Source organism: Schistocerca americana, chromosome X (genome assembly GCF_021461395.2).
Source record: "Schistocerca americana isolate TAMUIC-IGC-003095 chromosome X, iqSchAmer2.1, whole genome shotgun sequence".
NCBI lineage: Eukaryota > Metazoa > Arthropoda > Insecta > Orthoptera > Acrididae > Schistocerca > Schistocerca americana.
In genome coordinates this window covers 221,024,809-221,313,166 of record NC_060130.1, presented here as the reverse complement: position 1 = coordinate 221,313,166, position 288,358 = coordinate 221,024,809, and the positions used below count along the sequence as shown (strand labels likewise).

At 41.7% G+C, this 288,358-nt stretch overlaps 2 protein-coding genes across 2 annotated transcripts; one reads left to right on the top strand and one right to left on the bottom strand.

The window, feature by feature from the left end:
* Positions 1-81,946: 81,946 nt before the first annotated feature.
* On the bottom strand, positions 81,947-233,049 carry LOC124556322 (protein C12orf4 homolog). Its single transcript, XM_047130294.1, has 11 exons — positions 232,701-233,049; positions 224,044-224,189; positions 223,767-223,948; positions 211,414-211,638; positions 201,190-201,360; positions 197,350-197,468; positions 158,557-158,714; positions 136,123-136,240; positions 105,239-105,357; positions 87,803-87,928; positions 81,947-85,114 (listed from the first exon to the last, which is right to left on the bottom strand). The coding sequence occupies exons 1-11, from the start codon at positions 232,909-232,911 to the stop codon at positions 84,998-85,000; spliced, it is 1,692 nt and encodes a 563-aa protein (XP_046986250.1). The 5' UTR covers positions 232,912-233,049; the 3' UTR covers positions 81,947-84,997.
* Positions 233,050-267,273: 34,224 nt separating this feature from the next.
* Positions 267,274-268,379, top strand: LOC124555931 (wiskott-Aldrich syndrome protein homolog 1-like). The gene is made up of 2 exons (XM_047129984.1): positions 267,274-267,522; positions 267,627-268,379. Exons 1-2 carry the CDS (start codon positions 267,274-267,276, stop codon positions 268,377-268,379), a joined length of 1,002 nt encoding a protein of 333 aa, XP_046985940.1.
* Positions 268,380-288,358: the final 19,979 nt, after the last annotated feature.

The window sequence follows — 288,358 nt, the reverse complement described above, 5'->3', positions numbered from 1 at the left end:
TAGTAAGTCACTTCCTCATTCCAGTAGTTGTGTCTATGCTGGCCAACATCTCCGTCCCAAATCACCTGCACTAATGAATGGTTTAGCAGAATAAAATTGTAGATACTACGTGTAACTTTTCGACGTTCACGCCACTAACTGTGTATTCCGCTACACTATCAGAGGTTCACTGCAAGGTGATGAGGTGTTAGAGAAAGACTGGTGAAATGTTTGCTTGCAGCCTAGTTTTCAACAGACACTTCGTAATACACTGTCCAGTCACATTAATGTCACCACCCATCAAAAGCCTGACTAACTACTTCTGAAGTGGGGATCACTGCGAGACATGCAGGAATAGAGTCATCGAGATTCTGGGAGGTACAGAGAGGTATGTAAGACCATGTCAACTGCAGTGCCGTGGCTAGCTGTGCAAGGTTTCTCAGTTGAGGATCCATGGAATGAAGAGCTCGATCGAGGTGGCCCCATAGTGTTTAAATCTGGAGAGTTTGGGGGCCAGGGGAGTACGGCAAACACATCCTGGTGCTCTTCGAACCACGCATGTGTGCTACGAACTGTGTGACACATTGCATGTTGCTGCTGCTAGATGTCATTGTGCCGTAGAAAAACAAAATGAATGTAGGGGTGGACGTCGTCCCCTACGATAGATACATGCTTGTGTTGATCCATTGTGCCTTCCAGTATGACGAGATCACCCAGGGAATGCCACAAAACATTCCCCAAACCATAACGCTGCCTTCTGTGGCCTAGGCCCCTTTACTTCCAAACATTTTACGCCATACATGCCAACGACCATCTATCTGATGGAGCATAAAGCGAGATTCATCTTAAAATGGCGAACTGTCGCCACGTCCAATTACGATACTGATGTGCAAATTCCAGCCTTCCTCGCCGATGTAGTGAAGTCGTCATGTCTGCATGAACCTAGCATCTGCTGTGGAGGTCCATGCAAAGCAATGGTCGCCGAGCAGTCATTGAGGAGACACTGTTGGTAGCCCCTTGGTTCATCTGGGTGGTCAGTATCTCAGCAGTTGCACGTTTGTTCGCCTGTACACATCTCCACAGTCATTGTTCACCTGTCTCATTTATGGCCTATGGTGCACCACAGTAATAGGGCAAAGTGAGTTCTGGCACACTTTCAATATCAAATTGATATCAAATTAATTATGCAAATTAATTAATTGGTCAATTAATTACCCCCATCCCCTGATTACATCATGGGTTTTGCCCAGCTGACATGTGGGTCCCTTCCCCCTATCCCCTCCATCCACCACCACCCACCCCTGGAAATGGCGCCTGTGTTGAGCTGCTAGACTGGGAGTCTCAATATACAAGGGCCGTGTTTTTTTCAACCTCCGATAGGGTATAAATAAAAGACAAGTTGTAACGTTGTTGCTTTAATTTTCTATGCAAGCGGTGCTGATAGACAATAAAAGCGGGTTAAAGCTGTGAGCTGTCTGGGGAAGTTAACCTTGCGTTACTGAGCAACTGTTTCACCAGGTATCCAGTCTAGCTTACCAAATTCCCAACCAGACTAACATTAATTATAATATTTTAATTGTCATATGACAACCGGTGATATATATATATATATATATATATATATATATATAAAATAAAAGGAAATAAATCAGTTTATATTTGGAAATTTATTTTAACATTGATCATTGAAATTTCAGCATATTAAACTTGAGTCATAACTAAGCTGGTGCCTTATTTAGGACTGTGAAAAAATGAGTTTGTAACCTTACGGAACACATCAAATATGGAGTCAAGATTGAGAGACTGCATACAACACTGCATTCAAAAAATAACACACAAAGAACGTTGAAACATATGCAAGAGGAAATTAACCACAACCAACCGATTCAATTTTCACCCAAAGAAGTTACGTTCGTAGCGCAATCCTGTCCGTCATGAAATTACCACACACTGGTATACTAAGTTCATACTAACTCTCTGTGAAATATTTCCGAAAAGAATAGCTGAGGGCTACTTTGATGCTTTCACCACATGCTTCACGTGGTCAACTTGGTTTACACAAAGAGTGTAACTCCACAATAATTTTGATATTTAAAATAAATTACATCGAAACCCAATTTACTAAAGAAGAACCTCGAACTGGTTACTATCGTCTTACTATTAACCTGATGGGTCAAACAGTTGTATAAGCACGTGGTACTGGTCTCACAAGGTTCATATGAGCAGTTGCCAGCGGGCTCGTGCGCATGCGCAGAGCTGAATTCGCGTATGAGCAGTGCCTTCCTCCCGCTTCTGGCTACTTGGAGCGTGGCTGTTTGGTGTACGAGCAGTAGCAGCAAGTAGCCAGAAGCTACCCGGAAACATTTTCCTGGCGCGCCCAAGCTGCCAGATTCGCGCATGCGCAGAGCAAGCTGAGTTAAAGTGGGGGGGGGGGGGGGGGTCCTTCCTCACGTGACCCGTGGCCGTGTCTTCGTTTGCAGCTCCCACGTCAAATGAAAACAAAACAGATTTCTGTGGCCGGGAGCCATCAAGTGAATTAATATTCATTCTCATAACCATGAAAGACCAAAATAAGTTGGTAGTTTCAATTTTCTGATTTTATATTATTTTCAGGTTATTAGTAATCAACCATTAATGTCTTAATGAAGCTATTTCTGGCTGTTTTATAGAGAAATTTGCTTCAGTTAATTTTTTTCCCGGTGAGGCAGTTAGTTTATTTGAAACGAAGTGTTTCATTCCGCGCTATTGGCTACTTTCAACCTTGTTCAATTTAAAGTGCAAATTTTCATTTTCTGGGACGAATTACGTTACACCATAATAAAGAACCAAACATGAGAATACAGTACTGGACCTCCAAGAAAATTGGTATCACGAAAACCACATGAAAAGCTGAATATCAGGTACTTCAGAGTCCATCTGGACATACAAACGTGCAAATAGAGCGGAATGAAGCATTTTAGTATGGTTTATGAAATTCCGATGCTGCTGGAGTAGTCTCTGATGTCCTGTTCCTTGTATGACACTGTAAACCTCTTAATGCTATATACGTACGAACATACGTAAACATGGACTTGAAGCAAAGTAGGCCAATTTGGTCAGTAGTTTTGAACTAAATATTTTGTTTCAAATATAATGACAGCTGTAGCAGAACTTTATAGATCTGCCTTCTGTGAAAGTGTTTTTCGATCATAAGGCACTTGTCTAGTACTTCCTCTGGGCCTGAAGTTATTTCTTAATTTGTGTTTACGTCTTAAATTTGTAGAATGCCATTCTACGCTAAATTTTAGACTGGCAGCGTACCATGTTTTATCGTTTTAACTCCCCAAATGGCTTCATATTTATTCCTAGAGTTGAATATAAACTGTCAGTTGTACAGTTTCTTTGCCTCACGGACAACCATGTTAATTTTTTCATATTTTGAAATAGTCATGAAATTTATTGTCCTTTATTCCGGTGTAAGCTACACAAGAAACTGTCTCTTTTTTTGTTGCAAGTAATTTGTATTCCATCCCAGTAGCTTTTTGCAGTGCTGTTTGGATGTAAACGTGTTGGAAATGCTACATAACAATATTGCATAATAAGAATTAAAAAACAAAAAAAATCTGTCAAAGTCACCCCTTAGCAAAATTTTGTGGTACTTCGAGCAGTGGAGTCTAATTTTGAAATGACTCAAAAGCCAAGAACTGCTTCCTTATTCGCATCCTTTATCTGTGTGGGCTATGATAAAACAATTGCTCTAAGTACAACTCAGTATGTCCTCTCAACAACATGCCGCACGAGCGGCACGGCTACACATAGTCACGTGATGCCCCACCAGAAATACGACGAAAAGCGTATGAGCAGAGCAAGCACCAAGCACGGGCTGCCTACGTCATCGTAGCTGCGCATGCGCAGTACAGCCTGTTGTCTGGCGCTTTCTGGTAACTGCTCAAACGAACCTACAAAGTACACCCCACGTGGGTTGAACATAAAGAAAAGTTGCTATATTGAACTATATTGTCAAGACGAGACGTTATAATCACACGAGCATTCACATTTAAGATTGATGAACTTAGAGTTACTGATCAACATGTGGTTCCACTTTACTCACAAAGTAGTGACAAAGCAACTACCGGAATATATTCTGAACTTCACACTCGAATTACACTGCGTTGCAATTTAAGATAACATTAGATATTTTACAGCTAAACCTGAAATAAAGGTGATTACATTTTCAGTTAGGCTGAACTTAAGAAATCCATTGTCCTACGGACTTAGCAGACACGCACTTAGCCGGAGATCTTACCACTTCAGACGCTCCCGCGGACAGACTGCCCTGGCCTCCTACCAAGTGTGCTTCCGTATACAAAACGGAAGTGACCAGAGAGACAGCTTCCTATACCAACATGACAAGGGACGGACAGGACCATACTAAGGGTAGAAACCTCTTTACTTTTAGAAAGCGTAGCTACCTGTTCCGACGTTGGTCGTACTGTTCTCTAGCAGACAGGCTTGTCTGCTATCCGCAAGCATGCAACTAGAAATACATTTGCTCATTCATCCTCTCACACAGAAGGGAAGGGGGATGACAGTATCTTATCGTATACAGTATATAAAAGAAAGCGGATGTAGTTTCCGTATGAGACTGTGTGACATGAATGACATATAAACTGTGTTGTAAAGTGTAGTAGTGTGACAGATCGTTCTTGTTTATGTGTAAAAGTAACACGTTTCACTGCTCAGTCTCCTCCCAGATAGTCAGAAACACCACAGTAAATTTAGAAGAGGAATTTATGCCGTAAATGACAACAGATTTAAGAAATTAACATGAAAGGAATCCAACAGAGACCTTTCAAAGTTTATAGAAAATAATTATTTTATTAACAAAAGTTTAGTACACTTATGGTTACTTTTCAACATAATCACCGAAAAGACTGAGACATTTATCGTATCTGTGGACAAGCTTTGCAATATCCTCTTCAAAAAATGTTGCCGCCAATGATTTCAAATGAGCATTGACGTCGTTTTGAAGATCTTCGTTGGTTTGAAAGTACTGTCCTCCTAGCCAGGTCTTCAGTTCAGGGGAAAGGTGAAAGTCGCTGGGTGCAGGTCAGGGCTGTATGGCGGATGATCGAAAATGTCCCATTGAAATTGTTCAAGGAGCCTTTGAGTTGTGCCAGGAGTGGGTGGACAAGTGTTGTTATGAATCAGCACAGTTCCTGAAGTAAGCATTCCTCTTCGTTTGTTTTGAAAGCTCTCTGCAAATTTTGTAAAGTTCCACAATAAGCAGCTGCATTGATAGTGGTTCCAGGCTGCATAAACTCTACAAGCAACACACCTTTTTGGTCCCAAAACACGGTAGCCATAACCTTTCTGTTTTGAACGTTCGTTTGAATTTTTTTGGTTTGTTTGGTGAATTTTGATGCATCCATTGTTGTGATTGTAGTTTTGTTTCTTGTGAGTCGTGTTGGATCCAAGTTTCATCTTTAGTAACAACTGATTTCAATAAGTTCTCTCCTTCATCGTGATAACGGCCAAGGAAATTCAAAGCTGACGCCATTCGGTGACTTTTGTGTGCGTCCTTCAACATTTTTGAAACCCAACGAGCACAAAGTCTTTTGTAGCCTAAATGTTCAGTAACGATATAGTGTGTGACAGATCTTGAAACTTCCGGAATTTCCACAGACAAAGCTGTGAACCTACGATTTTCTCTAACCATTCTGTCAACTTGTTCAACGAGGTCAGCTGTAATGACAGACTTGCGTCCTTGGCCCCTTTCATCATGCACGTCATTTTGGCCATCTTTAAACTTTCGGCACCATTCACGCACAACACCATCAGTCATGAAGTTATCACCGTACACTCGGCTCATTCTCCGATGAATTTCTGCTGCACTATTCTCTTCTGCTTGCAGAAACCGAATAACACTTCGTAATTCACACTTGGCGTGAGCAACAACGACAGCAGCCATGTTTACGTGGATGCAGTGCAACGCAGACTAATGCCTTGAGGTCAGCAATGGCGGAGTGTGTAGTGCGAGAGTTGTGCAGTAGCCTGCAGCGCAGATCCACTTTCTGCCGCTCGCATAGCTTCTATACTAAGTGATCGCAGGTTTAATTTAAACAATTCCACCCTGTTTATTTATTTATATTTTTATTTAAAAAATTAGGAATGCCACCACCAAAGGATGTCCCACCCCTCCCAGGAAAAAATGATGGGAAAAATAGCTCAGTCTGAGCCTGACTGGGGAAGATCTTGCAACAGCAGGATAATATGTCATCAGACACATTGCCCATTAGTCTCGGATAGGCTACCCAAAGGATGCTGCATTCTCGGAATGCCATACAACAGTTCAAACAAATCACATTAATAGTTTTATTCCAATAAAGCAGATTTGACAATACTTAACTTGAATGTACTACATGTCGCAAGCGATGGGAGACAGACAATATAATTCAGTCCTTGGCTATATGCACTGCTCCTGCAAGTTTGACACACAGTTTGTCGATCACTAATAACTGTTCTCATAGCGCTCTCTGCTAGGCCGTGCTAATACTGTGCAAATACTGTCCACTAATGTCCTGTCGAGGCTGTCAGGAGCGGCGCTTATATTCACTTCTTGCAGAGGCCGCTCCTGTCGCGCGGCGCGGTCCTTGTCAGCGGGCCATTGGCTGACGTTGCCTCGCCGCCTTCACTGGTCTTGCTATCTTCCTCTTCGTTCTGACGCTTGAAGTTACGCCAGAACATTTCTCCCCCCCCCCCCCTCACCCCCCAAAGCGACGGACCGTCGTCGTGTAGGGAGTGCGACCACGGCGGGGGATGCAGCAATGTGGGCGCAACGTCGGGCCGGAAGCTGTGGCTGCAGGGGATGTCAAGCTTCCGGTCGTACCCCACCATCCGGCCTGTGATTTGGCGGAAACGTCCCCCAGAAAACGACCAGAAGGGTACGTGTCCACCTCCTACTGCCATGAACCAGATAAAGAAGGCGGCGACTGCTGCGGCGTGGGTGGGTCCAGTTCCATTGGTAGGACGAGAGGAGGTGGAGGAGGCGAAGGCTCCATCTCCATAGGGTCGTCCTGCAGTGTCATGTTGACACCCTCTGACAGCTGCTGTGGCCGTGCTGTCCTCTGGACCCATGAATCTCTGGGAAGCGAGACTGAAAGATCATCGTGTACATGACAGAGGCGAAGTTGATTTTGATGGTGGCGCTGCTTTCGGTACCTGAAAGAAGATAAATGCAAGCGCCAAGTCGACGGACGATCTCGCCTCGTGCCCACCCTGTAAAAGACAATATCATGCAACCGAAGCGATAATTGGTGCCTTCCTTCGGAGCAGGATGCTGGGGAGGGTGGAGCAGGTGGAGGGGTCCTATGGCGGCAGCTGTGAAGCAATTCCGCCAGTGATGGTCCATCTCGTGGGTGCGAACGATATGAGGCGAGAAAGAGTTGCAAATGCTTGATCCCTGGTGTGTGTGGAGCGAAGTTTGGCCATCTGCTGCTTGAAGGTTCTGCCAAAATGTTCCTCTTCGCCGTTAGATTGTGGATGGAACAGTGCACTATTTAGATGTTGTATGCCAATGTGCTCACAGAATGTTTGAAATTAATTTAACGTGAATTGAGGTACGTTGTGCACTATGGGACTTAACATCTGAGGTCATCAGTCCCCTAGAACTTGGAACTACTTAAACCTAACTAACCTAAGGACATCACACACATCCATGCCCAAGGCAGGATTCGAACCTGCGACCGTAGCAGTCACGCGGTTCCGGCCAAACACTGGTGAGCAGGCAGTAGTTGATCACATGGCCATGTAGAACTAGAGCATACGCTGCGGGGTGTTCCACGAAATTTGCCAAAGATTCAAATTCAATTCACATATCTATAGGTCCAAGATGAATTATCTCGCTCTGCTGTGAGTAGTCTGCTACGATGATTGGCGCCAGCTCCTTAAATTTCGGTGGACTGAGTAGACATCCTTTTTCTTCATAGCATGAAGCATAGAACTGCGCATAGGAGTCATACGCTTAGCTGCATTTTCATCCCACTGCAGGTGTAAATTATCATAAAGGTAGGACTGGGAGTTTAGGCAGACTCTGGCATTAGTTAACTTGCAATTATTAAATTTGGTGAAATCATTTGCTATATTCCCTCTTCTGTTAATCTGGAAGCAAGGTGAGTGGAGGTTTTAATAGATCACGTTTGTATGCTTGCAGCAGGTAGCACTGGGTATTCGAAAACCTCACAAGAACGGAAAGATAATGGTAGAAATACACTGACATTAAGAACTTTTAAAATTTTCAAACGCTGCCCATGCAATAATGTGATGTGTGGCATTTTCCGTATTATTTTGTTGATGATGATCTCGTTGTCTTGTTGAGCTCCTCGAATTTTTGAGACTCTACACCAGAATAAGTTCATGTTTAGCATTTAGAACAATTCGCTGCATGTCCATAAAGTATCCAATAAGCAATTTTAAAGATACATATACAGTAATAATAATGAGCGTATGGCATTGGTGGCCGGGGAACCCTTCGCGGGGCGGCTAGGCCGCCGCTCCACAAGTTCTTTAACCCCACTACGACGACTTGCGAGTGGATAAGGATGTAATGATGATGAAAGACGCACAACAGCGAGTCATCTCGAGGCAGAGAAAATCCTTGACCCCGCCGGGAATCGAACCCGGGACCCCGCGCGCGGGAAGCGAGAACGCTACCGCAAGACCACGAGCCGCGGACGCATATAGAGTAAATCTTTTGTACTATTCCACTGTTCTATCCACTCGCTCGTCAATGAACCATCCAGCATTTTCTGAATCTTTTAAATCCGAGGGAGAAACACAGACGTATTTTTAAGAGCTGATGTTTTGCCTTTACTGTGTGTACGGTCATTCACGACCCTGTTAAGTTCATATCGCATCTCAAAAAAATGGTTCAAATGGCTCTGAGCACTATGGGACTCAACATCTGTGGTCATCAGCCCCTAGAACTTAGAACTAATTAAACGTAACTAACCTAAGGACATCACACACATCCATGCCCGAGGCAGGATTCGAACCTGCGACCGTAGCAGTCGCGCGGTTCCGGACTGAGCGCCTAGAACCGCTAGACCACCGCGGCCGGCATATCGCATCTCATGAAACAGGAACGCTAAAGCATTATGTGTAGGGTTCGATGCCACTATAGCAGTACCATCCCATTTCGTAAATGATCCATTAAGATTATGAAATTCATGTGTGGGATGGTTAAAGCATATTTGTATTGGATGACAATCCTAATTTCACCGTTCTTGTTAAATGTGGTTAATGCATAAGGTTTATGCAAGAAATATCGCTGGCATTACTCCCGTCATATTCTACCAGGCTAGTTATATCAAATGACGTCATTGTGGGGCTTCAGGCTTACTGCTTTAAGAAACTCGTAGACTGCACGTGTTATCGCCATACTGTTCTGTTGTGAAGTGCCATGCTGCACATTGTGCAATTTGGTTTTATACCTTACACCCATCATGTCTTCGTTGACAATACAGGGACGCTGCGGAACCTGACTGGTTGAAGCTTGCCGCCAATGGTTTTGGTCCAACAAGTCATAGGTCGTCGCTTCTGTCTCCAACAAGTCCCGACTGGTTGAAGACCACGGCCGCTTCTGGGTCTCCGAACGTTCGAGGTCACTGCTGGTTCCGCTTTAGGTGCAGCCGTACAATGATTTCCTCGCCACGAAAGTCGCCAAGTTGATTATCCTCGTCCAAAATATACAGCTCGAGATAATCCAATGCCTGAACTGTTACTGGAAGCTAAATAGCGTTGGTAGGATTCTCAATGATCTTATACCCTGTTCCCTCTGATAGGAAGAATTCATAAATTGCATGAATCAATCTGTTGTTGATATAAGAGAGTGTTCCAAAGTTACACTCGACATGTATTGTACTGACTGGAAGTATAGCACCTGAAAGGTCGGATCTGTGGAATCTATTAGAATCCTTTTTTAAAACCTGTCCTCTGTGAAACCCAGTAGCCGTCCTATTGATCCTTTTTGCTTAAAGTCAATTGTTGCATTGTTGTTCTTATTTCAGACTTAAATGTATTGATATTTGCACATAGCACGATCACTTTTCCACACCGTTTTAAAACTTCGTTTAAATCGTCAATATCGTATGCACCAGGTACTATTTCCACAATTTCTTCTCCACCATTAATTTCCAGATGAAGTTTATTGTTAGCGTCTGCGATATTCAGAATGCTGTTGTAAGTGTCCAGTCCAATCAGTGCAATATTCCACTCCCCATTGCTTAAATCAGTTAGTAAGAAGTAATACTGACGATCGATCTTTTAAAGTCCGAGTAGACGACATCGCATCTGGTGGAAGCTTAAACCATCTCCTTATATATATATATATATATATATATATATATATATATATATATATATATATATATATTATTATTAGCGAATGTCCCCATGGGAGAACGATAAGCAGGTGATTAACATTTCTTAATGTTCTTCTTATTTCCCCAGTATTTCTTCATTGCCTCCCCAAAGGCCTTCTTCCTTTCTTCGGTCCACTTTGGTCGGACAGGTTTAGATTCCGTCTCTGGAGTAAACTTCCACTTGTCGATTTTTCTTCTGAATGTATCCCGGTCTGATGTGTTTGTTATGTCAATTTTTGCCTTTTTCAAATCCTTCTTAACTTCAGTTACCCAGGGTATTGTTGCCTTAAGTGATGTCATATAGTCCAATAGACGTTTAGTTAACCTGTTTCCAGGTAATCTGTCTATATGTCCATAAAACTTCATCCGCCTCTTCCTGATATCTGCTTCGATGTTTGATATTTTTTCGGTTGTCTCGGTAGTCTGCAGCCTGTATCCATCTTGTGTGTATCGTGGTCCTAGGATTTTTCTAATAATTTTTCTCTCTACTTTCTTAATTTCGTGTAAATCTAATTTTCTATTCAGGGAGAGTGTTTCACTTGCATATGTGACTGTTGGTTTGATGACTGTGTTGTAGTGTCTGATTTTAGTGCCTTTTGATAGACATTTCTTGTTATATATATTTTGAATAAGTCCGAATGCTTTCTTGATTTTCTGTAATCGGTTTTTTTGTGCTATTTTCTCAAGTCCTGTTGGTTCAATAACTTCACCGAGATACTTAAAGTGCTTGACTCTAGTTATTTCACCATACTTTGTTTTTAGTTTCGAAATATCTAATTTTGAGCAGATGAATTCTGTCTTCTCAAAGGAGATTTGCAGGCCAACCTTCTCAGCACATTCTTTAAGTGTCTCAATTTGTTTTACTGCTGTTTCTTCACTGTCAGTTATAATTGCCAAGTCATCTGCAAACGCTAAATAAGGGATGTTCAATTTTCCTTTACCTCTTCCTAGTTCAATTGGCTTCCAAAAGCTTTGTTTCCTTAGTGTTACTTCCCACTCTTTCATAACTTTGTCCAAAACTATATTGAATAATAGTGGTGAGATCCCATCTCCTTGTCTTACTCCTGTTTTAATTGAGAATGGTTCCGAAATTTCCCCTCTGAATTTAATTTTTGATTTGGTTTCTGTTAGTGTTTGTTCAATTAGTTTTCGGGTTTTAGTGTCTAGGCCTCGTTCTTCGAGAATGTGACATAGAGACTGTCTGTCTATGGAATCGTATGCCTTTTTGAAATCAACGAATGTGCAGATTATTGGTTTTGACCTGATTGCTTTAATCTTTAAAATAGTTTTAAGGTTGAATATCTGTTCCGGGCATGATCTATTAGGACGAAAGCCTGCTTGGTAGTCTGAAATTGTATGTTCTAGTTGTTCTTGTGCCCTCTTTAGGAGACATGCAGATAGAATTTTGTAGGTAACTGGTAAAAGTGAAATGCCTCTGTAGTTGTTTACGTCTGATCTTTCTCCCTTTTTGTGCAATGGGTGAATTAGTGCACACTTCCACTCCTCTGGGATATTTTCTGTCTGCCAAATTTCTTTGATGATGCTAGTGATCTCTTTTAACGAATTTGGACCAAGGTTTTTCAGTAGTTCAGCTACAATTCCATCTTCTCCCGATGATTTATTATTTTTGAGTTTTCTAATGTGACTATAAATTTCCTCTTGAGATGGTGGTAGTGAAGTCTCATTCGTGTGTTCTGGTTGTAATCTGGGGAATCTTGTACTTGGTTGTGGGCAATTTAGGAGTTGTGAGAAATATTTAGCTAGTTCTTGGCAATTTTCTTTGTTAGTTAGTGCCAATTTTCCATTCTGTTTCCGGAAGCAGAGATTTTGTGGAGTGTATCCTTTGATTTGATTTGCGAATATTTTATAAAAATCTTGAGTGTTGTGGTTCTTAAAGTTTTCTTCAATTGTGTTTAGCTGTTCATTAAGGTATTTTCTTTTAGTTTGTCTAAGTATTTTAGCTGTTTGTTTTCTCACTTTGAAAAATGTTTGTTGTGTGGTTTCTGATTTGTCACAATTGTAATTTAAAAAGGCTTGTTGTCTCTCTTCTAATGCGTTATCACAATTCGAATTCCACCATGGATGCTTGGGTATTTTCTTTAACGGAATCAAATCTCTTGCTTTCTGTATAATTTTCATTCGGAAATCTTTCCAGTTGTTTGTTGGTTGTTTATCCCATGCTTCTGTAATTTCTGATTCCTTGATATTTTTCAAGTCAAATTTGGGAATTAGTGGTGATTTCCTTTGGCGTTTCCTTTTTGGAGTGAATTTAATTTTAACTCTGGTAAGGTAGTGGTCAGAATCTATATTTGCCCCTCTGCGGACTTGAACGTCGTGTATTTCTTTCTGGAAGTCATAGGAGATCGCAACATGGTCTATTTGAAATTCACCAAGCTGAAGGTTTGGTGCTCTCCATGTTTTTTGTTTCTTGGGGTCTTTTCGAAGTGATGTTGTCACGATTTTTAGGTTGTTTTGCTGACATAACTCGATGAGTCTCATGCCGTTCTTGTTTGTGAATTTGTGTGCAGGGTAATTACCGACTGTTTTTTTATATTTCCTCTCTTTGCCAATTTGCGCGTTGAAATCCCCTAGAAGAATTTTTACATCCTCCTTTGGAATTTTGGACATTTCAGTTTCGAGTTTTTCCCAAAATTTTTCTGTCTTCTCCGGTTCTTTTTTGTTGGCAATGTTGGTAGGTGCATGAACATTAATCAATGTATATATTTTGTTGGTGTGCTTGATTCGCATGGTCATTAGTCTGTTACTGATTTGATTCATGTCTATAACAGAGTCAAGGGTGTCCTTATTTACAATAAAAGCCATGCCAAATATTGCAGCTCCTTTGCCAATTTTCTTGTCTGTTTTACTTTTAAAGATACGGTAATTGTTGTAGTCTATTGTTTCTGAATCAGTGAATCTGGTCTCTTGGAGAGCAAGGATTTGAATTTTCTGTTTGTTGAGTTCTGTTGTAAGATTATGAAGTTTGCCTGTCTGAATTAGTGTCTGAATGTTAAAAGTGCCAATAAATGTATGGGACTTTCGTGGACGTTTACTAGAGAACTCCGACTTTCTCTGTCGTACGAGCCCAAGCTCCCCAGAATCCGATAGCTTGGTTGTCGCCACAGGGCGAGTGGATTGGCCACCTGGGGTAATATTAATTTTACTTGTACGAATCATACTGCTTGTAATTAAGTTCCAGCTAATGCTGGGTAGTTAGAACCAGGGATTGTTAGTTCCTGGAGCTTGGTGTTCAGCCGCACCTCACATGGTGAACAGACGCTGGCCAGAGTACCGGTGGTTGCCACACAGACGTGTCTGGGCTTTTCAATATGCTTTATCTTGTTGATAATGCTTGCCTCTTCCGCCAGTTCCGCCGTACCGATGATCTTCATCTCCGTCTTCACTACCGTTGAGGTCTTCGCCGTATCCCTGGCAAGGGACCCTCACAAGGTACTATCACCCGGGCCAGGTGAACCAAGGTTTTTTTACGAGGTGTTACTCCTCCCCCTCCTCCTTTTACAACCGGGCTTGGGACCGGCTTAGGCGGAGTTATATATATATATATATATATATATATATATATATATATATATATATATATATATATATATATATATATATACTTCTTAGTAAACGTTAGGAGGAATAATTATGATGCACAGAAGCCTGCATAAGTAGGTGTCGAAGTACTGTTAGCGATGAAAATTGTAGGACACACATCTTCTGTCGGTAAAGTATCGTTGTAACTCTTCTAGCGGCTGCAAGTCTACAAATGAGTCGAAATAGTAGATGTTATTTATATTTTTCTTAACATACACCACACAGTGACATCTGAATTTACAGTTTCATGTTCTCCAGATTTCCACATATTCTTCGGTTACGTATTCCACATAACTGCTGAATTTTTTCCTGACAAACTTGAGCAGATCTGTATTTCTAAGTGATCAGTCTGGTAAGACAGCTAATGGTCACCTTCCTTATTTATGAAGAGACCTAGTCCTTTCTTGTATAGTTTCAGGTATAGTACTTTCCCGGTGGCTGCTGCTTCCATCATGCAGTTATGTCTTCTTGCTTCCTCTAGCTGCTCCTGGGAGTTCTGTCCGTTCTTCATTGTCCTGGCAATAGCCGCAGCACCACCAGCTAGTGAACCCACCGCTGAGAGACCTGCGAGGGCAGGAATGAGGAATGGAATATTTCCATCTGACGTCTTAGATATCGGCAGAAGCCTGGCTGCTTTAACCAGTCCTTTATGCTTCAGGAGACTTTTCAGCTGCGTACATCGTGTCAGGGTACAGTTTTTTTTAAACACTCCTTCTTCCTCTTCACCGTTGTCTTTTTCTTCAGTGCACGACGTGCTGAATTCATAGCTTGCTAAAAATTCACACCAAAACCAATCTAATTTTATCACGCATGGTTTTATCAACTACAAATGCTGCAATGCGCTGTCCTACACCAATATCCTTAATCGCATATATTGCCTTGGCTTTATCAGCTAAATTCCGATTTGCAGCGTGACGTGCTGGGAGATATTTATGTTTTTCGTATGTAATGTGTGTTCCAAACACGCCGCGTCATGCAGGTTGATCCCCATATCATCAAGAGCCAAACATTTTTGAAGCTTTGTACCAGGTCCACAGTAATTATACCCCATAATGTGTAATTTGAATGGAAGTTCGTCGAAATTACCACCACTTCCTCTAATGCGCCTCCCATCACGTATGTTATGCTACTGTGCTGTTTGTGCTCTGTGCATCCCATTAAATAGCAAACCGTCAGCGTCAATCCAGCTGTTTTGTGTTGCAGGATAACCAAGCTATTTAACTAATGCTCTATTCCCTTGTTGTCTAACAACAAGCTCTATGAGGAACGTGTGTGGTTCTGAGCTTTTCTGAATTTACTCAGCTTAAAAGCATCCTGAAATATCAGGTCATGATGTGGAACGGACTTTTATAGAAAAATCAACGCTTGTAATAATAGCCGGCCGGTGTGGCCGAGCGGTTCTAGGCGCTACAGTCTGGAACCGCGTGACCGCTACGGTCGCAGGTTCGAATCCTGTCTCGGACATGGATGTGTGTGATGTCCTTAGGTTAGTTAGGTTTAAGTAGTTCTAAGTTCTAGGGGGCTGATGACCTCAGAAGTTAAGTCCCATAGTGCTCAGAGCCATTTGAACCATTATTTGTAATAATAACAACAATAATATGTGTAGCCACTATAGCGCATTCATCTTACTGACTGAGCTCCATGGCCACGCTATAATTAGAAGGTTATGAAGCAAGAAATAACACAGGATTTGCGGTATTATGTATGTAACTAAAAAATTGTACACTGGATGCAATAAATCTGAAAAATAAATTGGTTTTTTCTTCACCTTCACTCCTGTACAGAATTACCAAATAATGGTTTCGTGTATGTGTGGAGTTCAGCTTGAATTTCTCTCAAACTTATTGGTTGTCCCTTAGTTTCTTTTGGCACTGTATTGATACACAGGTGTAGATCGTCAGCATACATACTGTTCACTCAGCGATAGTCTACACTTTTAACACAATACAACCATCTGTTCAGTCTTTCTAACACACACGATAATGCCATCCCTAGACCAAATATGTCTGTAACAGTGGAGTGTCACGGATAAATGATTGTGTTCCCTGATTTCACATGGAGTGCTGTGTCATCATACACTGTTGTAACTGAGATATTTGGAGCACCACAGTTAATGTCTGGTGGGGTACAAGGTGGATAATACTCGGTGGTCATCTGCTGATTGATATAGGCTTCATTACTCTTCAGTTCATACCATTCATGCTCAGTAAACTACACTTTAACATTTTTAGTTACATTTTCTATGTCTAACAACACACACCAGTCATTGGCTTCTACAGCTGCTAGTATACCGATATTTTCATTTTTGAGCCTGTAGATGTAAAATTGTATGTTGGAACGAAAAGCATCAGACCATTAGTTGGAACTGCTAGCTTCTCATCTCCAACACCTACACCCTGTTCTTCTTGCAGTGACATCGGAAGCTCCTGGGATGGCTTGTATGTTGGCAACCAGCACTGACCTGTACCGTGTAGGTTAGGACAACCTGCACACTCATGTGAGTCAGGGGCAGGCTGAATATATTCTTCACTGAGTGGTATAGCAACAGCACATCATTATCGTCTTCCAGCATGCTGACCAGGTGTGACAGGATCCCACAGTGCCAATGCTGATGCTTCTCCAGAAACGTTGGGGGTCACTGCAGTCCCCGACAAGCTAGTGGTCTGCTGCTGGTCTGGACACATTGTAGGTCACTACTGAACAAAGAAGAAGAAGAAGCAATAAGCATCCACACAGCCAAAGAAAATGGAGCTGAACAAAGAAAAAAATGTATTTTTAGTAAAGCTTTTACAGTAAGCTTGTGTATATATATACTGATATACTGAAGAGCCAAAGAAACTGGCACACCTGCCAAAGAAACTGGCACATATGCCTACTACGTGTCACGAGTCAGAGTCGTATCTAGAGATATCAGCAGTCCAATATCACTCCAACTGCACAAGCCCCACATCACCACAGAGCCTGAAGCAGCTTGAACAGTCCCCTGCTGACATGCAGGGTCCATGGATTCATGAGATTGTCTCCATGCCCATACACGTCCATCCACTCGATACAATTTGAAACGAGACTCGTCTTACCAGGAAACATGCTTCCAGTCATCAACAGTCCAATGTCAGTGTTTATAGGACCAGGTGAGGCATAAAGCTTTGTGTCGTGCAATCATCAAGGGTATACGAGTGGGACTTTGATTCCAAAAGCTCATATCGATGATGTTTCGTTGAATGGTTCGCACACTAAACTTGTTGATGGCCCAGCATTGAAAACTGCAGAAATTTTCGGAGATTCCTTCGGAATCCTGATATTGGCTGTACACTCGTGAAATGGTTGTATGGGAAAATCCCCACTTCATTGCTACCTCGGAGATGCTGTGACCCATTTCTCGAGCACTGACTATAACTTCACATTCAAACTCAAATCTTGATAACCTGCCATTGTCGCAGCAGTAGCCGATCTAACAACTGTGCCAGACACTTGTTGTCTTATATACACGTTTCTGACCTCAGTGCTGTATTCTGCCTGTTTACACATCTCTGTGTTTTAATACGCATGCCTATACCAGTTTCTTTTGCACTTATGTATACATACACACACTTACTTATACGGTAAGTGTATATATATATATATATATATATATATATATATATATATATATATGCTTACTTTTACAGTTCTTCCTATTCTGCAGCTGCAGTGTCCTGCATGATCTCGACTGCTGCTGGTGATGCTTCATGGTTCTGCTGACTGAGACTGGCGACATGCCACGTCTGCCTTATATATGCAACATAGTGATCACATGACCAGATGTAGTGTTTCTGCACTCCTATTGGCCCCCACCAATTTTCAGCTACTGGTTGAGGGAGTAAGACCTGTTTCAAGAGATATCTGGTGTTCATTTGTGTGTAGTTCCCCACTCAGTCTGGGTTGTTGCAGACATTCGTCGCTCAGACATATTGATGGGGCACTTCAGAAAAGGTAGACAGCTCCAGCACAAGCAGTATTCTCTATGAGCTGTGAAATGCATCTTCACATTATCCCGCTGCATCACCATAATTTACTGAAAAGTATTCTTCTTCTTATGCTCATCCCTTATCTTTCCTTTCCAGTCTTTGTGAAGAGATATGGATGCAGTCCTCAGCTGCGTGCTTACATGTAGTACACTTATTAAGATCATTACTGCTCATCACCAGCATCTCCTCGATTGTACACATGAACGCCTCTCGCACTTTGGAAGACTGTCTGGAATTTTCTTGAACAGTCTACAGTTCCAGCACAAACATTTATCAGGGTGAGTTGTGAAGTGTAACTTACACTCATACTGCTGCATCTTCATTATTTCATGAAATATATTGGACTTCTTCAAATATTTATCCAGTATCATCGCTTTCCAAGCACAGTGCAGGTAGCTATGCACACACTCCTCAGCTGCATGATTACGGCTGACATAGCTGATAAACTCTTCCTTGTCGGGCAGAGACATCGCATCCATTGTACACATTGTACAAAATAATGAATTACGTCCATCCCATCTGGCAGCTCAGATCAGACTGAGGCTCCCTCACAAGTGGAGGAACAGAGGGTGAGTGGGGGGAGAGGGGAGTGGTGAGTGGGGAGGGCCAACAGAGCCTTCCGGTGGTGGTGTTGTCAACTGGGTCAGTTGGTCTCCAAACCTCAAGGTGAACACACAAAATTTGATATTCCTGCTGATAAATTTGAGATCCCTACCATTTTTTTCTGGGAGGGGTGGGATCTCATCTAGTGCTGGCATTCCAAATTCTTTAAATAAATAAACAGAGTGAAATTGTTTAAGTAAGTGCTATATTGATCCTCCCAGTTCTGCAGCTAAACACAGACTGAATGAGTTTCCTCCCATTTCTAGGGTTGTGGGTTGGTGGGTGTGGAGGGAGAGATAGTAAGGGGGAGGGGAGAGGGGGGAAGGGTTGAGCAGGGGGTGGTGGGAGAAGTGTCCCACATGCAGGCTGGGGAAAGCCCGTAACATCATCTGGGGTTGGGGCAATTAATTGATCAATTAATTAATTTTCATAATTAATTTGATATCACTTTAATATCAAAAGTGTGCCAGAACCCACTTCTCTTCACAACTCACCACAGTTGCCTTGGCGTCAGTTTATGATAGTGCCATGCACAGTATACTTAACCATGGCAGCACACAAACAGTTTACGGAGTTAGCCATTTTGGAAGTGTTTCCACCTTTGGCCTGAAAGCCAATGATTAAGGCCTCTCTGACCTTGGATAAACCATTCCATTTCAGCATTATGGCAATGACTCCCTCTGATATGCTTTGTATACCCTCCACTGCTAGTGTTGCCACCTGCTGTCGGTGAGTGGTTATTGCATGCTGACGTCGAACATAGGTGCTGGTCACGTTAATGTGCCAGGACCGTGTGATTCTAGCTGATACTTAGGATACACCATTGGTCATTCACATTGTGGTCGCTGTGTGATCAGCAATGCTTGCTCGTCTTGTGAAATGGCTGATGTGCAATCAAGCGGTGGCACAGAATGATTCTGAAGACAGGCGTGCAGAGTTGCCGTGGAGATGGCGTGTCGGACGCTTAGAGCCACTGTCATTGTGTAAAGTACCCCTAGGAAATTACCGTGGGTGTCAGGAGGGCAGCTTAAAGATCTTAGGGTTATTGCGTGCTATTTTCCCGACAAGTCGCTTTTCGAATTCTGGATCGTGGAGTGAGATCCGTCAAGGCGGGAATCAGAGCTAGCCGCTGCTTATTTCACTGCTACGTCAGTAACGAAAAACGAGCGAATAGAGCTACAAAATAGGGACTAGCACCATATGAAGGAGCAAATTAAGGCTAGTAAGCAAGTGTAAAGACGCTCTCTGTAAGAGAAATTGTTTATTAACAGCGAAGAAAGGTGTAGAGTTCTCTTGGTACTTCCAAAATTAATAACTACCGAACGACTTATATGACTCAAACAAGTAGAGAGTCGTCTGGGAGCTGCGTTACTTTACCTCCGCCAGATGTTCCCAGGAAGATGGTCAGGAAAAAAAATTGTTCAAATGGCTCTGAGCACTATGGGACTTAACTTCCGAGATCATCAGTCCCCTAGAACTTAGAACTACTTAAACCTAACTAACCTAAGGACATCACATGCATCCATGCCCGAGGCAGGATTCGAACCTGCGACCGTAGCGGTCGCGCGGTTCCAGACTGTAGCGCCTAGAACCGCTCGGCCACACCGGCCGGCGGTCAGGAAGAGAAGACCATGTTTCGAAACTAGTTCATTCATTGGTCTGACTCACTTGAATTCCTTTTGTAGGGTCTTTTGGAGAGTCTCGTGCGCGAGACATTTGTCGAGACTGAAGAGGATCTCCGAGTAAAAACTATTGAGGCTTGTGACATTATTATAAGAAGACCGGAGTTGTACGGAAGGATATGACAGGACTTTATATAGCGATGACGCGCTGGTGTAGAAGCAGAAGTAAGCTACTTTGAACAACTGTTGTGAATGCATCGTCTTTTGTAAATTACACAAGCAAGTAAGGTATTACAGAAATGTATGTACTTCGATTTTGTTATCGTCAGAAGACCAAATTTCCTTATTTTCGGTTATAACTCAAACTTAATCGATTCCGGACCACAGTTGCTTATTTCAAGTTTATACATTTGACCTTCTTGAGCATTTCTTGAGGATTGAATTACCATCACGGAAACACCCAGTACACTTTGTAATTATGAGTAAAGTACGTATTAGAAAACACTTATTATTGTAATGGGTACTCTAGAGTCTTCTCGGTCTCTATATCAGTCGAACGTGAAAAAGCGAATAATTACCATCACGAGCAACTGAACTAGACAAAAAGCTGCCTCGTTAAGAGGAGCACTTCAGTATGTCAAGGAGCTGGGATGTTGTCAGACTTTGTACTGGCCATTGGTGTAACAGTCGGACGCAGGATATGTAACATTATCGCAACATATCGCGGCCGCGCCGAGGGTGTCCGACACGCGCGATACTACGGATCTAAGATCGAGCAAGCACTGGGCTCAACACATAACACGTATCGTTGTGCCAACTGTGTACCGAGATGATCTCCATTAGTCCTAAATTGCCACCATAAGTGCCAATAACAGTGGGAAAACAAACATTGATGACTGGGATCGCCATCGACTATCGCGGGTGTTAAAGGCAGATAGAAGAACTACGGTGCGGCAAGTAAACCGCTGACGGAATGCTGAACGAGAGGAACGGGTGAGCAGCCACACCACCCCAAAGCATCTCCTCGCTTTGAGATACAGATGCTGCTGTGGTCACAGCGTGTTAAAAGTCATAAAGATTGGCATGGACTCACAAGCACTACCATTGGATGCCAGGAGTATAGAGAAACGTAACCTGGACTGATGAGTCGTGGTACATGTTAGTACACATCGATGGGAGGTCGCGATTACATCGAAAGCACGTTGGGCAAAAAATCTCAACTTCTAAGAGGGTGTTCAAAATGGTTCAAATGGCTCTGAGCAAAAATGGTTCAAATGGCTCTGAGCTCTATGCGACTTAACTTCTGAGGTCATCAGTCGCCTAGAACTTAGAACTAATTAAACCTAACTAACCGAAGGACATTACACACATCCATGCCCGAGGCAGGATTCGAACCTGCGACCGCAGCAGTCGCGCGGTTCCGGTAAGAGGGTGTCTTCCATGCAGTTGAAAGAGGTATTCTCCTATGTGACTGCAAGGTTTCTCTGCGTATTCCAATGATATAATCTTCTCGGATGGTCAGCCAAGTAGCCATAATCTTCGCCTGAAGATGATGAGCACGTAACTCATTGAAACGGTGTGACAAGACGACGCCACCAGTCAGCTGGTCACCCTAGAACATTTTATCAGAGGTATTCTTATGAGTCGGACATTCAGACAGCATAAAATGGGGCCTCTGACACGTCTGTCATTGACGAACCATACAGGAACCTACTGTCCTATCATGTGCACACGATTGTTCTCCTACAGCTCCCCGCAAGCGACCTGAACTTCCAGGAACCAATCCATATCCTCAACGCTCATGAATCATGTAGTAATGGTTTGAAGAACATTCTACTTACGTGAGACCGGTGTCCGAGACTGTAGAGCTGATAGCTAGCTGAAGCAGGTATTGGTCGAAGAAAGGGATATGGCGAGGTTAGCTAAAATGAAAATTGACTGTATCGGTTTTGCAGAAAATCTGAATTGACTTCAGATGACACTTTATAGCACAGAATATAAGTACACCGGAAACCGACACCCACCCACAAGTATTCGCACATCGAATCTCATCACCGCACAGCGCAGAAGGAACCAATCATCGCTGCTCGGGGTAGCCGCGCGGTCTGAGGCGCCTGCTCCCGTCGGAGGTTCGAGCCCTCCCTCGGACATGGGTGGGTAATTAAGGTAGTTTAAGTTAGGTTAAGTAGTGTGTAAGCCTAGGGACCGATGACCTTAGCAGTTTGCTCCCATAGGAACTTACCACCAATTTCCAAAAAAATCCAGACCAGTCATCCGCTATAAGACCACAGGTGTGCAACATGCAACTGATGCACACAGTATTGGGTGTTTGACTAGCATGGGTGCAAGATGCCACGCTTGTGAGCTCGCCTCGCAGCCGGGTGCCTGGTAACGGTTGGACTGCCAGCAGCCAGGGCACTCCCTTTCATACAAGAATCTAATGAAAATTAAATTTGAGCAACGGATATTTCTTTGTCAGCCCTCGTGCAAGAATAACTGTTTGTGCCTTTGCGAAATCAATCAACAAAAAACAGGGAAAAGTTTACTAATTAGGAAAATCAATAACAAAAAGAGTCCAACTGATTCTCCGTTTATTGACAAAGTTTTACACTAAAATTTCATTAAAGTAAAGACTATAAGGGTTATATTATTCAGCTTACACACAACATAGATTTCAAACGACCACATGTGGGCCACAGTAACTAGATCGAAGCGAAAACTTAGCAAGCTTGGTCTGGACCCTCTCAAGCGAAAATCAAGAGTGACGATTTCTCTCTGTGCCAGAGCCGAGCTCCCACACTAGCGCGCGAAAATTCTAACCGACTCATGACTTTGACCAGTGCAGTGTGAACTTCTGCACATCATAGAAGATACCTCCTGTAATTCCTCTGCTCAGAGAAAAACTTCACTGACTGAACCAAAGATGAATTACCATTCCCCCACTCACTAACTGGCTGGATTTCGATGGTGCTCATACATTGCCATAGTAAGAGGTGCACCAAACTACACAGAAAGGCAAGGGATAAGGGTGCTAACTATTTTTCGGATCACAATTATTTCTGTCATTTCTGTTACCCACATAAAATCAAGTGGCGAAATTAATCTTAGAAGATGGCAGAATTAATATTAAAGGAAACGAATCAACCAGAGGACAGGCGGGCGCTTTTCATAGGTACAAGTGAAAAAGGCGAGCATAAAACAATGAAACAAGCAAATAATCCTAATAAACATAGGTCCAGAAACCAACAGTGTCCCCGATATGAACTATGCACAAGTGCTGTAACTTCAGTGTTACAACACTTTTGATGTCTAAGGATACGTTTGGTGATGTTCCTTGTGGTGAAAGGATGCATATGTGGTACATGCACGATGGTGTAATGGCACACTTTTATATGGCTCCTCGGGAATATTTAGCGCGAATGTTCGATAACAAGTGTATCGGTCGTGATTCAGCAATCCCATGGTTTCCCAGGTCCCTCGATTTTTTTGAACTTTTTTGCATGGGGATATGGAAAAGCTTTAGTGTATTTCAGCCTTGTTGATAGTGTTGGTGAACACGCAATATGGGTCGTTGTCAGTGCATTCGAGACACTTCCTGGATTTCTGAACGTGTACCAACATGGATAATGAGACGTGCTGAAAATGGTTCAAATGGCTCTGAGCACTATGGGACTTAACATCTGAGGTCATCGGTCCCCTAGACTTAGAACTACTTAAACCTAACTAACCTAAGGACATCACACACATCCATGCCCGAGGCAGAATTCGAACCTGCGACCGTAGCGGTCACGCGGTTCCAGACTGAAGCGCATAGAACCGCTCGGCCACACCGGCCGGCGAGACGTGCTGAAAGCTTGTCTTCACATGAGCGGTGACCATGCAGGAAAACGCTGTACTGTGTTTACCCTCAACTGCATATATGCTGTTTAGATCTTTGGTTCAAATGGTTCAAATGGCTCTGAGCACTATGGGACTCAACTGCTGAGGTCATTAGTCCCCTAGAACTTAGAACTAGTTAAACCTAAATAACCTAAGGACATCACACACATCCATGCCCGAGGCAGGATTCGAACCTGCGACCATAGCGGTCTCACGGTTCCAGACTGCAGCGCCAGAACCGCGCGGACACTTCGGCCTAGATCTTTGGGAATTCTGTTATACGGTGTTTATGTACCCCATTATAATACGTCGTATCGGAGATACCATTGGTTTCTGGACTTCTGTTTGTCAAGATTGTTTACTTGTTTCAATGTCCTCTACTCGCCCCTTTTATTTTTACCAAAACAGTGAAACACTCTATTCTACACGCGAGCTCAAAAGGCTCCAGTCATTGGAAATGGCCCCACCTACCAATCAGTAAAGGATCGAATGACAGACAGGACGCAGACAAACAGCATTAAGCCGTGCGCTTCCTTTTGTGAATGATGTCAGATACCGAACATGAAAACATCTTCGTCTGGTTGCTGTGTAGCCCGTGCGACAAAACGGGTGGCTTGGCTGGTCTGGCGATCCCTGTACAGATGATGATGATGTTTGGCTTGTGGAGCGCTCAACTGCGCGGTTATCAGCGACCGTACAAATTCCCAACCCTTTCTCAGTCCAATCTCTCCACTTTCATGAATGACGATGAAATGATGAGGACAACACAAACAGCCAGTCATCTCGAGGTGGGTGACCCTGTGCAGAGGCGAGAGGTGAAGAGCGGGCATGTTGGTGTCAGGTAGGTTAGACGACGCCACGGCGTCATCGAGGCGGCCGAAGGCCGGCAAATATGCGAACAGAGCGCGGCACTGGGGAGATACCAAGCTAACACGCCTGGCGAGGAGAGCTTGAAAGCCAAGAAGACAGAGAGTGATATATTGAAAGCTAAAATAGTCAAAACTGCCTACAGTTGGACTACAGAAAATGTAAGGACAACTTTGAAACAGGCAGAAGCCTAAGTACAAAACAAAATTATTGCCATGTTTGGACGACATTTTTTAAAGGTTATTAAAATTTCTATTTTATTTATTTACAACGAAGTAATAACCATTTACAGATAAGTCATTAATACGGGCAACTCACCAACAAATACGTCATAACTTCAGTAACATGATGAGCAAGTTTGGCTGTGTGATATACATGAAACTAAATTTGTAAACAAATTACTTATAATATTTAATTTAGCTGTGATGAAAAGGAATGCTGCGCATACACACTATTATTTAGCTTCAGAATGTTGTCATTTCATTATGAACTACGACGTGATAATTTATCTCAATAGATTTGTTGAGTTGCAAGGATTAAGAAACGTGCTTTGGGCAAGACTGTGCTACAACAGCAAGTGGAATACTGACATGCACTTGACTAGCTCCCGTGACTTCGTCCCAGAACAAACAGAAAATAATAAATCAAAAGGATAAAACCTAGATATTTAGGTATGGAGCAAGACGGAAATATACATAGGTTGATGGATATCTTTCAAAAGGATAAAATATAGATATTTAGGTATGGAGCAAGACGCAAATCTACATAGGTTCATGGATATGTTTATTAGATATGTGTTATGGATATATATATATATATCAATGTAAAGTGTATTTTGTAGATCAATCTTCACTTGAGTAGCTGGGCATGTGACCAAGCTCCAGAATAAGCAATCAGAGGGGTCTCTTGTGTTTGTTTGTGTGATCCCATTCAGTAGTATGCTTGGTAAGACTGGGCAGTCATGGGTCCACGTGTATTAGAGTTGCTCAGGATAGTTCAAAATGCTACTGTTGTGTTATGGTTTAGGATCTCTCTTTTCTTTTGTACGTGTCACTGCCATGCAATGTCATGTGAGATCGTTAGTGAATATAGTTCATTAGATTATATTAGAATGCCAAAGGGAATTTGGAAATTATTACTTCACATAATAGGAGCATGGGGTGGATAGCATCAAACTGCTCTACGCAAACGGGCATTGTTATTTCGAGTGATCTTAAAGTGGAAGTGGAAGTGGAAGTGGAAGTGGGAGACGAGGTACTGGCGGAAGTAAAGCTGTGAGGACGGGGCGTGAGTCGTGTTTGGGTAGCTCAGATGGTAGAGCACTTGCCCGCGAAAGGCAAAGTCCCCAAGTTCGAGTCGTGGCCGGCACACAGTTTTAATCTGCCAGGAAGATTCAGTGGAAGTGGAAGCTGGCAGAATACCCATGGGGTCTATGAGATTTAACATGTATTATTTTTCAAGCTCTCTCTTTTCAACTCAGTCAGCAAGCATATGAATAAGATAAAATTAATGTTATTTTCATAAAATGCGGCATGTGACTTTCAACTAATATCAACATTGGTAAACGGTGGTAACATGGATGCACTTGGGTACGTAATAAGCTCCTAATATTTGCAATATCCTCTCATTTACACCAATGAAACAAGTAAAACTACAAGAGAAAAGAGTACAACTAATGCATAATGGAATCACAGGTGAAGAAAACAAGGCCAAGAAACTAAGTTCACCACTGTGGCAGAGATTCTAAGCCGGCCGGGGTGGCCGAGCGGTTCTAGGCGCTACAGTTTGGAACCGCGCGACCACTACGGTCGCAGTTTCGAATCCTGCCTCGGGCATGGATGTTTGTGATGTCTTTAGGTTAGTTAGGTTTAAGTAATTCTAAGTTCTAGGGGACTGATGACCTTAGAAGTTAAGTCCCATAGTGCTCAGAGCCATTTTTAGAGATTCTAATGGTAACCACTAATTCTCAGACTACTGCTGTCGCCGGCCGCGGTGGCCGTGCGGTTCTGGCGCTACAGTCCGGAACCGCGGGACTGCTACGGTCGCAGGTTCGAATCCTGCCTCGGTCATGGGTGTGTGTGATGTCCTTAGGTTAGTTAGGTTTAAGTAGTTCTAAGTTTTAGGGGACTTATGACCTCAGATGTTGAGTCCCATAGTGCTCAGAGCCATTTGAACCATTTGAACTACTGCTGTCTTCCCTGGCTTGTCTGCATTCACTATGTTCAAAAACTGGTGTAGAAAACTGGCCAAATTATTATCGAGCCGACACTTCAAAGTCATTCTGCGAGAAGCAAAGAAAATCCATGAAAGTCTCACACACAAATTTAGATATCAGTCCTAGTATTCATTCTGATCGGTTCCAAAAGTTCTGAGCAACTGTTAGAGGGATGATTTGAGCTATGAGAATACACTCCTGCCTTTCAAACGGAAAGGCAGCGTATCTTAGACAAATTATACCATGCTATGCTACCACTCATAATATTCTTGTAGGTTGAATTAATGTAACTCAATAAACGTCTACATCATATTATGCAATACCTCAACCAATCCCACCCAATTTCAACTTACTCTAGGCGTGTGTAGTAACTGGAATTTTGACACGAAAAAACAACGAAAGTCAACAACAGCGATGGACGAACAACAAGACAAAGCGACAGAATGACAACTCCGGAGTGTAAGCCAGGTCGGGGGCCCTAGATGCAGCAATTTCAAGAATCAAGCAACGCTGAGTGTGAGAGCGTAGTCGGAACACGAATGAGGTCCAGGCCCCCGCGCTGAGAGCTTTATAGCGCGATCGTGGGTGCCGACGTGGTGACACGTGGGTCGTAGCCCGCGCCTGGCGCTGAATCGGCGACAGGAGCGCTCGTATATTAGGAGCGCCGCCTAGCGGCTGTCCTCAAGTTCAATACGTTCTGGCCGGCTTTCAACTCGTAGGGCCAGGATGCCAAAGAGTGCTGATAACAGCATGTTTTACTAACCGGCCCATCTTTGCAGGGCGAGAACGTTATTCCGACAATAACAAAAACGTTCTGGCTCTTCAGAAGCTCACCATTCTGGTAGGTACCAGGAAACCGGCCAAAACTTTTTGCGTTGTTTCCACCGAAGCCGACAGGGGAAAGTCGAAGAGAAAACCCAGTGGAACTTTCCACAGCTTCTCACTTGGCCAATCAATGGTGTATGGCCAGGTCAGGCCGCAAGCTAGGTATGAAAAATAAGAGTCAACAGAAAATAAAACAGCACGTATAAAGAAAAAATGAGACAAGTTGCCCTTTCTCTCTAGTTGCAGATAAATGCCTAATTACTCATTCATCCACGTATTGCAAAGCTTATTCTTGAGGCGATATATGGTAAAACGATGGCACAGGATGCGAATGCGAAATATAGTGAAATGAAATTGATGCACAGTGATTAACTAAGCAATCTTTTTCCCAGCTCTCATTTTATGTAAAGCAAGCAGCAGCAGATTAACCTGCTAGATTATGCTGGATATAACTCAAATACTCCTGAGGATCGTTATACGAAAGGAAACTAGAAATGGAAAAAAACCGACTGGTTGAAACCGATAGCGGCATTTTAGTTCAGAACAACCGGTATTTTTCTGTATTTTTTTGGTCTGGGTTGTATCAGGTAGTTTTATTTCCTATCAATACCCAGGTATAAAACAGATATATCAATATGTCATAACAGTGATGCTAAAAGTTTTGGTTTTTAGATAACACTTTTTTCAAAAACGTGTTTGTCAGGAAGTTCTGTGGCGTCTGAAAAATTGGCGTCACATTTGAATATTATTGTTTCTGATGAAATGAGTCAAGCTACAGATTAACATATTATAGAACGAGTATTTATGAACAGACTGGACAGTAAATATTGGCCAATAATGTTTGACAACATGTCTTTCTGGAGTACAGCGGTATTTTTACTCTTTTAAATAGAATATGAACAGTCTACGAAACACGAACTCAATCCCATCAACTCAAATCACTCTGTACGATTAGACACCAATGAACTCTGTACCCAACCACTGTCAACCCTATTTAATAACCATCGTATCGGTCACAGTGTCTTCCTAACTACATACAAGTGCATACGCCGCATGATGTGAATAATTAAAGTGAAAGAAAGGTGAGCCCAAAGGATTTCCCGTCTTCAAAGTTAAGGAAGTTTGCGTGTATGTGTAAGTTAATGTGTTCCACCAAACAGGCGTAATTACGCAGCGCAGCGATCTCTGCTGTGCCACGCCTTGACTTGAGAATGTGGACCGTCGTAACGGACAGTGCTTTCGAGACATGAAGACAAGAGATGGTGGAGGCACTGCAATAATAAATCGAACTAATCAGCACTATCACATTCAATGGTCATGCACTGACTTTCTCGAATGGAGAAAGTGACATAAACATGAAGAGCCCTCAGTACCTTGGTAGTTGACATATGCTTCTAATCTGTAGTCGGAAAGCACTGTACAGCATCAAATTTGGTGGACTGATTGAGATCTGATACTAAGTTAACACGAATATCCATTAAAATTGCAACAGCATGACGATGCCATGCAACAAACGTCTAATTCGCATGAAATGTATGACATGCTTGGATATGCAAACGATTAGCATTTCGGCGCAAACGCGCAATATAAGCTCATGGGACAAAATATCAGTGAACTCAGTTCACACCCACCAATGAATCGTTCAGCCTTCACAGATGGTGTAACGATAGAGTCACGGGCTCAACCGCGTACGCACTGCCTCTACGTGCGCATAAGCCAGTAGCGATCAGCGAGACGTTTACATTTCAGGCGAACATTGTACGTACGCATGGGTAAATGTAAGATAGTGACAGAGTGGCAGAAAGTGGCTATTGTCTTTGGCTGTTCCCATGACAACATGGTCTGTGAAGTTGCTGGATTTGTTAGTGTTTCACGGAAGACTGTTCAACGTGTCCACAATATTTTGTTGATCTACATAGGCAGAAACGATCACCACGATAAGATAAGGGAAATCAGAGCTCGTACGGAAACATAGAGGTGTTCGTTCTTTCCGCGCGCTATACGAGATTGGAATAATAGAGAATTGCGAAGGTGGTTCGATGAATCCTCTGCCAGGCACTTAAAAGTGATTTGCAGGTTATCCATGTAGATGTAGAGAAGTAGTGGTGTAACACACGCTGCCACGGAACACGTCAGAATTGTGGCCGCAAAAAGATCCTGACAGAGGGACCAGAGACGAGTTTTACTGCTTGTGAATCAAAATTCGTTCCAGATCCGATAGGAATTAATGCAGGCAGCGAATGAAGATCTATCCCAACTTGAAAGCGGAAGAACATTGCGTCGGGAGCTACGTACAATGAACACTTGGTGTCGGTCGCCTAACAAGAGGCCATTGCTCACACAGGCACATAAAGACTACAAAAGCAGCGTTCATCGTGCTGCAACAGTATGTAGCTGGTTTTCTGAACACTCTCCCAACCTATTACGTCTTGATTGGCCTGAAAAATCGTCTGACTTGACCCCACAGAAAATCTGTGGAACATATCGGTATAGAGGGTAAAATGCCGACATCAGTATCCCCGAGATTTGGTGGAAATGCGCGATCAAATCCTCGGCAGGTGGCTGAACCTTGTGGGACACATCTGCACAACCTTGTGAACTCACTTCCTAACAGATCCTAGGTGGTTATCATGTCCAAGGAATGAATTACACGGTATTAAATTATGCTTCTAATGGTTTCTCTAGGGGTGACCAATTTTTCGTCCGTTGAGCTTAGATAGAAGAAACGTCTTATTCACTCAAGAACCAAAGAAACTGGCACACCTGCCTAATTTCGTGTAGGGCACCCAAGAGCACGCAGAAGTGGAGCAACACGACGTGACATGGACTCGACTAATGTCTGAAGTACTGCAGGAAGGAAATGACACCGTCAATTCTGCAGGGATCTCCATAAATCAGTAAGAGTATGAGGACGTGGGGATCTCTTCTGAAAAGGCATCCCTGATATGCTCAATAATGTTCATGTCTGGGGAGTTTGGTTGCCAGCAGAAGTGTTTAAACGCGGAAGAGTGTTCCTGGAGCCACTCTGTAGCAATTCTGGACGTGTGGGATGTCGCATTGTCCTACTGAAATTGCCCAAGTCCGTCGGAATGCACAATGGACGTGAATGGATGCAGGTGATCAGACAGGATGCTTACATACGTGTCACCTGTCATAGCCGTATCTAGATGTTTCAGGGGTCCGATATCACTCCAACTGCACACGCCCCACACCATTACAGAGCCCCCACCAGCTTGAATAGTCCCCTGCTCACACGCAGGAGGAGGAGGAGGAGATTAGTGTTTAACGTCCCGTCGACAACGAGGTCATTAGAGACGGTCACACGCAGGATTCATGAGGTTGCCTCCATACCCGTACATGTCCATCCATCTCGATACAATGTGAAACGAGACTCGTATAACCAGGCAACATGTTTCCAGTCATCAATAGTCCAATGTCGGTGTTGACCGACCCAGGCGAGGAGTAAAGCTTTCTGTCGTGTAGTCATCAAGGGCACACGAGTGGGCCTTCGGCTCCGAAAGCCCATATCGATGATGTTTCTTTGAATGGTTCGCACGCTGAAACTTGTTGATGGCCCAGCATTGAAATCTAGAGTAGTTTGCGGAAGGGTTGCACTTCTGCCACGATGAACGATTCTCTTCAGTCGTCAATGGTCCCGTTCTTGCTCACACGCAGGAGGAGGAGGAGGAGATTAGTGTTTAACGTCCCGTCGACAACGAGGTCATTAGAGACGGTCACACGCAGGATTCATGAGGTTGCCTCCATACCCGTACATGTCCATCCATCTCGATACAATGTGAAACGAGACTCGTGTAACCAGGCAACATGTTTCCAGTCATCAATAGTCCAATGTCGGTGTTGACCGACCCAGGCGAGTAGTAAAGCTTTCTGTCGTGCAGTCATCAAGGGCACACGAGTGGGCCTTCGGCTCCGAGAGCCCATATCGATGATGTTTCTTTGAATGGTTCGCACGCTGAAACTTGTTGATGGCCCAGCATTGAAATCTAGAGTAGTTTGCGGAAGGGTTGCACTTCTGCCACGTTGAACGATTCTCTTCAGTCGTCAATGGTCCCGTTCTTGCAGGATCTTTTTCCGGCCGCAGTGATGTTGGAGATTTGATGTTTCGCCGGATTTCTGATATTCACGGTACGCTCGTGAAATGGTCGTACGGAAGAATCTCCACTTCACCGCTTCCTCGGAGATGCAGTGTCCCATCGCTCGTGCGCCGACTGTAACACCACGTTCAAACTCACTTAAATGTTGATAACCTGCTATTGTAGCAGCAGTATTTGATCTAACAACTGCGCCAGACACTTGTCTTACATAGGCAGCTCCGTAATCTGCCTGTTTACATATCTCTGTATTTGAATATGCATGCCTATACCTGTTTCTTTGGCGCTTCAGTGTACATTCTGTATACAAGGAAACAGTATGCATTAGGTTTCTCATTCGGAAACCGTATCTGCATTTTGGTTGTGTGTGAGGGGATAGTGTTATGCCTCGTGTAAGAAGGAGAACGCCTGCCAGCCTGTGTCAGAACTGGATGGTGACAGGATCATGGCCAATCGAGACTGCAGTTTATGGCTTGGGTTTATGGGATCCCCCAACTGTCATGCATAATTAGAATAGGTGTGTTCAGGAAGCCAGTGTCCGACGCCATGCAGGGTCTCAGTGGCCCCGCAGCAACAGCACCCGAGAGGACAGACATATGTTCGCTCGGACAGTCACGTCACGTAACTTGTGTCAGAAAATGAGCTCCACACAGACAGTGCGACGACATCAGAAGCAGCATGGTGGCCATTGTTGCAGCTTTCCTTGATCCGGCAGTGAAGAGAGCCGAGCCGACAGTGTTGCGTCCAACGACACTGGCAGCAGGGGCGGCACTAGGTGAACCGTGTGTGGAGGCCGCGAGGGAACGAACATTGCCACTCTGCACTGATCGTCGTCATACGGCCAAGCACTTGACGTGATGGTATGGACTGCCATTCGGTACACAACAGGTTCAACTCTCGTCCGCATAGCAGGTAATTTGGACAGCAGCCGCTAAATTTCTGACGTGTTAAGGGCGGTAGCTGAACCCCATCTTCGATGTCTCCGTGAATTTATCTTTCAACTAGATAACACAAGACCGTATGTTGCCCGTGCTTCAAAACCTACCTCTATACAGACAGTGTTCAACTCTTACCCTGGCCAGCACGTTCTCCAGATCTCTCACCCACTGAAAATTCCTGGCCACGAGTTGCAGAGATATTGGCACTCTGGCGTAGAGTTGCAGCAGCCTCATCAAGCTCAGTTCGACTCAGTGCTCAGTCGGGTTAGAGCCACTCTTCGTCCCAGAGATAGCATCTCGAAGTGGTGAATGTCGCTGCAAAATAAATAAAGAAACGTTTCCGCTGTTTCATTTATAATCACCACTAGTATAATAATCTGAAATAAAGGACTCATTCCAGATGATTATCAAAGGGCTGGAATCATCTTCATACTGTAAACTACATGTTTCTACTCAAACAGAAATTTCAGAGTCACTCTTCCATCTGTTCCATGGGCATTCAACGTCTCTCTGGCAAGAAGGTTTGTAGAACAAAGCCTATATAGAATCTTTTTGTTCTTCATTCTTACTACGTGGTCGAAGCAATTGCTTGTAAAATCTTGGGTATGTAGCGTTCGTCGAACAGTGCAGCTGTTTCCTTCCGGCTACGATAACAGTAAAACAAATTAGAACCGGATTCCCTTCAGGATAATGGTTAGATCAGAAGATTCGATGGACCGGAAAGTTCATCCAAGTGCTCCTCAAACCACCCTTGACCAGAACTAGCAGCATAAATTTGGGAATTGTTGTTTTGTTATAATGGCGGGCACGTTCGTTCAAAGGGTTAACATCTTTACTGTAGGAAGCACATGGCAACCAAAACTGCCCACATAATCCCTGGTCATAGTTACACGTTGCAGAGCAATAATACGACCAACGGTATGGCATGAAACTGCATCTCACTCTATCACACAGTCACCTTTACGATTAATTGTAGGAAACGTAGAGCTCTTCACATTTCTCCCATACAGAGATTCTATATGTTGTTTCACAAACGATGAAGGACGACTTCCATCACTGGGAGAACAGACAACGGACGCAGCCCACGAATGGTCACTGTTACAACTTCATAAAGATGCCGTGTTCCGGGAAATACATTTTTAGGTAGAAGAAGGCTTTTCAAACTCTTCCGCACTATTCTACCGCCATAAAAATGACAAAGTTTTGAAAAATTTATCGACGTCATTCAAGATGTGTTAAATAACGAGCAGTTAATGGAACTTTTGGGGTTCATTACGCAACTGCTTGCATTCATTCGATATTAGACTGTGTCACATTCGAGTATTTGCGTAACTGGTTTCGAATGGTAAAGTTTCCACCAGGAAATACAAATCAGGAAAATGACAGATTGTGAGGAATGACTGTCGTTTACCGCTTAAGATTCCACTTCGTGTTGGATGCGTGCGGCCGCGGGTGACATATCGGTGGGGAGACGCAGGCTGATGGCGATTTGATAGCAGCTGATCCATCAAACACTGACGTCCGGCCGGCCGTGATTCACAGCCTGCGAGCTGCCGCCTTCCTAGTTATTACTCTGCCATCAGTCCTACCACAAGGTGGAAATTCTTTTCTATGTACTGGACTAAACGTAACACTCAAATCGCAGGTAAACGGGAAAGTAACGTAAAAAATTAATGTTACATGTGCCTCAGGGCTAACATATGAAACCCGCACAGAAACTTAGTCACCAGAGAAGACATCACATTAATGCCGTGTAACACCGCTTGTAACTTTAATAATGGCCTCAATTTAGCGACAAAGAGTCCACAAGTTTGTGCAGCAAATTTGTCCATATTCAGCTGAAGCCACTCATCAATGAATACACTGCTGGCCATTAAAATTGTTACACTACGAAGATGGGCTACAGACGCGAAATTTAACCGACAGGAAGAAGAGGCTGTGATATGCAAATGATTAGCTTTTCAGAGCATTCACACAAGGTTGGCACCGGTGGCGACACCTACAACGTGCTGACATGAGGAAAGATTCCAACCGATTTCTCATACACAAACAGCAGTTGACGGGCGTTGCCTGGTGAAACGTTGTTGTGATGCCTCGTGTAAGGAGGAGAAATGCGTACCATCACGTTTCCGACTTTGATAAAGGTCGGTTTGTAGCCTATCGCGATTGCGGTTTATCGCATCGCGACATTGCTGCTCGCGTTGGTCGAGATCCAGTGACTGTTAGCAGAATATGGAATCGGTGGGTTCATGAGGGGTAATACGGAACGCCGTGCTGGACCGCAACGGCCTCGTATCACTAGCAGTCGAGATGACAGGTATCTTATCCGCATGGCTGTAACGGATCGTGCAGCCACGTCTCGATCCCTGAGTCAACAGACGGGGACGTTTGCAAGACAACTACCACTGCACGAACAGTTCGACGACGTTTGCAGCAGCATGGACTATCAGCTCGGAGACCATGGCTGCGGTTACCCTTGACGCTGCATCACAGACAGGAGCGCCTGCGATGGTGTACTCAACGACGAACCTGGGTACACATTGGTAGCGTGTATTCCTCATCGCCATACTGGCGTATCGCCCGGCGTGATGGTATGGGGTGCCATTGGTTACACGTCTCGGTCACCTCTTGTTCGCATTGACGGCACTTTGAACAGTGGACGTTACATTTCAGAAGTGTTACGACCCGTGGCTCTACCCTTCATTCGATCCCTGCGAAACCCTACATTTCAGCGGGATAATGCACGACCGCATGTTGCAGGTCCTGTACGGGCCTTTCTGGATACAGAAAATGTTCGACTGCTGCCCTGGCCAGCACATTCTCCACATCTCTCACCAATTGAAAACGTCTGGTCAATGGCGGTCGAGCAACTGGCTCGTCACAATACGCCAGTCACTACTCTTGATGAACTGTGGTATCTTGTTGAAGCTGCATGGGCAGCTGTACCTGTACACGCCATCGGAGCTCTGTTTGACTCAATGCCCAGGCATATCAAGGACGTTATTACCGCCAGAGGTGGTTGTTCTGGGTACTGATTTCTCAGGATCTATGAACCCAAATTGCGTGAAAATGTAATCACATGCCAGTTCTAGTATAATATATTTGTCCAATGAATACCCGTTTATCATCTGCATTTCTTCTTGGTGTAGCAATTTTAATGGCCAGTAGTGTAGATCCCATAGAAGTATCACATTGAGTGGACGTTTCTTGCTCTGTTTCATTTCCTATTCCACAGAGCCCCAGATATTTTCTATTTGATTAAGGTCGAGTGATTTAGCTGGCCATTCGAGATGCGATATGTTTTGTGAGTGTTCCTGAAACTAGCTGTTGTCCTGTTGGAAGAAGGTAGTATCTACACCACACTCTTTATGAGCATGTATAAATAAGAGCAGCAAATGCTCACCGAAAATGTTCAAATAAGTATCCTCGTTCGGTTTCACGGTAACCTGAATGAGTGGGTCCAAGTCAAGGTACAAAAAACATCTCCAAAATCACCGAACAACCCCATCCTGATCTCCAAAATCACCGAACAACCCCATCCTGATCTAAAACCTTCACACCCTGCGTTTAAACACCTCATTCTATCATATTTGCACTCGACACCTTGCGCCATTTGGAATGCGGAAGAATTTCGACTCGCTGGGCCAAACTATACGCCTTTAGTCACCTACTGTCCAGTTTCTGTGCTATTTGGGCCACTGAAGGCGTGCAGCTTTATCTGCTGCTGTGAGAAATGGCCTTTTCCGAGTTACTCGACACTAAATGTCCATCGCATGCTGTTCCTTTTGCAGTTTCGCTCGTAAACTGGTTGAGATGGACCTGTGGAGCTGCATTCACTGACGAAACATTTCCTGTCGGAGTTGAAGCCGATTTTGACTGACAAGGCGTGACCCTCTTATCTGGTCTCCGTCGGTTAGAAAAGTGTGGACCACTGTTCTTGTGCCATGTTTCATGGCAGCGAGTGGTTATCATGTTGGACAGTCCATGGAGGTACAACAAATCGAACAATTTCATTCACATTGTGGTCATTGGCACGTCCAAACACGATAGCTTCTGTCAGATCATAGAGTCGATCCAAAATACTCCGTTGATTCCGTCCAGCCCGAAGACACAGACCACCAGAGGTAAAGGGTCAAGTGACTGCCTGATACCATGTGTAACGCTCCAAAATGACCAACGCGCTCGTTTAAGGGAATGGCAAATATTTTGTCCATTCTGATTACATCTTAAATTTAAGTATCTACAATGCAGAAAGTACAATAGTCATTTTTATACATCTGTACCAAGCGATCTTCTCCACTATAACTCTCACGATTAGTAAAATACCGATCGTGGGAAACCCACCAAGCTGCTTTACACATGATGGTCTGAAAGTCACAGCTCACCAATAACATAAGCGAGACTAGCTACCACACAGAGATATGTAGGTAGTCAGTCTTTCCATTGCACAATACGCAATTAGCATACGACAAAAAATCGCTAATATTTGCAGGAAATACTCTCCGCTACGCTTTGTGCTGTGGCTTGTGGAATGTAATACAATTTAATACATACTATAGGCAGGATGCGTCTGTGATGACGTTACAAACTGTCAGGGATGGTGGAGAAAGGTAAACATATCAATTTGGGGTAAGGGACCCTGGTCCGGAAACGACCGAGTCGAAAGCTATAACCGAAAATCGTTCTGATTCCTTTGACAGTAGAATGTACGTACCGGTAGTGTTGTTGCTAAGATTGTACGGTAGGTAACATTCAGAGTTGGTAGTATGGATCAGCGAAGACGAACAAGTGCTCATACCTACCAAGGTATGCGTTTTGGAGCCCATATTTACTGGGCATTATGTTCTTGTTTTGTTGTACGCTACCACCTCTTAAAGGTACCTGCCCTAAAATCTTAGCAACATCAGTTTTGGCACATGCATTCCACTGTCAGAGGTATAAGAACAATTATCGCTTATAACTTTCGAGTCGGTCGTTTCTGGACCAGGGTGAACGAGAGTCCCTTACCTCAGAGTAATGCGTTTACCCTTCTTCGTCATCCCTGAAAGTAAGTAAGATCTAAACGTTTCAGCACAAATATCTCTGGATCAACAGTTGCTATTGAAATATGACTTTCACAGGTGTGAATGTAAGGCAGGGGCTTATGAAAATAAATACTATGAGATATTTTAAGAAGTAAGCAAATATTATTTTCAACACACAATTATGTTCTTTTTTGTTTTTTTCTGTTTAATGAACACCCTGTATTATTTTTACGCATTCAGTAACATGAAAATAGAAAAAGAATGGCGTTGACTGCACTGCATCCCAAAGAATTTAAAACGAAGTTGATGCTTGAAATAAACGAAACGCGCAGCAGAAGTAGCTGTTATGGGGGCGGCTGCAGTAAATCCTCATGCCAGTTCTCGCGGAATGAAGAGACTGGTTGGAATCCCTCAAACAAGCTTTCTGCACATTCTTCACAGGCATAAATACTACCCCGTACCACGTGCAACTACATCAAGGGCTTCATGGCAGTGACTTTCAAATTCTCCCGGAATAGTTTCAGTGGGTTCTGCGGCATGGCTATGACTTCATGCGTAGGGTACTGTTTGTCGATGACGCCACAAATACAAACCATGAGAACGTCAATTTACACAATATTACTGGTCACAGGTAGACACACATTGGCTTCGTCATGTAGAACATCAACGTCAGAGGTGTGTCAGTATATGGTGTGGTATTGTAGGACAAACATCGTTGGACCATATTTCATTGATGTTACTCTTAACGGATAACAGTACGTGCGGTTCTTGAGATGTACCTTAGCTGGACTGAAGGAAGACCTATGTCTTCATTTGCGTCAGATAAGACGGTGTGTCATGGTGACGAGAAATGCACTACACCAACAATTCCCAAATCGATGGCGAGGGCGGGGCATCTCTGTTCAGAGATTTCTAGCGCGGTCGAGGGACCTCAGTCCCATTCTAGAACGTAGTAAAGATCGATAAAGGATACATGAGTAAACCCTTTTCTTGTTTTTCATTGTGTGTGACTGTACATATCTATTGGTTCCACTCCACTAAATAATAGTTTAAATAGCAATAAGTACAGCGTTTGTCTCTTCGTAGTACGTCAATCACATCGCGATTATGTGCAAAGTGAGGTTCACATTGCTATCTCGGGATATGCAATAGTGGCGCACTTATTTGAAAGGTCAATTGCGCTTTCCTGCCGCGCGGGGTAGCCGCGCGGTCTTAGGCGCCTTGTTACGGTTCGCGTGGCTCCCCCCGTCGGAGGGTCGAGTCCTCCCTCGGGCATGGGTGTGTGTGTTGTCCTTGGCGTAAGTTGGATTAAGTTAGATTAAGTAGTGTGTAAGCTTAGGGACCTATGACCTCAGCAGTTTAGTCCCATAGAACTTACCACAAATTTACAAAAAAATTCGGTTTGCTGTTTCTATGGGTGTAATTGACTTATTGCGATGCAACCAACGCTATTTTTTGTGATTTTTTTAATGTCATTGATTGCTTAAGAAATAATACGGCGTATTCATTTCAAAAGACATAAATTTGTGCTGAAAGTAATATTTGCTTACGTTTTAGAATGTCTCATAGTATTTACTTTCACGAGCCCTTGCTTACGTTCTTACCTGTGAAAGCTGTTTTATAATATCTTCTGTTTTTCCAGGGATATTTATGCTAAAACGCTTAAGTGGACCCCCTGTAGTATACCTATACATATATAGGGGAATATAAAATGGGAAAATATTATAGGATAATTGTTAACATGGCAGGCAATTCTGCATGCTGTTTTCATCAAAATTAGAGTATGATTTTTAATTCAGAGACAGATAGTGGGCAAAATCGTAATGAGAACGTTTATTGATGATATGGAATCATGGTGACTGGCAATATGGTGCTCTATGTAATCTTCATTTATTTTCCTTATTAACATGATGACCAGCCCACTCGTTTGTGAATGTTCTTGGTACACATGCGAATATACTGCGCACTATACTCTGTTCATCACAAGAATAAACCTGATGAAAACAAACACAAACGCAATGATTGGTCAGAAGCCGTAGCAGACATACACTGGTGTTGTTATGTTCTTGGAAGTAGGTCCTACTTACGTATCAGATATCTTATTATTAAGATATTCTAGTATATTGACAAAAAAATGGTTCAAATGGCTCTGAGCACTATGGGACTCAACTTCTGAGGTCATTAGTCCCCTAGAACTTAGAACTAGTTAAACCTAACTAACCTAAGGACATCACACACATCCATGCCCGAGGTAAGATTCGAACCTGCGACCGTAACAGTCGCGCGGTTCCAGACTGAAGCGCCTAGAACCGCTCGGCCACACCGGCCGGCTATGGATGATAGAATGATCGTTAAGAGCAGAACGAAAAGGGACTCCCAAAACCGGATTACGAAACCGATTTCCCAGTACCGCTTCTGGATGGTCATGTAGACACTTCAAAATCGATTGTGGAAATCCACTTCTAGTTGCCTGTTTTCCAATTCAGCAATCGATTTTCGCTCCCATGCAAACGCAACTGATTTTGAAACACGCTTGGGTTGTCAAAGTTACGTCTTGTTTTCAGAATATTTGGTTAATATGAACTTAGTGTGCGGTGAAGGAGAAGCAGAAATATTAAACTGTGTATGGGGCTGTCTACCTGCAATATTTAAGTGAAGAGAAACAACGATTGTGTTGACTGAATCAGAAACTGGATCAGCTGTTTTCCAGATGCCATATTTAACTGGGCTAGCAAATCCGATTCAGACATTACCTAAGACTGACTGTATTTAACACCTTCAGTGGCTGAAGTACTCAACAGTACGGTGAAATCCCTGCAGTATGCTTTTGCATCACACATAGCTCGCTCAGAAAAATTATCTGTGTTTAAGCTAGAAATTTTCATCACCCTACTTTGTAATTAGAAAACTATGTTTGGTGAGAACGAGAGCATTTTATTCTTTCCATCTGGTCACCTAAGAAGCGTGCGGTGGTGCTGCAGTTTTGCCGAATATTATTTCATTCTCTTTAAAAATTAAAAGAAATTCGAAGCCATATTGTTTCTCTGCTCGTCTCCTTTTACGTCTGAACTGCCACAGCTCACATCATTGCAAGTTAGTTGGACCAGCTGGTTGGCCAGTGCTGCCCAAGTTAAATGGGTCAGTAAAGCTGTTCTCACACGCATTATCGCTCAGTCAACGCGCATGTAACACAGTATAAAACGTATCCTTCTGATTGTACTGTACTGATCGCAGCTTGGCTTCCCCTCCACGTGAAACGAAATCCAGTGAGATTGAAGCAAACGAGGAAGAATACATGGTGTACTGTTTACACCAGGTTTATTCTTATAATGAACAAAGTATAGATTTGATACGGGCAAGCACGAAATGCTACTGCCAAATGGGACCCTCCGGGAGCAAAGACCGGTGACCTACGTGGTGGATTCTTGGCCCGACCGCTCCAAGTAGCAGCGAGTTTTTGTCCACGTATACGACAGCACAGCCTGATGTCCGGCTGGGAACAGTGCATGAGTCGGGAGCGCCTTCCTGTGTTTTGCAGACCATCTTCGCTTGTAGAAAGCGCGAGCTACAGGAAACAAAGTCTAGCCCCTGTAATGGTACTTGAATTACGTAACCATTACGGCACCTCACCTGAACCTCTCGATACCAGCAATATTCTACTGTGTTTCTGTAGAATACTTAACATTTCTGAGACAACATTCAGATCTGATTTCATTAATGTAGAGGTACTTTCATACATCGATATGTTTATGTTGCAATGATATTATTCTTATGTGTATTCTTTCTTCTGTCACTATGATCTTTGACGTACTTGTAACTCTTGATTTTTGGGCGCGTAAGCGATTATTAGAGTTAGAGAATCGGACCTTGAGAAGGTCAAGTCTTGGACGTCATGTTGGAAAGACGCATATTGTAGCCAGTTTATAAAATGTGAACTTTAACCGTGAGGAAGATGTTTTCAAGTATGTTTTGTATTGTGAAGTGATGCTTTGTGTATTACGTGATATTGCAGCAAAAGTAATAAAAAAGAAGTGTAACTTAAATTCGGAGTGCTGATTACTTTTTTACATCACCACTGTCCTGCAAAAATGTAATCTTCAAGAATGGTTTGTGAAACACATCTATAAAACTTTTGAATATCGCATAATAAAATCTAGGCCTCTTTGCATCCGAGCTTGGAATCATCACCACCTAGATTTTCGACGATTGAGCCATGATTTTACAACGAGACCAGCGTGGGAAATACGAAAAGATGAGTGCCTAGTTTATTTATTATTACATGAAATGACTTTATTAACTGTGCCCTAATGACACCTGCCACATAACAACTTCGGTGTTGCCCAAAAATGCAGTATTTAGGAGCGTGAGCAACACCACAATCATTATTAAAATTTGACCTTTGTTGTGGTAGGGTTGTTAGACCCTGTAGCGGCTCTTTCTTTATTTCTCAAACCCTCAGTTGCAAGGCTAACGGTAGTCAGGAAAGGCGTGGCTGACGTACTAGTGTGTGACGTCCAAAGCACAGCGCTGAAGTCTTAGTTTTTTTTGTTAGAAGGAGAGGTTTTCGTGTGGTGATTGGCGTCTGAAGCAGACGAGCTGTTTTGGCCGGATTCTCTAGTTGGAGAAAAACCTTGCGATTAGACCGTAGTGTTTCTTAATTTTATAGTCGGTAACTGGCACTGTTTGGGAGGAAGGATTAGCAGGGCATAAGTCAGGTACTTGAGGTTAGAAAGCGGAGGTGACCATATCGACTTCGGTTTAGGATGTAGAAGTGTCAACATTGATTTCGGCTTAGAGTGCGGAGATGTCAGCACCAAATCCGGGCACGGTAGCGGTAAAGGATGGCGACTTGGCGTTCTACATCACGGTTGAGTCCACATCTTCCAGTTGCGACAGGCTGCTGAGGACATCGTCTCCAGGAAGGGGGCAGCACATCTGCAATGTACAGCTCCGCAGCGCAGTCATATTTATGGTGAACATAATTCGTAGCACCTGCAAAATAGCTCAGTTCGATTTCACACTTGAGGAATCCAAGACGGTCGCCTGTCTCAGGTTCACTCCATTCGTACTGTCTGCGTGGACTTCTGGGGATAGTCACCAACTGCCAGTCACTGCTTCGCTCAGCAGTTTGCAGGATTATATAGATTTCAATTATCGTTGTACTTTATAAGTGTGTAAATTCTCAAATGTGCAAGCAATAAACTCGTAGACGCGGGAGAATACTGCTGTCCACTTAATCTTTCACCTGAATTTCGATAAACAGAATTGTCACAGTTTTTGTAGTTGAATTTTATGTTGTTTTAATAGATGTGTTTGAGAATAAATTTGAGTATTTAACTGATCAGTGTTTCTATTTGATACCTTCACTTACAATAATTTATATGCAGTCAACCAGTGTTCACGAAGATACACTCCTGGAAATTGAAATAAGAACACCGTGAATTCATTGTCCCAGGAAGGGGAAACTTTATTGACACATTCCTGGGGTCAGATACATCACATGATCACACTGACAGAACCACAGGCACATAGACACAGGCAACAGAGCATGCACAATGTCGGCACTAGTACAGTGTATATCCACCTTTCGCAGCAATGCAGGCTGCTATTCTCCCATGGAGACGATCGTAGAGATGCTGGATGTAGTCCTGTGGAACGGCTTGCCATGCCATTTCCACCTGGCGCCTCAGTTGGACCAGCGTTCGTGCTGGACGTGCAGACCGCGTGAGACGACGCTTCATCCAGTCCCAAACATGCTCAATGGGGGACAGATCCGGAGATCTTTCTGGCCAGGGTAGTTGACGTACACCTTCTAGAGCACGTTGGGTGGCACGGGATACATGCGGACGTGCATTGTCCTGTTGGAACAGCAAGTTCCCTTGCCGGTCTAGGAATGGTAGAACGCATACGACCATCATTGGCACCAAGGCAGAAGCGACTCTCATCGCTGAAGACGACACGTCTCCATTCGTCCCTCCATTCACGCCTGTCGCGACACCACTGGAGGCGGGCTGCACGATGTTGGGGCGTGAGCGGAAGACGGCCTAACGGTGTGCGGGACCGTAGCCCAGCTTCATGGAGACGGTTGCGAATGGTCCTCGCCGATACCCCAGGAGCAACAGTGTCCCTAATTTGCTGGGAAGTGGCGGTGCGGTCCCCTACGGCACTGCGTAGGATCCTACGGCCTTGGCGTGCATCCGTGCGTCGCAGCGGTCCGGTCCCAGGTCGACGGGCACGTGCACCTTCCGCCGACCACTGGCGACAACATCGATGTACTGTGGAGACCTCACGCCCCACGTGCTGAGCAATTCGGCGGTACGTCCACCCGGCCTCCCGCATGCCCACTATACGCCCTCGCTCAAAGTCCGTCAACTGCACATACGGTTCACGTCCACGCTGTCGCGGCGTGCTACCAGTGTTAAAGACTGCGATGGAGCTCCATATGCCACGGCAAACTGGCTGACACTGACGGCGGCGGTGCACAAATGCTGCGCAGCTAGCGCCATTCGACGGCCAACACCGCGGTTCCTGGTGTGTCCGCTGTGCCGTGCGTGTGATCATTGCTTGTACAGCCCTCTCGCAGTGTCCGGAGCAAGTATGGTGGGTCTGACACACCGGTGTCAATGTGTTCTTTTTTCCATTTCCAGGAGTGTACTTTCAATCACATAGAAGCATATGCAAATAATTATTGTTCCACTCAGATTTAGTTTTTATGCAAATCCCCCCCCCAAACCCCTTTTTAGCGCCGGCCGCTATGGCTGAGCGGTTCTAGGCGCTTCAGTCTGGAAACGCGCGACAGCTGCGGTCGCAGGTTCGAATCCTGCCTCGGGCTTGGAACTGTGTGATGTCCTTAGGTTAGTTAGGTTCAAGTAGTTCTAAGTTCTAGGAGGCTGATGACCTCAGATGTTAAGTCCCATACTGCTCAGAGTCATTTGAACCCTTTTTAGCATCTATGCCTGGGGGCGTAATTTCGTGTTATCCATATAACTTTGCGCTCAGTTAAAATATTTGGGGTTGATCTTAAAGACATGCAACGCCCACAATGAGTTTTCAGAGATAGGGAATTTAACCATAAAGGCATTTTGCATAATTTGGAGGACCTGTGCCAAAATCGAGCTTTGGCTCTCTGGGAAGTAGTCAGTGACACTGGTCGTAGAGAGACCGTAATTTGTGGGTATCAATAATTTCAGTCACTGTACCTGATTTACACGTATTGGTGTCTAAAATGGAGACATCTGACCGTGTCGTGGTGCGGGGTGGCATAGTTTACTAGTATTTGTATATTCTTCCAAATGTTCAAATGTGTGTGAAATCTTATGGGACTTGACTGCTAAGGTCATCAGTCCCTAAGCTTACACACAACTTAACCTAAATTATCCTAAGGACAAACACACATACCCATGCCCGAGGGAGGACTCGAACCTCCCCCGGGACCAGCCGCACAGTCTGTATATGCTTTCCTACAGGTTTTAATTTACAGTTTTGTGGGTTCTGTCTCACGTCTGACGATACACCTGTGCCGCAAACAGCTATGCCGATATTTTAGATGGGTTCTATATGGATAACAAAATCCAGGACCGTTACGGAAACGTTCGGTTTGTTGTTCGGATGTTTATGGAGCTTGTTTCATTTCTGGAGTGCAGAATTTAGTGAAGATATTTGAGAAGCATAAAGAATCCTAAAATATCAGTAGCATGTCACAATATCCAATATTTCGGATCTGGATGATCGTGAAAGTACGAAACCTGATTTATATTAATTCAGGGCAAACTCGCGGGAAAGTGAACGCTTGCGCCCCATGAAATGCAGCCAGTGCAATCGTAGAGGACACAGTGCACCATGTAGCCAAATGAAACAAGTGATCTATGGAACGTGCAGACAGTACAGGCACACTGAAAATGATTATGAGGGCTGACCATGGTTGTGTCTGAGGAAAGGGAATTAGGGAAGTAGTAAGGGTAGTGTAGTGGTAGTTACTAGAACCGACTTTTACTGTTGTTATAGCTTGGGAGAGAATTATCGTTAGCGGAAAGACATGAGGATGATTTAGTATGTTATGAAGTGAGAATGTTGGAGGGTTTTGGATCAAAGATTCGTGCTCAGTGAGAGGTTACCGGGAAATCTAAAATTTTGTTGTTGGCATCTTAATTTAAAGGAGGTGAATCTTTAGTGAAGTATATTTCGTACTTTGTTGCATTAAATAAAGTGGTAAACATCACGACAGCAGAATTCTCGGTTATGTTATTTGCGAATTTTTTGCGTATTCGGTGTGGTGCGATTTCCTAACCAGCGTGAAACCATAGGAGGTACTACTCTGAAGAAGAAGAAAAATTAAAGGAGATGTATGTGAGACGAAAGAAATGTACATCAGTCGTGCAGGTCAAATCAGGTTCGAATGGATCGTCCGTGAAGACTAGGAGCAGCGAGAGGGACTCAGTGAGGCAAGAAGTTTTGGAAACAGGGTGAACTATGAAGACGATAAGGAAGACAGAAAGAATCGTAGAGCAGAAGAAGAGGAAGGGAGTCTGTACAAAATGTGTGTTACAGAGCACAGCGCGGGGGGGGGGGGGGGGGGGGGTTTATGGGATGTCAGCATGTAGTAGAGAAGACGAGGAGCAAAGAGCGATAGAGCTAGGAAATAGTTATACCAAGGAGAAGGACAAGAACAGCAAATAAAATGAGGATGCAGGAGAGGTCGATCCAGTACATTCCAGAGCAGCTTCGCCAGATTAGAGTACTGAGTCAGGAGATAATGAAATCAGTATAATAGACTTCTTAAAAGCAATTACGGAAGAAAATAAAAAAATGAGGGAGGAGATTAAGCAGGAAAGTAAAGACACAAGGAAAGAATGTAAAAACATGAGGAAAGAAAATAAAGACGTGAAAACGGATAAGACAAGAAGTAGAAACAAGGAGGAAAGTTTATGGAACGAGATTCGGGAGATAAAAGAAGAATCGACGAAATTGGAGCAAATGAAGAGGAAGTGCGGAGTAATGCCCTAGAAGCTAAAATGAAGGCGATGGAGGGAAGGGAAGAAAATTAAAGAAGAAGCAAGGTTGTATCACAATTAGAGTAGAAACCCAAAAATTGGGAAAAACATCAGGAAGAACGGAAAACTTGGGAGTCAAGATTGTGGCGCTTAGAGATCAGTTAGAGAGGGGTACGGACGCAAGATTAGACGAAGCCATAGACCAAACACGGGACCAGGGGGTCGAGATAACAACAGATACCATGAGCGAAAAGCACAACGGAGCCTGGCAAAATTCCACAGGACTGCAGCATCTCCCACAATTTGAATGAACATGGGGTAATGTCTTTGGCACCGTGAATGTAGCGGTAGAAGGGATGTAGAAGATGGGACTACGTGGGATAAAGAAGATGTGCGATAAGAGATACAGTACGAACAACAGGAATGTAACGGATTGCAGAAACTTTGCAAAGGTGAATGAATGCCAGATTGGAGGTGCACCATTCCTGAGGGACCCAGGGGTCATTAGTCGCATGCATGTAGAAATGGTAAATACGGAAGGGAACAGTAAGGCACATGCCACTGTTACACCAAAAGAACAAGCGAGGATCGATTACGAGAGGTATCTGTTAGTCCGTCGGTTCACAGAATATAAAGACAATGGATCTTCAATTAACATGGCGGCTTGGGTACGCTAATTTGATCATTGCTTCCCACCAAAACCGGAGGGCCGACAACGCATCGATTATGCAGAGACACATCTCGACCTGGAGGCATTGAACAAGACGATACCTGTAACTAACCAATGTTCATCATTTTTGGAGCTTCGAGAGAAGTTCCTAAACGTTTACTGGCCACGCTCGAAACAGGATGAGATCAAAGAGGAAATGATAGGATTACCAGCGCCAAAAAAGTCGAGATTCGAAAATCGAGCTAGAATATTTCGCGAACTTGAGTGTAAAAATTTATCCCTAAACGAACCCATCCGCGATACCGAAATCCTTTGGCTGTGCGTAAATAAGCTACCGAAGAAATTTTATTGTGTACTGACAGGGAAAAACAAGGAGAATATTAATAAGTCCAGGATGTGTGTTGAAGATATGTGGCGAATCGAAAGTGAGGATAGAGAGGAAGGAATATACCAGAATTTAAATGGAAAGCGGTTTGGATTACGCAGATGGATACATCACCGGAGCTGGTATGCAAATTGTGAGAGCAGTGACATCAGTTTCATAGGCATGGGGCGCAATCAGCACACATCGAGTGTATGCATTTGGCAATGCTCCAATGTGGACGAGAAGGGCATCCTAAGCAAGAAGCGACCAAGAGAAATATTGGTACAGTTGACAGACGAGATGGAAGAGTATACAAGGTAGATGTACATACAATTAACGATGTTAAGGTATTTCTGAACTGTTGTAAAATATAAATTAGAATAAGTATTTATGCATGGCCATGAAGAAAATGGGATCATATCATTGTTCACTGTTACACTTTGTAATGTAATATGTATGTGTGTCTTTCTCTATTCCCGTGAATGTTTTCTCCTGTCTTCTCACGTGTTTATAACGTGTCAAAATGTAAGATGTAAGAACTGGAAAGATGGAGTGATTGACAGACGAGACAAGAATGCTTTCGATCGAGGTTTTATGGTCGATTAATGATACAGTGATGTAACAATATCAGTGTGTGCTTCTACGTTATTTAGCCTACAGCAGAAGGAAAATTATGGATGATAAAAATGGTTCAAATGGCTATGGGACTTAACCTCTGAGGTCATCAGTCCCCTAGAACTTAGAACTACTTAAACCTAACTAACCTAAGGACATCACACACATCCATGCCCGAGGTAGGATTCGAACCTGCGACCGTAGCAGTCGCGCGGTTCCAGACTGAAGCGCCTAGAACCGCTCGGTCACACCGGCCGGCTATGGATGATAGAATGATCGTTAAGAGCAGAACGAAAAGGGAATTGAAAGGAGTGATGCACTGAATAATGATCGAGAAAGACAGTCCAACAGTAAAGCAAGAGGAAAATGGATAATTGTAGAGTGGAAATCAATAATAAACTGATTCCGAGTTATTCAGTTATTTCACAAAGATATTTTACTGAAAACCCTCAAAAATATATTTTATTTTTTGTCTACGGTAAGAGTCACTCAACTACTGAGAAAGTTTTTTAAGCTCCCTTTTATCAATAAAAATGTTGTATTCCAAAAAACGCAGAATATCCTACATGCGATACAGACATCGGCAAAAACTAGGTAAGCATTTATCAGGCTTTTGTAATAACAAACATTTCGCAGATACACTATCGTGTGATTACATTAATTTTAATCCTACTTTATTTTATAGTGCACAAAACAATTTTAAATGATTAATGTTCTGTTAGCTACTTTCAAATACGGCCGCGTCTGTTGCAGATCCTTTTCCTTTTCAGCTGACAAGTTATTTTTTCATTTTTGTGTCCGTGGTAACATTTTCTCGAAAATCTTGTAGGTTCATTGAACATTGTTCTCGTCTTGACGACAACGAGGTGCACTTTTTTTCACTTGAATCCAAGTAAATTTGGAAATATTTATTTTTGTGTTAATGTGGCTACCGGCTGCTTCGTATTTTTTTTTCGTTTTTTTTTTTTTTTTTTTTAAGGAGTTTCTCAGACTGAACACGGTAACCACAAATGGACTGTCAGGTGCCACATTCTCCATACGTTTTACTTTTACAAGGTCCTTAGATACCTGACACTCTGACATTCTTCCAGCCTCCTACGTTTTTTAATCTGGGAAAAATCTCTTGTCACACTCTGCAAACAAGTGCAAAGCTTTCTGGCACTTAACTGGCCTTAGCTTCACCAGCGGGACGGCACATAACGCTCATGCTATCTTCCTGGCCTCGTATGCGCTACTAGAAATGGTCAAAGTGCTTAGCCTGCTTTTCACGTTGTTGGCAACAGCACTTAATTTGGTTTTTCGAGTCTAACTAAAAAAAAGCATTTAGCCCTTTATTGATTTCCACTCTATAATTATGTGTATGGTGGTTTGGAAGAATGATGGACAGAAACAAAAAGGGAACTGTAAGGAGTGATACACTGAATAATGATCGAGAAGGATAGTCCAACAGTGAAGGAAGACGAAAATGGGTAATTATAGGTGTGATGGTATGGAAGAATGATGGACAGAAGGTAATGATAGCATCTGCACTCAGTTTTGCGAATTACTCAATGTAAGAATCTATGTATGTACACTAAACGCGATATATAGCTGTGAGTAAGATTTTGTCCACAGGAGATATGAGAACTTCACGAAGGAGAGAGCCTCGGTCGGAATGTCGACCGAGACTTCCCGCTACCCAAGACCTCGAACAAAATTTTATGCATTCGGATTAGTGTATTTGCATGTTAAGATTTATTAGATATATTTGCATGTTAGAATTAATTCGGATTACTAGAATGCTAAGATTGGTTAGGATTACTTGCATAACCGATGTTTAATGAGAGACTGCACATGCACATCATCCTAAATAATTTAGATCTAAGGTATCAGTTGTATGGCATGGTAACTAACCACTATACCATATGCAGAATTAATATGGAACTAACGCATCCTTGCCGGCCCGTGTGGCCGAGCGGTTCTAGGCGCGTCAGTCTGGAACCGCGCGACCGCTACGGTCGCAGGTTCGAATCCTGCCTGGGCATAGATGTGTGTGATGTTCTTAGGTTAGTTAGGTTTAAGTAGTTCTAAGTTCTAGGGGACTGATGACCTCAGATGATAAGTCCCACAGTGCTCAGAGTCATTTGAACCATTTTTTTGCTGGTACACTGCTACACGTGAACCTCTTATAGTCGGAAATTCATAACAGAACGGCTCAGCTACAACCTGAAACCTTGAATATCCGCTTCTCTTCGTGAACCCAGTATCTTATATCCATATTGCGCCACCAAGTACTTCTGTGGTATTCTCGTCAAAGAACTTCCTATTTGCTATCTGCTACAACTAATGGTACAGCTCAGCTTATGAAGTTTTCTTGAAAAAAATTGTGTAGTAGGTTGTCGACCAAATATTCCATAAAATTCCTGTTTTGCTCAGGGAAGAGCAATCACCACTATCAAAGGACTGTTAGAACGATATCAGCGACACACCTTCGAGATACTGATGACTGCTGTTCCGGATCACACGACGGAGAAAATTAGACATGATCGGTTCAGTATGGTGACGTCACAGCGCAATGGTCACCCCTCTCTGAATTATCAAGGACTAGAAAGAGACCCACCTGTTGTCCTCTGCATTGCGTGTCACAGCGTAGCTACGTGCCAATGTTACTAAGCTCAACAAGACGGCTGGGTCGGACAATCCTGTGTAACCTTTGACTGCGTTAAGCGATCCCCCAATTACTCGTGTGCCAGTGAAACAGTGCACGTGTGAGGATTAACAGAAGTTTTTCTAAAAGGCAAATGAGGGTCATTTTTGTTTGAATGTTTCTCAAATGTTTATTTTGCTTATTGACCTTGTGTTATGAATTCCATGTCTCATGTATATTTTATCACTGAACTGTATCGAGTGTGTAAAATTACACATGTTAGATAATATGGACACCACCAAAAACTGCGCTTGATTATGTCTACATTTTGTTGTACCTGCCAGAAACACCGTGTTCCCACTGACCGTGTAGCTATTGCGTACACTCATCAGGTCGGACGAACTACATACAATACTCACAGAACGATTTAAGTAATCCAGGAACATAGGTAGTCACAAGAAATTTCTCTGATTATTTATTTGTGTGATGTTTAAGATTTAACAAGCCTAACTAATGTCATGTTGTTCAACGTTGGATTTCTTTGTTTGTTTCTGGTCAGTGTCACGATAAATTCAGTCACATCTACGGAACCAATGTACAGATCTTCATTATAGATGTTCTCAATGTCAACCCAGATATTACAGTTTACACAGTACACATTTTGTAGACACAAATACACTCCTGGAAATTGAAATAAGAACACCGTGAATTCATTGTCCCAGGAAGGGGAAACTTTATTGACACATTCCTGGGGTCAGATACATCACATGATCACACTGACAGAACCACAGGCACATAGACACAGGCAACAGAGCATGCACAATGTCGGCACTAGTACAGTGTATATCCACCTTTCGCAGCAATGCAGGCTGCTATTCTCCCATGGAGACGATCGTAGAGATGCTGGATGTAGTCCTGTGGAACGGCTTGCCATGCCATTTCCACCTGGCGCCTCAGTTGGACCAGCGTTCGTGCTGGACGTGCAGACCGCGTGAGACGACGCTTCATCCAGTCCCAAACATGCTCAATGGGGGACAGATCCGGAGATCTTGCTGGCCAGGGTAGTTGACTTACACCTTCTAGAGCACGTTGGGTGGCACGGGATACATGCGGACGTGCATTGTCCTGTTGGAACAGCAAGTTCCCTTGCCGGTCTAGGAATGGTAGAACGATGGGTTCGATGACGGTTTGGATGTACCGTGCACTATTCAGTGTCCCCTCGACGATCACCAGTGGTGTACGGCCAGTGTAGGAGATCGCTCCCCACACCATGATGCCGGGTGTTGGCCCTGTGTGCCTCGGTCGTATGCAGCCCTGATTGTGGTGCTCACCTGCACGGCGCCAAACACGCATACGACCATCATTGGCACCAAGGCAGAAGCGACTCTCATCGCTGAAGACGACACGTCTCCATTCGTCCCTCCATTCACGCCTGTCGCGACACCACTGGAGGCGGGCTGCACGATGTTGGGGCGTGAGCGGAAGACGGCCTAACGGTGTGCGGGACCGTAGCCCAGCTTCATGGAGACGGTTGCGAATGGTCCTCGCCGATACCCCAGGAGCAACAGTGTCCCTAATTTGCTGGGAAGTGGCGGTGCGGTCCCTTACGGCACTGCGTAGGATCTTACGGTCTTGGCGTGCATCCGTGCGTCGCTGCGGTCCGGTCCCAGGTCGACGGGTACGTGCACCTTCCGCCGACCACTGGCGACAACATCGATGTACTGTGGAGACCTCACGCCCCACGTGTTGAGCAATTCGGCGGTACGTCCACCCGGCCTCCCGCATGCCCACTATACGCCCTCGCTCAAAGTCCGTCAACTGCACATACGGTTCACGTCCACGCTGTCGCAGCATGCTACCAGTGTTAATGACTGCGATGGAGCTCCGTATGCCACGGCAAACTGGCTGACACTGACGGCGGCGGGGCACAAACGCTGCGCAGCTAGCGCCATTCGACGGCCAACACCGCGGTTCCTGGTGTGTCCGCTGTGCCGTGCGTGTGATCATTGCTTGTACAGCCCTCTCGCAGTGTCCGGAGCAAGTATGGTGGGTCTGACACACCGGTGTCAATGTGTTCTTTTTTCCATTTCCTGGAGTGTATGAATGACATTCAGTCACATGATCTTGTAACATGGATGAGCAAGGAACCGACATTAATGCCAGGCAGAGTAGGTTTTCACAATATACTGTTTAAAGTAATATTAACTATGACCAGCAGCCGGCCGGAGTGGCCGAGCCGTTCTAGGCGCTACAGTCTGGAACCGCGCGACCGCTACGGTCGCTGGTTCGAATCCTGTCTCGGGCATGGATGTGCGTGATGTCCTTAGGTTACTTAGGTTTAAGTAGTTCTAAGTTCTAGGAGACTGATGACCTCAGAAGTTAAGTCCCATAGTGCTCACAGCCATTTGAACCATTTTTGAACTATGACCAGCGAGTCAAAATTTGCTTTTCATTTGTTTGCTAACATTGCATAATATCAAAGGATGCGCCTGCTACACGATCCAGTAGTAAATATAAGGTTAGGGTGGTCTCCTTGGATTTGAATCTGATTCAGCGAATGTGGTATTAATGATCAGATGATATTGCTAAAGAAGGAGCGTCTATTGAACCATGACAATCTGGAGTGTTCTTCAGGCAGGCCAGGGATTGAGCAAACTAGTGGAGGTATGGAGGACAAAATTTTGCTTGTGGCCGCCCCACTACCTAGCTTAAGAGGATCAACCTCTGTGAAATTTTTTAAATAGAATGAGGGCTGGGGGAGGGGGGATCGTTATGGAATATGGCAGGCAATTCTGCATGGTGTTTTCATCGACATTAGAGTGTTCTTTTGTAATTCAGAGACTGACAACAGAGTAAATCGGATTAAGAACGTTTATTAATGATATGGCATCACGGTGACGTACGGTGCTGTGTGTAATTTTCATTTCTTTCCAGTATTAACAATGTGACGGGCTCACTGGTTTTTGAATGTTTTTGGTGGGCATGCACATATACAGCTCGTGAGGGCAGAGAACGCTACGGCCAAACGGGATCGACCGAGAACAAAAACCGGCGACCTGAGTGCTGGATTCTTTCTTTATTTCTCAAGCCCTCTTTTATGAGGCTAACGACATAGGCGGGAAACGCGCGATTGGCGTAATGGTGTGTGACATCAACAGCGCAGTGCTGAAGTCAATGCGTTTTAGTAGTAGAAGAGATTTTTCAGTCGTAATTGACGTCCGAAGGAGACGCTGTATTTTGGCGGGATTTCTAGTTGGAGGGAAACCTTGCGATGAGGCCATAGTGCTTCTTAATTTTGCAACTGGTAACTGGCACTGCCTGGGAGACAGAAATTACCAGGGCGTAAGTGAATGCCACGAAAGAGGCTCTAGAGGTTAGGATGCGGAGGTGTCTTGGTTTAGGATGTGGAGGTATCAGCATCGAATCCAGGTACGGTACAAATACAGGATGGATCGACTTGGCGTTGCATAACGGCTGAGCTCCCAACAGCTTCGAGTTGCAACAGGGTGCCGACGACATCGTCTTCACGAAGGGGCCAGCACATCCGCAGCGCCCAGCTTGGCGCATCACATTCGTATATACAGTGAGCATAATTCGCAGCACTGGCATAATGTGTCAGTTCGATTTCACATTTGAGGAATCCAGGATGATCGCCTATCACAGGTTCATTATACTTATACTGAATGTGTCAACTTCGGGAGGTAATCATCAACTTCCAGTCACTGCTTCGGTTAACAGTTTGCAGGATTATATGGATTTCAATTACCGTTGTACTTTATTAGAGTGTAAATTCTCAGGAGGGGAGGTAATAAATTTATAGGTGCGGGAGAAATACTTCTTGAATTTCGATAAATAGAATTGTCACAGTTTCCGTAGTTAAATTTCATGTTATTTTAATAGATGTGTTTGGGAATAAATTTGAGTGTTTAACTAATTACTGTTTCTATTTGGTATCTTCACTTAAATTAAGTTATATGCAATCAATCAGTGTTTAAATAGATACTTTCAATGACATTAAATCATATCTAAAGAGTTATTGCCAGGTAGCGTCGATCACTTTAAGTTTTTACGCAAATTGCCCACTTTAGTATTTATACCGGGGGCCGTAATTTCGCGTTATCCACAAACTTTGCGCGCAATTACAATTCAAAGAGTACATCTTAAAGACGTAATCTACCCACGATAAGTTATGAGAAATAGGGAATTTAACCGTGAGTGAATGAGTTCCACAAATCTATTTACACTTGTTTGGTATTGTAGAAGAGACTTATTACGTATAGCCGGCCGGGGTGGCCGAGCGGTTCTAGGCACTACAGTCTGGAACCGCGGGACCGCTACGGTCGCAGGTCCGAATCCTGCCTCGGGCATGGATGTGTGTGATGTCCTTGGGTTAGTTAGGTTTAAGTAGTTCTAAGTTCTAGGGGACTAATGACCTCAGAAGTTGAGTCCCATAGTGCTCAGAGCCATTTGAACCATTTGAACTTATTACGTATACGTTAACTTAGGAAGATACCGATAGTAACGACCTGCTTGAAAACCTCAAGGAAAACAGCAATCGATTCACGTTTTTAACTCTCGAGCCAATATTGACGTCGCTTACGCAGTTAAACAAAAAACCTGTTCAATTCGACAATTATCATGTTCCTAGCATAAATTGTATTTGAGCTATGGGTTCTGAGACACTCGGTCAGAAATATGTGCTGTGTGACGAATCATTTCTGCCGCTCTCATAACCTGTTCAACCACGTCTTCCTCCGACTAAACAGGAGTCTCGTAAGCAACGCATCTCAGGCTCCCCCACACAAAACAGTCTAAAGTAGTCACACCTGGAGAACTTGACGCTCAGGTTTATGGGTCATCTAGACCAATACAACTTTCCCAGAATGTTGCTTTCAAGAGTGTCTCAAACGGAAATTGGAAACGGTTCGTGTACGATCGTCTTGAAGCAAGAAGACATTTACCATCAAATGACTTTAGCTTGTAAGCACTCCATGTGGGTAGCCTGTAATACAGGAGAACTACACAAGAAATGTACTAGCGTAAAAGTTAAATACGATCGTCTCTTTTGTTTATGAGCCATGTAAATAGTCTGTCTCCGGATGTTTGTGTCCAGTCTAAAACTTTTCCTGCTAGTTTTCTCCATACCCAATACAGGTGCGTAAAAGGGATTGTAGACCATGATCTGAGTGAAGACAAACCAGAGCACAAAAAGCAAGACCGGCAGCACAGATAATAGACCTGTGGGAGAAGATATTAGAGTAAAGACTGCTCGCGAGTAACAGATGCGTATAGTTGGAAGTTGGGAAATTGTAACAGACAACTTTCAATTCCTATCAGTGGTATATTACGTAGAGCTTTGAAAATACATGGTAATTTTTCTATCTACAGGGTGGTCCATTGATCGTGACCGGGCCAAATATCTCACGAAATAAGCGTAAAACGAAAAAACTACAAAGAACGAAACTTGTCTAGCTTGAAGGGGGAAACCAGATGGCGCTGCCATAGGTCAAACGGATATCAACTGCGTTTTTTTTTAAAGTAGAAACCCCCATTTTTATTAAATATTCGTGTAGTACGTAAGCAAATATGAATGTTTTAGTTGGACCACTTTCTTCGCTTTGTGATAGATGGCGCTGTAATAGTCACAAACATATGGCTCACAATTTTAGACGAACAGTTGGTAACAGGTAGGTTTTTTAAATTAAAATACAGAACGTAGGTGCATTTGAACATTTTATTTCGGTTGTTTCAATGTGATACATGTACCTTTGTGAACTTATTTCTGAGAACGCTTGCTGTTACAGCGTGATTACCTGTAAATATCACATTAATGCAATAAATGCTCAAAATGATGTCCGTCAACCTCAGTGCATTAGGCAATACGTGTAACGACGACATTCCTCTCAACAGCGAGTAGTTCGCCTTCCGTAATGTTCGCATATGCATTGACAATGCGCTGACGCATGTTGTCAGGCATTGTCGGTGGATCACGATATCAAATATCATTCAACTTTTCTCACAGAAAGAAATCCGGGGACGTCAGATCCGGTGAAGGTGCGGGCCATGGTATGGTGCTTCGACGACCAATCCACCTGTCATGAAATATGCTATTCAATACCGCTTCAGCCGCAAGCGAGCAATGTGCCGGACATCCATCATGTTGGAAGTACATCGCCATTCTGTCATGCAGTGAAACATCTTTTAGTAACATCGGTAGAACATTAAGTAGGAAATCAGCATACATTGCACCATTTAGATTGCCATCGATAAAATGGGGGCCAATTATCCTTCCTCCCATAATGCCGCACCATACATTAACCCGCCAAGATCGCTGATGTTCCACTTGTCGCAGCCATCGTGGATTTTCCGTTGCCCAGTAGTACATATTATGCCGGTTTACGTTTCCGCTGTTGGTGAATGACGCTTCGTCGCTAAATAGAACGCGTGCAAAAAAGCTGTCATCGTCCCGTAATTTCTCTTGTGCCCAGTGGCAGAACTGTACCAGAAGTTCAAAGTCGTCGCCATGCAGTTCCTGGTGCATAGAAATATGGTACGGGTGCAATCGATGTTGATGTAGCATTCTCAACACCGACGTTTTTGAGATTCCCGATTCTCGCGCAATTTGTCTGTTACTGATGTGCCGATTAGCCGCGACAGCAGCTAAACCACCTACTTGGCCATCATCATTTGTTGTAAGTCGTGGATGACGTTTCACATGTGGCTGAACACTTCCTGTTTCCTTAAATAACGTAACTATCCGGCGAACGCTCCGGACACTTGAATGATGTCGTCCAGGATACCGAGCAGCATACATAGCACACGTCCGTTGGGCATTTTGATCACAATAGCCATACATCAACACGATATCGACCTTTTGCGCAATTGGTAAACGGTCCATTTTAACACGGGTAATATATCACGAAGCAAATACCGTCCGCACTGGCGGAATGTTACGTGATACCACGTACTTACACGTTTGTGACTATTACAGCGCCATCTATCACAAAGCCAAAAAAGTGGTCCAACTAAAAGATTCATATTTCTTTACGTACTACACGAATATGTAATAAAAATGGAGGTTCCTATTTAAAAAAAAACAAACGCAGTTGATATCCATTTGACCTATGGCAGCGCCACCTAGCGGGCCAACCATAGCGCCATGTGGTTTCCCCCTTCAAGCTAGACGAGTTTCGTTGTTTGTAGTTTTTTCGTTTGATGCTTATTTCGTGAGATATTGGTCCCGGTCACTATCAATGGACCACCCTGTATATTTAACACTGGGAACTGTTATCGAGGAAGCTCCTGGGGTGTTTGTATCCACAGTGCACCACTGGAAACTTAGAGTACGTTAGTAACTTGAAATTTGGGCCACGTTACATTATGAACAACTAGAAATGAAAAAAAAACACTCAAGGTAAATTCTTGAAGTCACTTAGTGATTAAGATGCTCTGCGATGCCAAGCCAACTTTCCTCCAAATATATGCAGTGCTTATCTCCTAAACTACTGGGTCTTCTTGCAGATCGTTAACAATTTTGAAGAGTTCTGTTTCCAGAATAGGAAGGTATGCTTTCAGGAAGCTGGTTGGATCTCTATGACCTCCTGCCAGTTTCACTATGTGAGTAAATGAGATGTGCTCTTCAAATGCATCTGCGATCACTTTGTAGTTTAACTGCAGCAAGTTGCTACTAACCTGGTGTCTGTCACTAATAGGAAGGGAGACAAAACTGCTGCCAGCTACAGGAGCACCATTATTATCGCTATTTGCTGTGGACTGTAACCATCCTGTCTCTGAAGCTGGCTGCGAGGAGGGCATGGTGCACCCCACTTGTGAGGTCGTCGTCGGTGATTTGGAGACCCCTGACCCGATGCACCGGGACGGAAGAAACATTCTGGCTGTGGAGGTGGCTACCATGAGGGGGGACGAGGTGTGTCGGCGCTTGGCGTGCGTTCGATGGCTGCGGAAGGTGCAACTGCATAATCTTTAGACTCCATTTGCGGTATATAGGGCGAGGTTGTTCGATTGCTTTGTTGGAGTACCATATTTGACAATCTTTGCCGTGTGTATTGTATATATATATATATATATATATATATATATATATATATATGATATATATATCGCCAGTACAGAAACAGAAAGAGCATAATACGTCGGTCAGGATATCTCAGTGATTTCGAACGTGGATGTTGGATGTCATCAGAATAACAAATCCATCAAGGTCATTTCATCCCTTGCATGTCGTTTGTTGGTGATGTGACTGTAGAGTGGAAACGTGAAGAAACAACCACAGCTAAACTAAGACCAAGCAGACCTCATGTACTGACGGGCAGCGACTAGTGAGCATTGCGGCGGGTGGTTGTAAAACGTCGCACGAAATCCGCTGGAGGAATCATTCGAGAGTTCCAGCAGGCCAGCTAGCTCAGCAGCGTCTATGGGTAGGCAGTTCAACAGGATGGGTTATAACGGTCGAGCAGTTCCTCGTAAGCCATACGTTTCTGCAGGCGACACTTGAGGCGGTGCAAAGAGCGATACTACTCGACAGTGCATGACTGGAAACAAGTGATTTGAAGTGATGAAGCACGCTATACTTTGTAGCAATCCGATGGACAGGTGTGTGTATGGCGAATGCCCGCAGAACGTTACCTGTCACCAAGTGTAGTGCTAACAGGACTAGACGGTGTTACGGTATGGGGATGTTTGTCACGGTTATGATGACATTCCCTTATTGCTCTTAAGTAAACTATAAATGCCTGTGAGGTAACGGGCGAGCTGCGGCGCCCTGGAAATATTCTAAGTTCACATTTGTTGGCCACCGCTAGAGCCGAGCGGCAGGGGCGAGCTCGTTAACATCCACATGGTGCCTCACAACGGCCGGAGCACGTGGTCCATCGAGCACGTGGCTGGGAATTCCTTGGTGACGTAGTGCGCCGGGAGGGCCAAAGATGGCGGACTTTGTGAAACCTTAATAGTAGCCAAATGAATCATGAGATCTCAAAATGAAACATTTTCATTACCATTATTTGCACAACGATTCTGATGGTGTAATCAGATTTTCATTATCTTTATTAATTTGAAGTTTAGTATCTGACGGTAAATTATACAAGTAACACCCAGCAACGAATTTCCAAAATATAAACGCTTCATCAGATTTAGTTAATCGACGTCTCTTTAAAAAGCTATTAGTGTAAACCTAAATTGATTTTGTTGTGTCTAGGCAAGACAGCCTAGACACAATGAGAGGAAGCCGAAAGGCACGTGCTTAAACTCACGCAGGCTGGCATGAGGTCTGAAACAGGATACGTAATGAATGCTATAAAGAAAAGTACGTAGCTTCAGGAATACTTAACTTTAATCCATAATTGTAGAACATCGCTCTTGATGATACATGCTTCATAATATTAATTAGCAATTGAATACGGCGCCTTGCTAGGTCGTAGCAAATGTAGCTGAAGGCTAGGCTAACTATCGTCTCGGCAATTGAGAGCGTAATTGTCAGTGATCCCCTTCTGGCAAAGTCGTCTGTACAACTGGGGCGAGTGCTAGTACGTCTCTCTAGACCTGCCGTGTGGTCGCGCTCGGTCTGCGATCACTGACAGTGGCGACACGCGAGTCCGACGTATACTACCGGACCGCGGCCGATTTAAAAGCTACCACCTAGCAAGTGTGGTGTCTGGCGGTGACACCACAGATTTAAATTGCAGGCATATAACTTGAATAATACATGAGTTATTGGAAGTCAAAGTAGCCGGTTACTATCGATGGCGTTAGGCCATAAGTACTCCACAGTTACTCGAAAAACGGTAGCAGCATGCTTATAAATACCGGGTGATCAAAAAGTCAGTATAAATTTGAAAACTTAATAAACCACGGAATAATGTAGATAGAGAGGTAAAAATTGACACACATGCTTGGAATGACATGGGGTTTTGTTAGAACCACCCCATATTGCTAGACGCATGAAAGATCTCTTGCACGCGTCGTTTGGTGATGATAGTGCGCTCAGCCACCACTTTCGTCATGCTTGGCCTCCCAGGTCCCCAGACCTCGGTCCGTGCGATTATTGGCTTTGGGGATACCTGAAGTCGCAAGTGTATCGTGATCGACCGACATCTCTAGGGATACTGAAAGACAACATCCGACGCCAATGCCTCACCATAACTCTGGACATGCTTTACAGTGCTGTTCACAACATTATTCCTCGACTACAGCTATTGTTGAGGAATGATGGTGGACATGTTGAGCATTTCCTGTAAATAACATCATCTTTGCTTTGTCTTACTTTGTTATTCTAATTATTGCTATTCTGACCAGATGAAGCGCCATCTATCGGACATTTTTTGAACTTTTGTATTTTTTTTTTCTAATAAAACCCCATGTCATTCTAAGCATGTGTGTCAATTTGTACCTCTCTATCTACATTATTCCGTGATTTATTCAGTTTTCAAATTTATATTGACTTTTTGATCACCTGGTATATTTATTCATCTATGTCTTTGTTTATATCCGATATATACTATTCATGAAGAAATTGGTAAAATATTTTATTTAATTGCAATCTTTCATTTATAAATTTATGTGTTACATTCATAATTCGCAATTGCCGAGTGATAGAAACTTTCGACCATTCGATTCATGTGTGTATTCTTATCGTATACTGTAGACTCAGCAGTATTTGGCCTGTAATGCGGCAACTACGTATCCCAGACCCTAGACAACGAAACCAGCCAAAATTTTCAATATTGCAACTCTGAGTTGGAGGGTGCGTAGTTATTTGAAAGCCCGCATGCCGGAAGTTACAAACACAATTTATACCATTGTGTACTGTGTACTGTAGAGGAATAGTTCGAAGATGACGACTGTCTGTATCGGCAAACATTGCACTCTGTCATAAATCAGCATCTGTTGTATGGAGTCTAGCTTATTTTCGGTAATCGACGAGAGTAATGTGAGTTCTCTAATTTATTCTATGAGCCAGACTTCATACTTGTACACTGGATATTTTTCAGACAGAAGTCTTTATTATTCGATATGTTAGGCCACAGATGTTCCGACAATAAGCAATGTGATCTTTGCTTGTCAGTAGTATTGTCGTTGCCTGTGTAGATGTAGAGAGTATTAAGCGAGAGAGTCGAGTGTTAAGTCACAATGCTCAGCGTCTGAGAATGACAAGCAGGACTCAGAGATGCGAATACGAACGACGTTGATTTTTAGAATTATGGTTTTGTTAAGATTGATTTCAGAAGTGTGAAGATATTCAGGTAATTTTGTCGTTGCCTTGCTTGCCCGCGCGAAATTTATGACGAGCTTGTGAAAGGCAAATTTTCAGTATGATTTTTCTTTATTGATTTGGGTCGGTTAGTTCGATTGTCGAGACGAAATTAAACAAAATATCTGCTGACATGGCTTGGACTTAGTGTTACAGATTCACCAGTCTCTTACCATTCCGTTATCGAATTACACGGTAGAGGGATATTTTTCTATGACAAGTGAATTTTGTAAGGATTGTTGTAATAGATACAATCAATAAGTTCAGTTTCTCCCACCGGCCCTTTACTTAAAGTATGATATGCTTAGCATAGCTGTTTTTCCTTGCATTGCACATGAGCATTAGTTGGTTTGCTGCTGCGCTGCATTTTTATATCCACCACTTTCGAGCAATAGCGAGTTTCCGTTGCCACAAGGTAAGTCACGAAAGTTTGTTAGGGACAGTTTAACTTTACTGTTACGACACACTAAGATCATTTACAGACAAGCGTTACATATATACATAATCATCTTGGCCAGTTCAGTTAATGGTTACTTCAGATCTCATTCCTTTTGTCAGAAACACGCAGCACCTTGTCCAAAGGGCCATGTCCATATACATGTTGCTCACAGATGTGTATGTGCGTGGCCTTGTGAACAGGGCGCTGTGCGTTTTTCAATATTTTAGCTACGACGAACGTTTATAATGTGCCGAGTTTAATCCACTTGGAATATTGTACATGAGGTTTAGCGTGAAATGAACATGTTTCACTACAAAAAATGTTTAAGATCTTAAGATGACAGCTAAGACTGTTGGAGCCGGTTGTCTCGCATAAAAAATATTTTGTGCGGTCTTGGCTTTTGAATGATTTTTAGCAATTAAAACAGATCTCCTTTCAGTAATCTCATAATGAGAAAATTCAGTCTTTTGTCAGACATTCTTGCTCTTGCAGTACAGTGTGTGTTAGTTAATGTTCAGAATTTTATTCATTCAGTTTTCGTACGCAAATTTGCAGGGGATTTTAAAGGAACCATTTTGGCCATTTATTCGTTGAAGTTCAGTCTGTAAAACTATGCAGGACTTTTACGCTATAATTTCGTGTATTGGAACTGCAAGACACGTACTATGACGTCACGCACTGCAGCACTGTTCACTGCAGAACACAATATCACAGGGCAGCTTCTTTAGCGAACCATTTTAGGTTTATAAATTATTGCTACTAAAACTTAACTGGAATACAGTCACACAGTTTCAGGTCGATTTGGAGACTCTTTTGCACCAGGTAGCCTTTACGTTAGCAGACTACTTGCTTTTTTCAGTTGGCAGAACGTTCACATTGCGTTACATACACACACTCCTCCTCGCAGCCCTTCAGGAAACCTCCAACCCTCCCCCCTCCCCCTTGCTGATACAGGTAAACTTTCAAGCCTGAGTTATACGAATAGCCCCCTCCCGCTCTGTCAATTTTATTGACTACGTAATCAATCAATTAACCCCTCCACCTCTGATAAACCCCCAACCATCCCCTTCCTTTTCTCCCTCCCCTTCCTGGAAACAGGCTACTCTGTATTGGAGAGGAAGGATCTCATGGCAGGAAATTCAATTACACAGCAGAAGGTTGTTGTTGTTGTTGTGGTGGTGGTGTTCAGTCCAGAGACTGGTTTGATGCAGCTCTCCATGCTACTCTATCCTGTGCAAGCTTCTTCATCTCCCAATACCTACTGCAACCTACTTCCTTCTGAATCTGTTTGGTGTATTCATCTCTTAGTCTCCCGCTACGATTTTTACCCTCCACACTGTCCTCCAATACTAAATTGGTGATCCCTTGATGCCTCAGAATATGTCCTACCAACCGATCCCTTCTTCTGGTCAAGTTGTGCCACAAATTTCTCTTCTCCCCAATTCTATTCAATACCTCCTCATTAGTTTGTGATCTACCCATCTAATCTTCAGTATTCTTCTGTAGCACTACATTTCAAAAGCTTCTATTCTCTTCATGTCTAAACTATTTATCGTCCACGTTTCACTTCCATACATGGCTACACTCCATACAAATGCTTTCAGAAACGACTTCCTGACACTTAAATCTATACTCGATGTTAACAAATTTCTCTTCTTCAGAAATGCTTTCCTTGCCATTGCCACTTTGTATCCTCCCACAGCACTCAGCTTCGACACCTTACAGTACATCACACCATTACCAGCAAACAACAGCAATTTGCTGCTTATCCCGTCCGCCGAATCATTTACGAATACAGAGAGTAATAACGGCCCTATAACACTTTCCTGGGGCACTCCTGACGATACCACTGTCTCCGATGCTGTCGAGGACAACATACTAGGTCCTATTACTTAAGAAGTCTTCAAGCCACTCACATACCTGTGAACCTATTCCATATGCTCGTACCTTCTTTAACAGCGTGCAACGGGGCACCGTGTCAATCGATGTCCGGAAATCTAGAAGTATGGAAAGTGCCTGTTGCCCTTTATCCATAGTTCGTGGTATATCGCGCGAGAAAAGGGTAAGCTGAGTTTTGCACGAGTGTTGCTTTCCAAAATCACGCTGATCCGTGAACACAAGACTTTCAGTCTCAAGAAAACTTACTACATTCGGATTGAGAATGTATTCAAGGATTCTGCAGCAAACCAGTGTTACGGATATTAGTGGGTAATTTGGCGGGTCCGTTTTTTGCCATTCTTATATACAGGAATCACATGCACTTTTTTCCAGTCGCATGGACTTTCCGCTGGGCGAGTTATTCGCGATAAATGTAGCGAGCCAATATTGTAGAGTACTCTTTTAATAACTGGATTGGGATTCCGTCCGGACCTGGTGATTTATTTGTTTTCAATCCTTTCAGTTGTTTCCCCGCGACAGGGATGCTTATTACTGAGTCGCCCATAGGACGACGGTATGTTTATACAATGCTCTTGCGTGAACGATTTGTTAAATGTGAAACTTAGAACTATGGCTTTCATTTTCCTGTCTTCAACTGCCTCACCAGACTGGTCAAGAAGTGAATGGATGGAAGCCTTAGACCTACTTAGCAATTTTACATACGACCATAATTTTCTCGGGTTCTCCGCCCCATCTTTCGCTAAGGTATGACGGAGATAGTTGTGGTATGCTTCGCACATATATCTTTTCACAGACGCACTGATCTCTACCAACCTTTGCTTGTCGTCATTTGCGCGTTCTCTATTGAACTGAGAGTGCAACAAGCCTGTGCTTCCTCAGCATATTTCGAATCTCGTTATTAAGCCATGGAGGGTATGTTCCGTCCTTAGTTCAGTTACTAGGCACATAATTCTCCAGACCACGATTTACAATCTGCTTCAGCTTTGCCCATAATTCCTCTACGTCCATCTTACTGGAACGAGGTGACGTCATATGTTCAACATTTGTCATCCAGTTTTGGGGTATTTCCCGATCTTTGCTGCTCCAAGTGTTTTATATTAAATTACTTGTCTTAGGGTGATCTACGTCAATCCCGGCTTTTTCACTGTTAATAATAATCACCCTGTATACCTAATTCGCACGCGTCAGCTGTAGCAGCCAACTGCCACTAGAGTGAGCTGCGGCCGCCTATGATTTCGTCGCGGTACACGTACCGTATGAACAAGCCTGTTCGTTTCTGAGCGTTGTACGTTGAATATCACGTGCCGTGCAAAGGTGGCTTTAAAGCTGTACGCGATTTAGTGCACGTTTTTAGGTTTCTGCGCCACTGCAAGAGATTTCCGCTAGCGGAGCACACCGGGGGCAGTTAATGAGCGAAGCGGAATGGCTGATCCGCTGCCCTGTCCGGCGCGCGACTCGAAAGAATGGACGCTGTATTAACACACACGGTTTAATTTGAAGCGGCGGACGCCATGGGAATACACAGTTGATTAAATTGGAAAGGCTAGGCCGAGAGAGAGAGCGCGCGCGCGGGACAGAAAGGGCAGCTAAATGATTTGGTCATTTTCTGCGGCACAATAGGAGCGGGCATTCTCGGGGACACAATGGCGCCCCGGCGCTATGCGTATTCATGGGGGTTTCTGCGGTCGTATGCAAAGGAGGGCCCGCGGACCCACTTCGTGATTAATTGAGGCGCTCATCCTTGTATTTATTCGGCTGTTTATCTGTTTAGGGACGACAAAAGAACAGTGGATGACGGGCCTGACCGAATGGATTCCTGGAGGCGGCGCCACCGAGACCATGCATACTGTAGCAGCAATCTGGCCTCGCTAGCGTCCAACTCGTAATTGCGTCCCCCTCGCCAGTCGCCTGTTTTTGAGCTCAGGAAAGCGACAAGGCGAGAGAGGACGCGGAGAGGACAGAATTACGTTTAACTTCATCTTAGTAATCATGGGGCAAACACCGTAATATAGATCAGCGATCTGGAAACTTTTGCGACCGTAAATAGGCAGGAGAAAGAGTTTAATTGTTAACGCCATGAATGAAATACACTGAAACAAGCCTGACACATGCTACGGGCCTTGCTCTACCAAGGACGTCCCACTGCGCTGCCTATTTTGTCGGGGAAAAAATTAGCCGTTAGTAGTTTTGAACTGAAAATATTAACACTATTAGGGTTACGTAAGCACGATCGTGGGTTACCTTGGAAACGTTGGAAAATGTAGAACACTGATATTAAATTGTGTTTATAAGATTTATAATTTAAAACAGCAACCAGTCACAAGTATAGTTTGGAAACGTTTCTTTAAATCAAAGTGTTACCAGTTTCGGATGATCCTTTCAGACTTTATTTCTTTCCTGCATCAGCTTCGTTTTCTCTCTTTTGTGTTTCGTGGAAACATACATGGAATGATTTTAATCAATAAAACAAGAAATGTGGCGAAAACTCACGTGGTGCCTATTGCTATGCCAGCAATTCGTTTTGTAATTGTATTATACACGTTAAAATTTTCACATTTTGGCACGTGCACTGTGTGGGTGCCATTAAATTTTCAGAAAACTGGTTGAAAGCACACCATCTTACCTTTTATGCAGAACACTGGCTCAACATTTACAAAACGCGTAGGTAACAAAAACATTAGTTTCAAAGATGCTAAAGTAGTAAGGATGTTAAGTAACAGACGTCATGTAGAGTACATGGACACAAAAAAATATGCCTTTAGTAAAACGATGAAATCTCTTCGAAGGTCGAAAAGAAGTAGTTAAATTACATATGGTAAATAATAATCTAACGTTCTACTGAATGGCCAAGCGTTATGTGGGAGGTAAATTTAAATTATATATATATATATATATATATATATATATATATATATATATAAACAATGAATGGTTTATAGGTTTGAACTATCTAATCAGATCGTTTGAGAATTTTATTGAGATCAGACAAAGTATGTAAACACTGACCTGAACCAACGCTGAACATAGGAATTAGATGACCGACACTGTGTACGGTACATGAGCACAATAAAATATAGCTTTTCATTACAGTGACGGCACTGAGTTTGAACAGCGAATACGAAATTGCATTCTACATTATTGAACCGAAATTGAAATCACAGTCCAATGATTGGAGAGCTTCAGATCCTCCACGTCAAAAAAAAACTGAATCAAAGCTCAGGAAAATGATGATTTTTGCTTATGATCGCCAATTAATCATCATGATAGATACAGTCCAATGTGGAACAAGTGTCACTGCTGTGTATTATCGCAACTTCATGAAAAACCTGCGCAGAAAAACGCACAAAACCGACCTTAGTTGCTCGAGGCTGGGCCACTCATTCTCCACGACAATGCTCGCCCCCATATCGGCAATGTTATATGCCAAAAACTGCCTGAATTCGGATGGGAAGTGTTGCCGCATCTTCCCTACACCCCGGACATGAGTCCACCAGACTTCGACTTGTCCCCGAAGTTGAAAAAAATCTATGAGTAGACTTCGTAGAGCGATGTGCTGACCCCACGCGCCTCCTATCCGCATCCTCCACTAAGGATGACACGGCGGTCGGATGGTCCCGGTAGGCTGCTCGTGGGCTGGAGACGGAGTGAGTGCCTCGTATATTACGATGCATAAACAGAGAACGACAGCAGCGCTCCAAGGAACTTGGCAGTGAACTTCGGATACGGGAAAATATAGTGACGAAAACAGTATTCTTGCTTGTTTTTCGAGATACACGTTTTTCATAACAGTATTTTTCCATCTATGCTACGTGGGTGAGCCTTGTAGTAAAGTGGTAAAGTGTGTGCCTGGACACCTACATGTTTTGTGACATTGAAAAGAATTTATTCGAGAAATCTCACTGAAAAATGAAGAGTATCATTTTACACTGTGAAGTAACGACTTGGTCTAACGTCTACTAAAATCGATTTCTATTAATTACTATTTACATGTATTCACTCACCTAAAATTATCATGTACAGCCATTTTCAAGCAAATTAAATTTATTGAACTTACAAAATACCACTTCTTTACATCGACTGGGGAATAAATTGTGGCAGATGAAAAACACATTGCATGAGCGTAGCCCAAAAATGTTACTAGTAACATAAATTCAAAGAAAACTTGCTATGTGATAACTGTGGTACCTCTTTTCCCAAACTAGGTAGGGGGTAATCGCCCGTGGGCCCATCTTGGCTACACTCAATGAGATGTATGTTCAAAACTAATATTTGATACATTTGTTACTTTTTACTTATTAATAAAATGCATTTGAATTTTGTATGTAACACTGAAGTGAAAACACTGTCAACAATATTACTACAACTGGCGGGGGGGGGGGGGGGGGGGGGGGGGGGAAGGCTGATATCCTTCACAATAACCACAGGATTTAACCTGTGCCTGTAATGTTTACAAAATCTGCTCAGCAAAATGATCTCCACTCTCATAACAATAATTACTGTTAGTGTCCTGAGATATATTGTAAATTAATTTTACTTACGTAACATCTCACTCTTTGATGCAGCTGAGAATTTATAGAAATGTTTGTTTTGCTATTTTGGTTTTGCACTTAGGGTTAAAGAATAAAAAGTTCTGCATCCAGAAAAGTTACATCAGCATTTAAATCTCAAACTTGGTTTTTTCCTTCCTGTTTGATCCACCTTCACTCCTGTGAGATTCTATTCAAACCAAAAATTCTGGGAAAAAAAGGCTGGATTCAAGTCACATGGACGATAAGTTAATTTCGCATTCACTTTTATTTATTAACCTTTCCAAATCCAATTCTATTTGACTACTAGTGTGTTTTTTTCCTTTTTTTTCTTTTTTTTATGGGGGAGAAAGGCTGTGAGCAATTAGTAAAATAATGACATATTTGAAAGTGATAAATGTTATTAGCAGTGAAGGGTGCTTAAGGACAGGCAATGTAAAGGTGAGTCTGTATTTATTTAATACTACTCCATCTTAATATGGAAAGTATATAAACGCTCCATTACTGCCAGAGATTCGTTACTGACATTTAAGTACCAGTACAGTTTGTAGTTTTGGTGATGTGCTACTGCCGCATAGTAGGTGGAAAAAACCAAAATGCAAGACAAAATCCAGCTACATATTATGATAAATAATTAGGTTTAATGATGTAGAGACTGTTACATTACCCTGAGCATTAAAGTTGGGGAAGACTTGTACTGCACTGAAAATTGCCACACAAATATGTGTCAATGTCATTCTAATTGAAGGGCCTGCTTTTTGTGACCTTGGATCACTGGATAAGATATTACTGACCTACTTTTATTACTTTGTGAATACACCAGTAACAAACACTTTTTAACTAGAGAGACAGTCAAATACAGGGCACCATATTTCACCTGTGAAAGAAAGAAACAGAACTCCAACACACTCATGACAGTTCAGTTACAGATCAACTCAGAGGCAACATGCAACGAAATTGGAGTCCACTTCAGCACCCTCTTTAAGGTACTGCCGTGCCATAACCTAGTCGGGAGTAATGGGCTGTCTATCGTCAATGCAGCAAAAAGACATGATAGTGAGAGTGGTGCCCTCATCTTGATGACAAGGCACTGTAATCTAAGAAGATACATTCGCAGTGTACGGCACTCGTTAAGTACACCTAAGCTGCAAAATATGCCATCCAAAGTGCCTGAAGAGTGAAGTTAGGGCATCTTACAGCATATGTGGTCATCCATAAAATCTGGCTGTACGAGAAAACTACACCATATGAAGCCCTATTGCCTAACAGTGGTAGTCAAGCATGCCAACTCGTCATAATTTCCAGGCTAAAGCACAGCTGAGAGGAAAGCACTAGTCAGCCTGGCTCACATAAATACAACTCGATTCAGACCGTCTCTCTCAGTTGTGCTCAGATGTTCGCCATCAGTATCTAGGTGTGTACGTGATGCTGAACAATGTAACTTCGAGAGGCAGAGACCACATGCAGTACAAGATGACGCAGCCAGCTATCTATTCTCGACTTTGACTCCAAAAGCTCCCGCCATTCGCCTGAATAGATGGTTGTATGCAGATCACTCGGTGACTTTGCACCACTGGATCACACGCTTCTATCTGTGAACGACCACCTCCCATGTTCGACTTTGGGCTGGTAGCTGCCCAGGTACACCATTGCTGTCCACAGGCCCCATGTGGGCCCACATTGTGCTGATCACCGTTCAGTGTGGGAACATGCTTTCAGTATCAATCATACTGCAATTTACAGTTTAGATACCATCTTTCCTGGCTTTGTATTCTGTGGCAGCCTGGGCATAAGGCCTCTGACAGCTTTTTGCAGATTTACTGACATCAGTGGCCGACTCTGCCTACTGTGCCACTTCCCTGGAACCCTGGCTAACATGAGCATGCTGTGCTTTTGTGGCCAACTGCATCATCTAGGGGCAACAGCGTTTCCTTCAGCGGCGATCTTACATCTGTACCTAACATGAATAATGGTCCATTATAAGGGGCAGCGAAATGAAAACGAGGCAGATGGAAAAAGTAATTAAACTGTTAATTATTCCTAAAGTAACCACCATAACTGTTAATACATTTATCCAACTGTGAGAGAAGATGGTCAATGCTTTCATGGAAAAATGTTTGTGGGTGCTCTTGGAACCAGGATTGTACCCAGATGTTCACCTCTTCATCTGAACCAAATTGACAGCCACGGATGTATTTCTTCACGCCTCCAAAAATATGGAAATCGCCTGGGGAGAGATCGGGATTGTATGAATGTGTAAGAGTTTCCCAGCGAAAATTGGTTGAAGCACACCTTTAAATCCAATTGATGGACGGAATTATCTGTTGCAGGATAATGCCCGCCCTATGTTGCCGTGGTTGTTTCGACTACGTTGCAGGAGTTTTGCTGGGAAGCCCTTACACATCACCCATAGCATCCCGATCGCTCACCATGCAATTTGGAGCCCTGAAGGAAGACATTTGTGGGCTTCGATTTACTTTGGATGAAGAGGTGCACACCTGGGTACAATAATGGTTCCGTAGGCAATCTCAAACATTTTCTCATGAGAACACGACTGTTTTGTCTCAGAGTGGAATACTATATTAACAGTTATCACGATTAATTTTGAAATAATAAAAAGTTTACTTACTTTTCTCCATCGTCTCATTTTCATCTGACTGCGACTTATACGTTCAGGGATGTATTATAGCAGCTGGCAAACGATTCCAGTCACCACCACCGCTCTTAACCTATGTCCCTGCAAAGGAAGTGGTGCTTCATGCTGACCTGCAAACAGCCAATTCCTCCACCTCTCCTTGGATCACCACTGGGTTCCTAAAGTGTCTGACACCAACATTCCGGCACTTGAAAGGCAGCTACTGAGATCCGTAGAGAGGGTGCTCCAACTGTGACGTCTTTGTCATCTCTGGTTTTCAGTTTTGACAGTACAAGTGTGGTAAGCGAATTTTCTATTTTTGTGGGCTCTTCCATTCTTGTGTACAGCAGTGGTACAGAGAATGTGGACAGGAATGTGCATGTGCAATTTGTAAAACCAAAATGATCAGTTTCAGGGAAGCTATAGGGAACTCTGTTTACGATCAGTGAGATGCCACCGGTCTAATTTGGCAGGCCACGAGTTGGCTTGTACTCAGCCAGTGCCAGAAACATGTATTAATTCCGGACATTGTGGGCATGAAGCATACCAGCGTACAGAATTGAAGTGGTTAACTATTTGCCATAAAGAATGAAAGCATTTCTTCTAGTTGTTATGCCCAAGTGCTTGTTTTTTTTACTTCCAGTGTAGTGTATTTTTTGATGGGTACAGTTTGCACAAGAGACAGAGTCACAGACACAAACGATGACGACTTATGAAGCAATTGAATCCTTTGTGAAGCAGGTAACTGAGCGTGTATACAGGGTGAATGAACTGGTGAGATAGAATGAAAAGCTTCATCCAGTATGCCCACACTTTTGTTAAATTTGGCTGCAGCTAGTCTAGTGACCCCTTTCTCGGGTAAAACAATTGAGGATGTGCCAGCATTTATTGTAATTTTAAAAACTGCCACCAATCTGGAAGGTTCGTCAGATGAAGTACGTTAGCACGTGGCCAAATTATGCTTAGTGTGAGTGAGATGAAGACATATATACCGTACCATGAAAGGTTGAGTAAGCCTTGTACATTTGACCAACTCAATAAGGGACTCATCAATGCTACTACAAACAAAACAATATCAGATTCTTTACAGAGCATATCAATGGAGCATCCGAAAAACGGAATGAACTGGTGGAAATGTTCTTGGATAGAATTGGAAAAATAAATGAGCAAACTTATAAGTTGATGCAGAAAGAAGTGCTGGGCAAAGTTATCCTCCAAGAGGTGGAGTGCAGTCTGCTAGATATTCCTCTGAGGGGGCTTCCACATAATTTGTCAAGGAGGAGACAGATGGAAAACATAAGGGATTTGGCTGTTGATATCAAGGTTGCTATGCACCTAGAAGATTGCAGGATAAACAAAGTTTTTTTTGTTTTTCCTCGTAGGTAAAGTGTTATAGATGTGAATGTGTGGGCTAAATTGAGAAACAGTGCCGTCAGCCACACTGATATGAGTTTAGAGTGGTAGGACACAGCTTGTGGATTATCATAATTCGAAACACCAACAGGCAACATTCCCAGTAAAATTCAGTGCTGCGAAGATGTATGCAGAGGCAGAGTGTTGCTTAGTGGGCATGGTAAACAGAACAGACCTTGAGTTTTTAGTGCATATGCCAGCTCATGTGTCATTAATGAGACTGGACATCTTGGCTAGGAAGCGACTGAAGTCCCCAGGTTATAGGTTACAGGAAGTAGGTGAAAAAACTGTGGCATCATTTAGATCAATGTTGCTCAATTTCTGCACTGATGCAAGGAATTTGAGTGTTTGTGAATGTATTACCCCATGTGGGTGAGGTGTACTGTGCAATCCTAGGATTGCATTTCTTCAATAAACATCACACAAATATTTGTCTTTGAAAGCATACTATCAAACTCAGTGGGACATTGTTCCAGCTGTAAGAGACCGTTACAAATGATTCACTGTCACAAAGTTTGCCAGTCACGAAGGTAGAACTGAGAAAACAGTATACATGATCACTACGGTTTAGTTCGCATGACAAAGTACCAAAAACCAGATGAAAACTAGGTACTGACCTACTAAATGATATTTTGTGTATGATACAGCCACTGGAATGCTAAGGATGAATTGAATACATTGCATTGTTTGATACATGGGCGAGGGTATATGTGCTGGACGTTAATGGAGACTACTTGGTTCTGGTTAGTGTGCATAATTTTGGTGTTGGTGAAGTGGATCTACTGAAAGGATTACTGACTGCCAATTTGGACATCCCAGATTAGGCCAGTTTTGATAGGTGAATGGGCACGTTTGCCACAAGCAAACCACCAGTGCATCTGCATTGCACAAAAAAGCACAGCATTTGAAAGGAGAAGGTAAGGTATCTAAGGAAAAGCTGTTGATGCAGTACACAGATTTTTTCTTTTTTAGTGAACCTTTACCAGTGATACTCATGACACAACACAGAACCTCAGTGGTCGACAAACCTCCAATTTATAAGAAACTCTGCAAAATACCTTATCATTTGCAACCGGTAATGGAGGAGTTCATCAGTCAACAATACAGTGACATCATTACTGAAGAGAGTGATAGTCCCTGTGAGCACCCAGTGTCATTGTTCCCAAAAAACTATGAGATGGGATGAAAAATACAGATTCTGTTGTGATTACTCTGACCTAAATACAAGAATCGTTACAGATGCATACCCTGTATTGAATATAATGGAAACATTGGAAAACCTGAATCAGTCCAAATACTTTTCTACAAAGTAGTGTCAGAAGACCAGCCAAAGTCTCCATTCACTGTCCCATAGGTGCATTGCCAATCTCGACAGACAAACTGTGGTGTCATTTCTAACTTCTGCTTAATGCTCCGATAATGAATTATACGAAGCCAGTGTGAGGCTATTATATGGCCTTAGATGTGTTGGGAAAGGTAGTAGTTTTGGTAGACTACTTGTGCTCTACTGGATCTTCCAAACACACCCATACAATACGAGAACTACACTGAAATTATTGGCAAATGCATAGACACTGTTGCAACAGAATCTGTGAAAACTGCAGCTGTAAAGCAATAAATGAGAATGGTAGCATAACAGACATTAGTGTAGCATTTGACCTGTCAGGGCAGGAAAGGGGTCACACTTCCAAAAATGGATTTGCTACCGCAAAAAGTGTTGATATTGGTAAGGTACTGGATGTTGCCAGGGATGCCCCTTAGTAGATGATAACAAAGACAAAAAGTGTGTCCATAGATCCCTATGTACAAAGAACTATAAGGGGTCAAGTGGCATTATGGAGGTAGCAGGTGCTATGGCTATTTATCATCACTCATAATCTGAGCGAGGAGTTTGATACATGAAATATCTGGGAGATGGAGACTGTAAATCCATCAACACTGTTTTAAATAGGAAACCCTATGATGAACCTATAATAAAACTTGAATGTATAGGTCATATAAAGGAAAGGGTAGGAGCCCACATTAGCCACCTGAACAGGAAACTGGCGACACTAAATTATCAGATGGTGAAAGTATGAAATATGCTAGAAGGCTTGCCGATAAAGTTATTGACGAGTTTCAGGAATATTGTGGCAAAGCCATTACAGGAAACACACATGATTTGGAATGTATGATAAGAGCAGTGTGGGCAACATTCCTTCAAAGGCAGTACACAGATACTAACCCTATACATAACTTGTCCCACCTACATGTTGCAAATATACAAAAGCTGGTGAACTAGATGCAGTCAAGCAAACATTCTGCACCTGAAGCACTTTTGGAGCCCATTAAGTCTATGTTCAGAGACTTATAAAATACAGGCTTGCTAATGAAATGCCTCCATGGAAAGGGACAAAATGTTAATGAGGCATTTAACAATTATGTAGATTTGAATTCCCAAAATTGTCTTTGTAGAAACAAAAACTTCCTAAGTATGTGTGATGCAGTAGTCTCCTTCAGTGATGGGAATTCTGGAAGAATAAAAGTCCTGGATCAGCTGGGAATAAATATACGACAGAATATGGCCAGAACACTGGAAACCATGGACCAATTAAGAGCGTGGAAGGGTGAAATTTCTACTCAGCAATTGACTGCAGAGGCAAGAAAGAAAAGATGATGTTAGGTGAAGTGAAAGGATCAGCCTATGAAGCAGGCAGCATTTAACCAGTTTTTCAAGAAGAAACCTATGCTTCCATAGCATTACTGCTCTAGCTTGAATTTTTTCAAAATTGTAAATTTTCTGACAAAAGCCCTATTTTCTCAGGAACCATTATACACATAAACATAGAAGCTGTAAAAATTATTTGTATAAAGGTGATTATGTGACTCTGCAATTAGCAATTTGGAAGTGATATAATTTTTTAAGCTGTCTTGTATAAAACACAATTCTTTTTTCAAAAAACAGGCATGTATACAAAAAAATGGTATCTCAATTTCCACTAGGTTTATCTTCTTCATTCTTGATCAGTGAACTATGTACATCCAGATGATAAATTGGTAAAAATTGGGTGGTGACATCTTTGATCATTTCACAAATAATGGGTTAAATATAGACAGAACTTAGCATTGTCGGTATATGTGGTCTGATTTCACCTTCACCTTTTAATAATGTGAAGATATGCTAGGAACAACATGTGCTTTGGATGCCACATTAATCTGTAGGTCCCCTTTCCCTTGTAGGATTACTGGGATAGGCTAGGGGCACACAAATCAATGGAAGGACTCCCAGCCAATAATGCCATATGACAAAATAAATGTTATGCATTATATATACTGGGTTATTTATAATTTAAAGCTGCAATTAAATTTCACATAATATTTTCGGTTATTATAGCTGTGTATTAATTTTCCTCCAATTCCTCCACCTTCCTCACTTGCTGTTCCTTCTTTGAACAGCAATCATCTTTCTCTTGTGAAAGCTGGTTAGGTTTTATAACTAAACGGTACAGTTGTTACTCTAATAAAATATCAAAGTTGCCTGTGTACCTATCAGTCTTGCCAAAATGCACCTATTTCACAAATAAAAAATGCTAGTTATCTAGTTAGATTATAAATACAAACAGCTCTGTAGACGAAGTTTCTCTGAAATGTTGCATACATCTTTCGAACTGCAATGTTTACTTTTTCCCCTACAGCTGTTGCACATATTCTCCACTTCCAACAGACTCCCTCACAATTGCTACTACTCAGTCATCCCTATATTCTAAAATGGCTCTGAGCACTATGCGACTTAACTTCTGAGGTCATCAGTCGCCTAGAACTCAGAACTAATTAAAACCTAACTAACCTAAGGACATCACACACATCCATGCCCGAGGCAGGATTCGAACCTGCAACCGTAGCGGTCACGCGGTGCCAGACTGAAGCGCCTAGAACCGCACTGCCACACCGGCCGGCCATCCCTTTATTCTCCTTGCTACTTACCTTACTTGAAAGCAAGAACTCAAGTGACCTAATACGGATTTTTACATCTGCAGCTGAGATTGAGCTACAATATAAATTATTAAGGTGCTACTTTTGCCTGTACCTAATCTTACTTCATTTGTAGATGTTACCTATGAAGTCAAAAAGGCAGGAAGGTTAGAGTTTAAAATTCCATTGACAATGATGTCATTAAAGATGCAGCACAACCTTGGACTGGATAAGGAAACCAGTTGCGACCTTTCAAAGGAACTGTCCCAAATTCACCTTAAGCTATTTAGGGAACTCACAAAAAAACTAAAACTGGATGACAAAATAGGAACCTTAACCACCTCTTAAATACGAGTCAGGTCCCTTGCTACTGCACTACCTTGTGCAATCTATACAGTTGAGGATATCGCACATTGAGGAGACAAAAGTACACAGGTACCATCCACATCTTTCACACGAAGACCTATATCATAATCATGTGGTGTTGATCAACAATTGAGGCTCTTAATACGAGGAATGTGAAGACCTAATACAATTGCAATGCCTCAATGGACGTAGCTCCATCTGAATGTCGCAGTGACCATGAGCGTGTGAGAACACTATTAAAATGTGAGGATCCACCACCAATACCATACAAAGGACCTCTGACTAGAGCCAGATCCTACCAAATTGCCATTTTGTGTGGTGGAGGAGGAGGAGGAGGAGGAGGAGGAGGAGGAGGAGGAGAAATGCCACATGCTGTGGATTGTTTGCTGGGGTCTAGCAGCTAGAGGCACTGGTTAAGGAGAAGGGGGTCATCGATGTGATTGCCACCAGCTGCAGTTTTTTTTTGATTATTTAAGATTTATAATTTCTGGAATGTTCTGGGACTGGCTTCATCAGATACTGTAATTTACTAGAATATTCTATGTAAGTATAAATAAAAGCACTCTCTTCTGAGGCACCTAATTGAGGTCTGCATGTACTTCATGTGTGCTCAATGAACATGCTTTCAGAGTACAGAGTTAGTTCTTCTGGTGAACCTGCTTTCTTAGTTAGTACACAATTCTGGTTCCTGGGTCATAATATTACCAGACATAAAAATGTGAATCCTCATGGAACAATTTTTTTTACACAATATTAACTTCTATATTATTTTTAAAGTTAGCTACAAGCTGCTTAATCATTTTGTCCTGCTTCTAATCTTTTTTTTGTTTCCTGTGGTTCATATTCTCTCCCTCAATGACTGCTCTAAAGATAGTGACAAATTATGTGTTTTGATTTTGCTACAGATATAACAAGAAAAACTATCACTAGCAGAGGGAAAATGATTCGAATAAAGTGTCGCATTGACTGTTTAATGACGCATGCACAGTACTGAAAAAAGATTACAAAGGTTTCATCATTTAAGTGTTTTAATTGAGTTTCTATAACTTATCATTATGATGTACAGTAACACATTACAAACTCTTACATGGAACACACTGACAAACCAAAACATTACGATCATCTGCTTAATAACATGACAGTCCACCTTTCAAACCCAATAAAACAGCGATTCTGCACGTTATATATGTTGTTATATGTACAGAGCATAAAATAAATCACAGAAAAGTTGTATGTTACACAGATTCACTGGAAGAATCCCCACATAGTGTCTACCCACACATGTGATCTATAAGAACTTTGTTTGATCAATACTTCAGTACTGTCCTCACTCTGGGACCCTCACTAGGTAGGACTGATAGAGAAGAGAGAAGATCCAAAGAGGAACAGTGTGTTTCACCACAGGCTTGTCCAGCAACTGTGAAGGCATAATCAGACATTTTCATCCAACCCCAGTGGCAGACACTACAGGAGAGTGAATGTTCCAAATAGCATTGTGGTGGTGGGAGGTGGCATGTACAAAGTAACCTCCACCACACACCATATGGGAGCTTGTAGAGTGTAGATGAAGATGTTTAATGGAACAGACACTTCACCACGAAGGTAATACTAAAGACTTATTGACATGAATAAGTTTCCACCCACTCAGATAGCCACTGTGTTAAAGCACTGCTTCTAGGACTGAGGGGGGCTCCAGCCCCAGATCAAATCCATGTGGAAGATTACGACAATGGTTGGTGGTATTTTGTAGCAGCTTCCCATATCCCCCAAGGTAAGTACCAAGCTGGTATCCAATTCCCACCTCAGTTTGATGATTCACAAACATTTAGAAAACTTTTGGTCACTCTCACACGAATGATAATACACGCAGACATCTGGGGCACACACATTCCATCCTTGGGGTAATGGGGTGGCAACCAGAGGGGCATGTGGACACCCCTTAAATGAACTGTGCTAAATCCATTAATAACTGTGCTCACCCTGCACCAATGTGGGACAAAGGTACAAGAAAGATAATAAGTATTTAATACAAGTTTTCTAATGCTCAATAATAAATACATTTTGCAGTCATCTGCCTGGGTAAAGATGGTAAGATTGGATTAAATAAACCAAGGCATCCTTCTCCGTTGCCTTAGACATGAAACTCCATTATACGAATGGGTGGTGTCTGTTATTTAGGACATGTCCAAAAGAACAGACACCAAGCATTCAGGTAATTTGATTGGCCTAGCCGGGCAATGGATCCACCTCCTTTAGTGCGGATGCACAAAGCATCCAACCACCGGTGGGGGTCTGAGAGAGCGAACACTGGGGAAATGGACAGGGACCGTGGATGGGTGGCAATCAATGGGAATGTGAATCGGCCATGTTGTGCTGAGATAGTCCGCGTAGTTGCAGTAATGCTGTGTCCCGGATGACGCAGAGGTTAACGCACCTGTCTAGTAAGGAGGAAATACTGGGTTTGAAGCCCAGTCCAGCACACATTTTCACTTGTCGCAACTGATTCCACATAATGTCTCGATGCAAGTGACAGCAGTAATACCCTCCCTTTCTTTTCCTTTCTTCCCCTCTCCACCTTCAATTTACATATGAAACTCCATCTCGTAAACCCCTAACTGAGACAGTAAGTTTGCTCAACACTTCAATAATTCATTTTCATACAAGAAAGTTTTACCCAGAGCCTGAACCTTGACATTTCCAGATAACACCTTATTGGAAACTGAGTGAATGTTGGTAACTATAGGAGTCTAATGTGTCTCAACACACCAATGATAACTACTTACACTTCATTCAAGGTTTGGCTCAGTTCCCCAACTGAAATATTTGAACATACATAATACAGAAGTGTTATGTAAAATAAAATAAAAAACCTACATATACGAAACTGTAGAGCGTTCAGAGGAGATAAAAAGAAAACCTTTTCATGACAAAAAAAGCACAGGTACACCGCATTTCCCCACTAGGGGTCCACGAAGGTTTTGACACTAGTGATATTCAGAAACAGTGTTCAAACTGCAGTGTGTTGAATATGGTTATAGAGAGGTTCCTGAAAATGTAATCCATTTGCATACATTAATGTAAAACTGGCACCTGCAGGCTAATGATTGTTTTAATGCACTGATATAATGGTTTGTTGCCCATTGGGCTGAAGAGAGAGCCATTCATTGTGAAACACTTGATCGTTTTGAGTGTCAGACAGTCAACTGCACACAGATGCAAGATGGACAATATTTTCAGCAACATGTTTAAAACAATATTCATCACATTGTGGTTTAAACCTAAAAGCACGTCGTGAAGGGTATCCTGTACACCTTAAGTCATTTCTTTTCCTGTTCGACTCACAAGTAGAACGAGGAAAAAAATTACTGTCTGTACGCCTCCATATGAGCCCTAATTTCTCATATCTTATCTTCGTGGTCCTTTTGTGCAATGTATATTGGAGGCAACAGAATTATTCTGCAGTCAGCTTCAAATGCCGGTCCTCTAAATTTTCTCAATAGTGTGCCACGGAAAGAATGTCACCTTCACTCCAGGGATTCCCATTCGAGTTCCTGAAGTACCTCTGTAACAATTGCATGTTGATCAAACCTGCCAGTAACAAATCTAGCAGCCCATCTCTGAATTCCTTTAATCTGACCCAGTAGGGATCCTAAACACTCAAATGGTATTTAACAATAGGTCACACTAGCGTCCTATGTGGTCTCCTTTATAGATGAACCACAGTTAGTTAGAATTTTCCCACTATACCGAAGTCTTCCATTTGGCTTTCCTATCACAATCCTCTCATGCTCTTTTCATTTCACATCACTTTGCAACATTATGCCCAGATATTTAAATAATGTGACTGTATCAACCAGGAAACTACTAATGTTATATCCAAATATTACAGGATTGCCTTACCTACTCATTCACATTAACTTACATTTTTCTACATTTAAAACTAGCTGCCATTCATCACACCAGCTAGAAATTTTATCAAGATGCAAGATTGTATCCTCCTACAGTCACTCAACTTTGACACCTTACCATACACCACAGCATCAGCAGTAGATTGCTGCCCACCCTGTCTGTCAAATCATTTATGTATATACAGAATAACAGCTGTCCTATCACAATTCCCCGGGGCACTCCTGATGATACCCTTGGATCTGATGAACACTTGCTATTGAGAACAACATACTGGGTTCTATTACTTAAGACGTTTCCGAGCCACTCACATGTCTATGAACCTATTCCAGCTCGTAGCTTCTTTAACAGCCTGCAATGGGGCACCGTGTCAAACAATGTCCGGAAATCTAGAAGTATGGAAACCGCCTGTTGAACTTCATCCATTGTTTGCAGTATATCATGTTAGAAAAGGGCAATCCGAGTTTAGCACAAGCGATGCTTTCTAAAACCACACTGATTCGTGGACATAAGCTTCTTGGCCACAAAAAAATTTATTATATGTGAATTGAGGATTCTGCAGCAAACCGATGTTTGGGATATTGGTCTGTAATTTTAGAGGTCCATTCTTTTGCCCTTCTTATACACAGGAGTAACCTGCACTTTTTTCCACTCGCATGGAACTCTGCACTAGGCGAGAGAGATTCATGATAAATGCAAGCTTAGTAAGGGACCAGTGCCATAGAGTACTCTTTGAAAAACTGAATTAGGATTTCATCCAGATCTGGTTACATTTGTTTTCAACTCCTTCAGTTGTTTTTCTAAGCCAGGGATGCTTATTACCATGTCATCCATACAGGATTCTGTTTGCTGGTCAAATGATGTTATGTTTGTACTATTCTCCTACTTGAACGATTCTTGAATGTGAAATTTGAAACTTTGGCTTTCATTTTGCTATTTTTAACATCCACAGCAGACTGGTTAACAAATGACTGGATGGAAGCCTTAGACCCACTCAGTGACTTGACATAGGACAGAATTTTCTCAGGTTCTCTGACAGATCTTTCGCTATGGTATGACAGTGATAGTGGTGGTGGTGGTGGTGGTGGTGGTGGTGGTGGTGGTAGTAGTAGTAGTAGTAGTAGTAGTATGCTTCATGCATAGATCTTTTCTCATAGGCATGAATGTTTATCACAAGAAAGCATTTTTTTAATGTCCCATAAACACTAAAATTTTGTATATATGGTTATTTTTACACCCTGCATAATCTTCATAATAAATGTTGGGCCAAAGCAGTAAAAGCAACAGATTTAATATTTAAAACAAGCAGTGTTACGTCATAGCATCATATTGCTCCATATCTAAAAGGTCTAGTGAGAAAGAGTTTTGTGTTGCAGTTACCATGTGTGAAATGAATGATAGCAACTTAAAATATAATTAAAGAAGACATTAGTATAAAATATTCAACAAGTGCAGAACAATTTTTCTAGTAAACAAGTAACACACCTGGATTACAGATTGCACATTTTATTCAGGTTTGTAAGATACATCATCGACTGAATAATCTCTTATGCAATACTATCTTCTGAGATATGAATCCAAAGACTTGACGCACTAACACAGCTGATTTGTACTTTTTATTAAGTAGAATCAGCCTGGAATGTAATTCCCATGTTATAAAATACATGAATAATAAAAAATATATATATATCACAATATATAATAAAAACAATTGCCATAAATTATGTAAAGAATAACTGCTTCCTCAACAATGAGGCTAACAAATTACAAAAGAATACATAAATTGCTCTTTTCATAAAGGAATGAAAAACACATGATTGAGTATAAATATCTATATGAGGACATATTGCTACTCATCACATCCTGAACAAAACATTCCTGTGGACATGTGATAGCATTTTCTTCGCCTGTCAGAAACTGTACTATTCACTGGATCCTAGTTACCGCTAATGGTCTTGGGGACAATAGTCCTACCACTGTAACATACACATGAGAAACATGTGCAATATTGGACCAGGTCTCAAACTTAGACTTCTGTCTTATTCTCATGCAATGTTTTTTGTGACTGAGTTATGACTCAGGGCCGAGCTGAGAGCTCTCATCTGCCAGTACTCCTTTCCTACTTCCTAAATTCTCAAAGTAGGTGTCTGGCATACCTTTCTGAATGACCCCATCTGGAGTACAGGCTGAAAAGGAGAATGACAGTCATAGCCAAGTGGTCAACTCAAAAAGAGTTTTTCCAAGCTACAGTGGAGCATACATTGTTTAAAGCTTCCTTACGGGAAAGCAATGCTCACTAAAGCCAAGTCTCATGAGTGAGTCCCAGTCTAGCATATAGCTTTAAACTGTTAGGAAATTTCATAACAGTGACATATTATTTAAGATAATATTGCAGCAACTTCTTCCTCTTGGAAGCTAAGCAGTTTTTATTTTCATATATGGAATCTTTAACTTCAGTTTTTGAAACGCTGCTGTAAAGCCTCCAGTAAGCAAATAGCTGCTAATTGCTACTGTAAGATACAAAATTCCTCGTCAACCACTACAGAAAAACAAACATATATAAATTTCCAATTATTTCATTATATTATTAACATAATTAAATGCTGTAACATTGCAGATGATTAATTACACATGAAAACAATGAACTCTTAAAACTGTGATTATTAAAAACAGGAACAACCTGAAAATGGTGCACATATACCTATAGTTATGAAGTGTATGACTGTTACTCGAAAATCATTAAGAGAAGATAGTGAATACTATCAGTGGAGAGGGGGGGGGGGGGAAGAGAGAGAGAGAGAGAGAGAGAGAGAGAGAGAGAGAGAGAGAGAGAGAGAGAGAGAGAGAGATTAATACAAAAGAATCTCTAAGTAAGGCTTTTTAAGTGTAAAGCAGATCTCAGATTCCTATTATTTTTTGTTTTTAATTAAGTGTAATATCCACTTTTAAGAGCACAACATATTTAACGATCACTATTCAAATATTTGGTGTTCGCCTTTAGTATCTTTCAATGATGCTGTATGTACAAGTACAAGGCACAAAATCTGAAATACCATTACATAAATATTTTTCCTTTGAATTTAGTAAATACATGATTTCCACATTATCAACATTTCTCCACATACCACCACATTCAAAATGAACAGTAATGCTATGTGCGCAGACAGTGAAGCAGTGACTTTATGGCACCACCTGAAACAAGTTTTGCTTTGTATAAATATTCTGTCATTGGTGTAGTTCTCTCCATTTGCTACTTGTCATGAGCTCTTCGGTGTGTGGGGTGTTGAAGATACTTTGAAGACCAGAGGATTCGAAACCCTAAATATGCTTGGTAACATAGTTGCCAGAGTTCCGAATACTTCTTCTGAAATACCCTGTTTAAAAACAGAATTACAAATTAGAACATTCTGTGGGTATCATATCCAGCTAAACAATGAAATAATGTTAGATTTATACAGTACAGATGAAAGATGACTCCTAACTACAGTTTTTCAAAGCCAGACAGTAGTAAAGTAATGCCATTTTCGAACTATGACAAATTACAGAGCAAAATAAAAGCCATAATGGATTACTTGTTTAGCATCGAATATGTGTGTGTCACTAGTTTTTCCACAAAGTATGTTACCTTATGTACCCAATAGGTCTAAGCAAACAAAAAAAAAATTAATTTAAGAAAAGTCTAAAGTGATGTACGATATTGTGTCAGTAAAAGCTCTGAATAGTTTTACCAATTTTCTCTAGTGAGCCATATGATACTCACAACATGTTTGAAATTTGACAAATGAAACAAAAAAATAAACTATTCCCACATCGATTACCACAAATTTCAAGAAATTTTACTTTTTCCAACAGAAATAGCAGAATATGGAATCGGTGGGTTCAGGAGGGTAATACGGAATGCCATGCTGGATCCCAATGGCCTCGTATCACTAGCTGTCGAGATGACAGGCATCTTATCCACATGGCTGTAACGAATTGTGCAGCCACGTCTCGATCCCCGAGTCAACAGATGGGGACGTTTGCAAGACAACAACCATCTGCACGAACAGTTTGACGTTTGCAGCAGCATGGACTATCAGCTCGTAGACCATGGCTGCGGTTACCCTTGACGCTGCATCACAGACAGGACTGCCTGCGATGGTGTACTCAACGACGAACCTGAGTGCGCGAATGGCATTTTTTCGGATGAATCCGGGTTCTGTTTACAGCATCATGATGGTCACATCCATGTTTGGCGACATCGTGGTGAACGCACATTGGAAGCATGTATTCGTCATCGCCATACTGGCGTTATCACCCAGCGTGATGGTATGGGGTGCCATTGGTTACACATCTCGGTCACCTCTTGTTCGCAGTGACGGCACTTTGAACAGTGGACGTTACATTTCAGATGTGTTGCGACCCGTGGCTCTACCCTTCATTCAATCCCTGCGAAACCCTACATTTCGGCAGGATAATGCAGGACCGCATGTTGCAGGTCCTGTACGAGCCTTTCTGGATACAGAAAATGTTCGACTGCTGCCCTGGCCAGCACGTTCTCCAGATCTCTCACCAACTGAAAAGGTCTGGTCAATTGTGGCCGAGCAACTGGCTTGTCACAATATGCCATTAACTACTCCTGATGAACTGTGGTATCGTGTTGAAGCTGCATGGGCAGATGTACCTGTACACGCCATCCAAGCTCTGTTTGACTCAATGCCCAGGCATATCAAGGCATTTATTACCGCAGAGGTGGTTGTTCTGGCCACTGATTTCTCAGGATCTATGCACCCAAATTGCGTGAAAATGTAATCATATGTCAGTTCTAGTGTAATATATTTTTCCAATGAATACCCATTTATCATCTGCATTTCTTCTTGGTGTAGCAATTAGTGTATTTTATCAGTTTAACAAGTATAAGAAACAAATAATGGAAATCCCCCCCCCCCCCCCTCCTCCTCCTGCATATCTCAACGAATTTATCAGTTTCTTTGTAAGGAATATGTTTTGGTTGGTGAGAATTCATACTGTTTTGACCAATAACTGTGAAATATGTACCAATGAAAATTATTTCATTAATGTGATGCTGCCAGTTAAAGTATAAAAAATTTTATTACGATTTCCTGAACAAAGCAAAGTTCAGGCAGCCTACAGCAGAATTGGCTGTATATTGTGCAAACACAGAGTAGAAACAATTTTCAAACAGACAAGTAAGATCAAAGAGTGTCTTAGATCGGCAAAGGAGAAAAGGGACACACTTGCAATGTCGGGAATATACCGCATACCATACACATGCGGAAACGTTTATGTCAGAATGACTGGACAATCAAATAACATAAGCAACATTGCAGGTTGGGGCAGGTGGAGAAATCGGCCGTGACAGAGCACGCACTGAGTGAGGCCGACCACGTAATAAAATTTGCCAACATGGAAGTTCTGGCTGTAGAGAAGCACTATCACACTCGATTGTTCAGAGAAGCTGTAGAAATACAAAAACATGTGAATAGCTTCAACAAGAAAGAGAAAAGCCTTAAGGTAAATGGATCCTGGCTTCCTGTACTGCAGCAAACGAGTGTTGCAGGTAGCAAGAGGAGAACTGCACTGGAAATGACCGTGGAGAAGCCCTCGGACATTGGCGTGCCAGGTACATATAGTTTGTGGCCGTGAGCTCGGCTCCAGTTCACCACCGGCAATGGAGGGTGAAGCTTTGACAATGCCAGCCACTCATGCTGGCGAAACGTCAGTAAAATCATCAGATGAACGTCGGCCGAAAAACCGGAGACAGAAGCCAATAGGTAGTTTGTAAAAAAAAAGTCTTGATACTGTTTTGTTTAGAAAACCATTAAGATTAATATGTAAATAAAACTTAACATAACATCCTCAAACCATATCATTATAACAAAATTTGCAAAGGTTGAAAAGAGTATGTGACAAGTATGACCACCTTTAAGGGATATATCTAACAACCAGAGTGGTTACTGGCCCACCTCCTTACTAACTTGATCCAATATTCTCCCCAACATAAATTGCACTGTAAATAATGACTTTTTTCATTTAGAAAATTCGAAATAAGCAGTGTTTACCTTTGGTACTAGAAACTGTAAATTTTTCAGTTCCGAGCCTCCCCAGGATGCCATTTCTATCATAAACCCCTTCACACATTTGAAAACTAGCTCTGCTCTTTTTGTACACCATGCGACTGTCATTTCCTGTAACAGAAATTATTTTTAACTTAGTTTGGGCCATTAAAATGTTATGTTCAATAGAAACTTATTAAGTATCTAATTTATGTATAGTAAATTTTTGATCTATTTATGAGATATAATTAACTTCTTAAATCAATGGAACAAAACAGCTTTTCTGCAGCTCATGACTGAATTCTCTTGAATTAACATGAGTAACAGCCAGTAAGATTTTAGTCCAGTTTAAGGCTTTGTACACCAATTTTAGAAAAATATGTTTAAATGATCTAAAAAGAATTCAGGCTCTATAAGTATTACATAATTTTACATTCATATGCACATATTGCTTTTGTTTCCATATACCACTTTTGGCAAATGCTGGAACTGCTTCTTTCAAAAGGCCAGAGAATATTTACAGCCTCATATTTTCCCAATCCATGCTTGGGCTATGTCTCTGATAACTACATTGTCAAGAATGTGTTAAACCCCCAGCCTTCTGAAATGAAACTGCCCAAATGATTAAACAAATTCAATTCATTTAATGTTTTCATCAGATGAGAACCAACTGCCATTAAGTGCTTTAGAAAATGCAGTTTAGCCATTAGCTGTTTTACTTAACTTATATATCATCTACTGGTGTCAGTCACAGATCATCACCACTGGACGTCTGTTAACACCTTAAGTGCACGGGTCATTTGGGTAGAACAGCTCGTACACATCATATTAAGTTTAGGTGCTCCAAGGTGGAGGGAGAAACTGTGACAGTGCAAGCAAATTAATGACACACACACAATTATACACATTACTGTGCTGTGATACTTAACTAAAGTTGTACAGCAACTCATTGGATGCGCTAGTGGATAGATACAACTAAGCAGCCGTCTGTCAAGGTGTGCATTACTGAATACAATGTCAATGGACTGTGTCCATCCTGGGTGCCACACTGTCAATCACTGTTCTTATGCGAAGGCTATAGGCAACTCCACTTGTAGACTAAGTCTCACAGGCTGATCTCCACTATGAACTACAGCTACGTACAGCAACCCTGGAGCTCTGCTCTAGAGCTGTCTTACGCCAACGCCAAACATGACCCCATACGCCTTTGAGTGCTGTTTATCACAATGTGGATGTCCATTACACTGGCGGTGGTGCCAGGATTGCTAATTAGGCCACAGTTAGGGTTGGCAGCGAACTTCAAAGTGCTGCCCATGGCACCAGTTGCAAACTGACCCAGTGTGCCAGCTCCAGCTGCATCCATTAGTGAGGACACAACATCAAAATTGAAAAAAAAAATGCAATGTACACAAAAATGACACAACTCAACAAAAAACATGGGTGCAAAATTACATTTGAATACTTACAAGATAAAACAGAGCACTTAAACAAAGGTAAATGGGGTATGTTTCTAATTGATGTGATTTATCTTGTAAGTATACATATGTCATTTTGCACCCGCATTTTTGTTGAGTTGTGTCATTTTAGTGTACACTGTATTTTTTTCGAATTTTTTTTTCAATTTTGATGTTGATAGACATCCTGTGATAATGTTCTATGACTGAAACCAGTAGATAATATACTTGTTAAATAAAACAATTGATGGTTAAAATGCATTTTCTAAAGACTCAATTCAGCTGATAACTCATTCCTACTTTCCAAACTTCACAAAAGCTATCCTGCACAGCTTGCTGGACTAACATTCTGTGGACTAACATTCTTGGAAGAAGCATCGCCACATAATAATCTCCCTTGTTTCTTCATTTCGGTAATTAGGATAACAACATAAAGCTATGCTGACTATATAAAAATTTAGTCTCTTGAACATTAGAAATATGAGGGCGGTGGTGGTGGTGGTGGTGGTGGTGGTGGTGGTGGCGGCGGCGGCAGCGGCAGCGGTGGTGGTGGTGGTGGTGGTGGTGTGAGCGCACGACAGCAAGCTCTTTGGCACCCATGTTAAAATGGAACAAAATGTGTGTAAAAGATTGCAAAATTATTAAAATTGGAAGCAAGTGAAAGGACTTGTTCACACACACACACACACACACACACACACACACACACACACACACCAATTAATCAGCTCCAACACACAGTACAAAGGGAAAAATCTGTGAAAAGGATTAAAAGAGGACAGCAAATAGCTGTAACTGGTTAATAGCTGTAACTGGTTGACCACAGAAGAGCCAGACAAACTGCAACACACTAAAATCTCCAGCCTAAAAGCATAGGCCATAGTCAGACACATCAAAAAGTTTTAAAAGCTTGACCACACTGCCCCATCATCATCAGCTAAAACAGATGGCAGATCGCCACCTAAATTTGCTTCTGCCTACTTATCATATAATAAAAATGCACTTAGTTAACATGTGGTGTACAGTGAACTGCATGCTACAGGCATCACAGACTGGGGGGGGGGGGTCCGCTAGTCAGAAGAAGCTATGCATGTGGAGACAAGGCCCAAGTTGGAGGTAGGCTTATTGGCCTTCACTGCCAGCCAGTCCTCCTGCCAAATTGCATGCATCTCCAAATCATCAGTGAAGTGACCACCTGCAGGGGAATGGTACATCATGCCATGTCATTATCACTGCAGGCGTTCATCGCAGTTTGGTCTGCTCATTCATTTCCCCAAATTCCCACACACCCTGGTACCAAGCGGAATGATACCAACTTACCCACTGTTGAAAGAAGTTCAGTTGATCATCTATTAACTAGACCATTTTCTCTGCTGGGTACATGTGCTGCACACATTAGAGGGCACTGAGAGAATCGAAACAGACAAGAAACTGTTTGCCCAGAAGATGTCTCATCTGCTCCAGTACCTTCAGGATTGCATGGCACTCTGCAGTAAATACAGCATATTCACAGGGAAGGAAACTCATGAAGACACTGTTTGGCAACACTACCAAACAGCCAAGGGAGTCCCCTTATTTGGATACATCAGTGTTCAACTGTAAAACTGTGATGCCTAGCTAAAATGTTGAAAAACCAAGATTAACACATAAAATCCAGAATCCAGTCTTTCTTGGAATGCGTGAAGTCTAAAATAATTCTAGGCTTCTGTATGAACCAGCATTGGTGTAAACCTATAAAAGCAGCCACATTTGTCAAAAAAGAAATCCTTTGCCCGCATCCCATAGGGCCCCATTGCTTCTTGTTGTTGATGGAAAAGCCTTTCCATTGATGGATGAGTGACGGTGTGGTGTGCCGGTGTGTGTGGCATGAACATGGTTTTATAGGACTGTCGCACTATGGGGACTGGTGACCTGACGTGAAGCAGCGGCTCACCAGCCTCTGCATAAAAGCTGAGTGAGGGGCTGGGTTCGAAGGCTCCAGTGGCCAGCCAAATTCCTGTATGGTGCACCATGTCCAACAACTTTAGAGGGTCATGCAGATCTATACACCATGCACCCGTAATCAAGCAGAAATCACATGGCACCCTAAGACATGGGAACCACATAACTTAAGGATCAAACATGAGGCCCAGAAACCTCATGGTATCAATAAAATGAAGAACAGTGGCCCATCCTCAACTCGTGAAAGTTTAAAACAGAACAGGAACAGTTAAAACAAATACACACAGAGTTTTCAGTGTAGGAATTAAAATCCCCCCTTCCCCATCCAGTCCACCAGCAATTGAATAGTCAGTTTCAAGGGCACTGGGAAATGGGAAGTGGCAGTTGGTAAGAAGGCAGCTAGGAGGAGGAGATAATCAGACAGTTGTACTTTGCATATAACCAATAGATTTGACCAACCGTTAGAGGTGAGAGGAGAGGAGCCTCTTGTAGGTGTAGGAAACATGCAGCAATCCTCAGCAGTTAGGGAGCCTAACTCAGTTGCAAAGTGTAACAGAAAGAAGACTGTTCTGCTGCTAGGTAGTTTGCATGGCAGAGGTGGGGGCCAGCAGTTGCAGGAAGTGTTGGGGAGTAAGTACCAGCTCACCAGCATTGTGAAGCCTAGTGCAGAGTCGGCTCAGGCAACTGTTAACATAGGGAGTTACGTAGTAATTTTACGAAAGAGGATCAGGTAGTGATTGTGAGTGGAGCAGGGAATAGTCTTGATAGGCATTGGGAATATGATGTAGCTGGTGATCTGGTAAAGATAGCTACTCAAACTGGTCGCACTAATGTGCACTTTGTGCAACTGTTTCATTGGGAATATGATGTAGCTGGTGATCTGGTAAAGATAGCTACTCAAACTGGTCGCACTAATGTGCACTTTGTGCAACTGTTTCAGCACCACGATCGGTCTCATCTTAATGCAGGTGTTAGACGTATTAACATGGGGCTGGAAAAGGCACTGATGGCGGAGGGCATGGCTCATATTGCAGTGGTGCCAGCTGAGTCTATCAATAGATCTGGTTTCACTAGGGATGGCCTGCACCTCAATAGGTATGGGAAGGGGAGGCTGGCAAAACTTATAGGTGACAGTGTTGTGCCCAGTGATGGGATCACTCATGGAAAAATTCCTGTAGTAGTTGGTGTTAGAGCGGGCACATTTTTTAGATTGAAGTCAGCTGATAGGTATCACTGCTTAAAGGAAATCCGTCTAAAAAAGGAATCACATTCAGAGGTGGTAAGGTAGCCAAGTAGATAAGGAATTCACATATTTCATCAAAATGTAAGAGGTATTAGAGATAAAGTTAGTGAACTGCTTATAGATGTTGACTCTGACATTCTTGGTATATCCAAGCACCACTTAAATAATTTGCCAATCAAAGGCTTCCTTTACTAGGATACAGATTATCTGGCTGTTTTTCAAGGAGTTCTTTGCGAAGTGGGGGAGTAGCCATGTATGTAAAAAATAGTATTCCATTTGAGTCCATAGATGTATCATGGCACTGCACTGAACAGTATTTGAATGTTGTGCAGGGGCAGTTGAATTTAGTGAAACTAAACTTCTAATTGTTTTTTGTATATAGGTCCCCCAACTCTGACATCAGAGCATTTCTGCTCAAGCTAGAGAGGGTTCTCTTTTCACTTCACAGGATGTACCAAAAATTAGTTACATGTGGTGACTTCTTGATGCAAGAAAAAGGATGTTGGAAGATTCCTAAATTCATATGATCTGATGCAGACTGTTTTTCTCCAACCAGGGTGCAGGGGAACATTAGCACAGCCATAGACAATATTTTTATTCATTCTTCATTACTAGATGGGCATTCTGTTAGTAAAAGGGTTAATGTCCTTTCAGATCATGATGCACAAATTTTAACACAAAGGTTTTTGTACTCAAACAAATGTTATATATAATTACAAACTATGTAGAAAAGCTAATCCAATGGCAATAGAGTGTTTCTTAAACCTCATTAAGGAATAAGAGTGGCAGGATGTTTATAATGCTGATAACATAGATGACAAATATAATGTTTTCCTTAACACATTTATCATGCTCTTTGAAACTTGTTTTCCATTAGAACACACTAAACAGAGTACTAGCAGTAAAAGGCAGCCTGGTTGGCTGTCTACTGGGATAAAGATATCATGTGGAACAAAGTGGGAATTATATCAGTAAGTTAGAAGTAATCACAATCAAGTTACAGTAGCCCACTGAAAATGGTATTGCAAGGTGCTTAAAAATGTTATTAGGAAGGCAAAGAGTATGTGGTACACAAATAGAATAGCTAATTCACAGGATAAAATTGAAACCAAATGGTCAGTGATGAAGGAAGTGTGTGGCTAGCAGCACAAGGTCGACGATATATAGTCAGTTCATAGTAAAAATATTTCCGATCTTGATAAGTCAGATATATGCTTAGTATTTAACAATCATTTTCTGATCATTGCTAGTGAATTAAATAAAATCTTAGTTTCTACAGGCAATAATATAACTCTCTGGAAAATAACTTTCCAAGATTGATATCTCAAATACTCCTCTGTGATACTGAAAGGGGAGATTGAGTCAATAATTAAACCACTGAAGACTAAGGACTCTCATGGATATGAGGAAGTGCCTAGCAGAATATTAAAGTACTGTGTTGCACATGTTAGCACTGTACTTAGCCATATTTGTAATTTTTCCTTTATGAATGGTCAGGTTCCTAAACGATTAAAGAACTTGGTAGTAAAGCCGCTTTATACAAAGGGAGAATGGGATAATGTAGACAATTTTAGACATGTCTCTATGCCATTGGTGTTTGCTGAAGTTCTTGAAAAGGCTGTGTATCTAAGGATAATTTATCATTTTATTTCACATAATTTGCTGTCAGATATACAGTTCAACTTTAGAAGTGGTTTAACAACTGCAAATGCTATATTCTCTTTTCTATGCGAGGTACTGGATGGATTGAAAAAAAGGTTTCAAACACTAGGCATCCTTTTTGATTTAACTAAGGTGTTTGAATGCATTGATCACTAACTACCGGTATTGCTCCAGAAGTTGGACTGTTATGGAACATGGAAAGTAGCCCACAATTGGTTTACCTCTTACTTTAACAGCAGGCAGCAAAAGGTCATTATTCACAGTACTGAGAACTGCTGTGATGTGGGGTCTCAGTGCGCCATGGTCAAATGGGGGTTGCCCCGGGAACCAGGGCTGGAGCCATTCCTGTTCCTTATTTATATAAATGATATGCATCTAATATTGCAGGTAATTCTAAATTATTTCTGTTTGCTTGGTAGTGAAGGATGCAGTGTGCAACATTGGCTCTGTTTCAAATAGTACAGTTCACGACAAAAGTTCATGGCTTGTAGAACATAAAATAACACCAAATCACAGTAAGACTCAGTTTTTGCAGTTTCTAACACACAATTCAACAAAACCTGACTTTTTAATTTCACAGAATGAGATTAGTGAAACTGAACAGTTCAAATTTCTACATGTTCAGATAGATAGCAAATTGTCGTGGAAAACTCACATTCAGGTTCTTGTTCAACGAGTTATTGTTGCCATTTTTACTAGTTGAACAGTACCGTATCTGAAGTATGTGATAGTTTGAAACAAAAAGTAGTCTACTTGGCTTATTTTCACTTGCTTATGTCATATGGTAGTATATTTTGGGGTAATTCTTCCCATTCTCGAAGGTTATTTTTGCCTCAGAAATGGGCAGTTCAGGCAATAAGTGGTGCAAGTCGCGAACCTCTTGTCAACCCCTATTCACTAGTCTGGGTATTCTGACATTGGCCTCTCAATATGTGTGTTCTTTACTCTCATTTCTTGTTAACAATATTAGATTATTCCCAAGAATTGACAGCTTTCACTCAGTCAATACTAGGCAGAAATCCACTTCACTCTTGAGCAGGAAGGTGTGCAGTATTATGCTGCATCCATTTTCAATAAGCTACCACAAGAATTCAAAAATCACATCAGTAATCCATGTGCTTTCAAATCAAAACTGAAGTGTTTCCTCATGGGTCACTCCTTCTATTCTGTCGAGGAGTTCCTTACAAAGTTAAGCTGCTTTCTATGTTATATTGCTGATTGCATTTACATAAAATTATGGCTTGTCTTTTTTGGGTGCATAAACATTTTAATCAATTTGTTATTACTTTTCTGTTGTAATTTCATGTACTGCCACATTTCATGAGATTGGAGATTTGCTCCTCAATTTGTTCCTATGGAACCAGACGTGTAAAAATAAATAAATAAACTGATGAGTTGTTTTTGTTGTTGTTACAAGGTTGGAGGAGGAACAAAAGGCAGAGAAAATGTCAATACACAAAGAAGACTGGACAGGACATTTAACAACTGATGTGATACTATTGAATGCTAGGGCAAAGACAGTTACACTTAAACACTACCTTGAGGGACACCACACTCTTGCTCAAAACAATCATACAGGACATCACTGACTCCTTATTTAAGCTCGGTGAGAGGAAGGACCATATAGAAATGAGAAGGCATCTTTGAAAACAGCATTCATGGAACTGCATGAGGATAATATGTCTCCAAGTAGTATTGCAGGCCTATTCAATGTCAAAAAATATACACAGTAGGTGGTGATGGTACATGAAAGCTTGTTGTATAGTCACTTCCATGAGATCATGTTTTCAAAGGTGGAGCAATACATCTTGAATCCACACTGAAAGCTGCTAAGAAGCTGCCTCGATCCTGAGATCTAGACGCACATGGTTTACTGTCCAGTCCAAGATCTTTCTCATGTCACTAGCGAGTTGTGTCTGTACATGTCACAGGTTGTGTAGATTGAATTATAAGAGACAGCAAAAGGAGATCATAGCAACAGTTGCTGATCACTAGAAACCATTACACACACACACACACACACACACACACACACACACACACACACAGACAGAGTCTCAGGCAACTGAAACCACAAATGATGGGAGTGACGACTGGGTGGGGGTTACAGTCCATCCTGGGGGTTACATTCCATCCTGTCGCTAGTGAGGGCAACATTCCATCCTGGATCTTGGATGTTGTCATAGAATTCAAACACAACAAGTTGGCTATAAAGTGCCCAGTCGGCCACACTGAGCACCATGTTAGCTTTGTTTGGTGGTACAACTCTGTCTGGCAAGGAAATCCTAATCGGGAAGTGATCACTTGAGTGCAGTTTACTGACCGCTTCCTCACTGAGTGGTGTGTGTGAAGGCTAGAGAGCATAAAGAGAGATTGATAGTGGTGAACAATCCTGTTGCAGCACTGAAGTGCGTGCTCTGCCCATGTTCAACAAACATTCACATGAGGATATGGGAAGGTACTCAACTGCTCTACCCCTGGGGCAGTTGGTTGCACAATCCCAGAGCACAATGCATGTGCTGAAATGACCACAGAGGGGGAAGGGGCTGGGGAGTACGAAGGTCATGGAGAGCCTTTTGGTGTAGCACTTCATGTAGGGGCAGGTAGATGGAACACAAGCCAACCTATGATACATGTACTAATACAGCAACTGCTTGTACACTAGTTCTTAGGGAGAGAGCAGTAGGCATTGCTTACTAAAATAGGCACTCCTCCTTTAGACATAACTCCACTAAGGTCATCCTTTCTGTAGAGAATGTAGCCATGAAGCACACGGGTATCACAGAATTTAAAATGTGTGTCCTGAAGACATAATACACACATTGGTCTACTTTGAACTAACAGATGCAGCTCCTCCACATATGTCCTGTATCCACTCAAGTTCCACTGAGGTGGAGGTGGAGGAGGAAGAGGAGATTAGTGTTTAATGTTCTGTTGACAACAAGGTCAACAGAGACAGAACACAAGATCGGATGTGGAAGAAAACTGGCTGTGCCCTTTCAAATGAACCATCCCGGCATTTGCCTACAGCAGTTTAGGGAAATCATGGAAAACCTAAATCAGGATGGCTAGGCGTGGGTTTGAACTGTTGTCCTCCCAAATGTGAGTCCAATGTGCTAACCACACTGCCATCTCACTCAGTTCCACAGAAGTACAGAAGCCATCTTAATGGTGAAGTTTTCCTCTGTGTTTCCCCTTGTTGTTCCTCCACAGTGGGGAGATTGCAGCAGAGGGAGGGCATTTACAGGTACAGGCTGATGTGCTCTGCTCAGCTGTCAAATCTGGGTGCCAACAGTAGTTTCTATAAACTCTGCTTCAGTGGTGAGGCCAATTACCTCACAAAGGTAGGTGGCTGTGTGGCCTTAAATGCATTCTTCGCATCAGAATAGAAGATGAGTTGGGTTACTTTAATATCCTGTATTTTCTTCTATTTTCTGGAGAAAAGATTTCCTTGCTCCAAACCAAGTGAGGTTGGGAGCAATTCACACTCATGGGTGGGGAAGTAAAATCAATATCCTGTTCATAGGCAGCAGAGCCACATCTCCCACATGTACCCTGTGACCATTACACCCTGTGGTGGTAGGATCAAAGATTGACACTTAAAACAGCACATTGGATTAGGTATATGGACCCTAACTTCAAGATGAAGAAAACCTGATGCAATATATTCATGTAACTTTGGTAAACTGAATGTCTGAATAGAAGACACTCACTTCAGGAGCTCACCATCAATACTTTTCATGAAATTCTGAACTTTAGTGGCCCTTTCACTTTCCCATTCCTGTTGGAGTTCTTTGGTATTTGTATCCATTATGTCTGGCATGTTATGACTCCTTTACAACAGTTTATCCGAGTGCACAGCTCACTGCTGACAGCATATTCTCAAAGTAGTATGGCATTTAACAACTGTTTTACTTTGGTGGCTTTAAGTGTCTTGAAAGTCGGCTGCTCAAAATCCACACTGTGGAGTGGTTAGTAGATGGCAAGACTTGAGCCACCATACCAGCCAGGCATGACTCATACATTCCATGACCTCACAAAAACAGCTGATGAGAGAAATGAGGTGGTAGCTATAAGGAAGGTGTTTGCCCTTTCAAGGCTTAGGTATGGAGGTATGGGTATGACAGTGGCCTCATGCAAGTATCTGGGAAACATGCCATCTGCCCAAATTCAATTGTACATATGAAGGAGAAAGTGCCTGCCTATAAGAGAAAGGTGCTGCAACATCTGAATGTATACATCGGCCGGCTCTTGGGTGGAAGATGAGGATGAAGTGAGAGCATGGTCTAGCCCCCTCACAGTGAATGTGCCAATGTAGCATTCATCACTCTGGGAGACAGATATCACTCAAGCTGACTTCATTCATTTACAAGGGAGGAAGGAGGGGTAATAGTTGCTAGAGCTCAAAATCTCCACAAAATAGCGGCCTAAGGTGTTGGAGATAGCAACAGGGTCCACAGTGACATCATTTGTTATGGTCAGGCCGGAAATCTGGGAATGGACTTTGGTCCCAGACCACTGATGGAGGTTGCCCCACATGATGGAAGAGGGAGTGAAACTTTAAAAGAACTATTAAATGAAATCCAGCTTCTTCTTTTTTTTTTTTTTTGGTATCCTGAAGACTGCAATGACACTGCGCACAGAAGTGTTTATAACGAATACAGTTTGCCATTGTAGGAAGATGGTTAAAAATGTGGAGAGCATGTCTCCACACACAAAGCGCGTTGCGGCATGCCTCAGTCCACCATGGGACCAGGACACAGTATGATAAAAATGAAGTGTGAGGTATGGAACGTCCTGCAGTGGTAAGGGGAAATAGGGAAAAGTTGTTTGTCTAAGGTCGTCAAGGAGGAGTAAAGGTTCCAGTCAGTCTTATAAAGCTGCCAATTTGGTTTACATTCAGGTGGGATAGGTGTCAGTAAACTGATTGACACATACTTGAGCAACCATTTCCCAAGTGCTGAGAGAATGGACCACTTGAGATGATGATGATGATGCTGGGCAGTGCAGAATATGAGGTCCAAATAGGAATACATGCACACAGAGTCTGAAAGGAACATGAGTGCTCCAGTGTTAAGACAGATGAGGCTAAGTTGAATGGAGGTCAGTCAAGAGGAAAACTCTTGAACATGTCAAAGAGCCCCAAAGGGGATGATTGGCATTAAACTCGCCCAGCAGGCAAAAATGGGCGAGGGAGCTTACCAGTAAGCTGGAGTAAGACTGCCCTGGTGACCGTGAATGACAGAGGGATGTATATGTTACAAAGAGGAAAGGTGAAGCTAGGGAGGAAAACATGGCCTGCAACAGCTTGCAACTGGCTGCTCAATGAGATGGGGCTACAGACGTCATCCTGGATGAGCAGCATGATGCCCCATGAGAAGGAATGCCCAATCCTCAGGAGGGAGGGGGGGGGGGGGTGACATGGAAAAGGTGGTGGTGGTGGTGGTGGTGGTGGTGGTGGGAGTAAAGGTTAAAATGGACCAGAAGGAAATGTGAGAGGTCAAAGCAGTCAGGACAACGACAATTTTGTTTCTTTGAGGCAGGAAAAAACTGGACACTGCAATTACAAGAGCAGCAACAATTCCTCCTTGTTGGATCTAATGGCACAAATGTTCCATTGGAGAAGAGTCAGAATGGGGAACAGGGAGGAGGGAACAAATGAAGAGTAGTCACCTTGGCGGCTGCTGAGTGCCAATCTCTGAAGACTCATTGCTACAGGGCACATTGGCTGGAGGATCCTGTTCCTGTTCCATGAAATCCACAGGAGCATTGGCATTCTACCTGGGTCGGCCTGCATATTTCAGGGCAGAAAAATGGTAGGTGGTGTGCACCGGTGAGATAGAGGTCGGCCAGGTGAAGGTATCACACAGTGACACTGTTTCAGAAAACGTCCAAATCAGGGAAGGAGATGACCGCTTGGCTTTGTTCAATTTCTTAGAACCTTTATGGTTGGCAGGCAAAGGCTCAGATGTTTATTGGCCGGAGGGATGTAAAAAGTATTTGTGGGAATATTCCTTTTGCCCTTTCTGATCTGCTGGTTGTGTAGCAGGTGATTTCACCACCAGGGTAAAGATTTGGTGACTTGTTACACAGCTGTAGTAGGAGATACTGAGGCTACCATGATACTGGGCAATTTCAAAACTACAGTACTGAATTGGAGGTCACAAGTCTGCATCCCCATGTCCTTTATGGAGCAAGGCATAGCAAGAATGGTACTGTAAGTGCCTGATAGTAAAATGCAGGGCTTTCAACTAACCAACAACTTGTGAGCGACAGATAGGGTATTGTTTCCTTCACCCAGATCTCCTGCGGGGACTCATAGGGCTGCTAACAAAGAAGCCCTCTCTTACAGTCACAAACTTTATAGGCTTGCCTTTGTTGAACCGAATGTAGATTGCGAATGACACCATCTCAGTATTTAGCTCAGTGAATGGCGGTCCACAGATGGTCCGTGTTATGACTCACAGTGTGTGGTGCAACATTCGCAAGCCGGCTGGATCACTGTCTCTGCTGTGGGTGGATGTCATCAGACAGGGTAGGGATACATCGAATTTACGGTAAGGTGGTATGGAATCAGTAAATACACATCACAAAACATACTACGGTGCCACGTGTGAGGGTGTACTACCCCAATGAAGCGATCCACAGATTCACGGAGGTCGAATCATTCAGGAAAGGTTACCGCAATGGGCCGACTTTGACCCAATGGATTGAATTCCACTGAAAATTTGTGAGCAAAAATAGACCGGCACATAAACTTATACCAGCCAACACTAGCCCCATGCACACCTGACTGGTAGTTGGACATAGTGTCAGATACATGGGAGACTCTGGCAGATGGCGAAATGTATTTCCAGAGGCTGATTGCCTCCATGCCTCGTTAGATGAGGCAACAGTTGATTACACTGGTGGTTGGATCTTATATTTGATCATCCCTGATATGAAACTTTCCTTGTTAACTGGAAACATACATGAGTTCATTGTACTCTGAATTTTATTTAATGAAATTGTGCTGCTTAACATTTACTACATGTAAATTTGAAAAAATAAATAAATAAAAAATGCACAAACAACTTCATCTGAATCAAAATAGAAATGGTGCCCTAAAATGAGACAATCAGAGAAAACACTTTATACTGGCCAATAAGCAAACAGGTAAACTCTAAAATAATAATAAATGCTAATATTCTGTTCCTTACTGCCTCTCCAGCATTTTCTGTGTTTACTGTGCAAATGAAGTGCAGTTAGGGCACACAAAAACTTTTTTTTTTCCCCAAATTAACATTTTAAGAAATATTGTCTGATAGAATTTGAATACCTTATTACGCTGAATATCTAAACTTTATTTTTCCCAGCATATTTGAATTTTACTTCAAGACCAAAATTTATGAACTTGTTGTTAAACATTTACTATCTTTCATTTGTGCTATGGAACTGAATAATTATTTGACTAGTTACTCTCTGCTACATCCGAAATACAAGCTTCGTAAATGATAAAATTTTGCTAGTAGTCTGATTGTTCTAATAGCACTTACTTCTTCAAATAGTATTCTCTCCTTCCTATACAACAAATACCCATGAAATAACTTGGATGAATTTTGTTTAAAATTTTGTGACTTTTGTGATTTGGTTTTTGTTAACTTGTACTAACTATAATAGTTCTCTTAGAGACCTTAATTAATAGGTGCCAGTATTGTACTCATCACGACAGGAGGAGCTACCACAGAAAGGCCTCTGGAACCACCACTACTGGGTGGGTGGGTTGGTTGGTTGGTTGGTTGTAGAAGGGAGCAAACTATGTGGTCATCAGTCCCTCTGACCTTAGATTAACTAAAACCGATAAAATCCCACATTAGGAGAGGCAACTACAATGCCACGACTGGGACATAAAATATATTGGCCAGATGGCACGACCAAACTCTGTCATTCCACAGCAATGCTAACACCTCTTTCGGACCACATTTAGCACAGCCAATGAAATCACTACATATTTTGCAATCACTGTTGACATCCTATACTTCCGTATATGATGTTTAATTGGTATTTATTTCCAGTGTCGTGTACAGTAGGTCTCTGAGGTGCGATAATATGTTGTCGCTATAACGCAACATGGGCGTTTATGGGACGAGAGTGTTGTCACAATTTGTGTTGTGGCTGTACATGCTGGTAATGCCCATGCCCAAAGTGGAACTTAGTTTAGTTTAGTTTAGTTCTGTTGACTGTACCTACACTATGCTTTAATTTATGATGAAAAGAATTGTGTTAAAACTTATGTTTAAATTACTTTTCCAAAAAAGCCTAGCAATTTTATAAGATAAATTTCCCATGTGTATCATATTAATATAAATGGGTTTTTACATTTATTTTTTATGCTTTATTATTATTTTATGATCATTGTTTTATTTTTTTGAATTCTATATACATAAAATTGATTTTTTCTCTTTCACATTGTTAGACACTAATCTGTTTTAAAATAAATATATCTTTATCTACAGCTCCTGACTAAAGCAAAAGTTCAGATCTAGATATCATTTGTGTAAAAAATGCTATTTTGTAATCCAGTGGATGGTTAAATTTTGTATTAATGTGCGAGCACTCATGCTATGAACATTTTGCTCACAGAAATTTTAAAACAATTGACATTTTGTCAACAATGCCTTCAACATACTTGTTCGCTTGGTAACTGGGTTTTGGATGTCCCCGACCATCGCAAACTGATGTCATTGCGTCAGTACGTAGCTGTCGCTCACAGATATCATCTGTTTGGGCCAATCATCACCGTGCGGTATTTTGCTCACCATACAAGTGTCGACGGAAGTATATATTTTGTTATTCATATTTCTTAAAATGTCATTTTATGTGAATTGCTCTCGGTTTATTGTGTTTTATTTATTATTATTATTTACGATATCTATGTAATGAATAAACTAACATTATTTTGTATTTTTATAGATAAGTAGACTAGAAGAAAGAATTCTGGCATGGCTGGAAGATGACGACCTAGAAGATGTTGCAGCAGCATCTGTTAGAGCCAATAATACCAAAAGTGACCTAGACAGTGAACACAGCGACCACCGTACCAAAACAGAACAATCATCAGATGAAGATGAGGTGGAAATGTCTTCCATCCAAGCACGAAGTCAGTTATTTTACTTAGGCAGAAACAAACAAATGTAGTAGAGTTACAATCCAGAATGTTCCAATGTGAGGACAAGATCTCATAATATTGTTATTGGTAGACAGGAGAAAAAAGCTGTGACAAAAGATGCCAATGATATTGTAGATTTTTTCCTTCTTTTTGTAAGTGAAGAAATGCTGACTGACATAGTAACATACACAAATTTTTGTATTAGAAAAATCAAGGGTTGATTTTCAAGAGAGAGAGATTGTGAAGAGACTGATACAAAGCTGAAAGCATTTATTGGCATTTTATACATGGCTGATATAAAAAAAATGCTTCATTTGCATGTGCAGGAAATGTGGGACAAAGACGGCACAGCTCCTGATATTTTCCGAGCCATTATGAGCAGCACTAGATTTCTTTTTCTGATCACAACTGTAAAGTCTTATGGTCAAACCCGCTCAGAGAGGTCTAAGTATGACAATCTTGCCCCAATTCATGGAATATTTGGTTAGTTTGGCACAAAGTGTCAATCGAATTACCGGGTAGGAGAAAATGTACCACTGGATGAAATGTTAGAAGAATTTCAAAGCCGCTGTAAATTCTGTATGTACATAGCAAATAAACTGACCAAGTATGGAATCAATGTGTATGCTTTCTGTGACTCAAAGTCTTTTTACGGAAGTAATGTAGAAGTTTAACCAGGCTAGCAACCAAATGGCCCATACAAATTCAATAACACTGCAACTGCTGTCATCAATCATTTATCATAAGATATATTATAAACTGGTAGAAATAGAACAACTGATAATTATTTCACCTCAATTCCATTGCCTGACAAATTGCTGAGCAAACAAACAACTTTAGTTGGTATTCTCAGGAAGTAAAATAAAACCAACACCTAGCAGGATCTTTGGATTTCATGAGAACAAGGTTCTGGTTTACTAAAAAGATGTGCTTATGATAAGTAGACTGCATGGCAATGATCAGATTGATCCAAAAACTGGGGAACACGCAAAACCTGAAATCATCATGTATTATAATTGGACAAAAGGAGGTGCCGATGTGGATCAACTGAAAGAAGAATATTCCGTGGCTCAAGTAGCGTGTAGGTAGCCAGCGAGATTATTTTTTGAATTTTAAATATTACTGGCATAAACAGTCAAATAACATATAAAGAAAATAAAAATGTGATTATTACTAGGAGACAGTACTTGAAAACTCTGGCTCTACAGCTAACATGAATACAAATTGTGCATAGGATCACAATGCAGAACTTATCTCATCCTCTACAGCAAGTTAAAAAACAATTTACCTATGAAACTGAAGTTTCAGATGCTGAAAAACCCTGTGGTATATGTCAAGTCTGTCCAAGATGCAAAAATTGGCAGACAAAGGGTTTGTATCCATCATCAAAAAGTTTTGTGTAATGAATATGCTGTAATATGCGATGCGATGCATGCAAAGCTCAGATATATGATGAAGATTAAGTCACAAAAGTTAAATAATAAGAAATACTTGCTTTCTTTGTTTTTTCAATTTTTTTTTTTTTTTTTTTTTTTTTTTTTTTTATAAGAGCCTCAGAAGGCTGGTGATCGTAATTGTCCTAAGATAAACGCATTATTGTGTACTGCAAATAAATGTATTAAATACTAAAATATGAGAGCTTTATTATAAAAAGAACAAAAAACGTACTAATTTACACATTTTAGGTACATTTGAGACAGCTTGTTGAGTGCGAGCAAAATGCTCAACACGCGAGCAATCGTGTAACTTTAAAGGCGCAAGTTCTCGCAGGTTAATGATTGTGTTAATAGTTGCGATTTTTGCATATTTAAATAATATATTTGCTATTACTGTTTGTTATTTTTAAGTTTACAAATGTATACTTTCATTCACTTCATGTTCAAAAGAGAACTGTAATCTTGGATGTAGGTTATTCATTATTACACTGTTCTAAGAACGGATTTAATCCTATGTCTTGAAAGAAGTAATAAAGAAAGAGTAAAAATGAGTCTTACCTCTGTCATCTCATGCATGAGAAGAACTGGAATAGTAAGTGTAGTTATATCATTAGAACATGCTGTTTTCAATATATTCCGGAGCCCCAGAATCACAGGGTGTCTTGAATTAATGTCACCTGAAAAATTTAACAAACTATGACATTTGTAAATGACGTATACAACTTACATTTTTTCTAATTACAAGAGAATATTAAGAAGAAATAGACAAAGTTACAACTCCTATTAACACACAATATTCAGAGTACTATTCTAAGATTCTGGAGTAACCCCATTCAGATATCACTCCAGACATTCTTTTAGGGTTCACAATATTTCTTTAAATCATTGTCAGTACATACATACTGATGTTATTAATTCAAAAAGTCTACATCTGATCTTCTCTCTGTTCCTGTTCAGCTCCATTACTATTCTCTCCCTCAAATGATTTCGTCTCCGAGAGGTGTATTCAAAAAATGTTAAAAAACATCAGTTAGCTCTATGTTGTAACTGAATATTTTTTAAACTGCTGATCCATAGCTTTTATGAATTGTATTTAAGACATAATAGTTCCATGAAAGCAGAAAATGATTTCTATTAATTTCACAACCAGTTCTGAGTAGTGCTAAATTTTACATTGTATCTGTAAAAAATAAAGCCATCAGAAATATGTAACTGGTACTAAAATTTTCTTGGTCCACTAGTTAAAATACCTTGCTTAAATTAGCTATGTAGTATAACATGCATACAGTTCATTGTTGTGAAGTTGGGAAGCTGTTACTCATCAGATATATGACTGGTAACCTCATTAATAATTTTATCAATGTAATCTCTTTTGCAGATTGCTCGTGCAGTTAAGGACATACTTGTTTTGAATTATATCTTTTTAATGAATTTTTATGATGTAAGAAAATTTGGATCCCATGGGAAGCTGGGTGACCCTTACAATGAACTGACCAACATGTTGGATCTGCAGTGTTAGCTGCATATCAATGCTAGTAACAATGGACTAAGAAGTTTCCCATGTTTCTTGTACTGGATCCAAATGGTAGCAGCACTTCAGCCATGCAGCCATTCTTGATCAAGTGGCTATAGCATGTTTTAGGATCAATGCTTCAGTCAGAGCATTCACAAAAGTATCAGAAACATGTTTATGGAAGCTGGGCTGTAAACAAGGATAGTGCTTGCTAGGTTTCCTCCCACATCTAATCACAGTGCCCTCTGCCTCCCCCCCCCCCCCCCCCCCCCACACCCATCAAAATAAAAAAAATTAAAATCAGGTGGTAACAGCAGGTTCTGCTTTGATGTGTGTAATGATCAATTGTAAGTGAAGTGTTGTTGATAATAGTGACAATGACCAGACTGTACCAGGCAGTGACATACAGCACCAAGTATAAGTATTATGGTATGGTGAATCACAGCGTACAATCGCTGTACTCTGCAGGAATTTGCTGAGGATGTACTTAATAATACCCTCATTGGTCTTCCATTTTTGGAGTGAACAGATGGTGACAGTGGGGTCCTGGGATGAGACTAGCAGTGCATCCATTTTGTCTGCCAACCTTTTCCTATCCACTTTTCTATTGGCCTCCTTTGCCCAGCTCTTGCTTTTTTTTTTACCCCTACATTATTATGTTTCAAAGCCTATAAGAGACTTCTTTTTAAAACTCTTTATCGTCATTCTGGCAAAGAAATAGGCGTGTCAATTAAGCTTCATTACCTTCAAGCTCAAAGTTCATGAACACAATATTAAATGTTTCAGAATAGCCTCAATCTAATCTCTTTCTGTGAATATCTTTAATGTCTACCTCTACAAGAGAAATATGTATGAATAAAGAGGCCCAGATTATATAGGTGTGCACTTGCCATTCACTATTAGACAATGACGGATTAGGAGAAATTGAGCAGGAACTGGGAAAGACCTACTGGAATATTGTTGGTCTAAAAGTGTGGCACACACAAGAAGGCAGTTTCCTTTTGAGATCTGGAAATAAGTTCCATTTCTTTTGTGAACATGATGAGAAACAAAATGGAGTTGGGTTCTTAATAAACTGTAATACTGCTGATAGGGTGTTGTTATCAGAAGGGACATCTAACAGAACAGCTTCATCGATCTTAAACATTATGTCAAATTGGGCAGGTCTATGCTTCCCCTTCAAGTTACAAAGACGAACAGATTGACTCAGTCTAGAAGATCATTATCAAAATATGTGAAAAATGAAAGAAATCCAATGACTGCTTGGTATGTCAGAGTAGGGTGGCAGGGGGAGGGGGGGGGGGGCAGGTGCAGCCATCAGCAAGGTATGGCTTAAGTCGGCACCAATGGCATCTGTCACTTAGGTTCTGACACCATCCTCAGTTTGCACAGGGACTGGTGACAAAGGTGAAGACTATTGGCCTCGCTCATGGGATGCAACAGAACTCACAATTTGGACCCAGGGTTGACTGAGGTTGTTTGGTTGAAGCCAAGTGCAGGGTCTCAACCAGAGTCTCCACTGACAGTGCTGTTTAATGGATCTGCCAATTCTGTGACGGTCTTAGCAGCAGATTTCTGGCCCTGCATTATGGGATGGAGAATTGCAGGACTTCCCTTAATATGTCAGTGATAAACTCCACAAAGGAAGGAGCTTCTCAGCAGAGTACTTGTAGAGTGCACATACTTTTTTTTTTAAGGCTAGGTAGTAGTTTCAGGTCCTGTTCTCTGGTGAATGCTTTCAGCTGATATGCAGAGAGCCAACTCCAACTGTGTACAAGGTAAAGACAGTTTGACTGTCAAACATTTAACAGCAAATTGCCAAAGTATCCATAAAAAAGTTCCTGAATTTAGTGTCCTCCAGGAAAAATAAGAACTGGCTGAAACCTGAAGTAGAAAGCGTTGAAATATTTATTGAAGCATACAACATATGTCAACAAGAGATTTGGCACCATAGAAAAGGGAATGTTCATGGCAGTCAACAAAAATATTGTCATGAACTCGAGTTAATTACTGGATGTTTTTAACGGTCACTTGATTCATCAGTGACAGTTTTGAAATTATTCACAGAAGGTCTATGCTAAGTAGTGCAGAAATAATCTGACCATGCAGTATTCCACAGACATGCCAAAAGTCACAGGTTAGCAATATGGACATATACAGATAACAATAGTATCACATACACAAGGTATAAAAGGGCAGTGCATTGGTGGGGCTGTTATTTGACCTTAGGTGATTCATGTGTAAAGATTTCCGACGTGTCTGTTGCCACACGACTTTGAATGAAGAATGGTAGTTGGAGCTAGACGCATGGGAAATTATATTTCGGAAATTGTTAGGGTATTCAATATTCTGAGAGCCACAGCATCAAGAGTGTGCCGAAAATACTAAATTTCAGAATTTCTCTCGGCCTTCACTTAATGACCGAGAGCAGCGGCATTTGCGTACAGCTGTCAATGCTAACAGACAAGCAACACTGTATGAAGTAACTGCAAAAATCAATGTGGAACATACAGTAAATGTACCTGTTAGGGAAGTGTGGAAAAATTTGGTGTTAATGGGCTATTGCAGCAGACAACCGAATCAAATGCCTATGCCAACAGTATGACGTCACCTACAGTACCTCTCCTGGGCCCGCGACCACATTGCTTGGACTCTAAACAACTGGAAAAGTGTGGCCTGGTCATATGAGTCCTGATTTTGGTAGGTAACAGCTGATGGTAGGGTTCACCAAGCTGTCAACAAGACACTGTGCAAGCTGATGGTGGCTCCATAATGATGTGGGCTGTGTTTACATGAAATGAACTGGGTCCTCTGGTCCAACTGAACTGATCATTGACTAGAAATGGTTATGTTTGGCTACACTGAGACCATTTGCAGTTACTCATGGACTTCATGTTTGCAAACAATGTTACATCACTGGCCAACAATTAATCATGACTGCTTTGAAGAACATTCTGGACTATTAGAGCAACTGATTTGGCCACCCAGATCATCCAACATGAATTTCATTGAACAATTTATGGGAGACAATCCAGGTCAATTCTTGTACAACACCCTCCACTGGCAACACTTTCACAATTATGGATGACTATAGAGGCAGCTTGGCTCAATATTTCTGCAAGGAACTTCCAACAACTTGCTGCATCCATGCCACATTGAGTTGCTGCACTGCACCAGGCAAAAGAAGGTCCAACATGATATTATGAGGTATCCCACAACTTTTGTCGCCTCAGTGTAGTTGGAGACCATTTTAACGTATCGTGTATAGACTGGGACATATATGGAGTCAGTGCAGGTGATATGGACAGTGTCTTGTGAAGCAGTTTTGAACATGTTTTTCACCTAAAACTGTCTTGAGCAGCTAGTTATACAGCCCACATGCAATGGAAATATTTTAGACCTTGCAGCTACAAACAGGGCTGACCTTATGAATAGTGTCAGTATACAGGCAAGAATTAGTGATCATGATATCATAGTGACAATAGTTACTAAAGCTAATAAACCCATCAAGAAAGATAATAGGGGAGTATTTTTTCCTAGACAGGGAAGATATGCAGTTGTCAGCATCTCACTTAGACAATGAATGCACATCATGTATTTCCAGTATGATGGATGTTGAGGAATTGTATGCAAAGTTTAAACTGACTGTAAATTGCACTCTGGAGAAGTATGCACGGAATAAGTGGATTAACTACGGAGAAGACCCACTCGTGGTTTGCAACAAAATTTGGAAAATGCTGATGAAGCAGAAACTGTTGCACTCATGATTCAAAAAAGACTGCACAAATGTCGAAAGGCAAAAGTTAGGAGAAATTCATGTGTCTGTAAAAAGATCAAAGCACAAAGCATAAAACTTCCACCACCGTACTTTAGTGAAAGATCTTACAAAGAAGCAGAGAAAATTCCGCTTCTACATAAAATTGCTAAGCCTATCAAAGCTTTCTCTCCAGTCTATCACTGACCAGTCTAGTGTGGCAATAGAAGACAGCAAATGGAATGCTGAAGTTTTAAATTTTGAGTTTAAGAAACCATTCATGCGGTAGGACTGAACAAACATACTGTTGCTTGACTGACATACAGACTCCGTTATGGAGGGCAAATTAACTGGCACCCCTGTGTAGAGAAGCAACTGAATGAGTTGAAAACACGTAAGTCACCAGGTCTAGATGGGATCCCAATTCATTTTTACACAGTGTACTCTCCAAGCAACTGCACAAAAGTGCAGGACAAAAGAACAGACAAACAAAATTACAGAGCAATATCTGTAACGTCGGTCTGCTGCAGAATTCTTGAACATATTCCAAGTGCAAATATAATACATTTCTTTGAGTTGCAAAAGCTTCCATTTACAAATCAGTACAGATTTAGAAAAAAAGTGCTCCTGCAAAACTCAGCTTGTACTTTTCCTGCACGATATCCTGTGAACCCTGGATGAAGAGCAACAGGCAGATTCCATATTCCTGCATTTTTGGAAAATGTTGGACACAGTGCTCCATTGCAGATTGTCAAGGTCTGAGCATAATGATTAGGTTCCCAAATATGCAAGTGGCTGAGAGACTTCGTAAGTAATAGAATCCAGTATAGCGGTGTCGATGGCTATTGTTCATCACAGACAAGAGTGTTGTCAGGAGTGCTCCAGGGAAGTGTTATAGGACTGCTCTCATTATCTGTATACGTCTGATGGGCAGGGTGAGCAGCAATCTGTGGTGTACACAAAGGTATCATTGTTGAGTGACTGTAGAAGGATACAAGATGACTTAGACAAAATGGCTAGTTTGTGTAATGAATGGCAGTTTGCTAAATGTAGGAAAATGTTAAGTTAATGCAGATGAGTAGGAAATACACTCCTGTAATTTTCATATACAACATTAGTAATACGCTGCTTGACACAGTCATGTCAATTAAATATCTACGTGTAACGTTGCAAAGTGATATGAAATGGAGCAAGCATGTGAGGACAGTAGTAGGGAAGGTGAATGGTCCACTTAGATTTATTGGGAGAAGTTTTGGAAACTGTGACTTATCTATAATGGGGACTGCATACAGAACACTAGTGTGACACATTCTTGAGTATTTCGAATCCCCACCAAGTTGGATTAAAGGAAGACTTTGAGGCGATTCAGAGATGTGCTGTTATATTTGTCACCAGTAGGTTTGATCATCATGCAAGTATTACAGAGATGCTTCATGAACTCAAACAGGAATCTCTGAAGGGAGACTACTACTTTTTGTGAATCACTGTTGACAAAATCTGAAGAACTGGCATTTGAAGCTGATTACAGAAAGATTCTATTGCTGCCATGACTGCAGAAATAGTCTATTGCTACCAATTTATATTTGCCATACTGATCACAAAGATAAGAGAAAAAATGGTTCTGAGCACTATGGGACTTAACATCCAAGGTGATCAGTCCCCTAGAACTTAGAACTACATAAACCTAACTAATCTAAGGACATCACACACATCCATGCCCGAGGCAGAATTCGAACCTGTGACCATAGTGGTTGCGTGGTTCCAGACTGAAGTGCCTAGAACCGCTCGGCCACACCGGCCGGCCAAGATAAGAGAAATTGGATCTTGTACAGAGGTACATATACAGTCTTTTCTATTGCTATATTTGCATATGGAACAGGAAAGGAAATGACTAGTAATGGTACAAGTTACCCTCCATCATGTACCATATGGTGGCTTGTGATGTATGTATGTATGTAGATGTAGATGTAGATGTAAAAGGGATTGTCAATTTAAATTAATTACTGCAGATTTTAACATTAAGATAGTAACACACAAACAGAGTGAAACAGTAGTTGGTAATCATGAGTTCGAAGAAAAAATGTGAAAGGAGAGAGCTAGTGAAATTTACATAATTTACTAAAATGTCAATAATGAACAGGTTTTCAAAAAGCATCCCAACTGGAAATGGAGAAGCCTCAATGACAATATTAAAAATGAGATAGATTTTATACTGTTGAATTCTCCTCCTATTATTATAAATGTCTCTGTTTTAAAGAAATTCAACACTGGCAGTGACCATCGACTACTAATAGCAAGGACTGAGATTAATGCATGGGAAGAAAGGTATGAACTCATCATACTGAAGCGAAATACTATCAATCTAATGTAGCTTGAAGAAAACAAAGAAAGCTTCTAACATGCCTTCAAACTAAAATTTCATGATTCAGTGGAAGAAGATCTGGAAAAACAATTGTTTGAATTGCAAAAGAAGTTGGTGGCTCAAGTGAAAATAAAGATCAACTTAGGAAATTTAGTGATGAATTTAAGAAATGTTATTAGACTCGTCATAGCAACCTGTGCTCTTTTCTAGTCAATACATATGATATTGTGACTGACAGATCTGCAGTAATTATAGTTAAATGGCGAGCTAGTTTGGATAGAAATTCCACATAGAAAATAAAAGGGATTCCAGGACTACATTTGAGTTGGCCTCACTGATTGCTTTTGATTTAATCTATTTCTTCACCACCACTGGTACTAATATGGATATCACTCCTCTTTGTGGCGAAACAACAATTAAAGGTGGACAATATCCCTACGTTTTACTTTAACAATATTAGGAAAAGGATAGATTGCTACTCAATGTAAATATGACCCATGGAGATGCAGACAAGTACACTGTTAGACATAATAACTTTTGGCAGTCTTTTCTTTGTGCCTGTCTGCAACTCAATGGGTCATCTTTATAGTAAGTAGCCACCTATCATTTTCCTACTATTCTTGATATTCTAACCTGGAGTTTCCTTTGTTTATCTCTACATTTTACTTTTGTAGAGCACCAATTTAATTTGGTTGGTTGGTTGGCTTGTGGAGAAAGGGACCAAACTGCACAGTCATCAGTCCCTTCATCCATTAAGTGGCAAACGAGGAGTAGTCATCAAAGGAAGAAGGTGAAAGACAAATGTTGGAAAGATTAAGTGTAACTAACACAATAAAAACTGAGATAAAGCCCAGAAAAAAGACAGAACAGACAAGCCATTAAAATATCAGCCAAGACAAGGCATTAAAACCAAGAAATGAAAAAGAATATAAAGGTGGAACGCACAGAGGCCAGGCTAGGCCACCCAACAAGGGCCAACAAGAGCCCCCAAGGGACCCGGGAAGGGGGGGGGGGGGCAGAGAGGGCTACCCCACCAATTCCTAAAGTGGTTAATGAGCAATGAGACCAAAAAGCCCTAGCCTACAAGGATGAATAGAAGCCACCTTCACAAACCAAACATGACATCAGGTCAGTCGAGCTGGCATTGTCTGGTAGCACCAGAGGTAGCATGTTAGGAAGATTATGATGCCACTTCAAAGTAGCCAAATTACAGGGCAGTCTGTGATTAAGTGGGCCACCACCAGTAGGGCTCCACATCAGCAGTGCGGAGGATCCTCATGTCTGAGGATGTGGCCACGGGTCAGCCAAGTGTGGCCAATACAGAGTCGACAGAGCACAAAGGATTCTGTGTCAGAAGCACACATGGAAGACTACCACATGATTGTGGTATCCTTAATTGTCCTCAGTTTGATTTGGGAGGTCAGGGCAGACCAACTTTAATTCCAGACTTCCAGAACTTGATGGCATATAAACAATCGATGGTCAAGTTCCGTGACCCCGATTTCCAGAATTCGCATCCTGGTGGCCAGCTTGCCCAACCAGTCAACTCATTCATTTCCTGAAATCCCAACATGACCGGGGGTGCTAATGAAAACGACTGGCTGTCCAGCTTCATGGAGGTCAGAGCCAAGATCCTGGATAGCCATAACCAATGGGTGAGGAGTGTAGCACTGGTCTATGAGCCTGAAGGCTGCTAAGGAAGTCACTACAGATTAAGATACTCTTGTCAGTGCACGAACAAACATGGCTAAGGGCTAATTTAATGGCCATCAGCTCAGCAGTGAAGACATTGCAGCCATTTGGCAGAGAATGGAGTTCACTGCACCGAACATATGCGTGTACAAAACCTGTTCGTCTGTCGACTGTTGAGCCATCTGTAAATACCACTTCCTAGTCTGGATACTCCTCAAGGACAGCCAAGAACAGGCAGTGAAAAATTGTGGGGTCAATGGAATCTTTTGGACCTAAGGAGATTTTAAGGCAAATCTGAGGTCGAGGCACAAGTCACGGGGGCAGATGCGACGTATCCCCAAAGCTGAGGGTGATGCAGAACCATACACAACACTCCCATAGTCAAGATGGGACTAAATCAGTGCTTTGTAGAGATGCAAAAGGGTGGAGTGATCTTCACCCCAGCTAGTATTACTGTGACATCACCAGCACTTTCATGTAAGTTGGTGAAGGTGGGGAAGCCACATCAGCTGGTAATCGGACTAGACCCAGAAAGTTGTGTGTCTCAACTACAAGAAATAATTGATCATCTAGATAGAGGTGTGTGTGTGTGTGTGTGTGTGTGTGTGTGTGTGTGTGTGTGTGTGTGTTGGGGGGGGGGGGGGGGCAGTATGATGTATGATGGTGACAGAAGTACACGACACGAGTCTTGATGGCTGAAAACCAAAAGCCATGTGTGAGAGCCCATGACACTTTCATATGCCACCCTGTAGGCAATGAACAGCAACAACCATACTAGATGAGCAGCAATACAATCAAAACTCATTAGCATGTAAGGAGAGCAATACCGAAGAGCCCCCAGCCACCGCTAGACCATTGATGGCCACCAGAAAGAGGGGGATGCTCAGCACAGTGCCCTACAGGACCATGTTCTTTGGATATGGGGGTTACTGAGTGAAGCACCTGCTTGAACTGAGAACGTACAGTGTGACAGAAAGTTCTTGACAAAAACTTGGGAGTGGAGCCTGAAGACCCCACTCACATAACATAGTAAGGATGAGGTGACACCATGTCGCGTCAAAAGCCTTCTGTAGGTTAAAAAAGACAGTGATGAGGTGCTGACGATGTGCAAAGGCTGTCTGGATGGCAGACTCCAGGTGAACCAAATTGTGAGCAGTGGAGCAGCCTTTGCGAAAACTGCCCTGAGATGCAGCCGAAAGACGCTGAGACTCAAGGAGCCAATACAGGCGCTTGCTCATCACGCATTCGACCAACTTACAGGGAACAATGGTAAGGCTGATTAGTGATTACTGTCAGTCTCCAAGTGGTTCTTACCCAGTTTCAGAATCAGAACTATCGCTCTTGTTCCAGATCCAATTAAAGAGGGCAAGGATGAGAATGTGATGCTGACAATCTACTGACAGAAGTTTGAGTATTTGGTTGGGAATGTAGTCTGGCTCTGAGGCCATATCAGGGCAATGGGCTAGGGCACTGAAGAGTTACCATTCACTGATTGGAGCGTTATATGGCTCCAAGTGGCATGTAGTAAAAGGATAAGTGCATTCGCTCCACCCACTGTTTTATGAACCGAAAGACGGGCTAGTAGTTCTGAGGCTGAAGCATGAGCATAATGCCCAGCAAAATGTTCAGCCATAGCATCTGGATATGTATAAATGGTACTGTCTAAGGAAATACTTGGTACACCCGTAGTGGACTGGAAGCCATAGAGTCATCTGATCTTCGCCCATACCTATGAGGGTGACGTACGTGATCCAATGGTGGAAACTTCCGTTACCAGGATTCTTGCTTTCATTGTTTTAAGAGGTAGCATATGCAAGCCACAGAGCCATTTACAGGCAGTGAGGTGCTCCAGTGAAGGGTGCGCTTATGCTGTTAGGAAAGCCCACCTACAATCTCTAATGGCCACACCAATCTTTCTGATACATCAGGATACTGTCTTACAACAGGGGGATCCTGACGAAGAGGGGAAGGCTTGGTTGGCTGCCAGTGCATGCTGAATAACCACATCAATACCGTCTTGTGATGGGAAGCTAAGGATGACAGCAGAGGTGAGCCCATCCCAGTTGGCATTATGGAGAATGGAGAATCCATGTGGGTGGGTGTCCAGGGAAGCAACGCTGATGGTGGGACAGGAAGATTGGGAAGTGGTCACTACCATGCAAGTCATCATGGACACACTGATGCATAGATGGTAGAAGACCAGGACCCCAAAAGGAGACCTCAATGGCCGAGTAAGTTCCATGTGGCACACTGAAGTGTGTGAGGGCACCACAGTTCATGAGGCAAAGACTGAGCTGTGCCAGTACATCCTGAGACACATCATCATCAAGAGGGAAATTAACATTTCTGATGGTAGAATCCTGATGTGCCTGTACCTGAACAGCCACAGGCTCCAATTGTGTATCAAGAAGCATAAGGTCACTGTATATACAGTTCAGCACATATGTACAAACTCCACCCGTTAACCCCTTGTAGTCAGTATAATTCTTAAAATAACCACGGTAGCCATGAAGGGCAGGTGTCTGAGTTACTGAAAACCATGTTTCTTGGATGGCAATACAGAACGCAGGGTATGTGCTTAAAAGCTGCCGCAGTTCAGCCAGGTGGTGGAAAAATCCACAGGGTGTATACATGGACAAAGAAAAAAAATTTCCTGGATTTCTCGGTTGAAAATACACTTTCTCCCGTGTGAAAATACATTTTCCCCATGTTATGTGAGAGTATACTTTTCCTCAGCACTGTAAAACTTATCAGTCTTTTGAACATTCACAGTTTTATACGCCGACGTAGAATTTCCCGGCACTTTAGAAAATGAAACTCGGTGGAGAGGGGGGGGGGGGGGGGGACATGTTTTGGAAAGATCTCTGATGTGCAGCAGCAACAGGTATGCTGCATATTTTACGAAGATATAAATTCGAATTCCACCAAACACCACAAGTTACTTTCCAAGGCATTGAAATCGAGATTGCGACGCACTTTTGTAAGCCAGTAATAGCTCATGTCATGTGATCTCGCCAGCTGATGGACAGCATATGACACGTGATGTAGTCAGCCAATAGCAAGATCACACTTAAGTAGTGCGAAAACACAAATAAGAAAATTTGATGGTTTCAATTAATATACATAGTGTTGCTACAAGAAAAACAGAGGTTCCACATATAATCGTAGTCTTGAAGATTAATAAGCTGCAAGAGAAGCTAAGCTTCCACACATAATGCTGATATTTTTTGCACGTGTTACACTTTAAGATGTATCACACAAATGTGACAGTAAAATTTTTAGTAACGATGTAAATGTCTGATCTTCTGGGCTCAAAATTCTTCTAGATGGTCGTCCTCAAAGAGTTGATTGTTAATTGACAGTCAAACGCTCTGCGATTTAAGAATATCATCGTACATTCTCACACCTAGTTCATCTTGTGTAAAAGGAAATTAACTTTGAAAGTAACGCTTTTCAAACCACTATCCGCAATGTTTTCCCGTGACCTGTAAGAAACTGATTCATTTCAGCAGTTGCCAGAGAGCGCCAGATAATAGGCACCACCACTCTTGCGCAGCTACGATGACACGGGAAGCCCGTATGTTCGTACGTGTAAAACATTAAAAGATCTTGCACAATGTCACAAAAGAAACAAGACATCAGAGGACACTTCAAGTTCATCGGAATTTCATGAACCATATTAAATGCATAATAGGGCTTAAAGTGCACATTCGGATGTCCAGATTCAGATGTAAATTTTCTTGATTACAAGTACTGTATTATCTCATGTTTGGTTCTTTATTATGGCATAATGCCATGCGAGCTAGAAGATGGAAAACGTGCACTTGAAATGCAGTGAACAGTTGGAACTAGCCAACAGTGTGAAATTAAACACTGTTTCAAATAAATTGACTGCCTCAGCCCAAAAGATTAATAAAAGCCAAATCTCTTTAGCAAAGGGACAAAAATAACATCATTGTTCTGCAAGGTGATTATTAATGCTTCACTGTCAGGAAGGTCAAAATAAAACATGAAAATAATAACATATTTTAGCCTTCCATAATTATGTGAATGTATTTTAATTCATTTGATAGCTCCCAACCACAGAAATCTATTTTGTTTTCATTTACTGTGAGAGCAATAAATGAAGAGGAAACAGCAAAATCACTAAACGTTAACGTGGGTCACGTGGAGACTACCCACCTCCCTTACAACTCAGACTGCTCTGTGCATCAGCCCCAGATCTACGATATTTCTGAACCGAGACAATACTAGACAGTGGCGCCCAGCCCCACATCCGTAGCCAGAAGTGGGAGAAGGTACTACACATACGCGGCTCAACTGCTCAAACGAATCTAATATCAACAGCTGTCACGTCACGCTCATCACAGGCAATTTGTCGTTATGAATCATTGCATAATCTTTCTAAAGCCTTTGACACAATTTGCTGTTGGCAGACACTTTTATGAGCACTATGTTTTGTTGTTGTATGTGGCAGATTTCGTTTGAGACTTAAGTTTTATTTTCGTTTTTTTCTTCCTCTTGTTAATGTTTTGTTGCTGCAGTATTATCCTGCAGACATGGGATACAGTAATATCCTTTGTTGGATTATTGGTTCTTACCAGTCAAAATCACAAAAATTTAACTGAAAACTAAAACAATGAAACATTCCCTGGATTCTAAAAAATTCCTTGGTTTTTCTCGATTTTCTCCTGTATGAATAAATTCCCGGGTTTTTTCCTGATCTCCCGGTTGTCCCGGGTCATGTAAACCCTGAATCCATGACAATTCCACTGGAGGATCAGACTGAATACTATGGGGGCATGAAGCAAGCAGGGGTGGCAGGTTATGACCCAAGGTCATGTGTCACAGGTTGAGACATCAGGGGATCCACTGACATAGGTTCTGCAGCACATCACCTTGGAGATCTGGTGCCTCAGGGGCCACTGGGATCTCCACCTTGGGCACAGAAGGAGTAACTGCACAGTATGGTGGCATGGGGCCACTTGAGTTTCCTTCATCTTGGAGGAATTCTTTTTATTCTTTTTGTTCTCCTCCTCCTCCGAGGACGAACACTGACAAGGTATCTCTGGATTGATTTCAAAGACAGAGGAAGAACGAGAAGTCTGACAGCCAGCAGCCTGTGGTTCCCTGTCCCTCCTCCATGTAATAATTAAAGCTTAAATGATTTCATAAAGAGAAAAGGACAGCCAATTTTATCTTTTCCGTCATCATCTGATACATAGAAGCTGGTAAGAAGTAGAGCAAGGGAAAAACAATGACAAAAAGTAATAAAATATAAGAAGGTGCAGAAGATGCAACAGGTTCCCTGGAATTTATTTTGTGAAGGGAGGCCAGCTTCTGTATCTGACTAGCCCTTTAATCACTGCAGAAGATATGCACAAAGTTCACATCACAGAATAGTAAAAAGGGTTTATCACAAGCATTTACAACAGCAGGGTGTATACATGGACAAGGAAAAAAATTCCTATGTTTCCTGGTTGAAAATACACTTTCTCCTGGGTGAAAATACGCATTTTCCGTATTAAGTGACAATATACTTTCCTCGGTACTGTAAAACTTATCAATCATTCGAATGTTTATGGTTTTATACACCAACATAGAATTTCCCGGCACTTTAGAAAACGAAACTCGGGGGGGGGGGGGGGGGGGGGAAACACATTTTCGAAAGATCTTTGATGTGCAGCAACACGTTCGCTGCATATTTGTGTGTTACCAAGGTATAAATTCAAATTCCATGAAACACCGCATGTTACTTTCCGAAGCATAGAAATTTAGATTGCGATGTGCTTTTGTAAGCCAGTCATAGGTCATGTCAAGTGATCTTGCCAGTTGATGACAGCATAGGACACGTGATGTAGTCAGCCAATAGCAAGATCACTCTTAAGTAACGCGAACACACAAATAAATTAACGGTTTAAATTAATTACATAGTGTTGCTACAAGAAAAACAAAGCTATCACATATAATATTGGTCTCTCAGATTACTAAGCTGCAAGAGAAGCTAAGCTTCCACATATAATGTTTATCTTTTTTGCGTGTGCTGCACTTCAAGATACATCACACAAATGTGACAGTAAAATTTTTAATAATGACATAAATGTCTGATCTTCTGGGCTCAAAATTCTTCTAGATGGTCATCCTCAAAGGGTTGATTTTTAATTGAGAGACAAATGCTCTGTGATTGAAGAAAGTCATCATACATTCTAGCACCTAGTTCATTTTGTGTAAAAGGAAATTAACTTTGAAAGTAACGCTTTTCAAACCACTATCCGCAATGTTTTTCCGTGACCTGTAAGAAACTGATTCGTTTCAGCAGCTGCCAGAGAGCGCCAGATAATAGGCACCACCACTCTTGCACAGCTACGATGACACGGGAAGCCCGTATGTTCGTACATGTAAAACATTAAAAGATCTTGCACGATGTCACAAAAGAAACAAGACATCAGAGGACACTTCAAGTTCATCGGAATTTCGTGAACCATATTAAAATGCATAATTGGGTTTAAAGTGCACATTCGAAAGATTCAGGTGTAAATTTTCTTGAGTACCAGTACTGTATTATCTCATGTTTGGTTCTTTATTATGGCATAATGCCATGCGAGTTACAAGATGGAAAATGTGCACTTGAAATGCAGCGAACAGTTGAAACTAGCCAACAGTGTGAAATTAAACACTTCGTTTCACATAAATTGACTGCCTCAGCGCAAAAGATTAATAAAAGCCAAATATCTTTAGCAAAGCGACAAAAATAACTTCATTGTTCTGCAAGATAGTTCTGAACTGGGGCAATATGAGATAGTGGTGCCCAGCCACACATCTATAGCCAGAAGTGAGAGATGGTACGACTCATACGCGATCAACTGTGCATGCACAATAGCATCGGAGGCAATTTGTTGTTCGGAAGCATTACATTGTCTTCCTAAAGCCCTTGACACACTTTGCTGTTGGCAGACACTTGTATGACCACTGTGTTTTGTTGTTGTATATCTCGTATTTCCTTTGCAACTTAAGTTTTATTTATTTATTTATTTTCTCTCTCTCATTCATGTTTTGTTGCTACAATATTATTCAGCAGAAGTGGGATACAATAATACCCTTTGTTAGAGTATGGTTCTTACCAGTGAAAATCACAAAAATTTAACTGAAAAGTGAAACCACGGAATATTCCCGGAATTCTAAAAGAAAAAAAAATCCCGGGTTTTCCCCAGTTTTCTCCCATATGAAAAAATTCCTGGGTTTTTCCCAAATCTCCCGGTTGTCCCGGATCGTATACACCCTGAACAGCAAGAATGAATATAAATGGATAAAAATTTCTAATAGGCCATGAGTCTGGCCAGTCCACTGTTCACGTGCTGCTAAGCAGCCAGTTCCATCTTTGGTGGATTCATCTGAGGTGTAGAACCAAATAAGAGGTAAAGTCCAGGTAAAATGACTGTAGAAATGTAATAAAATGCATTGAAGTGAGGAAGATCCTCTGGCCACAAGCAGCCAGAGGCAGCTAGTTCTGCAGTGGGAGGTCAACTTCCACACCTGACCATCAGCTCCAGTTACTGGAGAAGACTAACAGAATTCTCATGCCACATAATGATAAAAAGCAATGACAAGAAAAAGATTACAATCTTCAACCAATGTGTGGGTCCTCTTGCATGCAGAAAAGAACTTAGGTCAGACAGCACAGGAAAGGTGAAGAGAAGACTGCCAAGCCGTCATAGCATTTTTATTGCTCTTAGCTTTCCCACAGTGGCCAAGTGTTTCCCACAGTGGCCAAGTGTCCCAAGCCGCGAAATGTTTAAGTTGTAAGTCAAACCTCAGCATCCTCACTCTGAAACTTCCTTTTGATAGCTTCCTTTGTCAGCTGATCAGCAAGTGACATGATTTCACCTCACTGAACAGTTCATAATGAAGATGAGGTTCTGGACGTGGATGAATAGTTCTGCATAACAGTTCCACTTTGGAAAATCAGAAGCCATGATTGAGGGGCATGACTCCATCTTCCTAATGGCACTCTGCAGCTGGTGTTAAGCAACACTCTTCGATTAAGACCTACAGTAAACACAAAAGTTGTCAAGATCTAGGGATAATCAAATGATACGAGGGTAATCCCAAAAGTAAGGTCTCCTATTTTTTTTTTATAAATACAGAGATCTGTTTATTTCTACAATGGTTTACATCAATTTACAGCTTGAGCATTTAGCTATTTTTCAACATAGTCACCATTTCTGTCTATGCATTTTTGTAGACGCTGTGGCAGTTTTGGTATGCCCATGTCATACCAGCTTGCCGCCATGCTGTTTAGAAAGTTATGAACCTCTTCTTTCACCTTGTCATCATAGCTGAATCGCTGGGACCACAATTAATGCTGACAGTTACTGTGAGACTCTGAAAAAACTCAAATGGGCAACTTAGGACCAGAGAAGAGGAATGTTGAGCAAGGGCATACACATTCTCCATGACAACACTCGCCCACACATTGCTCAGCAAATTGTTTCTCTCCTGCAACAGTTTCAGTGGAACATAATCACCCACCCACCCTTTAGTCCTGACTTGCTGCCCAGTGACTATCACCTGTTCCCTAGGTTAAAAGAACATTTGCCCGGAAAGTGATTCAGCTCCGACGACGAGGTGAAAGAAGAGGTTCATAACTTTCTGAACAGCATGGCGGCGAGCTGATATGACATGGGCATACCAAAACTGCCACAGCGTCTACAAAAATGCATCGAAAGAAATGGTGATTATGTCAAAAATAGCTGAATGTTCAAGCTGTAGACTTATGTAAACCATTGTAGAAATAAACAGGTCTACGTACTTATAAAAAAATAGGAGACCTTACTTTTGGGATTACCCTCGTACATCCCATAATTTCTGTGAGGCCATTGAGGTCACACACATCATGGACCCCTCTGGGATACCATTCCCCTGTATGAAGGTGTGGCGTGCGTACTGTAAGACCTTCAGTACACACACCATCAGATTACTTGACTTGTTGCTCTAACGAAGTAGGTGAGTGTCAGCAATATGTCTCGTGGTCTTATCGTGGCGTGTTTATCTTCCGCCGTTAGGTCAGATGAAAGAAATGCCACTTGCATGCTTAGAGTAGCAGATTGACGGTGACCAACTTTAAACAGAACTTGATTAATTTTCACACACATTTATTAAAATAATAACAATCATAAAAATTAATTAACTTGGTTCTGGATGCTATTTACAATTGACAATCTGAAGTTCCTTTGGTATTGGTACGTTAACCTTATTCTCACATATATCTCTGATACTTGACAAAAGTGTCTATACATTTATCTTCATGGCTATGTAGAGGAATATGGTAATCTTATTGGGTGCAGACTGAAACTTGACAATAGACTGGTACAGACAAATGTAGAACTCGTACAGACTGTTGCAGACAAATGCAGACTGACTAATCGGAGGTCTGTACACTCGTTATGATACCTCGCGCGTTCATGTATCACTGCGCGAGTGTGATCCGCAAGGAGAAAAGGTTCTACGTTAGCAGCAATCTCATTGGCTGTGTTACATATTAATACGCGGATCGGCGGAAGCAGAATTTGGTCCATCTCTATGGCAGCGCCATCTCGTAGTGCGGAGATGGACGAGTGCTGCGCCTGCGCTGTTGTGCTTAGTGGGGCGCGCTCTAGTGGGAAAGTTGTGTATGCGCTGACTACGCGGAACTATGTACACAACAGAAGGGAACTGTGTATACACTGTCTCTGAAATGGTAGAATTGGGAGGAGAGGAGGAGGCAGAGGGAGGTGGAGGGATGGGGGTGGGAGGTGGAGTGGGCAGAGGGAGGTGTGGAGCATTGGGATACAGGGAGTGGGCACAGGGATAGGGGGATGGGCACAGGGATTGGGTGGGGGGGGGGGGGTGCGCAGAGGCAGCTGGATGGGGTGGGGGGGGGAGCAGAGGGAGGTGCAGGGCCAGAGGGAGGTGGGTGGAGGGGGCAGAGAGAAGTGGGTGGTGGTGGGAGGGAGGCAGAGAGAAGTGGGTGGTGGTGGGAGGGAGGCAGAGAGAAGTGGGTGGTGGTGGGAGGGGGGCAGAGAGAAGTGGGTGGGGAGGGCACAGGGAGGTGGGGTGGGGGGCAGGGGGGGGGGGCTGGCTCCAGCTGCCAGAGACTGTGGTCATGTGAGAGAGTTGCATTTGCATATGCAGAGAGAAAGAGTGTTGTCTGTTTTTTGACAAAGGCCTTGCTGGTCTTTCTGTGACTCAACATCTCTGTATGGTGAGTAGTAGCTATACTTCTCATTATATTGCTATAATACCAGTTGATGTTCATGAAACCTCCCTGCCCCTCCCCTCTCACATTGAAGTGCTCTGTAAATGACATCTTCACACCTAATAAACTAAATCTGAATCCAACAGCATCTACATACATAGTCCACAAGCTGCTATATGGTGCATGGTGGAGGGTACCTTGAACCAAAGATAGTCATTCCCTTTCCTGCTCCATTTGCAATTAAACAGTGCTTTGCAAAAGAAAAATCTTCTTCCCTACAGGGACTCCTATTTGAGTTCATGCAGCTTTTCCATTATACTCATGTGTTGACTGAACCTACCAGTAAGAAATCTAACAGCACACCTCTGAATTGCTTCGACATCTTCCCTTATTCCTATCTGATTGGGATTACCAACATTCCAGATATGTGGACTCCTTTATAGCTGCAACCAAGTAACTGAGTGGACGTACCAAGAGCAGCAGAAGTTTTATACACAGGATTTAGTTAATTTTTCATTCCTGTATGCTTATATGAAGAAGAGAATTGTATCTGTATATTTCACTTTATTGACTAGTGCACACTAACTTATTCAAAACTTTTGTGTGAACTTCGGTGCATTTGCATTGTATGAGTTTATCTTAAGTGTGGTACAAACCAGAAATAGCATAGCAAAAGTGTTTGCATTGTATCCATTGACTGTTCTGATTTACATTATATTCTTTACGGTATAGTGATTAATGATGGGTAGAAACTGCACTTGTTGTGTACATATGCAGAGTGAACTGGACACTGTCTAAACAGTTGGAAGCTGTGTCGGCCGTGGTCAACAGTTTCAGGCTGCTGTCCTGGTCTGCAGTGGTGTTGGGGCACCTTAGACGAATGCTTTGACTCCTATGGTGCAGACAATGCTGCCAGAGGTGCCTGATGTCACAGCATCTTCCAATTTGCTTCTTCTGGCCAGTCAACACTCACCCGGCAGCAAATGGGAAACAGTAGAGGAGATGAGAATCACTGGGCGGAATGTGTTAGTGGGTACTGGCCACATGCCTATTTCCTTGCAACTTAAAAACAGATTTGAGATATTGCCCGCTGCTGAAAGAACATCTGAGCCAGAAAGTGACACCTTGTCTGTTGTGAATCTTCCTAAAAGGTCCACACAAGTGCAGAGGGTGGGATTGTTCATCATTGGGAGCTTGAATGTTATGTGGGTGACGGAGCCCCTCAAGGAAATAGCAGGTAATAGGGGGAAGGAAGCCCAGTGTCCACTCTGTCTGCTTGATGGTGGTCACACTGAAGATGATGAGGATGTTCTGCCAGCAGTAACTGAGTGATTTGGGTGTACTCGGCTGCAAAGCATGGCTCGTGTCAGCACGAATGACTCTTACCACCTGGTCCAGAGGCCATCTCCAGTTCTTACAGGCAACTAGCTGCTTTTGTGAAGACAGCTAGCCTTGCACACAGAGCGGAAGCAGCATCATGACCAAGACTCTGATGATTCTGTGATTGTCTCTGATGTGGATTTCTTGACCTCCGCTATTCAGGCATATGCTACAAGCAGGAAGGGGCTACTAAGGTAGTGGAGTACGTGTGGTGTGCACATGTGGTTTTTTTTGCAATAGACAAGCCCCGCCACATGTTTGATACAATATATTCTAATTTCAGACTGGGAAGAATACTATCCCACTATAAATCCCCTGATTCAGGGGTAGAATGGGCAGAACATTTTATGGCAAAATTGGGGAAGATTTTGTGCAAGTTTCCTGGTCATGCTACAGCATTAGGTGGAATATTCAACTTATCCCCTATAGGCTAGGAGACTTAAGTGATTAGGGCAGGCACAAGGAACAGTTTATCATGTGAAACTGTTCTAAATGACTTATCTGAAAATTACCTTGATCATCTAATCAGAGAATCAACTCATGAAGGTAATGTATTAGATCTGATCACCAACAGGCCCAAACTTTTCAGCTCAGTGTCAAACATGGAATCAGTGATTGTAAGGCCATTAAATTCATCTCCTGGGCTAAAAATACCGAGTCACACTACAACTTTGTAGCAAAATGCAGGGAGACCTGAGGACGATTGGTGCTTGGTTCAGGACTTGGCAGTTAACTCTCAAAATAAACAAATATAACATATCACACACAAGTAGGCAGTAAGACCCATTATTGTATAATTAAACAATTGTAGAACAATTACTGGAAGCAGTCACCTCCATAAAATATCTATGAGTAGGCAGAGAGTGTGATTTAAAGTGGAACGACTACAGAAACTAATCACAGATGAGGAAGGTGCCAGACTGAGGTTCACTGAAAGAACCCTCAGGAAGTTTAGTCCACCCAGAAAGGAGAGCTTACAAAACCCTAATTAGAACAATACTCTAATATTCCTGATCAGTATGGGATCCACATGAGTGATAGAGAAAAGACAGGACATAAAGAAGAGCAGAGCATCTTATTACTGGTTCATTTAATAAACATGGAGGCACCATGGAGGTGCTCAGCCAACTCCAGTGGCAAACAGTGCAAGAGAGTTATTGTTCAAATTCTGAAAGCACACATTCATAGAAGAGTTAACCAATATGCAGATTCCTCTTGTGTACATCTTGAGAAAAGACCATTAACTCAAACGGAGGCTTACCAGCAATTGTTCTTCCCGCAAACCATTCATGACTGGAACAGGAAAAGGGAGAAGTGATAGTGTCATACAAAGAACCCTCTGTCACACACCATAAGATGGCTTATGGAGTGGAAATTTATGAGGGCGTGTTGAAAAATAATGCCTCCAACTTTCTTATTCAGTTCTCAATATTGGTTGAGGTATTACATGTCATGCATATAACTCGACTGACTTTCCCGCTTCACTGTTCCAAGTTGCAATCCTCTGCCACTCGTTCCAAATTTTAGCACAAGCAGAGTGCAATGCAACTATGTTGGTGCATGCTGCAATTGAGTTTCTGATCATAGAAGAGCTCATCTGCAAATTGTGCACTCTCTCCTTCAGCATGACAATGCCAGACCACACACGAATGCTGCAACATCTGCACTAATGAAACACCTTGGGTTCACTGTCATCGATCATCCTCTATACAGTCCCTGACTTGGCACCATCTGATTTTCATCTGTTTCAGATCTTAGAGAACACTTCTATTCATCACCAGGGTGACTATGATAAGAAATAAATATGCAAACATGAAGAATAAAGATGTAGAATGTGACATAAAATTTGTCTAATTTATAAAGCTTTAAAGGTTTGGTTGTAACTTGGACACACAAAACAACCAAGAATGTGAATACATCTTTATTAGACTATGGCACATATGCCAATCATTGTAACATACACTGAACACAATAAGATAAGGCAAATGTATGCTGGCAGCGACAACATGATGACTGAGCGTGAGCATAGTGCAGCAGGATTTAAATAGGCGCTCGCCTGTGGCAGGCTCTATCAGAAGTTCACAGTATTACTCGTTTGTGGTGCACTCTCGTGGATGACAACACTCCAGTAATGTGTGTGGCTTTCAAGTGTGTGTGCATTAATTCATTCCTCTTCCCTTGGGGAACAGCTCAGATTCAAGAGATGTCCATGACATTTTCCTCCACAAGGCTCTGACTTAGATGACATTCTGATACTAGGATGTATGGTTGGAAGTAGTTGGGCACAGGCAGTGTCACAGTCCTCCTCGTTGTGTCAACCCATATGGTAGGATGGGTGAAGTCGGTGTGAGCTCCATGTCAACATCAGGTTCAGGGTGTGGTGGTGGTGGTGGTGGTGGTGGTGGTGCTCCTACACTTGGCTGCTGCGGTGGAGGGGACTGCTCCAGTGTATACAGTGGCTGCTTTGGTACTGGTAGCGGTATTGGAGAAGCTGAGTTAGGTTTGGCTACCAGTGACGGGGGACCCCTTATATGTCATAGCAGAGACCCAGCCACATCAGGTGATCTGTCGTGTGACACAGATTGGCATGGCGACGTCTGTGTTCCGGACAGGATTGGCCGGCACAGGTGCAGAGTGTCACAATGGTGTGAACAGAGGCCCTTGTCCATACAGATGTTGCAAAGACAGAGGCCACAGCATTGGGAGATGATGAGGAAATCCATTTTGGGTGATGACCAAACCTGCATGGCCCCAACAGCCATCCTGGGCTGGAAAGGGACGGCTGCATGGGTTGGCGTTCCTGGCCGGGCCATAGGAGATGCAGGAGCGTCTGGGGTTGATGCCCACGGAGCAGTTCAGTGGGGCTGTTGTCGCCAAACAACATGAACCAATAGGAAGACAAAAACTGATCCAAGGCAACACTGGATGGGGAACAAGTGGCATACATTTTCATTTGCAATTTAAATTTTCTAACTAACCTTTCAGCCTCACCGTTCGACTGTGGGTGAGAGGGTGGAGCAAAAATGGGGCAAATCCTGTGGGTGTTGCAGGAGGAGACAAACTCCTGCAACACAAACTGAGGGCTGTTATCAGAGATCCACATTGCCGGAAGTCCTTCAATGGAAAAAATTTTCAACAGAACTGCCACGGTGGCAGAGGCTGAACTTGACGGGCAATGAACAACATATGGGAATTCAAAGAATGCATCAGTTACTATTAGCCAGTATGCATTAAGAAAAGTGCTGGCAAAATCAATTTGGAGACAGTCCCAGGCCTCCGAAGGATGCGGGCACAGAGACAACATTGTTCACTGGGCAACTTGCTGCGATGCACATTGAGAACATGCTGTAACCAAATGAGTGATACAGCCATCCAAACCAGACCGGAAAACATGATGGCGGGCTAATGCACTGGTGCATGAGACGTCCGGTGATCAGTGTGCAGCAATTGCAGGATCTCCGAACTGTGAGTTGAGGGAAACAGTATGCGAAGAGCTGAAAAGTCCATATCAAGGAGTACAACAGCATCAATGACAGAGAAATGATGCCAAAACACACAGTACTTATGGAGGAGTCAGATGCCGGTTATGGAAGTGCTGGTAGCACTAGCCTGCGCACCCCGAGCACTACCGATTGGAAAAGCATTGACAGTTTGTTGAGTGCATTCATCAAGATGGAAACAGAGTAACTCTTCCCAATCAAACACTGGGTCCGGACGAGCTGGAAGACAGAAGAGCGTGTCAGCACTCCCATGTTTAGCCATGGGGTGGAAGTGAATCTATTAGTTGTACTGAGAGAGGAACAGTGTCCAATGCTGAAGGCAATGTGCTGCTTTGTCTGGCAGCAACGCTGAGGGGTTAAACAGTGAAACAGCTGTTGATCCATAATCAGATGGAATTTTGCATCATAAAGGAAAGCACGAAACTTCTTTGACACATAAGCCACGGCGAGGGCTTCTTTCTCTATTTGTGAATACCTAGTCTGCGTCAAATTAAGTGTCTGCTACGCATATGAACACTGCCCCAGCCCATGCTGGGTTGCGTCTGTTGCTAACTCTAAATGTTGACCCAGTTGGTAGGTTATGAGGCAAGGTACAGATTGTAACACAGACTTCACCTTGGAAAATGATGTTTCACATGCCTGTGAGCAGTGAAAGGACATCCCCTCATGCAGTAAGGTTCATAATGGTTGTGCACTCAACACTGTACCTGGCAAAAACTGAAAATAATAAGCAATCTTACCTACAAAAACCTAGAGTTCTTTGACCGACGTAGGATGCCACAATGGCAGAGAAATTGTGACAACGGGGTCTGGGACCAGCACTAGAGACCTTGAACCAAAGAAACAACAGAAGGCTAAAGATGCAGCACTTTTCAAAACTGCATTTTAACCCAGCAGCATGTAACACCAGAAAGAATGTACAAAAGTTGTTGAAATGTTCTGAAATGGAGGAGCCTGGCACTACAATATCATCAAGATAGTTGGCCCAGCCAGGCACAGACCTCATGAGTTGTTAAAGAAACCACTGAAAAATCCCTGGTGCATTGGCCATGCCAAATGGTAACCACAAGTATTGATACAAGCCAAAAGGCATGTTAACAACCAAGAGCTGTTGAGAGTCGGCATCAATGGGAAGCTGCAAATATGTATCAAAGAGGTCAATCCTGGAAAAATGCTGACCACAAGCAAGCTTATTGAAAAGTTCGTCAGGGCGCGACAAGGGATGTGTGTGAATGATAGACTGAGCATTGTCAGAAACTCTGGAATTGCCACAAAGGCATAATCGTCCCGATGGCTTCTTGGTAATGACTAACGGGGTAGCCCATTCTTTGGATGCAATAGGTTGGATGACACTGGAGACCACGAGGCAGTCGATCTCTGCCTTGACTTTGTCATGGAGCGCCATCGGCACCACGCGAGCCTGAAATAAATGGGGTCTGGCCAAAGGTTTCATGGTGATGTGGGCTTTGAAATTATTGGCACAATCCCAGCCCACAGAAAATACGGCAGAAAATTTAGAGCATAAAGAGTAAAGTTGTGTATAATGCACTTGATCAGAAATGAGACTAGCTTCATTGGAAATAGTAAACCCGTAAGGTTAAAGAAGTCCAAAGCAAACAAATATTTAGTATGTGCATTGTTCACCACCAGAAAAGTCAGCAGATGAACCACGGACTTATACGTGACTGGGGCTGAGAAGCTACCCAACATCAGAATGCTTTGTTTATTGTAGGTGACTAATGTATGTGATGCTGACTTGGGGGAGAACCCAAGTCCATGTATGTTCGCAAGTTGAATAATAACATGGCAGCACCAGTGTCGATTTCCATGTGCAAAACTTTCTGATACACCCTAACATCAATAAAAATCTTATTGGGTGCAACGGAGAGTGCGGATACATAATTGACATCCATGTCAGCATCTGCAATATGCTGTTGGAATTTTCATTGCTGGAGCAATGTGACCCATTTTGCTGCACTGGTGGCAAACGGCCCAATGCTTAGGACAATACAGCCTATCATGAGTGACAAAATGAACGGGGGGAGTTGAAGCAGGTTAAACTTCTGAGACCTCACCATGATTCAATTTAAGTACCCACAGCCCTCTTAACCTCAAACAATTACGAAATCATCAGGACTTTGGAGAGGGAGAGGTTTTCACATTGAAGAGCCTGCTCACGAACCTCATGATCAGGACCCAATCAAATGATTGCGCCACAAGCCACTTGGTTGGCATATGACTCCTTATGTACATCAATGACAATGTGACGATGATGGCTTCAACCATGAACCTCAGCTGCCCAAGACTTGTAGGAATGTTCCAGTTTCTTTCTACACCAATAGAACTGAGCTGAACTCAAATCAAGTAGCATTGATGTGCATCTGTTTACAGTAGTATTTCAAAACAAGGTTGCACATGTTATCAAAAGACAGAGAAGACAGATCCTGCAAGGGGCGAGATGGAAAAGGAGTTGATACATGCAAGGTGATAACCAAACAGAAAGAGAGCACAGCATAAGGTAGCATCAGTCAATCCAAACACATGAAAATGCTACTTTCAACAGACTCATTGCAATCTGGAAACAGCCAGGGATAAATGACCATGGTAGTGACACGCAGAACAGGAGGTTCAAGAGGTAACTCAGCAGGCAACGTGGATTGAGATGGACCCAAACTGGCCAAAACAGAGGCAAGCATTTGAAATACCTGGGTTTGATTGTGTTGCATTGTGGCAAACACCACCTGCTGTTGACTAAGATGCTGCAATGCCGCAGTAAGAACCCCTTGCTGATCTACAAGGCAGCATAAAAACTCATCAGTAGCCCTGTCAGACGTCGCAGACACAAACGGAGGACCAACCAGAGACTGAAAACTGGGCAGAGAACAATCCCACACTCGTTGTCACTTGGGTTGTAACTTGGGCACACAACACAACCAAGAATATGAGCACAACTTTATTAGACTGTGGTATGCATGCCAATCATCATAACATAGACTGAACACAATAAGATAAGGCAAATGCATGCAAGCAGTAATAACATGATAACTGAGCACAAGCGTAGTGGGGCAGGGCTTAAATAGGCACTTGCCGGTGGCGGGCTTTATTGGAATTTCATAGTACTGCTCTTTTGCAGTACACACTCACGGATGACAACACTCTGCTAAAGTATGTGGCTTTCAAGTGTGTGCGCATTACTTCAGGTTTTCACATAAAATTTCAGAGCCATTACTTTTCAGCACTCCCTCGTAGATGTAAATGTGAAACGCTTTCCCAGAAGTCTCCTAATAAACTGAAGTCAGATAATTATTCACCTTCCCTACAACTGTCCGTATGTCCTCATTCCATTTCACGTTAAACTTAATGACATGCCCCTCCCACTACAATTTTTTGGCCTTAATTCATTAAAATAACTTGGCCACATGCCAATATACCTACTGATTATGTCAGTACAATATTAAGAAATAGTGAGCTAATATCAGAACGCGAAAGGAACCAATGCAGTTTCCAAGAAGTAAACAATGGTTAAAAAAGCTACCAGTTTTATAGCTGCAGTCTTCGTAGATATTTACTGCTGATGAAAATATCTCAGATTTCTAGCAATGCAGCAGTGTTACATACTGTCACATTTCATTCCAAGGAAGATCAGGATTATATGCCAACTGAGTTATAACCCATGTCAATCCAGCACTTTATTTTAACACACCATCTGACAGGAAACCCTGAATACTTTTCATCAGCTACCAGCTGTGTTCCCATTATTATTATTATTATTATTATTAATCTTTCCACACCATGAGTGCTCTCTGTTGCAAAGCGAAATACTGAGCCATTTCATTTTGTCACCACAAGTTGTTTTCCAAATTGAGTATCTTTTACACGGGCATCCAAGAGCTAACCTTCCAGTAGGAAGCTGCTTTGTTACTCTCTTGATGATGCTGTTTGCAAGGTTTCAATGAAATGCCCAACCAACTGCAATATTTTGGCTTTAACGTTTGCTACTATATCAGGATATCTGTGTAAATCATACACTTAATAATTATGTGGGATTTCCTTATCTTTAGTATTGCTGTCTCTTATGGATCCAAATTTTTCCTTAAGATTTTATGTTCAAACTACTAGTTTTCAGAACCGTAGGTTACAATTCGTATAGTTAATGATTTGTCTATGTCCAATAAAGATACCTTAGAAAGGTATTTTCTTTTGAAAATGTCTTAAAACCATTGAAAGAAGTGTTAATCTTTTGAATTTGCATTTCAGCTGAGCATCTACAATCTCCATCGTTTCCAGGTCCCCAGTTCCGTACAATACAATATCCCTACATGAAAACTGTCCTGCACCTGGCTTGACTTCCGAATCCTCTGCTGGCTCTACACAAAGTCTCTTCCATCAACTTACCAACCCCCCTCTCCCCCTCCCTCCCGAATCACTTCTTGCCTTTGCTCCCCACAGCCACTCCGCGACCCAGAATACGCGAGTGCTTCTCCGCTTGTGCCAGTAAGAACTAGCATTCCCCTACTAAAAATATGCACAGTTCAATTACATACTGAAAATGAACCACCATCTGAAAAATAAACAAAGCTACACATGACTTAAATAATATGTCATTTGCTTCCAGTTCTATTGAGCCCGAAAATAATATTTTACACAAATAACAATGAATATACTTTAAAAGTATGGAATAATAAACTTAGCCTGCTGATTTGACGGCTTTTCATGCACAATCTAGTGATAGCATCAAATCTTATGGATAACATACCTTTTTCCCATTGCAAGTGTTTTTAACATTGGGAAGGTAACTTTTAAATAAATGAGTTAGAAAATAACTACTAATTTAGAAAAGTGTAATATGATAATGAATGGGGAGCAGTGAGACTTGCCATACTGCGTTCATTTGCCGTGTAACTGTGAAGGATTTGATGTTCTGACATATTTGCGTAAAAAAGATATAAGAATGCAATCTTATGAGAAAACAGCAGAGCTCAAGATAACAGAACTCACTGACCTTTGCAAAAGTTGCGCTATTAATTTGCTGGGTATTATTATTTTCTGGATGGCAACTTAAGATGTAGTACATTGTTTTATCTGCATTACTCTGAAGACCTGTTCCTTTTGTAGCATTTATTAATCATGATGCAAGAGCTTTTAATTCATTTTCACTGTCAAGTAGTTACAATTACAGCCATTAACAAACAGAATGTTCGTATCACCGCAGCAGAAAGTTATACAAACTGAATCACTGTTGCCAAACAATATTTCAGGTACTTTTATGAAGTGACTGATTTTTATGATACATCTCCTCATGTAGTTACAATATTAACGATAATTTAAGCAATATAATATACGTATACACTAATGACCCAAAACATTATGACCACTGCCCACAATGAGACTGAATGCTGCCTGGTGGTGCTACAGGCTCATGAGGCAGTAAGGAAAGTATATAAGCAGAGCAGAGACAAATAAGCAATTATTCTAGGAGTGAGATTTTCACTCTGCAGTGGAGTGTGCACTGATATGAAACTTCTTGGCAGATTAAAATGTGTGCCAGACTGAGACTCAAACTCGGGACCTTTGCCTTTCACAAGCAAGTGCTCTACCAACTGAGCTACCCAAGCACGACTCACGTGCCGTCCTCACAGCCTTACTTCTGCCAGTACCTCATCTCCTCTACCTCCCAAACTTTACAGAAGCTCTCCTGCGGACCTTGCAGAACCAGCACTCCTGGAAGAAAGGATATTGCAGAGATATGGCTTAGCCCCAGGCCATGGCCGGCAAGTTGCCAGGAAGTTTCAATTATTCTAGGGATTATATGGGACATAAATGGGAAAACCACTGACGATCAACTTTGACAAAGGGCAGATTGTTATGACCTGGTACTTGGTAACAAACAAATCAAATGGTGAAACTGATTGGCTGTTCATGTGCTCCATCTTGAGCATCTATGAAAAGTGGTTGAAAGAAGACAAAATCATGATTAAGTAACAATGTGTGCCTTTGTCGATCATACACGTCTCATCACAAAACGGGGAGGTCAGAGGCTCGCCCACTCTGTAAAGCCGAATAGCCAGAAATATCTAACAGATCTCATGACAGAGCACAATGCTAGTGTACAGACAAGGGTGTCAGAGCAAACCATTCAGTGCAAATTGCCGAATGTGAGGCTCAGGTGTTCCTATGTCCTCAGGTGTTCCTATGTCCTCAGGTGTTCCTATGTCCTCAGGTGTTCCTATGTCCTCAGGTGTTCCTATGTCCTCAGGTGTTCCTATGTCCTCAGGTGTTCCTATGTCCTCTGGTGTTCCTATGTCCTCTGGTGTTCCTATGTCGGCCCGACGACACCGTCAGTTCCAACTACAGTGGGAACAGCATCATCGAGATTGGACTGTGCATCAATGGAAACATGACATCTGGTCTGATGAGTGGTGTCCCTTATATGGGTGCTGCTCTGTGCTATGGAGGATATTCATCTAGGCTTCTGTGGGACTTGAAATAGTAATCAAACACACCCTAAAAGCTGTGGACTATGAACATTACTGCAGACCACCTGTACCCCTTCATGCTCGACATCTTCCCCAAAAGTGATAGCTCTTCCAGCAGCAAAACTGTTTGTCACATGGCCAAGACTATACTACAGCAGCTTGAGGGGCATGACATTGTACTCACAATGATGTCTTGGCCACCAAAGTAGACTGATCTTAACCAAATGGATCACATCTAAGATGCTGTCATGCAACATTTCCACGCCTACAAACCAGGAACTGTGTGAGACGTCCAAAGACATCTGGAGCACATACCTCCAAAAACACACAAAGGACTTGTTGAAATCATTCCACACAGAATCACTGCTTTATTGAATGCTGTCTCTCAAAGCAGGAGGGGGGGGGGGGGGGGGTAGAGGGAGAAGGAGAGAGTTCAATTAGTTACTCCACATAAATTACATGTTATTGAGGCCATCAACAAAAGTAAGTTTTTTCAAGCATTTCCACTTATGGTTCTCTGTCTATACTCACTTGATCTCAAGGAATCGTCTACCACCATATGGAAAACAACATGGACTTCAGCTAAATTTGAATGTCTTGTCAAGTACACATCACCAGTTTGTAGATTCTTTGTCCCCAACCTTCGAGACTGGAAAAATAATAATAATAATAATTTGTAATCATGTAAGTGGATTATTTTCTAACCTTAACAAAAAGATCATTGGTAATAAGATTAATCTTGTTTCACCTAGAGTAGAATGAAACCAGTGAACCATGTTACAGGGACACTCCACATATTTTGCATATTTTGTAAATGATTCTAGGAGCCAAAGCAAAGTTTCTTGCAAATTGACAGTATGCATCATTTATACCTATCAAGATACTTAAGTTTCTTTATATGGACTGGTGTACCTTAATAGTGCTTGAATAATTTGGAAACAGAAGATTGCTACATGCAAATGATGCCGAGAGATGTTCTAGCACACATTTTTAAGAACCTCAAGCCAGATAATTATCACTATCCGATCAAAAGTATTTGGACACCTATTAGTGGACATTAGTTCTGCCCTCTGCTGAGGACATTTTCAATCAGGTTTCTGAATGTCTGTGGAAGAATGGCAGCCCATTCGATCTCAAGAGTTGAAACCAGAGAAGGTAGTGATGTTGGATGCTAGGGTCTGGAGCAAAGTCGACATTCTAACTCATTCCAAAGATGTTCCATTTGGTTCAGGTTGTTACTGTGGCAGGTCAGTCTATTTCAGGAATGTTCCTGTCCATAAACCATGGTCTCACAGATGCTGTTTTATGATAGTGTAGATTGTTATACTGATACAAACATCATCTCCATGGATTGCAACAGTGTATTTTGTGATTCATCACTCATTTCCAGTTATCCACTGTCCAGTGGCATCACTCTTTACACCAGTTCAAGCATAACTTATCACTGACTGCAGAAATGTGGGGCATATGAGGAGATGCTCAACCATTGTACCCTACTCTTTTTCACTCCCTACACAAAGACATTGTGCAAGCTGGACTACTGGGAACACTTTGTAACTCTTGAATGATTCCATTTCATTTTTTACAACCACCCTCTGCAATGCTCGACAGTCCCTCTCCTTCAGTGCAGGTCAGCCTGGTCTTGGTTTAGCTGTGGCTGTTCCTTCATGTTTCCATTTCACACTAACATCACCAACAGTCAACAAGGACAGTTTGAGAAGGGTTGAAATATGTCTAATGGATTTGCTACTCAGGTGACATCTAATGATTTGTCCACATTTGAAGTCACTGAGGCTCTCCTGACCTACCCATACTGCTGTTACTGCTTCCCTACTGACAATAAAATGCTCCCTGCCTCCTTTCATACTGGTAGGTTTGCCTTATGACATTCACATTACACAGCAGTGTCTGGATACTTTTGATCAGGTAGTGTATACATTGTGGCTGCAGCTTGAGACAGCAATCAAGTATCATTTCAGTACTGTGCCCTTAGCACACCAACCTTCAATATCAGTTTCATGAAGGTGATTTCCAGCAATGGATTGTTTTTGTAGATTTATTTTTATAACTGTAAACATACTGCTTACTGACAAAGCTACATACACAAATCATGGGTACATAAATTTACACAATATGCATTAATAGGCAGTAAAGAATCCTTGCTGTCTCAAAGAATTTGAATTTCTGGTCAACCGAGTATAAATTTGTGGTACGGAATCCTCGGCGATTTCATAATTGGACCATATTTTAGAAAAACGTAAACCAGCCACAGTTATGACAATCTCTCACCAGGAACTCTTGAAAGGTGTAATCATAATTATATGACAAAATATGGTAGGACCTTGATAATCCGGCATGCTCGGGGATCTTTCTATGCCACGTCATCAGATACGCCAGATTATCAAGGTCATTTTCAAAAGCCCGGTTTTAAAAAAGGGACATAGCCACAACTTATGGTTCTAATGTATAAAAACAAGTAACTGTCATTTATTGAACACAACAGGAGGGATTACCGTATTTACTCGAATCCAAGCCGCACTTGAATCTAAGCCGCAGCTGAAAAATGAGACTCGAAATAATGGAAAAAAAAAAAATTTCCCGAATCTAAGCCGCACCTGAAATCTGAGACTCGAAATTCAAGGGGAGAGAAAAGTTTTAGGCCGCACCTCCAAATCGAAACAAAGTTGGTCCATTCTAATATGGGACACAATTTGGGTACAATGAATGACGATACAGCTACAGTAGTTTGGTTCGAGTCGTAAGCTTAGCAGTTAAGCTTTACCAGGTAGCCATTGCTATGCGTCAGGCGCTCCGTCCGTATTTATACGGGTACCCTTCCTTTTTCACGTGCTTCGTCTGGTTTGGATTGATTGCTTATTTTGCTATGATCTGATAAGTGCCGTTTTCTTTGTTATAGGTGTTTACGTCACTCTAAGCTGAAAATGCATTACTGTGCTGTGTCATACATTGTTTGTCGCATTCTGATAGTGCGTGTTTACGGTGTGTCGCCGCTCGCGGCATGGCTTGCTTTTGTGCGCGCTACCGCCGCTTACAATTAAAAAACAAGAGAGAGGAATCATCTCATTAGCGAAACAATGGCAAGAGACTGCTATTTGTTGTTACTTACACTGCTGTTTTCTTTGAGAATGATCAACAAGAACCAAATAATAGACTGCGTATGATAGAACATGTTCTCAACGAGAGTTAGGCGAAAATTTTTCTCCGTTTGAAAATCTTTGCGGCCGCTTCTTTAGTACGTCAAATTCTGCACAGAAATTAGAGTCGTCTTAGAGTTAAAAATCTAGTCAGTTGCTGTGCTTCATTTCTGACTGTATCACTATTAGGCATAAGTATAATACGAATATAAACATGACACGATACATATATTCTTCCGCGTTTGCTGTTGTCTCTAGTTTCGTAGTTTATTAGGCAGTCGTAGTTTATTAGGCAGACAGGATTTAAATGAGATAGCAGGAAACACGAAAGAATACATGGCAAAATGTTTATATTCGTATTACTCTTATGGTGAAGAGAATACTGCATATGATTCAAATTTCATCAGGTTCCTATTAGCAACCATCTCTCCTCACAAGTAGGAAAAAGTTCAGAACGTAGAGTTGGTCATATTGACAAAGATCCCAAACAGTCTTGCCAGTCGGATTTTCGTAGTACATTGAAATTCTGCTACATTCGAAGATGAACAATACGGAATTTGTATTATTTCGTTGGATAATGTACGAAAATGCAGTGGTCGAAACTCGGGGCGGAGAAAAAAAAGCTCGTCTTCCATCTTTTTTTAAAAAAAATTATTTACTGACGCATTGGTTTTGGCGCCAGTATTTATCTTTGTGCCCATAAAGCATGCCTGTGTAGCGCTACATATATTCGACTGCAGAAGTTAGTTGTGGTGACACCTACCAACATTTTTCAGAACTTCCGCTTGCTTTGCACTCGATTCTAAGCCGCAGGCGGTTTTTTGGATTACAAAAACTGGAAAAAAGTGCGGCTTAGATTCGAGTAAATACGGTACAGTATATAAAAATAAGAAGTATGTATTATTTTTCTGTGAAAACAAAACTGAATTGAAAATCAAATACTATACTGCTCTATTAACTCAGTTTAAAGTTCAACGTTTTAGAAATGTTCAATATACATAAATAATTTTTTTGTATGCTATTTACAAAATAAAAAATGCACCACTGATTTGAAAAGATCACAAGCAAGCTAAATAATAAAAATTGCCAACAAGATTTTAGTGCAGTTCAGTTGGCATCACTGTCTTTAGGAATAGCACACATATCTGACATCAAGTGCATGGAGTGTATCAAACTGATAGTTTAGCTGAAATTTTCTTCTGAGCCCTCTGGAACACTGCAGACTTCTTTCTTGGACTGGGCTCTTCTTTTGATAAAAATATGTTGTACAACGTGCAACTTCACAACTTCAGAAGTGTTGTGTTGTTGGACAGTCTCAATGAATTACACAAAAGTGTTTAAGGCTTCTGAAGCCTCAGTCCAAGAAATGTGACTTGTAGGCATTTCTTCGTTGTCATTCTCAGTTTCTGGTGCCCTCTGTGGGTTGAAAACACTTTGCAATATCACATTGTCCGTCCGACAGCTAATTTTCAGTTAATGTCGATCAATTGGCCAACTACTTCTGCTGAAAACACAAGGAGTTCATTAGTGAATGCAGTTCCAGAGCAGTCAGATGCTGAATCATCATCATTTATATCAGTTTTCACTCCAGCTTCTTCGATCACTTTAGGCCATTGGTTTCTCCAGGCCCTGTGCAATATTTTAGTTTTGACAGAGGTCCAAGCAACTGTAGATATTAAAATAGAGTTTTTAATGTTAAAATTACATTGAAACTCTTTGATGCTGCTATCCGAGGTTATGATCTTTTGCACAAACATTCCTCTGAACCATCACTTGAAATTTTTTACACCCTCTTGCTCGAGGGATGGAATTAATGACAATACTGGCAGGTAGGTATGAGAAAAAAAAAAAAAAAAAAAAACCTGACAGAGGCTCTGATTCTGGAGGGTGAGCTTAGCAATTCAGGATAAGAACTGCCTTAGAATTTTTGGAACAACTTGACTTTAATCCATGCATTAGTCTGTGCATTGTAAATAACCGAGCTAAAAATACAGGAAAATTTCTTACGCATGCTGGACTATGGAGTCTGCCACAATATTAAGTGTTGGACTATCGTGGTATTACTGAATATAATTTCTGTATGGTGGTTGTACTGCATATTTTGCTTTAGCGTACAGGCAGATATTGAATGAAACATATCTAGAGTTGCAGATAGAACTTGGTGGCATTGTTAAATGGTATACACTCACCCCTCATCCCACAATGACTTTTTTCTTTTAGGACATCTTTGAGGAATGGTGCTATATGACATGGAAGTGGAAAATTACAACACCTGTGTCCAAATTTAGGCAAAAATACTTCAAGCTGTTTTTTGGTCTCTACATACTCTATCACTGTTGCACATTTTTGTTGATAGAAACTTCATTGAACATTCAAGATATCAGTTTTTAGTGTCTTCAAAATGTTATACATCTTTGTGTAGATAGTTGTTTACCTTGTATTTTTATTTTTCAAAGAATATTTATGTCTTATCATCTAAGAACTGAAATCACCCTGTTGCTGTTCTAGAATGAAACTTATTTTGAAGCTTTAAAGTCACAGTGAAGTTTACCCATTTGGAGAACTGGGGGCATCTATTTCTTGTTCAAACAACACATTATATTCTATTGTACTTAATCCATAACATGTTTTATTTATTAATTGAACAAATATACTGAAAGTTTCAGGTACTCCAAATGGGAGTCAATCACTTACATCAAAATGATTTTGAGCCCTCCATATGCTTGGTGATTAACTGAAACACACTAGTGTTTCCAGCATCTACAGGGTGGCCAGAAACAGTCTGAAAAGCTTGTATGGATGTTGCAGGGCACATTGTACTGAGAAATAATTTTTAAGAAAAAATTTGACACATTGTACCATTTCCAAATTAATTAGCATTGAAGTTAGCTAATTAGACCATTGCACATGCAAATTCAAGCAGCCCACCAGATACGGTATCACCAAATGTGTTCTTTGTTTGGTTTCCTGAAACCAGACAACAGAGGAATACACAAAATGGACATGGCACGGAAGTGAGGATAAAATCCAAGCCAAAGGCTGAGCAGTCTAATGCACTATTATCTAGGCTATGAGAAAAACTGACACTAATTGTATCTGACAAGCCACTTTAATTTGCACATGCAACAGCCTGATCAGCTAATTTCAATGCTAATTAACTCAGAAATGGCGCAACATATCTAATTTTTTTCTGAGCAATTATTCCTCAAGAACAAAGCCAGCAAGCACTGCATTACACAACACCACATTTACTTCTGCATGACTACTCTGCAATTTACACTTAAGTGCCTGGCAGAGGGTTTTTCAAACCACACTCAGACTGTTTCTCTATCATTCTACTCTCTAAGAGCACACAGGAAAAATGAACACTAAAATTTCTCTGTACAGGCTCCAATTTATCTTATTTTATTATGATAATTATTTCTCCCTATGTAGGTTGGCAAAAAATATTTTCATATTCAAAAGAGAAAGTTGGTGATTAAACTTTCATCAAAAGATTCTGCTACCATGAAAAATGCTTTTGCTTTAATGACTGCCACCCAACTCACTTTCACATCCATCACACTTTCTCCTGTATTTTGCAATAATGCAAAATGAGTTGCCTTTCTTCAGACTTTTTCAACATCCTCCATCAATCTTATCCTATAAGGATCCAACCACACAGCAATACTTTAGAAAAGTACTGTAGAGTGACTGTAGTGAGGCAGTATCTTTAATACACCTGTCACATCTTCAAAGTGTTCTGCCAAAAAAATGCAATCTTTGGTTTGGCTTCCCCACAACATTATCTACGTGATTGTCCCAATTTAAGTTGCTCATAATTGTAACTGCTAGGTATTTAGTTCAACTGACAGTCTTTAGATTTGTATGATTTAATGTGTAACTGAAATTTAATGGATGTCTTTTAGTACTCATGTGGATGACCTCACACTTTCCCTTATTCAGAGTCAATTGCCACTTTTCGCACCATACAGATATTTTGCCTTAATCATTTTACAATTGCTTTGATTTTCTGATGAATTTATGAGCTGTGTGTTGATAGACTGTTTCCTTTGAGGTAATTCATGAAGTTGAAACACAGCATATATTCAAAATTCCCATTGCAAATAAACATTAGTGAATGGGTCTCTAATGTGCTGGATTACTTTATTTCCTTTCTTGAATACTGATCTGACCTATACAACTTTCCCGTCTTTACATATGGACCTTTCATTGAGCAAGTGGTTGTACATGCTTGTTAAGTATGTGACAATTGTATCAGCATACTCTGAAAGGAACTCAACTGATATACTATCTACTAAGTGGTGAAAGTTTCTTTGCTTCACCAAGGATATCTACTTATAAGTTACTAATGTTGGCACCTGTTCTTGATCCAAATTCTTGAATGATTACTTCACCATCTTTGGTGAAGGAATTTCAGAAAACTATGTTTAGTAACTGCACTTTAGTGGTACTGTCATCGGTAATATTACCATTGGTATCACACATTGAAGATACTGACTGTGTCTTGCTGCTGGTGTACTTTACGTATGATCATAATCTCTTTGGATTTTGTGTCAAATTTCAACAAAGTCTCATTGTTGGATGTATTAAAAGCACCTTACACTCAAATCTACACGAAGTTTTGAGCTTCAGTAAAATAACACCATTCTTAGAAATTTTGTGTTTTTTCAAATTTGGCATGCTTTTTTAATTGCCTTTGTAACAGCATTCTGACCTGTTTTGTGTATCACGGGGGATCGGTACCTTCTTTTATTAATTTATTTGGTACAAGTTCCTAAGTTGCAACTGATACTATTACTTTGAATTTAAGCCACATCTGGTATTCACATACATAATTAGTTTGGAAGGAGTGGAGACTCTCTCTAAGGAAGGCATGAAGTGAATTTTTATTTGCTTTTTTTAAATATTAGGTGGTTGTTTAAGTTTGTAGATTTTTCTTTTGCATGTTGGTATTCTGGTTGCTACGAGTTTGTTTATCAATTATCATTTTTTATTTGTAGTTCACTGTTTCTATTTGAGTTTACATATTACCATTTGGAGATAATGACTGGAGCAAGTGGTGAAATCTGTACATTTCTGACATATCCTTCTGTATGAGTGTAATACAGGGGTGGCAGCAGTGGAAGGCAGCCAGAAACATTTGCACCATATATGCGGATAATGCCATTAAACAGAGCACAGCAAGAAAATGTTTCTCTCATTTTAAGGAGGATCATTTTGACATTAGTTACACTCTACATTCATGAAGATTTTTGGGTTTGATGAAGATTGTTTAAACACATTAATCCACAAAGATCCACGCAAGTGTACTCAAGAACTGGAAAATATGATGAACTGTGATCATTCCAACATCGTGTGACACTTCTATGCAATGGGGAAGGTTCAAAAATCGAGAGTACTGGTGCCACATGCTCTAAGCCAAAAATCACAAAAATCAGCAGGTGGTCATGTGTGCATTTCTGCTTGCACTTTATCAATTGGCTACTCAACAACACAGATCATTCCTATCCTCTGTAGTCACTGGTGATGAGAAATGGTGTCTTTACACTAACATAAGGAAAATAAAAGAACGGTTGAGCCCAAACAAAGCAGTAAGTCCCCATACAAAGACCTGCATGCTTCCACAAAAGATAATGTTATGCATCTGGTGGACACCGACGGTGTGATGTATTACAAATTGTTTCCCTGAGGTGTAACCATCACTGCTGACATTTTTTGTCAATAACTGAGACATCTTCCAGACGCAATGCAAGAACAACAACCAGGACGACTACATGAAGTGATCCTACTCCACAACAATGCCTGCCCACATTCTGCTAGACTGACAAAAAATACTATACAGGAGGTGGGTTGGGAAGTCATTCTACACCCTCCTTATTCACCTGATTTTGCATCTTCAGATTTTACCTTTTCTGCTATCCATCGAACAACCTTCAAGGAACTTCCTTTGTGGATGAAAATGTGCTTCAAACACGACTTGAAGAGTTCTTTGCCTGAAAACTGTGTCATTTCTACAGTTGTGGAATCAAAAAGTTACACCTGCATTGGAAGATTGTTGTAAATAGTGAAGGAGAATACATTATTGACAACAAAGTCTCTGTTATGTGTTTGTTTTAGGGAGCAAAAACAACTACGGTCATCCGCGCCCATGCCAAAACTGTAGAACATGAAGATAAAGAGAGGAGTTAAATTAACTAAACGTCAATCCCAATTGACAGAAGAGAAGACAGTTAAAAATCGGGATATGGAGAAAGGTCTATAAAAATTGCCATAGAGAAACAGAGGTCCAGAACTAAAAATTAAATGGTATTCACCATATTGTTACGACAGATAAAAAGCAAAACGCAGTCAACAGCCGCACTTTGTTCGCTAGAACGGCTGATAACTCAGATGGCAAACACAAACAGGAATGTAAGCACTTAAAAAACTGGCACTCCATAAGGAAATTGTGGACAGTTAAAAGTTGGGTGCAATGTTCACAAAGTGGTGGGGGAGCACCACTTGACAAATGGCAATGGCTTAAGAGACAGTGCCCAATATGCAACCTAATTAAAATTATATTCATCGCGAAGAGGGCCGAGAGGATGTTGTCCAAGCCGCTGGGGGAGGACCAGTGGTGATACCAATGTGACACCACCTGCTGACAGACGGCAACACACAGATCATCGGAGGGAATATAAGAACTAGCGGGCTGAGGTATGAGAACTGCAGCCTTGGCAGCAACGTCAGCGGCCTCATTTCCTGTCAGACCAATGTGACACCAGGAACCCACATAAACATCACAGTGGCTCCATGAAGAGTGAGCAAGTAACAACTTTCCTGGACCCGTTGCACTACGGGATGGATGGTGTGCAGTACACAAAGGCTTTGAAGGGTGCTGAAAGATTCTGAGCAGATGATGCAATTGAAAAGCCTGTGTTGTAGGATGTACTGCGTGGCCTGATACAGGGTGAAGAGCTCTACTGTAAATACTGAGCAGTGTTCTGGAAGCCGATACTGAAAAATGTCTGTGCCAATGAAGAAGGTATAGTGAAATTGGGCTGCCACACAAAGCCAAGGTGGTGAAGGGTTCACACCCACCGGGAAAGTTGCAGGTAGCGTGAAGTTAAGCTGCCTGAGCAAGAGCCAAAAGCGAGCTCCAGGAGGTAACAGAAGAGGGATGTGCCCCATACTAACAATCAAAGTATTCATTGAAGAAAGAGGCATAGGATGGATAGCCACATGTGGCAGACAAACAGCATGCATATCTGCTGAGGAGAAAGTCATCGCGGTAGGACAGCAGCAGTTTGGCAGCTTCTGTATACAGAATTTAACCAAGCTAGTGCAAGAGGTGCCAGTAGCCAAACATATGCCACAATGGTGGATAGTATTGAGACGGTGTGAGAGGGACGGACATGCAGATGCATAAACGAAACACCCATAGTCTAGTTTCGAACGGACAAGGGACCAGTACAAATGGAGGAGGGTAGTTCGATCTGCACCCCAGGAAGTACCCAGAAATTCATACAAATGGTTTTGACAGTGGAAAAATGAAAGTCATTGTCAGTGCTCCGTGAGTAAAGATGATCGAGACATCACTGAAGATGCTGCTCAATGAGACAAGTCTGTGGAGAACTGCAACAGATAGCAAAATCATCAACAACAAGGGAGCCGGAGATGCCCAGCGGGAGACAGACCACTATAGGGTTAATGGCGATAGCAAAGAGGACAGTGCTCAGGACTGAAACCTGAGGCACACTATTTTCCTGGATACATGTGTTCAACAAGGCAGAACCCACACATAGCTTGAAAACTTGGTCTCTTAAAAATTCCTGAAGGAAACTGAGCAGGCAGCCATGAAAGCCCCATGTATAGAGAGAGTACAGAGTGTGGTGTCACCGCCAGACACCACACTTGCTAGGTGGTAGTTTTAAATCGGCCGCGGTCCATTAGTACATGTCGGACCCGCGTGTCGCCACTGTGTGATCGCAGACCGAGCGCCACCCCAAGGCAGGTCTCGAGATACGGACTAGCACTCACCCCAGTTGTACGGACGACGTAGCTAGCGATGCACACTGACAAAGCCTCGCTCATTTGCAGAGCAGATAGTTAGAATAGCCTTCAGCTAAGTCAATGGCTACGACCTAGCAAGGCGCCATTAGTAACATTGCATGTATCTACAGAGTCTCACTTTTATCGTCAAGAGCGATGTACCACAAGTATGGATTAAAGTTAAGTATTCCAGAAGCTACGTACTTTTCTTTATAGCATTCATTACGTATCCTGTTTCAGACCTCACGCCCATCTGCGTGAGCTTAGCGCGTGCCTTTTGGCTACTTCCGTGGCGTGGCTGTCTTGCTACGCCACAACACAGAGGGTACGAATGCTCCAGCAGGTGTCGTGGGCTTTCTCCAAAATGAAAAATATGGACACAGTCTTGGGACTTCCGCAGAAAACCATTCATGACATGAGTGGACAAAGTGATGACAATGTCAACTGCAGAATGCTGTGCTTAAAATCCACAATGTGCAGTGGTTGGTAAATTGTGAGACTCAAGCCATCACACCAGCTGGGCATGAATCATATGTTCCATCACCTAGCAAACACAGCTGGTGAGAGAAATGGGGTGGTCGCTAGAAGGAAAGTGTTTGTCCTTACTGGGCTTAGGTATGGGGATGACGACGGCTTCATGCCAGTGTCTGTGAAACGTGCCCTCTGCCCACATGCAGTTGTACGTATCAAGCAAAAAGTGCTTGCCCACAAGAGAAGATGCTGCAACATCTGAATGTGAACAGCATCTGTCCCTGGGGCAGAGGATCGGGATGGACTGAGAGCATGATCAAACCCCCTCATAGTAAAGGCAGCATTGTAGCACTCACGATTCTGAGAAGAGAAAGACATCGTTCGAGATGACTCCACTAGTTTCCAATGGAGGAAGGCAGGTTGACAGTAGGAGCAGCTCAAAATCTCTGCAAAATTGTGGGCCTAGATGTTGGACATAGCAACAGGGGCCAGAATGACATCATCCACTACTATCAGGCCGGAAATTGGGGAATGGATCTTGGTCCCAGAGAGCCGTTGGAGGTTGACCCACATGACGGAAGAGGGTGTGGAACTGTTTAAAGAACTAGTGAATGAAATCCAGCTAGCTTTTTTGCTATCCCACGAACGCAATGACACTGTGTACGTAACTGTTTATAATGAATGCACTTTGCCAGTTTGCCATCGTAGGATGACGGTTAAAAACATGGAGAGCACGAATTGTGTCACGGCACCCCTCAGTATACGAAAGAGTAAGTGTAAGGAAATGAACATTCTGCAGTGATAAGGGGAAATAGGGAAATGTTGTTCATCAAAGGTTGCCAAGGAGGAGTAAAGCTTCCAGTTGGCCTGCAATTGGATGTGCATGTGATTGGGGTAGGAGTCAACAAACAGATAGCACACAGGAAATGGTCACTTGATTATGTGTCAGAGAGAACAGACCACTCAAGATGATGGGCAAACTAGGCAGTGCAGAATTATAGGTCCAAATGGGAATAGGTGCGCGAGGAGTCAGAAAGGAAGGCAGGTGCTCCTGTGTTAAGGCAGAAGAGGTTAAATTGATTGATAAGGTCAACCAAGAGGGCACCTCTCAGACAGGTTCTGGGAGAACCCCAAAGGGCATGGTGTGCATTAAAGTCACCAAGCAGCAGAAGGGGTGAGGCAGATGCCCAACAAGCTGGAGGAAGTCTGTCCTGGTGAAATCGAATGACAGAAGGACAAAGGCGAACTGCATCAGCTTGAAGGCAGGTAGTCAGAGAGATGGGTTGAGTTTGAACATTATCCTGTATGAGAAGCACGACGACTACATGAGATGGAATGCCGACATTGGTTGGGGGGGGGGGGGGGGGGGGGGGAGGGTCAAAACTGACCAGGAAGAAGTGCGAGAGCTCAGAGCAGTCTTGAGGATGCAATTTTGTTTCCTGATGGCAGACAACAAATGGACAATGTGATTCAAAGAGCAGCTGTAAATCCTCTTTGTTGGATCAATGTCCGTGAAAGTTCCATGGGAGGAGAGTCATGATGAGGGAAAATTGAAGGGGTGTGACCTTGGTGGCTGCCAAGTCACAGCCTTTGAAGACTCACTGCTACAGGGCACGGAGGCAGGAGGATCCTGCTCCATGTGGTCTACAGAAGCATCGGCATTCGTTTGCTGTTGGCCTGCGGAGTCCAGGGCACAAAAACAGTCGGTGGTGTGTACCAGCGACACGGAGGTCAGCCAAGCGATGGTATCACATGGCGACACTGTCGAAGGGGCTATTAGAGTCAGTGAAGGAGAAGACCATTTGCCTTTGACTTTTTCAAGCCTTTCCGGTTAACAGAGGAAGACTCAAGTGTTGATTGGCTGGAGGCACTTAGGAAGTCTTCAAGGGAGTATTCCTTCTGTCCTTTCTCGCCTGCCAGTAGTGTAGCTGGTGACTTTGCCCTGTTAGGCAAGTTTGGTGGCGTGTTGCACAGCTGGAGGAGGAGACGGCAATGCTACCATGACACTGGGTGATTCCACAACAGTGGTGATAAATTTCAGGTTGCATGTCTGCGTGGCCATGTCCATCACGGAGAGAGATATTGCCCGATAGTAGAATGCAGGATTTCCGTCTAGCCAACAACTTGCGAGCGACTGGGTAAGAAACTTTTTCCTTCAGCCGGATTTCCTGGACAGTCCGCTCATCGAGATACATGGGACAATCGCAGGAGGAGGCAGCATGGTCGCCATTGCAGTTGATGCAGTGGCGAGAAGGAGGCAGACAATCATCCTCGTGAGCATCCCTACCACAGGTTACATGTTTGGCTGGGTGTCAACAGGACTCTCAAGTGTGGTTGTAATGATGAAACTGGTAGCAGCGCATTGGGTTCAGAATGTACGGTCTGATTGTTTTAACTTCATAACCTGCTTTGATCTTTGATGGAAAAACCACTCTGTCAAAAGTGTGAAAGTGAGTGCGTGTGAGCACTAAGGAGGGATCTACTTTTTTCATCACCCAATGGATGTCAATAGCACCCTGATCTGAGAGGTACGTTTGGATTTCTGCCTCGGTCAAACTATCGAGCAGCCTAGTGTAAATAAGACCACATGAAGAACTCAGTGTTCGATGGGCCTCAACATGAACAGGATAGCCACGGATAACCGAAGCTGCAAGCAGTTGTTGCACTTGAGAATCAGAAGTAGTCTCAAAAAGCAAAGTACCAGTGCATAAATGAGAGCAGGATTTCACAAGGCCAGCAACTGCATCAACACCTCTCTGAATAATAAACAAATTTACCGTAGCAAAGGACAAAACATCTTCAGTACATGAAACCACGAGGAACTGTGGTGCAGCTGGGAGGGTCTTTGAATCGTTAGCCTCATTCTGTTGATGTTTCGTAGCCGTTGACTGTGAAGATGATTGGCCCATTATGAGAAAATCCCCCATGATTGACAGCGCCTCCAACGGAGTGCTCCTTCCAACTGGGTGCCCCCTTCAGAAGGGGCGCCCCTGCCTTAGGTGGCTGTTTACCCCTCAGGTCACACCTTCCAAACACCTGACAGGGGGACCAATCAGCAATTTAGGAAAGTAACAGCCCAGGCAATCACTCCTCCCTAGGTCCGCCCTGTACCAGGGGGTTTGTGTGAACCCTACCTGTCGACAAGGGGCAGGGAATTACACGTTACCCAGTCACCTGTCACATGTCAGAGGCATGGGCCGGCCTTCAGGAGCACACAGGGAGGAAGAAAAAGAGGGCCCTCAAATGCCGAAGCAGAGGAAGGATAGGAGAAGGTGAACAAAGGAAGAAAACAAGGAGCAGTGGAGAGTATTCTGATACTGAAACTTCCTGGCAGATTAAAACTGTGTGCCGGACCGAGACTTGAACTCGGGACCTTTGCCTTTCGTGGGCAAGTGCTCTACCAACTGAGCTACCCAAGCACGACTCACGCCCCGTCCTCACAGCTTTAATTCTGCCAGTACCTCGTCTCCACCCTCCCAAAACTTCACAGAAGTTCTCCTGCGAACCTGGCAGAACTAGCACTCCTGGAAGAAAGGATATTGCGGAGACATGGCTTAGGAGAGCTTGTGTGAAGTTTGGAAGGTAGGAGATGAGGTACTGGCGGAATTAAAACTGTGAGGACAGGGCGTGAGTTGTGCTTGGGTAGCTCAGTTGGTAGAGCACTTGCCCACGAAAGGCAAAGGTCACGAGTTCAAGTCTCGGTCCGGCACACAGTTTTAATCTGCCAGGAAGTTTCATGTTTTAATCTGCCAGGAAGTTTCGTATCAGTGCACACCCCGCTGTAGAGTGAAAATTTCATTCTATTCTGATACTGACTACCAAAACTGCAGATTACATTTCCAAAAACAGCCCAGACATGTTTCCCAAGGGAAGGGAAAAAGAACTGCAATAGGACAGACATGCAGGAAGGAAGGGAAAAGGTGCTTCAAAGACTGGGGCCCCGTGGTAGACGAGCATGAACCCACCAAAGAGCGGCAAGCCCCCTGGGGGGCCATTATGTGTATATGTTATCGTTATTAAACTTATAGGAGAACACTATTAACTTATGCACCAACCTAAGAGAGACATTTTGCATATATTTTTGGTGGATTTGGATGTTGTGGTGGTCAGTCTCACTCAAATGACCTTGTGGTTACTAATTACTGTGTCCCTCAAGATGCTCTCTATCAGCTCAGGATTATTTGTTGGTAAGTGTTGAAATATGTTTTTGAAACAATTCACACTTTTAGTGAGCTCCTTAACTAACTACTCAAAATAATATTTGGAAAAAGCACTTGGTATGTTTTCTAATGTTTTATACCTACCACCAGATTTGTATTTTTGCCAGCATACTGACAGTAGGTAGAAGTCACTATGAACTATAATTGTATGAGTGGGGTACCTATTTGATATGATAGGTAAGTTTTCTTTGAACTGGTCAGCAACTGGATCATCTGAGTTGGGCAGTCGCTAAAATTAACCAATTTATGAATTTGCAATATGGTGGATTAATTGCAGGACAGCAATTTGTGTTAACCAGTTCAATATTGGAACAGTGGAAGTTGCAAGATTCACTTTCTGTTTAACTGACAACTAGTTTTGGGCTACGTGAACCCATTTTCAAATTATCCACATAGACAAAACAGTATTTTCTGAAACACCATATAGCGTATGAAGGTTTTCACGATTATACATAAACTTCATTTTCAATTCCATACTCAACATGTTACTAATTAACTGTAACAAATGATCTGAAGATAGCCAGAAGGCCTGAAAGCAGTAATGTGGAAATAACGGAAAGTTAAATGGAGACTGAATTCTGACAGTTTCAAATTAATCAAAAAACTAGGTATCTTACCAATTCCTAATCCGATACCCAAGACATGTTCTAATTTAACACATTAAGAACCCTGTCACAGAATTCAACAACAGAGAAGATATAAGTTGCTGTTTGCCTGGGAAGGAGGATTTTGTTTCTGTTAAGGAAAATGGTTCCAGTTTGTAAACAAAAATGACTAGTGCTGGGAAATGTGGGTGAGCTGCATCAAGCATTCAAACATTAACATTCAGGACTGAAAATACGATTATCCAAATTTTGCTAGTTGAGACCCAAGAAGAGTGTGCTGGCTGGTGCAACTGGTACCCATAGTGTGTGTTTTTGTAGTATTCACCAACATGAGAAGCTCATGTTGGAAACCTCCAGATTGGAAGTGTTGACACATGATGCCAACTGTCAACTTAACATGTATAAACACTGTCTTGATCAGGTCATTTTTAATCCTGCACAGCCAAAATGTTTATCTGTTAATATGTGAGAATGGCTCCGGTAAACATTCTTTAATGACATACGCAGGAGTGTGCTATCTGCTGGCAACTGGTTATACGAACCTCTTGAGACTCATAGCCCTCCAGCATAACAGCACTACATTGCAGGTGGCCTATGCCACAAGTCATAGGAGCCACATTGGTAAGGAAACAACTCTGCAATTTAAGAGCTCAGGCAGCAGTGGGCTCGGTACAAGGGGCTGCAGTCACCACAAACCTACTCACTTCCACAGGATCACAAGCTCAAAAATATGTCCCACATTATCCTGATGCTTCAGCAACATTTAGGCTGGCACACAGCTGAAGAAAGCAAGGGAAGTTCTCTTGGCAATTGCACTGACTGCTGTTGTGATTCTTCATCCAGAAGAAGCTTTCCTGCAGTCAGGCCATGATCTGTTGTCCAATGCCAGCCTACCTACTGATGAGAATTTTCTCTCCCATTCTGTCACTGGGCATCCAGTTATCTTCGAGCTACATTGAGACTTGGCCTCTACATCATGGACTTCCTGGACTTGGGTACTTTGGCCCAACCCTAATTGATGTGTAACTAGACATTCAATTCCTTATGAACCAATACACTGACTAGAAATTGGGATTTAGTTTTCCATGTTTTACAGTCCACTGGACTTACATTTCTGTTCACTTCAAAGACAGGAACTTAATTGTTAACTACTATTTGTGTTGTGTAAATGCACTCTGACAAGAGGACTGGAAGATGATACAGCAGCCTAGTACAAAAACCTTACGAATTTTATAACCATATCTTTCATCTTTTCATTATCGGAATGGCAAAGGACCGTGTGATTGTATCAGTGGTACCATGAAGAGACTTGCTGCCCATGCCAGTCTGCAGTGCATCTAAAACTCTCACATAATGACACCCAGACAATTTTCTGACTGGTGTTGTGAGAACATTACAGGGTGTCACTTTAATCATAAAACTAAAAGTGAGTATATTGAAAAAAATCTCTCGTTCAAGAACAGTTTGTACAGATTCACCCAATTGCAGATACCCTTATGTTAAACTGTGTTATTTCCACACCATCCAAGCAACACAACAGAAATGCCTCTTTTACACAGATCCAACAAGACTCATACCTAAGTGAGATAACAGAATTTTTGCATTCAGGTACAAAGGTCACTGGTGGCTTGTACAATTTTCGAATGTTAATGATGATAAACAGCATGGTTAAAATTAGCAACCTACATCCTTAAGACCCTTCACCTTCATTTGTATACCCCGAGACACTTGATTCCTTTACTGTTGTCAAGAAGGACATACTTACAAAACATTATGTGAGAACGGCAACAGGCTACGCATATGTCCTTCCACCAAAAGATGCACAAACAGTGTTATATCTTGCTACCCAGTGTTGAGGTAAGATAAGTCTTGATGATACATTTGTCATCAACTTTGTTTGTGTAAATCTGAGCCAGTTTGCCATGTCTTCCACACGTGTTTGGCTGGGATGATTATGTGATGCTTTGCTTCGTTGAAGGTCAGAGGTCATAGTCTGTTACCTTGCATATTACAAATGATTGCTGCTGACCTGTTGACATTGCTACCTTATTGTGCATTGCTAATGCATAACCTTCTTCAACAGTTAACATTCCTTTCAGTGCTTTATGTCATTCTGATGGAGTCTGCATACAATTTGTATTACTTTATTGCATCACACAGTATTAATTTATATCTCCTAATCCAAATGCCATCTCAAGTTGATTTTTCACTATGCTTTATAATGTAATGTGAGGATGCAACTATATTGTTTTCATTAATTTTGAAAGTGACATGTTTCAAAACATTCAGAGTCAAAGGTCAAGGTCACTAACCTTAATTTTCTACACTGTCTGAATATGGACATGTCACATATCATTTGAAAATCACCAGTTTCACAATTCTCCCTCCGTCAGAAAATAAGTTACAGTCATTTCTCTATAGCCTCTGTCAAATTTTCCACACTTTTCAGAAGTTTAGTTGGTATGACAGAACTGCGACTCTGACCACAGCTACATATTTTTGAGACTACATTTTTAAAGAATACGTGGAAATACGCCTGGCAGATAATCTGTTGAACCCTGATAATGACTACCAGTTGGACAGTGCATGAAATCCCATCATCTCCATGGTTTGTTCTAATTGAAGCCAAAAGAATGTGCCAACAACCGCGGCAACTGGCAACACAGATGACATCCGAGTTCCGCAGTTCCACCAGCGAGGACACTGCTGTTGTGAAGTGTGGTTCATGTGTGAACTTTAATTTTGACACATGCCTGGGATACTCGCAGTGCACATACAGGGTGGCCCATTGATCGTGATCGGGCCAAATATCTCACAAAATGAGCATCAAACACAAAAACTACAAGGAACGAAACTTGTTTAGCTTGAAGGGGGGAACCAGATGGCACTATGGTTAGCACGCTAGATGGCGCTGCCATCGGTCAATCGGATATCAACTGTGTTTTTTTAAATAGGAACCTCCATTTTTTATTACATATTCACGTAGTACATAAAGAAATATTAATGTTTTAGCTGGACCACTTTTTTCGCTTTGTGATAGATGGTGCTGTAATAGTCACAAATGTATGGCTATTGCGATCAAAATGCCCAACGGGCGTGTGCTATGTATGCTGCTCAGTATCCTGGATGACATCATCCAAGTGTCCGGACCGTTCGCCGGATAGTTACGTTATTTAAGGAAGTAGGAAGTGTTCAGGCACATGTGAAACGTCAACCACGACCTGCAACAAATGATAATGCTGAAGTAGGTGTTTCAGCTGCTGTTGCGGCTAGTCCGCACATCTGTAACAGACAAACTGCGCGAGAATCGAGAATCTCAAAAACATCGGTGTTGAGAACGCTATATCAACATCGATTGCACCCGTACCATATTTCTATGCACCAGCAATTTGAACATCGTGTACAGTTCTGCCACTGGGCACAAGAGAAATTATGGGACAATGACAGATTTTTGGCACGCGTTCTATTTAGTGATGAAGCATCATTTACCAACAGCGGTAATGTAAACCGGCATAATATGCACTATTGGGCAACGGAAAATCCACGATGACTGCAACAAGTGGAACATCAGCGACCTTGGCGGGTTAATGTATGGTGCAGCATTATGGGAGGAAGGATAATTGGCCCCCATTTTATCGATGGCAATCTAAATTGTGCAATGTTTACTGATTTCCTACGTAATGTTCTACCGACGTTACTACAAGATGTTTCACTGCATGACAGAATGGCGATGCACTTCCAACATGATGGATGTCCAGCACATAGCTTGCGTGCGGTTGAAGCAGTATTGAATAGCATATTTCATGGCAAGTGGATTCTTCGTCAAAGCACCATACCATGGCCCACACGTTCACTGGATCTGACGTCCCCAGATTTCTTTCCGTGGGGAAAGTTTAATGATATTTGCTATCGTGATCCACCGACAACGCCTGACAACATGCGTCAGCGCATTGTCAGTGCATGTGCAAACATTATGGAAGGTGAACTACTCACTGTTGAGAGGAATGTCGTTACACGTATTGCCAAATGCATTGAGGTTGACACACATCGTTTTGAGCATTTATTGCATTTATGTGGCATTTGTATGGTATTTACAGGTAATCACGCTGTAACAGCATGCATTCTCAGAAATGACAGGTTCACGAAGGTACATGTATCACATTGGAACAACCGAAATAAAATGTTCAAATGCACCTACGTTCTGTATTTTAATTTAAAAAAACCTACCTGTTACCAACTGTTCGTCTAAAATTGTGAGCCATATGTTTGTGGCTATTACAGTGCCATCTATTACAAAGCGAAAAAAGTGGTCGGCAAACTGTGGTAGACATGCATCGGGCAAGTCGTCCTAGTGTGTTTGAAGAAGTAGTGCATGCTGTGGCTGCATCAGTGGACAGTGATCGACGCCATATGATTTGTGAGCTCACCCACGAAACCGAATTAGCGCATACAACTGTGCTTCACATCCTGAAGGGATGCCTGGGCATGCGAAAAATTGCATCACGGTGGGTTCCATATGACTTGACAGAAATGCAGAAATGGATGCGTTACGACGCTGTACAGATGCACTTGAAGCGCTATGAGTGCGAAGGAGAGGCTTTCTTACACCATATCGTAACACTGGATGAGACATGGGCCACATCGTACAAGCCAAAACTGAAACACCAATCCAACGAATGGCGTCATTGTGGGTTGCCGTGAAAGACGAAAGTATGGTGATTCTCATATACGACTGTGATGGTGTTATCCTAATGCATTGCATTACTCCACAGCAGACCATCAGGTCACAGTATTACTGTTCGTTTTCGGAGCATCACCTGCAACCAGCTTTGCGAAAGAAGCAGCTTCACTTTCTGTGCAACCCACCCATCATTTTGCACGACAATGCACGGGCGCATACAGCGCAAGCTGTGGCTGCTCTGTTCGGTCAATGGGACTGGGAAGTACTGTACCATCCACCATACTCCCCAGACTTAAGCCCTTGTGACTGATTTGACTCCGAAGATGAAGGAACCACTTCGTGGCATTTGCTTCAGAACTGTTCCAGAGGTTCGATAGGCAGTAGACCGCTCCATTCGCACCATCAACAGAACAGGCTCTGCTAATGGTATATTACGCCTTCCACATCACTGGCAACGGGTTCTATACAATGCTGGCGACTACTTTGAAGGACAGTAACAGGTGCAAACATGTAACTCTTTTGTATCAGTTGTGAATAAATAGTTGCCGCTATTTAAGTTCCAACCCTTGTATTATGGATCCCTGGTGTAGAGAAGCAACCGAAAGAGCTGAAAATGAGTAATTTCCCAGGTCTGGATGGAATCCCAGTTTGGTTTTACAGACAGTACTATGAAGTATTGAGATCTTACATAGCTTGCATTTATCGTGAATCTCTCACCCAGTGTGAAGTCCCAAGTAAGTGGAAAAAAGCACAGGTTTCTTTTGTGTATAGGGAAGGGTGAAAGAATGGACTCTCAAAATTACAGAGCATTATCCATAACATCAATTTGCTGCAGAATTCTTGAATGTATTCTGGGTAGTTCGAATACAATAAATTTCGTTCAGACAAAAGATTTAGAAATTATCTCTTTTGCAAAATTAAGCTTGCCTTTTCTCATGTGATGTCCTGCTGCTGCTGTTTGCTGATGATGCTGTGGTGTATGAGAAAGTGTCACCCTTGAGTACTGCAGGAGGATAAATGATGACCTAGACAGATTTCTTGTTGGTGTGAAGAACGGTAGCTTTCTCTTAATGTGGAAAAATTTAAGTGCATGCAGATGATTATCCAAAAACTGCCCTGTAATGTTCACATACCGCATTAGCAGTATGCTGCTAGACACAGTTACATTGATTAAATATCTAGCTGCAATTTTGCAAATCAATAAGTAGTAAGGGAGAACTTCAGTTTATTGGGAGGATTTTAAGAAAGTGTAGATCATCTATATTGGAGACCACATATAAAACATTAGTTTGACCCATATTTGAGAACTGCTCAAGTGTTTGGGATCCACCACGAGATCAGATTAAGGAAGACACTGAAGCAACTCCAACATGAGCCACTTGATTTGTTGGCAGTAAGTTCGGTCAACATGCGAGTATTAGAGATGCTTCGTGAACCCGAATAGGAATTCCTAGAGGGAAGACGACTTCTTGTTGTGAACTACTATTGAGAAAATTTGGAGACTGGCATTTGAAACTGACTATGGAAAGAGTTTACTGCTGACAATATATATTGTGTGTAAGGACCATCAAGGTAAGGGAATTAGGGTTCATGCAGAGGCATGTAGACAATTACTTTTCTTTCACTGTCTTTGCCAGTGGAACAGGAAAGGAAATGACTATACTTAAGAGAGAGCAGGACATTTGTTCATGAATGACAAGGCCAAAACATAAAAGAAAACCACAAAAGTAGTTATATGGCAATGATAGTCCATCCCAAAAAGATATCAGGTATTAACAAAATTTAAGCATATCACATACCATCTGTTCTGTAGATGTTAGTGTCCCTAAGTGATCATGACTCCAATGCGCATTACGCCACGATACAACTTCTTTAACTTCTTCCTTTATTTTCTCTAGCTGCTCATCCACTGATGGAAAATGGAAATCTGTTGACTGCTGGCAGACCCCAGTGAGCTCTGTAATGAAGTATTTATAACATATAGTTTTCAAAATATACAGGACAGTGAGGTAATTATTACTGGACAAAGCAACCAATAGACCCAGCTGCAGAGGACCTTGTGGCTAGGTACGGCTATGTTCCAGTGCAAACTGGTGTGCCTTGTTACTTTGTAGAGCAAAATATTTTCATGGACAGTGCCAATGGCTATCAGTTAATAACACTAAATTTATAGATGACAAGAAAGGCAAAGACATGGCATTTCAGAGTCATCTGGCAGCAATTTCTGCAAAATTATGAACAATTAATATCAACATTGCAAAGATATCACAGCTCTTGTTGCACATAACTGGACTTCTGTACTAGCAAGGGCACAGAGGAAACTTGTAGATTAGATTAGATTAGTTTTTCATTCCATAGATCCATGTTGAGGAGATCCTCATGGATGTGGAACATGTCACTTTCTTTTTAAGCTGAAATAACAATACTAATAGTATGAATATATACAATACATCATTTGTTTGTATTAAAAAATTCATCAATGGAGTAGAAGGAGTTGGCCACTAGTAAGTCTTTCAGGCTCCTCTTAAACTGATCTTTATTCTTTTTTTATTATTTATTTATGAAAGAACAGCAATATTTCAATCAGCTCTTATTTATTTTTCTCTTTCTGTAAATAATTTAGAGGAACTTACTGAAATACAGCTGTTGTTTGGTTTTGGTTCTGGATACTGTTTGATTAGCCAGTGTACTCAGTCCACAATGGAACCAAGGGGGGGGGGGGGGGGGGGGGGGAGGGGGGGGGGGGAGGGGGGGGGGGGAGAGGAAGGAAAAAAGAAAAATGTTGAGACTCAGCTTATTCTAGGATTATCTCCTAAAATTACAGCCTTTTCGACAATTTTCCAACTCTCAAAAATCAGGAGAATAAACCACCACCTTCTAGTAGACTAAAAAGTAAAATACATTCCTGGGTGGTAAGGAATAACACCCATTATGAGCCAGATCTAAGAAAAGCTGTTCATTAAATTCACAAAATTTAGAAAGAAAATGGATTTTTTCCATTTGACTGCTGTCATACCATCCCGTAGAACCAATTTGGAACCTAACAAACAATAAGAGATTCATTGTATTAAAACATAAAGCATCTTGCTCTCAGAGCCGGAGGGGGGGGGGGGGGGGCTGGTGCTTTATCTGCTGTGACATTAGAAAACGAGACATCATTGTGAAAATAGTCTAAAGGGATATGTCATCCTGTAGAGTATATGCAGGGTGGTCAGAAACAGTCTGAAAAGCTTATAAGGGTGCTGCAAGGTAGGTCGTGCTGAGAAATAATTGTTAAGAAAAAAGTCGGTATGTTGCACCATTTATGAGTTAATTAGCATTGAATTTAGCCAATTAGGCCAATGTGCATGCAAATTCAAGCAGCCCGTCAGATACAATTAGTGTCATTTGTTATAGTGTAGATGATAGTGCATGAGTCTGCTCAGCCTTCGGCTTGGGTGCAATCCTCACTACCGTCCCATGCCCAATTTTTGTATCGCTCTCTTGTTCAGTTTTAGGAAACCAAACAAAGAACAAGTTTGGCAACACCATCTCTGTCAGACAGCTTGAACTTGTGCACACAATGGACTTATTGGCTAACTTCAATGATAATTAACTCAAACTGTGCAATGAATGTAATTTTTTCTGAACAATCATTTCTCAGGACAGCCTGCCCTGCAACACCATTACATGCTTTTCAGACTGTTTCTGACCACCCTATATATGTTTGTGTAGCATGTGACAGTGCTCGCTTGTAAGCATACCAGAGTGTACACTATAAATGTGACAGTTTTCTCACCCTGGCCACATCTTCAGTTCTCTTTGCTGAGTAATAAACTTGTTTTCTACATAAACTGAAATGAAATAGTACTATATATGAAATCTTTAGAACATGCAATTCTTAACTGATCTTTCCAATCATGTCACGTAAATCTCATAGAACGCACACAGTCATTTACACATATCTGACACTACACACTTTTAATTAATTAGACATGTTAAACGATGCAAGGCATTATTGGTATTTTATACTCCATTTTACTTTTGGCTGTCCACTTAGTTTCCTAGTTCACAAAAACTTTATTTATGTCTTTGCAGTAAGTACTTCGTTTCATGTAAGTCACTAATATGAACAGTCTGAAATAGTTCTTCAGGTAAACAGTTTAACACACTAAGTATGATAGTGGGTACATTTGAGTCTCTTGGGTCCAGGTGGTGGGCAGGTGACACCAGTTTCTACTTTAATCCCCTAATTTTACAATGAAACAGTAATTTAGCAAACTTTGGACTGTTCTCATGAAAAGTAATCCTTAATTTTTGAGTCCTCTCCTCCCATCAATTTTTAATCAGATTTCCCACAATGATCTCTACAATACAAACTTCCAGTTGTGGCATGACTACAGGAAACTGGGTAATTTCTTCTTCTTGCAAAATGACTTGTTACTCAAAGAAAATCTTCAAAAGGCCCCACTGCTCAAGATTTCATGGTACCACTATTTTGAACTACACTCCTGGAAATTGAAATAAGAACACCGTGAATTCATTGTCCCAGGAAGGGGAAACTTTATTGACACATTCCTGGGGTCAGATACATCACATGATCACACTGACAGAACCACAGGCACATAGACACAGGCAACAGAGCATGCACAATGTCGGCACTAGTACAGTGTATATCCACCTTTCGCAGCAATGCAGGCTGCTATTCTCCCATGGAGACGATCGTAGAGATGCTGGATGTAGTCCTGTGGAACGGCTTGCCATGCCATTTCCGCCTGGCGCCTCAGTTGGACCAGCGTTCGTGCTGGACGTGCAGACCGCGTGAGACGACGCTTCATCCAGTCCCAAACATGCTCAATGGGGGACAGATCCGGAGATCTTGCTGGCCAGGGTAGTTGACTTACACCTTCTAGAGCACGTTGGGTGGCACGGGATACATGCGGATGTGCATTGTCCTGTTGGAACAGCAAGTTCCCTTGCCGGTCTAGGAATGGTAGAACGATGGGTTCGATGACGGTTTCGATGTACTGTGCACTATTCAGTGTCCCCTCGACGATCACCAGTGGTGTACGGCCAGTGTAGGAGATCGCTCCCCACACCATGATGCCGGATGTTGGCCCTGTGTGCCTCGGTCTTATGCAGTCCTGATTGTGGCACTCACCTGCACGGCGCCAAACACGCATACGACCATCATTGGCACCAAGGCAGAAGCGACTCTCATCGCTGAAGACGACACGTCTCCATTCGTCCCTCCATTCACGCCTGTCGCGACACCACTGGAGGCGGGCTGCACGATGTTGGGGCGTGAGCGGAAGACGGCCTAACGGTGTGCGGGACCGTAGCCCAGCTTCATGGAGACGGTTGCGAATGGTCCTCGCCGATACCCCAGGAGCAACAGTGTCCCTAATTTGCTGGGAAGTGGCGGTGCGGTCCCCTACGGCACTGCGTAGGATCCTACGGTCTTGGCGTGCATCCGTGCGTCGCTGCGGTCCGGTCCCAGGTCGACGGGCACGTGCACCTTCCGCCGACCACTGGCGACAACATCGATGTACTGTGGAGACCTCACGCCCCACGTGTTGAGCAATTCGGCGGTACGTCCACCCGGCCTCCCGCATGCCCACTATACGCCCTCGCTCAAAGTCCGTCAACTGCACATACGGTTCACGTGCACGTTGTCGCGGCATGCTACCAGTGTTAAAGACTGCGATGGAGCTCCGTATGCCACGGAAAACTGGCTGACACTGACGGCGGCGGTGCACAAATGCTGCGCAGCTAGCGCCATTCGACGGCCAACACCGCGGTTCCTGGTGTGTCCGCTGTGCCGTGCGTGTGATCATTGCTTGTACAGCCGTCTCGCAGTGTCCGGAGCAAATATGGTGGGTCTGACACACCGGTGTCAATGTGTTCTTCTTTCCATTTCCAGGAGTGTATTTTGGTCTCAGTGCAAAAAAAAAAAAAAAAAAAATTTTATATTCTCTTATGCGGATTAAAATCCCTGTACATGAATCTCCTTCATATAAAAATCTGGTGAGGATATCCAGTGGAACACAGTCTTCCCTTATATGGTGTGTATCAGTGACATTTGCTATAATGTTGCAGTCAAGTTACAAATACTGATACTGCAATCTGCCTATGATAAATTATGATCAGTGGCTGACCCATTGGCTACTACATATTTGGTTGAGCATTTGCAGGCAAAATAATAAGTACATGTGGTAGTTGTCAAACCAGTTACTTGTGCCTGTGTGGTCGTGGTGGTGGTATTATCACAGAATTTCTCCAGTGTTAAGAAAAAACAGAACTACCTGTAGCAAGATGACAACTACCTACTCTTTAATTCATTTTATAACTACCTCCTGAATCTTTTTCTCACTTTTAACACTGTCCCATGAATAAATGAAAAACTGAAGCAGAAGTGGCATGTGCACCACACTGGCATGATCTATGTGGTAGCCTAATATCATTGTAACAGCAGATATCCCACTGATAGATGGAAAATACATGTTTATTATGCAAATAAACAGTTCAATCAGATGACATATTTGTGCAATGAAAATACAACAATAAGAAGTAACACATTCCACATTGAAATATAACCATGTGGTGGTATACCAGGGAACACAACTAATTTCAATTCATTGTACCTTTACTACTGGCACATTAACGAATGAGTGAAAACACTGATGATAAACAATACCCACATTCCTCACGAGAAGAACAGTTATATAAAATGAATCCACTATAAATTTGCAGCATATGTAACTGGAATTGTCAACCTTCACTTCTCCATATTTGGACAATTTTTCTGCATTTACAGACACAGGAAGCCACTAAAACTTTTAATGATCACATTCAGGGAGCAAATAAACTGATGATAAATCTGCAAGACAAAGAACGAAGACAGAAAACTGATGTTGGGTGCAGTGACTTCTTTCTCACAGAAATAAACTATTTGCATTCAACATATTCAGTAATCCACAATAGGAAGCATTTGTTCACCATTTTCAACCACTGTTAGAATATTTCATCCAGTGAACATGGAGAGGGAATGAACAGCTTAAAAACTGCACACTGAGCAATAAGCCAGTTGGCAAAAACCTTACCCAACAGACTGACAACAAAACTTAATAGCTTTTTGTTCTGGAAATAGAAGTTCCACAGCTACATTTTGTTTTTATTTTATTACCTATCTTTTTAGTTGCTAAGAATAAGAAAGAAGTCACTGCACCCAATTTCAGTTTTTTTCTCTTTGCTCCCTCTCTCATATGGAGAGTTATCATCAGTTTGTATGTCCCCTGAACATAAATAAATAAAAACAAAGTGTAGCTATGGAATGACTATTTCAAAAACAAATACTTTATCAATTAAGGACTGGTCAGCAAAATTCTCCTACAAAAGCAATGGAGAAGATATTGAAAAAACAATAAAAAGTTTTACTCTTTCATAAAAATTAGTCAAGGGATCAAAGTAGTCCATCTAAATTCTCATTGAGCACAATGGCACCAAAAATACAGACAATACAATTCAGGCTGAAATAAACAATTTTGTAATTTTAAAATTGTTTTACCAAAGATGAGAGCATAGTTCCGAATTTCAACCAACACATGGTTGTAAAAATGACAAAGAAATAATTGAATGAGAAAATGAAAAGCAACTGATGTATATCAATAGAAGAAAGGCCACTGGACCATATGGAGTACCTGGCTACATTCTGAATTGAACATACAGAAGAACTTACCCTCAAAACAGTATAGGTTGTTGAAGTCTTTAAGAAGGGTTGGAGGATAAGTATATGGAACTATGTTACCCATCTGTTTCCCATGGAATTACGGAACATACTTTTTGCCTGATTAAGATGATTTTTTTTGGAGTGAAAGCACATTGCTGGAATCAGCATGGATTCAGTAAGCAACACATGTGTGGAACTCAACTTGTCTGTTCACAAAAACATATTTACTGATGGCTGAAAAGCCATTGATTCTGTGGTATCGATAGCAACGATGCCACAGCGTAGGTCCAAGTTCGTAAGTTTGCACTACGAGACACCGACGACAGCGCCCTCTAGCCGGCACTGTGGAGCTCTACGAGCATCGCCTTGGAGTCAGCCCATTTAATCAAGAGTAGACGGCCGGGACACTTTGATTCATATAGAGACTTTACACTACTTACGACGGGTCTAATGCTTGCTCATCATTGTAAAGTTATGTAACCATTTATTAACTTGTTTTTGCCTATAACAAACATCTATAATTTGAAACTTCCTGGCAGATTAAAACTGTGTGCCAGGCCGAGACTTGAACTCAGGACCTTTGCCTTTCGCGGGCAAGTGCTCTACCAACTGAGCTACCCAAGAACAACTCACGTCCCGTCCTCACAGCTTTACTTCTGCCAGTACCTCGTCTCCTACCTTTCAAACTTTACAGAAGCTCTCCTGCGAAACTTGCAGAACTAGCACTCCTGAAAGAAAGGATATTGCGGAGACCTGGCTTAGCCATAGCCTGGGGGATGCATCCAGAATGAGATTTTCACTCTGCAGCGGAGTGTGCGCTGATATGAAACTTCCTGGCAGATTAAAACTGTGTGCCGGGCCGAGATTCTGCGCACACTCCGCTGCAGAGTGAAAATCTCATTCTGGAAACATCCCCCAGGCTGTGGCTAAGCCATGTCCCCGCAATATCCTTTCTTTCAGGAGTGCTAGTTCTGGAAGGTTCGCAGGAGGGCTTCTGTAAAGTTTGGAAGGTAGGAGATAAGGTACTGGCAGAAGTAAAGCTGTGAGGACAGGGCGTGAGTTGTGCTTGGGTAGCTCAGTTGGTAGAGCACTTGCCTGCGAAAGCCACAGGTCCCAAGTTCGAGCCTCGGTCCGGCACACAGTTTTAATCTGCTAGGAAGTTTCATATCAGCGCACACTCCACTGCAGAGTGAAAATCTCAATCTATAATTTGACAAGCAGTACCGACATGTTTTACCATTTCCTGCTCCAACTCACTTCCTACATTCGTCCTACCCTTCATTTACAGGAGCAGATCCACGCACTGCCTTCCAGGAGGGATACAAAAGATTCAGTTCCACATTTCAGCTTACAAATAAAATACGTGCTTACCAAATACTGAACAAGTCAACTAAAGAAACATTACGGTTTAACAGAACATCAACAATGGATTCAATAGAGACTCTACACAAGTACAAGCTCTGATTGGGAAAGGATGCAGAAGGAAATAGGCTTTCTCTGAGAGAGGAACAATTCTCACATTTGCCTTATACTACACTCCTGGAAATGGAAAATAGAACACATTGACACCGGTGTGTCAGACCCACCATACTTGCTCCGGACACTGCGAGACGGCTGTACAAGCAATGATCACACGCACGGCACAGCGGACACACCAGGAACCGCGGTGTTGGCCGTCGAATGGCGCTAGCTGCGCAGCATTTGTGCACCGCCGCCGTCAGTGTCAGCCAGTTTGCCGTGGCATACGGAGCTCCATCGCAGTCTTTAACACTGGTAGCATGCCGCGACAGCGTGGACGTGAACCGTATGTGCAGTTGACGGACTTTGAGCGAGGGCGTATAGTGGGCATGCGGGAGGCCGGGTGGACGTACCACCGAATTGCTCAACACGTGGGGCGTGAGGTCTCCACAGTACATCGATGTTGTCGCCAGTGGTCGGCGGAAGGTGCACGTGCCCGTCGACCTGGGACCGGACCGCAGCGACGCACGGATGCACGCCAAGACCGTAGGATCCTACGCACCACCACTTCCCAGCAAATTTGGGACACTGTTGCTCCTGGGGTATCGGCGAGGACCATTCGCAACCGTCTCCATGAAGCTGGGCTACGGTCCCACACACCGTTAGGCCGTCTTCCGCTCACGCCCCAACATCGTGCAGCCCGCCTCCAGTGGTGTCGCGACAGGCGTGAATGGAGGGACGAATGGAGACATGTCGTCTTCAGCGATGAGAGTCGCTTCTGCCTTGGTGCCAATGATGGTCGTATGCGTGTTTGGCGCCGTGCAGGTGAGCGCCACAATCAGGACTGCATAAGACCGAGGCACACAGGGCCAACATCCGGCATCATGGTGTGGGGAGCGATCTCCTACACTGGCCGTACACCACTGGTGATCGTCGAGGGGACACTGAATAGTGCACAGTACATCGAAACCGTCATCGAACCCATCGTTCTACCATTCCTAGACCGGCAAGGGAACTTGCTGTTCCAACAGGACAATGCACATCCGCATGTATCCCGTGCCACCCAACGTGCTCTAGAAGGTGTAAGTCAACTACCCTGGCCAGCAAGATCTCCGGATCTGTCCCCCATTGAGCATGTTTGGGACTGGATGAAGCATCGTCTCACGCGGTCTGCACGTCCAGCACGAACGCTGGTCCAACTGAGGCGCCAGGCGGAAATGGCATGGCAAGCCGTTCCACAGGACTACATCCAGCATCTCTACGATCGTCTCCATGGGAGAATAGCAGCCTGCATTGCTGCGAAAGGTGGATATACACTGTACTAGTGCCGACATTGTGCATGCTCTGTTGCCTGTGTCTATGTGCCTGTGGTTCTGTCAGTGTGATCATGTGATGTATCTGACCCCAGGAATGTGTCAATAAAGTTTCCCCTTCCTGGGACAATGAATTCACGGTGTTCTTATTTCAATTTCCAGGAGTGTATTTAAGGAAACTGTTCAAGAATCTAAATCTTGAATTCCACAGGGGATTTGAAGTGCTGTCCTCTCAAATGTGGGCCCAGTGATTGAATTGAAGACTTCCAAGCAAACTGAATTGAGTACATCATTATTCATGGGAAGATTTTGTCATAGGCAAATTTGCATTCAGTGTACTTCAAGGATACATATCAGTACCTTTACTGGCTGTGTTATACATAAACTGTCTCTCACAAAACATTTATAGCTCTAAGGTTGATGAAACTGTTTTGCACATAGTGTTGAAACTGTTCAGGAATTGTTCTGAACTGATGGGGGACTGGTAGATGATCTACACTTTGCACAAAAACTTGTAGATAATCAAAAACACAAATAGGTATAATGTAGTGTGTGTAAGTAAGAGTAAAGACTTGGTATCACTTGACTATACAACTGGTGAAGAATCACTGGAATAAGTCACAACCATCATCACAGGGATTAAGCAAAGTGCCTGTTCCACCTTTTAACACTCCCAATAAATATCACATCATTAGTTACTAACCTACGGGTATGTGTCCACAGTAACTAAGTGACAACCATATATACACCGCCATGACAAGGCAGATGCTAGTAAGATTTATCAGAAGAATCCTACTGAAAGATAATTCACCCACAACAGTACAATATACTTGTTCGACTTATTCTTGAGTATTGTTGACTATTGTGGGTACCTTAGAAATTAGAGGTAATAGAAGAAAGACAGGATCATAAAATAGCTGTGCAATGTAACAAAGTTGGCATCATCCCACTTATTAATCTTATACCATTCCTACCCCCCCCCCCCCCCCCCCCCCTTTTACTTGGTCTCTTTTTCGTAACTGCACGTACATGATAATTACATAAAATTGATAATTCCTTAATCGTACTTTATTTTAATTAAACTTTATAATTCACTAGATAGCTTTCAGACTACTAATGATAATAGCACATTTGGTTCTTCTGGAAATACTTTGCTTAAAAGCATATTTGTTATTTATGATCCACAGAAATCACTAATGTGAAAATTTCAGTGAGCAAATAGCTGTGTGTTTCTAAATTTGGTTAATTCTCCTCTTCGCCCTAAACATTTTTTTCCCAAAAACTTCCAATTTAAAAAGTTACTCAAGCTCAAAATTTTCATGTTCCAGAAAGTTCAAATATAAAATAATGATTGTTTCCAAAATCACAACCACCACCACCTCCAGGGATTAAGCAAAGTGCCTGTTCCACCTTTTAACACTCCCAATAAATATCACATCATTAGTTACTAACTGAAATGGGAGCCTAACTTTAGTTTTGATGTGACTGTGGCATAATAGATAAAGGCTAATCGGATTTAGCTGCTTCAAGAGTCATTTCTAATCAGGATTCAGCTGCTCAACATGTTCAACACAATGATAAAAGGGTTTTGCAATAAATAATACCATGATGTTTTACACTGACTAATATATCCTCATTAAACACAATTTTGAGGCAGAAACTACTTTCATCTCACGTTTATAGTTTCAGTTAATCTCATCACAGGTCAGTGTTTTTCGTATTGCATTACACACAATCCTTACTCCAACCCAATGGCTAGCCTATAAAGCACTGCCTGGAATATCATTTGCCATAAATCAGTAGGGACCAGAAGAATTTGCATTTTGTGATAAATGTGAAATAGATGCGAATTTTGCCTCAAAATGTGAAAAAACAAAATTACTTAATAGATGCTATTTTGTAACGAATTGTGTTCAGATGAACTATTGTATCATAGACACATTTAAATAGTTAATGGAAAATCTCATATAAAGATGTGAAACAAATACTAACAAAGAGATAGAGAGGGGCTGGCCAGTACTTACCTCAGCTCAGTACAGCCGATAGATACACATAAAACAGAACCGAAAATTTATGTTCCTAGCTTTCGGAACAAATTTTCATTCATCGGGGAGGAGAGGGGGGAAAGAAATGGAAGAAGGGAAAGGAGATTCAGTTACTCACAACCCAGGTTATGAAGCAACAGGGAAAGGAAAATAGGGAGGGTAGCAAGGATGGAGGCATGGTTGTCAGAGGGAAGCCAAAGATATTCTACTGTAAGTACTGTGCCAGCTTCAAACCAAAGAGGATGCATACAGAAGTAAAGAGGTATATAGTATAAAGATAAACACAACTATGTAGGATGAAAAGATGCGTGAATGGCTAAAGAGGAAAGGGAAAGAGGATAAGACTGAAGAGTAAATGGGAGTGAGGTTGTTTAACGTAGGTTCAGTCCAGGGTGATGGCGGGATGAAAGGATGTGTTGGAGTGCAAGTTCCCATCTCCGCAGTTCAGAGGGACTGGTGTTGGGTGGGAGAAGCCAAATGGCACATACGGTGTAGCAGGTTCCTAGGTCCCTAGAATTATGCTGGAGGGCATGCTCCGATACTGGGTATTGGGCATCTCCTAGGCGGACAGTTCGTCTGTGTCCGTTCATGCGCTCAGCCAGTTTAGTTGTTGTCATGCCGATGTAAAAGGCTGTGCAGTGCAGGCATGTCAGTTGATAAATGACATGTGTAGTTTCACACGTGGCCCTGCCTTGAATTGCGTATGTTTTACCAGTAGCGGGGCTGGAGTAGGTGGTTGTGGGGGGGATGCATGGGGCAGGTTTTGCAGCGGGGTCGGTTACAGGGGTAGGAACCGCTGGGTAGAGAAGGTAGTCTGGGCATATTGTAGGGTTTAACAAGGATGTTATGGAGGTTAGGGGGGCGACGAAAGGCAACTCTGGGTGGTGTGGGGAGAATTTTGTCAAGGGATGATCTCATTTCAGGGGTTGACTTGAGAAAGTCATATCCCTGGCGGAGAAATTTGTTGATGTTTTCGAGGCCAGGATAATATTGGGTGACAAGGGGGATGCTTCTGTGTGGTCTGGGGGTAGGAACATTGTTGTTGGACGGGGAGGAATGTATTGCTCGGGAAATCTGTTTGCGGACAAGGTCTGGAGGATAGTTGCGGGAGAGGAAAGCACTGGTAGGGTTATTATTGGTGTAATTGTTGAGGGATTCGTCACTGGAGCAGATACGTTTGCCACGAATACCTAGGCTGTAGGGAAGGGAGCGTTTGATGTGGAAAGGATGGCAGCTATCAAAGTGAAGGTACTGTTGTTTGTTTGTGGGTTTGATATGGACAGAGGTGTGGATGTGAGCTTCAACAAGATGGTCAACATCCAGGAAGGTGGCTTGGGTTTTGGAGAAGGACCGGGTGAAATTCAGATTCGAAAAGGAGTTGAGGTTATGGAGGAAATTAAGGAGTGTTTCTTCACCATGAGTCCAGACCACAAAGATGTCATCTATAAATCTATACCAGGCCAGGGGAAGCAGCTGTTGGGTCTTCAGGAAAGCCTCCTCCATGCGGCCCATGAAGAGGTTGGCATAGGATGGAGCCATCCTGGTTCCCATGGCTGTTCCCCTGATTTGTTTGTAGGTCTGGCCTTCAAAAGTGAAGTAATTGTGGGTGAGGATGGAGTTGGTAAGTGTGATAAGGAACGAGGTTTTTGGAAGATCTTCGGGTGGGCGTTGGGAGAGGTAGTGCTCAAGGGCAGAGAGACCATGGGTATGTGGGATGTTTGTGTAAAGGGATGTAGCATCTATGGTGACAAGAAAGGTTTCAGGTGGGAGAGGGGTGGGAATGGATTTGAGGCATTCTAGGAAGTGGTTTGTGTCTTTGATGTAGGGTGGGAGTCTGCGGGTGACAGGTTGGAGGTGCTGGTCTACCAGAGCTGAGATACGTTCGGTTGGGGCTTTGAAGCCTGCTACAATGGGACGGCCAGGATGGTTCTCTTTGTGGATTTTGGGTAATAGGTAGAAGGTAGGGGTACGTGGCTCAGGTGGAGTGAGTAAGTCTATGGAAGCCGTTGTGAGGCCTTGTGAGGGACCTTGGATTTTTAGGATTTTTTGCAGCTCAGTCTGGATGTAGGGAATGGGATCCTGGGTAACAGCTTTGTAGGTTGAGGTGTCGGATAGTTGACGCAGTCCTTCTGCCACATACTCCACACGGTCAAGTACAACAGTTGTGGAGCCTTTATCCGCCGGGAGGATGACAATAGAGCGGTCTAATTTCAGCTCCTTAATGGCACGGGATTCAGCTGGGGTGATGTTGGGGGTTGTCGGGATGTTCTTCAAGAAGGACTGGGAGGAAACACTGGATGTGAGGAATTCCTGAAATGTCTGCAAGGGATGGTTTTGGGGGAGGGGAGGAGGATCCCTTTGAGAAGGCAGTCGGAACTGTTCTAGACAGGGTTCAACACTGGGTCTAGTATTTGGGGGCTGTGTTTGGGTAGTGAAGTGATATTTCCAGTTGAGGTTCCGGGTGAATGAGAGGAGATCTTTAACCACGGCAGTGTGGTTGAATTTAGGCGTGGGGCTAAAGGTTAAGCCTTTTGATAGAACAGATGTCTTTGGAGGAGAGAGGGATCTGGATAAGAGGTTTAGGGCTGAACTGGGACTGGTGATATGTGGCATTTGACTATGGTTATAGTTGAGATTTGGTCTGTGTGGGGTATGTGCTGGGATGGGGAGATTGAGTAGGGTGGCTAGGCTAGGTTTGTTGGCTATGAGGGGGGTTTGTTGAAGGTTCTGTTGTGGTTGGTGTTTGTGAGGTATAGGGAGAGGGACCCCACTTCTTAGGTGTTGCACTAGCACTGTGGATAGTTTTTTCAGGTGGTGTGTGGCATGGAACTCAAGTTTGCAGCTGGCTTCTAGGATGATGTTCCTGAGTGTGTTCTCCAAGCAAGGGTTTGTGAGGTGGAGGATTTTGAAGAGAGATAGGAGCTGTTGGGAGTGGTGGTTACATGAAGTAGTGTAGAGATTCAGGACAAGTTGGGTAAAGGCTAAGGATTGAAGGTTCTGGAAGCCCAGGAGAGACTGGTGGAAGGAGGAATTGCACCCGGAGATGGGAACTTTTAAGGTAAGCCCTTTAGGGGTAATTCCAAAGGTTAAGCAGGACCAGAGGAAAAGTATGCGGGATTGCAGTTTGGCTACGGTGAATGCATGTTTCCGGAATGAATGTAAATAATGTGGTGTAGGATTAGGGTACATAGTGGGTAACTGGTGGGTAGGGAAATTAAATAACTGAAGTTGAAATAGTAATCATAAGAAGGAATAAAACACGGAGGGAAGGACGAGAAAGAAAGAAATTAATTTTGTTGGTAATGTTCAATACCAAAGGAAGACCACTAAATAAGAAAAAATACGGAAAAAGTTGACTAGACTAAGCAAGTATGTCCAGATCAGGGGAAAAGAACACACGTTGCTCAAAAACAGAGATAGCGAGTGGCGAAAAAAAGATCGCGCGTGCCGCAAAAGAGATCGCGCGTGCCGCAAAAAAGAGATCGCGCGTGCCGCAAAAAAGAGATCGCGCGTGCCGCAAAAAAGAGATCGCGCGTGCCGCAAAAAAGAGATCGCGCGTGCCGCCGCAAAAAAAGAGAAGAGATCGCGCGTGCCGCAAAAAAAAAGAAGAGATCGCACGTGCCGCAAAAAAGTTCGCGGGTGGCGCAGAAATGTCCCAAAAAAATTTTCTTGTGACAGAGAAAGATAGCCAATGGCACAAAAATATCACCAGCAACAAGAAATCGACGGAAATGGATGATACTGGTAGGTGTGGAAGAGATTGTTGGCAGTGATTGTTGGCTGGAAAACAGCGAATAACGAACGTTAAAACTATGGAATGTTGAATAAATAAATCAATAAATAAAAAAGAGAAGAGGACTATAAACGGAACAAGATAATAGGAGGAAGATGAAACTAGCACAGTTGGTGACGAAAATATTTATTTATGTATATATAAAACACTAAAGAAGAGAAAGTGTTAAGATGACAGATGCAAGTCTGTCAGTCTCAACTGGAACCTCAACTGGAAATATCACTTCACTACCCAAACACAGCGCCAACTACTAGACCCAGTGTTGAACCCTGTCTAGAACAGTTCCGACTGCCTTCTCAAAGGGATCCTCCTCCCCTCTCCCAAAACCATCCCTTGCAGACATTTCAGGAATTCCTCACATCCAGTGTTGCCTCCCAGTCCTTCTTGAAGAACATCCCGACAACCCCCAACATCACCCCAGCTGAATCCCGTGCCATTAAGGAGCTGAAATTAGACCGCTCTATTGTCATACTCCCGGCGGATAAAGGCTCCACAACTGTTGTACTTGACCGTGTGGAGTATGTGGCAGAAGGACTGCGTCAACTATCCGACACCTCAACCTACAAAGCTGTTACCCAGGATCCCATTCCCTACATCCAGACTGAGCTGCAAAAAATCCTAAAAATCCAAGGTCCCTCACAAGGCCTCACAACGGCTTCCATAGACTTACTCACTCCACCTGAGCCACGTACCCCTACCTTCTACCTATTACCCAAAATCCACAAAGAGAACCATCCTGGCCGTCCCATTGTAGCAGGCTTCAAAGCCCCAACCGAACATATCTCAGTTCTGCTAGACCAGCACCTCCAACCTATCACCTGCAGACTCCCACCCTACATCAAAGACACAAACCACTTCCTAGAACGCCTCAAATCCATTCCCACCCCTCTCCCACCTGAAACCTTTCTTGTCACCATAGATGCTACATCCCTTTACACAAACATCCCACATACCCATGGTCTCTCTGCCCTTGAGCACTACCTCTCCCAACGCCCACCCGAAGATCTTCCAAAAACCTCGTTCCTTATCACACTTACCAACTTCATCCTCACCCACAATTACTTCACTTTTGAAGGCCAGACCTACAAACAAATCAGGGGAACAGCCATGGGAACCAGGATGGCTCCATCCTATGCCAACCTCTTCATGGGCCGCATGGAGGAGGCTTTCCTGAAGACCCAACAGCTGCTTCCCCTGGCCTGGTATAGGTTTATAGATGACATCTTTGTGGTCTGGACTCATGGTGAAGAAACACTCCTTAATTTCCTCCATAACCTCAACTCCTTTTCGAATCTGAATTTCACCCGGTCCTTCTCCAAAACCCAAGCCACCTTCCTGGATGTTGACCATCTTGTTGAAGCTCACATCCACACCTCTGTCCATATCAAACCCACAAACAAACAACAGTACCTTCACTTTGATAGCTGCCATCCTTTCCACATCAAACGCTCCCTTCCCTACAGCCTAGGTATTCGTGGCAAACGTATCTGCTCCAGTGACGTATCCCTCAACAATTACACCAATAACCCTACCAGTGCTTTCCTCTCCCGCAACTATCCTCCAGACCTTGTCCACAAACAGATTTCCCGAGCAATACATTCCTCCCCGTCCAACAACAATGTTCCTACCCCCAGACCACACAGAAGCATCCCCCTTGTCACCCAATATTATCCTGGCCTCGAAAACATCAACAAATTTCTCCGCCAGGGATATGACTTTCTCAAGTCAACCCCTGAAATGAGATCATCCCTTGACAAAATTCTCCCCACACCACTCAGAGTTGCCTTTCGTCGCCCCCCTAACCTCCATAACATCCTTGTTAAACCCTACAATATTCCCAGACTACCTTCTCTACCCAGCGGTTCCTACCCCTGTAACCGACCCCGCTGCAAAACCTGCCCCATGCATCCCCCCCACAACCACCTACTCCAGCCCCGCTACTGGTAAAACATACGCAATTCAAGGCAGGGCCACGTGTGAAACTACACATGTCATTTATCAACTGACATGCCTGCACTGCACAGCCTTTTACATCGGCATGACAACAACTAAACTGGCTGAGCGCATGAATGGACACAGACGAACTGTCCGCCTAGGAGATGCCCAATACCCAGTAGCAGAGCATGCCCTCCAGCATAATTCTAGGGACCTAGGAACCTGCTACACCGTATGTGCCATTTGGCTTCTCCCACCCAACACCAGTCCCTCTGAACTGCGGAGATGGGAACTTGCACTCCAACACATCCTTTCATCCCGCCATCCCCCTGGACTGAACCTACGTTAAACAACCCCACTCCCATTTACTCTTCAGTCTTATCCTCTTTCCCTTTCCTCTTTAGCCATTCACGCATCTTTTCATCCTACATAGTTGTTTTTATCTTTATACTATATACCTCTTTACTTCTGTATGCATCCTCTTTGGTTTGAAGCTGGCACAGTACTTACAGTAGAATATCTTTGGCTTCCCTCTGACAACCATGCCTCCATCCTTGCTACCCTCCCTATTTTCCTTTCCCTGTTGCTTCATAACCTGGGTTGTGAGTAACTGAATCTCCTTTCCCTTCTTCCATTTCTTTCCCCTCTCCCCTCCCCGATGAAGGAACATTTGTTCCGAAAGCTAGGAACATAAATTTTCGGTTCTGTTTTATGTGTATCTATCGGCTGTACTGAGCTGAGGTAAGTACTGGCCAGCCCTTCTATACATTTAAATAGCTTTATTCTCTACGTATAAATAGCAAAAATTTAACCTCTTTATAGCTACTGGTATTGTAGATCATCTGATGAAGCCGAATTTGGAAATATAATGTATAAGAACCTGTTTGCAAAATAAAAAGGGTACGAACGTAATAACATAACAGTGCACTGAATGATCTGGTGCGATGTCACTTGTGGGCAGTTGGATGGTCTGTTTAAGATACACACTGCATAAACCAACACAGTACTCAGCTGTGGGACATAGCATTTTGTAACAAAGAAATGCATATGTTTGTTTGAGATAAAGCTAAGAATATGGTATAATGTTTACATTTTTAAAGTGGCACATATTTTGAACTCCGGTTGCGTGGAATACTGTAAGAAGTTGGGCCTGAACTACCTCATTCACAATACTTTGCTAACATCAACAAGCAATTGTACGGTAACCATTCTGAAGTGCTTTGTGTTTTACATTACTCGTTATTTCCTTTTCTTATTTTGAAATAAGTGAAGCCACTAGTCCTGGTCCATCACGGATTTTGATTAAGAGCCTTACAACACCAGTGATCAGTGAACCTTGTGACAATGTGTCAGTTCTGCTATAGGCTAATGAACTGCGAAAGAGAGGTGGGGCTTCGTGTCTCCACACCACACCTCTCCCCTATGGTGGTCAAAATTTTAGTTTGTTTATGCCTGTGGCCATCTGCCACTATAGCCTATAGTGCCCACACTCTGCACTACAGTGACTGGAAAACACAATTTGTAAGGTTTTTTGACTATGTTGAAATTCTTCACCCAACATTAAAAGAGAGTTACCATATGTTCGGTTCTATTTCTAGGCCAACCGCCCTGTCAGTCCTATATGCAGCATTGCCGAGCATGGGCCACATGGCCACGAACACTCACGAAAGGTCAAAATTAATAGTCTGCATATCTTGTAAACACTGAATTGAGTGGGAAACGGCGAATGATGTCCAGTAACATCTAAAATTGTAGACACATTCAATTCACAGGTGGGAAAATACTGCTGCTTTTCGACAGAACGATCATTTTTGAAAGCTCAAATACAGCCAAAATGAGAAAATGACCATTTTGGAAGAAAAAGGTGCTGAAGTTTTTGCAAAAGTAAACATTCTGGTCGCAGAGTTCCCAAGCAGCACTTTTTTTCAGTCAATTTAAAAGATTAATGGCTTTGTCTGTCCTCACCTTGGAATTTGTGAATCTAATCTCTTGCAAACTAAAAAATTGAGACAAATTTTGCAAAAAATCAGATGCTATATTTTCCAGTCCCTACAGATCGGTAATGTTTTTCTGAGGGTCAACCCATGGCAGTGAGACTCACTCAACCAGTACGTCACAATGAGTGCCATGCAGCTCCGTCCGGACTCAATGGATTTTGCCTACCATCAAACTGTGTGAGGCAAAAATGTGTGTGTATCGTTGGGTGAGGGATTGCAGGCCCCCTTACAATCTTCAAAGGTTATTGTTGAGCCCATCTCATTTTGGGCCTACCAGAATTTCTTCTTCTTCTTCCTCCTCCTCCGTCTCCTCCGGGCCTGTATCTTGACAGTTGTTTCATCAGTCTTTCCTTTGGCATTCTGCTCACATGGTCTTTCCACCTGTTTTAGTATCTCTCTATCGTGTTGTTCATCCATTCAATGTTCAGTTCTTCTCTAATTTGTTCATTCCTACTCTGTTCCTGGTGTATGTCAGCTTTCAGTGTTCTTAGAACTCTCATTTCATCTGCCTGTAATTTGCTCTTATACTTCTGTGAGAACCAAGGTTTCACTCCCATGCAGCAGAGGCGTCACAATCACAGTTTTATGACTTTAATTTCATTCCCTATCAAACTCTGTTAATTATTCAATTTCGAAAATTTCACCTTCTGTAAACTTTATGCTGGGTTTTGAGAATCCCCATCTAAATTGAAATCTTTTCATAAAATAGTACCTCTAATTTGGCCTTTTTTTCTGGTTATACAGCTCATAGTTAAACATACTTGCTCTTTTGCCTACTGTTGTTTTGTGTCCTCTAATTTTGCTACCTTTTATATTAATAAAAAAATGTAATAACAAATTTTAATTCTATATATCTACAAGTAGGCATATCATGCAATGATTTAATCAATCACCAGTAGTCATCCAAAATATCAACATCTATGTGTGTCACTATAGTCAGTCAGTTCAGGTCCAGCTGTCAATGTTGACCATTTTGCTATTTAGCTGTCAAAAATGTACATTTTGTACCTATTGGTGTAAATCAATGTATTAGTATGCTGCTAGATAACTTTTTGACAGTGTCTATGAATGTAACTGTACACCTGGTTAACATGTTGTCTTTCCTGTAACAAAACTGATCATCATACTATGAATATTGGTTATGAAGAAATCTGTAGTTAATTACTGCAGTGTGGTGTAATTATATGGCATATTTCTAAAAGATATTTTCACAATAGGAAGAACAACAACATCGAGTGACAATTAAGCTACTGAAGCCAGATTATCAGGTGAGCAAAGCTACACAATCCATCCCAGGTATATACACTTATCATGAGAGCATCAGAGAAGTCTCAACAAATTAATTCACACACTATAACAAAGTGTTTTGTATTGCTATGAGCCTTATATACGAGATCTGTTCAAAAAAACTCTGAAACATTCATAATTTTGCACCAATGGAGCGTTGGAGTGAAATGCAGCTGGCATCCATGCACACGTGTAACTGCTGGAAGTTTCATTGTTGTATGTCTGTTATTGTTCAGTGCTGTATTGAGTAGAACGTTGTGGTGCACAGTTTGCAAATTTCGAAATGGCAGAGTTAGAGGTGCAAAGCCTCTGCCATTAAATGTTGTGTGAAACTCAAGAAAACCGCCACAGAGACACACACAAGACAGTGCAAGCCTACACTGATGAGTGCTTAAGCCATACTCTGTGTTGCAAATGGTTCACACAGTTTAAAAATGGCCAGATGGAAGTTACAGATGACCCTCACTCAGGACACACTAACACCTACCAATGGCAGTCATGTCAGAAATGTCAATAAAATTGTGCATGCCAATCAAAGACTGACTGTCTAAGAGATTGCAGAATAATATAACATTTCTGTTGGATCATGTCATGAAATCCTGACACAGCATCTTGGAATACATGTGTCGCCACCAAGTTTGCCACACAGTCTGTGAAGATGTTTTGGATCGTGCAAACGTGAACGAGATGTTCCTTAAGAGAATCATAATTGGTGATGAGACAACAAATTAATGCCACAGGGACAAACTGTTAATCGATGGCACTACTGGGACATGTTGCAACACCTGCAAGAAATGTGAGAAGGAAATTGCCTGAAATGTGGCAAGAAAATTCATGGCTCTAGCATCATGATAACGCACCTAAACATTCATCCCTATTGGTGTGTGATTATTGCACAGCAAACTAAATCATTGTGCTGGCTCATCCTCCGTACTCTCCAGACTTGGTCCCTGCAGACCTCTTATTTCCAAAATTGAAAACCCCATTGAAAGGACAAAGATTTGCAGCAACAGACGAGAAAGAAAACTCGCAGCCGGCGCTTTACTTGATCCATCAAGAATCATTCCAAAAGTAGAAACAGCATTAGGAGTGGTGTATCAACTGTGGAGGAGACTATTACAAAGGAGGCCATGCACAATAAGTAAAATGCAAGTGCTGAAAAATTTTGTGGACCAAGTTCCAGAAGTTTTTGAACAGACTTAGTATAACATTTGAAGAATTTATTTTGTGATACCCTGGTAATTTTTAATATTACCTTATTCATACACCAAGCTCATTATACTAGCATTAAATCACCTGAACGCTTATTACAAGAATCTGCACGTGGATAACCTTTGCCCTTTTTGAATCTGTCATGTTAGTATTGTGCTCAACTTAAAACATTCATATGGCCAACAATATCTATTTTTCACTGCAAATGATAGGATACCGTAATCAAATTTTCATAAATGGTGTTTTAAGATGTGTATAATGACAGGCAAATGTTCTGATAAAAAGTCAGGAAACCATTGATACATTTATTACACCACCATCCTCATTCTGCACTAATACTTGTGCACAATTCTAATCAATCCACAACACTTATGATTAGCTTGTCGCAGCAGCTCCTTTTACTTTATTTATCCCAGTGCCTAACAAATTAATTACTTAATTAGGATAAGACATACAGAATGTTCTTGCCATGACACATTACTGCGTCAGACATGCTAACAGTGCAAGTGGTTACCCACGAATTGTTGCAAGTGGAGAACTACTATTACCAACTCATAATGAGAAAGTCGAGCAAACTTCTGGCAAATTCCCTAGCTCATGAGGCTGTGGTTTGCTTACCTTTTGACTAGGCATCCTGTATAGAGTGGATAGGGACCAGGGAGTATTCAGGGTGTTGCACCAATCCCCCTAACCAACAAGTATGAGGTGCTGTCTTCCATTGAAACTGAAACCACGCCAGTGGAACTCACTTCATCTGTTTTGGGGAAACCTGTTTCGTCTGGTGTCAGGAGGTGGCAAATGCAAAAAGGTAGGGGTCTATAAATTGTCGGCAGTTCAAACATATGGTAAATGATGGTACCCCTTAGGGAAATGGCAGCAAGAAAGGAAAGGACACCAGGTGTACTCAGGGTGTATGCCTCGGGGCCTCATTAAACATGCTGAAGAGGCTATTCCAGTAGCCACTGACAGAACAGGGTGCAACCAACTGCAGATTGTGGTGCACATTGGAACGAATGATGTCCGTCTTCTGGGCTTCGTGGTCAGTTTTGGGGCATTTCAGTGGGGAGAGAAGATTGAGAAGACCAGCCTTGTGCATGGAGTTTCAACGAAGCTCTCAATTTGCAGCATTGTCCCCAGAACCAATTGTTGCCTTTTGGTTTGGAGTTGAGTGGAAGGATTGAAACAGAGACTTCAGAGGTTCTGTGACAAGCTAAGCTGAAAACTTCCTGGACTTGCGCCATAGGGTTGAGAACTGTAAGTTCACCCTAAATGGGTCAGGTGTGCACTGCACATCAGAGGCTGCTACTCAGGTAACTGACTGTGTGTGGAATGCACTCAAGGTTTTTCTTAGATTAGGTGACTCTCCATCCAATCCAAATAACAATAGCCGTAGGAAACCCAGAAGTATTAGTGTAAGATCGAAAGAAATGCCACCCACAAGTGAGAGTATTAAAATCCTAATGGTAAACTGCCAAAGCATTCGCAAAAAAGTGCCAGTGTTTGAAGTACTCATGAAAAGCAGTGAAGCTCACATAATACTACGTACAGAATGCTGGTTGAAACCTGAAATTGGCAGCAGTGAGGTTTCTGGGGAAAATTTAAGTGTATATTGAAAGGACAGGCAAATGGGAAATTGAGGTGGTGTATCTGTTACAGTAGACAAACTCAATTCCACTGAGATAGAAATTGAAGCTGCATGTGAGATTCTTTTGACAAGACTCAAAATCGGCAGGGGCGCGTAACAGTCCAATTCCAAGACGAAGACGTAATCTTCGATGGTTGCAGTACACGAGGTCAGCATCCAGCGTGAACTGAACTTCTAGCTCCTAAATAGCTGTCTCCAGCCAATCAAATTTCGACGTAGTGATACTTCCTGCGTGTGTGTGTGTGTGTGTGTGTGTGTGTGTGTGTGTGTGTGTGTGTGTGTGTGTGTGTGTGTGTGCATGAAGAGAACTTTCGTTTGCCTCAATTACGAGACTTTTTTCATTATTGTTACTTTTCGTTTGTATGTTCAGTCATCGACCTTGTGAACTTACATCAATAAAAGTTGTGTTGCGAAAAACTGCGAATTGTCAGTCACAACAGTTAGGATCCCCACCTGATGGAAATATATTGGATATAAAGGCATCATTTGTTGTCCATGACGTAGTTGTGACAACAATGATTACCAATATACAAAGGACAACTAAAACAAGCAGAAAGATTATATGTTCAGTACACTAGATAAAAAATCAGTAGTTTCATATCTGAACAAGGAATTTGAAACTTTCAGCACAGGGCAGGAGCTTGTAGAGGAATTCTGGCTCAAGTTCAAAAGAATCACTGACCATGAACTGGGTAGATATGTACCCAGTAGAACAGTTCATAATGGGAGGGAACCTCTAAAAGAAACTTCTAAAGAAACAAGACATTACTGCATAACGTGTGTAAAACAAAGTGTAGAGCTTTGGTCGGCTAGTTAGTTTGGAGTGAAAGAGACTAAACTGCAAGGTCAACAGTCCCCTTATCCGTTAAGTGGCAAACCATGAATAGTCATCAGAGAAAGGAGGCAAGAGACAAATCCTGGAAAATTGAAGTGTAACTAACACAATAAAAAAACAGAGATAAAAGCTCAGAAAAAAAGACAGCACAGACAAGTCGTTAAAAGATCAGTCAAGACAAGACTTTAAAAGCATGAAATTAAAAGGAATGAAGAGAATAAAAAGGTGGAAAGGGTAGAGACAAGGCTGGACCACCCAGCAAGGACCACAAGGGACACAGAGGAGGAGGGGGGGGGGGGGGGGTGAGAGGGAGGGGGGAGGGGAGGGCAGGAAGATAGGGGTGCCCCACCAATTCATAAGGTGGTCAACAAGTAATGAGGCCAAAAAGCCCTACTGTACAGGGATGAACAGAGACCACTTTCGCAGGCAAAATGTAATGCCAAGTCAGCCGAATTGGTGTTGTCTGCTAACACGAGACAGCATGACAGAAAGATTAAGATGGTGTCTCAAAGTAGCCAAATTAGGGCAGTCCATCAGGAAGTGGGTCACTGTCAGAAGGGCTCCGCACTGACAGTGGGGAGGATCCTCATGTCCGATCAACTCGTTCATTTCTCTGAAATCCCAATATGAACAGGGGTCTAAACAAAAACGACTGGCCGTTCAGTTTTATGGATGTCAGAGACAAGATCCTGGATAGCCGTAACCAGTGGGTGAAGAAAGTAGCACTGATCTATAGGCTGAAAGCTGCTAAGAAAACCGCTACACATTAGGATACTCTTTTCAGTGCAAGAACGAACATGGCTAAGGACTAATTTAATGGCCATCAATTCAGCAGTGAAGATACTGCTGCCATCTGGCAGAGAGTGGAGTTCACTGCACAGTGCATATGTTTACACAAAGCCTGTTCATTTGTCGACTGTTGAGTCATCGGTGAATAACACTTTCAAACCCTGATACTTCTCAAGGACAGCCAAGGAGACATCGAGGCCAACCTGAAGGTGGGGCACAAGCCATGGAGGCATATGCAATGTCTCCCTGACCAGAGGCAACAGCAGAGGACGTTGCAGTTCCAAATAGACACACTGGAGGCTTACAATAAATGTAAACCCTGCTCTGGGTCACTGCTGTGAAAGTAGAAGCTCCCTTCTAGGGAAAGGACACAGTAGTTGTGATGTTCAGGGAAGCTATGAATGTGCACAGCATCATTCTGCAGCTGTTGTTAGCACCTGGTACATAATGGAGGGACTCCAGACTCGACTAGTAGGCTGTTCATGGGGCTAGTTTGGATGGCTCCTGTTGCAAGTCGGACCCAACAACAATGAATGGGGTTCAGTATCTGCGAAGGTGAGGATGAAGCAAAACCATTCGCAACAGTGCCATAATCAAGATCGGACTGAATCAGAGCTTTGTAGAGGTGCAGGCTAGAGCAATCTGCACCCCAGTTAGTGTTACTGAGGCAGCGAAGTATATTGAGGTATCGCCAGCACTTTCACTTAGTTGGCAAAGGTGGGAAGCCACATCAGCCGGGAATCGATGGCTAGTCCAAGAAAGTGGTGCGTTGCAACTGCAGGAAGTAATTGATCATCTAGGTAGAGCTCTGCATGTGTGTGGGCAGTACATTGGTGACAAAAGTGCATGACATGAGTTTCGACAGCTGAAAACCGTAACCCATGGGTGAGAGCCCATGACTGCACCTTTCACACAGTGCCCTGTAGGTGACTATCAACAACAGCCATACTAGAGGAGCAATAATAAAAGCAAAACTCATTGGCATACAAGGTGGACAATACTGATGAACCCCCCCAGCCGCCGCTAGACTATTGAAGGCCACCTGAAAGAGGGGGATGCTCAGTACAGGGACTTATGGGACAATGTGCTCTTGGATATGGAGGTTACTGAGTGAAGCACCCACTTGAACCCAGAACGTATAGTGTGACAGAAGTTCGACAAAAAACAGGGAGTGGAGCCCGGAGACCCAACTCACGTAATGTAATAAGGACGTGGTGACTCCATATCATGTCATAAGCCTTTCGTAGGTCGAAAAAGACAGCAATAGATTGCTGCTGATTTGCAAAGATGTCCAGATGCTGAACTTCCGGTGAACCAAATTATCAGCTGTAGAATGGCCTTTGCGAAAACTGCCCTGAGATGCAGCCAAAAGACCCCAAGACTCAAGGAGATAACACAGCCACTTGTTAACATCGGTAATGCTGATGGCGATAACTGTCCATCTTGGGGAGGGTTCTTCCCCATTTTCCATTTCGGAACTATCGCACTTTCCTGTCACTTGGATGGGAACTCACCCTCATTTCAGATCTGATTACAGAGGGCAAGGGTGTGATGCAGACAATCTACTGAGAGATGTTTCAGCATTTGGTTGTGGATGAGGTCTGGCCTGAGGCTGTATAGGGGCAACAGGGTACCACACTGGAGAGTTTCCTTTCACTGAATGGAAATTTATATGGCTCCAGGTGGCAGATAGTGAAAGATAAGTGCACTCACTCCACCCACTGTTTTATGAGCCAAAAGGCAGGCTGGTAGTTCTTAGACACATATGGGCAAGCGTAATGCCCAGCAAAATGTTTAGCAACAGCATCTGGATCAGTGTAAATTGCACCTTCTAAGGAAATACTTGGTACATCTGGAGGGGACTGAAAGTCTGGTGGAAATGTACAATTCCCAGGACTATTGCTTTCATCATTTTAAGAGGTTATCAACGCGGACATGGAGCCATTTAAGGGTAGTAAGATACTTCATCTACACATCTACATCTACATTTATAGTCCGCAAGCCACCCAACGGTGTGTGGCGGAGGGCACTTTACGTGCCACTGTCATTACCTTCCTTTCCTGTTCCAGCCGCGTATGGTTCGAGGGGAAGAACGACTGTCTGAAGGCCTCCATGCATGCTCTAATCTCTCTAATTTTACATTCGTGATCTCCTCGGGAGGTATAAGTAGGGGGAAGCAATATATTCGATACCTCATCCAGAAACGCACCCTCTCGAAACCTGGCGAGCAAGCTACACCGCGATGCCGAGCGCCTCTCTTGCAGAGTCTGCCACTTGAGTTTGTTAAACATCTCCGTAACGCTATCACGGTTACCAAATAACCCTGTGACGAAACGCGCCGCTCTTCTCTATCTCCTCCATCAACCCGATCTGGTACGGATCCCACACTGATGAGCAATACTCAAGTATAGCTCGAACGAGTGTTTTGTAAGCCACCTCCTTTGTTGATGGACTACACTTTCTAAGGACTCTCCCAATGAATCTCAACCTGGTACCCGCCTTACCAACAATTAATTTTATATGATCATTCCACTTCAAATCGTTCCGCACACATACTCCCAGATATTTTACAGAAGTAACTGCTACCAGTGTTTGTTCCGCTATCATATAATCAAACAATAAAGGATCCTTCTTTCTATGTATTCGCAATACATTACATTTGTCTATGTTAAGGGTCAGTTGCCACTCCCTGCACCAAGTGCCTATCCGCTGCAGATCTTCCTGCATTTCGCTACAATTTTCTAATGCTGCAACTTCTCTGTATACTACAGCATCATCCGCGAAAAGCCGCATGGAACTTCCGACACTATCTACTAGGTCATTTATATATATTGTGAAACGCAATGGTCCCATAACACTCCCCTGTGGCACGCCAGAGGTTACTTTAACGTCTGTAGACGTCTCTCCATTGAGAACAACATGCTGTGTTCTGTTTGCTAAAAACTCTTCAATCCAGCCACACAGCTGGTCTGATATTCCGTAGGCTGTTACTTTGTTTATCAGGCGACAGTGCAGAACTGTATCGAACGCCTTCCGGAAGTCAAGAAAAATAGCATCTACCTGGGAGCCTGTATCTAATATTTTCTGGGTCTCACGAACAAATAAAGCGAGTTGGGTCTCACACGATCGCTATTTCCGGAATCCATGTTGATTGCTACATAGTAGATTCTGGGTTTCCAAAAACGACATGATACTCAAGCAAAAAACATGTTCTAAAATTCTACAACAGATCGACGTCAGAGATATAGGTCTATAGTTTTGCACATCTGCTCGACGACCCTTCTTGCTCTTTTCCAATCATTTGGAACCTTCTGTTCCTCTAGAGACTTGCGGTACACGGCTGTTGGAAGGGGGGCAAGTTCTTTCGTGTACTCTGTGTAGAAACGAACTGGTATCCTGTCAGGTCCAGTGGACTTTCCTCTGTTGAGTGATTCCAGTTGCTTTTCTATTCCTTGGACACTTATTTCGATGTCAGCCATTTTTTCATTTGTGCGAGGATTTAAAGAAGGAACTGCAGTGCGGTCTTCCTCTGTGAAACAGCTTTGGAAAAAGGTGTTTATTATTTCGGCTTTGTGCGTGTCATCCTCTGTTTCAATGCCATCATCATGCCGGAGTGTCTGGATATGCTGTTTCGAGCCACTTACTGATTTAACGTAAGACCAGAACTTCCTAGGATTTTCTGTCAAGTCGGTACATAGAATTTTACTTTCGAATTCACTGAACACTTCACGTATAGCCCTCCTTATGCTAACTTTGACATCATTTAGCTTCTGTTTGTCTGAGAGGTTTTGGCTGCGTTTAAACTTGGAGTGAAGCTCTCTTTGCTTTCGCAGTAGTTTCCTAACTTTGTTGTTGTACCATGGTGGGTTTTTCCTGTCCCTCACAGTTAAAACACATTTTACGATTGCCTTGAACTTTTTCCATAAACACTCAACATTTTCAGTGTCGGAACAGAAATTTTCGTTTTGATCTGTTAGGTAGTCTGAAATCTGCCTTCTATTACTCTTGCTAAACAGATAAACCTTCCTCCCTTTTTTTATATTCCTATTAACTTCCATATTCAGGGATGCTGCAACGGCCTTATGATCACTGATTCCCTGTTCTGCACATACAGAGTCGAAAAGTTCGGGTCTGTTTGTTATCAGTAGGTCCAAGATGTTATCTCCACGAGTCGGTTCTCTGTTTAATTGCTCGAGGTAATTTTCGGATATTGCACTCAGTATAATGTCACTCGATGCTCTGTCCCTACCACCCGTCCTAAACATCTGAGTGTCCCAGTCTATATCTGGTAAATTGAAATCTCCACCTGAGATTATAACATGCTGAGAAAATTTATGTGAAATGTATTCCAAATTTTCTCTCAGTTGTTCTGCCACTAATGCTGCTGAGTCGGGAGGTCGGTAAAAGGAGCCAATTATTAACCTAGCTCAGTTGTTGAGTGTAACCTCCACCCATAATAATTCACAGGAACTAACCACTTCTACTTCACTGCAGGATAAACTACTACTAACAGCGACAAACACGCCACCACCGGTTGCATGCAATCTATCCTTTCTAAACACCGTCTGTGCCTTTGTAAAAATTTCGGCAGAATTTATCTCTGGCTTCAGCCAGCTTTCTGTACCTATAATGATTTCAGCTTCGGTGCTTTCTATCAGCGCTTGAAGTTCCGGTACTTTACCAACGCAGCTTCGACAGTTTACAATTACAATACCGATTGCTGCTTGGTCCCCGCATGTCCTGATTTTGCCCCGCACCCGTTGAGGCTGTTGCCCTTTCTGTACTTGCCCAAGGCCATCTAACCTAAAAAACCGCCCAGCCCATGCCACACAACCCCTGCTACCCGTGTAGCTGCTTGTTGCGTGTAGTGGACTCCTGACCTATCCAGAGGAACCCGAAACCCCACCACCCTATGGCACAAGTCGAGGAATCTGCAGCCCACATGGTCGCAGAACCGTCTCAGCCTCTGATTCAGACCCGTGAAGGGTGCCACTTATGGCATTGGAGACTCTGCCTACAATCTCTAATGCCCGCAGCAATTACTAGGGCCCAACAGGGTACCACCTTCTGATGGGGGGATCCCGAGGAAGAGTGGATGGCTTGGTTGGCTGCCAAAACATTGGCTGCCGTTGTATGCTGAACATCCACATCGATACTGCCATGTGATGGGGAGCTATGGACAACAGCAGAGGTGAATCCATCCCAGTCATCATTACAGAGAACCCACCCAGGTGAGCATCCAGAGAGCAAAAGTTGAAGGAGGGACAGGATGATCAGGAAGTGGTCACTAAGACACAAGTCATTGTGGATCCTCCAGTGGATATATTTTATTTTGTTTTAGGGCGCAAAAACAACTAAGGTCATAGGCGCCCATGTCAGAACCTTAGAACACTAATCCAAAAAAGAAGGTAAAAACAAACTACACATTAAGCCCAATCGAAGGGAGGAAAAAGAGCTAAGAATAAGGACAACAACTTGGAGAAATGTCCACAATATATGCTGCACAGGCAATGGAGCTTCTGAACTAAGATTAAATGCCCTTCACCATATCGCTACAATGGATAAAAAGTAAAACGTAGTTTACAGCCCATGCATCATGTGCTAAAATGACTGATAACTCAAGATGGCAAACATCCATTAGAACGTAAGTGGTTAAAAAAGAGCATCCAGTCAGGAAATGGCAAACCCTCAAAGGTTGATGACAATGAGCACAAAGTGGGAGGGGGTTCATCACTTTACAAATGACAATGGCTAAAACAACAGTGCCTAATACGCTACCTAGCTAAAATGATCTCATGGTGAGAGGGCCGAGAGGAGGTCAGCGAAGCCACTGGGAGAGGTTTAATTCCCTGGAGCTTGTTCCCATGAAGCGAAATCCAGTGGTGATGGCAAAGCGACACCATATGCTGGTACACAGCAACATGGAGATTATCAGAAGGAATGGAAGAACTAGCAGGCCAAGGTAGAGGACTGCAGCCTTGGCAGCAGTCAGCAGCCTCATTTCCTGTCAGACTGTCGCGAACAGAGGTTAAATAAAGAGTGAGCAAGTGAAAGCACGCAGAGGCTCTGAAGGTCATTGAGAGAATCTGAGCAGATGACAAGTGAAAAGCCTGTGTTGCCTGATACATTGCATGGCCTGATACAGGGCGAAGAGCTCTGCTGTAAATACAGAACAGTGTTCCATAAGCCAATACCGAAAATCGTTTGGGCCAATGACAAAGGCACATCTGCACTACGGTCAGTCCGAGAGCCATCATTGTATACAAAGGTACTATCGCTAAGTTCCGTGTGAAGGTCGAGAAACTTATGGCGACAGACCAAGTCTGGAGCAGTGTCCTTAGAAATCTCATGAAGTCTAAGGTGAACATGGGCAGCCACACAAAGCCTATGTGGTGAAGGGTTCAAACACACTGGGAAAGCAACAGGTATGTTGCTGGAGCAATAGCTGAAAGTGAACTCGATGAGATAACAGAGAAGAGGGATACACCCCATACTGGTGGTCGAAGGAGTCATCGAAGGAGGCAGCACAGGTTGGGTGGCCGGGCATGGCACACAAACGGCATGCGTATTTGCTGAACACAACATCATGCCGGTATAACACAGAAGTTTGGCAGCTTCTGCTTAGAGATTCCCAACCAGGCTGGTGTAAAAGGCACCAGTGATCAAATGGATTCTCTGATGGTGGATTGTATTTAAACAAGGTAAGATGGACGGATGTGCACATGCATAAATAAAACTCACTTATTCTAGTTTTGAATGGACAAGGGATTTGCACTAACTGAGGAGTGTGGTCTGATCTGCTCCCCAGGAATTACCACTTATGACACTGAGGGACTGGGTACAGCAAGCTGTCAGATAAGACATGTAGGAGGAAATAGAAAGTTTCCTATCAAGCACGAGTTGAGGAATTTAGTAGTTTCAGTAAACAGATGAGCAACAGACCCAATATGTAAAGAAGGTGGAAAAATCCCACTGCACCACCAGAAATCCATAAAAACAGTTTTGCCAGTGGAAATGCGAAAGACATCATCGATGCTCCATGAATAAATATGAATGAGACATCACTGATGACACCCCTTAAGGAAAGAAGTCCATAGAGAACTGCAATAGATCGCATACTTGTCAACAAAAAGGGAGCCAAAGATGTCTGGTAGGTGACAGGCCATAACAGTGTTAATAGCTATACCAAAGAGGGCGACACTCAGGACAAAGCCCTCAGGCACCCTGTTTTTCTGGATAAAGGTGTCCGACAAGGCAGAAACCATATGTACCATGGACACTCAGTCTTTTAACAATTCCTGAAGGAAGCCCCATGTGTAGAGTGTACAGAGGATGCCTGTCCTCCAGCAGGCTTCTTAGGCTTTCTCCAAATCAAAAAACATGGCCACAGTCTCGTATTTCCGCAGAAAACTGTTCATGACATGGGTTGACAAAGCGATGAGCCACCATACCAGCTGGTCATGAATCCTACATTCCATCACCTTGCAAACACAGCTGGTGAGAGAAATGGGTCAGTAGCTAGAAGGAAGGTGTTTGCTCTTACCGGGCTTAGATATGGTTATGATAGTGTCTTCTTCACACCTGTGTTGGGGAAACGTGCTATCTGCCCAGATGCGATTGTACTTATGAAGAAAAAGTGCAAGAGAAAGGTGCTGCAACATCTGAATGTTAACATCATCCAGCCCTGGGGTGCAAGATACGGTGAAGTGAGAGACAAGGAGGATATCACCTGAGCCGCTTCCACTCGTTTCCAACGGAGGAAGGCAGGGTGACGGAGGGTACTGCTCAAAATCTCCGCAAAATAGTGGCATAAGGTGTTTGAAATAGCAATGAGGTCCACAATGACTGCTACAGTCAGGCTGGAAATTTTAGACTGGACCTTGGTCCCAGAGAACCACTGGAGGCTGACCCACATGATGGAAGATGGAGTGAAACTGTTAAAAGAACAAGTAAATTAAATCCGGCTAGCCTGAAGAATGCAACGACACTGTGCAAGCAATTTTTTATAATTAATACAGTTTGCCATCATAGGATGATGGTCAAAAAGATGGAGTGCATGTCTGCATGCGCGAAGCGTGTTGTGACATGCCTCAAGTCCACCAGGGGACCAGGACATGGAACTGTAAAGATGAAGAGCAAGGAATGGAATGTTCTGCAGCGGTAAGGATAACATTTGGAAGGTATTCTACCTGGTCATCACAACTGGGGAAATGTCGGTCAGCGAAGGTTGCCAGGGAGGAGTAAAGCCTCCACCCAGCCTCAGAAAGCTGCCAGTTGGTTTTACACACAGTCAGCAAATGGATAGCACACAGGAAATGGTCACTCTAGTATGTGTCCAAAAGAACAGACCACTCGAGACGATGGGCAAGCTAGGTAGTGCAAAATGAGAGGTCCCAATGGGAATAGGTGTGCATGGAGTTCTGAAAGGAATGTGGGTGTGTGTCTGTTAAGGCACATGAGGTTCGCCAAGAGGGCACCTTTTAGACAAGTTCTGGATGAGGCCCAGAGGGGATGATGTGCATTAAAGTCACCAAGAAGCAAAAAGGGGTGAGGGAGTTGAACAATGAAATGGTAGGAAGTCTTCCCTGATGACACCAAATGACAGACGGATGTAGATATTACAAAGACAAAAGGAAAAGTGAGGAAGGAAAATGTGGACTGCAACAGCTTACAGATGGATGTTCACTGAGATGGTTTGACTATGACCGTCATCCCAGATGAGCAGCACGACTCCCTCCATGAGATGGAATGCTGTCTTCAGGGGAGTAGAAAGAAATGCAAGAGGTCAAAGTGGTCGTGAGGAGACAATTTTGTTTCCTGGAGGCAGAAAACAAGTGGACACTGTGATACCAAGAGCAGCCATAATTCCTTCTTGTTGGATCTAATGCTGTGAACTTTCCATCGGAGGAGAGTCATGATGGGGAAAGGGTAGGAGGGAAAAAATGAAGGATTGTCACCTCTGCAGCTACAGAGTGCCAGCATTTAAAGACTCACTGCCACAGGGCACAGAAGCTGGAGGATCTTGTTCCACGACATCTACAGAAGCATCGGCATTCTCACTGGGTTGGCCTGCAGATTCCAGGGTAGAAAAATGGTTGATGGTGTGCACTGGTGAAACAGATGTTGGCTGGATGAGAGTAACATGCAGCAACACCATTGAAGAGGATCTCTGAATTGGCAAAGGAGAAGACCGTTTGCCTTTGTTTGATTTCTTGGGGCCTTTGCAGCTAGCAGATGAAGACTCAGATGTTTGATGGCTGGAGGGATGTAGAAAGTCTTCATGGGAATATTCCTTCTGTCCTTTCCAGCCTGCCAGTTTTGTATCTGGTGATTTCATCTCTGGAGGTGAAGATTTGGTAGCTTGTAGCACAGGAGGAGGAGGAGGAGGAGGAGGAGGAGGAGGAGGAGGAGGGGGGGGGGGGGGTGACGGGGATGCTATCATAACACTAGGCAATTTTACAATTGTGGTGCTGAAAATGAGGTCAAAAGTCTATGTGGCTGTGTCCTTTGTAGAGCAAGGTGTACCAAGAACAGTACTGTAAGTGCCACATGACAAAATGCAGGGCTTTCAACTAGCCAATAACTTGTGAGTGACAGGGCAATGCAGTTTTTCCTTTACCCAGATCTCCTGGATGGCTTGCTCATCAAGATACAAGGGACATTCTCAGGATGAGGCTGCATGGTCACCATTGTGGGGAGGAGGTGGGCAATCGCCCTTGTGAGCATCCCTATCACAAGTAACACATTTTGCTGTGCTTTGACACGAGTATGGTTGTAACGTTAACACTGGTAGCAGCACATCGGGTTTGGAATGTACGGTCAAGACCTTGATGACTTCATACCCTGCTTTGATCTTTGATGGAAGCACTACTCTATCAAACATGAGAAAAAGAGTGTGTGTAGGCATTAAGGTTGCACCAACCTCTTGTATTACCCAATGAATTCCAGTGAGGCACTGATCAGAGAGGTAAGTTTGGATTTCTCCTTCAGTCACAGTATCAAGCAATCTTGAGTAAATAACACCACGTGAGGAATTCAGCGTTTGATGGGACTCAACAGGAACAGGATATCTGTCGTGCAATAAAGCTACAAGCAGTTGTTGGGCTTCAGAACCACAATTGGTATCCAAACTAAAGTGCCATTATGTAAGCGAGAGTAGAATTTCACAGGGCCTGCAATTGCATCAATACCTTTCTTAATTATAAACTGATTAACCACTGTGAAGGACTATCTCCTTCGATACATGGTACCATGAGGAACTGAGGTGCAGCTGGAAGAGTCTTGGAATCTTTAGCCTCATTGTGAGAAAATCCGCCATGATTGCCAGAATCTGCGATGGCGCATTCCTACCACCTGGGGGCCCTCCTCAGAGGGGGACTCACCTGCCTTAGGTGATTGTCCACACATCAGGTCACACCTCCTGAACTTCTGACAGAGGGACCAATTAGCAAGCTGCATAGATGAAAGAAGGCCAGGACTGGAAAACTAGAGATCAATGGCCAAATAAGTTCCGTGATCCACACTTAAGTGACTTCAACAGGCAAAGATTGAGGTGTGCTAGTAAAGTTTCAATGTTTTTACCATGACCAGTTATCACTGTTCCACCCCACAAAGGGTTATGGGTGTTGAAGTCACCCAAGATGAGGAAAGGAGGGGGAGGGGGAGGGGGGGGGCAGCTGAGAGAGTAATGCAGACAGTAAATCCTGGGGCACATCATCATCGGGAGGGAAATAAACATTACAGATAGTAAAATCTTGATGTGCCCATACCTGAGCAGCCACAGCCTCCAATAGTGTATCATGAGGTACGAGGTCACTGTATTTACATTCCAGCACATATGTACGAATACCCTCTCATAGTCTGAAGGTTCTTAAAATAACCTCAACAGCCATGAAGAGCAGGGGTCGAATTGCTGGAAACCATGTTTCCTGGATGACAATACACAATGAATGGTATGTGCTTAAAACCTGCCATAGCTCAGCCAGGTGGTGGAAAAATCTATGACTGTTCCACTGGAGGATCAGACTGAATACTGTGGGGACCATGAAGTGACCATGAGGGACAGGTTATGACCCAGGGTCATGTACTGCCACCAGTCAATACATCAGGAGATCTACTGACATAGGTTCTGTGGCACACTACCCGGGGTAATCTGGTGCCTCAGGGGCCACCGAGATCTCCACATTGGGCACAGAAGGTGTACATGCAGAGTCCAGTGGCATAAGGGCCCCTGGAGTTTCCTTCATCTTGGAGGACTTCTTTATGTCCTCCTCCTCCTTAGAAGACAAGGACTGAGAGGGTTTCCCTGAATTGGTTTTGAGAACAGAGGAAGAACGATATGCCCGACAGCCAGCACCATGAGGTTCCTTCAGCCACAACTGGTGTCTGGCTATGGGCCAGCAGGAACCGTGGAAGGAACAGTCCCAAGGGACCTCTTCCTAGCTAGACAAAATGGAAGAGGATGAGGTGACTGGCTGGAGGACTGCGACCGTGTGCCTGGCAGGGGGAGGAGCCAATGTTTCTGAAGTGGGTGCGAGGGAAGCAGCAGAAGGGCCCTCAACTGCCTGGGGACAGGTATCAGCAGACAGCTCTGAGGGCCCACTGTAAGAGGCACAACAGAGAAAGGCATCATCAAGAGAAAAGATGACAACATTGCAGCTATAGCGTACAACTGTGACATTTGTCTGAGGTGAAGACGCTAGTACTTTTTTCTGGCCTCTTGATATGTGAGCTTGTCCAGGGTCTTATACTCCTGAATTTTCTTCTCACACTTAAAAATGGAGTAATCTGGGGAGAGGGAGCGTTGAGCTCACCACAGTTTACACAGTTGGGAAGAGGGGCACATGGAACATTTTTGTGCAGCAGACTTCCACAATTCCTGCACAAAGGGGTAGCAGCGCAATGGGAAAACCTATGTCTGAACTTCATACACCTGAAGCATCTCATAGGAGGAGGAACATAGGGTTTCATCACCTTGACCTTCTCAGGCTACTTATCAGCATCAAAAGCCAAGATGAAGGCCTGGTAGGAACTCTGTTTTCCCTTGGTCCCCTATGGACACAACAGATGAAGTGCACACCCCACCGCAGCTCATCGTCAGATTGCAGATCACAGTGAAAGATGACACCTTGGACAATACTGACACTCTTGTGAGGAGTGACAGTCACAGAAACTGCATCCAAAGTTTTACAAGAATCACAAGAGAGCAGTGGCTGTGACTAGGCAGCAGATGACATTTTAATGAGGAGTGAGAAATTCTTCATCTTAGAGATGGCTGCAACTTCCCCATATTTGTCTTCAATGTTCTCCACAAAAAATAAAGTCTTTGTGACCAAAAAGGCGTCACCATCGGTCCTGGTAAAGACCAGGTATTGGAGGTAGAATTTTGCTCCTTGTCGTCTAGTCTGCATTCCTCCCATGACGTGACGAGGGAAGGGAATGCATTGCGATCATACTTTGTTGCATTGTATAAGACCTTTCCATTTGAAGAGACTGCTGGGGCTGTAGATCACCAGTGGGAAAAAGGCCATGAGATCACCTGTGGGAGAAAGTGTAAGTTGCTTCATGTGTGAACTATTCACCATTGTGCCGCCCACTCTGAAGTAGGACTCTCCTCATGGGTTCCACCCACCCACAGCAACAGCTACCTGGCCAGTAATCAATTGACAGGAGACCCCTTGCCCCATGCACTGCAGTGGACGACCTTCCCTGCATGACACACACTACTGTAAAATCTGGAAAAGATGGCAGGTCAAACCCAATAATGGAAACCATATAATCACTAATGGAATGTGAGGATAATGCAGAGAGCAAAACCGGAAATCAAGACCAAAATTGTGAACCAGGTCCAGGCAGGGTCTGCACCAAAAAGACTCTCCAACGGAAAGTCATATGAGATAAGAGATAGTCGAAGTGTACGATTGCAGCACAAAAAGAGGACATAGTGCTGCAAAGGCTGGGGCCCCATAGCAGTCCAGCACATACTCACCAAAGAGTAGTGAGCCCCCTGGGATATATAGGTAGATAAATGTGGAATGAAACGCATTTGGCTGTCAAGAGAGGAATGCATGATGCCTTCAATGACTACCATAGCAGAATATTGTCAACTGACCTTTCACAGAACCCAAAGAAATTCTGGTCATATTTAATGATGTTAGTGGTGCCAAAGTTACTAGCCAGTCCCTAGTGAATGAGTCAGGAAATGAAATCAAGATTAGTATAGTAAGAGCTGAAATGCTTAATGTCATTTTCAAATGTACCTTTACAAAGGAAAACCCAGGAAAATCGGCACAATTTAATTCTTGTACTGCTGAAAAGATGAATGAAGTAAGTATTAGCATCAGTGGTGTTGAGAAACAGCTGACATCATTAAAACTGAACAAAGGTCCTGGCCCCCATGGAATCCCTGCTAGATTCTATACCAAATTTGCTGAGTCAGCCCCTCTTCTAACAATAATCTATCATAGATCCCTTGAATAAAAAACCATACCCTGTTCTAGGAAATAGGCACAGGCCACTCCAGTCTACATTGTAATAGAATCTTAGAACATATTACGAGTTAAAACATAATGAGGTGTGTCAAACAGAATGACCTCCTCAATGCCAAACAGCATGTATTTCGAAAACATCAATCATGTGAAACCCATCTTGCACTTTTCTCACATGATTACTAGAAGCTTTGGATCAAGGCAATTAGGTAGATGCAGTATTTCTTGATTTCCAAAAAACATTTGGCTCTGTACCACATTATGCTTATTGTCGAAAGTATGACCATATTGGGGCATCAAGTGAAATTTGTGACTGGATTCAGGACTTTTTGGTAGGGAGGACAAAGCATGTTATCTCGGATGTAGAGTCACCGTCAGATGTAGAAGTAACTTCGGGTGTGCCTCAGGGAAATATGATGAGACACTTGCTGTTCATGTTGTATATTAATGACCCAGAAGACAATGTTAATAGCAACTTCATAATTTTTGCAAATGATGCAGTTATCTACAATGAAGTACTACCTGATAGAAGCTGCATAACTATTCAGTCAGATCTTGATAAGATTTCAAAGTGGTGCAGAGATTGGTAACTTGCTCTAAATGTTCAGAAATGTAAAATTTTGCACTTCACAAAATGAAAAAATGAAAATGAAAAACATAGAATCCTATGACTATAATATCAATGAGTCACAGATGAATGAGTCACAGATGGAGTCGTCATACAAACACCGGCATGTAACACTTTGTAGGGAGATGAAATGGAGTGATCACATAGGTTCGGCCGTGGGTAAAGCAGGCATTACTGTGTGCGTAGTAATTATTCTAATCTTATCTCCATGATTCCTATGTCCTATTTAGACACAAAATGAAAACAATTCTCTTCAGTTTCCCAGGACTCCAACATAAGGGGTGAATGATAAAGAACACAAACTGCAGGGAGACGATGACTATTTCAAATAAACCACTAAAAAAAAAGTAGGAGTCATGTTGTGTAAAAATGAGCATTGATAAAAAACCAGTTTTGACATGTATTTAAGCATTCATAAAATAAAGCACTTCATTCCTTGCTGGAAAGCTGTCATAATTACCTTTAGTTAATCCTGTGAACGCTCCAATATGGCTATCTGTCAGTACAACTAATCCACATAAGTCACTGGAATAAAGGGCTAGAGCAGTCTGCAAGCGCTGTGGCTGAGGATCAAGATTTCTGAAAAACAACAAACAAAATTAAAATGACACATGCAGAACACGTACAACAAAAGAAGCAGGAGGCAGGAGCGGGGAGTAGAGATTTTGAACTTTCAATGTTGCTATTTTTGCAATTTCTCTTTCAGCCAACAGTACTAAACTTCTGCTAGCCTCCTATAATACTTGAGATTAATTTTTTGAACCATCTCAGAAACAGAATCAGTGGTACAACAACAGCACCACTTGTTAAAACCTAACATCAACAAGAGAATGCATAGTTCTCGAGTTGCCAATCTCTTAGCAACTCACAGCTATCTCTCCTCCTCTTCCTCCTCCTCCGCCACTCCCCTCTTTCTTCCTATCAAATTCTGACTAACATAAGGTATCACTGCTCCTAAATAAAATTTTTTTGTTATCATCTCCAAATTGATGCACAATAACAACTTCAGTACTAATACTGCAATGTTTTAATCCCAGAGACTACATCCTGTAACTTCTCTTTCATAAAGTACTATCTTGACCATATTTCTTACTGGGGAGCTCACTGAAATTTGCCCAACTTTTAAACATTACACAACACCAAATAGAAGTAACAAGAATTTCAAGGCTATTATCATCTAAAACAAAGTCTCTCGTTTCACAAACTGTTCAATGGCTAAAAACTTAATCCGTGAATCAACACAGGTGTCACTTGTCACCTTCTATGCAAAGACAGTTAAATTACTGGGCTGTTATGAACACAATTGATATCTACTACAGTAATTATTCCCCATGATAATATCAAATTCCTACTGCTTGTGTACCTGGAAAAGTCTGCCTTTAGAGGAGAGAGGTGAACAGTACAAGGAAAGTGGCCAGTGCTCATTCACAACACAAGTAGCTAAGTCCTAGAAGCAAACCATCTGCCATCTTATTGTCAATGTGGTAGTTATTATTTGGATTGTAGCACTGACACCAGCTGATGTGCCAACTATTTACTGTGACTTCTTATGGTGTACAAGTAGTAGTCACTTAAATTTCCCATGAAATATCAGGAGTTTTGTTTCAACAGGATTGTAAAGGATCATTCCTCCCTCCCATAATTTCACTCTGCCGCAATGCAACAGCAAAACTAAGTGAAACTGCATCACACCTTTAGTTGGTGCACATACATGTATGTGCCCAAGTATTTTATTACACCTTACACCACACTTCCTGTATCTACATCTTTTATATACAATTTTTTTTTTACATTTATCACTTGTAATGACAGAAATGCTACTTCATGTAGATCACATCACAACATAAACTTTTAATTTACATAAAACTATCTAAAATGTGAATATTTCTTTTGATGTTATTGGGAAATTGGTGATGGTATTTCTTATGATGTTTTGATTAATAGTCTAACAGAATGGAAAATTGTAAAGAAGAACAAAGATAACCACAGCATTTATGAAAATACTATGTAACATCAGTATGACCTTATTGTAAAGTTGTTTTTGTAATGCCATTTAGCCTGAAGATGAGGGATCCCCTCAAAACATGTCACCAAATAAGTAATACAATAGTTGACAAAGTTTGTGACTGGTAGTGGTAATTAAAAAAAAAAAAAAAAAACACCTTTATATATTTCTTGAAACAGTCACAGTCGAAAAATAGTCAAAATGGCTTCAAAAAAAGAATGGAAAAATTTAACAGTCTGAGAAAGACTAACCATGTGTTTCTCAAGTGTGTGTTTCCATTCAAACAGAGAAGTACTATGAACTTGAGAACATATTTTCCACTTTTTATCAAGTAATACTACATGGGCACTGCTGAGCATAGCTGCAGCTTGTAATAAATTAATAAAGGGATTCTTCTACCTTCGAGCAACCTCTGGCTCACCCCAATTCACCATCCTCCACATCCTCTTCAGGTGGGAGTTGGATGGTGAGGTTCCTGTTCCCCCCCTCTTATGCAGAAATTGATATTAGTATCACCTACAACCAGTGATAAAGCAGTACTGCAGTTCTCCCTCTTTTAAATAGTACTGCAGAGACTATAAGGTTGTAGCATTCGCAATAACCAATGGCACGTCTGATGTGACAGGTTTAAAATGCTGAGAATTGTAATATGAACATGAAAATATATGCCTTACCGCAAGTGTTTTTAACTGTCTCCATGAACAGAGGCATGTCTCTGGCTTCCTCACTGCTGACAACAATGTAGAAGATGAACTGTTTAATCAAATGTGTGTCTTTTCTGTAGTTTACAAAAGAGTGTTGTCATTGTTTTTATACAGAACAAGCTCTCTCATCCTACCATTTGTTCTAAAAAGCTACTGTTGTGGTAGCCATAAACCATCTGCAAGTGATAACAGCCTTCTGGGTACGAAACAGTTTCACTGAATTCAGGTATTTCCTGCTAACTCTTACTTTACACCAAACTGCTCATCTGGCAGAAAGTACCTGTCTACATAACTTTCAATTATGGATACGCATCACAAACTCAGAACACCTGCCAACCTTTAACTCACTTAAATGGCAACACTTTTCTTCTTTTGTTTCCTTTCTTTCTTAATCAGTAAGTAATATAAGGACTGCATTTTCTGTCGGCCAGTAAAACAATTCAGTGTTTATGTATTGCACTGCAGATTATGGCAACACATTTCACTTGCAAAGAAACCTACATTAAGGAAGCAACAGTTTACTTTTAGACAGAACAGGTTGCATTCTTTTGTGTACTTGTGGACTATCTGAACTTCTAGCACTCCATTTATCCACTGATAGTACCCATCTATGCAATAAGCTAATAGTATGGAAGGGTACATTCCAGTGTAGGCCTCTATTTTCCTGGACATTCATAAGCCTTAGTAGCCAGCAGCCACTGATTTTAGAGTTACTGGAGGCCATCCTGAAAAATTATCAGTCTACTCTCCCTGTTAGTCATATACACTTACATAAAAGACACAAAGTGACTCGCCATAAACAAGGAACTTTCTCACTGAAGTAATATCTTATCTACCCTAGTACCTTCAGAATTATATTCAGTTTTGCTCTGTCATGTACATATAACAGGAATGTAAACCATGAAAAGAGGTGCAAGGAAACAGCAGAACTTCCATGGATACCAGCCTTTGATTGTATTATTGCATAAATTGAATGAACACGTAAACACAACACAAATTCACAGATGTTAAAGCCATCTTTAATAATTATCCCAAGCAATTTACAGTCTTATGTTTGATGTACCTACTCCCACACGACACTTTAAAATGAATGATAATGTTTCTTGGAGGGAGACTACCAACAAAAGTTTCACCACTCCAGCCTCCCCCACCCCAATTTCACTGTTTCAGGCAAGAAATGTTTTCCTTCACATTAACACAACACTTCATCAACACATTGAATGCTAACTGCTGAAACACATACACATTTTATGGTGTGACAAGATCAGTAATGGTTACTAATCAGTGGCTTACGACCACTTCATATCAAAAATTCCACTTCTGTCGTGCTCCCTGAGGTACAAGTTCCAACTTTCAACACAACCATAGTTTAACTTCAACTTACTTATTTCTGAAAATGAGGATCCAAAGCAGTTTTGGATAGACATATATTGAGCAAATACAGTGTTTTACACACAGTTCTACCAGTGCATAATGCATATCTGCTTCAAGAAAGCATACATATCAACAGTTAGTTCTCATATTATACCCTTCTGAAACAATAATAATTGTAATATTAGTAGTATTCCATTAGTTTTTATTAAAAATTTACCCTGAACTCTGAAGCTTCACCCGACAAAAATCCAGCACATCAGCGGATAAAATTCTTATATTGTGCATCTGTTTCATCTGCGAGCCTAAGTGTATGGTGAAACTTTCCTCTAGTCTTGGCATAGGCAGCTTATCTTCGTGAGCACCTTTGTTGAATGTGCGTGGAGTATTTCTAAAAGAAATAGTTTATTTTAAATACAAATACTTTGGAACACATGACATACAATATAGCAACAAACAGGACCTTTTGTTACTATTAGCTAGAGTTCAGTATCTGAACAGCAGACACATGCAAACACAACAGCAACAAAGTATTCTTTTACATTAATTGTTACGGCATAAAGCCAAGCGCTGGCACATCAGTCAATAACGACAGAGAAGGGATAGCTGTGAGAAGACTTCAGCCAATCGCACACTGACTGACCCCTCTCCAGGTTGACAACGCGACAGCAGTGGCCCCTCTGTGAAGAGGAAATAAGCATAGCAACCGACTGGCAACATCCCACTTGAACAGCAGCTTCAAGATTAGGCACTTGTATAGCAGTGTGACCGCTAGTTACTTCACTTGTACTGTCCATGTCGCACAGACTTTGAATTGTTTATACTGAAGATGGTCGCTTATTTTGTACATCGCTCTTTCCTTGTGACACTTCTGTTTGATTGTCAAAGTTAAGTATTGTCATTTACTTTTGGTAATAAAACTCATTAATACGACTTGTTTGATTTGATTGTCTAGTGAATCAAGTATGAAGGATGCCTTGATACCCCATATTTGACGACAAGGCTGGAGACATAATATTTGGTGACGAGGTGTAAGAAGAACCTGGTGCCTAGCTGCCACTGTTTTCTTTTGTTGTGGGCTTTTGTGTTTTGCTGGCACCTTTATTCTACCTTGTCTTTTCATTGCAAGGGTGTGTTTACATGTGTCAACAGTCTCTTAAAGTGTTTTTGCAATTCAGTGTTTTCAGGTGGGCGTTACAGATATTTTCTTTGCTTGTGTACTTTTTTTCATTGCTTGCATTGCCTGTTTATTGCATTTGCCTATTCCAAATTGAGCAACCCACCTCTCCCACCCCCTGCTCCAGTGCCTAAGCTGCAAGTGATAGATGCAATACAACTAACACAGATGTTTCAGTTTCAGATGCAACACATAGCTCTACACTGATAAACATGGTACAGCAGCAACTAACCCATCAAGCCACCAATACAGTCCAACAGGCAACTCCTGTAGCTCTGAGTGCCATACCGCCTTTTCACCAGTTTAATGAACAAGAAGAGGAATGGCTTGAGTGGTTGCAACAGTAGGAAGCCCACATAACTGCTCACATTGTACCAGGTACTGTGAAACTGCATTACTTTTTGTTAATGGTAGGAAGTGCAGTCTTTCGCCTCATCCAGAGAAATTGTTCCCTAACACCACACTGAGTGCACTCTCCTATGAACAGGTGGTAGAGTCTAACTACTATGAGCAACAAATGAATGTGGTGGCTGCTAGGTACCAATTCTTTCATTTCAAGAACAGGTCAGAACAAACTTATCACGAGTGGGTAACAGATTTGCAGGGTATGACAGGGAAATGCAAATTCAAATGTGCTTGTGGTGCTTTATATTCAGAAATTATGTTGTGTGATGCGGTTGTGTACAATGTAACTGATGTCAGACTTAGAGAACACATTTAGAAAGTCAGATACACCATTTCAGCATGTAGTGCAAATTCTAGATCAGTACAATTCAGGTGCAGAGTCAGTTGATAAATTTGAGCAGCCCCCGATTTGGAGGGTTGAGTTGTTCCTTTCTTGCGACTGACCCAGTAGGAAGCAACAGCCCATGTGCGCCAAGACACACAAACGTTTGTCTAAACAGCAAACAGAATTAAATCATGCCCTCGGTGCTATTCACAGCACAAATGCCAAGACTGCTCGACCAGACAAGCACAGTGTTACACTTGTGGCAAGAAAGGTCTTGTACACTCCATATGTTTGCAACAGAGCAAACATAAGAATTCTGCCCACTTACAAAAATCTAGTCACAAGGCCCATGTTACCTATGCAGTGTATTCAAAGCCTGCTGAAGGCATTAGCAAAACTAGCAAGCAAACAGTTTCTTCAGTGCAATGCAAGTCCAACAAACCTTTTGTTCATTTACATATTAGTGGAAAATGTGTGAAATTTCAGTTGGATGCAGGTGTGTCTCTTACATTGCTGAATCTTAGCACACCTGAACCGTTAGGCTCCCAACGCCAGTCTAATACTAAGCACACACCTGACGGCTTGTAGTGCACACAACATCCCTGTTTTCAGAAAATGTACTTTGCCTGCCATGTATCACTCACATACGCGAACTGTGACTTTCACTGTGCTACAATCACATGATTGTGAGAACATATTTGGCCTTGATTCATTTGATTTGTTTGGCTTTAAAATTCGGAACAATGTGCTGTCAGTGACTGCATTTAATGCCAAAGACAGAGTAGCTAGTTTGCTGAAAGAATTCCCTGAACTCTTTTCTGAAGGTTTAGTCAAGGCTAACAATTTTGCTGCACATATTACTATGACAGACAATGCTCAGTTGAAATTTTGCTGGGCCAAAACTGTTCCCATTGCATTATGGAACAAAGTTACTGGTGAACTTAAAGAACTGCAAGATAGTGGAGCTATTGCATCCATACAAGCTAGTCAATGGGCAAGTCCACTGGTTTTTTTTCCCCTGACCTTCAAGTCACATTCGTCTCTGTATTGACTTCAAGTCGGCAGTCAACCCACAACCTGCGATTGACACTTATCCAGTGCCACACCCAGAGGATCTCATGAATAGATTAGGCGCTAGATGTAACTTTTCAAAAATTGATTTGCATGATGCATATCTTCAAATGCCACTAGATGAAAGAATCTTAAATCGTGTGTGTTGTGAACACTCATTTGGGCTTGTTTAAATATTTGTGTTTGCCGTTTGGCAGTGTTTCCGCACCCACCATTTTCCAGCCATATTTGCAACAGCTGACTGCTCAAGTACCCAACTGTTCAAACTATTTGGATGATATTGTCGTAGCAGGTCATACACCTGAAGAACGCATTGCAAATTTGTGTGCCTTGTTTTGCGCATTATCTGATGCAGGACTAAAGTGTAGACTTGACAAGTGTGATTTTTTCTTTTAACCTGAGTTGCAGTATGTTGGTCATGTCATAAACAGTCAAGGTGTACATCATCTTCAGTCACATTTTTTGGCCATAAGGGACCTTCCAGTTCCTCACAATGTCACAGAATTGCAGTCAGTATTCGGGAAAATGAACTATTACATCTGGTTCATACCGAATGCTGCACAAACCGCAGCTCCTTTGTATTGCTTGCATCTCAAGACTGTCTCCTTTGTTTGGACAAACTTATGCCAAGAAGCTTTTCAAAAGCTTAAAGATGCATTTGTCCAGTGATCGATGTCTGGTTCACTTTGATCCTGACAAACCAGTTGTGTCGCATGTTGACGCTTGTTCTTACGGGATCGGTGCAATGCTTTCGCACAGATTTGGCAATAAAGACAAGCCTATTGCTTTCACATCAAAAGTGTTGTACAAAGCCCAGTGGAACTATTCATAAATAGCAAAAGAAGCATTGTCTATTGTGTATGGTGTCACCAAATTCCACCACTACTTGTAAGGCAGAAAATTCTAATTAGTAATGGATCACAAGCCATTGCAGACCTTGTTTCATCTGATTAAGCCAGTTTCTTTACAAACTGGCCCAAGAACTGCAAAGATGGGCTTTGTTGTCATCTCAGTACCAGTACTGAGATTGTGTATCATCCGACAGCTCAACATGGAAATGCGGATGCACTTTCACATCTTTCTATTAACCCTGATACAGACTTCGATGCTTCTGCTGCATCTTGTTGTCACATCGATACTCACGATTCTGAATTGCTTCAACTCTTCCTTTGAAGGAAAATAGAACGGGTCATGGAAGCTGATTCAGATTTGAACATTTTGCTAAAATACATTTGCACATCTTGGCCTTGCTCACTGCATAGCATAAAGAACTCTGTAGTGCTCCAATACTTTACACGTCAGCATAGCCTCGCTATACAGGAAGGTGCGATTCTTGTTTACAATGACAGTGGACAGTCACGTGTGTTGATCCCCAAAGCCTTGCAAAAAGAAGTGTTGCAGTTACTTCACCAAAGGCATTGGGGGATTATTCGTATGAGACTGTTAGCGCGTCAACACTCGTTGGTTGACTGTGGTAGACTCATATAGCAAGTTTCCTTTTTCTGTGCCAAGAGACTCGACAACATCACGTAGCACAATTCAGGTGTTATCCTCTATTTTTTGCCTGTAAGGTTTACCTGAAGTCATAATGTTGGACAACAGCCCTCAGTTCACGTCAAATTAATCTGAAACATTCTGTGAACACAATGGGATACAGCATCTAACTAGTGCACCGTTCCATCCACAATTAAACAGGGAAACAGAACGTTTTGTCAGAACCTTCAAGCAGCAGACGGCCAAACTTTGCAGCAGACGGCCAAACTTTACATCACACACGCACACGCACACAAAGACCATGTATCAAGCATCGCAACTGTTTTTCGCCTCCTAGCGTTCGCATCCGCGAGATGGGCCATTGCTGACGGAATTGCTTCACAAATGCCGCCATCTGACACTGTTCCACCTGCTCCAACCTCCTCAGCATCCAGTGCCGAAGGAAGGCTGCAAGTATCCCTTTGCACTACATGATTCTGTGTTTTTCAGGGTTTTTAGTGGCAGTGGCTAGTGGGCACGAGGCGAGATCCTTTGTCTACTTGGCGCATGCATGCACCTCATTTCATGCCCAGACAGACTGCAGTGCTGACAACACAATCACATTCACCACTGTCATGTGCACAGTGATCCTTTTTTATCTCTTCCCCCAGATTCACAGATCCTGAGGGCAGCGCCTCCACAGCAGCTGCCAGAGGGTGTCATCATGACAACACAGGAAGACCCCATGGAGACAGAGCCCCAAGTATCTCATACTCACAATGATTATGGTGTAGCCACCACTGACGCTTTGTCAATGAAAGTGAAAATCTCCTATGTCGAAGAGTTTTTCAATTTGCTGTACACACAAGTCACAGAGAACCCAAAATAATAATAAGGTTTAATAAGCTCTCTGAAAAGCGGTGCAATCTGGCAGGCAGGGAGAATGGCAATTTCCACAATTAACACAGATGGGGGAGGGGCAGAAGGAGCATTTGCACGCAGAGGTCATCCACAATCTCTACAGATGGGGCTAGTGTTGCAATGTGAAGACATGTGCATGAATTTCAAACACTTGAGGCACCACACAGCAGGGACAGACATGGTTTCACATCGCATTGGTGTACCATCACCTTGACCTTATCAGGCAATGAATCGCTCTCAAAGGCCATGATGAAGATAATTGGTAGCAACCCTATTCTCTTTTGGACCCCTATGGACATGATGGACAAAACTTACCAGTCAACTTGTTACAAGCGAGCAGCACCAGTGGCTGAGAAGGGACTGCAGTTCTGATCATAACTAATCCACTTTTCATTTTAGATATGGCTGCCACTAACTCAAACAAGTCGTCTACTTTCTCCACAAAGAGTAAGGGCTTTGTTACCAAGAAGGAATCACCACAAGTACTTGTGCAAATCAAGTATTGCAGGGAGTATTTCTCTGCTTGCCACTTAGCTCTACGTCCCTCCCAAGGCATAGCCAGCAAAGGGAACATTTTAAGGTCGTATGCCTCTGCATTAAACAAGGACTTTCCTTTCACAAAGACTGCACGGACCGTATCACCACCAGTGGGAGTTGAGTTAATTTGCAACATTTGCGGATCATCGAACATGCTGCTACCCACTCGGGGTTGGGGTGGGGGTGGGTGTGAGGTTATGGTGAGCAGGAGGAGGGTACGAGTGAGGTGATTATTAGGGGCAGAGCGAGTGGGAGGATGGTTATGGGAGGAAGGGACAAGGGTGAGGTCATGGTAATGAGGGGATGCGGGAAACCGAGAGTGCACATGTGCTTCTTGGGGAGGGAGAAAACCGAGCGTGCTTGCTTCAGGAGCGGGGAAAAAACCGAGCAGGGGTTTCAGAGGAGGATGGCTGGGGGGGGGGGGGGGGGGGGAAATCACGCATACATGCTTGCTTGGGGGGGGGGGGGGAATGTTTTTGGGGAGAGGGAAAATGAGTGGGTTCAGATGTCAGAAGGAGTGGTGAAAACATGGCGTTTTTCCCGTGGGGTGACATGCAAGTTACTTTTTTTTGTGGGTAGGGAAGCATAGTCCCTGATTTTGGGGCCAGAAGGGAGTTGTGTGCTGGGTTGCAAGAAGCAGGTCTTGAGTGTGTGAGAAGTGGAGGAATGTCATTAGTTTGTTATTTGTAGGCTTCAGTCCAAAGACTGGTTTGACGCAGCTCTTCATGCTACTCTATGCTGTGCAAGGTTCTTCATCTCCAAACAACTACTTCATCCTATATCCATTTCATTTCCTGTACATATTTTCGTCTCTCAGTTTATACATTCCCCACTTCCCTCCAACACTAAATTGATAATTCCTTGGCATTTCAAAATGCGTCCTTTCATCTGATCCCTTCCTGTTTGTGAAGTTCTGTGACTAACTCCTTTTCTTCCCAATTCCAATCAGTACCTCCTCATTAGTTACCATGCTTTACTTACCTAATCTTCAGCATTCTGCTGCAGTATCACATTTCAAAAGCTCCCATTCTCTTCTTTTCTAAACTGCTTTCCATGCATGTTTCCCTTCCATACAAGGCTGCACTCAGATAAATATACTGAGAAAAGATTTCCTCACATTTAAATTTACATTAATTTTTAACAAACTCCTCGTTTTTAGAATTGCTTTTCCATGTGCAACCCACCTCCATTTTATACCTTCTCTTCTTTGGCCATCATCAGTTATTTTGCTACCAATTAGCAAAACTCTACCACTACTTTTAATACTGTATTTCCTAATCAAATTCCCTAAGCATCTTGTGTTTTAATTCTACTACATTCCACTACCCTAATTTCATTTTTGTTGGTGTTCATCTAATATCCTCCTTTCAAGATACTCCCCATCCCTTTCGACTGTCTCAAATTGTTTGCTGTCTCTGACGGAATTTAATATCTGCAAACCTCAAAGTTTTTTACTTGTTCCTGAATTTTAATTCCATCTTCAAATTTGTATTTGGTCTCCTGTACTGCTCACTCAATGAACAATCTCACTCCCTTCCCAACCACAGCTTCCCATTAATGACCCTTAACTCCTGTACTTGCAGCCTGGTTTCCTTGTAAGTTGTAAATAACCTGTTGGTCCATATATATCCTGCTACTTTCAGAAATTCAAACAGTTTATTCCAGTCAACATTGTATTACAGGACTGTTTTCTCTATTCATCTGGATTAACTTCCATTTTTCTACATTTACAGCAAGCTGCCATTCACAATAGAAATTCTAAGTCACCCTGTATCCTCCTACAGTTACTCAATGACTATACATTGCTATGTACCACAGTGCCATCAGGAAACAGTCACAGACTGTTGCTCATCCCACCCGTCAGATCGAGAGCAATCCTATCGCACTTCCCTAGGGCACTCCTGATGATAACTCCGTCTCTGACAGACATTCGCCATCGATGAGAACATACTGCGTTCTATTATTTAAGATGTCTTACAGCCTCTCCCATGTCAGGTAACCTAATTTCATCTGAGTGTTCACTTGAAAACTGCAATCATTGCTCATATTAATTTTTACATGTATCAACTGAAATTTCTAAAGTGATTTTTCTGTCTTTGTACCAAAAAACTTAAGTTTACAATCAGCAGAATAAATCACTTCTCTATTTATATTTCACATTTTGTTGGCCTCAGTTTTATTTTAAGCAGTGAGCTCCAACATCCGACTTTTCTCCACCTTTAAATGGCACCTACTGTCTAAATCTAAAATCTAGTAGCTTAATTTTGTGAATACTGATATACATTCAACTACCATGTTAAAGGATAATATGATTATTACATATACAAACAGTATCAAATGTCTTTCCTGATTGTTCCATACACAACACATATAAATATTTACTTCTTGAGACAATTGTAAACTAGACTACAGCTTCAACTGTGTTGAATACTAATCTTCTCCTTTCACATTCATTCTCCTGTGAACAATTCTGGACGTCTCTAATATTCCACGAACTTCACACTGACCTCTAGACAAAGCACTTTTCTCAGAGTGGAAGGTGGAAATGTTGAATACCCAGAAACACAGTACTGGCAATAACAGTGTCCTTTAAGTATTGAAACTGAAGATTCAGTCCAAACAATATTCCTCTGAACTTTCAGTTTCTTGAAATGCATTCACAAATCACTTCAATAACATTAGTAATAAAAAGCTTCTCTTTACACTTATATATTTGCCTTGAATATATAATCTGTGTTTTATTCTCTCATTTCTTTGTCATATATTACTTTCTGTACAAAAGCCATTGCTGGCTGGCTTTGCAACCTGTGGAAGTATTAAAATTCTGCATATCGGCTTATGTGCCAGAGTACAACTAATCTTAAATTTTAGGCTGTGTATGACAGCCTCCTCTCAAATATTTCAATGTACTTTTGGATTTTCTCAGAGGTGACTGGCTACAGACTTCCAATATTCATTCCACTGCACCATTCTACCTCTGTCATTTTCAGTATTGAAACCAAACCCATTGTAAGTTCATACCAATATTTACATTTATTTAACTGCATAATAGGAAACATTACTGACATAAGCAAATATTACATCTTACTGATGTAAGTCTTCCATATATTTCCTGTAGCACTCATTCTTACATACAGTACCTTCAGCATTTTCAGACACTGAAAGTTGAGGAGGAAGGAGCTCATCATCAGTTTTGAAACAGGAAGACAGTTAAGCAAATGGTGGGTATTAGGTAATGCAGAAACCCCTTCTAAGGTAACAATCCAAAAATTAATGTCTTATCTCACTTTTCTCTCCACTCTGAACCATTGTTTAACCTCTGTTTCACACCATTGCCATCATGCCCACAACTAATAACACCAACATATTCCATTTGTTAGGTATTATGGCATTACATGAGTAATGGTCCGCAATTTGACAATATACTGATACAATTACAGAGTGGTGTGCACGGGAAGGGGAGGAGGGAGAGGGGAGTGAGGAGGTGGAGAGGGGGGGATGGGAGGCGGAGGCGGTGGCAGGGTGAGGGGGAGGGGAGGGGAAGGGAGGGGTAAAGGCAGAATGAGAGTTCTTATTCGCACTGTGCATGTGAAGTCTAGCCTTTTATACTGTCACAAAGATGAGGTAGTTGTTTTATACTTCAGATAACTTCTGGGATACCAAAACTAATTTTCGTGCCTCACCGTAAGACAGCCTTAATTTTCACAATCACTGTATCAAACACATGCTACCCCACCTCCATACTATAACAGTTTATGAACCCTGTTTTAACTACATGGCAAGTCTTAAGACTTTCAACTGTTAAGAGAAATTGTTTCCCATTACCAATTAATAAATTACAGACATATGTTTACAAAATCTAAAATATATAAATGCAACTTTGACAAACAGCTAACACATTAAGGCTTGAAAATGATTAGTGACACCATGTGAATACATATGGTTCATTCAAGGTATAAAGCTAAAGTGCACCTTTGGACAATCTGAGGCTAAATATTTGTATGGGGAGAGATCAATACTTACAAAACAGACAAAGCAAACTCAATATATGGGATGAAAGGAATAAATAAATACTGTGACAACTCTTATGAATTCAAAGTTTGTGTGCAGGACAGTTCTGTGAAAATGACATTCCAAATACTACACAATGCTATTGCAATATGAATTTGAAACATTTATAGATAATTAAATGATTTCTATATTGTTAAGGACAAATGCCAACTGCTATTCCCAGAAGTAGTGGTTTCTTATACATTATTTTAAGCTCCTTAAGTGAAGATACTGTTGGTCACTTAGCTAACTCTCTTCATTAGAGAACATGAGATCGGTTACCACTGACCGTAAGTAGGTTGAAGTATTATTTTATGACAGATATTTTAATGACAAAATTTTGACAAATCTGGCTTTGTTCTATTCTTCCATATTCACAAATAATGAACTGAAATTAATCATAAAAATACTTTACTGACAGATTCTATTGCATGCAATTATATAGGTGCATCAATGTCAATGCAAACTAGGAGGAATAAACTTACACAATGCTTGGAGCATTCACATTTGTTTGATTGTCCTCCAACATCTTCATAAGCCAGTCCCGATATTCTTTCCTTTGATCTTCCTTAAGTGTGTCGATTTCACTATTCCATTTGCCTTGCAACAGGTTCTGCTCTTCAAAATGTGAAGCTGCCATTTCATTTATTTGATGTTCTGTATTTGGAAAAGGAACTCCTTCTATAGCCTGAGCCATTTCTTCAGTTTGCCTTAGAGAAGAATGAGCAATTTATTACACTTTTATAATATTGAGCAAATCATCTTTATTGAAGAAGCTAACCACACTTACAGAAAATGTTGTCAAATTTATCATCAAATTATAATGATATTTTAAAGACTCATATGGATTACTTAAAGCAGATTAGATATATTTTTAATTCCAACAATCCATAGTTAGGAGATCCTCCAGGATGTATTACATGTCAGAATACAAGCCTACACAATAAATATTTACAAGGGACAACAGCCATGCTAATGTACCTTCCACAGATTCAATTAAAAAATAATAGCAAACCGTTCACAATGTATATACATGTTCAGTACAAAGAGGTGCATACGACAATTCTTAGGCTGTTGGAGATATGCATCACCAAATAGATACATCATTTCTGCAATAATTACTTACAATGATCACATTACTGCACTGAATTTATACAGAAGTCAGAGTGTAAGTAATACTTGCATTATTTGATAACATTATTAACTTATGCACATCTGTCAGCTACACTAAGAAATTCATCAATGAAGTTGAAGGGATCGACCACCAATTAATTCTTCTGGCTCCTCTTATAATGAACTTCATTAACAGTTAAACTTTTCATGGCTACTGAAAAGTTATTGAAAATGTGTGTTCTTGAATAATGGCCACCTTTCTGGACCAAAGTAGGTGATTTTAAAACTTTGTGAAGATTATATGTAAACTGAAAGGGAGGAAAGGAGAAGGGGGAAGGGGATTATTGAGGTCAGTTGCATTGGAACATTATGCGGAATCAACAGCAATGAGTGAAAATGTGTAATGGACTGGGATTTGAACCCAGGATTTGTTTATTAGAGGGATGCATTAACCACTGCACCATTGGAACACAGTGTTATCACAACTGAGTGGACTATCTTGGCACAACCATGGCTGACCCACATTCCCACCGAGCATCCATTTCCTCCAAGTTTGCTACACTGAGATTCCCGCAGGAGTTGGGATTAACTTGTGCATCTGCACTAAAGAAAGTGGATCCATTGCCCTTCTAAGTCAATCAGTTATACATGAATGCATGGTGTCTGGTCTTTTGGATATGCCCGAAAGAACAGACACCATCCATTGAAATATAATTTGTGAAGATTGTTGTTATTTCTAGCATTGATTCTATGAACTGACCTGTTCATTTGAAAAAGCGATTTTTTTTTTATATATATATAACAATTTAATTAAGGGAAAATGTATTGTGAAGTAGTTGTTAGTATCCCCAGTTCCCCAAAAACGGCTCTGCAGAACATTACTAAGTGCACACCAAAAGGAATTGTGGCACTTATGCAGTTTAGCAGGTACGGAAAAAATTTATCAATTTTTTTCAAAATTTGATCGATTATAGTCAAATTTGATACGCTGATTACGAATACGATATTTATTTTCGCCCCAGTCAATTATTTACATCAAAAAAATTGTTTTAAATTTTTTTTAATTTTTTTATTTTTCAATATTTTGTCGATATAGTGAATTCTGATGCGCTGATTTCGAATATAACATCCATTTTCATTTTCCCTTGACCGTCGGCGATATCTTCTGCCCGATAAGCGCGGCGCTGCCGATGACGCAACATTGCGTAATACACTAACTAATCAGTATTTTCAAATCATAGGCGGCCGCTGCCGCGGCCGCATTCCGAAAAAAAAAAAAAAACTCCCAACCTAACCTCAAGTGGGCTACGCTACAGATCACTTTATTTATGAAAATACAAAGTACAATCACCAACAAACTTTACATATTCACCCACAAAGCTCTCCAAGCCAGATACATCTGGAATGAAAAATTTTTTCCGTACCTGCTAAACTGCATAAGTGCCGGAATTGTTATTACATATTTTTGAACTTTGAAGATTTTAGCTTGGCTTGATGAGTTAATACAACAAAATACTCCTGTATGGCATTATGAAATTAAAGTAAGCAAAGTATGCTTTTCTTTCTATTTTTCTGTCATCCATGTCTGACAACATTAGCATAAAAAAATTGATATTTGTTTAGATGCTTCAATAGCTCTGCGGTATGCTCCTCGCAACTGAATTTATTATCAAACTGTAATCCCATGCAGTATACACTATCAATTTCTATCTCCTTATACTGTAGGCATACAATGGCAGGAAGCCTCTTACAAGTTCTAAATTGCATATAGTGTGTTTTTTCCAAAGCTTAGTGACATACAACTGGCTAGGAAAAATTTACTGATGTTCATGAAAATTTCATTAATTGACATTTCTATGACTATAATTCATTTGTTATTATTATAATGTTTGTCTCCTCTGCAAACAAAACAAACTTCACATCTGGTAATGTTACTGATGGAAGGTCACTGACATACATAAGAGAATGGTAAGAATCCTAAGATGGAACCTTGTGGAGCACCACATGTACTTAATCCCCAGATGTTGGACAATCAATGATAGCTTAGTACGCATCTCTTTCCTATAGACACCCACTGTTTCCTGTCAGAGATGTTGCAGCATTTACTGTTACACCAGAATATTCTAATTTACTTAAACTGATTTGCAAAGTCAAATACCCTTGACTGATCATGAAATATACCAGTAGCCTGTAATTTATTGTCTAACTAATTAAGTACACACTTGCCTCCTCAATATCAGAACCCTTTAGAAATGGGAATGGTGACTTTGACAATTTATTATTTGTTCCAGGTAGTTAAGAAGCTGACTGTATATTACTTTTTCTAAAATTTTTGATGGCAAAAGTGAAATCAGATGGAAAATTGACAGTATTTCTTTATCTCCTTTCTTAAACAAAAGATTAACTTCAGCATATTTCAACCACTCAGGAACTGTTCTACTTATAAATGACTAGTTACACAGATATGTTACTGACCTTAGAAGCACAATCTCTTTGCTGGTATTTTATCACAACCACTACATTTTTTTTGATTTTAAAGGAATCTTGATGAACATTACTTCTACTGCTGTAGTAATATTCATATTACAGAAGTTATTTGTAATTACTTGTCTGATATTCCATGGCAACATCTACTGAACCTGACAGCCTCATCTTTTCAATTCTAGGCATTTGTTTTGATGTCTGTGCTATCACTGTTTAATATTTTGCAGTCTGTCTTGAAATGAGCTACTGCATTAATGTCAGAGATATTTCTAAATGACAGAGTTTCCTTATTGTCTTACAGGATACCTTCATCCCTGGAGTAATCCATGACTTCTTTAGGGACTTTTGTATAATCTCTGTTACTTTTGGGCAAAAATATTTTTCAAACAAGGTACGGACACCTATACTAGTAACGAAACTGTAATTGACATGTCTGTCTCTAGGTATAAGCTCACTAATCTCCAACACTAATAGGCGGTATTTTAAAGGTAACTTGAGCACAGCTTGCGGCAGCATATGGGCTTTATTTGGTAAAAATCTTGTCACAGAAAAAAAGATATCATGATTTAAATATTTATCTAAAACTGTCTGCTCAGATTAGTAGTTGAGATGTTTAATCATCAAGGTGTAGCAAACCAAAGGACCAATAGACAACACTGTTCATTTTGTATCACACCAAAGAATCAATAAATAGTGCTGTTAATTTTTTTAACTCATTAACAGATGAATTTTTGGAAGTTTGTGTCAGTGACAGAATTAAACACTGCAATCTTACCTTTACTTGGCTAATATATACGGATTTTGCTTTGAATATTAAAAACTTAACAAAACTGCTTTGCTGCTCTGACAGGTTTTATTTATATTCTTGGCTAAGAAAAAAATTTATTGGTTTTGCACCCATTCATTACATTTTGATTTCATTTTATTTAAGAATAAAAATGCCTAGAAAATGGAAGAGTATTTCTGAATACACAAGAACAGCTAAAAGCCTGAGGGCTATTCAGTCTCAAGAATTCATTGAAGATCATTAGGCAAGACTTGCTGCAGCTCGAGAACATTAGGCTTTAACTCGCTCTTGCTTTGGAAACACCTCTTGAAAGTGAAGTGTAAAGCAACTCTCCTTGAGAGCATCATGCATTATCTCGCTGCTCAGAACCCTTCACTCACAGGGGCTTAAAGTTACTTCCCCCCAATGTGACATCATAAAAGTAGAAATTTTGATTGGTACTGGAGTGAGTTTCCATACCCCAAATCTCACTTATTCCTAACAATGTATGATTATGCTTTAGAAGTGTACAATTCAAGGTGAGCTTATATTATGCCATGACCTTAAACAAAACACAAGGCCAGACACTGCATGTTGTGGGTGTGCACCTTAGTATCAGTTGCTTTTTGCAAGGCCAGCTATACATGGCTCTCTACCCTGTTAGTGAAGCAAACAATCTCTTTGTTCATGACTCCAATCATATTACTTTAAACATTGTATAAAAAGGAGGTTTAGAAGCCAAAATAAATTCCACACATATGAAATCTCAGGCAAAGCTATACATTAATACCCAGCCAATGTCGTGTTTCTCAGCTATTTATTAATAAAAGTGTTGTATTTTTCATTTATGCCATGAGCTCTATATACACCTCTCCAGTTCATGACTGAGGAATCAATTTTTGTCTCACTGATGACTGTCTTGAACTTTGATTTAGAAGATTTTATATCCTGTTTGATATTAACATAAAGGACATGATCTGAGAGGGCACTGTCTACTGTTGTAGAAATATAATTTACTTCATTAACCCTTTCTATAAAAGTATTATCATCAACTAATCATTGAATGTTTATATGTCAATAATAATAATAATTAATAATAATAATAATAATAATAATAATAATAATGAGAGCACAAACATTTGCTTACTGATATTTTTAGATGTACTTGAAAGAGAAAGGGACTACTGCCACCCAGTGAAGATGTTTAATATACTGACAGCTAAAAAAACTTCACTGTGTTGCATAAACAGTTAATTAAAACATGTTTAATATATGTTATGGAAGAAAGATAGATACAAGAAAATGGAGACTTGTAGAGACTAGAGGGGATATTAGCTTAAACAGTTAAAAGACAAAATTTAAAAAGGTTTTAGTATATGATGATGTGAGGGTGCAACACACTTTGAGAACTCTCAGGGCATATGACAGTAATATGCACTCTGTCCACCCCCCCCCACCCCCCCCCTCCCCCACCACCACAAATGATAGACTCTGAAGTGCACTGAATTTTGTGCTAACATACATTTTCATTCATGAAATACAGACTTGTTTAGAGGCTACCCCACATTTTCAAGTATCAGGAATAGGAAAGTATTTAGGTTTATAGTTTTCTTAGATTAGCCACAGCAGCACACTCAGTGAGTATATGAGCTACTGTTAAGGGCTGCCACAGCTGCACTGGAGTTGATCTCTTGTCATATGAGAAACTCTTGAGAATCTGATATGGCCGATATGTAGTCAGCAGAGCATGACATTTCTGAGAGGTCTGGTCAGAAGTCAGCTGTGCCTTAGCGATCACCTTGATCACTCTCAGTATGTAGGGGGTTGTGACATCCTGCCATTCCATATTACAGGTTTCCAAAATTTGGTGCCTCAGGTCCATGCTCAGCAATCCACATTCAGGTTCTTCTCCTGTGGTTGCTTCTTTGGCTAATCTGCCAGCAAGTTCATTTTCTGGTATACCCAAAGTGGCATGGTGTCCAGATGAATGTTATGGTGGTTCCAGGAAGAAGGAAGGAAGATTAGAGTTTAATACCCTGTTGACAGGAATGTCATTAGCGATGGAGCTTGAATTATGAAAGCATGGGGAATGTACTAATCACCATGGCACATTGCTACATATGGTGTTTTCAGTGTCAATTAAGAAGTCTTGGGTGTTAGAGACTAAAACATTTCAATGGCAGCACTGGTTAATTCCTTGTACGTAGATGACAGAGCTGCTATAAACCAGAAGGGTTTTTGTTGTGAGGTATTACAGGGATTGAGATATGGCTACCAACTATATAGTATATATGCTGCATGCACTCAGTACAGAACATGGACTAACAGGCTACTGCCTCCCTCCCCCCCCCCCCCCCTTGTATAGAAAAACACTGACTCTGGATCAGTATATGTAGATGGATCCAAATTTAAGGTAGTCGTGGAGAACTGAGAGTGATACGCATTTCAGAATGACAGGGCCCGTATTTTCCTTAGGGCCACAGAACAACTCCATCTGCATCACTAGACTGGGTACAAATGAGGGGGGACGTAGAGAAGGAACGCTCTGTACACAGTTAAGAGCAGGCTCTGAGGCCTTTGCATAGAGCCTCCAGTCATATACCAATTGGTTTGCCAGTTCTAGGGCAATTCATAAATAGTTTAATGTGGTTGTTGCGAAACAGAGTTGAATAACACAGATGCAAAAGCATTTGCCAAAGTGTGACCACATAGCTTGCTAAGAATTACAGGTATTTGACCCTCAGTGGTGAGACACACGCTTTTACCATGAGGTTGTCTATAGGGCTTATGCAGAACTCATTAGAGTTTATTTGTTGTGAAGTCACAGTGCACCTGTATTATAATATCAGTAAGGAGATTATGACACACTAGTTGTCCAAGACATGAGCCCATTATCAAGTTCTATAAAGAAAGAATTATTTTGCATTACTTTACATATTAACATACATGTAATAGATATCTTTTTATATTATGCAAACTGTTTGCAGAAACTAATAATTTTAACCCAAAGTGAACTGTTTATGTCTCCACATATTTTTTGTTGGAAGCAGTAATTTTCATACCTTGTGGTCATTTTGTTCTTAAGCTTCCTTGTTTACTTGTATGCATATTGTGTAGCCAGCTAGGCAAGGTATATTTTGTGAAGCTATAGCACACCTGGATCACAATATCAGTACAGAGATTATGATCTACTTGTTGTCAATACATGTGATTTTTGCAACTTGAAAACAAGCTAAGAGCGGAGTGACTACAAGATCTGAAGGACAATGAAATACATAACTAAGTATAGAGTGCTGTAAATTAAAATTAAGAAAGTGGTACAACACACCAGTTTCTAGAAACAGTGTGTAAAACGAACAGCTATCCATTGTATGTGTGTTAGTATGTGAAAAAACACTGAATAATGGTTCAAGTTATTCTTGTTTATTAAACTTGATAATGGGCTCATGTCGTACCAAAACAAGATTTTGTTTTCAAATTAAATGAATCACACATTTGGACAACTGGTGTGTCATTACTTCCGTACTGGCTCCAGAGATTCATCAGTGATTAGTCAAAATTTGTGGGTCATTTCATGGTTTCAGGATAGGAATAGTAATTCCCTCTCACCACTGCAACTGAAATTTCCCTTCTTACCAAATACAACTACAAATCCCAGTTTTCAGCTTTTGTTAGAAAGTTGTGACCACGTGGTTGTGAATTATATTGTATCCAGGGAACTCTGCTAAAGCACTGTTGAGCTCCCATTCACTAAATGGAATATTGTATGGTTCTAGAAAGCATGTATTGAAAGCCAGGCATTTATTGGTCAAGAAATTAGGATGGTAGTTACTGCAAGTGAACACATTTGGCTTAGTTTCCCATGAAAAGTTCAGCAATTTCACGGTCGACAGAGATCGCAGGAACTGCTGTGGACGGCTGATGACCATAAATGTGGCAGAGTTTAGTCCAATACTTGAACGAGTGGGGTGTCGGCCCTTCACATGATATCTACTGTTCTCAATACACTACTACTTCTTCTTCTTCTTCTTCTTCTTTACTAAAAACTGTGTATATGCTCAAGATGTCTTGAATGTGGCAATTTTCTATAAAAGGATGGAGCACCTTTCTAGTTAGTTGTTCCATTGATCAATCTCATGGTGACCATTATGATGTGGAATGTGTCAAGTGCATAGGAAATGCACACACAAATCAAGGTTCTTTTTTTACTTTTTAGGCTTAAAATTTTTTTATTACCTGCCCCATTCCCTTAAATGGCACAAAATCCAAATATTATACCTATAGATTTATTTATTTCTATTCATGAATTCATCTATGGTATAGAAGGAGTTGTCAAGAAGATATGATTCCTGTTTATTTTCAAAACTATCACTGCTGTCAGTCAGACATTTTATTTATCTGGTAATTTATCGAAAAGTTTTAAAGCAGCATTTTTTACCCCTTTCTGTACCAAAGACAGGTTAAGTAGAGGATAGTGTGTCTTTCTTTCTTCTGGTATTATAATCATGAATGCCACTGTTGTTTTTAAACTGGTCCATGTCATTGAGAACAAATTTCATTATTGAATAAATGTACTGTGAAGCTGTTGTGAGAATTCCTAATCTTTTACACAGATGCCTACAAGATGTGTGACATTATTCTAACCAGTTTCGGGACCGATGACCGTAGCAGTCTGGTCCCTTTAATCCCCCAAAACTAACCAACCAATCTAACCAGTTTCTTTCCAGCAGTGAATTGTTTTTGCCTAAGTGTTGAGTTTCCCCAAACTATTATTCGGTATGACATCAGAGAGTGGAAGTGTGTGAAGTATGTTAGCTTACTAATTTCTATATCCTCTAAATTGGCAATTATTTTTATTGCAAAATTTGTTGAACCTAGTCACTTTAGAAGATTCAAAATATGAATTTTCCAATTAAGATTCTCATCTATATGTACACCCAAAAACTTACTATGCTCTAATCTGGCTACTGACTTCTGTTGATCTGTTATATTTATTGAAGGAATTGTACTCCTAACAGCAGAAAACTGAATGTACTGTGTTTTTTCAACGTTCATAGCAAGCCCATTCACAGAAAACCAATCAATAACTTTTCCAAAGAAATCATTTGTATCTTTTTCTATTGGAGTTTCTTTTACTGGATTAATAACAATGCTTGTATTATCAGGAAACAGAGTCAGTTTAGCTTCTCATTACAGATAAGAAGCACACTCGCTTACATATATCAATAACAGAAGGGGACCCATGATCCAACCCTGTGGGGTACCTAATGTAATTTCACCCCAGTTAGATGAAGTGCGAAATTTCCTTAAATAACTTAAACCATACAGAGAAACTTTTTGCTTTCTGTTTTGTAGATATGACTTAAACCACTCCTATGCTGTTTGATTTATACCATAGACTTGTAATTTCTGTAGCATAATGTCATGGTTCACACAATCAAATGCTTTGGATAAGTAACAGAAAATAATTCCTATTGGTGACGTTTTACTATCTAAAGATTAATGTGGACAGTGAAATTGTATATTGATGTCTCAGTGGCACAGCATTTTTGAAATCCGAACTATGATTTACTCAGTATCCCACTACTGTTGAGATGGCTGACCACTCTTGAGTACTTTCTGATGATTTTTGAAAATGCTGTAAGCAAGCTATGTTCTCTGATAGCTGCAGTTATTTCTTTAGACCACCATGGCACAGAATTCCTGCAAGGTGGGGAGGGGGGTGGGGGGAGAGGTTCTGGGGAGGAAAAAATGCTTCCACAGCATTATTATCCTGTCAACAGCATCACATCTTGTATGACTTTTTACGTTCCCCTCTGTTCACTGGGTTCAAAAGTTGCTTCCGACGTGAAAACCTGTCAGTTGTCTTTTTTAGGTGAATGGTATGTATTCAACTGATCGATAGTTTTGAAAAGAGTGTGTGTCAGGGAAGTGATTGCTGTCACAGAGGTCACCATGGATGTTCTACCAGATCAAAGAGGAGATGTTCAGGCTGCAGACAGTAATATCTATGGCAGAGTATATTCTGTGGGCCATACTAAAGTTCATTGGAGCTCCACTGAAAAGTATGCAGACTTTCAGCTCAAGAAATTAATTAATTGCTCTAGCATTTGGCCCTTACTGACTGTGGCGATTTAGGTCCCCCAGTAGGAAGGAGGGTGGAGGCAGTTGTTCCATTAGGTTAACCAGCTTGTGATGATATGTGTGTGTCTGTATGGGTGGCGGTAGATATTACATATCATTACTGTAATGAGCAGGTGCACATAGTCTGCCACAACTTTTAATGCAATGTTTAGAGGCACTACATGGCAATGTGGACACTTTCACATGCCTTCTCAGTATAAGCCTGATTTCCACAGTAAGTGTTACTATTTTAAACATTAGTGAGGTGGATTTCGAAAATTGTCTCTCTTGTAATGCTGTGAAGGATAATGGAGTAGACAGCCATCAGTTGATGCAGCTTTCATTCACCACCATTTTTGTTCAAATTTAACACCTTTGGTACAAATTTTGCTGTCTCGCCAAAACATCCAAGTAGATTTCATGGTCTGCATCAAATGATATGCCAACATCAACAACAACTTCTCTGATTGTTGTTCGGTGATCATTCATAATCATATCTTTCTTTTTTCCACATTTTCATCAGCTGTTGATGTGCTGGGGCATGCAGAACATTTGTTGTCTTCAACTTCTCCATGGCCATCTTGGAAATGCTTATAATACTAATAAACCTTTGTTTTACTAATAGCAGACTCACCATAACCAATATTTAACATTTCTAAAACTTTATTACATTTTATTCCATTGTTATAGCAAAATGTAATGCAAATTCTCTGGTCCATTTAAAAAAAAAATTAATAATTACCATGCATAAGCAACCATGCATAACCTTCTTGACAACTGATGACAGACTAAATATAAGGCTACTAGTGTACAGATACATTTCCGACATGTTTACCAACACAACAATGAAAAATCATGCAAATCGGATAATACAACCCGAGAAATTAAAAACTACTGATACCTTTTGAACACACCTTGTACATACATTTTGGATCAACAGCGATCCGTTTCTCATTTATCTAATGCAGAAACTATTCTTTGTTTATCCACAATATTTTTGATGCAAAACAGAGGCTGTGTTGTAGCATACCAAGAACTGAGTAAATTGTCTACCCTAATTACCTCTTGGATACCTCTCAGGCCACTGCATGGCCAAAGAGTGGAATGCCATGAGATAGTAAGCATCTGCATTTCTTTCTGAAGAGACTGCCATATTTGTATGGTCAATATTATATGAGAGCTTGAACTGTTTCATTGCAGAGTGTCCACCCTGATGCTACTTTCTGATCAGAGGTTCACTATATGGGCAACGCCCTGCCACAGTAAAGGCCACACTGCTCCACGTTATGCTTCTGGTGTATCACTGCTTTACTGTCCTTGGGACAGGCATCTACATCTCAGCAAACATGAGAAGTTTGCACAGCTCAGGCATCACACACACACACTCTCTCTCTCTGGCCACCTCCCTTGGTGTCCAGAGACAACAGTGGTCACGTGTGCGAGTTGTGTTTGCGTAAATAATCTTTGTTGCTAATCCTGTGTCTTCTTGAGCAGCCCTTCCTCCTCCTCCTCCTCCTCCTCAAGAACTTCATCACAGATGTTTCATTTTTGTGTCTAGCCAGTTCTCATTCCCACAGGATAAGCCAGCAGCCACATTCACTTGATAGAATATCACTGTCATCTATCTTTGTATTTTATGGCTCCATGTTCTGCTAACTGCGCCCCAGACAGCTTAGAATTTGTTAATTTGAACATTAACTGCTCTGTCTTTTACATTTCAATGCAATTTCTTTTTCACCCTTTCGCCTTTCTTTAGTTTTCTGACAATGGAAAGTAATAGATCTGATTGTAGAAGCCCAAAATGCAGAAAAAAGTAAACGCCTTGACATGTCAGACAAAATACTTTTGATATTTCTAGTAAAAATCACATCTTCACGAACCGTTATTCATAATACCACCAAAATTTTTTTTTTAACTACATAACATACTTGTACATACTGGAGAAAGTTGATTACAATGTTAGCATCAGTGAGGTCCACTATCTCATTACTTCATCCTTATACCAAATGAACAAAAATAAACATTTATACTTAAACAGCCCCAGCTCATATGACTCCTGAGTTGTTATCCATCACCCACTTCGGACACACAGGACATCATTCACAGAAAATTGAAGTTTTAAAATCATTAACCAATGTTGCAAATAAATACACAAGTCAGACAAAAATTAATCATTCTTTTACACCTATTGCAAAACTAAACAGACAGATAAAGCAACACTTCTACTATATACAAACAATTTATCCATACATTGTTTCTATTTTCTGTACGACCTACGTATACTCTCAAAAGTTATCTCATAAATGTAAAAAATTTAAATCCACATCTTGTTTTACATTAAGATAGACATACATTGTTGTTAGACCTTCAACTTGTTCTTCCCTCTGAAGAGTAAGTTCATGAACAGCAAGTGCATAGGAATGTTCTACTTGCAAAATCGGCTCCAATGCTGGAGAATGAACTAATTTGTGATAGACAGCAGAAAACAGTTCTTCATCTGTTGCTCCTTCAGGCTCTGAATATTCCACAGTCTCCTAAAAGTGATATACGAGACTGCGAATTTTTATGTACTAAATGTTACAGATGATGTATTGTAATTATAAGTCACTTGAAAAAATTAAATACTAACTGTTTTGAAAGATTTCTCCCATGTCTTAATTACATCTTCAACATCTGTGTCACCTTCTTTCGCCACTGTAACCACTTTATCTCCCATTTTATCAAAAAACATCTGTGTTTTCTCTTCCAGAAACATTTTGAGGGCTGCAGTCAGATCTGGAACATTACAATTATCATATTCAGAAGAAAAGATTATTCGACAAATTTAGCCCTTTACAATATCAAACTGTACCACAAATTTACTTACTGAAATATCATACAGATATTACCTAATTAAGTTAGAAAATGAGGTGCAGCATCCTAAAATGTATCACCACCACTGTCTGAACCAGCACTTTAGGGATCTATGATACACTTGAAACAACAATATGGAAACGATATCAACAATGTAGGGAAATGAGATTGCTACTTACCGTAAAGAAGACACATCAAGTTGCAGACAGGCACAATTAAAAGACACTTACAAAAAGGCTTTGGCCACAGCCTCCATCAGTAAAACACACACACACACACACACACACACACACACACACACACACACACACACACACACAAGCCCACCTCATGTACATGACTACCAACTCCAGCACCTCAGAGTGGCAGCACATGCAGTTGAACATAACACACATTATTTCAATGGCTACCTCACTACCTGAACTGCGCAGATGGGAATTATCTTTAAACACACTCTCCGCACCCGTAATAGTAACATACTGTCCCCACACTCTCCACACAACAGTTTCCACCCCCCTCTGTCCTACCACTCCTCCCCATTCTCATCTCCCACGCTGTTTATTTGCAGTCCTCTGCCAATGCATCTGTCCATCTTTCCCCACTCATCTCCTTTTTTCCTCACTACCCTGCTCCACAACTTCCTGACGCTATGCCTGTCGGCAGTCTAGTCCCTACACACTCCCTCAGGCAGTGTTGGTCTTTCACTCCCCACTCTTACACTACTATCCCTTCCCCTTCCCCACCATCACTGCTGCTTGCATAAGCTATATGTCTTAATTGTGCCTGTCTGCAACCTGACTTGTCTTCTTTACAGTAAGAAACAATCTGCCTTTTACTACATATGTTGATATTCCTACCTGGAGTTTCCATTGTTTAAACACTCAAAACACTATGACCAGTTCAGTACTTTGCAAAAAACAAAAACAAAATTTTAGCACCTTCAAATTATGACATCACAGAGTAGGCCTATAACCAGCAAATGCTTGCAAAGATGGCACTCACAAATACTTACAAATCAGAAGTTCTACTCTACTGCTCACACAGTAATACCACATGCATAACATTTTGTATTGTCAAAGTGTACCACATCACTTGAGTAGCAACCAGGTCTTCCATTTAAACAGAAATCATGGAACCATTTGTAATACACTACTTTTCATTTAATATTGTGACATTTACGGGAAAAAACCACAAAAAGTGACCGTTTTGAGTAGAGGATCAGAAATGATAATTGAACATACAAAGTGAACAGGGTTACAACAATAATAGAGAAGTAAACAATCAATCAGTAATATACGGCCCTATTTCTAATTCAGATATTGATAAGAAAAATGATTTAACTTTTCATAGTCATAAGCAAATAGTAAAGGATGGCTGAAATCACAAATGGAACAACAACAACGTACAATATCCAGACTAAGTTTGCCGAAATTGAAATTACTACTACTACTACTACTACTACTACGACAACTATTGCTGCCACTAAAACAGTTGCACATAAGTAAGACAAAATCATTACGCAACATATTGCTGAGCTGGCTGGCTGACAACTTACAAAGAAAATGGCTGTAAGAAGATCTACATGTTTGAGGAACTGTGTAGTTATTCAGAGAAAATATTTTATATTTATTTTACTCAAGGATAGTAACAGTGGTAGAAGTTACACATGTCACAGTAAATGCAAAACAGTTTGAAATTTGATGAGGCATTTTCAGTCTGCTAGCCCGCAGATTAGAGCTGACAGAGTAATGCTGTTAAAAGGCACTAGTCATCAATTGCTAGAAACCTTTCTAACTAAGTGTTTAATGCCTAGCTCTTAACATACATAACATAAAGGCTTCACATCTTCCAATGCAAATGATTTGTTCTGTAAATTTGTTATCAGTCAAACTGGCCATATACAGATGACAGATCTTTTTGCATTACTTAATTTTGAATGCCTGCAACCTTACAATGTCTCCATTTTCTCTAACTGCATTCACTGACCATGATGGACCAACAGAGAAAGTTAAGAGTTTATATTAGGTGCAGCTGTCAATACTACCTGACAAGATTATTATTATTAGCCCGAGCCAAGGAGATGACAATCATGTTATAATTGAACAGAAAGAAATATGGTGGGTGTAATCTGCTCTCCTCTTCTCCTTCACAAGGCTGTAAATCTGGAACTGAGTTCACAGAGTGTGATGTGTTACACAAAGAACATGTCATGTTTTGGGCTATCTCCTCTGGTGTGCTTCCGGAGAACTCAATTAACCAACATAATTTTCCAGAGGTCTTCCTGAGCCTGCTACCAGTCTGTAACATCTCTTAATGGTTGCAGCACTACAGAAACTAACGCAATAATTATTTATTGCCCTATTTCATTAGCAAGAAGATTCAGCCAAATTTGAACACTGGCTCAGTGTGCACACACAGCCAAGCAACAGTAGTGTCCAGTTTGCTCCATTAAGCATCCATTTTTGACAATTTTCTTTTAATTGTCTGCAAGGGGGCAGCCAATACACATGACAGGTAACATTAAACATCCCATTAAAGTCATTCAACACAGAATGTAAACTCAGCTTGGAAACCTATAATAAGAAACGGGAACTGATTGCTTTCATTTCATTAAGGAACCTTCCTGTCATTCTAAAGATACAGCGGTGGGGAACCACAGCTTGACTCGAGAAGTGGACTGTACACAATTTTCCTATTGGCAGCCACTTTTCACTGAGGTTCACCCATAAAATTTGTTAATCTCAGACTAATATTATTCTACAACATACTATTCAATGGCCAGTTGCCAATAGATGATTGACTCATTTGGCGATATACCACTTCACACTTTCAAGGAGCAGGAAATGACATTCAAAACAGTTCACTATATTTCAAACATCCCAAGGTAATTTTGGATTTAACACATGGCAGAAAAGCTAGTACACTAATTGTCATTTCTCAACACTTAAGTTTCCTGATTTTTTTTTCCAATTTAAAGAACTTAAAAATAGCTGTTTGCTGGCAGGTCTAACAAGAGGAAAGCCATCATCTTCTTCTTCTTCTTCTTGTGCCTTTGCTCCGCATCAGTGCAGGGTTGACATTGTTAGGAATGGATTTTGCATGGTTATTTGTTATGGGGTGGCCGGATGCCCTTCCTTTCACCATCCCATTACCCCCTGGGATGGAATATACATACTCCAAATGTCTGTGTGCAGCGTTAGTCATGTGAAAGTGAACAGAAGTTTTCTAAATGTTGGTGAACCATGTAACTAAGGTGGGACCTAAGATCTAGCCTGGTAATCACCTACTAGGATGTGAGAAACCACCTAAAAACCACAGCCAGGCTGGCTGGCACACTGAACCCCACCGTTAATCCACAGGGCATGTTCAATCTGGGGCCAGCACACCTCCCTGTCCCAGAAGTGTCACTTTAACACACGTGGCTACACACTCAGGTAACAAGGGGACAGCCATCACTATGCAGATTTACTTCTCTACAGATGGTCGACTGTAAGCCTTCAACGAGTTGTAGACCATATACACAGAATTAAATTTCAGGAAGAAACTATTGATGAAGCTTTATCAATTTACAATCAGATAATCTGATCCAAGATTCAGCATGCTTCAGACTATCAAGAATCCAGAACAACAACAAATCAATGCAGAACAGAAATGACTTCCCACACTACCTATGAAGGTCAACTGTCATACGCTTGTGCCCGTGTGTACAAGGTAAAAATATGTTAGTTAAATGATACAACATGCAAAATAGCTTCCAAGGACAGTTCCTCTATTTAACCCAGTGATCATGCCTGTAGAAGAATAAGTAGTTAAGAGAGATGCCAGCAAGCTAGAATCAACTAAACTCAGTCACACTCTCCACTCTTTTGACCAAAAAGGCAGACTGGATAAATTATGACTTTGAGCAGGGCATTTGGTGCATGTTGAACTAACAGGCTCTGTTGATGTGATAACTCAACAGTGAATAATTTTTTTGTATATAGGTTTCAACATGCAATATTTCAACAGAGTATTTTTTACACAAAAAAAGATAGGATTTCTCTAAAATTACTGCTCAGTTGTAACACTGGGTGCACCAATATGTAATTATTGCTGCACCATAAATGTGGACTGCACTTCACACAAAGTGACAAGCTTTCCCTATAAGATTTTTCTCTTAACTGATTCCTTTCTTACATGTCATTCTTATAGCCCAGTTATGCACTCAAACACATGGAGAGACATCTGATTTTGATTTTCTGTTTCTTATTTGTTTCTTTATACATCATCCTTTCTTCAGTTATATGTCATTAGAGATGAAAGCTCTGGATTAGTTTCATGTGACATATGTCCAAACTTAAAAGTCCGTAAAACAGTGGAATAGTTCTATTAAAAATTTAATCAATTCCTGTAAGCAGTCTACCCTCAGTAAAGCATTAAGATATCAATAAGGGACTGTGGTTGTTAGCAAATATTACATGACAGAGTACTTTCATGGTCATTACAAAAAATGAAACATAGTGTTTACACCAGATATTAAACATAATAATAATAATAATAATAATAATAATACACACTTTTCATTTATGTATCACATCTAACACGAACTTTTTCACAAAAAGGCCAACCAAACAACCACACACCACACATGCTACATTAATGATTTATAAGTTGTCAAATCTAAAATCACTTATTTGACAGGTGGAAGCTTTTATGGTGCAGAGTCATTAAAACAAGTCTTCTTTGGATTTTTCTTTATTTCTTTCTTTTTTTTTTTTTTTTTAAGTGCACTTATTAAACATGACATGACACCAATGTTGGAAAAGTATGTATTTATCCAAGAACGATTTTGTGGCATCATAGATGCCTGATTAAAAATCGAAGGACCTCAGATTTTTTTTCTGGCACTTATTTTCAGTTGCACCAACATTTTGTACACAAAGTCTAGTTTAATGTTGTCTCAAATATCACATTCAATTTTGTGTAATTGGCCGAGTGACCTAGTTCACATGACACAGGAAGGCGAGAATATGCCACTACAATAGTTTTTTGTTGGTGCTGATTATATCTCTGAACTTCTACCACATTGCCATAAGACAATATATATATATAATTCCACCCTCCTACTATGACCCATGACGACATCAATATGGTGGAAACAGCTAGTTCCAAAGTAGACAATATGGTGACAATGATGTCACTTAACATGCCAACAAACGCAAACAAAAATAAAAATGACACAATAATGTCTCATTCCCAAAATAAAGTGAAACTAATGGTACAATCACGGAAAATTGGGGGTTTAGAGTGAAAACAAGACAAATATATAATAATAATAATAATAAAAAAAAAATCACTGCATCATTCTAAAACAAATAATATATTTAAAAAAATCTTTAACTGCAACATTCCCCTACACCAACAAAACCACAGGAATCAGACATTTCCCTTGACCTATATAGCTCAACCACAGCTATCAATACCAAAAAGTCAACACATACAACTCCAAAAAGTTGGACCAAAAATCCCAACAGCTCAAAAACCCAAATATCCCAAATTCACTACATCAATTAAAACACAATCAACCTACCATAAAATATACAACACACAAAATCATCACAATTACTATAGAAGAAAACCAAAACAAAAATTACTTACCAACAATAATGTCTCACTCAAAAAATAAAATGAAACTAATGGAACAAGCATGAAAAATTGGCGGTCATATCATCACCCATCTCAGAACATAATGATACACTTGTGAACTTCACTGTCTTATCCATATCTAACAAATAAGCAATAAAATAAAATAAAAATATTAGACTTCTTTCCACCAACAAACATCTAACTAATCAGACCTAACAAAACCCCTTAATAACTCTTTAAAAACACTTCCACAACCCATGTTACCACACCACTACCTAAACACAAAACCACATTAGCATGATGACAACCAAAACTCAAATGAACCCAACACCACAAGTTAAACTCAGCATGTCCACATCCACCACCAGACAGCACTGTCAAATACAACACACCATCTACAAACACAACCAACTCAAAAACTCTGCACTCTAGTGACATCACTCACACCACCACCATTATGTCACGGGTCACAGCAGACGGATGGAATTGGACGCTTTCATCGACACTTTTTCAGGTATCTTAAGTTCACAAGTCATAATCAGGACTCAGTAGGTTGCAAGTGAACAAAATTAATTTTCTGAATGATTACACTCAGAGGGAAAAATTATTATTCTAATGTCCCAGCATATAACTTGTGTGTTCAGTAGTTGGATAATCATAAACGAAAGATTAGATGCTTTGAAAATTGCACTATTTTCTACTGAATAAAAAAATTTGAAGACATGGCAAGAAAGTGATGCCTTTATCTGAATGTCCCAGAGTCCTAAAGAAAAAGTTGGTGAGTTGTTGCCACTGAAATGATGTAAATGAAACATAAGAAAAATCCTATTCATAAATCAAATGAGGTGCAAACAATTGTCAGGCAACAGTTATGGTACACATTTAGCCTGGCAAACATGTATTTTTCATATACTGAATAACCAGGTAAAGGCAGCTAAAGATATTTGAAAAGGGGGGGGGGGGGGTCGACTGAACCTAGAAATACTGGATGCCCAGCTTTGTCCCAGAATATAAGGATGATGTGGCATACCAAGTCACATGTGCACAATACAGAAAGAGAACAGAACATCGAGAATATTCATTTTGCATATATATTAGCTTTTGGATTGGAGGTTGTATGGCACTCCGATCTCTAACGTAGACTGAACTCTAGGTTAGGTTAGGTTAGGTTAGGTTGGTAGGTGACAGTTTAGTTGAGTGTTGGCAACATAGTATGAACACTTCAGTTAATCCAATACTGACTATACAAATAAACTTCACTGCAGTTATCTGCCTAAAGGATCTACAGAATGGAAGTAGAACACAGGAGGAAAACAATATTAGAGTAAGTGGATAAGCTCACAATCCCTACAAGATAGTATCCTTGCAAGACAGTATCAGACCTAGTCAACGAACACAGGAAGAAACTGTGTCCAGTTGCCCGGGACACAATTAAAAAGGTAAATCATGCTTTTTAAGAAAGATAGTTTATAGCACTGATACACTGTGGTCTCAGTAAGGCACTTAATTGTATCCCTCAGAGCTCTGCTTACTAAATTAAAATCTTATGGAATTGGAGGAGCTCCCCTGGCAACTCTTGAATCACATCTAACAGACATCAAGTTGCATCAATAAAAGGAGCAACCTCATGTGAAGAAAAGTTACACCACCACTGGCCATAAGGATCCTTACTACGAACTCTGTTGTTTTTTATTCCATAGTTTACACAGTTTTCAGACACAACATTGTTTGTTAATGAGATTAACAATGTGCAAGGTGTACAACAAGCAGATATTCTGTTCAGTGAAGCGAAGGAATGGGTGATACAAATAAGATAGAAATATATGAAAATAAACAGAGGGTAACATGTAGCCATAGTGACTGTGGAGTACTGGGTAACACTGGAGCTGTTATACTTCCAGGTTTCATCATCAACAGTAAATTAATTTGGGAAGTACACACTATACATGTGTGCATCAAACTTTCAAAACTCCTCTACCTTCCGTGAGATAAAGCATTATAACAGGAAGTACCTATTAACAGTCTACGCCTTATATCACAGCCACTTCAGCAGTGCACTGTTGCTATGGCACCATTCTGCAGGATACGAGAATGTGCTACTGCTCTGGAAGAAAGCATTACATCTAGCACAAAAAAGAAAAAATAATGGATCATTGTAAAACCACCTTTGCTAAATTAATAGCTATTATTGTTTACAACTAATGTGTTCCACAGCCTCACTAACACGAAGTTACATCACAAAACATCCAGCAAGTTGTCTCAAATTCACCATTACAACATCCAGTATACGGACAGTCTGGACAGGCCAAGACGGGGACTGACCATCGCACAAGGTAGTTCTCCAATGGTGGCAATAAAAATGTTTAGTGCACTACCAAAGTGCGTTCAGCCCTTACCAGTGGATGTGTTCAATGAGAATATGTTGGGTGTCTAAACACGCTTTACACTCTGTGGGTGAATTCTCTTCTAAGGATAGAGCAATGACAACCAGACTTACTGATATTGCACCCTAAATGTTGTTATAATGTTCATTTCATTCTATTGTTATTATTGTAGATTAAAGTAAACCTGACGCAATGCACTCAGTCCTAACTGGTAAATGTTGTAGCACTGGTAATAAATGACAATACTGAGGCTTATTTGGTGATTCGATCCTGGATGACTATACGACAAATAACAATATTACAACAGCATTTAAGTTCATGTGACAATTTTGTGAAACAGTCCTGGAGGGATATAAGCACCTGCTAAACTAATTGCTATGTCAGTGTTACAAATAAAAATTAGACTGTGGAAAATTTGGTGTACCTTCCTCAGCATTACTTGGCAAGTTGAAGAATGCCATTAATCGTTCGCCGAGTTCTTCAGCAGTCCCCGAAAATGGGACATAAATTGGCACTTCAAGCTTGTAATCGAACTTAATCGTCCAGGAAGGATATGTGAAAACAAATTTTGTTTCCATTGTACTGGCAGGTACAAGTCTGTCACTTGCAGCATTAATATCGAATACACTAGACATCAGTGCTCAGGGTAGTTTTGGCTTATGTATTAAATTCTTCTGTCTGCAACCTTCTATACTGTCAACACTTTAACCTCAAACACACACCCTCCTAACATCGATGATAGATCTGAGGTTAATGACACGAAGCAAAGGTTGTAGTGTACTTGGCTACACAAAATCGTCTCGCAACAGAATGTGTGCGTTGGTTATTGCCTAACGTCATTTTATTCAATCGCGTACAGTATTGTGACAATTTGGCTTTGTTATAAACTAGAAAATTAACAAAACATGCATATGTTTCTGACAATGAAAAGTAAGTTTCGATCTGAGCAAAGGTTTTATGAAATATAAACTCGTAAATAACTATTTACTAAATATAAATTATATGTCCATTGGCTTATTTTCATTTTCTCTTTTTCTGAATGCATCTAATGCAGCTTTTTCTCCAACGAAGTCCCTGCTGTACGTCTTGATGAAGTGCAGTGATAGTTTCCCGAAACATTGGATTTTCAGCGTCTCTGATACTGATATAATATTTATATGACTTTGATGCCTTGAAGTTTTCGGTAATAAGTGAATCTTGAGGCTCATCAAACAGCCTATTTGTCTACGAGAAGTTGACGAGTGGCGTGGTGGCTGTTGGGAACAGCCGTGCACCCATATTTTGGTTAGCGAGGGGTGAGGAGCGGTTAAGGGAAGGCAGAGTCGACTGCATGCAGCAGTGCTGGAACCACTGCCCACATTTTGTGCTTAACACAAAATCGGAGGCGGTACTCGCGGAAATATTGCCTGCTTAAGTGACACTTCCGTCGGGTCAGAAATCACCTAATTTGTTGACATATGCACGCTTGAGAGTCTTATGTACAACTTACATATTATTTATCTATCGTAAACAATGAAAAATGAAAGTAGATGATTGTACAACTTACGACGCGATGAGTCGAAATTCAAAAACTGATTTTTCGAATTTGTTTGCACATTCATTTACTACACACAGCACAGCAGTAATATTGACGAAGTGTTATTAACTGTGCCGGTAAGAACTGTCAAAATTATGTTCACTAATGATCTTTGTCATTTGTGTTGATTTATCGTCAGTTTGACTGCGTGCATCACGGCTTGAGGGCGTGATATTGATAATAACTTGATCGATGACCATTTCCATTACCCCACCTGTTGTCTCATACTCTTTCTCCAGTTGCTGCACTTACCTGCAGTAACTTTGCCTCTCCTGTGCAGTAACTGAAAGAAAGCAGCACTAACAAGATTCTGCAATCTTTCCTTCGACTTTACGCCAGTGACACTGTTCTCCCTGAAATTGTAGTTTATTTTAGCGCATGCCATTTCTGTCGGACATAGATCGCAGTTGTATGGCGGTAAACGGACTATTTTATGATAAATGTAAATAGTTTATAATGTAAGTGAAATGTTCTGATTTTAGGGTCTGAATAGTGTTTCTTGGTATCATCTATTTGTAATACTCTCACCGACTTTATCCACAATGTACACTTTCACGGCTGGTTTGTTTTCTTTTTCAGACAGTTCAGTCTTCCTCATTGAGTCGTTGCAGTATTTGCCTGTCTCGCAACCACTCTCTAACATCGTAATCCTCAAATCATATTTGTTAGGCATTTTGTCGAACATCCTGCTGTGGTATGGCGCATTATCCATACGATCACAGAATTAAGTGGAATATAGGAACAACCATATCTGCAAACAACCCTCCCCCCTTTCCCCATCAACATCTGGTTGTTTCGTCAATTTCAAGAAATTCGCAAATTAGTGAAAACAGTTTCTTGCATTAAACTTCCTGACAATCTAAAACTGTGTACCAGACCATGTTTCCAAGTTCGACTCCCGGTCTGGCACACAGTGTTATATGTTAGGAAGTTTCAAATCAGCGCACACTCCGCTGTAAGATGAAAGTTCGTTCTGATTTCTTTCATCTTGCCGTAAGTACTTGTCGAATTTGGCATTTTGTGAAAGTTTTTCTCAAACTTACAATAGTTGTGTGTGTTCAGTACCGATGCGAAAATGTCAGTGTCGAAAATGAGAATGAACAAAGACAGATGGGCCGAAACAAATGTATCATTGGAACCCTTAAAAAAATATAATTGGCACCACCAGTCAAGGAAGTGCGAAATGAGTTTCCCAATTAATTTTTTTCACCAGAAGGGGAAGCAGAACGGAATTATAGACGTCTTCAAATGCAAGCAGAATTTTTTATGTTGCTGTAAACATAAATGCATTACATTTATGATAAAAGTAATAAATACTGTTTGCAAAAATCGAAGAGTAATTAAAAGACAGCCTATTGATGAGATACCATGCCGCATTTTTGTTTCCTGTTATCGAATATTGGATTATACAATAGACAAGAGATGTTCGAAATTTACTTATGGCATTCTCATAGTTTATAATGTAAGTGAAATGTTCTGATTTTAGGGTCTGAATAGTGTTTCTTGGTATCATCTATTTGTAATACTCTAATATTTTTTTCTATTTTTTTACTTTTATGTTTCGTCACAATTTATATTCATTGGTAATCATGCAACAACAGTGAAGACTGCTTTGATTTTTAAGAATAACTGCACTTCAGTAACAAGTACTTGCTGAATGTTCCTGAAATAAACTTGGCTCAGTGACTTGAACAAGTAAACTTCAGTAAGATTTTGTTCTAATGCAAACACCTCAACAAGTGCTTACAGAAGTTACTTGCTAGTAAACACAAGCATCTCGTAATACTTCACGTCTAGGAGCAGCTTAACGTTGGCAGTGCTTTGAGACAAATGAATATATTTCAAGTGGTGCCGATTTTCTTTGCTTCTGGCAATACTATATTGGATTTACTTTCATTCCAACTGATCCATAGTGATGAGATCCTCCACAATCTATAACATGTCAGAAAAACAATATGACAGATATCTACAACTAAAACTAATAAGCTATTGTACCTTTCATAGGTCCCAAGTGGAACATTCATCTATTTTTTTTTAATGAATACTATCTGAAAGAATCATTTTACAACACTCATTTACTAAGATCGCATTAATGCACTGAATTTAAAATTTAAAAAAAAGTTTTGTATTTATAAGGTAATAAACATATAATAGAATATATATATATATATATATATATATATATATATATATATATATATATATATGGTTCTACTGAGAAATTCATAAACAGAGTAGGATTTGGCCACCAATGAATCCTTCAGGATTCTCTTAAACTGAATTTTATTGGTTGTTAAACTTTTATGGATGCTGGTAAGTTATTGAAAATGTGTGTTCCTGAATAATTCACACCATTTTGTACAAGAGTGACTTTAAATCCTTGTGAAGATTATTCTTATTTCTAGTACTGATTATATTGAACTGAGTGGCTGGTTTGCAAAAGTGATACATTTTTAATGACACATTTCATTAAGGAATTAATATATTGGGAAGCAGTAGTTAGTATCCCTAGTTTCCTAAACAGGCCTCTGCACGATGTTCTTGAGTTCACACCACACTCTTATTGCATGGTATTGTGCCTGGAAAAGTTTAATTTGGCTTGCTGAATTACCTCAAAAACTAATCCCATATGATATTATGGAGTAAAAGTAAGCACAGTATGCCAGCTTTTTCATTTTCATATCCCCTATATCTGACAGAATTCGCATAGCAAATAGACGCTTCAGGAGTTCTGTGGCATGCTTGTCCCAGTTGAATTTATTATCAAGCTGTAATCCTAATAATTTAACACTGTCCGCTTCTTCTATCTGCTTGCCATCAAATCTTAGGCATATACTCGTAGGACACCCCTTACATGTTCTGAACTGCATGTAGTGTATACTCATAGGACACACCTTACAAGTTCTGAACTGCATGTAGTTTAGTGCTTATCATCATTGGCAAACAAAAACAAACTTGGCATCTGGTAATGTTAGTGTTGAAAGGTCATTGATATATACAAGAAAAAGTAAGGGCCCTAAGATGAAACCTTGTGGGACCCCATATGTAATTAGTTCCCAGTTGGATGTTGCCTGATAGCTTAATACATGTCTCTTTCCTAATAACACCCTTTGTTTCCAGCCAGAGATATATTTGAAGCATTTTGCAGCATTTCCTGTTCCACCATAATATTCTAATTTAGTAGCTTAATACATGTCTCTTTCCTAATAACACCCTTTGTTTCCAGCCAGAGATATATTTGAAGCATTTTGCAGCATTTCCTGTTTAGTGATTAATGTCCACAAATATTTTATTAGCCAATCTTTCTAAGACTACACTTGCTATTTATTCCAATGTTTGTATCATTGGCAAACAAAAACAAACTTGGCATCTGGTAATGTTAGTGTTGAAAGGTCATTGATATATACAAGAAAAAGTAAGGGCCCTAAGATGAAACCTTGTGGGACCCCATATGTAATTAGTTCCCAGTTGGATGTTGCCTGATAGCTTAATACATGTCTCTTTCCTAATAACACCCTTTGTTTCCAGCCAGAGATATATTTGAAGCATTTTGCAGCATTTCCTGTTACACCATAATATTCTAATTTACTTAAAAGGATATTGTGAATTACTCAGCCAAATGCATTTGACAGATCACAAAATATACCAGTTGCCTGCAATTTTTTGTCTAATGAATTAAGTGCATTTTCACTGTAAGTGTAGATAGTCTTCTCAATATCAGAACCCTTTGGAAATCCGAACTGCGACTTTGACAGTATGTTGTTTGTGATGAGATGGTTATAAGGCCAATTGTACATTACCTTTTCTAAAATTTTTGAGAATGTTCGCAAAAGTGAAATTAGCCGAAATTTGACGCTATTTCTTTCTCTCCCTTCTTAAACAGTGGCTTAACTTCAGCATATTTGAACCATTCAGGAAATATTCCACTGATAAACGACTGGTTACACAGATAGCTTAATATGTTACTTAACTCAGAATCACATTCTGTAATTAATTTTGTTGATATTTCTTCATACCCACTAGATGTTTTTGATTTTAAAGATTTTATGATGGACATTATTTATGCTGGGGTTATGAGGGTCAAACTCATATTATGGAAGTTACTTGAAATGTCTGGTCTGAGGTATCCCATGGCAGCATCTACAGAATCTGACAATGTCATCTTTTCAGTAATAGTTTGAAAATGTTTGCTAAAAAATTCTGCAATGCTATACACATCTGTCACCAATGTATCATTTACTCTTAATGCTATTTGCCTCTCTTCATGTCTGGTTCTACCAGTCTCCTCCTTCACTATATCCCATACTGTCTTTATTTTATTATCTGATATGACAATCTTTTCCTTGTAATATATTTACTTTGATGTCCACATTACAGTCTTTAACATTTTGCAGTATTTCTTGTAATGTGCTCTTGCATCAACATCATAACTGTTTTGGATTGACAGATACAGTTTTCTTTTTGTTTTACAAGATACCTTTATTCCTTGAAAAATCCATGGCTTCTAAGCAGACTATGCTCTAACCTTGGTTAGTTTTGGGGGAAAATAGTATTCGAATAAGATAACCACTTTATTAGCAAAAGTGTTATGTTTTTCATTTATGGCTTGAGCGCATAAACATCAGTCCAGTGAATGTCTCTGAGGAGTGTCCTAAAATAATCAATTTTTGGCTTATTGATTATCCCCTTGAGTTCAGATTTAACAGATTTTATATCCTGTTCAGTATTAACATTTAACGGAAGGAACTGGCTGCCATGGTCTGAGTTTTGTAATATAATTTTGTTCATTGGACTTTTCTACAAAGATATTATCAATGGCTGTTTGTCAGCAATTGGCTACACTTGTTGGGAACTTTACAGTGGGAATTAAGTTGAATGATAGTGTTACCAAGTTCTTATTGGGAGAGTCTTTAAGGAAATCTACATTTAAGTCACCAACAACCGCTATTTCTTTGTTATTGGTTGTTAAATGGGCCAGTACAGCTTCAAGGTGGTTTATGAACAGATTGAAATGACCTGCAGGTGCTCGATATACACTTACGGAGTTTTTATGAAATTATACTTCTGTTGCACATGCTGCCCTATGCTGTTCTAGGCAAAATTTATGAATGTCTATGTTCTTAAATTTATGACAGTTCCTGATGAATGAGGCAACTCCTCCTTTCTCCATTTCTGCTCTACAAAAGAGAGATGCTAACCTAAATCCTGTAACACTTAAAAGTTCTATACCAGTGGTCACATGATGTTCAGAGAGGCAGATTATGTCAGCTGGATTTGAGGACTCCAGTTCACCTATGAAGATAATTAAGTCATTAATTTTATTTCTCAGTCCTCGAGTATTTTGATGTAATAAAAACAGCTGACATTTCATGTTGACTGAGTTACAAGTGGGTAGATTTGAAATTTCTGCTGTTTGTTGAAAATTCTTAACCAACAGCTGTTTATGCTGATGTAACAAGCTAGAATTATGTTTTTTTGGTTTCTTTCTCGAACTGAAGGTTTGTTTCAATCCTAACCTATCTTAAAATTTGGTTTCTTTCTGTTCTTCCTGCCCTAAAACAGGGTCTTTTCTGAACCCTATAACCACTGGTATTTTATCAGTCATGACAGTGCTTCCCATCTTTAACTTTCCTGCTATTTCCCCAGCCAGTTTATCCTTCCCGTTCCTGTTGAGATGAAGGCCATGTCTAGTATAATCCCAGCTATTGAGAGAATCAACTGTAACCACACCAATGTGTGACCCTGCACCAGACATAAGCAGACATTCCAACTCAAAATTAGCTCTCCTGACAGAAGAGTTCAAATGAGATCGGTCATGGCTCCCAAGAACAGATTCAAACTTAACACCAGTATGCTTTGATGCTGATGCAATCTTTGACAGGTCACACTCTATACTTTACCCAGGATTTCACCAATACCTGGCCCACCCTCTATAACCACAGTGTCATCTACAGTGAAATCTTTGCAAAGTGATCCTAAATTCTCTGTCACCCGTTCCAGACCAGCACTAGGTTTAAAAAAATTGGGGACCTGGTATTCTGAGCCTAGTTCATCCTGCAAAAGTTGGCCAACACCTCTTCCCTGGGAACTACCTAACAACAACACTTTCTTTCTCTTTACTGATTTCCCTGCATTCCTACATTTCAATTTGCTGGTGAAAGTTTGTTGTGCCCTGTGTACATCTGCAATTGCTTGAGGCTCACCAGCTTCTAACTGACGCAACATGTCAAATCTATTTTCCACATTCACCATGAAGCTGTCAAAGCTCTAAGCCTGTTCCTCCTGTTGCCACTTCCCACCTCTCTTTACCCCTCTCCCTTCTTAACCTGCCAAGATCTCCCCTGGCCTTTTCTAACTCAGCCTGAAAGGCATCAGTTTTCCCCTCCTGTTTTAGTATCTTCCTATCTCTACTACATATCCTACAAAACCAATAATGAGTCTCATTTACTTCCACTACTCCCACGCCCATATAGTCACACACATGGAAAAAACTCACCAAAGCACTGACCTAACAATTATACGGCAAGTCAAGCACTTTTCACTCATGGTAAATGTAATAGTTTATTAAAAATAAGTCAGTTAGATTACAGATTCTAACATTCTGCGTGGTGTCTGTTGTTCTAAGTCGTGTCTCCCTACCACTTTCGTGCAACGACGCACTGAGCTTGTTTTTTAAGGAATTGACTAGATTCAACCTGGGACCTGTTGCTGGTAAGGAGACGCCAGACCACACATGACATGTAGAGTTCAGAAGAGTTCAGTGAGACTAGCGATGATATAACCAAATACTTAATGATTTCAGCATCAGCTCCATTACACTCCCTGTAAAAGAATCTTAATACTAACTAAATTTAGTGGAAGGGGTTCAAGGCTTTCCTATTTTTAGAAAGCTGGTAAAATAACGCCGAAAAAGCAGTTAAGTTTACCATTGGAAATTTTATTCTACTCACAAAACATTGTTTATAGATTGCACTATTGATAAAAGGAAATGTTTTAATACAGGATGATAAAAATCAACTGCGTTCAACAAAACTGTGAAGGAATATTTCCTGAATGGGTTTCCAAGTTCTACAATGGATCGAAGGATGACCTATGCCATATCACATCTATAATATAGGTTTAAATTAATTTTCACAAAAGAGAAAACTATCAAAATGGTCTACAGTGACCCTCAATTATCTTTAATTACTTATCTAACTTGTCGTAAATTACAGTGGCTGATGTGGCTTCTCAATAATTATATAACAGAAAAATCATCGCGTTTCAGATTTTAACTTACGTAGCAAATGTGAATACCATGAGCTTCAATTGACGATCGACACTAGTATTATGTAAAAAGGGGATGTAACAGATGAGACTTCTGCAGTTCTGAGTGAAGCCTTATGCGCTCAAAAATGCGGCATCGCATGCGTTCATTACCTTGTCGGTGTTCGTCAGGGGGCGGCGGCCGGCGCAGCTCCATACAGCTCGTCTCGGAAGTAACTCTCTCCTAACTTCTCCTTACTACAATTTACCGAAGTTGGTTTAAAAAAACTATCTGGCTGTGATTTCATCTGACCAATCAGGGTCTTAATGTTAACCTTAAGCTCCGCCTACAAAAATTCTGTCTATCCAATGAGAAACGTTATACTTTTCGTGGTGGGGCAATGATTTTAAAGTTTGCAACGTAACAGAGACGCGAAAAAGTCTCACGCTAAAACTTGCGGCTGGTGTGGCACTTTTAGTGATATCGTAAGATCTATACTGTTCTTCTGGAGGGCTCTAGCTTTTAACATGGGCTGGGGGTGGTCCTGGTGGCTAGCTGGCGACGTGGGTGTCCGTGCCTTATCGTAGGGCCTTCTAGCTTAACACGATTCTGCTCTCAGCTTCTGTTCTCGTTTCTCCCCTCGGAACTGCGTCTGTCTCACGGTGGGAAGGTATTACATGCATTTAGGCATTCTTGTGTTAGTCTGTGGTATTCCATTTGCTCACTCGTTACTTGTATTACTTTGGTTAATTTAATGTCACGATTTATTCAGAGCTCTGTGACATACTACTGGATTTGCTGATCATGTCAGGGTTTTCATGGAAGGTGTTGGATTTGCCTACCACCTTACATATCACCACCCTTCGAACGTAATTTTTGCACTGAAGTTAGGCAATGATTGAATCGTTGTCTAAGTCAGTCAAAAATTATTCCTTTATCTAAATTTTGCTGCCTTCTGTTCAGCCACGTTATTCTGGTTCTATGCTAGTTTGTATTACTAATTTATATTTTTATATTCTTCCACATTATTCTCAAAAATATGTTTATATTGACAAGAGAAGAATATTTTTATGCTATTATTATTATTATTATTAATTTTTAATTATTTTCTTTCTTTATTTAAGTGTGAAGTTTGTTTTTTAAGAAGTTTGTTATCGAAAGTGAGGAGTCTTTCACATCGATTTTCTTGGAAATATTTTTTTTATAAATGTAGTAATTAAGTAAAATCTATTCCTAACACATTTTCTAAATATCATGTACAAGTAAAATGTTTTTGTTTCGAGACACTCATTTCAACATTTTTACACTAACAAATAAGAATTATTTCCAAGAATTGCTTTGACAAAGAAAAATACATACACAAGTATTGAGATATTATCCTCACAAATGGTACAAATGTTAAAAAAAGGGAAAACATCCAACAAGATAATTTTTTATTCTTTGTTTTTATAAGGAGAAAATAAGTAAAATATAGTTATTCTTTTATTTTTATGAGGAGAAAATAAGTGGCATATAGTTTTAGTGTTTATTATGCCTTACTTTTATTCTTTATATACTGTCCATTTCAGAACTAATGACTTATTTTTATCGATAGTCTATTTTTTACTTAAGTCCGTAGTCAATGACTGTAATTTTGTAGTTTATTAGCTGTCTGGTGTGCTCAACTTATTTAGTTTTGCACACATTTCTTTTGCACAATTCCTACATCACATAATTAGATTTCACACATTCACACAATCCTACGAATGTTTAAGCATGAGGTTGGCGAATGTTTTTGCACGAAGGTGATGGACTTGAGTGAGATGGATGTGAGCAAGTATTTGATGTACAGCTTCGTTCGTCGTTCCTAGTTGGCTTTGCAAGTGTTTGTTGCTGTTGTGGAGGTCCCATAATGGAATGGAGCTGTGAGTGCAGAATCGCGTGGTTTACTGGCTTTGCATGCGTGAAAGTCATCGTCATGTGTCGCTGAAAGCGGTTGTTTTTCGTTGTAATACTTCACAGACGACTAGTTTACAATAGGATAGGGATTTGGGAAGGTATGTCGTCTATTCTTCACCTATCTTCTTTCTTGGTCTCAATCTTGCGAATCTTCAACTTCTGTTCTTCCTGCTTTTTCTCTGCTTCTTACTTGCTTCTTGGTTCTTCTCTGGGCAGGATATGGAAATATTTATTGATAACTAGTCGCTTCGGAGTTCTCCTCTTAGTAACAGTTTGATGAATTGTTTGGGTGTGTCATTTTTATTTTGTGGAAGTTTTCTTCAGTTTCGTGCATCAGCATGCTGTGTAATAGCAGTAGTGTGACTTTTACACATTTTTTTTTCTTTTCAGTGGTGGCTTGCCCAAGCGGTCTTCTCGTCGGGCCGTTTTTTGCTCGCTCCACTGAGTCGGGGCGTTCCAAGACCCTCTTGGCCTTCCGTGTTCTGCCACTCTGTGGTTCCATTTTATGTCCCAGCAGGGTTCCGCCACTCTGTGGTTCAGCAGATTTACTGTCCACTTCGGCTACAAGGGCTCTCTGTTGGTCTCCCTGTCCTTTCCCTTCTCTCGACGCTTCTGCCTTGTAGAAATCGTGTCTTGCTAGTTACGTCCTTTTCTTTCTTGATACTTCTCGTGTTGCAACTTGTGGGTCGTTGCATCTGGTCTTTGCTGGAGTTTTTACAATGGTTCTTACAAAAAAATTTACTCATAATCATCTAACATATGTCTAGTACCTACATTGTTTTATGCCTTCTTAAAAAGCTTTACAAATTTCGGCGCCCTTTCCATGTTAAAAGTCTAAGATATTTTGAGTCTTAACTTCTACAAGAATCCTCAAATTCGTTTTTTATTTTTGTGTAGTGTCGTGGTGTATAGCATTTTAGTATTTCATGCTGCTAGACTATCTACGTTTTATCCCTTCACCTTAATCTATGGTACTATTGGTGTTATTTTTGTTTCTGTTTTTATTGAAACTACTTTCTTTTTCCCAACTTCCTCTCTCTTCATTCTTCTTTCTCCTGACGATCTTATCTGCAACATTATCTTGAAATATTATGCTGATTATTTACCAGTAATAACATTAATCTTCAAACTTTTTGATATGGCTCACATGGTGAAGTCCTAAGGTTTTGCCTGTTTTTGGGTTCATTAGTTCCACAGCATTATCATGAGCAATTCAGCTAATTATGACAGGTCCTTTGTATGCAGCGCAAAACTTATGTATTTTGTGTTTCTGTTTGCTGGAGAGATGGTGTGTTTTTACAAATACTTTCTGGCCTACTGAGAATGTTCTTTTAATTGCTGTTCTATCTCCTCTTTCTTTTCTTTTAATGGCTGCCTTTCTGATGTTGGAGAGTGCTGTTGCTATGACTTGTTTGTGCTGTCTACGTGGTACAATAGGAAATCTAACATTTACTCTGGTTATGTTTGGGGGTTCAATATTGTTAAGTACAGTAACTGGAGGTAGTAGTGTAGTGCTAAGTGGCATTTCATTTATTACTTCTTGAAAATCTTTAAGGTATATATCCCAAGTGTTGTCTTTTGCTTGCATATAATCGGCATAAAGTGCCTATGTCTTTCATAGATCGTTCTGCTGGATTTACACTAGGTTTGTATTTAGATATGTAGATGGGTTTTATTTTGTGTTGTTTTAACGTGTTCTGCCATTGCACTGATTTGTATTGTGGGCCATTATCCGAAATTATTCGTTCCACTCGACCTACTTGTCTGAGAAAATCTTGTCTAAATGCTTTACTTATAGTAAGACCTGTTGCCCGTTTTAATGGTGTCAAGGTAAAATATTTAGAAGTAAGTTCCAAAACGACAAATATGAAAATATATCCATTTTTTGTGCGTGGGAGTGGCCCTATCAAATCTGTTGGAGCTATTTGTTTCAATTTTTTAGGGATTATTGGAAACATAGGTGGTTTGGTTTGGAAAGTGACGTGTTTAGCCCTCATACATTTTTTGCATTTGACTAATACTGTTCTAATTCGTCTTTTCATATTAGGAAAATGGCTTGTTTGTTTTATTTTTAAAAAGCATTTCTTTGGTCCAAAGTGGCCATTACTTAAATGTGTATACCATATGTACTTATTAATTAGTTCATCTGGGATATAAATTAATCATTCATTCGTTGCAACATTTCGTCTAAAAAATAAAACATCGTTTTTTACGAGATAGTGCTGTCGAATGTCTGGAAAATTCTTACTTCTACACTTGTGTTTAATTCCTAGTATTTCGGGATCCTTGTCCTGTTCTTTGCCTATGTTTTTCAATGCTGACGTAATTTAGTTTTCGAAAGGTACTTGTTTCATATAGTACATTGTAAACTGGTCTTCTGCTGCTTCCAAACCTATGTTATTGGATGCACCCTGTGGACATCGTGATAAAGCATCTGCTAATACATTCAGTTTATGCTGTTTTACTTCAAACTTGTACTGAAAGTGTTTAATCATGCTAGTCTTAGGCAAAAATACCTCTGCTTTATCTCGTAAAATACCCTCTAATTCTCTTTTACTGTGTTCCGAAATACCTTGAACTTGTTGCAACTTTTCGTCTATTTCTTTATGGACTTCTAACATGAGTTGAGGCGATTCCCCCTTTTGTGCATACCATTCTAATTCTTCATCCTCTTTATCTCGCATTATTCTTAATTGTTTGTTTATAACTAGTATTTCTTCTAATTTTAGCTTTTGCTCAAAGAGAAGTGTGACATTCTCGAATGTTACGCTACCTTTCCCCATATCTATTATCGCTCGTCTCTCATTTAAAAAATCTGCACCTATAATCAAATCTACAGTTAGTTTAGGTATAATCACGAAGTTGGCTTCGATCTTTTGACCTTGACACGAAAGAGTTGACCTTGTTTGTCTCGTAACTTCCGCAGCATTGTTTCTAATAGGACCTCTTACTTTAATCTTACGTGTTTTCAGAACTGGCAATTCCTCATTGGCATTACACTGCATGAATACAGTTTCTGAGATCGCAGTCAGTTCACTTCCGCTATCAATTACAATATTGACTGGGATATGCTTTACCATGGCCTTCACAATTGGTTGAATTCGAAAGGGTTGGTTCTGTTCTTCGTCTTCTTCTTCTGGCATCAACGAATCCTCCACTGAATCATACATGAGTCTTTTCAGGAATTTCCCTTGTGAATTCGAACTTTCTGTAGGATAAGCTTCGACTGCTACTTCTCTCTCTTTTATTTCCTCTTCTCTATTTCTTCCTTCATTTACACTTTCTTCAACATCCTCTACTTTTTCCTCATCCTCGTCTATCTTCTCCTTCTTCGTCGCTACTTCCACATAATCGCATCTAAATGTTCTAATTATCGCTTCATAACTTTCTTCATTATATACGTTGGGTTGTGTGCCCACTAGTAACTTATTTTCAACTTCTGTCGACTGCGCATTATCCTCATTGAATTCGCTTTCCCTGGTTTCCATCTCAAATAGCTCTGCAATACTCATTACTTCGTCCTTTCCTCCTACATTCGTTGTGCATGCCTCTGGTAATTCATCTTCCTCGTCAGTATTCTCCCAATTAATTTCGTCCCAACACAATATTGTTATTTTCTTGTCTTCGTTTTCATCTGGTCCCTTCGGTTTTGTTTCTTCCTTCTTCTCTTCTCGTAATAAGGTATTTACTTCTCTGTTCAAGGTGCTGCAATTATCCTCGGTCGGTGCGTCATTCTCTTTGGCATGGACGCTTAGCTGTCAATTCGAACGTTTTTCGGGGTTTGGTGGTCTTACCTCCACCTCTTCTATCTGTATTCTCTTTTCATGCTCCGCTTGTTGATATTGGTTTCTTTGTTGATAATTTGTGGGTCTATTGGTGCTCCAATACCCGTTCCGGTTGTCGTTATTCCCTCTGTAATAGTTGTTGCCGTTCCTGGGTGAATTATAGTTATTGCCATATTCTCTTCTAAATCCATAAACGGTTCTTTGTTGAAATCTATTGTCGTTTCTTGGTGCGAAGTTATCAGGTGGTTCGTAATTATTGTTTCTTCGTACTGTGTCTTGTGGATTCCACTGCATTTTTCTTTCGTTTTCACGTGGGCTTCGTCTTTTTCTTGCGTCATCTTCCGAAAATATGAACTCTAGTTCCCTTAGAATACATTTAAATGCTTCTACGTCATTGCCTCCGCGACCTACTAATGATTGCTGGTATTTCAATGGTAACTTCATCGCGCATAATTTAATCAACTCTCCGTCACTGTATGGTACATCTAAGCATTGATTTTTCTTTGCCATTAATTCGAAAAATTTCACGGGACTCTTCTCCCCTGAATTTTCAAAATATGGGTTCTGTAATAATTCGTACTTCACTCTGTTCTGTGCTTCGCTGGACCAATATCGTGAGAGAAGCTTCTCTCTGAAATCTTCGTAGGATCGGCATGTCGCTGCAACATTCTGCATGGTTTCTGCGACTGTTCCTGACATGTGTGCACATATAAAGTCTAATTTGTGTGCTAGCGTCCAGTGTTCTGGTAATCCTACTCGGAATTGATCAATAAAAGTTCGTGGGTGTAATGAGTTTCCTTCTCGAAAGTGTTGAAATTTTCTGACTGTGAGGAAATGATCGTTGTCGTACTTGGTCATAGTTCCATATGAAATTCGCGATTCTTCGCCACTTTTGTTTCTGATCATTTCTCCCGTCGTTCTTTCCGGTTGTGGTAGATCCATTGGATATTGTCCACTGCAACTTTCGCGTACCCTTGCGTAGTATCGTTGGAGTGGTACGCAATAATTTTCTTCCATCGGTTGTGGACGTGTAGCTGAATGCATTGCACTGTACTCTTCGCGACCTGGCTTTCCATTGTCATGCATTGGTTCGGTATCTTGTCTGGCTAACCTTGCCGCTTCATTGCTCGATCCAAACTGTCTTAACACATACATTTGTGGTTCTGCATGTCTTTGTGGTGCCGTTTGTTCATCAAGAATTTCGAAACGTGTTTGTTGCGGTGCAGTCTGTCTGATTTCACGTGTTATTTTCCGCCTGTGATTGGATTCGAAAATGCATGATATCTTCGTTAATTGCTTGTTTTTCAGATACGGATATGGTTGCAGACTCAGTGTTTGTTCGATCCTGTTCACTACGCTCTTCAATAGTTTGCAACAACTCTGTTCGCAATTTCTGAAATTGTTGCTTCGTTTGCGCTTCTATTTTGACTATGCGGTTACCATATATTTTCAGCGCTGCTTTCGTGATACGTTTGCGTAACACACTGTTTTCAACAATTTCACGCGCTGTACCTGCTGCTTGTCTAGTAATTACGTTTATCTGTTTCTCTAGTTTCTTGACTTCTCCCTGGGTGTTGTTACGTAATGTTTTGATCTCGTCCTGAGTGTCATTACGCAATGTTTGTACGTCCGCTTGTACCTTGTCGATGTCTGTTCTCAATTGATTGTGACCTGTTATTAAGTTTCCTATCACTTCTCGAGATTCTTTTGCCTCGTCTTCAATATGACTTAGGTGTAACTGAATTTTTTTGTTTTGTTCTTTAATCTCACGCATTTGTCTCGTGGTTTCTGCAATTTGTTTCGTCGTTTCTGCATTCTGAATTTTAATTTGGTTCGCAATTTCTTTATTTTGTCTTGTCATGGTTTCCGTCATTAACTGTAATAATTCTGTCAGATTGGTGGGTCCTATTGCGTTTTCTTCCGACGTTCTACGCCCTGTGTTTTCGCCCAAGAGTTGGTTCGCAACCGATTGCATTGAACTGTGCGGTGACACGTTTCTGCTCGAATTCCTTGTACTCTGTGGTGAGGGAGCTCTAATTACTTGTACTATGGGTTCTACGTATTCAAGACGCAAGTTAGAATCCTCATCGGCTGTCTCTCTACTTTCCTGCTCCTCTGTCGTATGCTGACTTATGTTTTCTATGCCTTGACGTACATTATCCTCGTTATGGTGCGTTATCTGTCCTATTTCTCGCGATACTGCATCGTCTATTGTACTGTCCTCTATTCTCCGTCCGTCTTCATGCTGGGTCTCTGCCTCAATTCGGTCAATGTCTCGATCTGCCATTGCTAATCTTCCCGAATCCCTTATTTTATGTTTTAAAAGCAATTCACGCGCCCTACTTCGCGTCAACATGCGCTCATACGATCTCACGCGTTTCATAAACTTTTTGCACACACGACTTGACAATCCATTCACTTACTTGTTGGGTCAGAACCAACTTGTCAACGATGTATCCGCCACCTGTGCGCTTGCATTGGAGAGAAAACTTCATTCTAACAATATTAGAATTCATAACTTAATTATGCTATTGTCTCTGCTAGAATGTCTCACTTTCTATTGAATACTTTATTACTATCTATCGCTGCAGCTACTGTTTTCGACTACTTATAACTTCAGGAAAAAATTTTTTACTACGGAAATTTTTCAACAGGATATTTTTCTGACCTAGTTAGGCATGTGGTCGCCCTTCAATCATGATATTTTACCATCCTGGCAGGGTCGCCATTCTCTAACATTCTGCGTGGTGTCTGTTGTTCTAAGTCGTGTCTCCCTACCACTTTCGCACAACGACGCTCTGAGCGTGTTTTTTAGGGGATTGACTAGTTTGAAACTGGGACCTATTGCTGGTAAGGAGACGCCAGACCACACATGACACGTAGAGTTCAGAAGAGCTCAGTGAGACTAGCGATGATATAACCAAATACTTAATGATTTCAGCATCAGCTCCACTGCACTCCCTGTAAAAGAATCTCAATACTAACTAAATTTAGTAAGGGGTTCAAGGCTTTCCTATTTTTAGTTAGCTGGTAAAATAACGTCGAAAAAGCAGTTAAGTACACCATTGGAAATTTTATTCTACTCATAAAACATTGTTTATAGATTGCACTATTGATAAAAGGAAATGTTTTAATACAGGATGATAAAAATCAACTACGTTCAACAAAAATGTGAAGGAATATTCCCTGAATGGGTTTCCAAGTTCTACAATGGATCGAAGGATGACCTATGCCATATCACATCTATAATCTAGGTTTAAATTAATTTTCACAAAAGAGAAAACTATCAAAATGGTCTGGAGTGACCCTCAATTATCTTTAATTACTTATCTAACTTGTCGTAAATTACAGTGGCTGATGTGGCTTCTCAATAATTATATAACAGAAAAATCATCGCGTTTCAGATTTTAACTTACGTAGCAAATGTGAATACCATGAGCTTCAATTGACGATCGACACTAGTATTACATAAAAAGGGGATGTAACAGATGAGACTTCTGCAGTTCTGAGTGAAGCCTTATGCGCTCAAAAATGCGGCATCGCATGCGTTCATTACCTTGTCGGTGTTCGTCAGGGGGCGGCGGCCGGCGCAGCTCCATACAGCTCGTTGTCTCGGAAGTAACTCTTTCCTAACTTCTCCTTACTACAATTTACCGAAGTTGGTTTAAAAAAAACTATCTGGCTGTGATTTCATCTGACCAATCAGGGTCTTAATGTTAACCTTAAGCTCCGCCTACAAAAATTCTGTCTATCCAATGAGAAACGTTATACTTTTCGTGGTGGGGCAATGTTTTTAACGTTTGCAACGTAACAGAGGCGCGAAAAAGTCTCACGCTAAAACTTGCGGCTGGTGTGGCACTTTTAGTGATATCGTAAGATCTATACTGTTCTTCTGGAGGGCTCTAGCTTTTAACATGGGCTGGGGGTGGTCCTGGTGGCTAGCTGGCGACGTGGGTGTCCGTGCCTTATCGTAGGGCCTTCTAGCTTAACACGATTCTGCTCTCGGCTTCTGTTCTCGTTTCTCCCCTCGGAACTGCGTCTGTCTCACGGTGGGAAGGTATGACATGCATTTAGGCATTCTTGTGTTAGTCTGTGGTATTCCATTTGCTCACTCGTTACTCGTATTACTTTGGTTAATTTAATGTCACGATTTATTCGGAGCTATGTGACATACTGCTGGATTTGCTTATCATGACAGGGTTTTCATGGAAGGTGTTGGATTTGCCTGACACCTTACAAGATTAATACAAAAATATGATTTCATAATTTTGGCCTATACGCAATTGCATGTAATCAAAAACAACAGTGCATAGTTTCTGAGATGACAACTAAAACTTTACACTACTTTCCGGAAATGTGAGTTAAATAATGAAGAGGTACGCTACAGTCAAATTGCTGGAGAGAGCAAGGAACAATTAAGCGAAATTCTATAGATTTACTGCGGCAAGACGTAAAGAGAAAATACGACTATAGCCCGACTGTACGATCTTTTCGCGTTTTCTGCTACACAAAGAAAAGTGAAGCCTTTAATGGTAAGCCTAAAGAGCACAGTAATACACCTATTTACCACGTAACCAGTACTAAACTAAACGTTATTATAATCTAAAATGAGTTATCTTTACAAGAACACCAAAACTCGCGCTTGTCGCCTGGCTGCAGGGCTAGCACAATCGTCAAGTTATCGTGGCCAAACAGTATGTTACCTGTTTTCGGCGAAGGCCTTGTTGAGCGAAAGCTCACTTACTGACAGAGTTTTTTGGTTGTTCCCATTTGCGACTCAGCATCTGCGCTATGTGGTGAGTAGCAACTATGCTTTTCATAATATTGGCTTAAATGGCTCTGAGCACTATGGGACTTAACATCTGAGGTCATCAGTCCCCTAGAACTTAGAGCTACTTAAACCTAACTAACCTAAGGACATCACACACATCCATGCCCGAGGCAGGATTCGAACTAGCGACGGTAGTGGTCGCGCGGTTCCAGACTGATGCGCCTAGAACCGCTCGGCCACACCGGCCGGCTTTCACAATATTGTTAAGTCTCTCACGCAAAGTACTTTTGATTTAAAGTTGAGGTTGACCATCCGTTTTCGAACACCAACAACAGTTAATTCAACACCACTTTGTTCTTAGGTGACACTGGTTAATTTCGCGTCTGATAACGAGGAAACTTTTCTCAGAGATATTATAAACACTGCTAAAATCATTGGAACAGCAATTCAACATGCTTGGTTTTCGCTTTTTGCCTATATTCTGACACAAGTTTATTACAAAAGTAGGAGAAGTAAATGTTCTTTTTGAAATCCCTAAAGGGCAATTGACATTGCTGTCACGTCATGTCAATTCATAACATTCCACAATGCATTACAAATGGAGGCATTCACATAGATCATCAATGTTGTGTCATGTCAAGGTTTCTCGGGAACGAAGTTCTGATAGTAATGTTGGTGAGAGGAACTATGTTGTAGTCAGCAAACATTAGAAGTTAGCCTATTTCCCCTACGCCACAGCTGTAAGCGAGGCCAGAATATGAAAAATGATTTGGGTTTTGCAGTAAGAGAATAGAGTTAACGCATTCACTGTGTATAAATAAGAACATAAACTGATGAATCAGTTTTCATCACATAATCTCTTAGTAACAGAAAACGTCTTCTTTTTTGAAGGAGAAAGGTAGAGCTGTATATGACGCTACGTGGGAAAATAAGTAATGGATAAGGTAACAGGCTCTATATATTCCCCTATAAATATTATGTGATGTTGTTGTATGTATATGTTTTCGCTAGCAAATAAATGTCGATCTCAGCAACTTATCGTACAAAATTGGTCATGAATATCAGTTATGAAATTTGCTTGGGCTATTAACAAACTTTATCATTGTCTGATATTCTGCTCTTTTGTATCACAGATTCTAACTGATAAACTTCTGCTCACAGGTTGGTACTGGTTTAATTGAACCAACAAGATGTGACATGCAGGGTAAATGGACTCTGAGGTTGACATGAGATGACGTTCTAGTGTGAATTGGGCTTCATGTTCCTGTGTGTGTTTCCTAATCACCGACTCACCACAAATGTAACAAAAAACAATGAAAATATGTATTATTAAGATTGTTACTAAAAGGCATTTTTAAATAATGAATATTAATTGTTTGCAATTAATCGATTAGTTGTTACTAATTCAGCATACAAAAACCACAAGAATAAATCACTTTCATTAAAAACACTTTTTCATTGTGTGCCCATGTTATCAAAAAGATCCTTTTCAACAGTCAAGTGAAATTTTAAGATACTTTGGAAAGAACAAAGTAAGATGAAATATATGGCATAACTGCTTCATCAGATCTGACACAAAATTAGTTCCCTGATCTGTGCTTATAGTATCCAGAACACCAAATGTGAGCCACCAATTGTTCACCATTGCTTGGACAGCGTTACTCACTTGTCGGCCAGGGATTGCAGTCATCATGATATATTGTGAGAAATGCCCTATCACGGCCAATATGAATCTGTTTCGAGATGCTTCCAGTAATCTTTATAAAGCAATCAGTCACTGGCTGAGATCAGCCCATTGCACATAGTTCCTGACAAATTGTTTGACATCTCGTTTCCTGTTCCTCCAACGAAATTTCTCAGCAATCCATCAGTTGATTTCTGCTGACTATTAGCTGCCAACAGATGGTCTTGAGTTTCTTTCAGAATTTTCTCCTGGGAAATCGTTGTGCATAGCAAACTGTGGTTACGACTTAAATATCTGACTGGGCCTTTTATCACTCAGCAATGCTTCTGTGCAGTGCTTGCAGAACTGCAACCTTCGTACTCAGTCAACGTTTGCATGCTTCTTCCCCAGCTTGTGCACCGCTTTGTAATCAAATTCACTCAGTCATAGGGCTCACTTTGTCAGTCTGCTGAAAGAGTCCTTTAATCCTCATAATCATTTTAATGAAGCGTAACCTGTCACTAGTTTGAACTTTTAAGCCACACGAATAACAGGACATGTAAGAAATAGCATACATAACTGCCAATATTTTCTTCTCAGTTGTGGAACAATTTATCTCTGCTTTTTTCAGCTGTTGGAACAGGTATGATACATGATGTTCTCTGTTATTTACATTCCGAATAAGGACACAACCAACCGTTATATTGCTCACTTCACAAGAGAGAATGAATTCTTTTTCAAAGCTTAGAAGTGTCAAAACTAAACATGATGTCAACACTTGTTTCAAAGTATCAACCACTGTTTAATATTAAGTAGACCACTCAAGTTTTGCTCCTTTATGTAATAAATGTTTCAAAGATTCAGCACTTTCAGCAAAGTTCATCACAAAATTATGATTATAATTACAGAGACCCAAAAAAGATTGCAATTATTTAGCTGTATGTGGTGACGAGAAGTTCCAAACTGCTGATAATAGTCATTGCTCTGTTCTCACACCTCCCTGACTGATCATGTGCCCAAGATAATTACCTCTGTTGGTGCAAAATGACATGTGCCAATGCTTAGCATTAGTCATACTGTCCTCAGTTTTTTGAACACTTCCTCTTGCTATTGTACATAGCATCCCATGCCCTTTGAAAACGCTATGATGTCATCAAGATAAACCATAAATTGTCTTGCATTAGGTCCTCTACATACCACATCCAATTATCTTTGAAAAGTGATGGGTGTATTCTTGAGTCTGAATGGCACTTAACGGTACTGAAAATGGCCCCACAGTATGGTCAAAGCCGTCTTCCAGCGCTGCCTTCAGCGCTAGTTGTCCAGAGTCTTTGTTATGTTAGGTATGGGATATGCATCAGTGATGGTTCGTGCATTAAGGTATCGGTAGTCATAGCAAAATTTTTCTGGTGGCTTCTGCTGTTCCCCATGTGCTTTCACTGTATTCAATAATACCATCTGCTAGCTGTTGGTCGATAAATTCTTCCATTATTGGTTGCATACAATTTGGAATTATGTATGGTTTCTACACAGTGGAGCGTTAATCCCTGTCAGTATTCTGCGCTGTGTGACTGATATTAACAGGCCAATTAGATTAAACAGATCCGTGAACTGCAGTAACAAAATTTCCATCACTTTCCCATCATTCCCTTGCAAATGTTTTATTTTTCATGTGAAATGTCGTCCAATGTATGAAACACTACCATTTTCACTTAACGACAGTTTTATTGCATCAGCGGTCCCCACTTGACCTACCCGTGTCGTCTTCCTCTAAAATGTGCAAATTACAATCAAAAAACCCTCTGGCAGACTTATTTCGTCCATGCCAAAATTATCGAGACTGATTGGATCCATAAAATCTCCATCCACATCACTGATGTATACTATACTTCAGTGACAGTGTGACTTATACAATTTGTTGCTAGTTACAAATGGCTCTACAACATATAATGAACCATTGGGTAGGTTCATACCTATACCAACTGAGATGAACTTTCCTGTACCTCGCGGTATTGTGTCATGCAAATTAGACTTCAGTGCTTGTGTCTACTGTTTGTCTGGTTACATTTTCATGACTGATGAATCTTGTGACATCATATTACTTGCAGCTGTTGTCCCTAGAGGAAACAATGTCAGTTCGGGTGTACACTGCGAGAGGTCAATTTTTGCGTGATTTTTAACAAAAAAAGTCGAGTACCAGGATCACACAATGCCCTTCCCCAACACACAGTAAATGCTTAGTTCCCAGGCTAAAACTGAGCACTGTAGTTCTCAATCACCTCATGTCATTATCAACCACTCGATGCAACCTATACCATGGATACCTCAATCTCTTTCTGCCCAAGAGATCCAGTCTGACACCCAACACATGCAGCCATATGATGAATGAGGCCCCCATTCCCACTCAACGAGTGAATATATGGACGTTACTTGTCATGGGTTTTCTTCCAGCAATCACGCGTCTTATGACTCACCTCCCCACATTTATAGTATCCCAGCTGACGGACACTGCTTCCCAACGTGGCCCTTGTGCCCACACCTGTAACACTTCAGATCAGAGGAGAAAAAACCGCAGTCACTCTGCCTCCATGTAGCAATGTCAATTTCCTCTATTCGTGTGGCAACGCTAAAGGCGCTGGGCAAATCACTTGGGTTCTCTAGTCTGACCCTCCTTGACATGTCAGCAGAAACATACACTGCACGCCATTAAAATTGCTACACCACGAACATGACGTGTTACAGACGCGAAATTGAACCGACAGGAAGAAGATGCTGTGATATGAAAACGATTAGCTTTTCAGAGCATTCACACGAGGTTGGCGCCGGTGGTGACACCTACAACGTGCTGACATGAGGAAAGTTTCCAACCGATTTCTCATACACAAACAGCAGTTGACCGGCACTGCATGGTGAAACGTTGTTGTGATGCCTCGTGTAAGGAGGAGAAATGCGTACTATCACGTTTCCGACTTTGATAAAGGTCAGATTGTAGCCTATCGCGATTGTGGTTTATCGTATCGCGACATTGCTGCTCGCGTTGGTCGAGATCCAATGACTGTTAGCAGAATATGGAATCGGCGGGTTCAGGAGGGTAATACGGAACGCCGTGTTGGATCCCAACGGCCTCGTATCACTAGCAGTCGACATGACAGCCATCTTATCTGCATGGCTGTAACGGACCGTGCAGCCACGTCTCGATCCCTGAGTCAACAGATGGCGGCGTTTGCAAGACAACAACCATCTGCACGAACAGTTCGACGACGTTTGCAGCAGCATGGACTGTCAGCTCGGAGACCATGGCTGCGGCTACCCTTGACGCTGCATCACAGACAGGAGCGCATGCGATAGTGTACTCAACGACGAACCTGGTTGCACGAATGGTAAAACGTCATTTTTTCGGATGAATCCAGGTTCTGTTTACAGCATCATGATGGTCGCATCCGCGTTTGGCGACATCGCGGTGAACGCACATTGGAAGCATGTATTCGTTATCGCCATACTGGCGTATCACCCGGCGTGATGGCATGAGATGCCATTGGTTACATGTCTCGGTCACCTCTTGTTCGCATTGACGGTACTTTGAACAGTGGACGTTACATTTCAGATGTGTTAAGACCCGTGGCTCTACCCTTCATTCGATCCCTACGAAACCCTACATTTCAGCAGGATAATGCACAACTGAATGTTGCAGCCCTGTACGGGCCTTTCTGGATACAGAAAATGTTTAACTGCTGCCCTGGCCAGCACATTCTCGAGATCTCTCACCAATTGAAAACGTCTGGTCTATGGTGGCCAAGCAACTGGCTCGTCACAATACGCCAGTCTCAACTCTTGATGAACTGTGGTATCGTGTTGAAGCTGCATGGGCAGCTGTACCTGTACACGCCATCCAAGCTCTGTTTGACTCAATGCCCAGACTTATCAAGGCCGTTATTACGGCCAGAGGTGGAGGTGGTTGTTCTGGGTACTGATTTCTCAGGATCTATGCACCCAAATTGCGTGAAAATGTAATCAAATGTCAGTTCTAGTAATATACTATGTCTCCAATGAATATCCGTTTATCATCTGCATTTATTCTTGGTGTAGCAATTTTAATGGCCAGTAGTGTAGCTCACATATCTTACAATAGCAGTAGAGATTCGCGCATCTCTAAAACGATCTACTTGCGAAGCCTACAATTTATACCACCGTCGTAGCTTAGCAAAATATCGGACCAAGAACCCGAGAAAATTCCGGTGTTGTATAAAATCGCAAAGCGGATCTAAGGCTTCCATCCAGCCACTCGTTGAACACTTTGGTATAGCAGTAGAAGATAGCCAAAGGAAAGCTGAAGTTTTAAATTTCACAAAATTACAGGCGCAAAATTACAGGCCAATACCCTTAATTGGGTTTGCTGTGCAATTCTTGAACGTATTCTGAGTCCGAATATATTAAATGTCTTTGAGACCGAAAAGCTTCAAAGCTTCTGTCCACAAATCAACGCGGTTTTAGAAAGCATCGCTCGTACAAAACTCAGCTTGCCTTTTTCTCACGTGGCTACTGCGAACTATGGATGAAGGGCAACAGGCAGATTGCATATTTCTAGATTTTTGGAGAGCGTTTGACACGGTGCCCCATTGCAGGCTGTTAAAGAAGGTACGAGCATATGGAATAGGTCCATAGATACGTGAGTGAATTCTTAAGAAATGGAGCTCAGTACTTTGACCTCGATGGTGACTGTTCATCAGAGACAAGGGTATCGTTAGGAGTATCCCACGGAACTGCGACAGGACCGCTATTATTTTCTCTATATATTAGTGATCTGGTAGGTAGAGTGGCAGCAATCCGTGGTTGTTTGCTGCTGATGCTCTCGTGTGTGGGAAGGTGTAGTCGTTGATTAACTGTAGGCGGTTACTGGATGACTTAGACAAGATTTCTAGTTGGTGTGATGAATGGCAGCTAGCTCTAAATGTAGAAAAATGTAAGTTAGTGCAGATGATTTGGAGGAACAAACCCATAACGTTCGAATAGAGCATTAGTAGTGTTCTGTTTGACACAGTCATGCCGTTTAAATATCTGGGGGTAAAGTTGCAAAGCGACATGAAATGGAACGAGCATGCAAGGATTGTGGTAGGAGAATGGTTGCGTCAGTTTATTTGGAGAATTTTGGGAACGTGTGGTTTATCTGTAAACGAACCCGCATATATGACTTTAGTGCGACCAAGTGTTTGGGATGCGCACCAGGTCAGATTAAAGGAAAACGCAAGCAGTTAAGAGGCGGGTTTCTAGATTTGTTACTGGTACGGTAGGTTCAGACAACTTGCAAGTATTACGGAGGTCATCCGGAAACTCAAATGGGAATCCCTGTAGGAGAGGCGACGTTCTTTCGAGAAACAGTATTGAGAAAGTTTAGAGAACCGGTATCTGAAGCAGACTGCAGATCGATTCTACTGCCACCAAAATGCATTTCAGGTAAGGAGCACGAAAATAAGATACGAGAAATTAAGGCTCATACGGGGGCATATACATCGATGTTTTTCCCTCGCTCTATTTGCGAGTGGAACAGGAAATGAAATGACTAGTAGTGGTACAGCGTAACCTCCGTCACGCAGCGTGCAGTGGCTTGCGGAGTATGTACAGTATGCAGATGTATATTTCGAACACATCCAAAGTCCTGTTCTCTGCCTCAAAGAGCATGAATCTATCAACCTTCTCACTGTGCGTCAACTAGTACGTATGTGTATCCAGCTTTTTAGTTCTCTCAGAAAAACACTCTACCGATTCACCGTGTTTCTGCGACAGTCCACTGAGTTTCTTTCTGGTCAGCCTTGCACGGTTTCGCTTACGATAGCGCTGGACGAGATTAGTAGCCAGTTCAAACGTCGAGATCTTACTAAGGATCTGGTGGTACATAACGTAAGTTTCTTCGTCGCCTTCTAACCTCAGTTTATCCATTTTCAAGGCCGGTTCCTCCGACCATTTTCCTAACTCGGCTACATACACTACTGGCCATTAAAACTGCTACACCAAGAAGAAATGCAGATGATAAACGGGTATTCATTGGACGTATATATTATACTAGATCTGACATGTGATTACATTTTCACGCAATTTGGGTGCATAGATCCTGAGAAGTCAGTACCCAGAACAACCACCTCCACCTCTGGCCGTAATAACGGCCTTAATACGTCTGGGCATTGAGTCAAACAGAGCTTGGATGGCGTGTACCACAGTTCATCAGGAGTAGTGACTGGCGATATTGTAACGACCCAGTTGCTCGACCACAATTGACCAGACGTTTTCAATTGGTGAGAGATCTCGAGAATGTGCTGGCCAGGGCAGCAGTCGAACATTTTCTGTATCCAGAAAGGCCAGTACAGGACCTGCAACATGAGTTCGTGCCTTATCCTGCTGAAATGTAGCGTTTCACAGGGATGGAATGAAGGGAAGAGCCACGGGTCGTAACACATCTGAAATGTAACGTCCACTGTTCAAAGTACCGTCAATGCGAACAAGAGGTGACCGAGACGTGTAACCAATGGCACCCCATACCATCACGCCAGATGATACGCCAGTATGGCGATAACGAATACAAGCTTCCAATGTGCGTTCACAGCGATGTCGCCAAACACGGATGCGACCATCATGATGCTGTAAACAGAACCTGGATTCATCCGAAAAAATGAAGTTTTGGCATTCGTGCACCCACGTTCGTCGTTGAGTACACCATCGCATGCGTTCCTGTCTGTGATGCAGCGTCAAGGGTAACCGCAGCCATGGTCTCCGAGCTGACAGTCCATGCTGCTGCAAACGTCGTCGAACTGTTCGTGCAGATGGTTGTTGTCTTGCAAACGCCGCCATCTGTTGACTCAGGGATCGAGACGTGGCTGTACGTTCCGTTACAGCCATGCAGATAAGATGGCTGTCATGTGACTGCTAGTGATTCGAGGCCGTTGGAATCCAACACGGCGTTCCGTATTACCCTCCTGAACCCACCGATTCCATATTCTGCTAACAGTCATCGGATCTCGACCAACGTGAGCAGCAATGTCGCGATACGATAAACCGCAATCGCGATAGGCTGCAATTCGACCTTTATCAAAGTCGGAAACGTGATGGTACGAATTTCTCCTCCTTACACGAGGCATCACAACAACGTTTCACCGGGCATCGTCGGTCAACTGCTGTTTGTGTGTGAGGAATCGGTTGGAAACTTTCCTCATGTCAGCACGTTGCAGGTGTCGCCACCGGCGCCAACCTTGTGTGAATGCTCTGAAAAGCTAATCATTTGCATATCACAGCATCTTCTTCCTGTTGGCTAAATTTGGCGTCTGTAGCACGTCATCTTCGTGGCGCAGCAATTTTAATGGCCAGTAGTGTACTTCGCACCAGCAATAAAAACACGTACATCCTCGGTCGCTTTTTCCGAAAAGGGTGCTATAAGGATAGCCACGGCAGGATCGAGGGAAGGGACGGGTACACCTAACACAATTTTGGCCTCCACTGACTCAGAAGGTACTTGCCCATCAGCGGCTTCCCATTTTTCTACCCTCCTATGCAGTGCCTCGTTGTCCTGCTTATGTAGAGCTGTAATCTCCAGCAACGCTGCTGTTTGCCCCTGGGCTTTCCCGTTTCGTTCAAAGTCGCTACCATGTGTGTGGCATTCGCGTAACCTCCATCTACTGTTATACGAGAAAAATACAGAAACAATACGCCTAATACACAATAAGAACAAACTGCGCTTAATATTTGTGCTGTACCATGGTCCAATGGGCCTCTGCACAAAACTGCGCTTCTTGACTAAACCACCTACGCATACTGCACGTAGCTGACACAGGTTTAACACATGAAAAATCATGCCGGGACAAACTGCAAAGTGAACATCTTACTGGCTGCAGATAAAACTCCCTTGTGTTCCCACAGAACAAAGACAAATCCGCAGGTTCTTTCGGTCTAACAAACGACACTTTTAGCATGCAGCTTAGGTCACTGCCAAAGACACAAGCACAAGACCAAAAAATATTTGTCAATCACTGCACCACATCATTGTGAACTGAATTCCGTAGCCTTTGACCTTAGAGCGGATCTGTGCAGCCGATGTCGGCTGCTGCTGCTGCTGTGGGTGTGGCATAAGGCGTAGATGTCTCTACCGGTAACAGCCGCTTGCTAACACCAGATACAGGGGTTCGGTTCAAGACCCCTACAGCCGTCAGAATCGTGTTGAGCAAGGATGCGTGGAGGAGGATATGTTTACACTCGAAATCGCCAGGAAAACATTATTCCCAGAGATTCATTGAGGGTTGTAGTCTTCAGTCTGAAGACTGGTTTGATGCAGCTTTCCATGCTACGCTATCCTGTGTAAGCCTCTTCATCTCTTAATAGCTACTGCAGCCTACTTCCTTTTGAATCTGTTTCCTGTGTTTTCCTGAATAGTTTTTACTCCCCAAACTTCCCTACAATACTAAATCGGTGATACCTTGATGTATCAGAATGTGTTCTATCAACCGATCCCTTCTTTTAGTCAAGGTGTGTATCGAATTTCTTTTCTCCTCAACTCTGTTCAGTATCTTCTCATCAGTTACATTATCTACCTATCTAATCTTCAGCATTCTTCTGTAACATCACAGTTTAAAAGCTTCAATTCTCTTCTTATCTGAAGTGTTTATTGCCCACGTTTCACTTACATACAAGGCTACACTCGAAACAAATACCTCCAGAAAAGACTTCCTAGCATTCAAATCTATACTCGAAATTAACAAAATTCTCTCCTTCAAAACACTTTTCTTGCCCTCTCTACTTCAGCCATCATTAGTTATTTTACTGCCCAAATAGCAAAACTTATCTACAACTTTTAGTGTCTCATTTCCTAATATGATTTCTTCAACACCGCCTGATTTTGTTCTAATGCACTACATTGTCCTTGTTTTGCTTTTGTTGAGGTCCATCCTAGAAATGGTTCTAATGGCTCTGAGCACTATGGGACTTAACTTCTGAGGTCATCAGTCCCCTAGAACTTAGAACTACTTAAACATAACTAACCTAAGGACATCACACACATCCATGCCCGAGGCAGGATTCGAACCTGCGACCGTAGCGGTCGCGCGGTTCCAGACTGAAGCGCCTAGAACCGCTCGTCTACAGCGGCCGGCTTGTAGTAGTATTCCGGGGTTCCACTGAAGTTTAAAATACCGTTGGTTTCCATAAAACAGTTTTGTGCAAGTCTCTAAATGTGGTATGGTTTTCTGTATAAACTTACCTCTGTTACATGTATATGATTGAATAGAAAGCACTGAATCCCAAACCGTTATAGGAACCGAAAGTTAGCTAAAAGCCGGCTGGTGTGACCAAGCGGTTCTAGGCGCTTCAGTCCGGAACCTCGCTGCTGCTACGGTCGCTGGTTCGAATCCTGCCTCGGGCATAGATGTGTGTGATGTCCTTAGGTTTGTTAGGTTTAAGTAGTTCTAACTCTAGGGGACTGATGACCTCAGATGTTAAGTCCCATAGTCCTTAGAGCCATTTTTGAGTTAGCTAAAACTAGAAATAACTTCAGCAGAAATTTTTAGAAAGGATCTGAAGGCGCTCGTAAAGGATACATTAGATACAGTTGACGGTGGTGTATTTGTTGCTGTAAGAAGTAGTCTAATAATGGTTCTAATGGTTCTGAGCACTATGGGACTTAACATCTGTGGTCATCAGTCCCCTAGAACTTAGAGCTACTTAAACCTAACTAACCTAAGGACATCACACACATCCATGCCCGAGGCAGGATTCGAACCTGCGACCGTAGCGGTCACGCGGTTCCAGACTGAAGCGCCTAGAACCGCACGGCCACACCGGCCGGCTAAGAAGTAGTCTACCTTGCAGCGAAATTGAAGTAGATAGTTCCTGGAAAGTTAGTATGGATTGACGCTATACTTGACAACCGGAATAAATTAGTAACTGGAGCCTTTTACCGCCCTCCCGACTCAGATGATACAGGTGCTGAACAGTTCAAAGAAGACTTAGACAAACTTTCCAGTTGGTGTGATGGATGGCAGCTAGCCCTAAATGTGGTCAAATGTAACTTAATGCAGATGACTAGGAAGATCAAACCTGTAATGTTCGGATACAGTATTGCTAGTGTCCCATTTGAGATAGTCAAGTCGTTGAAATATCTGGGCGTAACGTTGTGCGACCTATTCTTGAGTACTGCTCGAGTGTTTGGGATTTGTACCAGGTCGGATTGAAGGAAAACATCGAAGTAATTCAGAGGCGGGCTGCTAGATTTTTTACCGGTAGTTTTGAACAACACGTAAGTGTTACGGAGATGCTTCGGGAACTCAAATGGGAATCCCTGGAGGGAAGACGACGTCGTTTTCAAGAAACACTGTTGAGAAAATTTAGAGAACCGGCATTTGAAGCTGACTACCGAACGATTCTACTGCCGCAACATACATTGCGCGTAAAGACCACGAGGATAAGTTACGAAAAATTAGGTCTCAGACGGAGGCATATAGATATTCGTTTTTCCCTCGCTCTATTTGCGAGTGGAACAGGAAAGGAAATGACTAGTAGTGGTACCAGTTACCCTCCGCCACGCACAGTACAGTAGCTTGCGGAATATCTATGTAGATGTAGATGTAGATGTAGATGTAGATGCAGACTAGAGTCTCATTTCAAATAGGTACACCACTCATATAATTATACATGGCGGTGACTTCAATCTACCCTCGATATGTTGGCGAAATTACATGTTTAAAGACGATGGCAGGCACAAAATATCGTCCGAAATCGTGCTAAATGCTTCTCTGAAAATTATTTTGAACAATTAGGTCAGGACCACATTCGATCTGTGATTGGTTATGAAAACATAACCGAACTCATAGTCACAAATAACCCGAGGCAAATAGTGACAATTATGACTGGTACAGGGATTAGTGATCGCAAGGTCGTTGTAACGAGAATGAATACCGTGACAGCCAAACCCACTAAAAATAAATGCAAATATATCAATTAAAGAAGCAGATAAAAATTCGATTCTCGCGTTCCTAAGAGACGGACTCCATTCCTTCTGAACTAACTATGAAAGAAAACCAACTGTAGCTTAAATCCAATGAAGTAGTATCAACAGCAACGGAGAGATTTATATCACGTGTTGCAAAAGCAACGAATAAAGCATGCCAAATTTAAAGGAAAGCAAAATCCGTTTGGTGATGATCGTGTGCTCAGCCACCACTTTCGTCATGCTTGGCCTCCCAGGTCCCCAGACCTCAGTCCGTGCGATTATTGGCTTTTACCTGAAGTCGCAAGCGTATCGTGATCGATCGACATCTCTAGGGATGCTGAAAGACAACATCCGACGCCAATGCCTTACCATAACTCCGGACATGGTTTACAGTGCTGTTCACAACATTATTCTTCGACTACAGCTATTGCTGAGGAATGCTGGTGGACATATTGAGCATTTCATCTTTGATTTGTCTTACTTTGTTATGCTAATTATTGCTATCCTGATCAGACGAAGCGCCATCTGTCGGACATTTTCTGAACTTTTGTATTTTTTTGGTTCTAATAAAACCCCATGTCATTCCAAGCATGTGTGTCAATTTGTACCTCTTTATGTACATTATTCCGTGATTTATTCAGTTTTCAAATTTATACTGACTTTTTGATCACCCAGTATTTGAACCACGCAACTAACGTATATAGCTTTGTTTGAAAGTGGAAGCCAGCTGTAACATACTCGACTCGAGCCATGTGCATAATCTGGTTCTGCTTCCCCCCCAAGACTGTATTCCAGCTGCTGAGTTCAAAAGTCTAGGGTGGAGAAGGGAATTGGGGCAGGTTTCTCCCATTCCGCGCACTGGAGCAATGCTGCCCCCCAGCCCTTTACTTCCTCTTCTCCACTGGGAATTGATCAAAGTGATCCAGGGAAATCCCCACATCTTAGCCAATTGTGCAATAGTGGTCATGTGACATAAAATGGCGGGAAACACCTCTCAGCCGAAGGGAGCACAGTAGAATGGCGGGAAACTCAGTGACCAGTGGGAATCGAGCTCTCCCTGTCCCTCTCTTTTTTATATTATGAATCCAGCAGCTCGAGGCCCACCCTCCCCTCATTCAAGGTCTGAACTTCATAGTGAGATGATGATGAAGTGCCAGCAGCATCAGCTGGGACCAACCAGCGCCCCCAGGACAAGAGGAATAAGATGTTAGATACGAAACTAAGTCTCTAATAATAATGTAATCATTACTATTGTTATTAACAAATACTTATTGAAATACATATCTGTGGTTTGTTATTCTTCCAGCAACACTACACACCCCTGAACTGGTGGTAGTGGAACTGTTAGATGAGGACTCCTACATACTACTGGCTACACTGTCGCAGCAGTCCACAGATGAGCTTCCCAATTTGTCGTACTTGGTGTCTTTCAGCTATGCTGCACCACCTTCATTAAACTATATCATACCAGCATCACAGCAGCTGCCACAGCCCGCAGAACCAAAGGTAAGTGATCCATCACGAGTACTACTGTTCGCAAGCACATATAACGTTACTGCGTATGGATCTAAACCAGTAAATGTTGCCCTGGATCCAGATAATGACTTTGCTGTAGTTATTGTACTTGAAAACGCGCAATGTGTTAATTGTTCATTTTTCATAGTACTAGAGGGGATATATGAGCAGTATGATGCATTATATAAAGAATAACATGACAGACAAGTATGATCCTTCCCTTACACTGGTTGACACTCAATTGTTAGGCCATTATGTTACTACAGTTGAAATGTATGGCAAAGCTACGTTAGAATTAACTTCATGGTGTGTTGTGAAATTAAATGATAGTTTCTGTACAACATCGATCACTACAGAAAGATTATGTCATTGGCAGGTATATGCAAGAGCTACCTACTATGAATTTGTAGACTATTTGAACAAAAATAGTGTTACAATGGACCAGGTAGAACAGTTTATGATTTCCTGTGTATCTCCTGTACCAAAGAGTGTAACTCTAAAAGCTGACCAGCTGGTGTGGCTGAGCGGTTCTAGGCACTTCAGTCTAGAACTGCGTGACTGCTACGGTCGCAGGTTCAAATCCTGTCTTGGGCGTGGATGCGTGTGATGCCCTTAGGTTAGTTACGCTGAAGTAGTTCTACGTTCCAGGGGACTATGACCTCAGATGTTAAGCCCCATGGTTCTCAGAGCCATTTGAACCATTCCTAAAAGCTGTACACCTGTAGAGAGGAATACCAATGTGGACAATACTGACTACTAGCTTTAACACCATACAGGCCGAGTGTATGGCTTGCAGACAGCAGATATTTTCCGAGTTCTGTGATACCACTATACAATGTACCTAAAATGAATAAAGCACAGTGTGTTTTTTCCTAAAGACTTGTTGATTCAGTCATAGACCCTCTACCTATTCAACAACCTATTAAAAGAATATATAGCTTATCCATACTGAGGTCAGAACACTTGTGCATTGCTGCAGCCCCTGTGACTGCCCACCACCCCTTGAGATGCCAGTGTCGCCTGCTGCCCACCAGCCCCTGGACGCCACCACTGTCCACTACCCCCAGCGGTGCCAGTGCAGCCCGCCGCCTCACTGGGGGGCACCACTGCCTAGTGCCCTTGATGGTGCCAGTGCTGCCCTCCGCCACCCCTGGATGCCACCACTGCCCCCAGCGGTGCCAGTGCCTCCCACCGTCCTCATGGATGCCACCACTGCCCGCTGCCCCTGGTGATGCTAGTGCCGCATGCTGCCCGCTGCCTGCCTGACGCCACCACTTCCCACTGCCCCCATCAATGCGAGTTCCGCCCGCCGCCTCCCTGGAGGGCACCACTGTCTAGTGCCCCTGGCGGTGCCAGTGATGCCCTCCGCCCCTCTGGACGCCACCACTGCCCCAGCGGTGCCAGTGTTGCCTGCCGTCCTCCTGGATGCCACCAGTGTCCGCAGCCCGTGGAGATGCTAGTGCCACCTGCCACCTGCCGCCCTCCTGGGCACCACCACTGGCCACTACCCCCGGTGGTGCCAGTGCCACCCGCCGCCCCCATGTATGCCACCACTGCCCACCACCCCTGGAGATGCCAGTGCCTCTGGCCACCCCAGTGGATGCCACCACCGCCCGCCATCCCCGGCAGTGCCAGTGCTGCCCTTCCCCCCCCCCCCCTGGACGCCACCACTGCCCCCACCAGTGCCAGTGCCACCCGCTGCCCCCCTGGAAGGCACCACTGCCTAGTGCCCCTGGCAGTGCCAGTGCTGCCCCCCGCCCCCCTCGACGCCACCACTGCCCCCAGCGGTGCCAGTGCCACCCTCCGCCCCCCTGGACGTCACCACTGCCTCCAGCAGTGCCAGTGCCACCCGCTGCCCCCCTTGAAGGCACCACTGCCTAGTGCCCCTGGCAGTGCCAGTGCTGCCCTCCGCCCCCTGGACGCCACCACTGCCCCCAGCAGTGCCAGTGCCACCTGCTGCCCCCCCAGAAGGCACCACTGCCTAGTGCCCCTGGCAGTGCCACTGCTGCCCTCTGCCCCCCTGGACGCCACCACTGCCCCCAGCGGTGCCAGTGCCACCCGCTGCCCTCCTGGAAGGCACCACTGCCTAGTGCCCCTGGCAGTGCCAGTGCTGCCCTCTGGCCCCCTGGACGCCACCACTGCCCCCAGCGGTGCCAGTGCCACCCGCTGCCCCCCTGGAGGCACCACTGCCTAGTGCCCCTGGCAGTACCACTGCTGCCCTCCGCCCCCCTCGAGGCCACCACTACCGCCAGCAGTGCCAGCAGTGCCGCTGCCCCCCTGGAGGCACCACTGCCTAGTGCCCCTGGCAGTGCCAGTGCTGCCCTCCGCCCCCCTGGACGCCACCACTGCCCCCAGCAGTGCCAGTGCCACCCGCTGCCCCCCTGGACGCCACCACTGCCCCCAGCGGTGCCAGTGCCACCCGCCGCCCTACTGGGCACCACCACTGGCCACCGCCCACAGTGGTGCCAGTGCCGCCCGCCACCCCCTTGGATGGCACCACTGCCCACCACCCCTGGAGATGCTAGTGCCGCCCGCCGGCGCACTGGACGTCACCACTGTCTGCAGCTATCGGCGGTGCCATTGTCGGTTGCCAGGATGTTGCCAGCTCCAATCTGTCCAGTCACCGAGTCGATCACTGCTAAATGAATATCAGATACGAAGTGCCTGTTGAGACAGCCACAGGCAAGTGGTTTATCGAGTACATGAATAACACATGTCTGTGGCTTACGTGACAGCAACAGGCAGAGTTAATGAGGTCCTCCTGTCTCTTATTGAAATAAGAGTTGTGACTTGGTAGACCTCTGACACCAGAAAAAATGCCTAAAGTGGGTACAAAAATAATTTATTGTTTTCCATTTTACAACCAACATAGTGCAGTTTAATGGCTGGAGGCCCATCAGACTGGCAATGAGTATTCACATCATAATGCTAAAGCAGGGCACACACATAGAAAGAATTACATCATTTTTAAACATCTGAGGCAGTAATTTAAATCTGGTAGAAATATCACATAACTGAGGCATAAGCTGTGTAGGAAACAGGTAATAGTCTACTATACTGAAACTGTTACGCCTTTCAATGAGTTTCCGATAAATGTCCAAAAGCACTTTACAAATACTTCGTGATTTCAGTCCCTCGAAAATGGAACAGGCAGTTGTAAGTGACTCGTCGTCGTCTTGGAATCGATAATGTTCCAGCTGAACCGTCGTAATATATTTTGGAATATCCAGAACCTCAAGGTTAAGACGTCTTCATGAACACATCAAAGTTTTGCAGTCACTGTTATCGCTAAATAGCGATGTAATAGTCGACAGATCTGTAGATCTGATTTGTAGCATACTCTGACTGACCTCACTAAGTTGACGACGAGCACAGTCGCTCCACAAATGATCATTACCTTGTTCATTCTTGCGATAAACTGGCAGTAAAAGCAGGCGTATCCGTCTTTTATACTATGATTTTTTTAAGTTGCTCACATTGTTGTGAAAATAATGTATATAAACAGTGATCAATGAATAGTTCATCCAGCCGTGAGAGAACCAGCAAAGGGCTAATATATTGAGGTGCGTAGTAGCAGGTAATGTGAGGAAGCCACATGACATGGTAGTTATGTTGTCTGATGTTAACTACAGTTTAAACCACACAGGTTCGCATTCGGAAGGACGACGGTTCAAAGCCGCATCCGGCCATCCTGATTTAGGTTTTCCATGATTACACTAGGTCGCTTCAGGCAAATGCCGGGATGGTTCCTTTGAAAGGGCATGGCGGACGTCCTTCCCTATCCTTCCCTAATCCAATGGGACCAATGACCTCGCTGTTTGGTCCCATCCCCTAAACCATCCAACTAACTACACAGGTTGTAAATGCGTCAGTGTAGGTGTGATATCCAACCGGGAGTTCCATCTGGTAGTCATATTTGAAAATCCACCTTTTTGTGACACTAAAGTGATATTATCTGCTGATGAATTGTATCTGTTATGTAATATGTCAAAGCATATTTCTTCATTCCTCCGCAGCCATGTTCGCTCGCCATCAATAACGCTAGGAGATCATATTGTCACAGTAGGAGACTTCCCTGGAACAATTAAAATATTTAAGAGCAGAGAGTGCATACATCTGTAGGAACAGACGCTTAAGAATGTAATGTACACATGTCATTTTATAACATATGCTGTAGATTTCCAACTAAGGCGGCAATCGTATGCCCACCAATTTAAACATTGTTGAGCAAGTTTTTGGAGTTTTCTGGCCAAACTCTGCGTCCATCGGAAGAAACTCTTGCTTAATTATATGATTCATATTGTCTCAGACTGAAGGTGGAAGTGCATAGACCAATTGCGACAGGTATAGACGCAAAACTGTGTTCCTATTTAAGTCTGTTCATATACTCTACAATATGTAAGTGCTTACAAAAGTTCAGGAGCTGCATGTATGTTCTCTATAAAATACCTTGTATGCCAATGTGGCCGTCTGGTTGTCGTCATGGCGGAGTGGACGGAAACAACTTCTTCACAAGAGTCTTGTGACAGCCGACAGATCCTGCAATATAGATGCTGGAAGCTAGATAATGTGCATTCCCAATAACATACATGCTTTAATTTTAGGGCCTCCGGACTGTGGAAAGACTAATCTAGCTCTAACATTATTAACACATCATGAGGGAGTCCGCTTCGCACATATATATATATATATATATATATATATATATATATATATATACCCTGTTTCAGCAAAAATATCAACTATTGTAGGAGATACTGGATAACACTGAGGGATTACCATGCCACACAGTCAGCTAAAGCACTGATATTCCACCACCTGAAAAAGTGAAGTCAGACACTATATTCATATTTGATGACATTGTAGTCGAAAATCGGGATGAGATCAGGAAATATTTCTGCTCTGGTCATCGTATGTAAGGTGATATATTTTATTTCAGCCAGACATACTCAAGGATCATGAAGCAGTTGGGCTGGGATAATGCAAACCTTATAACATCTTTCAAACAGGACAATCTGAATTGAAAGCATATTTACCAAGCCTATACAGGAACCAACATGTCATTCAATGAACTTGTCACCGTATGTGGCGAGTGCTGAATCGCAATATGATTTTTTGGTTACTGATAAAACGAGGAAACTGAATGATGATCTATGTCGATGAAACTACGAAGAGATTCTGCATAAAACGCCCTTTACCAAAACATAACCCTGTCGGTATATTGTAGGCTATGGGCAAATTCGCAAGGGAGCACTGTGTTCATCCAGATGTGATGAAGCATAAGTCAAACATACGGTTATATGTCGACTGAAAAACAACACAAGAATAAAGAAATTGGATAGCGGCAACAAGGCAGTGGCTGCGAAAGGTGAATCTCAGCTGTATGATAGAATCTAACGAAGTGAGCAAGTAGTTAGTACGAGATTAGTGGAATTGGAAAGCATTATCAAGGTAACAGCTACGAAAGTCGAAAAGTTGAATGACAGAATCCAGTGATGTAAGGCATAAGTAGAGCAAAAAACTGAAACAGTCAATGAAAGTATCGATACAGAATTAAAGAAACTGGATGGGTTTATCAAGGGAAGAGCTACGAAAACTGAGTTGTACGTATCCCTGATGAGGGATCGAATGAAAGAGTCCATCGCTATGAGTATGAGCTAGAAGAGTTAAGAAGGCGAACAACCCATCACCCCGACAGTATACGAGAGTTGGAACTTAAATAGTTGTAACTATTTATTCACAACGGATACAAAAGAGTTACATGTTTGCACCTGTTACTGTCCTTCAAAGCCGGGCGGGGTGGCCGAGCGGTTCTAGGCGCTACAGTCTGGAACCGCTGCCGTCGCAGGTTCGAATCCTGCCTCGGGCATGGTTGTGTGTGATGTCCTTAGGTTAGTTAGGTTTAAGTAGTTCTAAGTCCTAGGGGATTGATGACCACAGAAGTTAAGTCCCATAGTGCTCAGAGCCATTTGAACCATTTTTTGTCCTTCAAAGTAGTCACCAGCGTTGTGTAGAACCTGTTTTCAGCGACGTGGAAGGTGTAGTATATCGTTAGCAGAGCCTGTTCTGTTGATGGTGCTAATGGAGCGGTCTAAAGTTATGGTGATTTTCGTGTACGACTGATATGGTGTTATCCTAACGCATTACGTTCCTCCACGGCAGACCGTCAATGCACAGTATTACTGTTCGTTTTTGAAGCATCACCTGCGACCAGCTTTGCGAAAGAAGCGGCGACACTTTCTGCGCAACCCGCCCATCATTTTGCCCGACAATGCGCGGGCGCATACAGCGCAAGCTGTGGCTGCTCTGTTTGGTCGATGGGACTGGGAAGTAGTGTACCATCCACCATACTCCTCGGACTTAAGTCCTTGTGACTTTGATTTGATTCCGAAGATGAAGGAACCACTTCGTGGCATTCGCTTCAGAACTGTTCCACAGATTCGACAGGCAGTAGACCACTCCATTCGCACCATCAACAGAACAGGCGCTGCTAACGGTATACTACGCCTTCCGCATCGCTGGCAACGGGCTCTACACAACGCTGGTGACTACTCTGAAGGATAGTAACAGGTGAAAGCATGTAACTCTTTTGTATCGGTTGTGAATAAATAGTTGCCACTATTCAAGTTCCAACCCTCGTATAAGACTTGTACTATCTCGAAGTGTGATCAGCATGAAACAGAATGTCGACAAAACGCAAGGTCATAGAGACGGAGAAAGCTATTCACTGCAAACTGCAACTGTTAAAACTGGGCCAACTGGATTGTTAACAGTTTGTCTCCGTAAGGGTTAGACCCATAACAGATAGTATTAAACAGGTCTCACACATGGTGGTGGCATTGTATGGCAGGATGAGAAGAGGAGGAGAATGGGGAAGAAGAAGAAGGTCTTGCTGTTACAGATTTCATCAAACGCCGCAGTGCTAGCGAATTAGATACGACATATGGGATCAGTTTAAATCATCCATTTATCCTGGGAAAGCTTAATGAAGGACACCATCCACGTTGGAGACAGGGGATATGAAGGGACACCTTATGTAGTGAAGCTAATATCCCTAAACACATCGAACCCTCGAAAGTATTAGCCGAAAGAGAAGAAATCATATGCTGAAATACTATGTATGACTAACGCATGTAGGTGAGACAACATTCAAAAAGGACGACTAAAAACACTGTCAATACGAGTACATTAACATTATTAGACCACTGTTAACTGATGAACATAGAGAAGGCCATAGCGTTGGCATTCAGTATAAAAAGCTGAACACACTACCTTTGGAGTACATAGGTTCCGATCATCCTAACGAAGTTATACACCAGCTATGGCTACTGACAGCATCAGCCACAGTAGGAACTCCAGCTCATATGGACTAAATAATATCAATCATCTTTGAGAAAGATTCGTTACTGAATAATAATGGAGTCTGTGGTCTGTGAACTTCAAAGACCTGCTTGCGAGATTTTCCAGTGCAGACAGTTCATAATATGTGATTTGGGTGATTTATGGCAGGCCAAACTCATGAATATGAGACAATACTCACCATCGAATAAAGGATTCAAATACATCTTAATGATCATAGATATGTATTCCAAATTCTCCTGGGCCCTTCCTGTAAAAGCGAAGACTGGGAGAAAAGTCGCACAGATGTTTGAACAATTGATGCAGATTGGTACAGATCATTGTCCTGACAACCTACAGACTGATCACAGAGGTGAATTTTACAATAAGTATTTCAAGTCGGTAATGGGGTGAAACAGGATACACCACTATTCAACATTCTCCCAAATGAAAGCTCGTATTGTGGAACGTCTGAATAGAACCATTAATAACCGAATGTGGATAAAGTATAATCTTCATGTCTCACACGCATGGCTAGACATTCTAACTCAAATTATTGGGGAGTGTAATTGAATTGAACATTGCACAATGAGGAACAGCCCTATGGATGTACATGACACTGCACCTCTGAATACAGAATACAGTCATATTAAGAGGGTGGGTTCCTGCAAGAAGAAGTTCAAAACAGGTGACTGGGTGCATATTTCGAAATACAAAACGGCGTTTGAGAAGTCTTCACTCCCTAACTGGTCAACAGAGATATTTACAGCGTCCAAAGTACAGAGGACAAACCCGAGAACTTAAATCTTAAAGGACAGTGATGGTGACGAAATTGCAGGGAGTTTTTTCACAGGGGAAATATAGAAATGCTCTGAACTTAAAGTGTTTCTCGTAGAATATGTCATGTGTTTTGAGATTCTGTGTGATGCCTGGTCTTCTCAACAGTTCCTTAAGCAGAAGATTTTAATGTGTTTCTACGGTGGTTTCTCCACATAGTCATAGTTCTGTCTTCAACTATTTTAGATGTTGTGTGGTTATAGGCTAAGTTTTGTACTCACACTCTGCCTTGAGGTATACGTGTTCTGCTATTTTGTGTGACCGGGTGAGTGAGAGAGTTCCAAGATGACCGCCTTATAAATTTTCTTCTTGCATGCTTCTAACAACTCAAAACCACACTTGTACTCTTTTAGCTGAGTATAGGTACTGATGACCTCAGTGTTGAGCGTCTTATACATGCCACCACCACCACAAGAGAGTGTCATAAGACGTCATGGAAACGGAGCGTTAGTGAAATAGGTTGCCTTCCCAGAACCACAAAACAATTGGGTGAACGATCGCAATTTGCAATGTAGGATGGTGCGCAAACAGCAGAAACTGCGTAGAATATCATGAGTAATAGAAAGCGAATCAACAGAGGTGGTGGTAGCATTCTTGATAAACTGCCACTTGAACTTCATCTTTCCAGGTACAATTTCTGTGGACCTGGAATGAAACTGAAAAACTTACAGGACTACACTGGACTTGCAGTACGATTTGGAAGGCTACAGGTGACTCTAAGTTACCGCATTTACAGCAACCATTTTCGCTATTAAACCCTCCTCATGAGCCCTGTAATTTCGGTAGATTCCACCATGTGACAATCCAGTTCGCCTGTCATGTCATGGACCAATGTGACTCACTTATACAGCAGTGCGCACAAGGAGATCAAACATCAAAGAGGTAGAGCAGTCACGAATAAGATTACCCTTGGCACAGCGAGTTGTCCGAGAAGACTGAGGTCTAAACTGTCGGTACAGCTAGGCTCCCCAGTCAAGACCAGTGCTAGTGTGGAATCGTGCTGAGGACAAGTGTCCCTAAGTGCACCCTATCCATAACAAAAGTCAAGACCAGTATCCTCTCCAGACCAGAATCTGAATCAGGAGACCGACACAAGACAGGAGTCTGTATCACAAGACCAAGTATCTCCTGTCGTTACTTTCCATCAAACCTCTGTAAACTCCACAAAAGCATTCCCACAACCACCCCCACAAGGGTTTCGCGGCAATCACAAGATTCCACGAACTCCTTGTCTCCCCTCTCACCATTGTGAAGTCGATGCTGCTCTACCGGTTTCCTTTCTTACTAGACTTGTGTGTTGCCTTTGAAATTCTGTATGTACAGGAGGAGGAAAACTATCTAATGTTAGGATATTAATGTGATGTATAATATGGTGATTATGCTCATCTAAGTCACTACCTTGATACTATTGCTTATGTATTATTTCTACTATATGTTTTGTCTACTTTTGTGGTGACATGACCTATTTTTTGAACTACATTCTGAAGGGAAAAATGTATTAAATAGATAATCGTTACCATAAATGTATATAAATGACAGAAACTTTTATTTATTGTATGTGATGTCATCCATTAGGATGGTAACTTATGCCATGTGTGGCTTCAGGTACTGAAAAGACAGTGTTGTCTGAAATACCACATTGAACTGTAGAGAGTGGAGATCTGACCAGAAGAAATAACTTGCATAGGAAACTGAAATTTCAAAATGAGTGCAAAAATGTATCTTGAATTATTTAGATAGGAGTTCTACTTTACATGTTTCTGAACTTTGTTTTGTTTCACATCTTGGTAGTATGTCATATATGCTTTTAGGACGTTTTGTTGTTACTGATACCTCATACCACTGTAAGTTTTTATATTTAAAATTTTTGTTTCTAAAGTGTTACTGACTATAAATGTTATACCTTTATAATCTCATATGTTCTGAGTGTTTCACGAATTACCCATAATTTTTCTTATGTAATTTAATGATTAAATGTTTTTGGTGTTTTGCACCACCTGTTTTTGGTATTCACACCGATATTTGATAGTATATCTCTGGGTACTGGCTTGTAATTATTTTCCAAACTGTCTGTGTTCCACCTTCAGGATGGTAGAAGAGCATTTCACTAACCCTTGGTTAGTAAAACTGCTTAGGACGGTACTGAAATGGGACTACCGTCCCAACCCTATCTGTAATTCTTGCCTCATGTCAACATCTTCTGAAGATGTCATTTTAGCATGAATTTTCAACTTTTTGGACTTTATACTGTTACATCTATATCCAGTTCCAGTAGTTAACTACCCTTTAAAAAATAGTACAAATGAGTTTACTATTTCATATTAAATTTCACTTCAATAATACTACCCAATTTATATTGGCAACTATGGGGAATAAGCCGTTTGTTCATAATCCAGCTTTAAAATTTCGTGATATGAACTGTGCAGTCATGTTGCACCACATATTCTTGAAAAATTTACCTGTCTCTTATTTCTGAAAAGCTAGAAAGTTTATTCATTATGATTATTTAAAGTGATAGCTCTACTTGATAGCAAACCGAAATACTGTTAGTATTACTCTATTCAAAGTAATTTGTTTATAATTATCTAAAATGTAACTTTAACTGTTGTACCGTAAATTCCTTGAAATTATATATGAAATTAAGTAAACTTTTCCAAATTGATTATCAGAATGTGTAGGATATATGGCCCATTTTTGATGCAAGTAACTAAAATCGTCTAATGACTTTTAATTGTTGTTTTGTAAACCTTAGGTTCAATAATGTATTCGATTGTTTTGTTTTATATAAAAAGAAATGGCGCATGAGCCACGAGGTGAGTCTGCATTCATGTCTTTTGGAAGTTGTTTGTGTGAGAGTCTTTCAGAGGCTGTCTGACGGCCAATGTATATTCCACCTATGTATGTGGTAATCAGCCACAATATATGACAAAAAAGGTGTTTTACTCTGTGTTTTATTTCAAAATTGGCACTACAGTGACGCAAGGATCGAGGACTTTCTGGAGCAACAACCCCTGAGTATATCAAAGTTGAGTATCTCCTCACATAGAGCAGCTAAATTATTACGTGGACTTTCATTAACTATGATTGAAATGTTCTATTTTTCACTCGTCTTTGCACTTGAGAATGGTGGAGGCCCAAACTATAAAGGTGCTTCGATGGTATAATTGAGAATACACTATTACGACTGTCCAACTAGAGTCAGAACTTGAGATACTGCATATTTTTCTCACTCAGCGTCAGTGGTAATTAAAACTCTTCCCTCCTCTCACAATTAAGGGTGGCATTTTAACCCGATTTCTTTCGCGCCCCCGGCCTCTGGTGTGTCAAGAGGTGCCTAACAGGTAGGTCCAGGTAGACTGTTTTTCCACCTCATCGATCGAACGCATCGTCTGCGCACCGCGGGAGAAGTTCTTGGGCCCAGCATTCTGTCCCCAGTAAGTGCTTTGAGATGTTCCTTATCCTAATAGCTGGACGTGGCTTTCAAGCTCCAAACATCCACTGCAAGATTTACTGTTAAGTAACAAAACTGCCCGCTTGTTCTCAACTTCATAAAAATACTATTTGAAGGAGAGCCACTATAAAGACCTCGCACGCATTAAGAACGTACACGCTTCCATCAATGCCTGTCGTCTCACAAACATGATGTCTTGGGCGTAAAAATCAACATTAAATTGTATCGCTGAATATGGAGAATAGTGAGAGTGTGACTTGTCCTCTCTCAGTGTGTCTGGTTTGTAGAGATAAGGGGATTAATCTACTTGATGACGGGGTGCATGATATAGTATATGCCATAAGTCAAGATCTGGCACAAAGTCGCGCTGCAGATTGAATTTTAGCCAATAAGGTGAAGCAAATACGTCGCAGGAGGATATAGCCATAAGATGACATAGTGTGGCATTCATTGTTGATAAAACACCATGTATGAAACTTAAATTGGGTACTGGAATAGATTTCAAACAAATAATGAATGCGGCTTGTCACACACTGAAGAGGGAGAAGCCTGCCAGGTGTTTAAAAAATTGCTTTCAAGCGTTATGGAGAAGAAGCAGAAAGGAGTGAGAAGAAGTCGAGTTAAAATGCCCAAGGCCCTTCCAATACCTAATCCATCTGGTGGAATTATCCTGTTGGTAATTCCAGCGCTAACAGGGCTATCTGAAGTTGAGTCACTGGCAGGTGGCGCTGCCAACATAGCCTGAGCATTGAGGAATGTGCAAAACGCTCAGGAGCAACTACAGTAATCTAAAAGGCATAATAGGATGATAAAGGGGACGTAGCTATCGGTAAAGAACTGTATTTAAACCATACAAGAAAGGGCTTAGGCTGTCTATTAAAAACAGCTCCCCCTAAATGGTTCAGATGGCTCTACGCACAATGGGACTCAACATCTGAGATCATCAGTCCCCTAGACTTCGAACTACTTAAATCTAACTAATCTAACGACATCACACACATCCATGCCCGAGGCATGATTCGAACCTGCGACCGTAGCAGCAGCGCGGTTCCGGACTGAAGCGCCTAGAACCGCTCGGCCACAGCGTTTGGCTACAGCTCCCCCTATCTTTACTACCTAACAGAACTCTTACCAGTACTGATCTGCTTAAAATCGTCAAGAAACTGAAAATACCAATATTTTGTGGTGTGCTTGTGTGGAATAGTTTTCTGAAGGAGATTTGGAAATTCAAGGGATGTGGTATTGTAAACTTAAACGTCACAGGAGGATCTGCAATGCAAATAACATGCTGTACTTTCACTCCATCAGGGATTTATGCCCACCAGAATTGTGCCAATACTTCGCTAAGAGCTGTGTGTTCTATAATTTTCGACGCTTCCAAGACTTTAATTCATATCTCTGTGGACATTTCTGTCTAATGTTTCTCCTGACGAATTTATAAAAAGAAGCAGCACGCACATCACCAAGTCAGTTGAGCCTGAGATTTCATATCGTACACCGTGGCGTTAACAGATTGCTTGTCTCTATTAAGCGCGAATTACTTCCTCCGTCTGGAAACTTTTAACAGCATTCCAAACATCACTGACGCGAACAATAATCTTCCCCTTGGAGGCAGCAATCTTCTCAAGATTCCTCCTGGACTGTACGACACTGATGATTTGAATGTAATTATAAAACTATCTGTGAAAGGATTTGCCTTACGTACAAACGTTAAGACGTTTAAAACAAAAATATAAATAAAAAATGAGATATAATAAGCCAGAAAGGTTCAATAGGATCAGTACTCAGTTTCTGGAGGAGTCAAGTTTTGATTAATAACACTGAGAAAATTTATGACTCAGATCAACCAGTGGATATACTTTATGTTAGTATGATCCACGGCGAGTGTAGTACCGCTACGAATTCGAACATCAACGACCGATTAATACACACAATCTACGGTACCCTTCGCACAGTAGGAACAGGATACAAATTCATAGAGGTTCCCAGTACTCCAATATACTGTATCTCTCAGTGACTGTTCAGACATTAGACCATCTCGAGTTCAGCATCGTTGACCAGCATGGGGAACTGGTGGATTTTCGAGAAGAGGAAACCCTAGTACATGATGGGATTAAGGTACAAAAACAACCCATATACCAGACAGTATACCACTACGCAGCAGAAGCACAAGGCAATAACACATCAGAATTATGAGGTCCTCAAATCGACATGATAGAAAACTCGCAATGACGTCACTCAGAGAAACACTGCCAGTTCAATATGATGAACGAATCACTTGTTAGGAATACGTATTTCACAAAATATTTACTTCGGTGACGAACAGAGGGTTCTTGCGATGTGTGACTTCGAAAAGACTTTTACAAATTAATGAATAATTAAATTTTCGGAAAAGCATGGAGAACGTTAGAGAATATTGTGAAATTCAGTTAGTTTACCAGTTCAGTGTGAGTTATGGCGCAAGAGAGTACATCACCAGGTGGCCAATATCTTCAATCAAGGACTAGTCGCTGTGGAGATGTCCAAGATTTCAGTGCAGTTCACCAAGGTCTGTCTGTATAGATATGTGAGTTCTGGACCTCTCCAAACTCCAAATGTACCTCTTTCACTATGACTTTGCTAAGCCAAAATTCGCCGATCCCAAGTTACTTTACATGGACACAAATAGTTTCATCTACTGGGTGAAAGGCTGCGTAATTAGGTACAATCACGAAGAACTCGCCATATCTGGATAGGCAGCCAATAATTCTTTAGGAATAACACCTTAAAACAATAACGTTATCAGCCTGATGAAAGACGAGGCGAATGGGTCACATATTCTGGAATGTGTGGGCCTCAGATCTAAATTGTAGGAATACTGTGTAGATGCGGGTTCCACCCAAATGTAGGCTAAGGGTGAGGCCTCAAAGGCTCGTTTAGGGCGTTGGCGCTGCTCCACAATGGTGCGCCAGGTAATCTTTGGATTGAGAGGTCGTAAGGTATATATCGCACTGCAGCTCAATGTACGGCTGTCCTATCACGATGACAATCAGTTCATCTGTGGGAATGGGATCAGCATCCTCCTGTGCTCACACTATTCACTGGAGTGACAGTGTGTTGCTGTGTACTTATTTGCAAATAGTTAGTGCGTGTATCGAGTGTTTGCTGAATAATTTGATGAAATGAAGATTATGAAAGCAATCAAAAGAAAATGTAGATACTGTATAAAAGTATATATAGATTATTTCTTTTAAAGAAGTGAAAGAAAATATAAATATTGTAAAGAGAAAATAAAATATAAATAGAGTGAAAGAAATGTAAATATGGAAACAAATCAGAAAATACTTATATGAGAAACATAGTATCTAAGTTATGTTAGTTTTAGTGCAAATAGTACCTGAGATTATCAGTTTTAAAGAGAAATGCATATAAGCAAATTACAAGACAACATTTATTGTACAATGACCTTGTAAATCAGCTAGAAAATATTATTGTAAAAAAAGAAAGAATTGTTAAAAGAAAAAAGAATTCAATAAAACATAAGTTATTTTTTATATATGTGTTATTATTTACAAACACATTCACTAAAGAGTACAACTGACTAAAGACATGCAAATGAACAATACATATGAGAGAAAATTGTTGTTGATAACTTATGTTCCTATTGTTTATAACAACCTGAACCTCTTTCACACGATGCTCATACCTCAAACGAAGGGGCCTAGACCCAGTTGAGCTAGTTATAAAAGCTCAAGGAGCTCGCTTCCTATCGGTCCATTGGGTCTGCCGCAGTTATTGTTGTGCTGCCGTTGGCTGAGAGGGGTTTCCCGCCATTTTATGTAAGGTGACCATAATCACACAACTGCCTAAGGATTGTGGGGGGGGGGGGGGGGGTTCGCCTGAGTGACCTTGATCAATTCCTGGTGTTTCCTCGCGGGAGAGGGAGGAGTGGAGGGCACCAAGGAGACCAAGTAGGTAACCTTACACCAGATGTGTAACATGATATTAGATGTGATAAGATCGTTATTTCACCCAGAATTCCCATTCATAAACTACTATCACTATGCACAGTTACATTTCTGAAGATGAAATAACAAGAGTGTAGTCAGCAACGATAGGCAGAGATTTTCTCTTATTTGTTGCCGTTAGGTTCTCAATAATAAGGCCAGCTCTTACTGATTGTCACATCGGAGTATTCGATATGCCTTTGTGGGTTTGAAGATGTGAGTTTTCACGTGTGCACTGTCTATAGTGTGAAGTCAGTATGTGTGGAAACGCAGCCCAGAGGTTAAAGAAGACTAAACTATTATCCATGCCACTTAAAGACAAGCTCCGTATCGGGAACCTATAGAGATCGACGTCGAAATCAAGATATTTAAGAAAACTAAAAATAGAAATGAGGAAATTGTAAGAATTTCCAGATCAGACATCTGCAGGTAGAAAGTAGGTTGGGTATATGGTTGTGATATCACAGACAAATTGTACTGTTTCTCGTGTTCGTTGTTTGCAAGAGAAAATGTTGGTCGAGAAACGACTTGGACACTAAGAGGCGTTGACGACTTCAGAAATTTATCACTAAAGATAAAGAAACATGAGGAGTCCAAATCATATACGGCTGTACGGCTAGAGCGTAATCTTTTATGGAAACGCGATAGTCGTCAACAACTGGACAGCGCTTGTAGACAGTCAATTGAAAAATACAATAATCGGATTTACAAAAATCTTTATTTACTTTCTTAAACCATGGATTGTATTAACTAGAATGATACTTTTGAACTAGCAATGCATAGACATGACGGGCGCTGTAGCTCATCAGATTCAGGAATTTTCTGTCGTCTTGTAAATCTCACAGCCGAAATTGATGCTGTGCTTAGCGATCAACTTTCTACGGTTACTGCTTACAAAAGCGCCTCTAAACATATTCGAGATGATTTACTTTCCTGTATGCTGGAGGCTTGTGACAACTGAGTAAGAAAGGAAATTGGTGTCACCGATTTTGTATCAGTTATCGCAGATGAGACAACTGATATTTCAACGGTTTCACAATTTGTTGTGGTTATCTGATTTTAGCCCAAGCAAAGAGTCAGAATATGGACGTTAGAATTTATTGCAGATCTTAGTCAGATTCCCAGTTTTCTTGCAGTTCTTCATAAGGAATATTGACGGTAACTGAAATAGCGAACATAAAAGTGCCTCTTGTTTCTAACAGGAGTAGCATCTGAAAATACCTGGCGATAGTAGCGGCTAGGGTGGGAGGGGGGGGGGGAGGGGACAAGTGTAGAAAGTACTCCCTCCATCTTTTCCCCCACACTAGTGGCCTAGCCGCACACCTCTGTCCCCAGCGCCGAAGCCTTCGGCCCGCGCGTGCCGAGTCGAACGCTGCAAACTACATTACTAGAGAATTTCTGAGGAACAGCTGACACTTGCTAAGGAACAACTGTCTGCTTCTACGGAACAGCCGACAATTGCTACGAAATGTAGAGGGAGGAACGTGTTAACTGCAGCGAAGCCTGTGCACGAACGCTCTTTGTGCATTCGACAGTTAATGCAGTATGGTGTTACTACAAACTTCTGTGTTACGGCAACATGTCTGCAATACATCACTTGAATGCTTACGATCGTGGACGAGCAGTTGGACAGTCTGACGCCGGTGAAAGTCTCACTACTGTGGCCACAGTAATGGATGTTTTCAAAAGGGTCAACTCGAGATTTAAAAAGGCCACTGAAAGTGGAAATGCTATGCAAAAGCATGCCAATGGTCATAGACGGACCGCCACACCGCAAGAGGACCGTTGTGTAGCCCTATTGGCGAAAAAGAACACACATCCCTTTCCTAGGCAGATCGCTGCAGACCTTGCAGTTACTACCCGTACACGTCTCCGCCAGAACCAATTCGTGGCGATTAAATCGGGCTGGTTTGTATGCTCGGAAGCCTGTTGAATACATCCAACTTCAATCACGCCATCGTTGAGAGATAATTCGTTGGTGTAGGAAGCACGTTGTTTGGTGTCAGCTACAGCTATCTAGAGTGATGTTCTCAGACGAATCCCGCTTCACTGTGGCAAGTAATTCTGACCACTAGTTTGTGTGGAGAGAGAGGGAAACACGTTAAATACCACAGATTGTTCACGAACGTCATCAGTATGGCCTAGGTGTTATGGTTCATTCACGCATTATGCGCAATGGCCGAACACCGCTGCATATGTTTGCACGAGAAACCGTTACAGCACAGCGGTAGTGGAGGAAGATTATGCTGGATTATGTCCATCTGTTTAGGAGTGCGCTAGGTCCTGATTTTCTGTTAGTGGACGACAATACCCGCCCACCCAGGACCGCTAAGGTGTCGGACCCACTGGTAAATCAAGATATTGAACACATGGAATGGCCTGCTTACTATGTAAGTAGGCTGTTTAGGTTTTTTTTATTGGTAACGCCACCTTTGTATTAAAATCACTGGCTGTGCTGTGTGCAGTCTGTGGCTAGTTAGCATTGTTGTCTGCCATTGTAGTGTTGGGCAGCGGCAGCTGGATGTGAACAGCGCGTAGCGTTGCGCAGTTGGAGGTGAGCCGCCAGCAGTGGTGGATGTGGGGAGAGAGATGGCGGAGTTTTGAAATTTGTCATGAACTGCTATATATATTATGACTATTGAGGTAAATACATTGGTTGTTCTCTATCAAAATCTTTCATTTGCTAACTATGCCTATCAGTAGTTAGTGCCTTCAGTACTTTGAATCTTTTATTTAGCTGGCAGTAGTGGCGCTCGCTGTATTGCAGTAGCTTCAGTAGCGAAGATTTTTGTGAGGTAAGTGATTTGTGAAAGGTATAGGTTAATGTTAGTCAGGGCCATTCTTTTGTAGGGATTTTTGAAAGTCAGATTGCGTTGCGCTAAAAAAATATTGTGTGTCAGTTTAAGCACAGTCTTATGTATAATTCTTCAAAAAAGGGGACGTTTCAACTATCCGGACATAAACCCTACAGGGAATGCCTGGGAAACCCTTGGCAGGGGTGTTTTTCAACGAACACCCCCTCCCAGAACCGTGCAAGAAGTGCAAACCACCTTGAGAGAGGAGTTGAACAATATTCCTCAAGGATTCTTCAACAGTTTGGCAGCCAGCATTAATAGCAGGTGAAAAATGTGCATTGATGTTCGAAAAGTGCATATTCCTTACTGACAATCCGGTATCGACCTTTATATTGGTAGCCTGACCTGTGTCAAACATGAACGTTATTTATGCCTGTTATCCTGCTTTCCCATGTGTTGAAATCTGTACCATTTTTCATTATAAATATACCACTCCACCTCTTGTATATGTACTGTATTTTATGTCGTCTATCGTTGCTTGTGATTACACCCGTACAAGAATGTCTCTGTTCCTTAGCAGTTGTAAGTTTTCGAGAAATGCTGTCTGGCACACGTATGCATAGTACATTACAAGGCGCTCATTTGGAAAAGATATGATATTCGGAATAGGCCGACAGCACACTGCGATAAAGATTTCGTAGCCAGAAGCGGATAATGCCATATTTTAAACAATTTTTTATGGCTTCCAAACACTACGTCAAGGAAACGTTCAGCAAATACTGTAGTGAAATAACAGCCTCTCCATATTAATGTATTCTCGCGGAATTTAGAAGTATATTACAGCTAAATAAACTATTAATGCTCATCTATTAAATTATAAAGCCGTGTCAGCTTTGATTATGTGAATATTTAACCAATACTTAGCTCAGAACGTTGGTCTACACCCAGGTGCAAAGCAGTTAGCATGGGTCTTTCGTCTCCCACAAGTAACACCAACAAATTTGCCAGCACCGACAGTGTATGCTCGACGGCTGTTCTGCGTCGCACTGATTAATTTTTGTGTGGGAGAGGCGAAAGGGAAGGCGACAAGAAAGGGGGCGAAGAGAGGGAACAGCGTTTACAGCTGTGAGGAGGGGAAGGAACGAGTAACATAATATTCATCACAATTTATTGCTTTTTAATTGTATCGTTATGAAGAATTACTACCCGAGGAGTCATTTGAAGCAATAGCAATACTTTCAACAAACTTTTTCCGGATGTTTTCGTTTGGAAAGTTGTTTACTTGCAGATTTTCAATGTTACTTACGCACTTAATCGAATCTTCCACCATGACAAACCCCGCTCTGCACATCTTCAATGTGAAATTTCTAGAGCGACCTATTCCTTCACTAGGGCCCATAAATTTCTATCGGACTGTGCTGGCAGACAAGGGGACAGCAACACGACGTCGTGACCCTTTCCTACTGCTAAGGAGTCAACTCCAAAATGACTGCAAAAGTGTTTGTGGCGCCTGACTTCCTCCAACACATCCGCTTTAGCATAGCATCCCAAAATTGAAATAGTTATCTCTTCTAGTCACTGTGCAATTTCTTCCTCCTTTGAATCTGACTTAGTAAGTCTCTTTTTTTCCCCTTGAGTGATAACCGGCGTTACCCATGGTGACAACACAACCCTCTTCTAAATCACGTAATAAATATAAAAATCTATGTTCAAATACATGATAATAACAGCATTTGTATGGCATCGTAGCCAGTCGATACCATACCGTGTACAGACCGCGCCCCCTGAGCTGAGGCGCCACCAGCGCCAAAGATATGAATAACAAACCGCCCGACGGCAGAATCTCGTCCAGTTGTCGAGCTGCTCCAGTTATCAGCAATCGAGGATCGTCATAGTGCAGCCATAACTTTCTCCACGGGAGTAGTTCATCAGAATTGGCCTCAAGATTTATGTTTATGTCTGTATTGTGAACAATTGAAGTGTTTAACGTATTCCTGCTACGCCGAAGACTTCTATACGGATTTAGACAAGGACTTGTATATGGATTTTGTACCAAAGTTGAGTATATTAGCCGGCCGCGGTGGCCGTGCGGTTCTAGGCGCTGCAGTCTGGAACCACGGGACTGCTACGGTCGCAGGTTCGAATCCTGCCTCGGGCATGGATGTGTGTGATGTCCTTAGGTTAGTTAGGTTTAAGTAGTTCTAAGTTCTAGGGGACTGATGACCTAAGATGTTAAGTCCCATAGTGCTCAGAGGCATTTTGAGTATATTACAATATGTATATCAGTGATTGTGTTCGCTTATTCTTTTCATTACTTTCACAGAACTCACGCACCATCCTGACGAGACAAGAGTACTTGCGGCGTCGACATTGTACTTGGTTGCTCCAAATGCCAGGATGTAAATATTAGCTTGCTGTTTACATAAAGACGTATTCATATGATCCTCTGTGACAGACAATAAGTCCGTTTCCTTTGGAAGTCGGTACTTTCAAACCGACATTACCCTTCGAATCCTGTCAGATGTGCTTTCTGGCACGATTTTAATTGAGCCAGATCGAGATGACTAATAGGGTATCGATGATTTTCTTTTCTAATATTGTGCCTTTTTCCCAGAAAAGTTGCCCTATCGGATCTCTTCATCAAAATACGTCCCCCATTGTTGCATTTTCTGTACCTTAATCCCAAATATTTTTGAATTCTTTCACTAGAATGCTTGCCCTCTGTGAAAGACATTTTATCGTGTAAAACATCTGCCACCTTTCGCCTTGTATGATACGCGCCACGGTTACAAATTCTAATGTAGTGCGATGAACAACGCCTTTCTGGGAATCAAACAAATCAGTGACAGTTCTTCTTCCGCTAACAGCTTTCCCCGAAAATTAAAAATGGTTCAAATGACTGTAAGCACTATGGATCTTAAAATCTGCGGCCATCAGTCCCCTAGACTTAGAACTACTTAAACCTAACTAACCTAATGACATCACACATATCCATGAACGAGGCAGGATTCGAACCTGCGACCGTAGCAGCAGAGCGGTTCCGGACTGAAGCGCCTAGAACCGTTCGGCCACAGCGGCCGGCCCGGAAATTAAAATTTCATTCCATTGCCTGTGCTTCTTGTAAATATACTCTGTACGTTTTGCTGTTGCCGACCGTATTTCCGATAATATATCGTTTCTTATGGCGTTGTCTTTAAGGTCGTGAAGAAATTCGTATACCTTGTTTGGCTCTCTGTGTCTCGAAACTCACTCATCTTCACTCGCAAACAAAAATAGCAATACCATGTGATGGAAATCACTTCTCTTATCACAAACGTGCGACACAGAGATCACACAAGAAAATGATGGATACTGGATAGCAACTAATTTGTAAAGTCGTTCCGGCGGCAGCATAAATGAGGCGCTGTTTTTCCACAATCAACCTCTTAACGATAACTGTTCGTTTGGACGTCGTTGTTTCTTACGATGGTGCCTGGACGGCACCTGTGACGGAAATGATGCAGTGGCAACAGTATGAGTTCAAATTAGGAATATGGTGGCCTCGGCCCAAAGTTTCTCATTGGCACTCAGTAACGGAGGGCTGACGAGGGGTAGGAAAACTGTTCCACTCCGCTACTTTCGCATTCTCTGCTCCCTAGTAGTATAATGCCTGGAGCAAATTGAACTTATCTCACGGCATACTATTACAATTACTGAAGTACGAGGACTCCATCTGAAATCAGAGCACCTAACATTTCAGATTTTGTTGCCTGTATTTACTGACATTAGGCCACACGTTGATATATTGTAGAGTCAATAACCCAAACGAGTAGTTGACCCACTGACTGTACAACAAAAATGCCATAAAGGATATCCAAGGTAGCACATTGACATGACATCCCCGCGCTGAGAACTGCTGCATCCTACAGAGAGCCAGAGGAGGGGAAACGAAATCCCCAAAACTGTTGCTGTAAAAGAACTATCTGATATAATTATCGTTTAAGTAACTGAATACTTCTACTTCACATGGCATCCTGTCACTGCAAATTTATTTAATTCTGAAAAACTTATTTCATATGCAATTCAATTTCTGCACACGTTGGTGCAATGGCCTTCCAAAATATACGGTATGCTTTCCTTGAACGCGATAACATATACTACACACGAGAAAGGAATTTAGAACTCTTACAGGTGCTGTTCCAACTATGCATCTCCTGTTCGAAAAAATTTTACAGGAGC

Excerpts from the sequence above, each read along its gene's own strand:
- LOC124556322 (XM_047130294.1), bottom strand. The coding sequence starts at position 232,911 with ATGTCTAGTGTATTCGATATTAATGCTGCAAGTGACAGACTTGTACCT. Across the intron at positions 158,715-197,349 it reads GTTCACAGGATTAACTAAAG|AGCTCACTGGGGTCTGCCAG; the intron begins GTAATTATGACA and ends ACTTCATTACAG. Across the intron at positions 105,358-136,122 it reads AGACGATTCCTTGAGATCAA|GTGACATTAATTCAAGACAC; the intron begins GTGAGTATAGAC and ends TAAATTTTTCAG.
- LOC124555931 (XM_047129984.1), top strand. The coding sequence starts at position 267,274 with ATGTATGCCACCACTGCCCACCACCCCTGGAGATGCCAGTGCCTCTGG. Across the intron at positions 267,523-267,626 it reads CCACCACTGCCCCCAGCGGT|TGCCAGTGCTGCCCTCCGCC; the intron begins GCCAGTGCCACC and ends TGCCCCTGGCAG.